The following is a 234568-nucleotide window of genomic DNA, read 5'->3' on the forward strand; positions in this document are numbered from 1 at the left end:
ACCAGTACTTCTATAATCCTTACTGCGCATTCCAGGCCTTTCATATTTGACAATCAGTTGTTTTTTGTCTGAACATACCCGATTGACACAGAATACTATATGCGAGAAATGTGGGTGTTGTACAGACACTGCCGTGTGATCATTTGTTTAGGTTTAGTAACATAAGGGTACATACTGTGAGCTTGTTGATCACTACTCTGTTTTCCGGGACCGTCGGTCTCAGAAATTTTAGTCTCATGATTTTCTTCGTAGTCGATTATGACATTTTTGTTTATTTTGAGCCCTGCTCACGAAGATATTATTATCCTGTTTTTTCTTAAGAATATCAAACCTGTTTTACAAATGATCTGTTAATCATTGCAGCTATTGATATGGTAGAAATCTTGCCAAAAGAATAAGGGCTGTGCAACGTAATATATTTGCATACAATTATTTATTCATTCATTTCAACCTATTTTTCTCGTATGATTAATAAAGCAAACACAATCAATTTACCAAATTCAGATATATAATGGAGTGGGTTATGGATTGTGGGAAGTGAAGCGAACATGTATGCTAATCTATTCTCGAGATCATCAATCCAAATAAATGCACAGTAACGTTTAGTATATATGTCACACATATAATAACAGAAGAAAAAAAAATAGTCAAACTACGAGACCGTGACCCTTTGGTCACACATAGCGTAGCATGGTAACATGTGGTACAAATTATTTTTTCGGCATTGTGACTGTCCCTTGGAATCTACATGGATAAACATAGTATATAACGAAAAAAAATCTAATTATTAATGGTTATAGTGACGTAGTCGATCAATAACACGAGACAAAAAAAATCAATCACAAAAATACCTAGGTATAAACTAGTGCGAAATCTATTTATATAATATTGATACGCATTAGCTTCTTAACAAGGCGCCTTTGCCAAGAAGCCTCCCATAACTGTCAATACCAAACTGTAAGCGACCGGTATAACAGTTATAGGATTGACTAAAATATGGGATTTTCAATCAACGAAATGTATCACTAAAATGTTCAACTAAAAATGTACTACTAAAAATCTATAACTATTGTTCCTGAAATTGTCCGATCCTTACAGTAATAACTAGGTGTGGTATACCCTGAGCGTCTTGCTGCTCAACCACGCTCTGTATTCATTTTTTACCATTCAGTCTGAAAATGCCTAAAGGCCCATACATTATCAATTATGTGGATGATTAATAGACAAATGTATACAAAAAAAAATCTTTATGATTTTTCGAGGAACGAGGAAAATTATAAAGGGCAAAACATCTATGACAGGAAACAACGAAAATTGAGATGAAATCGTCTCAAATGGGACACATTGCACAACTTGATTTCATACTAATGAATTTTCTTTCTTTAATTTCGTTATTTTTTTGTCCATAGGCAAATACCTCAGTTTGTTGATATATACGGAAAATTATTATTCCATGATTATCACGCCTATAGATAGTAATACATTGTGAGACAATAGTGAAACTATCTTCTACTTTAAAGGTAACAGATTTTTAACGATGAGTATATCGCATTGCCTAAATAGTGGTTTTAGCTAGTTCCACAAGTTTCGAATTAATGCGTACAACCTTGTTTAGAAGAACAGTTACCAAAATAGTCATAAACATAATCGCAATTTATCCGTTTATGGAATCTGGTTCAGGTATGATATCGTTTTCCCTTTTAGGGTTTCTTCGGATGTAAAACCTATGGCACGCCGGACTGGACAGATGTTTAAAGGTGAACTACATATTGTTTAACGTTTAAGGTTAAATGTAAAGTCAAAATGATTTGCCATTACCGTCAAACCATTTGACTTTAGAGTCATATCCTTTGCCAATACCGTCATATCCTTTGCCAATATCGTCAAATTGTTTGACTTTCCAGTTATGTTACACAAAAGTTTTACTAACGAGCAAAGCATTTAACGTTAAAGTTCAATTTGTTTGTCGCCAGGCAAAGAGTTTAATGTTTGGGTTCATATGAAATTCTATTTAAAGTCTTATCCATTAAAGGTTATGCGTAATTTTTAACCATTTTTAGTAAAATTTTTTGACCATTAAAGGTTATGCGTAATTTTTAACCATTTTTAGTAAAATTTTTTGAACATAAAAGGCAATTTAAGCAAATTTTATACATATTAAGATAATTTCAAATCACTTAATATGGTATGACCAAAAATAATTTAAAAATCACCTTTTTTGAAAATTAACAAAAACATCTCAAAAAATTTTTTTTTTCTCGCGAACATGTGGTATACCATTAGTTTAGGCAATACGGTTTTTACCATTTTTTTTCTCACATTCCCCTTATCCAATTTTTACCCCTGACTCCTGTACGCATTTTTTATTTTTTCACGTACAAAACTTTTACTTCGCGTATAAATCTCTTTTCCAAATATCTTTTTTTGTGTATAAATATCTTTTCTCTCATATACCATACATAATATTTTCAATATGTTTGGAAAGGGAAAGTGCTTTAAAAAGGATTGTGGCTGCCAGAAATTTTGGCAAAAGCCTGACGCCTCAGATGCTAATATGTGTGGTTGTGATCACCACGAAGCGTTTCACGAACAAGTAATAAGTTTATTTTCTTTTATTATCTGTTATTGTAATTAAACGGATTAATATAAATTTTATGAATTTTATTTAGAGACCAACAGGAGAAAGTAGTTCATTTGCTTCTGCTTCTACTGTGGAATCCAATAATGATAGGAACTCTTTAACAAGTTTACGCGTTCCACCTGAAACTCTATTTCTTGCTACAAATCGAATACCTCAAGAGATTGATTCGATACAGTCAAATAATGTCCGCGCATTTTTACGTTCAGAACAACTCAAAGGAAACTTGTCAGTTGTAGCTACTAATATGTCCAATAGATTAAATTTTGATTTACAGAAGGAACATAGCAAATACAAAATTAATTCCAAAAGAAGTTATAAAAAAAATAAGACCAAATCAATTTCATTTGATTTCACCTTAATTCCAAAAAGAAACATATCCACTATCCCAAAAAGAGGGAATGAACTGTAAGCTTTTTTCTTTTCTTTAATATTTTTTAGTTTAATATAATTTTTCATGTAATTATTTATTACAGATGGGACCAGTTGAATTCCCAAAATTTGTTATTAAGGAAAATTTCCTTTAATCAAGACGATCCATATTATATTAACAACCAAGTTACTTCAGTCTTCCCTTGTTTAAATCAAACTGGCTGGGTATGCTACAAAGCAAAGACTACTAGTGAACTTGAAGAGACTCCATTTGAAGCTAGTGCTATTAAAGATCTTGAATATATTAGAAGGTATCATCAATATTTAAATTTTGATATTAATTTATATTATTGATACTGATTTAAATTGATTTTACAGAGCATCTACGAGTAAATCCAAAGTATATATAAAACCCATTATTGACAATTTATGTGAATCTTCTGACAGTTCAACTGACAATGAGGAAATTGAATCACCTGATGGCTCACTTCAGAACCTCATGAAGGATTTCCAACGCAAATTACAAGACCAATATATTAATAGTAATACTACTATTCATATAACTGTAAACGAAAATTACATTGTTGAATCATTATTTCAATGGGTTAAGGATGCAAGTGATGATGATTTATTGCGTCGTCCATCAATCGTATTGGTTTTAGAAGAGTAAATAATTTAATATTAATAATTTGTTTTTTGTTTTTATTTTAAATTTATTTTTCTTTATTACAATTTTAGTGTAACAGATACTGGAGGCGTTTTCCGTCAAATAACATCAACTTTCTGGAACAAAGTCCTTGAATGTGATTTGTACTTTACAAATGGGATAATCGATAACACAACGGAATCTCATATTCTAGGCAAAATGTTATTTTGGACCATCTTACACTGTGGTCTATGGCCACAGTGGCTTCACAAATTGCATATACAATATTTTATTGATGAAAAAATAGACGTGGTGAACGTTCTAAAAACAACTAATCATAATGTTTATCGCTTATATCGTCAAATAAAACACAATATTGACGCTAAAAAATCATTAAATGTATATTTAAGCAATAGAGAAATTGATGTAAGTATAATTTAAATTTAGTATAATTTTTTTAAATAAAAAAAAAATTAAATTATAAATTAATTTTTAATACTTAGGGTGAATTTAGTTCTTTAAGTAAAGAAGAACAAGCTGCTTTTATAGCAGAATATGAAATTATCACCATAAGAAAAAAAGCTCTTGAGGAATTAAAACTTGGATTCGATAGATTTAACATTATTAATGTCGACATACTATAAAATACTCAGATTAATATTTATATTACTTAATTGAAACTTTCATTTTTTAGGAGTTAAAAAACAACTGCAATTATCATAATTTAGTTCGGGAGCTTTACTACAAATTTACATACGAAATTATAATGAATCAATTTGATTGCAACCATGTGGAACTTCAGGCACTCCATAAACCTGAATATCTTCAACTATTTAACAAGTTTAAAGAGATGTTAAAGTCCATGAGTGAAACGGAATTAAAAATAGTAATGAAATTTATCACAGGAGCAGAAATAATTCCAGCAATTCCCAAAATTAAGGTATTGTAAATACTTTCATTAATTTTATCATTAAATTAAAATATATTTAATATTAAATTTCAATTAGATCTCATGGGTTAACCTTAAACCAGAAGAAACTTCTCTCTGGGTAAATCGATTACCACGTGCCTCTACATGCGGAAATATGTTAACCTTATGTGAAAATTACGAAATGTCCAGTGAAGGATTTAATGTCTTTAAAAATGATCTATATGTTGGATTTATGAATTACGAAGCTTTCTCAGAGTCCGTATATTCAAGAACTTACAATATTAATTATTCTTTACAAGATGAAATTAGGAATGCAATGGAAATCTCACCAAGTTCACCAAGTTCTTCTACAGTTGTGACCCCAATTCGATTATCAACAGCTCAATTTAATTCAACATCTACGGTTAGATCTTCTGGTAATTCACTTGATAATGCTATTTTTATTGATGATGCAAACAACAATTCTTTAGAATTAAATGCAGATTCTCATCAGGTAACATTTTAACTAAATTATTATAAAAAAATTATTTAAATAAGATTTAATAATGAATTCTTAAACATAGAACTCTTAAACTTTTAGACCGCTAGTTTGAATACAGAAAGTCAAAGAGAATACCGATGGGTAAATGTTAACCCTTTAGAACGAAGAACAAGGAGGAGGAACAATGATTCCGAAGTTGAGGGCGAAACAACAAATAATTAGGGCTATCTCTATTAAAGTTTAAATATATTTTATCAAAGTTGTAGCAATCAAATTTTGAATATATTGATGATAAATGAAATTTATTTTGTACGTAATGAAAATATTCAAGTATCTTTCATTATTAATCTTTTCTCTCCCCTTGGTCAAACGATGAAGAATCGGTATATTAAGAACCGGTTAAGAATTAGTTTCTGAGTGAAATTCACAATAATTAGTTATTGCTCAGTAAAATCATCGATGGTCCATATGGTTAGAAAATGATCTACATTCTAATAGAACATGCATAATGATCGAACAATGGGCTGTGCGACACAAATTCCTCCTAAATCTGCATAGTTCATAAGTTTGAAGTAAAGTAAAAAGCTTTTACACATTAACTGTTAACACCAGAAATCTAGAATTAAATAAATGGTTCGTTGGTTTTTCTTTTTTATTTTTTATAGATTCTTACTTCTCCGAAGGGGACTTTTGCGCCATTACCTATATGAAATGTCTTTTGGACGCGGGTAGATCTTTTTTTCAGTGGGAATTTCGGGAATTGACTTCAAGAAACGCATTAATATTCCTTTTATTTTATTTTTTGTAGGTTCCATATTCATTGGACGCGGGTAGGTTATTTTTTAATGGAATTTCCGGAATTGACAAAAGAAATGTGTCGACGTTTAACATTTATTTTAGATATGGGTATATTATTTTTTTTTTAGGTTTTAGAACGAACTTTAAAATACACATTAACGGATCTTTTCTTTAATTTTTGTAGGTTTTAGGCTTCGATTCTTTGGAGATAAGTGTGTAAGCATTGATGCTTCAAACCTTTTGCTTTTCTTGCTTCTTTTAGGAAACATTTTACTCATATTTCCTTTTTTCTTTCTGGACTTCATTTCTTGGTTAATGGGTTTTACTGCAAAGCAGGACAATCAAACGAATAACTGGTGACCTGATACCAACCAAGGACAGAAATAAAAAAAAATAACTAAAAAGGTTTTAGTGTTAAGTTTCAAATATTTTTTCTTTTCTTCTTTTAGGAAGCATATTATAAACATTTTCTTTTTTATCTTTGTAGGATCCGGGCAAAATTCCTGGGCGGTGCTATAACAAGAAGTACTGTAAGTCGGTTTTGATACTTTGAAACTTTACTATTCTTTTCTTAAGAATTATCCATTAGGGATGACTTTGAGTACGAGTACCAATTATTTAAGGTATGGTAGTATAAGGGTTAGAATTTTAGGAAATTAACTTTTAGCTAATGTTCCTTTCAATTTATTTAGAAACAACCAAATTCTCTAGGGTATATTGATGTGGAAACTTTGACATATACTTATATTTGTTGTTAATGGTTTGGAACATTGTTCCAGTTGGTTCGATTCCAACAAACAACTATACAAAATTCTAATATTTCATAATAATAATAAAGTACAATGCATATAGTAAGTATAAAATCAAGATATCATTGTGATATTTTTCGTTAAAAAAAAATTTCCTGTGTAGGATCATTATACAGCTCCTCCTATCTATCTTACCAAATACTCCGATATCAATATTTTTTATTTTTGCCAAGTTGAAATTTTTCTGTCGTTGTGTTCTCTCTATCTCTTACAGGAATTTTTCACATACATTCTATTTTCCTCCTTTCACTTTCTGTCACACCCAACACGTTTCCTACCACCAACACGCTCTTTTTTGCTATTTTTTGCTATTGCTTACACTACAGTTGTTCGCCCTAAGGTTCTTAATTATCATCACATTATTTTTTCTAAATCTGATTTAAAAGCTGCTATTGAATCCAAAAAAAAAAGAAGCTGAAACTAAAAAAGAAATATGAAAGTTAATAATAAATAATGATACGAAAAGAAATAAGAAAATAAATACACACCCGGTCATCAAAAAAGTATGATGATTATCAGGTAAAACCAATTATTTAAATAAAGAGGGGGACGAAAGAGAGGGAAAAAAAGAAAGGAAGAACGGAAAAGAGCAATTACAAAAGAGAGCGAAGTAAAAAAGTTTTTATCTTCTTTCTAATCTTCAATTTTTCACGTTAGATCTTGCATTTGATAATGTTTCCTAAATGATCAACTTCCATCAAGTATGATGCTCCTAACGACAAAGATCAATGCACACCTGAGCTTGATTCTTGATTTCAACAGACTCCTCCAACCTGAATTTTGGATGTGCTTAATTTTCTCCTACCAGTCAAACATTTAAAATCTCTTTATTACATTTACGTTCTACAACTAATAGATAATTGTGATGCTCCTAGCGACAAAGATCAATGTCCACCTGATCTTGATTTCAAAAACTTTCCCCAACCACGAATTTAATTTCTCCTCCCGGTCAAACATTTAAAATTTGTCCTCTTTATCACATTTATGTTCATCTAGCATTCACAACGTCAATTAATTTTACGTAAATATATGCTTTCACCCCTTTAATTTCTGAAACAAGCATATTTAGATTTCTCCATGGCCATATACCGGTGATATTTGACCTCCTATTTTCTTTACTCTATTTCTTCCTGTTCCTCTCACTATTCCTCCTGTTTTTCTGGATTGGGTTCATGAATATAATTATAGTCTCAAATTCATACATTTCCCCTTTCCTTCTGACAATTATTAACTGTTTTCTTCTTTCCAGAGATACGACTGGTATATATATATAGCATCTTCTACGACACCTATTCACCTTTTTATTATTCATCCCGTTTTTCCAGTTCTATGTTCTTTACTTTTCTTGCTATATTTATTTCTTAGCTTTCCTGGTTGCTTTTAATGCAATAACTAGGTGAGAAAAAAGTCGAATGTAATTTAATAATTGCATCCAATCACGTGTTTCTGACAATGAAAATTGGATTATCAAAATGGTGACTATTTTTTAAATCAGGATTGACATTTTTTTAAACGCATATATTTTAGACGCGTTCTTTATTTAGTTTAGTAAAAAATTATATGGGTTAATTGGCTTTTTTTTTTATTAAGATCTTTAATTTTCCATAAACCCATAAATACAGTATGGCATTAAATTTTCCTACTGTTGAGGAACAACAATTTGAAGACTTTTCTACTACAATAATACAAAATTCAATAAGCTTTCTTGGTAGCGGTGATATTAATGCGTTGGAATTGTGTGTGGAAAGATTGAATCTCTTGTCAGCAATGTACTCATATTTATTAAACGTAAGAGAACAACCATACTATATCACTCAAATAAATACAATTTTACTGCTTAAAGACCAGTTGGAAACTCGGATTGAAAATTTGCAAGACGAAAGTTCAAACATTAATAGCAGGTTGGTTTCTTTTAAACCAACAGGCGGAAGATATAAAGTAATCATTTTGGAATGTGCATTACGCTTATTAAGACAGGAAGGTTTTGAATGGACCCAGATTGCTGAAATTTTTGGGGTTTCAACAAAAACTATATATCGACGCCGAAAAGAATATAACATACCAGATGACTTAGCATCTTATACAGAAATAACCAACGAACAACTTGATGATCTTATTAGAGATTTGAGGGCTGAGCATCCCTTCTTTGGACAAGTTCTTTTAATGGGATCATTATGCTCATTAGGAATAAGAATTCCGCGTCAACGGTTGCGTGAATCACTGCAACGAATTGATACTTTTGGTGTTCTCAACCGTTGGTCCAGCATTATCCCGAGGAGAGTATATAGCGTAGCTGGCCCCAATTGCCTCTGGCATATTGATGGCAATCACAAACTGATACGATGGAAGTTTGTGATCCATGGTGGGATAGATGGGTATTCACGATTAATTACTTATCTAAGATGCTCAGGAAACAATAAGGCTGAAACTGTATTACACGCTTTTACAGAAGCATGCAATACTTATGGAACTCCTAGTCGTGTTCGAGCAGATAGAGGAGGAGAAAACATTCGAGTTCAACGTTATATGGAGTCATTTAGAGGAAATGGCCGAGGTAGTTTTATAGCTGGTTCATCCGTACATAACCAACGCATCGAAAGGCTGTGGGTTGATCTTAAGCGCATATTAAAGATTTACATTATTGCTTTTAATTATTTAGAGGAAAATTGCGGTTTAGATATTGACAATACTGTATATATGTTCTGTTTACATTATGTATATATGCCAAGAATTAATAATACTTTAAAATTATTCGCAGATGCATGGAATTTGCATTCAATCCGGACAGAACATAATTTGAATCCGACACAACTTTTTACTCGAGGAATGTTACAATATGGAATAAGAGGGATTGAAAATAATTTAGTAAGTAATTTAGAAGAATACGGCATAGACTGGGATGGTCCTATACCAACTATTGAATCTGACACAGTTACGGTTAACGAACCAACAAATATTTTAAATGCCAATCAATCTTTAAATTTAGCTTCTAGAATTGACCCTTTACAAACAGATGAATGTTATGGAATTAATGTTTATTTGGAATGCGTACGTACCGTTGCTGATATATTACAAAATTCTTAATTACAGTAGAAAAAAATAAATCTTATGATTAACATTTAAAACTGTATAAATGATTTATTATATTGTTTTAAAGTTCACTATGTATTATCGTGTACTGTTTTTTGTTTGTATAAATTGGCCTGCAAACTTTTTAATTAAATTACTGCATCTACAATGCAATTTTGACATAATGATTATGCAATTCATTCTAACCATAAATATTCTAACTGGCAATTTAATTTTTGTGAAAAATCAGTAATGACAATTTATATTGATTCTAGATAAAATCACATATTACTAATTTTAAAATTTTCTTATTCTACATATTTTATTTTAAAGATCTATCAATTAAGTTTTAATAGAATTTATATTCTAATAAAAGGAATCAATAATAACAAGTAATTTATTTGGATTAACTTAAAATATTTACTAAAATTTATAATCTAATACTATTAGATTAGATTACAATTTTAATTAATTTAATTAATCCATTAACACAAATTATTCTTTATTATTTTTTATTTATTTTTTTTAAAAGTACTATATTATTCTTTATTATTTTTTTTTATTTTTTTTTAAAAAGTGCTATAATACAAATTTTTATATATTGCAATTAATAAGATCAGAATTTTCTTAAAAATAATTAAAGTAAACTAGCATCTTTAATAATACTATATATTATTATAAAAGCTATATTAGTATAATTAATTAAAATTAAAATAAAGGATAAGATTTTGAATATAAGATGAAGAAATAAAGAATATAAATAGGTGTTATTATATAATAAGAAATATTACTACTCTAACTAAAAAGAAATTATTAATTTTAAAAATTTTTATTTATTTTATTTATTACATATGCATTACTTTTAAATAAAATTGTGTAATACTAACTAAAATTAAAATATATAAGAAAAATTTTAGTCTTAATCTCCCATTATATTATATAAGACAATTTGTGCTTGTATGTATTTAAAATCATGATGGCGTTAAATAAATAATTTGTAAATATATATATACTTAATAAAATACAATAAAATTTAGTAGAAAAATCTTATATAAATATTATAAATTTTTAAATAAATTATTAAAAATATAATAAAATTTATAGGTTTTTTTATTTATAATAAATAATATTAATAATATATAAATAAATTAAAAAAAACATCAATTTATATTAAAAAAGTAAATAAAATAAATATACAATTCAAAAATATTTTTTATTTTATAATTCTTAAATAAATACATAATATTTAATTATTTTATTAAATAAAATAGAATTATTTATAATTTATTTTATTAAAAATAAAAATAAAATAAAAATTAAAAAATTATCTTAATATATATAAATTTTATTTAGTTATATATAGTGCTTCGATCCGGATGAAAACTTGAATATTTTCATGTGACGATTATGGCTGAGAAAGATTATGAATTTCAGATTTAAACAGACTATAATTTAAACCAACATTAAAGTATTATTATCCCAAAAATTTATACTAATTCTGGCCAAACTCATAGTGCCAGCGAAATTTAATGAAATTCAATCCGGATGAAAATCCGGATAAAACCGCTACGGATCGAAGCACTAGTTATATAATAAAAATATATATAATAATTTGTAATAATAAATTCTATTAAATATAAAAAATAATAATTAATCATCCTCCATATCAGTAGATATTGTATAACTACTTTATTATTTTCTTAATCATTTTGATTTAATTGGTAATACATTTAATAATAAAGAAATATTAATAATTAAAATATTTCTTAATATTTCTTATATGTAATAATACATTTATAAATTCTAATAAATGCATCTTATCACTAGTTGGCTGTACTGGAATTTAGTAGAATATAAATGATAAAGACGATTAACTTTAGATGTATTTCTAATAATAATATTAAAATGCATTTTATTTCCAGCATTTTGAATTCCAAGAATTCCAAATTTATCTTTATCAAGTCTATTCCTTTTATATATATAATTTATTTCATTATTCATCTCTCTCCATAATTTTATCTTATCTTTTTCTTCTTTATCATTATTACAAATTAAACAGGAACATTCTACAAATATAAGTTCAACTAATTTATCTTTTTTTTCTATAAACATAATATCAGGTCATTTTTCCTGTTTTTTATAATTTTTTCTTCTAGTTGCACTAGCTTTACTTTGTTTTTCAGCACTAAATAAATAATATTAATTAGATTATTTTAATATTTATATTATAATAAAATTTAATTAAACTTACGTGCTAAGTAAATTAACATTTCCAATTATAAGATCCTTTAATGTAGTACGTAAAAGTGGAACAATAACATCAGTTACATATGTTCCTTTACTTTGTATATTAGCAAATTCAGATTTAAATGCTGGATTTTTCCATATATTACTCCTTTTAAAATGTAAATTAATTATATAATTATAAATTTATAATAAATAATATTTTTAAATATTAAAAATTACTTACAAAGTATTAAGAATTTCTTTTGTAATTTCACACAATTTTTCATTTGATTCTATCCAAGTATTATTATATTTATATTTATTATATAATAAATTTAAATTTTCTTTTTTAAAATCATTTAAAAATTGATTGCATTCTTCTTGAATAATATTTATTAAACTATTTATTTTTATTTGTTTTGCTAATTTTATAAAAGATTGGTATGCTTCTACTGATAAATTTTTTATTATATCTGAATCATCACTAATTACTTAGCTAGCAATTGAATCCTTCCAGGTTAATTTATCAATATCTATATATTCTAAATCTAATTGTATTTCTGAAGCATATGAAGAATTATTTGTCCAAAAAAAATTATATAAATTTATATTAAAAAATTAAATAATATTAATTGTTAAAAAAAACAAATACCTTAAGTTTCTTTTTTAAATCATTTATATTATATTTGATTTCTTTGTTATTAAGAACTTTATTATCTATTTCAATATCACAAATACTATAAATACCTTCAAAAGCAATTTGAAATCAGCGCAAAAAATTGTATTTTAGTAAATAAAATATTAATATATATATGTTTTTAATATCATGAGCTCATATAGTCATGTTATCAGAATATTATAACAAAGTTATCATTTCTGTATGGCCTATACATAGTGAAACAACTTTGTTTTTTACATATAAATTTTTAAAACTTATAAAATTAAAGTCTTAGTACTTTCCATACGTCCTCAGAGTTGAATATTCGATACTATGTAGCCTATAAAACAAGTACATATTATATCGTTATACTTTATTGTGTAAAGTTGAATTCAACACTAGTATGTTTATTAGATTCACCCAATAGACTAAAATATTATAAGTCTAAAAATTTATCAAAAAATGCACCATTCATCATTTAATAAATTGATTTTTAATAATATTTTAAACATACCTATTCAAAATATTATTTATTTTATCTTAAGCTTCCATTTTTTAAAATTTTTCAGTTTTTAATGCTTCATTACTAGCTTTTTCTACTGTTTATTTAATTTTTCTTTTTCTATTAAAGGTTTATCTTTCATTATCTAATAAATAACAGAAAAAAAAGTAATATGATTTAATGGTGAAGTAATAAGAAAATTATAAATTTTGTTATATAATAATTCGGACATATTTGTTAATTAATAAATTAATCAAAAAATAAAATAAAAAATATTACGCTGTCCTTTAAATAGCTTTAAATAGTTTTTTTAATATTATATAATAAATTATATTTATAAATTACAATTACATATATTAGTAAAATAAAAATTTTTTATATCTGTATCATTATATTTTATTTACCTTATATCAATTTCTTAGTATCGTTGATATAATTTCTATAAATTAAAAATTATTAATATTATATTATTATTTACAGTAGTTTTAATAAATAAAATATTAAATTGGTAATTTTTTTTATATGCATTATTACATATTCATATACATTTATACTTATCTTTAAAATTTTTTTTATCTGCATCATTATTTTGTGATTATATAATAATAAAAAATTATATAAGTTCGTTGAATTAATTTCTTAATATCGTTGATGTAATTTCTATAAATTAAAAATTATTGATTATTTACAGTAGTTTTAATAAATAAAATATTAAATTAGTAAATTTTTTATCTGCATTATTACATATTCATATATATTTATACTTATCTTTAAATTTTTATCTGCATCTTATCTGCATTATTTAGTTACATATTTATATATATTTATACTTATCTTTAAATTTTTTTATCTGTATAATTATTTTGTGATTTGTAATTATATAAATTTGTTGAATCAATTTCTTAGTATTGTTGATGTAATTTCTATAAATTAAAAATTATATATTTATATACATTTATACTTATTTTCAAATTTTTTTATCTTTATCATTACATATTTACATACATTTATACTTATCTTTAAATTTTTTTTTATCTGCATCATTATTTTGTGATTTTGTGACAATAAAAAATTATATAAATTCATTGAATTAATTTCTTAGTATCGTTAATGTAATTTCTATAAATTAAAAATTATTGATGTTATATTATTATTTACAATAGTTTTGATAATAAAATATTAAATTAAAAAATTTTTTTATCTGTATTATAACTATTATTATTCCATATTTATATACATTTGTATTTATCTTTAAATTTTTTTTATTTGCATCATTATATTTTATTTACCTTTGAATTTTTGTGATTTTTGTAATTTTTGTAATAATAAAACTTTAATGAATTAATTTCTTAATTTCGTTGATGTAATTTCTATAAATTAAAAATTATAAAGTTATATTATTATTTACAGTAAATTTTGATAAATAAATAAAATAAATATTAAATCAAAAGGTTTTACATTTATATTATTATATTTATATTTATTTATATGGAAATAATAATTTTATGCAGGTGTGTTGCAATGCACCCCCCCTTTTTGGAATTATTAAATAGTAAATTTGCTGATCATAACATGATCATAAATGATCAACAAATTTACTATTTAAAAATTTCTAAAAAAAGAAGGGTGCGTTCATATACAGGTGTGTTCAAATTTTAAACCCTATTTATATTTATCTTTAAAATTTTTTATAAGTTTTTATAATAATTAAAAATTATTTATTAAAGTAATTTCTTTTATTCATAATAATTAAAATTTTATAAATCTGATTTTTTAATATTGTTTGTTGATCTAACTTCTATAATAACTAGAATATGCGATTTTCTGGAGGACTTTGTCCCCAAATATAACATCTATAATTGAAAAAAATCTTTAATATAAATAAATTGAATTGTGTAAAATATTATTGAATAATAAAATTTCATTATAAAAAATCATGCTTTAATAAGGTTTTATATAATTTTTTCTTAAAAATAATATATCTAAGGGATATAGGAAAATGCAATTCCATATCACAAAAATGCATTGTTTGTGATTTGACTACAATTTTTACTGAATTTATATTGATTTGATCACAGAATTACATAATTTGAATATGGAATTTACATGATTTGATCAATGAATTTACTATTTAAATTACGATTATTAGCAATTTATATGAATTTGATTTAAATAATAATATTTTATTTTTTATTTTTTTTTTTAATGATTTATATATGCTTTATTGATATGTAGTTTATATACCATACAAACAAATTATCATAAGCTATATGAAAATAATAATATTTTATTAAATTATTAAATTAAATATAAAAATATAACAAATCCTTAGTATCATGTAATTATAATTAGCCAATAATAATATAAAATAATTTTTATCATTTAAAATAATAATATAAGTTGTAATAAGTGTTCTAAGGTTAATACAGCTACAAAAAATGAAATCTTATGAAAATTAATATTCAAGTGGTTTCAACCTGCCTGAACAACTTTCAATTAATAAATGAAGTTGATTTCATTTGTCCAAAGTGGAGATATTATGCTCTAAATTAAAAAAAAAAGAAAAGAGAGTTAATATCATCAAGAAAAATGCAAATTTCTTTAAACACTACACTTACATTCATGAAAATTAATATTCAAGTGATTTCAACCTGCCTGAACAACTTTCAATTAATAAATGAAGTTGATTTCATTTGTCTAAAATGGAGATATTACGCTCTAAATTAAAAAAAAGAGAAAAGAGAGTTAATATCATCAAGAAAAATGCAATTTTCTCTAAACACTATACCTACATTCATGAAAATTAATATTCAGGTGATTTCAACCTGCCTGAACAACTTTCAATTAATAAATGAAGTTGATTTTATTTGTCCAAAATGGAGATATTACGCTTTAAATTAAAAAAACAGAAAAGAGAGTTAATATCATCAAGAAAAATGCAATTTTTTTTTAAACACTACACCTACACTCATGAAAATTAATATTCAAGTGATTTCAACCTGCCTGAACAACTTTCAATTAATAAATGAAGTTGATTTCATTTGTCCAAAGTGGAGATATTACGCTCTAAATTAAAAAAAAGAAAAGAGAGTTAATATCATCAAGAAAAATGCAATTTTCTTTAAGCACTATACCTACATTTATGAAAATTAATATTCAGTGATTTCAACATGCCTGAATAACTTTTAATTAATAAATGAAGTTGATTTTATTTGGTGAAAAAAGAAGTTTAATTTAAAAAAATTTATATAAAAAATAAATGTAATATAAAAATTAATAACTGAGATAACAAAAATATGAAAATAATCTGACATGAATTTTAAATTAATTTTTACATTAATTTATCCCTTAAAGTGTTTTGCAGCTAAATTTGGTTGCGATTTACCACTACTCATGTACCGATCTAAACTGTAATACAATGAAATTCCATGGAATCCTCTGTGGAAATTCTGAAAATTCTGCGAAATTTAAAACAATAACAATCATTTAAAGGATAAATTCAAGAGTTTAAAATAAAAATAGTAAGAAAAATATTTTTTATAAAATATTACATTATTTTCTAAAAGAAATACACTTATAAATTTAATTGTAATTATGTAATATCCAAATATTTAATCTTACAAATAGAAAAAAAATGTAAAAAAAAAATTTCATGATGTTTTATAAAAAAAGAAAAAAATTTAAAAAAATTTTCACACATCATACCATTATTAGGCATGCCCGTACAATAACATATTTAAAAATTTTTGATAAAATTAATTAACCAAGATTGGATTAGCCACAAAAATCTGCATATGATCATGATATTTTAATATTTTATCTATAATAAATACGGAATAGATTGGATGTAATTATTCATACGAGAAATATATATATATATATATATCTAACACTTTTTTTAATTGATTATCACAAGATCTATATGATCATCTATACGTTTTTAATTTTTTAACGAAAAAGAAATATATTTAAAACTTTATTTAGTATTTCTTTGAAGATCAATAATGATCACCAAAATCAAATATGAATATAAAACTTATTGTTTGATGTCACAAGTTAATATGTAGTGAAAGTGGCACAAAAATGAATATTTTGTAATTTTATTCTAATGATATCAAAGAAGCAATATTGCAATATTGCAATAATAATATTCATAGTTATAGCAATAGCAATAGCAATAGCAATAGTAATTGCAATTGCAATTTATATAGCATAGCTATAAACTTCAACTACGAAGTTCACATGATGCATTTTCAAAAAAATGAAAATCTGCATGAAGATTAGAGGATCACTAACTAATTAAGCGAAAAAGTGAATAGATAAGAAAGGTTATGCAAGATCGTCGTTGCGTCGAAAGTTATCTTACCGCAAATTATATGTTGTAATATGTATTACTTGTATTCTGTAAATCTTATAAATAATGATAATTTAATCTTATATTTGAAAATCATATGATTAGACTATCAATTTGTTTTTCAATTTTAAAAGAAAAATTTAAGTTAAAATTAAAAGAAACTTTTTAATTAAACTATAATTTTTACTATAATTTATAACTTATCTATAAATTTTTTACTTGTAATTAATATTATTTGTTAAAGTAACTTATTACATGTTAATTAAGTAATATTATTGAATTAAATTTTTTAATTTAGATTAACTCAATTCGATTTGAGTTAAAATTTAGATTAATTTGACTCAATTCAAGTTAAAAGTTTTATTAAATTTAACTTGACTCAATTTGACTCAACTCTATTAAAAATTAACTCAACTCAATTCGACACAACTTATTTATAGGATAATTCAACTCAACTTGACTCATTAGGAGTTCTACTTTTAATAATATAATAATTGTCTGATTTTTGTATTTTTTATCTTTATAATATAATTTCTTTTAATATAATACCTGATTTAGTTTTATTTCTTTTTTCTAATATTTTATCTCTCATTTTTGATTATTTTCTTTGTAAAATTTTTAGGTGTTATTAATTAAAATAAAATCAAAAAAATTCATGATTGCATTGCAGTCTATATGGAAAGTTAAGGGTAAATTATTCTAATATATAATTTATATTTTAAAAAAGTAATATTGGTAATAAAAGAAATTAATAATATTATATATATCATATATATAATAAATATTTATTTTTGAAAAAAAATTTTATTTTTATTTTTTAAATTAAATTTTACTTTTTTCTTTTATCTTCCTTTTATACTTCCATTAATTTTATTGTTTTATTTTTTTATTCCTTTTATTTTTTTTTATTTCCTCTTTTTGTTTCTTTTTTATTTGTTTTTTTCTTTCATTTTTCTTTCTTTACTGATTTTTTCATTTTCTTTATTCTTTTTATTTATTTTTTTCATTTTTTGTTTTTTTGTTACTCTTATCTTAGCTTTTGACTATACATGCCACCCAAATTTTTTTGGGCTGCTGTGATTATAAGTAAAATCCTAAATTCAATTATGACATCCCAAATTATAATTATGATATCTCAAAATAATTTGGGCAGCATGTATACTTTCAACTGCATTTTTTTGTTTTTTACTTTTCTTTTTATTGCTATTTCTGATTTTTATTAATATATCTCTATTCAATGAATAATAAAATTTTTGTTAAAAATTACTACTGCAATTTTAAATTTTAAATAGATCAAATTATAGTTGATTTAATTTTGGCCAGAATTATGTACTAATTCTGGCCGGAATTATACAATTTCCTAAAAAGAAAAGTAGTATTACATAAGATTCCAAATGTGTACTTGAATTTTCACTCAAAAAGGAAATGATTAACATATAGTTTGGCCGGAATTATAAATTGTAAACTTGTTTGCACTTTAACATTAAATGCTTTACCTGTTGGTAAATGGTTTGCACTTTAACATTAAATACTTTACCTGTTAGTAAACTGTTTGCACTTTAACATTAAATGCTTTACCTGTTAGTAAACTGTTTGCACTTTAACACTAAATGCTTTACCTGTTAGTAAATGGTTTGCGCTTTAACATTAAATGCTTTGCCTGTTAGTAAATGGTTTGTACTTTAACATTAAATGCTTTGCCTGTTAGTAAACTGTTTGCACTTTAACATTAAATGCTTGGCCTGTTAGTAAATGGCTTGCACTTTAACATTAAATGCTTGGCCTGTTAGTAAATGGTTTGCACTTTAACATTAAATGCTTGGCCTGTTGGTAAATGGTTTGCACTTTAACATTAAATGCTTTACCTGTTAGTAAACTGTTTGCACTTTAACATTAAATGCTTTGCCTGTTAGTGAACGGTTTTACTTTAACATTAAATGCTTTACCTGTTGGTAAACAGTTTGCATTTTAGTATTAATGCTTTGCCTGTTAGCAAACTGTTTGCACTTTAATATTAAATGCTTTGCCTAACTTAATAAACTGTTTGCTCTTTATCATTAAATGCTTTACCTATTAACAAACTTTTGTGTAACATAACTGGAAAGTCAAACAATTTGACGATATTGGCAAAGGATATGACGGTATTGTCAAAGGATATGACTCTAAAGTCAAATGGTTTGACGGTAATGGCAAATCATTTTGACTTTACATTTAACCTTAAACGTTAAACAATATGTAGTTCACCTTTAAACTTCTGTCCAGCCTGGCATTCCATAAAAACCGCTTGTATTACAAAAAATATATTAACAGTCAAGTTTGTACTATCAAAGAAACAAATAAGTTATTTGTCCGTTGACCGTTAGATTTCATTTTGTGTGGAAAAAATTAACATTTGAATATAACCATATGTCTAGAGGATATGTGATTTAGTGGTGGTATTCTATATTCTTGGGAGACGCAGATTAGTAATCCAGCGTGCAAAATAAAGAGAAATAAGTTAGACTGGTACATTTGGTTATAGATTGACGAATATCTCTTTTTTTACATGAACTACTGCATACTCGAATTAATAGTTTCACCTTATCATATAATAATGTCCTTGCGAGCATAATGATGAACAAGCGTGAACATTTGCCTAAGTGTTATGTTCATCTTTTATGGATTGCGAATTAATGCTTATCCACATCAACAAAATGGTAAGTATAATCACATCATATATAATGTATCTTGAAGGAATACTCATTTATCATCGTTATTTATAGAAATATTCGGTTGAATAAACATTAATAAGCGGATGCAATCAAAAAATAGGATATGTATCTTATACAACCATTATATCTTTTAAGTGTTGCTTCGCTGGAACCCAATGATGCGTAACAGTGTGGTACAGAGATTTTTAGCTAAAAGCCACGTTATTGCACTATGTGTTTATAGTATGTATTCAACCACACTTATTTTCATTCATAATTACATCTACAGTAGATGTACCAGAAAGCATGTTTTAAGAATATCCTCGGGACGAAGAAAATTTCTCCTATGGAGTTTCGAAGAATAAAGGGGCATAGAACGTATCAATATAACTTAGTGGAACTGGCTAACAATAGTCTACATGCAAGTTCGTATTCGTGAAGCGATTCCCTTTGGGATTCCAATTTTCTACACATGGATGACGAATTTCCTCTTAAATATTATATCTCTTAAACAGAAGATTGTCGCAATTTAGCAAAAAATCTGATTCATATTTGGATCATTGTATACGATAATTCTTGTGAAAAATATTATAATAAAAATTATTCGCATATTAGGATCTTCGTCAGTGATAGATTGACAGAAAAAATCTGAAGATAGTGTTTGAAATATAAAAGTAACCCCATCTCAATCATAAACTATGTTTTGATTTTCAATTTCGAATTTATCACTTTGATGTGATGCGTATTACAAATAACCATCGGTATATAACTAGGAATCAGTTGAATTCCATTACTCATTATTTATTGTCAATAAATTATAAAGAAATCTACTTCGTACCCCTGGGTATATTTTTTTTTGAGTACAAAAATACGAAATAAAAAAACGAAAGGAATTAGAAGAAAAAAGACAGATACCGTATTTTACTAAACACTGTTAACCGTTACTCTAATAATATAAAAACGAAAATCATAAGATTATTTGGTAATCATTACAAATGACTATATTTACTGGAATTTATATCGTAATTGGACATATCTTGATCTTCTAATTCTTCTGTCATTGCACCTTTCTCGTTTTCTTTGGGATCAAAGTTCGTCTGCGATTTATTGTTTTCAGACTTAATAGGATCAATACTATTGAAGACTGAAATCACTTCGCAAATATCTGGTCTTTCATCTGGTTCACATTTCCAACATTCTGTTTAATTGATTAATAAGATTAGATGTAATTCCAATGGAACATTGCTCCGCAGTACTTCTTATACTTACTTTGATAAAGCGCAACGAATTTACTATTTGTGTCTGGCAAAGGATCTTCTCTTTTACCCTCAAAAATTTCATGCATGATTTCCAAATCATTTTTTTTCGGTTCATAATCAAAAGGTGATGAACGGCTTGTCAATTCCCAGAACACTAATGCCAAACTGTATATGTCAGATTTTTCAGTTAAATCACAAAACCCATAAAAAAATTTAGGATCCACGTAAGGTATTGTGCCACGTCGACCAGTGGATACTTTATCTCCTTGCAGTAGCGAGCAACCAAAATCGGCCAATTTTATCATTTGTTGATGTATCAAGATGTTATTGGGATTCTAAAAAGAATATGTTAAAGACGTGTTATAGAGAAACCTTCATTTGGGAGAACAAAATATAATTGTACTTACAATATCTCCGTGAATAATTTTATTACGATGTAAACAGGAAACTGCACCCGCAATTTCTTTAGCAAACTGTAATTGGCTTTCCCATTTAAAGGTTTCAGCGTTAGTCCTTAAGTAATTTCCCAATGTCCCACCGTTTGCGTGTTCAAGAACAAGCGAATAATTCGGTTTGCCTAAAAATAAAGATGTGTAAATGTACTTATTATCTTATGTATATTATGTAATTATTTTTTTACCTTGTAATTTCGTAACCCCATAAAATCGAATTATATTTGGGTGATGAGAAGCTATTTTCATAATCTTGATCTAGAAAGAAAGAATGGTAATATACAGTATAAGTAACCCGTAACGAAAAAGTTATGAAAATAAAACCATATCAGTAACGCACTTCATTAATGACTTCTTCTTCTTCAAGACTTTCGTTAAATATCTTAACCACATACTCCGCTAGCGTGTTATTACAGCAAGCAACCCGAACAGAAGCTGATCCTCCAGAGCCAATTATCTTGGGATGAATCTTGAGGTCATATTTAATTACGCCATCTAATATATTAATGCTTTTGTGTGTCTGTTTATGGAAGTCAAATTATCAGTTGGGTGTCACAGCCAATATTACAGCACAAGTATGGTATAGTAGACACTCTATATAAATAAAAAAATTTTTTAAAATAGACTCCAATGATATCTATATAAATAAAAAGTTTTTTAACGGAATAGACCTTAATACTCCGATGATTTTAAAGGAATTCTACATAAATAGAAATGATCTAACCGTCCAAATTCAAAAAGGGAAATGTAACAATGCTGAATGCTGCATGCTATTAACTGTATTAACTGAGCTTTGACTCAGTTCCATACTTGTGCAATAAAAAAAAAAACCATTTTATTCTCGAGGATTTTCTTTACAGGTTTCTGCAGCTTTTATTCTCCTTTTAGAAAAGATTTCTATGGCCGAATAATTTCCCCTTTAGAGACGGCTCTATGGCTGAACTATTCTCCTTTAGAAACAGCTTCTACGGAAATTCTTCTTTCTAGATACTATTTACTCGAAACTTTAAATTTGCTATTAGTATTATCAACGTAACTAGTGCCTCTTAAGTCTTTTCGCCAGTAGATACTGTCTTATATATTTTCGTTTTGGGACGTTGAAATCAAACCACAACAAATGGCTATAAGTTTTTGATGGAGGTGTATTTAAACTTAATAGACAGAAATAATGGAAATAATTTTTCAGCGAGCAAAAGAGTTATTAAGAAGACAGGTCAGTCCTATTTATAAAAAAATTGGAGTTACATGGGTATTATATCTGGAATGACATATTGCATATATGTATTACAAACTAAGAAGCATCAAAAGTAATACATATTAGTAAATTTACGCCTAAATAATCATGTGAATAAACATGGTTCAAAAAATTTTAACTTCGTAAAATAAAATACCTGAAAACTTATTCTACTATACTGGTAAATGATTTGTTGCAGACGTCTAATAAGAACGTTAATTCTTTAGAAACTATATAAACATTTTGACTTTTGTGCCGATACTTTTAGATGAAAAATGATGTTATTTTTTTGCGTTACATGAACGATCAAAAATTGTCCGCATTCTGTCACGTAGTACAACTATTCAACATTATCAACTCTGGGCCACTAGCTTTATTGACCAATAGATTTCCAGAGAATGCTCACGCAGTACAAAATGTTTATCCGGTAGTACGATTCACTGTATACAAAAAATACAACTACGAGACCGTGACCCAAGGGTCACAGTTGGCTTGTGAACAACCAATAATATGCATGCGCAGTCAATCTGTGGGATAATATTGTGCTTTTTGCTTGTTAATGATATAACAATTGATATACAAAAATTATAAGATAATATAGGTCCGGATAAAGTAGAAATACTAGTAAAAGATTAGAGACGAATGGACATAGTTCCATGGTTAAAATACGTATCGGGTAAATAGAATAATAGTGAAACCACTTATTTCAGCGTATCTGTTTCAACTATCAGGTTATTACAAGATATTACATGAAGGGTACGACAAATTTACACTTTAGCGCCCTTCAGGTGAATTTTGTATAAATCCACGTACTAATAATTTCTTTTCTAATCCGTTCCGTATTCTGTTAACTTGGGTAGGAATATTGTGATGACATAAAATCCGTACAATGAATGTTCAATTAATCACGGCTTTTTATTCCCATTATCACCAATGTCTAACGAAAACAGTCAAAATGATATAAATAAAGAACACGAACAAATATTATTTATTATACGAAAATGTATTATTATTAACATTTAAAATCTTCGTTAAATAGTACTGCATAACTTGGGATTTCGTCCACATCTATTCTCACATGCTCCGATTCTTCTGGAAAGGCTGGTGTAAGAATACGAGTAACTTTTGACATGATCACAGGCCGTTAAAGAGATGATTCATATTTTTTCGATAATAGATTGTGCTCTTCGAGCTGTCTTCGACAGAAATGGAAATTTGCTTTATTAACCTGGTAATAAAAAATATTTGCGATATCAGGACTTCATCTGTAATACATGTAAAACAAATACAACTGTTCGGTTTGATTTTTTTACTTCGCTATATTATCCTAAGCCTGTCCTTCGTTCTTGCGAACATGTTCACACCACAGTGATGAGCATTATTTTTGGGAAAAAGGAAAAGGTGAAATATGTAGAAAATGCGTTAAAAACCTTCAAATATAGATTCATCATTCTAAATAATTTCGATTACCACCGTAAATTCTAATCTGTTTTTGTGAGATAAGGCCATTCTTTTATTTTCTCTCCTTGTCTAAGTCATGAGCTGAGTCCGCTTTTTGTGCCTCCTCCAACAGCCAGATAATATGATCAAGGATTTTTTCCATGTCTTTCATACCATATCTTTGTACGCAATAAATAGAGTCTTACGTGATTCGATCCCGTAATCAAGATTCCCGTGCCTATTTTTCCCTCGATCAGCTTCTTCGGTATTATCTTTACTTGATGGTAAGTTGCAGAGGCGAGATAGGAATATGAATTGATACTTTTTTTGGCCTCGTAGATTACATCGATGGGAGATGTTGTAATGCAAGTTTGTAATCAAAAGTTTACGTAACGCTTCTTTATGCTTCTCATTCTTAGTGTCGGCACAATCACACGAAGAAGTGGGATATACATCAATGCTAGGATTCAGATCATCGCTATGCCCATAGAGTTCCACAATGTTCCACACTTGAAGATTCATTCGTTAAATGGTTTCGAGGAAGTCTCTACAAACACTGTTAGCTTGAAGTTGTCTTTTGATGCTAGCGACTGCAATATCTCACACCATTCTTTTGATATATTTCACGTATAGCGACTTTGAGGTTTTGGAGGGTTACATGTCTGATATTTCCTGTCATTTTTATGCCATTTCGGACTAACAACAACGTCGAAGTCTGAAAAGATTTTTGCTTGGTTAATAAAAAATTTCGGGCAGTAATTTGATCGTGATACCAGTCTACTTCGTACCCTGTGGGTAGGATTTTCTTTAACAAACAAGGACATATTCATAGGCTGATATCTTTGTCACGGTTTTTATAACTGCTGAAAAAATTCATACCGTAGACGGACTTGACCAACGCCCGCAATGAGGCAACCTCGTCAAGTAATGTCTGTTCACGACTCGAAATAGTAGTTGAAACAGGAGAGTCGACTAAGATATGAACACTCTTATTCTTAGGCCGTTTCTCGGGACAGTGGTCTTCTATTCCCTTGTTACAAGAAGTTCGGGTTAGTCCTGAAGTGAGAGATTGCTACTGATCGGAATTTCCACTTTCCATAATTTGAGCTTGTCTGAATTGACGAACTCTGGTGCATTTTCCTTTTGAAGAATTTTTTAGTTCACTAATAGGCTCATCTCTACTAATAACAGAGAAAGTGTTCGCAGTGTATAATTTACCTTTGACGAGACAGAATAAATGATAGACATATAATATTTCCTTCACGAGGACAAGTATGAAAAACGAACAAAAAAAAAACCTAATCATTCTGTCGTACAAACACAGCCTACTTCGATAATTTATCACTGGATCTTTCTCACAACCCCTTTTCCATTTTTAGTAAGCCGTAATGATTACTAAATCTATAGTTATTAGTCCTCCGCTATTATTATTATCACATGATACTCTACACAATGAACAGAGGGTAACGTGACTATTAACTATTTTTAATGAAAATATGATGAAACTAATAATTCAATGTATTTTTTTAACCTTTTATGACAGTAACATGTATCAATCGTATCATGCACATAGTTTAATTCATGTGACGAGACTTGAATAAAAGCCAAAAATTGCAAAATTAATCTTTCAAAAAAATATTTAATTAGCCATTAATTGTCTTTCACGGCGTAGTCTAGAATGAACTTTATATTGACCACAATGAACACATAGCCATGTAATTGAATTGGTCCCACAACCACAAGAAATACAAGGAGAAGGGGGCGTAGTACCTCTTCGTTTAATGGCAAAAGCATGCATCCCACAGTACTCATTTTTTGTGGGACGAGTGTAAAAATCTTTTGTCCCCTTAATCAACCAATGACACGGCATAATATATACTTAGCTTATATGTACTAGAGCATATTTCAAATGCTTAAAAAGAGAAGACAGGTAAGAGTAAATGGGAATATGTAGACAGATATATGTAAGAAGACGGGTGGGTAGACAGGTATGAGTAACTATTATATTTTATATATCGAACGAACCTCATTACTATTTCATTGTTAATCTTTCCTATTATGGAAAATTTAAATAAAAGCTGCATTTACCAAAAATTGAATAATATTAATTGCCGATCAATATTGTTGTGTTTCCTGTGTATTTTATCTAGTCTTCTTTTTAAGAATTTCGTTGCCGATCATGAAATCATTGCCATACAACATTTTCTAACATAAATAACGTTTCATTATTTTTTTGCTTTATTATTTTTTGTATTTTACATACGAATTAATAACATATTCCTTATTCAACAAATAATTTATTAAAATGGATGAAGTTAAACTAAGTGATGATGTATTTGAACAAATAAAAGATTTTAATCGTCGTTCTTTGACTGAAGAACAAGAATCGTTAATTGATAAACTGATATTAAATGAAGAATTAAAAAATCGTTATAAATTGTTTGGTTTATGTTATGAATGTAAACAGCCTAATATTAGTTTCAATTGTCAAGCATGTGATTTTAAATATTTTCAACAAAATTTCAAAAATTGGACAAGTGGAAATCATGACGTTGATGAATTTATTCAAAAAACACAATTAAAAGCTAAACACGGATACCAACTTATAGAGTGGATTGAATATGATGAATTTGAAGACATTGAATATTTAGCAAAAGGAGGATTTGGAATTACTTTTAAAGCAATTTGGAGAGAAGGACCTATAAAGAAATATAGTCAAGGGAAAAGAAGGGGTAGAACGGAAGTCGCTTTAAAATGTTTACATAACTCACAAGACATTACAGCAGATTTTTTAAAAGAAGTATGACATTTTCTTATATATTTTAGTTTTATTAACCTTTATAAATTAACTAACTATATTTTTCTTTTAAGATTGAGTCAAATATTTTAGCATGTGATGTTTTTATAGTTCGTTGTTATGGTATTACTAAAGATCCAAAAACGAATAATTTTGTGATGGTGATGCAATTACAAGAAGGTAGTTTAAGACAATATTTAAATAACAATTTCATTTCACTAGATTGGGAGAAAAAGTTGGGTTTTTTATATTGTATTACAAGGGGTCTTAAAACAATTTATAAAAGAGGATTGATTCATCATGATCTTCATTGTGGAAATATATTAAGTGGTCATGGTAATACTTATATTACCGATTTAGGATTATGTCAACCAGCAAATGTAAAAAGTTCACAGGATGGTAATAAAAAAATATATGGAGTATGTCCTTATGTTGCTCCAGAAGTTTTAAGAGGAAAAGAATATACTCAAGCAAGTGATATTTATGGATTTGGAATTATTGCATATGAAATTTGTACAGGATTGCCTCCTTATCATGATGTAGCTCATGATGATTTCTTAGCAATGAAAATTTGTCAAGGATTAAGACCAACTTCTAATTATAAAATTCCTCAACTACTTTTTGACATAATTATTCAATGTTGGGATGCGAACCCTTTAAAACGACCTAAAGCAGATGAATTATGTAAGTCAATACGTAAAATGATGATTAGCAACATTAGCAAACAAAAAGATTCTGTAATCTACAAACAAGGCGAAGAAGCTAATGAAATTAACAAAAAGTCATCACTAACAGTTCAGTCAACATTATCGTCCACCGGTACACTCTCATATACAACACATCCTCAAGCAGTTTACATTAGTAAACTTTTAGACTTTAAAAATCTTCCAGAACCAAAAAATGCAGACAATAATGAAATAGAATATTCAGGTAAACATATAATTTAATATATGATTATAATCTAATATTCTAATTTTATAATGCTAACAACTAATATTTAATATAGATACTTTAAAAATAGATTTCACTAAACTTGATATTAATTCTAAAGGTAATTACTTTTGCACATGATATTTTTGATCTATTAAATTAATTTAACTAAATGATTATTTTATTGTAGATGAAAGTAATTAAACGTAGTTATTTGAAATTGAAATATTTAGGATATAAAATTTATATTCGATTTTTTATATTTTTTATTTTTATTTTGAACTTTGTGAGAGATCAAGTATAATGTCATAATTTTATTCTTACACATTTGATATGTTTGAAGATTTACAACTATTGTAGTAAAATTTTTTATGATTATAAATAAAGTATCGTCTTTTTTATTATTTATTTATTATAGCAGTTATCTTGCAATTGCATAATATATTCTGCAAAAAATTAATTAATCATTCATTAAATGTTTTTCACGCCAAAGTCTCATCAGTTCATTATGTTGACCACATGAAATACATAAATGAGTAACCGAATTTGTTCCAGGGGGAGATTAGCGAATGATGAAATGATATGCATCAAGGGTATTTAAGCGTTAAAATATGAGAGTAAGAGAAATGAAAATTTTAATGTGATGGAGTAACGGCACAAAAATTTTACTTTGTGAGAGATCAAAGATAATGTTATAATGTTATTCTTGGGACATTTGATGGGAATATACGCTGGTGATCAAAATAATTGGAATAGTGAATGTAGAAAATGACTCTTTTAGACTGTTTCTAATGCATTTTACCCTTTTCTTTTTCCAAAAAAATATGCTCACACTGTAATAACGCTAAAAAAAACTTATTATACGAATTTTTTTAATAAATTTGATTATAAAATGTAAATAAGTATCGTCTTTTTTATTTATTATAGTACGTACTCATTCAACGAATATATTAAATTCGTAATAAAAAATGTTGATGTTTACAAAGATTCTATTTCGTCATTGGAATGTAAATCTGCCCTAATTATTATTACATAGTAGAATTTTTTATGACCTCATGACTAAAGATTTCTTTTTTGGTTAAGATTCTGATTTTGATTAATGGAATCATGGAAACTGAACTCAGTTCTCGTTTAATAAAAAATTATCATAGGCACTGCGGTAGTTCTCTTGACTTTCCTGAAATGCCCATCATTGTGGCAAGATAGTTTCGAAGGTAATCATAGTACTCTACCTAGAGGGTACGGAGTAGATGTCAGAAATAATTGTACAAATATAAAGTGAGCCTTAATTGTTATCTAAATAAGCTACCGTACTGATAAGCAATATAATATCCAGTTGAATTTATAATATTTCTTGGCAAGCTCAATCCTTTGGATAAATAGTATAAGCAACTATATCTTGTAAGGCCAGAAATAGTAGGGCCATGTTCTCTTAGTAAAATTCAGAGACAGAGCGTCAGAGTTATTATTAAGTTCTATTTTTCAGGCTAGTTACACAAAGTATAACAATTTAATGATACAATGCAACTGTGACCTCTAGGTCACGGTCTCATAGTTATCGATATCCGCAGTTGATATCCGCAGAAGTCACATGATTTTCCGGAAAGACAGTCTACATTCCTACCGATAAAGAAGTTACTACGAGATAATGGTACAATGCAACTGTGACCCATTAGTCCGTGGGACCTTCAAAGAAGTGAGAGTATCTCCTAAAACCTCTAGTTTAATAAGACCTTTGGTCTTATGGCAATGGCTAACATATATACGTGGAGACATGAAGCGTGGTATCATATGTTCTGCATATTGTTGTTATCGACAACTATCATTTTATAGTTTTTTACTCTCTATCTTTCTAGGAACGTAGTTCATAGTTTCTCAAGTTCTAGAAGGATTCTAGGGTCACGGTCTCATAGTTGACTATCTTTGTATAACACAATATCTTTCTATTAACCGATAAGAACTAATAACCCGTTACTCGTCACTTGTGCATAGGTAAAATATCTAACTTCATTTTCATGATCATTGTGTTCATACTATAACAATACCATAACAATAGATTTTTTACAGGCAACTTGCTGCGAGATGGTCTTCACAATAAATGTAATACACAGTTATCGACAATAATTATAATAGTATGGGCAAAGCTTTCACTGGAGTCCAGAAGAATTTCGCAATACACTAGATACGTTAAGCATATCCCTTAATTAGAACCAAATTGTTCAGCATAATTATCACTCGACTTTACCCACTATGTGCTGTATACAACTGATATTTAATTCAGAAAGAACAGTCATCGGGCTGGTAGTGTGTCTCGCTAGCGCTCACCCCACCTCGGCCACGGCCTCGCAGTACCTACATCCCCCTCCGTGGGGGTATGACTCCCCATATATCTGTCCATATCTGTCCCCATATCTGTCCCATAAATATATAACCAAAAACCAGAAAACAATAGAAAAGGAAGCAAAAGAAGAGAGAATAAGAGGGGGGGGACAGATGGGACAAATGGGACAGATATTTCAGAAATATAGGAAAGGACATCCCCCCAGAAAAAGTTTTATTTTTACCCCCAAAATGCGTCCCATCGGTCCCGTCTGTCCCAAAAAATCTGTCCCACATTTCTTAGCCTCCAATCGGCTTTTCGAACTGATAACAGGTAGGTCAGCGGGTAGGTTTATATCTTCGGTTAGCGGGTTGATTACTTTTATGTAAAGCGAACGCAGTGAGCAAGTAAGCGGGTAATCTGCACTTCTAACATACTCAGGTAAACATATTACTCTGACATGCAAGTATAATCCCTAGAAGGTCTGTAGAACCGCAGGAGGATAACCGGGTAGGAGCGCGGATCTTTGGAAAAAATACATTCGGCAATTGAAGATTAGGTAACTATAAATTAGTACTCGATTTGATAGAACGAAAAAATGACCGCTCAAGCTCAAGTTATCCCTAAGTTCGGTGAACAAACGAAAGCCTTCAGTATCGATGAGCTTAAACGGCTTATTGTCGCTGCAAAGAGTATGAGTGACCTCGATCAAGCCAAGAGGTATCTTTGCAGTTATTTCATTCCCTGTGCAGATCCTCATGGGGTTTTCTGGTGGGACCCGGATAGTAAAAGTTTGAAACACGTTATTGACAAAAATATTGGTAAACTTATCCGTCCAATCACGAAGGCATTCTACACACAATCTGAACAAGGACCCTCTCAAAAGACCGAGTTCAACATCTACAAATGGTTTATGGTCGAGAATACCGATGTATGTAATGCAACCTGTGATCCCCATAAACAGCGAATCTTCAGATCCTTAACCGGCCAACTCTATCTAAATATCTTCCCGGGATTCCTCCACGTCTTACGTCCGATATCTACCTTTGAGTCTACAATTCACCTCGCGGTTAAATTTATCTTCTCTCACATTCAGGGATATCTGGTGTTCGGGTGATTGGAATCTCACTGAGTATATCATCAAGTGGTTGGCCGGTGTATCTGCTGGAAGGAAGATGTACTCGATCCTTTACCTGAAATCTGGACAGGGTTGGGGCAAAGGTATTATAACAGATTTCATTCAGCGCAGCGTCCTAGGCACTCAACTCGTTTATAAGACCAGCGATCCTCAGACGATTCTTGGAAGTTTCAATGGGCAATTACAAGGTAAGATTCTTCCTCCTTCGAGGAAATGCCCACAGAAAAAAGCCAGTGGAATAATCTATATCGCTCTTTAAAAGATAAGGTAACGAGTGACATAATGGAAATCCATGAAAAATACAAGACGCCAACACATTACAAGAACTTTACGTCCACTATCATCCTAACCAACGAAAATGCTCTCAGAGTGGAGAATGATGATAGGCGCACAGTGTTCTTGGACGTGTCACCATCTCGCAAGGGAGACCTCAACTACTTCAAAAAACTCGGTGACGCTATGAAATACCCAGGCGCCAGTGAGGCATTCTATGCATACTTGAGAGCCATCGCGAATGCTTACCCGGACTTCAATGGAAATCCGCCACCTATGACAACATCCAAACAGGAACATATCATCTCGACTCTTCCACCGCTATTCCAATTTATAAAGGACACATATCTCGTAATGAAAAATTATATGACCGACCTACCTGTTCAAGAATTTTATAGGGTATATACTTCATATTGCGAAACTCATTGCATTTCACCCCTATCAAAGATAAATGCTTCTAGAATCCTATCAAATGAGTTAAATATAAATAGTGATCGAATGTATATTGATAAGAAGCGCACTCGAGTTTACAGCATATCCAGGGAGGACCTCTACAAGAAATTCCTCAGCAAAAACTGGATCCACGAAACAGACGAGATAGACATAGAAGGAATCGATATAGAGACTTCTAAAAAACCCGCATCAGATCCCAAAGCCTTAGAGAAGTTCTTGGCAAATATATATAATCCAGCCAACAATCCACAAGACGTACAAGAGAAACCCGCTGAGGAAAAACCCGCACCTGTAATTCGCAAGACTCCTCCACCGCTTCCACCCAAGCCTGATCACTTAAAAGAACGTCCACAAAAGTTAAGGGAAGAACAACCGGATCCCGATGAAGATACTAATGAGTCAGACACTGATAAACCTATAGATAGCTTCTCAGATTGTTATCTATCTGACGAGAACCTGACCAAGAAGAACTTACCCCTGAACCAGATGATGACTACGACGTTTTAGATGACTTGCTATCTGACTCAGATTTTACAACCGTGGACCCAACTCCTGAACAACAACTCGAGTCTCCCGCAGAATCTTCTGCATCTGTCACTAAGCCTGACCCAGAACCGGCTCCTGAAGAGCAATTTATCCCAGAACCCGACACAGAACCAGAAGTCGACCGGGATCCTGAACCAAAGGAAGGCACTCGAGCGCACTGGGCTTGGCATGAAAGACACCGATGGGATCGCAAACCGTGGGTTAAAAATTCAAAGGACCAAACCTTCGATGATCTCTACAATACAGGTAAGGAATTATGGGCCAAGTACCAAGACGCGTCAGATGAATACGACTGGGAAATACTCGCATTTGAAGTAGAGGAATGTCCCACAACGCGTATTGAGGACGAGTACCAGTATTACCTTATGGAAGTAGTAGACTGCTTCAAGGACTGGATCGAATATAATGGATACTTACCTAAAACACCTAGTCGTAAAGAACTCGCAGATTTAATAAGAGTATACAAGGATAATCGTGATGCTGAAATTATCCCCACCCCCTCTGGTTATGAAACTATGAGGGCAGATAAGGGTAAAGCGCGAGAGATCCCCGAAGAACGTCCAAAAACCGATATGGAACGTGAATGGGAAGCCGCCAATGGACTCATCGACGACTGGGATGAAGAGGATCTTGATCGTGTATGCAGCAAGATTGACTCCTTTTAATAAGATAAGCACTTCTTAGTTATCTTATATTTTTTGTATAAAAAACCTATATTACAACTGAACACAATTCATAAATACATCAAATGGTTTATTCAGAGATTGTCCGTGCTTTACCTACAAGACCGGATATTAAAGAATTACAGTATTCAGGCGCAAGATTTTCCAGAGGAGCAATAGCAAAACTTGGACAGCGACTCCAATTCCGGTATCCGACACATAAATTCCAGATCCTGCTCCCCTATGAAAACTGGAAACCCGGTGGATGGACATCAGGAAATCAACCAGCCAGTCTCCTCTCACTCTTGGACCACTACGACGAAGCACAACTACCGGATGACGCAGACCCTGATTATTTTGAACGATTCATAATTTATGTGAGAGATGCCCCACCAGTTGCAGGGGGTTGCAACAGGCAGCTAAATGATTGCCTGTATGAATGCCTAAAATATATCTACGGCACATTCTCTAAAATGCCAAAGTCAATCGAAAAGCCCGAGTATATCAAAAAGGCATTAGGTCTCAATCGCGATGCTCCCATCCCAGTTTCATGCATGGACAAGGTTGAACAACTCGCAGGAAGTCTCGCAATTAATATTGTGGTTGACATTACCCGAATCTCTAAGAGTAAGTCCGATAGATGTGTAACACTCATCCTATCAGAAGGCCATTACTCCCTCGCGTTAAATCCTGAAAGACTCCACCCCAGTAAAATAGATAGAAAGCGTAATTTACCCATTGTATACCATGAAGATGGGACCAATAATGTAGTCACAATATACAACGGCAAAACGGTTAATTCTTGCACAATTGGGCAGTTTCAAAAAACTAAGAATTCCAAGAGTTTTTTCATCCCCGTCGAGAAAAACTGTAAGACTGGGGTATATGAAACTCTCGAAGAAACATATCAGAGAATCCACGAGGAGCGGAATTCCTTTCTACAGGAGACAAAGAAGTTCGGTTTAGGAATCGACTTATCATACCATAACTGGTCTTACAAAAGAACGGCTCTCTGGTTATTCGAACGATTAAGTGTAGGGATTCCGGCTAATGATCCTCTTGACCCGATAGAAGCAGAGTGGATAAGTGATGCAATGATGGGAGGATTAATCTGGGCAGATAACGAGTGGAAGGGCTATGGAAGACAGTACGACGCAACAAGTTTATACCCGAGTATCCAACAATCGAATGTGAACTTTCCAATCAGACGGGGTAAATTCCAGACACTTAATGACTTTGTTGACCACAGGGGTTATGCCTTGTATGGATTATTTCGTGCTAAGGTAAGTGGAAATAATATTCTCTTCCGACAGAATAAAAGGGGAATCTATACATTCATCGACTTACAACGAGCAAAAAAACTTGGTCTCAATATACAGTTAATACAGGATGGGAAGCCAAATGCATTGATATATGATAGACAAGCGAGAATCCCTGGAACTGTAATATTCGGTGAGTATGTACACTTCCTCTTCAAAATTAAAAACCAGGGTGGCATAGCTGGCCGCGTGGCAAAGCGAGTCCTCAACACATTATGGGGAGCATTATGCCAGAGGAAGCGTAATTACAAGACACTCACCACAGATCAAACAGACCCATTTACATTTCCAGAGGGCCATATACTCGACTCTATCATACCAGTAGGATCTGACCAGTGGCAATTCCAGTTTACAAACCCGGGTAATCCCTTCAAAGGTGAGTATCCCAGGATCGCCCCATTCTTATTAGCACGTGGTCGCAAAATCACATCTGAGGCAATTCAACCATACAAGGATAAAGTACGACGTATCCATACAGACGGATTTATTTTAGAAGAGCAGCCAGATAGCCCCGCGCTTTTCACTTGTTCAGAGAATGCAGATACGACTCTAAAGACTTTCAAGTTTGAAACCGCGGGATACTGCCATGTGAAAAATGCAAACAAGGTTATCTGGACATGATTGCTAAGAACTGGTAGGTTTATTTTTTACTGACATATCGTGATGGCATAATTGAATAAACCTATGGGATATGTAATCTTACGAGATACCCAAATGCAAAACACCGACGGATTAGGTAGACAAGACGACGAAAGTTTCCACACGTGGGCTAAGCGCATTCAGAATGCTGTGCAATATTATGAGACTTGTAGTAGAATAGGTTTTCATAGGCGGCTACCTTATCCAAGGTCTCGTCAAGCTGTATATGCTTATATTGTGCACATTAGGAGAATAGTATCACGACTACCAAATAAGTGGTACTGTACCTACTGTAAATCTTTTATTGATCGCGGATGGGGAGCCGACACTTCCATGGATCAAGCAGTACGACTACATTTATATAGTTGTTCAAAGCATTTTAATTTCGACTATTATACTCATCATGCTGAAATGATCCAGAAAGCCTTTAGGAGATATATAGAAAGAAGGAACAATAAAGCGGCTAGGATTATCCAGAAAGTCGCTATCCCCTGGTTATATAGACCAGGCTCTCCATTGATACAAAAGGCCGAGCGACACTTCTACTGCCTTGCAGTATCCCAAGTGTAAACCCCGAGGTTCATACTTATTTTTTCTTATTTGAATGAACAGGTAACTGAAGATTTATATTTTTTACAAAGTACAAAGAATCATGTCAACATATACCGAATTCGCAAGCATTGTTAACAGCACTGACAGCACTAGTGAGGAGGTTATTTACGAGGCATCGTGCATTCAGCCTAATGTTGTCTCTGACGAAACTGTCCCCAAGATTATCCGCGCATTAAAAGATACTATAGTAGTCGCATTAGTATCTGGGTTTAGCAAAACCAGTTACCTCGTCCAGGACCACGTGAAGTATATCAAGCGAATCCAGACGGCAAATTCTCCTGTATCATATGTGAAGTTCGTGGCCAGAAAACTCTTCCCAGATAATGCGGCATATACTGCTAAGATAGCAAAAATCCGCGAATCATACAAGAATAAACAAGCTTTCCTAGATAAGCTTGAGGCCCTCTTCGAGTTGTATTATAATGTGACTAAGGACTCATCAACAGGTCCCCCAAAGCGAGCTGTCACTATGAATGAGGCTGAGAAAACCTTAGCAGAACTTCTTATATAAGCGGTTTCTGTATGAATTTAGTTTATATTTTTTATCCATGTGTAATAGGCATACAGTAATTGAAGATAACTATAGTATAAGTAACATAACATCATGTTGGACCGATTACCAGTAGAAATAGTCGAACGCATTATCGCAAAGATCCCGGATACTGACCTTATTGCAGTGAGTAAGGTAGATAGAGTGTGGTGGCAGGAAGTTCGTCGAGAGGCATATAAGAGGTGGAAAAATTATGCCACTATGATCGGGGATGTGTACTGTGAAATCCGAGCTCTTGGAAAGCATTATATAAAGAGGGAAATTGACTGGATAACGTTTGAAGATGTAAACGACCTCTATAAAAGATGGATAAACCGCCTTACCGAGGATCAGCTTTATATTATGGAGAAAATGCTTAGGAATGGGATGGTCATGGACCCCCAAGAGAGGGAAACCATAGAGTATGCATTAAGTGAACAAAGATGGGGAGGCGATCCTTGGGGACTGGGAGTGGTATGAATGGACTCAACAGGAGTAAGCATTTTGTACTTGACTTTCGTAGGAATTACCCTGCAGAGTCATATTTTTTAGATCCGGCCGGCATTACCGCGTAATCCCGAATTACCGAAAAAGGAAATTTATGTTACACAAGATTCCAAACGCATTTTTACCAAAATCGATTTTTTGTGGAACGGGTATCGCCCAAAAAGGAAACGATCTACGTACCGCATGAAATCACGTGACACTCTACACATTTGTTCAGGGTATCACGTGACATGAACTCCGTTCACATTTTCTGTAATATAATCCATAGTTTTTCCATGAATGCTTTTTAGGCCAATAATCCAATAACTTATTCATCAGGTATCCTCGTGTTTCGCGACAAGGACTGATGACCATGTAACCTCGTCATCAGGCATCCTCGCATTTTTTGACAAGGACTGATAAGGACTGATAGATCGCTTCCTGTCGATCTATTGACCAAAAATTTTCAGAAAGAAAATTTTATATCTTCGTACTAACAACTCTTATAATTTACCTAACTCATACCTTCTAACATGTCTAGAAACCTTGCTAGAAGAGGTGGCGGCAGCTATAACCCTAATAGTAATAAGGCTGCTCATCAGGAAAAGAAAAATAACAAAAAACAACTCTCTGACAACTCTGGCTCTGATAGTGATAGCACTACTCAAAAACGTTCCCGCATTATCACTGATAACACCATGGATGAAGATTTCGTTACCGACGTGCCGGCTGACGGTGGTTTAGTTGGTTCAACTTCGACCGCTATTCCTCAACAAAATAATTCCCGCAGCACCGCCCATGAAAATACTCAAGCTTCTACCCCGAATAATTCTGCTGCGCCTACTGCGCCTGGCCAAGACGCGTCCTCTGGAGCTAACGCGTCTATTCATGCACCTCGAAACAAAGAAAATAACTCATCCCCTAACGCGTCCCCTAATATGGACGTGAATGATGGTTCATCGCCCGATCAGGCTGTCGATCCCTCCCCAACTATTACCATTAATCGTCAAGATTATCTGGCTGCGGCTGCGCCCAACTCTGCTCCCCAAACTCTTGAAAAACTTAAAACTAATAAGGCAATCATAGATGCCATTAACAACTTATTTTTAGAAACATACGAGTCGTATACCGGTCGGGCTCGTATGACTGGTTCAGGGGACGCTAAGCGTCTTATCATTCACTTCCATACTGCGGAGGCTCGTGACATGTGTGTTGGTAGTACACACTCTGAATTTCCGGACCTACAATTCCACCTGTACGATCCCAAACAGCTCCGGTCAGATGAAGACCTCCGTGCAATTCAAGTAACAGATATCCCGTTCTTCATTACTAAACCGCAACTCCAATCCTACTTCAAGAAATTCGGCAATCTCCTCGCTCTCCATCTTTACTCAAGGAAAGGTGCTAAAATGCAACAAGCTCGCATTGTCTATGATCATGCCGATGCCATCTCCCGTTTCACAAATCAATGGGCAGTTTACTGCTTTTCTACCTGCTTACGTGTTACCCCTTGCCATTACTCTTTAGATCAAAAAGCTGCTCGAAGAGCATTTGTGGCTGTTCTTTCTGGACTTCCCGCTAATACTAAAGATATCCATTTCGCTCCTTTGGTCAAAGAACATGGAGCCAAAGCTATTAACATTCCCCTTTCCCTAAATTCTTATAAACCCAAACCTTGGGCTTATGTTACCTTCAACTCGCAAGAAACAATGGATGCCGCTATAGAGCAAACTATTGGTTTCCAAGGTCGCACTCTTCGATGGGGAACATCCAATGATTCGAAAGCTCTTTGCCACCGATGTGGTAAACTCGGTTGTGCTCCTACCTCCTGTCCGCTTAATCAACGCCGTGGTCGTTCACGTACACGTGACCCCGTGGCTGCTCTTAAAGAACGTTTCAACATCGGCCAAAGACCCGCCCAACAAAGAACGCCGCGCAACAATTCTCGTTCTCGTTCTCATTCTAAATCTCGGGATCATTCTGCCTCTGCTCAACGTTCTAATTCCAACTCGAACCGCTCTAATAATAATAATTATAGCCCTAACAATACTAAATCCTCTTCCTCTGGTCCAGTTAACTCCTCCTCAACTGCTCATGGACGCTCGCCTTCCAATAATCGGAAAGGCAAAGATAGATCTGTTTCCTTTTCGTCCAATGCTCGTGCTCCACTCCCAGATCCGAATTCTCCTAATGCTCTTGAAGCTGCCCTTAAGATTCTTAATGTTTTAAAGAATCTTCAACAAGATGTTGCTCGTGTGGAATCCCGCATTTCAAATCTTGAACTTAACAATCAACGGCTATCTGCTATTGAAGCCCATTTAGGCATCAATCCTCCCTCCGCTCCTGTCGTTAATTCTGAACCTGATCGAATGGAAGAAGACCCTCCTGAAAACACGGGCACCTTAATTCAACATCCCGATGCTCCTTCATCTTCTGGTCCAATGAAATCCTCTTCTCCTAAATCTCAACCCGACAAGACTATACACTCTGCTCCCACTTCCACCGCTAACCCTTCCCCGCAAGATGAATTGAACTCAGTTATTCAAGATCAAAAAGCGATTAAAGACACCTTACAATCGCTCACTGGTTCCATCCAAGGTTTTATTGCTTCTCTTGGTGGTTCTCCCTCCGATCGAGCTTCAGCTCCTTCGCAATAACTGACTTCTCACCTCCTTTCCCCGTACTTTATTATCATTGTGTTCTAATGTCAGACAATTTTAATTATGATACATTTGTTCGTAACCCACCCAACCCCGTAGATACTTATATTTTTTCAGAACATGAATCTCTATTTACTACTCCAAATTCTTCCCCTATCCCTAATTCTTTTAATATTTCATCTTTTAATGTTAATGGTCTTCGCCATAATAGTCAAGTTAAAATTGAACAAATTTCAAATTTTTTCAACCTTAAAAATATTTCTTTTGGAGGTATCGTAGATACCCATTTATCCCCTAAACAAATCCATTATTTATCCAAACGCCTTCCTAATTATACTGTCTTTTCATCTGATATAGATAAAACCAAACAAGTTAAATCTACTGGTGGCGTTTCCCTTTTCGTTGCAAAATCCCTTGCTTCCCATGTACAAGATTTTATTTCACATTCCTCACGTATTTTATCTGTTGATCTTTACTTTAAAGGCAACGTTAAATCGCGCATTTTTGTTATTTATATTCCCCCTGTTTCTGATTCCAAATTACGATCCGAAACTATTGACCTTCTTTTACAATTATTAGTGCACACTAAACAACAAAATTTTTATCACGCCATTTGTGGCGATTTCAATATGCATTTAGACACCTACTATCCTATTTATTTTAACCGCCCTTCTGTTGCTTCCCGACGAACTTATTGTTTGCTACATCATCTTTTATCTCATGGATATGAAGAAACTATTCCTGTTAATGCTTCTGATTCCTTAGGCACCTTTCACCGTGACGATCAAGTTACTCGTATAGACTATGTTTGGTCTTGTCCAATGTTGAAAAGTTTCACTCTCACCTCCTATATATTTGATGCTCAAGACACCTGCTCTTCTGATCACAATCCCATCATCACTTATTTTGATGATTCACTCTTGTTTGCATCGATCAAGGTTGCTCGCGCTAAACAACTTCAACGTCGAACTCGCCGCATATTCATATTTGATTCAGTTACTGATCAACAATGGGAATCTTTCTCTACTCATACTGATTCTTTATGCGACATACCACCGTCAACCTTTTCAACATGGCATATTAATCAACAATGTGAATATTTACATTCTCGTATAGTGAAAGCTGCTAATGCTTCGCTTCCATCTGTCACAGTTAGTAATCAGCATACACCCACGATGCCCAAGGATTTGGAAGCCTTAACTCAACATTATCGTTTCCTCAGCCGTCTTTTGCATTCGATTCGTTTATTGCGAAAATATCCTTCCACTTATTATAATAGATATGAACATACTTGGTCCACTCATTTCATTAGACTTCAAAAAATCCTTCATCTTTATAAGAAGGTTATTCCTTCTCCCCCTATTTTGCCTGTTTCTTTATCCATTTGTAGGCAAGACGATTTTAAATTTCTATTAGAATCATTAAAGATTATTTCTAGTGCCCTTTATGGCCTCCTCCTTCTTAAAGAAAAAGATTTTCAAGATTCTTCCATTCGTGCTAAATTGGATGATAGGGATAACAATTTCGAAACTGATATCTCTTCATTTATTGATTCCGCTCTCTCAAGAACTCGACGTCGTATTACCTTGGATCGTGTCTTTATTGACCACCCTACACATCCAAAATTATTGACGGACCCACACGATATTGACGATGTTATTATCAACCACTTTCAGAATTCCGTACCTATAAAATCATCTCCCCCGGATAACATTTCAGCTCTCCCTAAAAGATGGTCCTCTGTTTATCGCCCTATGGACGATGTGGATTCTTCTATTTATAATTCTTTACTGGATCCTCCTACTCTAGAAGAATGGTTGTCTACGGTCTCTTCTATGCCTAATGACAAAGCCCCCGGTCCTTCTATGATTACTTATGAGATGCTTAAGCATCTGGGTTCCAACACTTCGGCTTTGGTCTTAATTCTGGTCCAATCATGCTTCCATACTGCAGATATTCCTGATTTATGGCGTCAAGCTATGGTCTTTCCTATCCCCAAACCTCACGAATGGAAATGTCAACTCAAGAATACAAGACCTATTACTTTACTTGAAGTAATTAGGAAATCCTTGGTCAAACTTTTTTATAATCGTCTAGCTTCCATTTTAGCTTCGAATGAAGTTCTCAAAGGAGGAAACTTCGCCGGTCTTCCTGGTGGTTCTTGTCGCGACCCTATTGTCGTCCTGGAATCTATTATCCATGATGCTCATGTCAACAAATCGCCGCTTTGGATCCTTTCACAAGATATTTCGAAGGCTTTCGACTCGGTTGATCTCAAGATGTTGCATTTTGCCTTAGAACGCATCAAACTTTCTGCTTCTGTTATCAAATTTATCTTATCCCTTTTCATAAAACGCTCAAATCGCGTTTTCACTGCTCATGGAACTACTCCTTCTTACCGTGTTCGCATTGGTATAGATCAAGGCGAAGTTATCTCTCCTTTACTTTGGGTTATATATATAGACCCTTTATTGACTGTTCTTAAAAATGAAATGATGGATCCATATATACTTCATGCTCCTTCTTTATCTAATCCCTTGGCTGAGACAAGTCCCGATGGATTACGCATCAACAACTTGGTCTTTATGGACGATTCCACTTTAATCTCGTCATCCAAATCTGAAATGGAATCGATGCTTTCTATTACGGAAGAATTTTATCAGATCAATAATACTTCCGCTAATCACAACAAATATGTTTTAATTACTAATTTGTTGCCTCCCACTTCAGCTCCTTCGCCTTCTCCAGTCGTGTTTGACTTGCAATTATCTGGACTGAACAAAGTTCCTTCCATTTCTATTGTGCCTATTTCCATGAATAGTTCTTTCCGCTTCCTGGGCGTCTGGTTCAATGTCGCTGGATCTCGTGATTTTGTCAGAAAGCAAGTCGCTCGAGAATGTAACTCTTTCGCTGCTACCGTTCGTCCTGCCAAATTATCTGCTAAACAAGTAGTTTATTTACACAACACTGTCCTTATTCCGAAATTGGAATATCGCATGCAAGTCACACACCTCTCTGAATCTGAATGTGCCTCGGCAACCAGCAGTATCCGTTCCTTGGTTAAACATAAGGCCAATTTTTCACGTGTACTCCCAGATTCTATTTTGTTTTTATCTCAAGGCTTGGGATTGATTAATTTATTTTTTCACCAATCACAAACACATTTAACTAATTTGTTTTTATTAGCTAATTCTTCTTCTTTTTTTATGAAAAATTTATTTTTATATAGATTACATTTAATTCAATTTTCTTTTTTGATTCCCATTTCTCCATTGTTAGTTAAAGATTGGACTTTATGGTCTAAACTTTTTGCTTTTGAACAGGATTATATCGCTTGCACTATTGCTCTCCTGACCACCACTCCTTTCACGTTGTCACGTTCTCGATTTTCAACCTCATCTGACCTCACCTTACCTGATGGTCACACGCCTTTATTTGAAGTGATGACTCCAAAAATTTTTATATCTTACTTCCGACGTCTAAGAAGTTTGCAACTTTATTACCTATCTCAATTCATCACGCCTCAAGGAACCCATATGATCACTTGGAATGTTTATTTATCCAATCTATCAAGTAGGAAAGGCCATCGAGTTCTCCCGCATAAATGGTTCAATGACATCCACCAATGCGTCACTGTTCCAAATTCCAATTCTCTGCTCTTGGATCAATTTTCTTCTGAAGCTATCCCTTCAAACATTGATTTGGCTCCAGCCTTTGGTTCCTCTAGAAAATCCATGAAATGGATCGTGACTTTAAATGAAGATGGCTCTCCTCTTTTTGGAAAACAACTTAGCAAACAACAATATTCCTGCAAGATTGTCCATTGGACCTCTGATTGTGTGACTCGACCTAATGATGTTATCACGCTTACTCCTTGTCCCGGTTGTTCTAAACATGTACCGGTTACCCATACTAAAAGCAACCCAACAGATGTTACTCCTCTATGTATCATCCCAAAACTTTCTCCTCTTAGATCTTTACTTCTCCCAACTACGCAGGAGCGTATTAGACATGACACCACCACTATTACTTCTCCTTTTACTTGGGCGGACCTTGACGAGGTTGTAAGATCCTATTATGGTCGCTTGGACATTCTACCTAATTTTTCACAAGAAAATGTGGTTATTCTCCCTTCTCCTTCTCCTTCTCCCTCCTTGGGCTCAACTGCCTCTCTTGCTTTTGCTGCTTCACCGTTAGCGACTCCTCCTGATAACCATTATTGTTTTTACACTGATGGTTCTTTAATTAACCTTGGCACTCCTGATGTTTCTATGGGTTGGTCTTGGGTACAAGTTCTTGATGGCGCTGGTTTTTTCCAATCTATCGCTGCTCACGCTCATGGAATTATTCACAATTGGCCTTCTTCTACAAGAGCTGAAATCGCCGCTATACATGCTGCTCTTACTGTCACTCCTCTCTCTTCAACGGTCACTATTCATACTGACTCTCAATCTGCCATAGATGGTCTTCGTCTATGTGCTACTTTTTCTTATTCCAATAGTAGGCTTTATTACAAGACCACCAATTTTGAACTCTGGGCTATTATTGAACGTCTCATTTCCTCCAAATCTTTATCCGTCATGGCTGTTAAAGTGAAAGTCACTCTGGTAATTTTTATAATGATTACGCGGACTCTCTGGCCAACTCTGCGCATACTTCTTCTTTAGCAATTCTTCTTTCTGATCTGGATCAAGTATCTCCTCACGATTTCTTATTAAAATATGATGATATTTTATGCGAATCCAACCCACGACGCCTATTTAAGCAATATTCGCAAATGCTGTGGATGCATAGATTAACGCGTTTATCGCGTTTTAACTTTACCATTGCTTTATCCTCTGTCTCAGGTTTCGTGATTGATTGGGATCTTACCTGGTTCTCGCTAAATTCTGAACCTCAGCATGATGCTTCATTTACTCGTGCTCATGCTTCCTTTCATCGCACCTTCAAATTCAAACTCTTTTTGGAAGATTTGCCTACCTTGGAACATCTTAAAAGAATTTGCCCGGACTTGTATATTGACATCTTATTGTGTCGTTCGTGCCTCGACTCCAAGGAAGATTTCATGCACTTGTTTATGTGCAAATGTAGACGAATCGCTATGGAACAGATTCTCCTCTCCTACCAACATCACTTTATCAATAAACTTCAAGAAGCTGGTGATCTCGTTAAGAAAGATCTTTCTTTAATTATTAACAAATTTAAATCTCTTCCTTGTTGGTCCTTTTCTTCTTCAAATTGGACTTCATATAGCCTTGTCCGTGGCTGCCTTCCGAAATCCTTTGTTGAATTTTTTGAAGAACTTTCTATTCCACGTAACTCTGCGATGAAGGTTATCTCTGCTATCCACAATCACTTTATCCAAAAGATTAGAAAACGAATTTGGCTACCGCGCTCCTATGATAAATCTAAATGGGAAGACGTGATGAATATTACTCATAAACTCAAACTTTCTCGGCCTTCAAATTTGCCAAAGTCCACGTACTTACCTTTCTCAACTTTACCTCCTCCGACCCTTTCCGACGCCGCACGTGACTCCGACGTTGATTATTTAAAGAACTCGATGAAATATGGTTTGCGTTGGTTTAATCACTATTCAGGTTTTATGGGTCGTCTAACGGTGCAACTTACTAACAGCTTTAGCAGGATGGTGTGTCGATTTTAACAATGGGCGCATTGTTCGTTGGTTTGTTTGCATAGTTGCCTCTTCTTAGGTTGAAATATATTTAGGCGGGGGATCAGGATAGTTTTAGTGTTATGCGATTTTTTCCTTTTTGAATTAATTTTATAGCTTTATTACTATTTTGGAGACTATATAGTTTTGTTTTTAGTTAATTTTATTCTTCTTTTTTGTACTTTGAAAATTTTATTTTATTTTTGTAAGTTCGATAAATAAATTTAATAAAGATAAAGGCTACTATGCCATGTTTGCCTTGACAAGGACTGATGACGATGTCACTTGGTTATTGTAAATTGAAGATAACAATTAGGTATGTAGACACGTACAGAAAAAAGACATGTCATACCCTTATATAACTAATCCTATAACCGGACGTCCAATCCGTGTTGGTGGAGATACCTTTAATCGAATAGTTATGGAATCCCATGATTATATCAATGGAAGGCTTATCCATAGACAAACCGCACTGCCTCCACCCCAGGAACAACCTGTATATTTAAATACAGATACAGGACGCTATATTCAACACGGTACTAGAACGTATCATAGACTGGTTGAGAGTGACTACGAGGTAGTCGAGGACTACTACCTTGTTCATTCTGAAGAGGAGGAGCTTATAGAGGAAATCATCAATGAAACACGCTATAATGAGGAAAATCTTGATGGCCAGCGGTTAACTTTCAATGATATACAACAAATCAGGGCCGCTATTCAGGCTGACCAAGATGAATATGATGATTTTATCTTACAGCAGGATACGACTAATGGGACACCTTCCTCCGGTCCTTCCGGTCGTCCACGAACTTTGGAGGACCATGCCCCGAGACTTGCAGAGCTTAATATTGAGTTGTGTAGAGAATGTCTCATGCCTGTAAGCCCGAGTGACTTAACGGACAAGTTGTGCAAGGACTGCGCTTCCTAATGGTCAGTCCTCCGGTCTTCCGGTCTTTCCAACGGTTGATCCCTTAATGCCAGTTATTTTTTTTTTCTACAAATGACAGGTATTTAAAGATAACAATATATAAAAAAGATTGTGAACGATACTAAGTGAGCGAATAATCAAAGAAAGATAGCCATGTCAACATCAATCGTAATAAACCAGTGTCAGAACTGTGGAGTATTCTCTGCAAAAGCGGTATATAGAGGATTATCCAGCGTGTTGTATAGACAGATTATAAAGAAGATTGGCGACGAGAGTGAACCTTTACAAGCCTTGGGACTTGCCAGGGATAAGTTGGTCCAGATTATTCGTCGGGCAAGTAATGCGGATTTTACACAATTATTCACACAAAGACTTGATATGAAAATTATGGACGGAGATTCATACGAGAATACTAGGAAGTGGCTTCTTGAACAGCTTATAGCCATTGGATGTGACAGTGGGGAAATTGCCTTATATCAGTTCTTACAGAATACATACCCAGATGGTATTGACGAACCCTTTACTACATTCTATGAGAACTATGTAAGTCATGTAAGAAATCCGATGACTAAGAACTTTGCTTCTCGAGCTTTAGGAGCTATTGGGTTAAAAGCTAGGATGCTACGGATTGACTTCGAAGGACGTAAAAAAAGCGCCATGATTCTTAGGGCTTCTGAGGAAGAACTTCACGAGATTCTTACAAAATACTATTGATCCCTACTCGTAATGCTCGACGGTCCATATGACCCTTAGAAAAGATCTGTAAAAGGACCCCGATGCCTTCTATTAATTTTTTATTATCCAAAGGGTAACTAGACTTCAGGACTTCATATCGGGAGAATAACTCCTTTACGGTCTCAGGTTTTGGAATTTCAGCCTTTGTGGTCCTATCCCGTACTTTTGCTAAGAAGTTTTGGAAGTCTGATCCCAGGGTCTTACCAGATAGTCTGTAGGCTTCCCGAAAGACGTACTTAATCCAGGTATCTGTGTCCTTAGCTATAACACCGGATACGAGGAGGTGTTTTCTCTCTTTAGGTGATGGATATTCCCGAGCAAACTCGATTAGCTGGGAGGACTTTTTTGCTTCAGCTACGGCTTTCTGGCCATAGGGACTAAACTTCGATCGAACTGGGTTCAAACTCGGATCGAACGGGGATCGAACTGGGTTCAAACTTGGATCAAACAGGGATTGAACTGGGTTCAAACTCGGATCGAACGGGGATTGACCAGTGATTGAACTGAGACTAGTATCCCATCTAACCCGAATAGATAATGGATCGCTCTTGGATCTTCTAAGATCAAATACTATAAATTCGCGTTGTAGAGTAAGGTCATCGATTACTGGAGCTAGTGACTCCGATTCTTCTGTATACTGGCGGATGATCCTCTTAGTATCGGTCAAACTTCCGTGACCTCCATGTAGGGAAATATAATTCACATTTTCACGAATAGCCTTGGGAATGGTAAAGAATCTTTGGGCCACATAGATACATGAAATATTTTTGTGTCGTCCGTGTGTAAAAAATCCAGTGATGAGATCCTGGGTTTTTTTAGGCGCATCCATCAAATCCTCGAAGATTACCACAGTAGCCTGGGTGGAGTTGAAGTCCTTAACATTTGGAATCTCACTATGGGATACTGCGGTAAACGGAATTTCTTCTTCTTTGAAAAATTCACGTACAACTGCCCACTTTGGTTCATCGAGGTATCTGCCAACTAGAATTACTGCATCACATAATATGTACCTTTCGCCATCCTCCTTTGCCTTCTTGTCTCCCATTAACAAATTAATGATCATAGTTGTCTTACCCGAGTCAGAACTTCCTGCTACGGCAAGACGGAAAGGCCATGATGGGGCAAACTCATTACCCTGTCTCGAGTCGGTTGTGTACTCATCCAAATTGTATACATAAAGATCCATTTGAATTTTATTCTAACTTAGTTTAAATACGATGTCGACACCAATTGCAATTTATACTCCTTCAGAGCCTACTGGACCGCCTCCTAGGGATTTGCGTGATATGAATAATATACCATTAGTTGCGGTAATTAAGGATCTAACAGATTTTTTAACTGTTAGTGATCGCATGGTTGTTAATCGAGATGTACAAAATGCAAACCATCGTCTTAAACATGCTCTTAATTTATTAATTCATCGCTGTAGAGAAACATACGAAGAACGCGATATATTAAAAGCAGAACGCGATCGATCTCGAAAAGAACGCGATGAATTACAAGATGAACTCGAGGTTCAAACAGGTTTGTTAGGTCTTACACAAGATGAGCTAAATATCGTACAAGATACTATTACTGGTTTGGAAGCTAATTTGGCTGAATTGGAACGTGAGTTTGGTGGTATGTGGATGACTAATCGTCGTCTTCAGCAGCAATATAATCTTATGAGAGGAGAACGTAATAGAGCTATAGGTGAACGTAATAGAGCTATAGGCGAGCATGATGCGACACGAAATCGGCTTGTATATGCCAATAATCGGGTTCTTTTTGGAATTCGGACATTGGGACGTCTTAGGAATCGACTTTTCCAACAAATAGCCGCTCTGCGTATCCAAGTACAATGGTTTCGGATTAGACAATTGAACCCTCCTCCACCTCCTCTCAACCATCCACAAAATACGATATGGCTGCCATTGGTATAGCTGCCCCCATATTTCATGGTCGGGAAGATGAAGATCTTAATCTTTTTATTGATAACTTTTTAGGGTATATTAATACCGTTGGTATTGATCCATTGGACGATGCTGGTGCGCCTCCTGGTCGGGTGAGAGCGATGGGGGTTCTTCGTAGCTGTATGAGAGATGAAGCGGCGAGGTGGTTTGATGCAGAACTTACTGGAAAAAATTGGGAACTCTCGAATATTCGGTTAGTGGCTGCTGCAAATGGTGGAGCCGGTGCCACTCGCCGAGCATTCAGAGCTTTGGCTGTTCTTGAGGTTGCTAATGGATTACATGTTGGTACTTACTTACCCGGGTCTGATGCTGATGTATATTCAAGGATTGCAGGTAATGCGGCGGTAACTGTTGGAGATGCATTTTTCCCATCACGCGCTGATATCGTTAGATCAAATTTTAAAGTTGAAGAGCAGTGGAGGCGTGCGGGCGGACGTCCTACTCATCAACCCGTTAATGGGTTGGGAAATCATGGAGGTCCATTTAATGCTGCTGTTCAGAATCAACCGATAGTCTTACAGGGGATTCTCCTGGATCAAGCATTTATGCATATGCGCACAAATTTTCCAACCGTCGTGGAAGAAAGACTTCAGATACGATTTAGTAACCTTTACCAGGAACAAGGCGAACCTGTTCGATCTTACTATAAGCGAGTTGAGAGGGCTGGGGATATTGTAAGATATAATCGAATTATGGTTACTGACCAGTTCTATAGAGGACTTTTGCCGGAAAACGTTATTGAAGCTTCCAGAATCGGGGCGGCACCTCTTAATATATTAATCGATAGATTGAGTGATCTTGAGCGACGAAAGGGCGAAATGTTCTATGGATTACAAAGGTGCCAGGGTATTGAAAAGGCTAAAAAAGAGGAATTGGCTGGCTATACTCATCCTGTGACTCCACACGAAGGTGCTGTAATGCAAAGGTCGACAGACGTTATTACTCAAGAACGATTACAAGAATTGCTTAAGACACAGGCCGAGGAACTTACCAAGAATTTCCAGGCGCAATTTAAACAATTACAAGCATTTAAACCAGTTCGTAAACCACCGGTCTATAGACAACAGATTAAACCTGTTCGACCAAAACCACAGAGACGTGTTGTTCAGGATCATCAGGATCCTGATTGGGATGATGGTTATGTAGATCATGATGTTGGTGATGACCCTGATGCTCCTGAATGGACTAGTGAGGATGATCAACATGTTATTGATCTTATTATGGGATATGAGACGTCTAAAAGATTTCCAAAGCGACTTCAGAAGGCTAAAGATAGACGCGATGATCTGGAATTAGCCCGAGCAATGAGAAACCTCGATCTTAATGATGATGCTATGGATATTGATACTAATACCGCAAGTTTTGATGACTTGAAATTTGTTCCCGATGAGGAAGGTGGTTTTCGGATTTGTGCGGTTCGAAGTACAAAAAAAAAGTAAACTCAGATAAGGGTGTAAGTATCTCGAAACTTCTTAAATCTGTTCCAAAAAAATCAGTTAAAATGACTCCTATTAAGATTCCTGTGAAGGTTACTAGTAGTAAGCCCACACTTATAAAAGCTGTCACCAAAAATGATTCATTAAGTTTATTAAGGTCTGCAGATTTTAGGAAATTACTCCGCGAGATTCTTCGGGAAGAATTAAAGTCTGTTCGTAAAAGTACAGAGATTCCGGAAGACCTAGTTGAGGAAAAACAAGAAGAGGATATCAGGGAAGATGACCCGATGGATATTGACATAGCTCGTTTGGAGAATACTAAAGATCTTTTAGCGCTAGATGGGGAGGTCAATGGGATAGCAATTTAGTGTTTAGCAGACACCTGTGCTAACGCGTCTTTTATTCAGAGAGAAGCCGCTGAGGAATTAGGGTTGGATATCGACAAGAGTATTACACATAACATATCCGGCGCTCCGGGTTCTGGTAGGACATTCGGCATAGTAAAAGGTGTGTTAATCAAACTAACCCCTGATTGTGTAATCACTGAGAATCTCGCGGTTTTAAGCGATTACAAGCATAGGGAGATTGGATTGAGCCGAACGTGTCTGAAACGTTACAATTATGATGTCCATGAATCACGTGAACATATCGCCCTTACTTGTAATGAGAAGAATGTTTTTATCCCGATAGTTTCTGACGTGAATCGAGGAGACAAAAAATAGGGAATATTTATTTTTTATTCCCAAAATTTGCGAATTAAATCGGGAACATCCTCCTCCAACCGGTCAGCGGGTTCCCAAGTGGCTTCGGTATCTGGGTATCGTTCCCACTTGACTAGATACTGGTCTTGACCCTTCCTGATGCGATGCCAGAGTATCCGCTCAGGTACAAATCTTTCGGGTTGCCCTCTTATCACGGAGTCAGGTGGGGGATATTCATTTTCTGGAACAATCTGCAACTCTTTTCGGGTGTACGCACATCTGGATACACCTAGACGCCCGTGTGGCCCATCAAGAAGATACGTAGGAGGCTGTTCGGGTGAGAGGATCATTTTTTTGATGACACGGATATTGGGATTCCATCTTATGTCTCCTGTACGAAATTTTCCATGAAGTTTATTACCGAGTACTGAGATAGGTTCATCTAACTTTACTCGGACACGCGTTCCTTCAGAAAGAAGTCCGTCTTTTTTGACACTTTGGGTGACCCAGTCAGAATGTCTGGGGGATTTCTTTGCCAGAGTTTATCTATTTTATTAACTACATCACGGAAATCTTCTGACCATTCCACGGATGTCACCCCGGTCTTCAACTCCTGTGCCACCATTCGTTTGAGAAGAGGTTCTTGAATAGCTTGGATAGCTCGTTCAGCGTATGATTGCTGTTTATGTCTTCCTGGTTCTCCGAACCTCATCATCACCCCTAGGCTGTTCAGGAAAAAATCACGTACCTGATCATTGGTGAATTCTGATTCAGAGTCTGTCTCTATTCGATGTGTTGGTGGCTTAATGCGATTTCTTCTGTAGATTTTGACAAATCCATTGAGAACTCTATTTGCGGTTTTATTTTTTAGGAGTTCTGCGTCAACTCGTTTACTCGCGACTTCTACCACTACGAGGAAATAGTGGAATCCTTTGGGGTCGACTGGCATCTCTGCGACATCTGCCTGATGCGTCGCATTTGGTTTCCATACAACTACTCGTGGACGCTCTGATGACTTTTCCTTTAGGGGCTTTTTGTATAGATTGTAGTGCTCCTCACCTTTTAGAATTCGTGCTGGTACTCCGGAGAGATTGTAGTATTTGTAATAATTCTCTAAATGCGACATATTATGACAAATTAAAGGAAAGATTTCGGACTTCAAATCTTAAGATGACACGATTTTATTGCCTAAAGTGTAAGAAAGAAACCGAGACTGCTAGTGAAATACAAGATATGACCACAAATGGGCGTTACCGGCTGCATGGTGATTGCACAGTTTGTGGTATGCACAAGAATACTTTTACTGGGATAGACTGGGTTATCAAAAAGAAAACTAAGGAGAAGAAAAAAGAAACCACGGCTAAAGACATCAGACGGCGTACAATCGGCAATGCAAAAAACTTGGGCAGAAAATTTTAGAGGCCGATGATGCGTGTAAACAGTGTATTGATAAATGCCTTAAGGAGGCAAAAAAGAGGAAGACGGATTAGTACTGCCTTCTAAAAGTATTCTTCATCATCTGAGTCATCGAGAGATATCTCTCCATCATCTGATTCATCATCCGAGTCATCAAGAGTGCGACCTTCCTTAAGCAATTGGATGTTGTATGTTATTTGAGTCCATTTCTCCCAGTCGGACTCTTGCGTTATAAAGCCGCATCTGAGGAGTGCTCTTTCTATTACTACCATCCCTGCAAACCTGGTGTATTTTTTCTGATCGGCTTCATTGAAATTGTCAATGGCTTCCTTGTAGTAGTCTACTGCCTGTTTGTATACCTCTTCGGCTTCTTTATGCCGCTTCCACAACTCGGCTTTACAACAGTTATACCAGAGTCTGTTTATCTTGAGATGTTTTCCGAATTCTTTGATCGGAAGGTTTCTGACCATCTCTCTTACTATGTCTGGGTCGTTGAGAGGCGATGCCCGCATTTGGATCCATTTACGGATTCCATAGATGTCTACAAGATCAAGTCCGAGGTCTTCGGCAAGAAAAGTGGCAGCGTGTAAGTTTATCATTGTATGTTACTTATAGTTACCTAATCTTCAATTGCCGAATGTATTTTTTCCAAAGATCCGCGCTCCTATCCGGTTATCCTCCTGCGGTTCTACAGACCTTCTAGGGATTATACTTGCATGTCGGCGTAATATGTTTACCTGAGTATGTTAGAAGTGCAGATTACCCGCTTACTTGCTCACTGCGTTCGCTTTACATAAAAGTAATCAACCCGCTAACCGAAGATATAAACCTACCCGCTGACCTACCTGTTATCAGTTCGAAAAGCCGATTGGAGGCTAAGAAATGTGGGACAGATTTTTTGGGACAGACGGGACCGATGGGACGCATTTTGGGGGTAAAAATAAAACTTTTTCTGGGGGGATGTCCTTTCCTATATTTCTGAAATATCTGTCCTATTTGTCCCATCTGTCCCTCCCCTCTTATTCTCTCTTCTTTTGCTTCCTTTTCTATTGTTTTCTGGTTTTTGGTTATATATTTATGGGACAGATATGGGGACAGATATGGACAGATATATGGGGAGTCATACCCCCACGGAGGGGGGATGTAGGTACTGCGAGGCCGTGGCCGAGGTGGGGTGAGCGCTAGCGAGACACACAACCAGCCCGACGACTCTTTGGGTTTTCGTTCTTCGGAAGCCTACCCGAACCTACCCTATAAAAAATATGCACACTGTTTATATACTATATATTCGCATCTTTGATACTGTTCGCAATTTTATATACTGCACATCAGTATTATGTATACTGTTCGCAAAATGCCAATAATAAAAAATGTAACAAAGTATACGGTTAATAGACTGTATGATACGGTATTTTAATTTCATACATTTGTAACGTATATTGTCATCGGGCTGGTAGTGTAGTCACTACGTTCCTCCACCTCGGACTCACGTCCTCGCAGTACCTCCTTCCCCCATTCATGGGGGAGGGTTAACCAAGATCCGTTACTATCCGTTACTACATCTGTTACTAAAAATATACTAAAAAACAGATAAAATAAGGAAAAAGAGAGGAAAATACGATAGAATCAGAAGGGAGTAACAGATGTAACAGATGTAACAGATATTTCAGAATACTAGGAGAGGACACCCCTCAGAAAAAAGTTTTGATTTTACCCCCCCAGATCTGTTACATTCGTTACGATCCGTTACTCTTTCAGGATTCCGTTCGTTATCTTATTGGAGGCAGTGAGATAACAAACCGAGTGAACAGGTAGGTCAATAGCCCCTAGAAGGTCTGGAAAACCACAGGAGGGTGACCAGGTAGGAGCGCGGATCTTTGGAAAAAATATATTCGGCAATTGAAGATTAGGTAACTATAAATTAGTACTCGATTTGATAGAATAAAAAAATGGCCGCTCAAGCTCAAGTTATCCCTAAGTTCGGTGAACAAACGAAAGCCTTCAGTATCGATGAGCTTAAACGGCTTATTGTCGCTGCAAAGAGTATGAGTGACCTCGATCAAGCCAAGAGGTATCTTTGCAGTTATTTCATTCCCTGTGCAGATCCTCATGGGGTTTTCTGGTGGGACCCGGATAGTAAAAGTTTGAAACACGTTATTGACAAAAATATTGGTAAACTTATCCGTCCAATTACGAAGGCATTCTACACACAACCTGAACAAGGACCCTCTCAAAAGACCGAGTTTAACATCTACAAATGGTTTATGGTCGAGAATACCGATGTATGTAATGCAACCTGTGATCCCCATAAACAGCGAATCTTCAGATCCTTAACCGGCCAACTCTATCTAAATATCTTCCCGGGATTCCTCCACGTCTTACGTCCGATATCTACCTTTGAGTCTACAATTCACCTCGCGGTTAAATTTATCTTCTCTCACATTCAGGATATCTGGTGTTCGGGTGATTGGAATCTCACTGAGTATATCATCAAGTGGTTGGCCGGTGTATCTGCTGGAAGGAAGATGTACTCGATCCTTTACCTGAAATCTGGACAGGGTTGGGGCAAAGGTATTATAACAGATTTCATTCAGCGCAGCGTCCTAGGCACTCAACTCGTTTATAAGACCAGCGATCCTCAGACGATTCTTGGAAGTTTCAATGGGCAATTACAAGGTAAGATTCTTCTCCTTCTCGAGGAAATGCCCACAGAAAAAAGCCAGTGGAATTCTCTGTATCGCTCTTTGAAAGATAAAGTAACGAGTGATATAATGGAAATCCATGAAAAATACAAGACGCCAACACATTACAAAAACTTTATGTCAACTATCGTCCTTACTAACGAAAATGCTCTCAGAGTGGAGAATGATGACAGGCGCACAGTATTCTTAGATGTGTCACCATCCCGCAAGGGAGACCTCAACTACTTCAAAAAACTCGGTGACGCTATGAAATACCCAGGCGCCAGTGAGGCATTCTATGCTTACTTGAGAGCCATCGCGGATTCTTACCCAGACTTCAATGGGAATCCACCACCCATGACAACATCCAAACAGGAACATATCATCTCAACTCTTCCACCGCTATTCCAATTTATAAAGGACACATACCTCGTAATGAAAAATTATATGACTGACCTACCTGTTCAAGAATTTTATAGGGTATATACTTCATATTGCGAAACTCATTGCATTTCACCCTTATCAAAGATAAACGCTTCTAGAATCCTATCAAATGAGTTAGCTATAAATAGCAAATTAGTTCGTAAAGATAAGAAACCAACCCGAGTCTATAGTATATCCAGGGAGGACCTCTACAAGAAATTCCTCGGCAAAAACTGGATACATGAAATAGATGAGATAAACATAGAAGGAATAGATGTAGATACTCCCGAGAAGCCCACGTCTGATCCCAAAGCCTTAAAGAAGTTCTTGGTAAATATATATAGCATTCCTGCTAACAATTCACAAGACGTACAAGAAAAACCCGTTGAGAAAAAATTCAAACCTGTTATCAAAGAGCAACCAGTTTCCAAAAGGGCGCCTCCACCGCTTCCACCCAAGCCTGACCACTTAAAAGAACGTTTACAAGAGTTAAGGGAAGAACAACCGGATCCCGATGAAGATAATAATGAGTCAGGTACCGATGAACCTATAGATAGATTCTCAGATTGTTATCTATCTGACGAGGAACTTGACCAAGAAGAACCCACCCCCGAGCCAGATGACTATGACGTTTTAGACGACTTGTTATCAGACTCGGATTCTACAACCGTGGACCCAGTTCTTGAGCAACCCGAGTCACCCGCAGAATCTTCCACAAAATCCGAATCCCTCGCAGATTCTAAATTTTCTACAGAACCTGTAGTAGTACCGGCTCCCGAAGAGCAACTTATCCCAGAACCCGACACAGAACCAGAAGTCGACCGGGATCCTGAACCAAAGGAAGGCACTCGAGCGCACTGGGCTTGGCATGAAAGACACCGATGGGATCGCAAACCGTGGGTTAAAAATTCAAAGAACCAGGCCTTCGATGATCTCTACAATACAGGTAAGGAATTATGGGCCAAGTACCAAGACGCGTCAGATGAATACGACTGGGAAATACTCACGTTTGAAGTAGAGGAATGTCCCACAACACGTATTGAGGACGAGTACCAGTACTACCTTAGGAAAGTAGTAGACCGCTTCAAGGACTGGATCGAATATAATGGATACTTATCTAAGACACCTAGCCGTAAAGAACTCGCAGATTTAATAAGAGTATACAAGGATAATCGTGATGCCGAGATTATTCCCACCCCCTCTGGGTATGAAACTATGAGGGCAGATAAGGGTAAAGCGCGAGAGATCCCAGAGGAACATCCAAAAACTGATATGGAACGTGAATGGGAGGCCGCCAATGGAATCATCGATGACTGGGACGAAGAGGATACTGAGGGTGCTATCAACGACATATTGTAAGCGCTATTTGAGATTATTTCTTTTTTTTTTCGTATATATATAGAAAGATATTATTTATAGTTGAAGACAAATCATATACATAAAAATGCAATACTCAAGAATCGCCCGCACTTTACCAACACGACCTGACATCAAGGAACTTCAGTATTCCGGTGCCCGCTTTTCCAGAGGAGCTATCACCAGACTCGGTCAGACTCTCCAGGCGCGATTTCCAGATAGAAAGTTCCAGATCCTACTTCCCTATGAAAACTGGAAACCCGGTGGATGGACATCAGGAAACCAACCAGCTAGCCTTTTCTCACTCTTGGACCACTACGACGAAGCACAACTACCGGATGACGCAGACCCTGATTATTTTGAACGATTCATAATTTATGTGAGAGATGCCCCACCGGTTGCAGGAGGTTGCAACGGGGAGCTAAATGATTGCCTGTATGAATGCCTGAAAAATATCTACGGCACATTCTCTAAAATGCCAAAGTCAATCGAAAAGCCCGAGTATATCAAAAAGGCATTAGGTCTCAATCGCGATGCTCCCATCCAAGTTTCCTACATGGATAAAGTTGAACAACTCGCAAAAAGCCTCGCACTTAATATCGTGGGAGACATTACCCGAATCTCCAAGAGTAAGTCCGACAGACGGGCAACCCTCATCTTGTCTGAGGGTCACTACTCCCTCGCGTTAAATCCCGAAAGACTCCACCCCAGTAAAATAGATAGAAAGCGTAATTTACCCATTGTATACCATGAAGATGGGACCAATAATGTAGTCACAATATACAACGGCAAAACGGTTAAGTCTTGTACAATTGGGCAGTTTCAAAAAACTAAGAATTCCAAGAGTTCTTTCATCCCCGTCGAGAAAAACCATAAGACTGGAGTATATGAAACTCTCGAAGAAGCGTACCAGAGAATTCACGAGGAGCGGGATACTTTCCTACAGGCGACAAAGAAGTTCGGTCTAGGAATTGACTTATCATACCATAACTGGTCTTACAAAAGAACGGCTCTCTGGTTATTCGAACGATTAAGTGTAGGGGTACCTGCCAATGACCCTCTTGATCCAATAGAAGCGGAGTGGATAAGTGATGCAATGATGGGAGGATTAATCTGGGCAGATAACGAGTGGAAGGGCTATGGAAGACAGTACGACGCAACAAGTTTATACCCGAGTATCCAACAATCGAACGCGAACTTTCCAATCAGACGGGGTAAATTCCAGACACTTAATGACTTTGTTGACCACAGGGGTTATGCCTTGTATGGATTATTCCGTGCTAAGGTAAATGGGAATAATATTCTCTTCCGACAGAATAAAAGGGGAATCTATACATTCATCGACTTACAACGAGCAAAAAAACTTGGTCTCAATATACAGTTAATACAGGATGGGAAGCCAAATGCATTGATATATGATAGAGAAGCGAGAATCCCTGGAACTGTAATATTCGGTGAGTATGTACACTTCCTCTTTAAAATTAAAAACCAGGGTGGCGTAGCTGGCCGCGTGGCAAAGCGAGTCCTCAACACATTATGGGGAGCATTATGCCAGAGGAAGCGTAATTACAAGACACTCACCACAGATCAAACAGACCCATTTACATTTCCAGAGGGCCATACACTCGACTCTATCATACCAGTAGGATCTGACCAGTGGCGATTCCAGTTTACAAACCCAGGTAATCCCTTCAAAGGTGAGTATCCCAGGATCGCCCCATTCTTATTAGCACGTGAACGCAAAATCACATCTGAGGTAATTCAACCATACAAGGATAAAGTACGACGTATCCATACAGACGGATTTATTTTAGAAGAGCAGCCAGATAGCCCCGCGCTTTTCACTTGTTCAGAGAATGCAGATACGACTCTAAAGACTTTCAAGTTTGAAACCGCGGGATACTGCCATGTGAAAAATGCAAACAAGGTTATCTGGACATGATTGCTAAGAACTGGTAGGTTTATTTTTTACCAACATACCGTGATAGCATAATTGAATAAACCTATAGAACATGTAATCTTACAAGATACCCAAATGCAAAACACCGACGGATTAGGTAGACAAGACGACGAAAGTTTCCACACGTGGGCTAAGCGCATTCAGAATGCTGTGCAATATTATGAGACTTGTAGTAGAATAGGTTTTCATAGGCGGCTACCTTATCCAAGGTCTCGTCAAGCTGTATATGCTTATATTGTGCACATTAGGAGAATAGTATCACGACTACCAAATAGGTGGTACTGTACCTACTGTAAATCTTTTATTGATCGCGGATGGGGAGCCGACGCTTCCATGGATCAAGCGGTACGACTACATTTATATAGTTGCCCGAAGCATTTTAATTTCGACTATTATACTCATTATGCTGAAATGATCCAGAATGCCTTTAGGAGATATATAGAAAGAAGGAACAATAAAGCGGCTAGGATCATCCAGAAAGTCGCTATCCCCTGGTTATATAGACCAGGCTCTCCATTGATGCAAAAGGCCGAGCAACGCTTCTACTGCCTTGCAGTATCCCAAGTGTAAACCCGAGGTTCATATTTATTTTTTCTCATTCGAATGAACAGGTAACTGAAGATTTATATTTTTTACAAAGTACAAAGAATCATGTCAACATATACCGAATTCGCAAGCATTGTTAACAGCACTGACAGCACTAGTGAGGAGGTTATTTATGAGGCATCGCGCATTCAGCCTAATGTTGTCTCTGACGAAACTGTCTCCAAGATTATCCGCGCATTAAAAGATACTATAGTAGTCGCATTAGTATCTGGATTTAGCAAAACCAGTTACCTCGTCCATGATCACGTGAAGTATATCAAGCGAATCCAAACGGCAAATTCTCCTGTATCATATGTGAAGTTCGTGGCCAGAAAACTCTTCCCAGATAATGCGGCATATACTGCTAAGATAGCAAAAATCCGCGAATCATACAAGAATAAACAAGCTCTCCTAGATAAGCTTGAGGCCCTCTTCGAATTGTATTATAATGCGACTAAGGACTCATCAACCGGTTCCCCAAAGCGAGCTATTACTAAAAACGAGGCTGAGAAAACCTTAGCAGAACTTCTTGCATAAGCGGCTCCTGTGGTCCTACGATCCTGTACGAATTTAGTCTATATTTTTTATCCATGTGTAATAGGCATACAGTAATTGAAGATAGCTATAGTATAAGTAACATAACATCATGTTGGACCGATTACCAGTAGAAATAGTCGAACGCATTGTCGCAAATATCCCGGATACTGACCTTATTGCAGCGAGTAAGGTAGATAGAGTGTGGTGGCAGGAAGTTCGTCGAGAGACATATAAGAGGTGGAAAAATTATGCCACTATGATCGGGGATGTGTACTGTGAAATCCGAGCTCTCGGAAAGCATTATATAAAGAGGGAAATTGACTGGATAACGTTTGAAGATGTAAACGACCTCTATAAAAGATGGATAAACCGCCTTACCGAGGATCAGCTTTATATTATGGAGAAAATGCTTAGGAATGGGATGGTCGATGGACCCCCCAAGAGAGGGAAACCATAGAGTATGCATTAAGTGAACAAAGATGGGGAGGCGATCCTTGGGGACTGGGAGTGGTATGAATGGACTCAACAGGAGTAAGCATTTTGTACTTGACTTTCGTAGGAATTACCCTGCAGAGTCATATTTTTTAGATCCGGCCGGCATTACCGCGTAATCCCGAATTACCGAAAAAGGAAATTTATGTTACACAAGGTTCCAAACGCATTCTTACCAAATCGATTTTTTGTGGAACGGGTATCGCCCAAAAAGGAAATGATCTACATACCGCATGAAGTCACGTGACACCAATGTTGTGAGACCCTGAACTCGGTTCAGGTACTCAATTTTATGCATATATATAATTCCACAGTTTTTCCATGAATGTATTCTAGGCCAATAATCCAATAACTTATTTATCAGGTATCCTCGTATTTCTCGACAAGGACTGATGACCATGTAACCTTATCATCAGGCATCCTCGCATTTTTTGACAAGGACTGATAAGGACTGATACCGCTGATCTATTAACCAAAAATTTTCAGAAAGAAAATTTTATATCTTCGTACTAACAACTCTTATATTTTACCCAACTCATACCTTCTAACATGTCTAGAAACCTTGCTAGAAGAGGTGGCGGCAGCTATAACCCTAACAGTAATAAGGCTGCTCGTCAAGAAAAGAAAAATAACAAAAAACAACTCTCTGACAACTCTGGTTCCGATAGTAATAACACTTCCCAAAAACGTTCCCGTACTATTACAAAAGACTCCATGGATGAAGACTATGAAGATTTCGTTGCCGACGCGCTGGCTGATGGTGGTTTAGTTGGTTCAACTTCGACCGCTATTCCTCAACAAAATAATTCCCGCAGCACCGCCCAAGAAAATACTCAAGCATCTACCCCGAATAATTCTGCTGCGCCTTCTGCGCCTGGCCAAGACGCGTCCTCTGGAACTAACGCGTCAATTCATGCACCTCGAAACAAAGAAAATAACTCATCCCCTAACGCGTCCCCTAATATGGACGAGACTGATGGTACATCACCCGATCAGGCTGTTGATCCCTCCCCTACTATTACCATTAATCGTCAAGATTTCCTGGCTGCGGCTGCGCCCAACTCCGCTCCCCAAACTCTAGAGAAACTTAAAACTAATAAGGCAATTATAGATGCCGTTAACAATTTATTTTTAGAAACTTACGAATCATATACCGGTCGGGCTCGTATGACTGGTTCAGGGGACGCTAAGCGTCTCATCATACATTTTCATACTGCGGAGGCTCGTGATTTGTGTGTTGGAAGCACACACTCCGACTTTCCGGACCTACAATTCCACCTGTACGATCCCAAACAGCTCCGGTCCGATGAAGACCTCCGTGCAATTCAAGTCACGGATATACCGTTCTTCATTACTAAACCGCAACTCCAATCCTACTTCAAGAAATTCGGCAATCTCCTTGCTCTTCATCTCTACTCAAGGAAAGGTGCTAAGATGCAACAAGCTCGCATTGTCTATGATCATGCCGATGCCATCTCCCGTTTCACAACTCAATGGGCAGTTTACTGCTTTTCCACCTGCTTACGTGTTACCTCATGTCATTACTCTTTGGATCAAAAAGCTGCTCGTAGAGCGTTCGTAGCTGTTCTCTCTGGACTTCCCGCTAATACCAAAGATATCCATCTCGCTCCTTTGGTCAAAGAACATGGAGCAAAAGCTATTAACATTCCCCTTTCCCTCAATTCTTATAAACCCAAGCCTTGGGCTTATGTTACCTTCAACTCGCAAGAGACAATGGATGCCGCTATGGAGCAGACTATTGGTTTCCAAGGTCGTACTCTTCGATGGGGAACATCCAATGATTCGAAAGCTCTTTGTCACCGTTGTGGTAAACTCGGTTGTGCTCCTACTTCCTGTCCACTTAATCAACGCCGTGGTCGTTCACGTACACGTGACCCTGTAGCTGCTCTTAAAGAACGCTTCAACATTGGCCAAAGGCCCGCCCAATAAAGAATGCTGCGCAATAATTCTCGTTCTCGATCTCGATCTAAATCTCGGGATCGTTCTGCCTCAGCTCATCGTTCTAATTCCAACTCCACTAGATCTAATAATAATAATTCCAATATCAATGCTAAGCCCTCCTCCTCCTCTGGCTCAACTAACTCCTCCTCAACTGCTCATGGACGTACACCTTCCAACAACCGTAAAGGCAAAGATAGATCTGTTTCCTTTTCGTCCAATGCTCGTGCTCTGCTCCCCGATCCAAATTCTTCTAGTGCCCTTGAGGCTGCTCTCAACATTCTCAATGTTTTGAAGGACCTTCAGCTAGATGTTGCTCGTGTGGAATCCCGCATCTCATCCCTTGAACTTAACAACCAACGGCTCTCTGCTATAGAAGCCCATTTAGGCATTAATCCTCCCTCTGCACCTGTCGTTATTACTGAACCTGATCGAATGGAAGAAGACCCTCCTGAAACCACTGGCACCTTAATCCAGCATCCCAATGCTCCTTTATCTGCTGGTTCAATGAAATCCTCTTCCCCTACATCTACATCCAACAAAGCCCCACACTCTGCTTCTGCATCCACTTCTAACCCTTCCCCGCAAGACGAATTGAACTCCATTATTCAAGATCAAAAAGCGATTAAAGATACTTTACAATCGCTCACTGGTTCCATCCAAGGTTTTATTGCTTCTCTTGGTGGTTTTCCCTCCGATCGAGCTTCTGCTCCTTCGCAATAACTGATTTCTCACTTCCTTCTCCCGTACTTATTATCATTGTGTTCTAATGACTGACAATTTTAATTATGATACATTTGTTCGCAACCCACCCAACCCCGTAGATATTTATAATTTTTCAGAACATGAATCTTTATTCACTACTTTAAATTCTTCTCCTATCCCCAATTCGTTTAATATTTCATCTTTTAATGTTAATGGTCTTCGACATAATAGCCAAGTTAAAATTGAACAAATTTCAAACTTTTTCAACCTTAAACATATTTCCTTTGGTGGTATCGTAGATACCCATTTATCCCCCAAGCAAATTCACTTTTTATCTAAACGCCTTCCTAATTATACTGTCTTTTCATCTGACATAGATAAAACTAAACAAGTTAAATCTACTGGTGGCGTTTCCCTTTTTATTGAAAAAACCCTTGCTTCTCATGTACAAGATTTTGTTTCACATTCTTCGCGAATTTTATCTGTTGACCTTTATTTTAAAGGCAACGTTAAATTGCGCATTTTTGTTATTTATATTCCTCCTGTTTCTGATTCTAAATTACGATCAGAAACCATTGACCTTCTTTTACAATTATTAGTGCAAACTAAACAAAAAAATTTTTATCACGTCATTTGTGGCGATTTCAATATGCATTTAGATGCCTATTATCCTATTTATTTTAACCGCCCCTCTGTTGCTTCCCAACGAACTTATCGTTTGCTACATCATCTTTTATCTCATGGATATGAAGAAACTATTCCTGTTAACGCTTCTGATTCCTTAGGCACTTTTCACCGTGACGATCAAGTTACTCGTATTGACTATGTTTGGTCTTGTCCAATGCTTAAAAGCTTTGCTCTCACCTCCTATATATTTAACGCCCAAGACACCTGCTCTTCCGATCACAATCCCATCATCACTTATTTCGATGATTCACTCTTGTTTGCGTCTGTCAAGGTTGCTCGCGCTAAACAACTTCAACGTCGAAATCGCCGCATATTCAAATTGATTCAGTTACTGATCAACAATGGGAATTTTTCTCTGCTCATACTGACTCTTTATGCGACGTACCGCCATCAACCTTCTCAACATGGCATATTAATCAACAATGCGAATATTTACATTCACGTATATTGAAAGCTGCTAATGCTTCCCTTCCATCTGTTACAGTTGGTAATCAGCATACACCCACGATGCCCAAGGATTTGGAAGCCTTAACTCAACATTATCGTTTCCTCAGCCGTCTTTTGCATTCGATACGTTTATTGCGAAAATATCCTTCTACTTATTATAATAGATATGAACGTACTTGGTCCACCCATTTCATTAGACTTCAAAATATTCTACATCTTTATAAGAAGGCTATTCCTTCTCCCCCTACTTTGCCTGTTTCTTTATCCATTTGTAGGCAAGACGATTTTAAATTTCTATTAGACTCTTTAAAGATTATTTCTTCCGCCCTTTATGGCCTTCTTCTCCTTAAAGAAAAAGATTTTCAAGATTCTTCCATTCATGCTAAACTGGATGATAGGGATAACAATTTTGAAACTGACATCTCCTCATTCATTGATTCTGCTCTCTCAAGAACTCGACGTCATATTACCTTGGATCGTGTGTTTATTGACCACCCTACACATCCAAAGTTATTGACAGACCCACATGATATTGACGATGCCGTTATCGACCACTTCCAGAATTCCGTTCCTATGAAATCATCACCCCCAGAAAACATTTCAGCTCTCCCTGAACGATGGTCTTCTGCTTATCACCCTATGGACAATTTAGATCCCTCTATTTATAATTTTTTATTGGATCCTCCTACTCTTGAAGAATGGTTGTCTACGGTCTCTTCTATGCCTAATGACAAAGCTCCTGGTCCTTCTATGATTACTTATGAGATGCTTAAGCATCTGGGTTCAAACGCTTCTGCTTTGGTTTTAATCCTTGTCCAATCATGTCTTCGCACCGCAGATATTCCTGATTTATGGCGTCAGGCTATGGTCTTTCCTATCCCTAAACCTCACGAATGGAAATGTCAACTAAAGAATACAAGACCTATTACTCTGCTTGAAGTAATTTGGTCAAACTTTTTTATAATCGTCTCGCTTCCATTTTGGCTTCAAATGAAGTTCTCAAAGGAGGTAACTTCGCCGGTCTCCCAGGTGGTTCTTGTCGCGACCCTATTGTCGTTCTTGAATCTATTATCCATGATGCTCATGTCAACAAATCACCGCTTTGGATCCTTTCGCAAGATATTTCGAAGGCTTTCGACTCAGTTGATCTCAAGATGTTGCGTTTCGCTCTAGAACGCATTAAACTTCCTGCTTCTGCTATCAAGTTTATTTTATCCCTCTTCATGAAACGCTCTAATCGCATTTTTACTGCTCATGGAACTACTCCTTCTTACCGTGTTCGCATTGGTATAGATCAAGGCGAAGTTATCTCTCCTTTACTCTGGGTCATATATATAGACCCTTTATTGACTGTTCTCAAAAATGAAATGATGGATCCATATACGCTTCATGCTCCCTCTTTAATTAATCCTTTGGCTCAGGCTAATTCAGGTGGATTACGAATCAACAATTTGGTCTTCATGGATGACTCTACTCTAATTTCGTCATCCAAATCTGGAATGGAATCAATGCTCTCTATTACGGAAGAATTTTATCAAATCAATAATACTTCCGCTAATCACAACAAATATGTTTCAATTACTAATTCGTTGCCTCCCACTTCAGTTTTATCACCTTCTCCAGTCGTGTTTGACTTGCAATTATCCGGATTGAACAAAGTTCCTTCCATTTCTATTGTGCCTATCTCCATGAATAGCTCTTTCCGCTTCCTGGGCGTGTGGTTCAATGTCGCTGGTTCTCGTGATTTTGTCGAAGCAAGTTGCTAGAGAATGTAACTCCTTCGCCACTACCGTACGCCCTGCCAAATTATCTGCTAAACAAATAGTTTATTTACACAACACCGTCCTTATCCCGAAATTGGAATATCGCATGCAAGTCACTCACCTCTCCGAATCTGAATGTGCCTCGGCAACCAGCAGTATCCGTTCCTTGGTTAAACACAAGGCCAACTTTTCACGAGTACTCCCTGATTCTATTTTGTTTTTGTCTCAAGGCTTGGGATTGATTAATTTATTTTTTCATCAATCACAAACACATTTAACTAATTTATTTTTGTTAGCTAATTCTTCTTCTTCTTTTATGAAAAATTTATTTTTATATAGATTACGTTTAATTCAATTTTCTTTTTTAATTCCTATTTCCCTATTGTTAGTTAAAGATTGGACTATATGGTCTAAACTTTTTGCTTTTAAACAGGATTATATCGCTTGCACTATTGCTCTCCTGACCACCACTCCCTTCATGTTGTTGCGTTCACAACTTTCAACTTTGCCTGACCTTACTATGTCTAATGGTCATACACCTTTATATGATGTTATGACTCCAAAAATTTTTATTTCTTACTTCCGACGTCTTAGAAGTTTGCAACTTTATTACCTATCACAATTTATTACGCCTCAAGGAACCCATATGATTACTTGGAACGTTTATCTATCCAATTTATCGAGCAGGAAAGGTCATCGTGTCCTCCCACACAAATGGTTCAATGACATTCACCAATGCGTCACTGTTCCAGGTTCCAACTCTCTCCTTTTGGATCGGTTCTCTTCTGACGCTATTCCTTCCAATATCGACTTGGTTCCCGCCTTTGGTTCCTCTCGAAAATCCATGAAATGGATCGTAACTTTGGATGATGATGGCTCTCCTCTTTTTGGAAAACAGCTCAGTAAACAGCAATATTCCTGCAAGATTGTCCATTGGACTTCTGATTGTGTGACTCGACCTAATGATGTTATCACGCTCACTCCTTATCCTGGTTGTTCTAAACATGTACCGGTTACCCATACTAAAAGTAATCTAACAGATGTTACTCCTTTATGTATCATCCCAAAACTCTCTCCTCTTCGATCTTTACTTCTCCCAACAACGCAGGAGCGTATTAGACATGACACCACCACTATCGCTTCTCCTTTTACTTGGGCGGACCTTGACGAGACTGTAAGATCCTATTATGGTCGTTTGGACATTCAACCTAATTTTTCACAAGAAGATGTGGTTACTCTCCCCTCTCCTTCTCCTCCTCCCTCTTTGGGTTCGGCTGCCCCTCTTGCTTTTGCTGCCTCACCGTTAGCGACTCCTCCTGATAACCATTATTGTTTTTATACCGATGGTTCTTTAATTAACCTTGGCACTCCTAATGTTTCTATGGGTTGGTCTTGGGTTCAAGTCCTCGATGGCGCTGGCTTTTTCCAATCTATCGCTGCTCACGCTCATGGAATTATTCACAATTGGCCTTCTTCTACAAGGGCTGAAATTGCCGCTATACATGCTGCTCTTACAGTTACTCCTCCCTTTTCAACGGTCACTATTCATACTGACTCTCAATCTGCCATAGATGGTCTTCGTCTATGTGCTACGTTTTCTTATTCCAATAGTAGGCTTTATTACAAGACCACCAATTTTGAACTTTGGGCTATTATTGAACATCTCATTTCATCCAAATCTTTGTCCGTCACAGCCGTTAAAGTGAAAGGTCACTCTGGTAATTTCTACAATGACTACGCGGACTCATTAGCCAACTCAGCGCATACTTCCTCTTCAGCAATTCTTCTTTCTGATCTGGATCAAGTATCTCCTCACGATTTCGTATTAAAATATGATGACATTTTATGCGAATCTAACCCACGACGCCTATTCAAGCAATATTCACAAATGCTATGGATGCATAGTCTAACGCGTTTATCGCGATTTAACTTTACCATTGCTTTATCTTCCATCTCAGACTTCGTAATCGATTGGGATCTTACCTGGTTCACGTTAAATGCTGAACCTCAGCATGATGCTTCTTTTACTTGTGCTCATGCTTCCTCTCATCGAACCTTCAAATTCAAACTCTTTTTGGAAGATTTACCTACCTTGGAACATCTTAAAAGAATCCGCCCGGACTTGTATATCGACATCTTATTATGTCGTTCATGCCTCGACTCCAAGGAAGATTTCATGCACTTATTTATGTGCAAATGTAGACGAATCGCTATGGAACAGATTCTCCTCTCCTACCAACATCACTTTATCAACAAACTTCAAGAAGCTGGTGATCTCGTTAAGAAAGATCCCTCTTTAATTATTAACAAATTTAAATCTCTTTCTTGTTGGTCCTTTTCCTCTTCAAATTGGACTTCATATAGTCTTGTCCGTGGCTGTCTTCCGAAATCCTTTGTCGCATTTTTTGAAGAACTTTCTATTCCACGAAATTCTGCGATGAAGGTTATCTCTGCTATCCACAATCACTTTATCCAAAAGATCAGAAAACGAATTTGGCTACCGCGCTCCTATGATAAATCTAAATGGGAAGACGCGATGAATATTACTCATAAACTCAAACTTTCTCGGCCTTCAAATTTGCCAAAGTCCACGTACTTACCTTTCTCAACTTTACCTCCTCCGACCCTTTCCGACGCCGCACGTGACTCCGACGTTGATTATTTAAAGAACTCGATGAAATATGGTTTGCCTTGGTTTAATCACTATTCAGGTTTTATGGGTCGTCTAACGGTGCAACTTACTTACAGCTGTAGCAGGGTGGTGTGTCGATTTTAACAATGGGCGCATTGTTCGTTGGTTTGTTTGCATAGTTGCTTCTTCTTAGGTTGGAATATATCTAGGCGGGGGATCAGGATAGTTTTAGTGTTATGCGATTTTTTCCTTTTCGAATTAATTTTATAGCTTTATTACTGTTTTGGAGACTATATAGTTTTGTTTTTAGTTAATTTTATTTTTCTTTTTTGTACTTTGAAAATTTTATTTTATTTTTGTAAGTTCGTTAAATAAATTTAATAAAGATAAAGGCTACTATGCCATGTTTGCCTTGACAAGGACTGATGACGATGTCACTTGGTTATTGTAAATTGAAGATAACAATTAGGTATGTAGACACGTACAGAAAAAAGACATGTCATACCCTTATATAACTAATCCTATAACCGGACATCCAATCCGTGTTGGTGGAGATACCTTTAATCGAATAGTTATGGAATCCCATGATTATATCGATGGAAGGCTTGTCCGTAGACAAACCGCACCGCCTCCACCCCAGGAACAACCTGTATATTTAAATACAGATACAGGACGCTATATTCAACACGGTACTAGAACGTATCATAGACTGGTTGAGAGTGACTACGAGGTAGTCGAGGACTACTACCTTGTCCATTATGAAGAAGAGGCACTTATAGAGGAAATCATCAATGAAACACGCTATAATGAGGAAAATCTTGATGGCCAGCGGTTAACTTTCAATGATATACAACAAATCAGGGCCGCTATTCAGGCTGACCAAGATGAATATGATGATTTTATCTTACAGCAAGATACGACTAACGGGACACCTTCCTCCGGTCCTTCTGGTCATCCACGAACTTTGGAGGACCATGCCCCGAGACTTGCAGAGCTTAATATCGAGTTGTGTAGGGAATGTCTCATGCCTGTAAGCCCAAGTGACTTAACGGACAAGTTATGCAAGAACTGCGCTTCCTAATGGTTAGTCCTCCGGTCCTCCGGTCCTCCGGTCTTCCGGTCTTTCCAACGGTTGATCCCTTAATGCCAGTTATTTTTTTTTCTACAAATGACAGGTATTTAAAGATAACAATATATAAAAAAGATTGTGAAGGATACTAAGTGAGCGAATAATCAAAGAAAGATAGCCATGTCAACATCAATCGTAATAAACCAATGTCAGAACTGTGGAGTATTCTCTGCAAAAGCGGCATATAGAGGATTATCCAGCGTGTTGTATAGACAGATTATAAAGAAGATTGGCGACGAGAGTGAACCTTTACAAGCCTTGGGACTTGCCAGGGATAAGTTGGTCCAGATTATTCATCGGGCAAGTAATGCGGATTTTACACAATTATTCATACAAAGACTGGATATGAAAATTATGGACGGAGATTCATACGAGGATACTAGAAAGTGGCTTCTTGAACAGCTTATAGCCATTGGATGTGACAGTGGGGAAATTGCCTTATATCAGTTCTTACAGAATACATACCCGGATGGTATTGACGAACCCTTTACTACATTCTATGAGAACTATGTAAGTCATGTAAGAAATCCGATGACTAAGAACTTTGCTTCTCGAGCCTTAGGAGCTATTGGGTTAAAAGCTAGGATGCTACGGATTGACTTCGAAGGACGTAAAAAAAGCGCCATGATTCTTAGGGCTTCTGAGGAAGAACTTCGCGAGATTCTTACAAAATACTATTGATCCCTACTCGTAATGCTCGACGGTCCATATGACCCTTAGAAAAGATCTGTAAAAGGACCCCGATGCCTTCTATTATTTTTTTATTATCCAAAGGGTGACTAGACTTCAGGACTTCATATCGGGAGAATAACTCCTTTACGGTCTCAGGTTTTGGAATTTCAGTCTTTGTGGTCCTATCCCGTACTTTTGCTAAGAAGTTTTGGAAGTCTGATCCCAGGGTCTTACCAGATAGTCCGTAGGCTTCCCGAAAGATGTACTTAATCCAGGTATCTGCGTTCTTAGCTATAACACCGGATACGAGGAGGTGTTTTCTCTCTTTAGGTGATGGATATTCCCGAGCAAACTCGATTAGCTGGGAGGACTTTTTTGCTTCAGCTACGGCTTTCTGGCCATAGGGACTAAACTTCGATCAAACTGGGTTCAAACTTGGATCGAACGGGGATCGAACTGGGTTCAAACTTGGATCGAACGGGGATTGAACTGAGATCGAACTAGGATCGAACGGGGATTGATCAGTGATTGAACTGAGACTAGTATCCCATCTAACCCGAATAGATAATGGATCGCTCTTGGATCTTCTAAGATCAAATACTATAAATTCGCGTTGTAGAGTAAGGTCATCGATTACTGGAGCTAGTGACTCCGATTCTTCTGTATACTGGCAGATGATCCTCTTAGTATCGGTCAAACTTCCGTGACCTCCATGTAGGGAAATATAATTCACATTTTCACGAATAGCCTTGGGAATGGTAAAGAATCTTTGGGCCACATAGATACATGAAATATTTTTGTGTCGTCCGTGTGTAAAAAATCCAGTGATGAGATCCTGGGTTTTTTTAGGCGCATCCATCAAATCCTCGAAGATTACCACAGTAGCCTGGGTGGAGTTGAAGTCCTTAACATTTGGAATCTCACTATGGGATACTGCGGTAAACGGAATTTCTTCTTCTTTGAAAAAATCACGTACGACTGCCCACTTCGGTTCATCGAGGTATCTGCCAACTAGAATTACCGCATCACATAATATGTACCTTTCGCCATCCTCCTTTGCCTTTTTGTCTCCCATTAACAAATTAATGATCATAGTTGTCTTACCCGAGTCAGAACTTCCTGCTACGGCAAGACGGAAAGGCCATGATGGGGCAAACTCATTACCCTGTCTCGAGTCGGTCGTGTACTCATCCAAATTGTATACATAAAGATCCATTTGAATTTTATTCTAACTTAGTTTAAATACGATGTCGACACCAATTGCAATTTATACTCCTTCAGAGCCTACTGGACCGCCTCCTAGGGATTTGCGTGATATGAATAATATACCATTAGTTGCGGTAATTAAGGATCTAACAGATTTTTTAACTGTCAGTGATCGCATGGTTGTTAATCGAGATGTACAAAATGCAAACCATCGTCTTAAACATGCTCTTAATTTATTAATTCATCGCTGTAGAGAAACATACGAAGAACGCGATATATTAAAAGCAGAACGCGATCGATCTCGAAAAGAACGCGATGAATTACAAGACGAACTCGAGGTTCAAACAGGTTTGTTAGGTCTTACACAAGATGAGCTAAATATCGTACAAGATACTATTACTGGTTTAGAAGCTAATTTGGCTGAATTGGAACGTGAGTTTGGTGGTATGCGGATGACTAATCGTCGTCTTCAGCAGCAATATAATCTTATGAGAGGAGAACGTAATAGAGCTATAGGTGAACGTAATAGAGCTATAGGCGAGCGTGATGTGGCACGAAATCGGCTTGTATATGCCAATAATCGGGTTCTTTTTGGAATTCGGACATTGGGACGTCTTAGGAATCGACTTTTCCAACAAATAGCCGCTCTGCGTATCCAAGTACAATGGTTTCGGATTAGACAATTGAACCCTCCTCCACCTCCTCTCAACCATCCACAAAATACGATATGGCTGCCGTTGGTATAGCTGCCCCCATATTTCATGGTCGGGAAGATGAAGATCTTAATCTTTTTATTGATAACTTTTTAGGGTATATTAATACCGTTGGTATTGATCCATTGGACGATGCCGGTGCGCCTCCTGGTCGGGTGAGAGCGATGGGGGTTCTTCGTAGCTGTATGAGAGATGAAGCGGCGAGGTGGTTTGATGCAGAACTTACTGGAAAAAATTGGGAACTCTCGAATATTCGGTTAGTGGCTGCTGCAAATGGTGGAGCCGGTGCCACTCGCCGAGCATTCAGAGCTTTGGCTGTTCCTGAGGTTGCTAATGGATTACATGTTGGTACTTACTTACCCGGGTCTGATGCTGATGTATATTCAAGGATTGTAGGTAATGCGGCGAGAACCGTTGGAGACGCATTTTTCCCGTCACGCGCTGATATCGTTAGAACGAATTTTAAAGTTGAAGAGCAGTGGAGGCGTGCGGGCGGACGTCCTACTCATCAACCCGTTAATGGGTTGGGAAATCATGGAGGTCCATTCAATGCTGCTGCCCAGAATCAACCGATAGTCTTACAGGGGATTCTCCTGGATCAAGCATTTATGCATATGCGCACAAATTTTCCAACTGTCGTGGAAGAAAGACTTCAGATACGATTTAGTAACCTTTATCAGGAACAAGGCGAACCTGTTCGATCTTACTATAAGCGAGTTGAGAGGGCTGGGGATATTGTAGGATATAATCGAATTATGGTTACTGACCAGTTCTATAGAGGACTTTTGCCGGAAAACGTTATTGAAGCTTCCAGAATCGGGGCGGCACCTCTTAATATATTAATCGATAGATTGAGTGATCTTGAGCGACGAAAGGGCGAAATGTTCTATGGATTACAAAGGCGCCAGGGTATTGAAAAGGCTAAAAAAGAGGAATTGGCTGGCTATACTCATCCCGTGACTCCACACGAAGGTGCTGTAATGCAAAGGTCGACAGACGTTATTACTCAAGAAAAATTACAAGAATTGCTTAAGACACAAGCCGAGGAACTTACCAAGAATTTCCAGGCGCAATTTAAACAATTACAAGCATCTAAGCCAGTTCGTAAACCACCGGTCTATAGACAACAGATTAAACCTGTTCGACCAAAACCACAGAGACGCGTTGTTCAGGATCCTCAGGATCCCGATTGGGATGATGGTTATATAGATCATGATGTTGGTGATGACCCTGATGCTCCTGAATGGACTAGTGAAGATGATCAACATGTTATTGATCTTATTATGGGATATGAGACGTCTAAAAGATTTCCAAAGCGACTTCAGAAGGCTAAAGATAGACGCGATGATTTGGAATTAGCCCGAGCAATGAGAAACCTCGATCTTAATGATGATGCTATGGATATTGATACTAATACCACGAGTTTTGATGACTTGAAAATTGTTCCCGATGAGGAAGGTGGTTTTCGGATTTGTGCGGTTCGAAGTACAAAAAAAAGTAAACTCGGATAAGGGTGTAAGTATCTCGAAACTTCTTAAATCTGTTCCAAAAAAATCAGTTAAAATGACTCCTATTAAGATTCCTGTGAAGGTTACTAGTAGTAAGCCCACACTTATAAAAGCCGTCACCAAACATGATTCATTAAGTTTATTAAGGTCTGCAGATTTTAGGAAATTACTCCGCGAGATTCTTCGGGAAGAATTAAAGTCTGCTCATAAAAGTACGGAGATTCCGGAAGACCTAGTTGAGGAAAAACAAGAAGAGGATATCAGGGAAGATGACCCGATGGATATTGACATAGTTCGTTTGGAGAATACTAAAGATCTTTTAGCGCTGGATGGGGAGGTCAATGGGATAGCAATTCAGTGTTTAGCAGACACTTGTGCTAACGCGTCTTTTATTCAGAGAGAAGCCGCTGAGGAATTAGGGTTGGATATCGACAAGAGTATTACACATAACATATCCGGCGCTCCGGGTTCTGGTAGGACATTCGGCATGGTAAAAGGTGTGTCAATCAAACTAACCCCTGATTGTGTAATCACTGAGAATCTTGCGGTTTTAAGCGATTACAAGCATAGGGAGATTGGATTGAGCCGGACGTGTCTGAAACGTTACAATTATGATGTCCATGAATCACGTGAACATATCGCCTTTACTTGTAATGAGAAGAATGTTTTTATCCCGATAGTTTCTGACGTGAATCGAGGAGACAAAAAATAGGAAATATTCATTTTTTATTCCCAAAACTTGCGGATTAAGGCGGGGACATCCTCCTCCAACCGGTCAGCGGGTTCCCAAGTGGCTTCGGTATCTGGGTATCGTTCCCACTTGACTAGATACTGGTCTTGACCCTTCCTAATGCGATGCCGGAGTATCCGCTCAGGTACAAATCTTTCAGGTTGCCCTCTTATCACGGAGTCAGGTGGGGGATATTCATTTTCTGGAACAATTTGCAACTCTTTTCGGGTGTACGCACATCTGGATACACCTAGTCGCCCGTGTGGTCCATCAAGAAGATACGTAGGAGGTTGTTCGGGTGAGAGTATCATTTTTTTGATGACACGGATATTGGGATTCCATCTTATGTCTCCTGTACGAAATTTTCCATGGAGTTTATTACCGAGTACTGAGATAGGTTCATCTAACTTTACTCAGACACGCGTTCCTTCAGAGAGAAGTTCCGTCTTTTTTGACACTTTGGGTGACCCAGTCGGAATATCTGGAGAATTTCTTTGCCAGATTTCATCTATTTTATTAACTACATCATGGAAATCTTCTGACCATTCCACGGATGTCACCCCGGTCTTCAACTCCTGTGCCACCATTCGTTTTAGGAGAGGCTCCTGGATCGCTTGGATAGCTCGTTCAGCGTATGATTGCTGTTTGTGTCTTCCCGGCTCTCCAAACCTCATCATCACCCCTAGGCTGTTCAGGAAAAAATCACGTACCTGATCATTGGTGAATTCTGATCCGGAGTCTGTCTCCATTCGATGTGTTGGTGGCTTAATGCGATTTCTTCTGTAGATTTTAACAAATCCATTGAGAACCCTATTTGCAGTCTTATCCTTTAGGGGTTCTGCGTCAACTCGTTTACCCGCGACTTCTACCACTACGAGAAAATAGTGGAATCCTTTGGGGTCGACTGGCATCTCTGCGAGATCTGCCTGATGCGTCGCATTTGGTTTCCATACAACTACTCGTGGACGCTCTGATGACTTTTCCTTTAGGGGCTTTTTGTATAGGTTGTAGTGCTCCTCACCTTTTAGAATTCGTGCTGGTACTCCGGAGAGATTGTAGTATTTGTAGTAATTCTCTAAATGCGACATATTATGACAAATTAAAGGAAAGATTTCGGACTTCAAATCTTAAAATGACACGATTTTACTGCCTAAAGTGTAAGAAGGAAACCGAGACTGCTAGTGAAATACAAGATATGACCACAAATGGGCGTTACCGGCTGCATGGTGATTGCACAGTTTGTGGTATGCATAAGAATACTTTTACTGGGATAGACTGGGTTATCAAAAAGAAAACTAAGGAGAAGAAAAAAGAAATCGCGGCTAAAAGACATCAGACGGCGTACAATCGGCAATGCAAAAAACTCGGGCAGAAAATCTTAGATTCTGATGACACGTGTAAGCAGTGTATTGATAAATGCCTTAAGGAGGCAAAAAAGAGGAAGACGGATTAGTACCGCCTTCTAAAAGTATTCCTCATCATCTGAGTCATCGAGAGATACCTCTCCATTATCTGATTCATCATCCGAGTCGTCAGGAGTGCGACCTTCCTTAAGCAATTGGATGTTGTACGTTATTTGAGTCCATTTCTCCCAGTCGGACTCTTGCATTATAAAGCTGCATCTGAGGAGAGCTTTTTCTACTGCCACCATTCCTGCGAACCTAGTGTATTTTTTCTGATCGGCTTCAATGAAATTGTCAATGGCCTCCCTGTAGTAGTCTACCGCCCTGTCGTATTCCTCCTTGGCTTCTTTATATCGCTTCCAGAGTACTCGTTCAGCTTCGGCACTCCAGATTGGGTTGACTTCTAGAAGATGTGGTCCAAAATTGCTACTTGGAATACATTCCAGGATATGGCATACAAGTTTGGGAATTACTGATACTGCGTGCGGGTTTTGGTGGCTTTTTAGGATCTCCCTATTGATACCCGTAAGATCGGGGACTGTGTAGCTAAAGATTCCTGCCAACTTTTCTACGGTATATGTCATTTTTTCGTTCTATTAAATCGAGTACTAATTTATAGTTACCTAATCTTCAATTGCCGAATGTATTTTTTCCAAAGATCCGCGCTCCTACCTGGTCACCCTCCTGTGGTTTTCCAGACCTTCTAGGGGCTATTGACCTACCTGTTCACTCGGTTTGTTATCTCACTGCCTCCAATAAGATAATGAACGGAATCCTGAAAGAGTAACGGATCGTAACGAATGTAACAGATCTGGGGGGGTAAAATCAAAACTTTTTTCTGAGGGGTGTCCTCTCCTAGTATTCTGAAATATCTGTTACATCTGTTACATCTATTACTCCCTTCTGATTCTATCGTATTTTCCTCTCTTTTTCCTTATTTTATCTGTTTTTTAGTATATTTTTAGTAACAGATGTAGTAACGGATAGTAACGGATCTTGGTTAACCCTCCCCCATGAATGGGGGAAGGAGGTACTGCGAGGACGTGAGTCCGAGGTGGAGGAACGTAGTGACTACACTACCAGCCCGACGACATATTGTATAAATATCTTTCTACTGTATATCAGTATTTTGTATACTGTTCGCAAAATATGGATACGGTATATTAAATTCATACGTCTATAACGTATCATTCATTTCTGCTATAGATACGGTATATTAAATCATACGTTTATAACGTATTTTACTGTGAATAATAGATACGGTATATTAAAATCCTTATATTCTACTACTTGATCTACCATTACGCGAACTTTTCTTGCTATTGTTCGAAGTAGTCATCAGCAAATTTAATCGGGCATAATATTACGTAAGTTACGATGTCCGTAAATTTACGGAGTAAATATACATAAGTTTACGGGTATCGTAAACTTCCAGAATATTATAGCATATACTTTTGCAAATTTTACGTACTGTAATCGTTGCGGAATATTACGCTCGAAATCCTTTGAAAATTTACGTACCGGAATCGTTATGAAATATTACGCTCGAAATCCTTCAAAAATTTACGTACCGTAATCATTGCGAAATATTATGCTCGAAATCCTTCGAAAATTTATGTACCAGAATCATTACAAAATATTACGCTCGAAATCCTTCGTACCGGAATCGTTACGAAATATTACGCTCGAAATCCTTCGAAAATGTACGTACCAGAATCATTACGAAATATTACGCTCGAAATCCTTCGAAAATGTACGTACCGGAATCGTTACGAAATATTACGCTCGAAATCCTTCGCACCTAGAGTTTCAAACCGGATTTATTTTTAAATCCGGATTAGATATGAATAAACCGGATGCCTTCGGATTTTTCAAAAAGGTTGGGACACTTAGCAAAATTTAAAGAACTCGGAAATATTTGGTAAAGTTAAAATTATACGCTAATTCTGCGGCTTATATGAAAAGTGTTATGCTCAGTTATACATGCGCCATGTTGTGCGCATAAATCGGGTATAGTTCATGATAATCTTAATCTTTGAATCTTACCTGTCTTTACTAATAAAAAAATTTTTTTTTCAGCGAGACTTTTCCCAATTTAACATCTAAAAAGCTTTCTGCAAGATATAAAGAACGTTTTTGTTAATGCTCCTACATGAAGATGTACACAGTTCACTTAAAAGAACATGGAATTGCATCACCACGTAAAATTCCGTTACCTAATGCAACACGGTGGAATTCTTAGTTTCGACTGATTTTTTATGCTAAAGATTATATGAAGCTGAATTGCGAGTTAATACCAGAAATGAAAAAAATAGCGAAAATTCATGCTATTTTACAAGATAATCAACAAAGGGGTAATTACCATCAGGGTAGTAATTACTACCATTTTTCATTTTATTTCACCTTTTTCAAAAGAATTTGTTCATACTCTCGATTTTTTTCAACAAAAAAATTCGCCTATTTTCCCCTTTATTGACCACGACTTCAGCATCTTGATTCTTACTTACAGCTAGTTTTTTGTTAATTTAGTTTTTTTTTCATATTTTTTGCTTTATTAAGCTAATAACCAACAAAATATCACCAATAAACAAAATCAAAATACTAGTTTATTACAAACATATTTTATAAATTTTATCACAACAAAAAATCATCGTCCCTGGTACGTATATGTGATATCTGCTTCGAATTTTACTGAATAACTACATATGTATACTTTTTTAGTATTCGCATCAGGATTTAATCAGATTTATCAAAAAATTTGCCGACGGGCTTTAATTTATTGGTTTTTATATTTTATGTTTATTTTACTGAAAATTTTTGGATACTTTTAAAATATATCGTGTTTTTCTGTGGTTTCGATCTTTGTTCTACGTACCATTTTAGACCCTGATCGATATTTGTTTCACGTACTATTTTAGACCCTGATCGATATTTGTTTCACGTACTATTTTAGATTCTAATCCACATACATTGATATTGGTTCCACGTAGATACATTTATAATAACCCGAGTATGATTAATACTTTTTCTTAGATTTTTTTTATATCCACATATGTAGACCCAAATCCACGTGTTCTTCTCCACATACATCGATATTGGTTTCACGTAGGTACATTTATAATAACCCGAGTATGATTAATACTTTTTCTTAGATTTTTTTTATATCCACATATGTAGACCCAAATCCACGTGTCCTTCTCCACATACATCGATTTGATTCCACGTAGGTACAAAAAATTTGCTGACGGGCTTTAATTTATTGGTTTTTATATATTATGTTTATTTTACTGAAAATTTTTGGATACTTTTTAAATATATCGTATTTTTCTGGAGTTTCGATCTTTGTTCCACGTACTATTTTAGACCCTGATCCACATACATTGATATTAGTTCCACGTAGGCACATTTAATAACTTCTGGGTATGATTTATACTTCTTCTTAGATTTTTTTATATCCACATATATATTTAATAATTCGTAACCATTAGTATTGATTGAGCTCAGGGGATTTGTTTTTATTTTTTATATTGGCATTAACAGGTCGCAGGAAAAATGAAAATTTTCGTATATTTTCAAAATTTATCATTTTTTCCGACTTTTACAGTACTATTTTAGTCCCTGATCCACGTATGTACATTCATAATAATTCATAACCATTAAATATTATTAAGCTTTTCCACATACATCGATATTGGTTCCACGTGGATACATTTATAGCAACTTCTAAGTTTTTCCTAATTTAGATTTTTTTATATCCACGTATGTACATTTAATATTCATAAATACCGTAAAATAAAGACTTGCTCAATATTTTTTTTCGTGAGGATTCTTACCTTATCATAAATTTTATAATTCTCTATTATCATCAACATTACAAACATGTCCGGAGATAGATCAGAATTTCGAAATAAAATTCAAAAACTTCTATCGGCGGGTGAAGAAACATCAAACAAACGCCGAGGTATTGAAAGTAGTATGAGTAGCACGAGTAGCATGAGCGAAAATAGCTATGAAGTTTTTAATGGTATGCAAATATTTGAATATTATCATTTTTTAAAATTATGATAATTTATATTTTATAACAAAAATTTATTTTATTAGAACAACTCATAAAACTCAACAAAAAGGTTGATAATATGATAGAACAAAATAAACAGTTCAACACTAAATTAATCGAAGAGAACGTAAAAACCAATAAACATTTGGAATTTTTATGCAATAGAATGAAGCATATTGAGGAGATGGTTGAATCTGATAATTCCGGTGATAATAACTTCATAAAGGTTAGTCTAGCTTTTTTAAATTTTAAAGTCATATACATGTTATAACTCAAATTATATTTCTTTAGACCATAATAAAAGATGTTGCTAAAGCAACATTTAATATAAGTATATACCCTACCAAAGAAGAATTACGAGAAGCAACTGAGGAATTTCTCAAAATTTGACATCAAGACTTTTACAACAAATTCACTACTAAAACGCAGTGGATTTCATATTTTAACAACAAAATTTGTCCAGAAGTAAATTTTTTATATTTAATATTTACGTTTTAGAAAACTAATAAATAATAATAATCTTTTTTTTTAATAAAAGCTTCTATCAAAACAAAGATCCCTACGAAGTTGCTTGACAACTAAAGCTAGAGATGCTTTATTCAGCTATTTTGGAGAAGTAATTTTGCCACCCATCAATACTAACACTTCATCAGCAGGGATAATTGAATGGAAAAATCATCCTGCAGTGGCTGAATGTTACAATAAACTTTTTAATCAAAATGGAAGTTTGGGCATGCTTACGCGAATACTTGAAAGAGTACTCGCTAGAGAATATCCATCTTCTTTGCATCTCGCCTTCGTAACAGCCACGTTCGCAGTATTATTGGACCCAAAGTCTAAAACAATACAAACAAATGAAAATACAATGAAAAATAAAATAGAATATTATATGGTAAATTTCATAATTTTGAACTTAAATTGTAATAATGGTATCTATTTATTAACTAATTTATTTAAATTATTAACGGTCAGAATTTATTAGATGATGATAGAACAGACGGCAAAAACTAAAAAATATATTGATTCCGTAAGTAAAAAAATTCTTCTTTTTCGATAATATTATATCCTTTTTCCTTTAAAGGTTCTGACTAATTAATATAATTCTTTTCTATATTACTAAATTTAACAAGTGTGCATGTTTTTCAATTTTGAATGGGGGAGGTGCTGATGGAAATATGTTTTTTTTAAAGTAAAGGCTTAGCAAGAATTTTATATATAAAAATTTGCAAATTTTTTGTAACAAACCAAATAAAATTTTCAATTCAATAATAAATTTAAGGCAAATTTGACTTTTTACTTCATGTGCCGATCTCTGGAAATAATCAAAATATGATCGGCTTTTATCAGCCGATCATTTATCCAATTCTAGTAAAATTTTATTCAATTCGGCTGATCTGGGACCAAAGATTTTTAAAGAAAACTTCAATAAAATAAAAACAATAAAATAAAAACGTATTTTGTGGTGAAAAAACATATTTTTTATTAATTACGTGCAAAAAAAAGATCAAAGTAACAAATTTTTGTGGATCGGCTGATCTTAATGAGATTCACGGCTGTATGATAAATAATTTTATATGTAAATATGGCCATTTTTACTGAAGGAAATAAAAATTTGCGTATAAATACGGTCATTTTTACCAAAGGCAATAGCAAGTAAATAATTCAAATCCTATACAAATACCTTAAAATGATACCCCAGGAATGCCCATATTGCTCAAGAACATTTTCCTCCAAATCTGGATATACTCAACATGTTAAACATTGTGTTCCTCCTGTAATTGTTAGTGATAGTGAATCGAATCTCGTAACTGATATTAATATGTTTATTTAAAGCAATTGATTAAACAATGGTAAGAAAATTTCGAGCAAATTTTTCTTGCCATTGTTCAAAGTATACAATTGTTTATTTTTAAAGCAATTGATTAAACAATGGCAAGAAAAGTTCGCTCGAAATTTTCTTGCCATTGTTTAATCAATTGCTTTAAAAATAAACAATTGTATACTTTGAACAATGGCAAGAAAAATTCGCTCGAACATTTCTTGCCATTGTTTAACTCAAGTCTATTGTTTTTTTTTAAAGCAATCGATTAAACAATGGCAAGAAAAATTTGCGCGAATTTTTCTTGCCATTGTTCGAAGTATATCATTGTTTATTTTTAAAGCAATTGATTAAACAATGGCAAGAAAATTTTGCTCGAACTTTTCTTGTCATTGTTCAAAGTATACCATTGTTTTTTTTTTCAAAGTAATTGATTAAACAATGGCAAGAAAAATTCGCTCGAACATTTCTTGCCATTGTTTAACTCAAGTCTATTGTTTTTTTTAAAGCAATCGATTAAACAATGGCAAGAAAAATTTGCACGAATTTTTCTTGCCATTGTTCAAAGTATATCATTGTTTATTTTTAAAGCAATTGATTAAACAATGGCAAGAAAATTTTGCTCGAACTTTTCTTGTCATTGTTCAAAGTATACCATTGTTTTTTTTTTCAAAGTAATTGATTAAACAATGGCAAGAAAAATTCGCTCGAACATTTCTTGCCATTGTTTAACTCAAGTCTATTATTGTTTTTTTTTAAAGCAATTGATTAAACAATGGCAAGAAAAATTCTCGTGAACTTTTCTTGCTATTGTTCAAAGTATACCATTGTTTTTTTTAAAGCAATTGATTAAACAATGGTAAGAAAATTTCGCTTGAACTTTTCTTCTTGCTATTGTTCAAAGTATATCATTGTTTTTTTTTAAAGCAATTGATTAAACAATGGCAAGAAAAGTTCACGCGAACTTTTCTTGCCATTGTTCAAAGTATACCATTGTTTATTTTTAAAGCAATTGATTAAACAATGACAAAGAAATATTTATTGAATAAATAAAACATAAATTTGTTAACAAGATATCCATGAACTTTTCTTGCCATTGTTCAAAGTATACCATTGTTTATTTTTAAAGCAATTGATTAAACAATGACAAAGAAATATTTATTGAATAAATAAAACATAAATTTGTTAACAAAATATCCATTATCTCAATTAATTTAACGAAATTTGGCCAAAAACCAAAATTTTTACCATTATCAGACACGCAAATTTAATGATTACATATTTATATCTGTGTACCCACCGTAACGTATACCTATATGTATAAAATCGATAACATTTAACCGTAGTACTGATCACGTGTATGTTTATCGCAACTGGTTCAATTACGTCAAAAAAATTATTATTTTACGACAAAAAAAAATTTGAAATTCTCGTTTATTTATTATGAAACCAATATAAAGATTTATTGAACTCGAAAATATTAGCGATTGAAACTTAATTTTCCTTAAATTTAGGCCTTTATAAAGTTAAAAGTAAATTGACATTCCCGATCATCAAAATAAATAAAAATTTACGAAAACTTTATTCTTATAAAGATGAAAAAATGTTATTTTATTATCAGCTTGCAGTTATTACCAGTTTGCATATTTGTCTATTATATAATAATTTTTTTTATCATACACTTCAAAAAATCCAACAGTTCTATCAATACCAATTACTTCCACATATTGTAGAGGACCGAAGCAATCAAAAAATTTTAAATTTCCAATATTTTTCTCAAATTTTTTGATTTTTCGAATATATGCAAACATTCGTTCTTGATTTTGCATATTATGGAGCATGAAATATTCAACTTGTCCAAAAGTCTCCTCTTCTTGTTCATCAATAGTTAAGTTAATCTATAATAAAATTTTCTGTTTAATATTTGAATGATATTTATAATAATTATAAAATCTAATTATCAATTTCTTACAGCGACACAATAATCATTTCGACTACTATCATTTTCTTTTTTCCACCATTTAGAAGATACAATATTGCCATCTTTTGTACGAAGTTTCCCATACTTCATATAACTTTCTTCAATGTCCTAATAATAAATAATGATATTACATCTGTAAAAGTATTCAAAAATAAATAAATATACAATGCAAAGTAGTTATAATTAAAAATTACTCTAATATCCCTGGCGTTTTTTTGGAATATAGCTGCATAGCATTGCTTTAATTTTATAGCCTCATTTTTTGTTAGTTTACAATTAACACACGGAGAATAAAATTCATACTGATTATCATATACAATACTAGACTTTACTCTATGCGATGGCCATGTTTTTTCCTTTTCTTTGAAATTGGAAAAAACTTTTTCATCATACGTTGGTAAAAATTGTAGATACTTAAACCTTTCTTGCAGCAACACATTATTAATTAAATTCACATATGGAAGTTTTCGAGAGCTAATAAGTGGAATTAACATTCCACAATACCTTTCCATCGGAAATTGCCAAAATCCACGACAAGGACCAAGATCTTCAATACAATCTCCTATATGCAGAGAGTAATGAAAAGAAATTAAATACACCGGCAATCTTTCTCCTTCTAACCCGTATGAACTATTATTATAAAAAGACATGTTAATTAATGTATAAAATATTATTATATAATTCCATAAAGATGATACCTTGCATAATGATTATAAAATTGTATCAATAAATTTCGGATTTTATTTAGATCTTCAAAATCTATTCGAGGTTGAATACATAACTGAACAGCTTCAACAAAATTTGACTATCCTAAGAAGTAACTATTATTTTAAATTATTTAAATAAGCTTTCCTATATTATCAATTTTTTAACAATTAACTCTTTTTATTTATTATTACCTTTGTGGCAGCCTTCCTTTTAATAATGGTAAAGAAAATAAAATAATCCAATTTGCCCATTCCACAGCTTTAAACCCAGCCGAATGTTTAATGATATTGCGTGGAGGACGTCCAATATCAGATGGCATATTAGATCTATTTTTTTCCATGATTTCACCAATTTCAATCCATGTTTTAGAACTTATTGTATAATTATTTGAATTCCGTTTATCATTTTTTGGATAGAATTTTCCTATCCAATGTTGAAACATGTGAGGTGCAATGTTTTCAAAAAAAAGGTGCATTATATCCACTGGAAATGAACGCGGAAATTTTATAGAAGATAACTCAAATAATATACTCTTTCCTTTAATTCCTAATTTTTTTTATTAAACAAGAATTTTAAAAATTCAGAAAATATATTAATCAATTTTACTATGAGTTTATTTAAAATATTGAACTAACCGCAGTTACGTATATAAGTTTCTCTACGATCTCTTTTCAGATGTTCTATTTGATTTATGCTAGTCAGCATCTTATCATGTGTTCGAATTGGTAATCGTATAGGATCAATATTTTGTTGTAATGGATAATATACATGTCTATTCATTTCATTTAAAGTTCCTCGAAGATTACAGAATCTGCAACCTGAATATGAATTATGTCCCGTTAAATATAAAATTTTTGAAAGAGCAGAAAGATCTCCAGTCCAAGCTAATATGTGAGCACGTAAAGTAAAATATTCTTTTTTGTTTCCATCATAACATAATATTCCATCTGTAAATACAAAAATATGATTAATAAATATTATATTAATTATTATTTTTCATATTTTTTAATATACCTTGTAACATTTTCATCTCTTGAATTAATGGATAGAGAAATGAATTAAAATCTTGAGGTTGTTTGGCCCTGGGATTATTAATGTTACCATTAAATTTTCTTTTTTTACCCTTAATTCTTGAGGCAAATTATTATTTATAAAAAGAAATACCCAACAGTCATCAGTTTTTTGTCGAAATATTTGATAACCGTCACAAGATGCAGTAAATGCAACATCTCTAGGATCGGGAAAATATGCATCATTTAATAACTCTTTATAAATCAGCCCATCAAAAATATCACCTATGTCCCTATGAACAAGATCTCCTATATTATTAGTATAGTTATGCCTATATAATAATTCTTTGGATCTTTTAGAGTTTTTAAATTGAAGCTTTAAACGCTCAATTATAGAGACAAAAGGTAAATTTTTTCTTGATTTACCATTACTATAATATCGGTCCTCTTTACAAAATTTACACTTTCTTTCATTTCTAAAACTCCTACGAACGCACAACATGAATTGACACACATATCGTATATTTTTGGTTCAATTCCTACTATCGAACCAAGTATTTTTTTTATTTTATTTAAGCTCATTTTATTTCTATTGAAAGCTTTATATATATTATTAAATGCAGCTTCAGAAAAATTAAAATTTGATTTCACATATAAAAGCCTTAATCCTTCAAGTAATTCATCAGAAATAATTGTATTATCTAAAAAATTTATCATTATTGTTAATAAATAGTTAATGTATTTAAATACTATTAATAATTTATTTTGGAATTCACATTCTTCATTATCAGCATTAGAATTTATGTTATCAGATTCTGATTCATTTTGAGAATCAGAAATTGAATCATCATTTTCATAATAATAATAATGATCATTTTCATAATTATTAGTTTTCTCATTTTCTTCATTTTGGAAACTAAAATCATCATTAGTTTCTTCTGGAATTTCTTCATTATCACACATTTCCATATATGATCGTTCATTTTCTTCTTCATTATCACTTGTCACCATAAATGATCGTTCATTTTCTTCATACAAGTCTTCTTCACGTAAGTTTTCTTCACGTAAGTTTTCTTCGTATAAATTTTCCTCTTCAGAATGATAAAAATTTTCTTCAAGATGAAGTCTTTGGTATTCATCTTCTAGAGCTTGTGCCTCTTTTTCTTCTAATAAATGTCGAGCTACTGTTGTCCTATGAAGTACTCTTCCCTTACCATTTGATAAATTTAAACAATGTTTACATTCACACTTAGGCATAATTTCAATTAGGAAAAAAATATATTTATTTAATGGTTTTTTAATTTAATAAAGTTTATTATATGTATTTGGAGAGTTTTATCACATATAATTTGTTAGTACTTTCTTTGAATTCGCTTTCTTTATATATATATTCGAGGGTTTGGTATATTATCCCGACACTCTAAATCCCGACATTTCATAAGCCCGACACTTAATAAGCTCGAAATACAAATATCGAAATGAAAAATCTTGAAATTTATTATAACTGATTTCATAATGTACGGGACTTAGCAAATTTTAAAGAACTCGAAAATATTTGGTAATATTCGGTAAAGCTCAAAATAAACTCTAAAATTAACGTATAACATAATTACATTATATAGTATATACAATTATACTTTATACTACGCCATCATATATATGTGTATATATATCCCGTGTTATATATCTTTTCTACAATAACCCGACTAGCCGAGTAACCTGAGTACCCGATAATCCCGACAATAAATGATGGGCTGAGATCCGTCCTTTTAAAGTGTTTGTGCCCCTATGATCGCTACATATAGGCAGGTCATGTTTCACATTGTTTCACGTATCTGTTTACACGGGGGACGTACGCGATTTTAATTTATCACCTGATGTTAATAAACCCCAGTCATCATAAAAATCCACGTATTTTTCCTACTTTTTTCTCTTTAACATTTATACATTTACGATACGTTCGATACTTTTACGTGACTATGAGCAATAATAATGATCTCCAAGAACAATTGGACCTTATCAAGAAACAAAATGAAGCTTTATTGGAAAAAATAAAGTATGTGTATGAAAAATAAGGATTTTTATGCAACTCTTCATAAATTTTATTAAAAAAAAATTTATTTTCAGTTCTCTGGATAGTACTTTTTCGTTTCCCACAACAATAACAAGTTATAATAGACCTTTTATAGCGTTAAGTTTCCAAAGGCCTTCCTCCACAGCGAGTACGCGAAGACCCTCCACGTCATTCACAGCGAGTATGCGAAGACCCTTCACGTCGTCGTCCATAACTTCTGTTGCTGTAAGCCCTTCCACATCATTCACAGCGAGTACACGAAGACCCTCCACGTCATCGTCCATAACTTCTGTTGTTGTGAGCCCTTATTATTATTACTGTATTTAATTATTTAAGTTATTTATTTATTTTTTAAATATATCATTAAAAGACACATAGTTTTATACAAAAGCCAAAAAAGAAGTATATTTCAAAAGCTGATATGTTAAATGCGTTAAATATTTCGAATGAAGTGTATATGACATGTGTGGTGCGTATATACATAAATAATTTGGTTATACAAAACAAGACTTTAATAATCAATAAAACTAGGCTGCAATGCGCATATGCGCTGATTATCAGCTTGAATACAATTATGCCTATAAAGACATTCCTAAGAACATTTTATTCAAAATAATCGAAAAGGTAATTTTTATTTGTTTTATAGATTTTTTTTTATAAATATAATGAAATAATAACCTTTTCTTAGTTTAAATTAAGAATGAAAGACTTACATATACCGTTCGGCTTTAATGATTGGTTTGCGTATGAATTGTTAAAAAAACACGTCCAACATGTCCGTGAGTATATTTGTTTTTTTCTTTTTTTTTTAAAAAAAAAAAGAAAAGATCAAAAATCTAATTTATATTTAATTTATATTAATGAAAGGCGATCATAAAGCCAAGAATAGAAACGGATATTTTAAGAAAAGGAATCAAGACGAGGAAGAAGAAGAAGTTAGAAATGAGGAACAAGAAGAAGAGGAAGAAGTTAGAAATGAGGAACAAGAAGTAGAGGAAGAGGAAGAAGTTAGAAATGAGGAACAAGAAGAAGAGGAAGAGGAAGAAGTTAGAAATGAGGAACAAGAAGAAGAGGAAGAGGAAGAAGTTAGAAATGAGGAACAAGAAGAAGAGAAAGAGGAAGTTAGGAATGAGGAACAAGAAGAGGAGATTAGAACTGTAATAATCAGAATTGAAGGAAACGAAGAAATCCGAAATAGAAATGAAGAAAATGATGTTGAAGACGAAGATCAAGGTATAATTATATTGTAACTAAGGTTGCTTGTCTAAACCTCTTCAAAATCCTACGATTAGTTTCGTCAAAATTTTACTATAGATTTATTATAGTTTCGGCAAAGTTTCGGCAGTTTCGGCATTTATAATAAGTTTCGGCAGTTTCGCCTTTCTCCAAAGTTTCACCAGTTTTTTAATATAACTTTAATATAGTTTCGGCAGAATTTCACTTTTCGGCGAAACGCCATCTTGCCTAAACCCCTAGGTTTCGGCAAGCAACCTTAATTGTAACAAATCAACCATAGAAAATGACTTAATTTAATGTTTGTGATTAATGTTTGTGATTTTTATTATTTAGCAAAAAAATGAACCGGAGAACCTATGAAAAGTAAAATTTTTTTTTTATAAAATGATTATATTTTAATTTAAATAAAAATAATTAAATGTATTTTTTTTTTCTATTAATAGAGGATTCAAACAACAAACGATTGAAAGTTACAAGTAAAATTACAAGTAAAAAAATTTTTTATAATTAATTAATTTAAATAAAATAACTTCTAATATTTTTTCTTACTTATTACATTAGACGGACAAAGCCTGCGTAGAAGACCTATGGCCGTTAATAAAGAAGAGGTCAATCGTAGTGCCAGTGGGGTTGTTAGTACCAGTAATAAGAACAATAAAAAGAAAACCAAGAAAAAATAATCATTTACTTTTTTTTATAAACTAAAATAAAAAATGTTTTAAATTTGTAATGTTCGCAAATAATCACCAGCCTCTATAAAAAATTTCATACGTTATAGCGTATTTTCTATAGATACGGTATTTTTTTATATTATTTTTATTATAAATTTTACAACTTTATGAACTTTATATTAAATACTACATTTTAAACCCATATGTTTATAATGTATACTTCGACACTAGTATGCACTACCCAAAAATTTACTGATGTAAAGAAAAATTCACAAGAATTTTCATTAATACTGTTTAATTTTTAAGTTCAAAGTCCGATTGATAATACTGTTATACTGTTTAATTTTTAAAGCTCAATTATAAATCAAATTTAATAATAAATTAGTATTAAGATTTTAATTTAAAGATTAAGCAGTATCAAGGAATATTCTCGCGAATTTTTCTTGATACTGCTCAATTCTAATTAGCTAATTTAGTACTAGTACTAATGTTTTAATTTAAAAATTAAGCAGTATCAAGAAAAATTCGCTCGAACTTTTCTTGCTATTGTTTGAAGTATATCATTTATTTAAAGCAATCGATTAAACAATGGCAAGAAAAATTCGCTCGAACTTTTCTTGCCATTGTTTGAAGTATACCATTGTTTTTTTTTAAAGCAACTGATTAAACAATGGCAAGAAAAATTCGCTCGAACTTTCTTGCTATTGTTCAAAGTATATCATTGTTTTTTTTAAAAGCAATTGATTAAATAATGGCAAGAAAAATTTGCGCGAACTTTTCTTGCTATTGTTCAAAGTATATCATTGTTTATTTAAAGCAATTGATTAAACAATGGTAAGAAAAATTCGCTCGAACTTTTCTTGCTATTGTTCAAAGTATACCATTGTTTTTTTTCAAAGTAATTGATTAAACAATGGCAAGAAAAATTAGTTTGAATATTTCTTGCCATTGTTTAACTCAAGTCTATTATTGTTTTTTTTAAAGCAATTAATTAAACAATGGCAAGAAAAATTCGCTCGAACTTTTCTTGTTATTGTTCAAAGTATATCATTGTTTTTTTTTAAAAGCAATTGATTAAATAATGGCAAGAAAAATTTGCGCGAACTTTTCTTGCTATTGTTCAAAGTATATCATTGTTTATTTAAAGCAATTGATTAAACAATGGTAAGAAAAATTCGCTCGAACTTTTCTTGCTATTGTTCAAAGTATACCATTGTTTTTTTTCAAAGTAATTGATTAAACAATGGCAAGAAAAATTCGCTCGAACATTTCTTGCCATTGTTTAACTCAAGTCTATTATTGTTTTTTTTAAAGCAATTGATTAAACAATGGCAAGAAAAATTCGCTCGAACTTTTCTTGCCATTTTTCAAAGTAGCATTTTTTTTTTAAAGCAATTGATTAAACAATGGCAAGAAAAGTTCACGGCTCGAACTTTTCTTGCTATTGTTCGAAGTATAGCATTGTTTTTTTTAAAGCAATTGATTAAACAATGGCAAGAAAAATTCGCTCGAATTTTTCTTGCCATTGTTCAAAGTATATTTTTTGCAAAAACCGAAGCCCTTTAAAATGAAATATAGCCAAAGCGCAATTAATCTGCAGTACTGTGATATCACAATTAATTGCATTATTGCGGAATTGTGAATATCTGATATATGAACTTTAAACTCCGTAATATCTGCAATCAATACCCAGAACAAATGTTATGCCAATTACTGTAAGCCAAAGATACCGCGGTTCTATATGATCACGTGAAATTTATTTTTGAAATTTATTTATACATACAGTTTACAGTAGGATCGGGGAATTAGAAACCGTACCCAGAAAACGGGGCTGCTTAAAAATCGTGCCCAGAAAACGGGGCTGCTTCTTTTGTGCCATTAATTTGAGGCTGCTTAAAAACCACCCCAGAAACGGAGCTGCTTAAAAGGAAACCTATTACATCATGATTTAAACAAATTATGTATATATATATTCTTTGTGCCATTAAAAATTAATAACAACTTTCGAACAATACATACGCTCAATACAATACATTCTTTTGCTATTTAAACTGTCTTCCTGGAAATAATTAAATAATTTTCTTTTTTCATAATTTTTCATAAATTTTCCTCTATCATAAAATTTTCCTCCATCATAATCATAAATTTTCCTCTATCATAATCATAAATTTCCCTCGTTCATAAATTTTCCTCCATCATAATCATAAATTTTCCTCTATCATAATCATAAATTTTCCTCTATCATAAATATAAATTTTCCTCTATCATAAATTTTCCCCTTTCATAAATTTTCCCCTTCATAAATTTTCCTCTTTCATAAATAAATTTTCCTTTTTCATAAATTTTTCTCTTTCATAAATAAATTTTCCTCTTTCATAAATTTTCTTCTGAACATAAATTTTCTTCCGAACATTCTTACTTACAAATGATGAATGTTAATCAAGAAGTCGATCAAGAAGTAGCAACAAGTTAACATCAAGAGGTGAATGTTCAAGAAGTAACATCAAGTCAAAATAGTATGTAGAATCATATATATAATTTTTATAATTATTAAATAAAATTTTTATTAAGAATAAACGTTTATTTCTGTTTCAATTCTAGAATCGAACATTGTAAAATTTGTTGTAGATATAAATAAAAATATGGAAAGCCTTGGTATAAATTCTCTTAATATATCATCAAACCAAGAAGCAATTTTAGATAGTAAAGAATTCAGAATTTTTAAAATACTTTTCAATAAAGAAGAAAATACAATTTTACAAGCAGCAAATGTAGCCCCGGGATCTAGTTCAGTAAGTTCATCAACAGCAAGAACCACTGATTTAAGATCATTCTTAACCGCGCCGGCAATCGAAATGGCAAAAAATCTACACAAACTCCTATTATATTTTGATAATCTACCAACTATTCCTCCTACAATGAATCCAAACAATATTGACGTTAAATTGTATATTAAAAAGTTGTTAGAAAAGTTAAGTACTTTAACAAAGGAGGAGTTTGAAGCTGAAATTGAGAATCAAAATAACAAGGATTTTTTAAAAGTTTATTATTCAGAGGAGGAAGAAGAGAAAGTAGTAATTGATTTTTAGAATGAACTAAATTTTCCTGAAATCATTTCAGAAACAAACCTCTTAAAGCTTGATTCAGATTTTGATATTATAAAAGAAAATACTATAAAAACGTTAGTTAATCATTTAATAAAAGTTTATGACAAGATTCTTGAAGAGCATATCGAAACGGAAATAAGAAGAAGAAGAAAGTTTAGGGGATATGTAAATTTTCTTATGATATATCAAAAAATAGAGGTTTATTGTAATTTATATAAGACTAGAGCTAGGGGAGAGACGATTAAAAATCAAACAAATAAAAAAATAATTGAATATAGCAGTTCTAGCAAATTTAAAACTCAAGATATATCAATTTTTATAAAAACAGGAAAGAGAATTGAAAAGTTAATTAGTCTTTCAAATCGTAAATGGGGAATTATTGACGCTTTTCCAAATTTAGACATAAATTTTTTCAAATCTACAACAAGTAATGCCGCGTATGAAGTTTGGCTCAAACTCATTGAGACTGGACTCATTATGACCAAAGAAGAGGGACAAACAATTTATAATTATAAAAAAATTGAAGAGAATTATTTAAGGGAATATAAGCTTCAGAGAATATATAAATCGATTCAAGCGAGCGATCATGATGATACTGGTTTTCCGAGATACTACTTCAACGAAGATGATGACGGTGATAATGATGAAATGATGATTGATTAGTGATTTCATTTTTTTTTCTTCTATTTTCATTTTTTTTTGGTTTTTTGAATATCTCTATCTATTAGAGATCCTTTTTTTTTTATAATTCTAATAATTTCAACTGGGTTTTGTCGGGCGATTTTTTTTTTGGAAAAATCTATTGTGTTATAGTTAAGGTCAGTGTGCGTTGGCATTATAATTGCGTTTAGGGACAGTACGTTGAATTATAATTACGTTAGGATTAGGGTCAAGATGTTAGGTTTATGGGATTATGTAATAAAATCATTGTATTTTAACAGTTAGATAATTTCTTTATTAATATATAATAAAATACATTGCTATAGTTGAAATTTTATAGTGACAAATAGTTATTCATCACCATCTGATTATGGTGATAAATGGTAATTTATATAAATGACGTGATATAGAATTTGTTTATTTTATTTTATTTTATTTTAAGGATTTTAAGGTAAGCCAGGAGAATACATTGATAATTTTAAGCTAATAAATTATAAAAACACACAATGTAGAATCGTCGCCCAATAAATCGAGCCCTGACTAGAATTATATAAAAACTATTCTAAAACCCAACCGAAGTAGAATAGGTAATAAAAAAGTAATAAAACGCACAAATAAACAATCGAATAACAAGTGCAGACCCATATTTTCCTTTCAACCCATAAGATAAGGTTGCCATCTGTGAATACTGTAAAAGGTGGAGTGGTTAACGCTATTTTAAGTTGTTAAATTTGTAAAAACAAAAAGTGAACAAATCACATAATAGTGAAAAAAAGAAAAACCTAAGTTATTATATAACTATAATACTATATATATAAAAATACGAAAAATTTCAATACTATAAAGTGGTGAAAAAAGAGGACCAATATATCTATAAATATAAAAAAGAGGGAGAGCATCTAATAAAATGAAATTATTAGTTCGAACAAAAATTAGTAACCAAGGCTGAATCTTCAGTAAAATGATGAAACCTTTTCCTCATATGGAGATTGTAATGCAAGTCCAAATTAAAATTCCTAGTGGCTGACCGTTTAAGTTGACGAGGCGCCTGATGAGTAACATATTCCGGTTCATATAGTTTATTATGCCGTACTGTGAGAGCAAGATGGAGACCGCTTTCGTCCATTGTTTCTTCTAAAATTTGTAACTGTTTGATATTGAAATCAGGATCGGTAGCGCGACCTTTTTGTTTCTTTTTTCCTTTTGTCGGAGGTAAGGAAGATGATGCAATAGGAGAATGTTGTCGTCTCAAGTATGTGTGATAATCATAACAAACGTTTTGATAATGAGTAAGAGCGATAGTCAAATTATCGCGATAGAGAGCGATTTCAGTAGTAGTCTTCCCATTGAACTTTCAAATCATCGATGCGTGTCGCAAGTTGAGTTTCGCGATCTCGTGTAGCTTTATAGCTCTTATTGCAGCAATCCACTGTTTACTACCCACTGTTTACTACCCACTTGTCTTGTAAGGGTCGAAGGGTTTTCTTTTCATTATGAGATAACGAAAAATGTAGCTTGCCATCCTTATAGATGGGCTCTTCAGGAACAAACGGATAGGAACGGGATTAGAAACCGTATTAGCTTTATCCGATTTTTTTTAGATTTCTTGGTCGTGGCGACTTTAATGGCCTCAATTTCAATAATCCACTGTTTGCTACCAACTTTCAACGGTTGAAGATTTTTCTTATCTTTCTTAGATAATTTAGAATATGTAAGACCACCCTTGTAGATAGGTTCATCAGGGATAAATGGGATAAGATGGAGGGGAAATTGACCATCTTTCGAAGTAGTATTAGATGAAGAAGAACTAGAGGGATCAGCAAAAGCAACTGAAGTATTGACGACAGGTGTTGAATTATTGTCGTCTGTTGGAGATTTAATAATGTTGTCTTCGATCAATGATGATGCCATTTTGTTATCTCATAAGACGGATCAAATATAGATCCATGGACATTTGAATCGAAGTATTTAGCAATATAGTAGTACTTCTCATTGCACTTCGGGTAGTGTTGAGGATTCAAGGAACGGTAGCTGAAAAGTATAGTAACGCTGTAGTGGAACCTGAAATTTCTTCTTATATTTCAAATGCATAATCGGCTTTCTGAAATTTTGTGATTGTTGAAATAGGAAACCTTTTCTTTTTGACGCTAAAAGTTTATCTTCAAGTGAGGCGTCAGCTGTAAGATCAGACTTATGAAAAACTTGCTTACATTTGCGTTCAAATCGTGCTTGTTGTCTTTTCCGGACATTTGGATTGTCGCTGTTTTGAAGATTAAAGTTGAAAAAATGACCTTTTTTCATGATATTGTCGATACTGTTAGCGCAATATTGCGATTGAAAAGAAATAAAATCCTTTTAACTCCATAATGTCCGTATTCGTTTCATTTTCCACATCTGCTATTTCTTCTCTAGTTTCTCGATTGATTGTACCCTTATTTCACTTTATTTTATATTGAATACCTTCGAGTAATTTTTGAATTTATGAATTGTACAATTGTACAATCGTTATTTTCGTTCGTTTCTCTCTTTTCTATCTTCTCTTTTGCATAATGCAAGGTCGCCTCGTCCTTGAAACATAAAAACATTCTATCTATTGTAATGATTTAATAAAACTATATATTTTTGTGAAAATTTTACTATTACGTTTCGAATCAGCTCTAACGTTCTTTATACTCGGCATTTTTGATCACATGTTTTATTGTTGGTGTAACCCGATCAGCAAATCAATCAATCAATTCACTCCACTCCGCCACAATGCATATAGGCGCTGTGAAACAAAAATAGCCATTTGCTTACATGCATCACCCCCAACTTCTGGCGCAACATATCATTTAAAAGAGCAGTAAAAGGCTTATGCATATTCTTATGCTTCGACCCAACATATCATTATTCTCGACCTAACATATCATTTAAAAGAGCAGTAAAAGGCATATTCTTATGCATATTCTTATGCTTCGACCCAACATATCATTATGCTCGACCCAACATATCATTTAAAAGAGCAGTAAAAGGAGCTTCGGTGACTTTTAATTGTTTACTGTATTCATATTGTATATCTTATATATCAATACGTTTTTCTCTAATAGTTTTTATAATGTCATGTTTAGTAACAGCTAAGGTTGAAAAACTTTTACTAGAAGGACCTCTTGATGCTATATGTTCTGCTACCGTTATATACCAGACAATGAACAGAAATGACTTACTTCCATATGAAGAAGTTATAAAAATAGTAGAAAGTGCGGTTAAATCATCATTAGAAAGAATAAGAGATTTCCAACGAAAAGAAAGTGTGATGGAGGTTTTAACGGAGGTTAGTAATAATAGGCGCATTAATATTTGTTATTGTGCAAATTGATGAATTTACGGCAGTGTAATGTGTTATAGTAGTTTTGGTTGTCACTGCTGAAGGTTGGGGGATGCCGGCCCAGAAGAGCGATGTTGTTAGGAACAAATCCTTTAGATGTCGAGGGTTTCTGCTCTCCTCTAGCTGTGCGTGACTATCTTAGCTATTACATGATTGTGCACGTGCAGCAAAATTTAATATTCATAAAATTAATGTGGTCACTAACTTATATTATATCGATATTTGCTAATTAACTGTCGTAGATGAAAAGCGGATATAAAAGCATATTAGGATTAAATAAGATCAAGGTGTTGGATACGGTACAGTATTTCTTAATATATATATATATATGGATTGGAAAATCTTATCACGATCTAATCAATCATAATTTCAGAATAAGGAATCAACGCCAGATACTACGGAGGAAGAAATAAAGAAAAATATTGAGATGTTAAATGAAAAGCTTAAAGTATGTGTTTTTCTATTTTTTATAATCATACGTACCAATACTTATAAAGGTATTCTCTATATAGCATCCTTTGGGTGATGATGATGGGCCTCTCTATAGCGCCCTTAAGAAAACAGTTGAGAATATCGTTCTTTCAGATCTTACGTGGCGAGATCCTGTAGCAAACATGGTTCTAAGCGATAACTCGTATATAGTAACAGGATTACATCGCAAATTAAAACCAATCTTTATGGTGAGAAGCAATTTAGTGTTATTGGATGAATTGCATTCATATACTCATTCTTTTTCATTATAACAACAGGAACCATGCAATAAAATGAAATGTACTCCCCCCAAATTAGTTGTAAAAAAATGTGAGGATTTCTTAGAAAATTTTGAAGTATTGTCTACTCATAAAATCGTGGAAAATGCCAAACACGATAATAAATGGAAAGAAGATGATTCTGATCTATTAAAAATAACAGGTCGAATTTTAGATGTACTGTAAGTTTTTCAATAATAACTTCATTATATAAATAGTAATTGTATGATAACATTTTCCGATATTTATTTTACCTAGTGGCGAAATATGGAGTAGTCCAATTTATGCGACAAGTACTTCCCGTAATAAACAGAGCGAAGGAACTTATATTACCGATGTTATAGTCCCTTTACTTCGTGCAAGCCTGGCGAACCTACCAAATGGTTATATCTGTACAAGCATGTAAGTAGTCACGTGATTACTATTTTAACCATGGCTCAGATACTTAGTGTGTATTTTTATCAAATTTCAGTGCAGAACGTCAGAGTATTGCAAGCAAGATTCGAAAAAATAAAGGGATCGATGGAGAACGAATCGGTAAAAAACCCGATATTATAGGAATAATGAAGCAAGACACAAATGATATCGAGTTGATTTATGTTGAAAGCTCTCGCATTACATGTAGCGAAAAAAAAAAGATGATGATGATGTAAAATTGTGGAGAGAAATGATAGATGGGACAAGTGCTATAAACGCATTATGTAAACCGGCCGGTAATGAATTTGGAGTTGTTGGTATTCAAATTGCTGGTTTAGATATGTGATTAAATGTTTTGGTAAAGGATCTAGGTGGTATACCACGATATTTCCATCTTGATCATGCTGAAATCCCAATATCGCCACATTTAACAAACACTAAATCCCTTATATGTGTTTTATTGAACCTAAGGAACATTATGATTGTAAATAAAAGTTTAATAACGCAGGCGTTATTAGAAAACCCACCTCGTAATACTAGTCAAAGTACTACTGTCAGTACACCAGATAATTCCATGTATTATAATAGTAATTTCATGTATTATAATAGTAATAATAACTAGTATTAAACCTTAATTAATAAATGAAAATCACATTACATACAATGCTGGTATATATGAAATGAGTAAAAAAGTCTCAATAAACTTCCTTTTAGGTTTTTTTTTCGTTTTATTTCTTTTAGAATAAAATACACTAAGCCATCGTGTCCTGATGTCAAATGTTTGATTGACGTCGAATCAACGCTCGTCCGATGTCATCTCGATTCGCATAATGTTTGTGTAATGTCAAATAGACACCTGTTCGATGTCATTTCGATGTTTACTTAATGTACACAAGGCAGGAAAAATAAACATTTTTCGACATTAACTTAATATTGAAACAATGTAAGTGTGATGTTATTATTCGATGTCTATTCGTTTACTAATCGTAGTTATTCAATGTCGAATCGATATCACTACGATTAATAAACGAATAGACATCGAATCAACGTATTTAAGTTCAACTTAAAGATGTCGAATCGATTTTCATCACGACATCATGGTGACGTCTGATCAATATAGAATCGACATTGATTTTATATCGACCGTAACTCTAACTGAAATTTCTGTAAAGTAATTTACTAAGGTTTTAATTTAAAGATTAAGCGGTATCAAGAAAAATTCGCGCGAACTTTTCTTGCCATTGTTCAAAGTATATCATTGTTTTTTTTAAAGCAATTGATTAAACAATGGCAAGAAAAGTTCGCTCGAACTTTTCTTGCCATTGTTCAAAGTAGCATTTTTTTTTTTAAAGCAATTGATTAAACAATGGCAAGAAAAATTCGCGCGAACTTTTCTTGCTATTGTTCGAAGCATACCATTGTTTTTTTTTAAAGCAATTGATTAAACAATGGCAAGAAAAATTCGCTCGAACTTTTCTTGCTATTGTTCGAAGCATACCATTGTTTTTTTTTAAAGCAATCGATTAAACAATGACAAGAAAAATTCGCGCGAACTTTTCTTGCTATTGTTCAAAGTATATCATTGTTTTTTTAAAGCAATTGATTAAACAATGGCAAGAAAAATTCGCTCGAACTTTTTTTGCTATTGTTCGAAGCATACCATTGTTTTTTAAAGCAATTGATTAAACAATAGCAAGTAAAATTCGCGCGAACTTTTCTTGCTATTATTCGAAGTATATCATTGTTTATTTAAAGCAATCAATTAAACAATGGCAAGAAAAATTCGCTCAAACTTTTCTTATTGCTATTATTCAAAGTATACCATTGTTTTTTTTTTTTAAAGCAATTGATTAAACAATGGCAAGAAAAATTCGCACGAACTTTTCTTGGATTGTTCAAAGTATACCATTGTTTTTTTCAAAGCAATCGATTAAACAATGACAAGAAAAGTTCGCGAATTTTCTTGATACTGCTTAAAAATTAAAAAAATTAAGCAGTACCAAGGAAAATTCGCGAACTTTTCTTGTCATTGTTTAATTTATCGATCATGCTTTCAACTATACAGTTAAAAAGTTAAACTGTTAAAGTTGAGCGGTATCTTAACAATCGTAATTATCGGACTTAGAACTTTTTAATCATATTTCTGATCAAATTATGCACATTTGTGGTTATTGTATAGATTATTGTATAGGACTATAGGCTATTTACCGTCTCTTTCTGGGTTAATTAAATCTATAATGTAAGAACAAAATTATTGGCTGATCAGTGTTGATTACCACGTGAAAATTAGCCAATAGATGATTGCAGATCATTCGTTTTTGTAACGTGAATAATATAAGTTTGAAAAATACAAACTCTTTCTTTTATTTTGTTTTTACTTTTTTAGTTATTATTATCTCAGATATTACATTTATTTGTTTCTTTTTATCATTGCTTTTTTACTCAAGTTATTATTATTTCAGATATTACATTTATTTGTTTTATTTTTATTATTTAAGAAGAATTGTGAAGTTATAATAGTTTTTTATATTGGTTAACTTTCAGTTATTACTAATTATTTATTTTGACTTCTTGAACTTTTCTAATATAGACATGTTTATATACTTAATAAAGTAGGTACAGTCATTTATTTTCTTTTCTTTTTTTTGTCTTTATTTATCCTTTTCTTTTATTACTACTAGTTTTGTCTTCTTTTAATCATTACTAATTTTATTTTACTAATTTTATCTTTTTATTACTACTAATTGTATCTCCTTTTTATTGCTACTAATTTTATCGCTACTAATCTAATCTTTAATAATTTCATTTTTTTGTTACTACTAATTCATCTTTAATTACTACTAACTACATCTTTTTATTACTACTAATTTCATCTTTTATTAATTTTTTATTACTACTAATTTTATTTTTTTATCTTTTTTATCACTATTAAAATTGTACCTTCTAACTTTTCTATATCTGATTATAGTATTTTTAATTTAATAATAAAATTTAATAATTATAATGACAAATTTTCATGTTAAATATATAAATATATAAATATATATTATATATAAAAATACCGTAGTAATAATACATACGTTGTACACTGAGACATAATACTGTTCGCAAATAACCACCAGTGTAAAACATACGTTATTCGCAAATAACAACAAGTATAAAACATACGTTATAAGCTGAGGTATAATACTGTTCGCAAATAATAACAAGTATAAAACATACGCTATAAACTGAGGCATCATGCTGTTCGCAAATAACAACAAGTATAAAACGTACGTTATAAACTGAGGCATAATACTGTTCGCAAATAACCACCAGTGTAAAACATACGCTATAAACTGAGGCATCATGCTGTTCGCAAATAACAACAAGTATAAAACGTACGTTATAAACTGAGACATAATACTGTTCGCAAATAACCATCATGCTGTTTGTAAATAACCACCAGTATAAAACATACGTTATAAGCTGAGGTATAATACTGTTCGCAAATAATAACAAGTATAAAACATACGCTATAAACTGAGGCATCATGCTGTTCGCAAATAACAACAAGTATAAAACGTACGTTATAAACTGAGGCATAATACTGTTCGCAAATAACCACCAGTGTAAAACATACACTATAAACTGAGGCATCATGCTGTTCGCAAATAACAACAAGTATAAAACGTACGTTATAAACTGAAACATAATACTGTTCGCAAATAACCATCATGCTGTTCGTAAATAACCACCAGTATAAAACATACGTTATAAGCTGAGGTATAATACTGTTCGCAAATAATAACAAGTATAAAACATACGCTATAAACTGAGGCATCATGCTGTTCGCAAATAACAACAAGTATAAAACGTACGTTATAAACTGAGGCATAATACTGTTCGCAAATAACCACCAGTGTAAAACATACGCTATAAACTGAGGCATCATGCTGTTCGCAAATAACCACCAGTATAAAACATATGTTATAAGCTGAGGTATAATACTGTTCGCAAATAACAACAAGTATAAAACGTACGTTATAAACTGGAATACCATGATGCTGTTCGCAAATAATCACATACGTTATAAACCGAGATATAATACTGTATATAAGTATAAAGTATACAAATCTTCACTATTTAAAAATACCGTGTATATAATACGGTGTGCAAAATACCGAATGTATATCGTATGTGAAAATACTGTTAAAATACTTTAATGATACTGTAATGATACTGTTCGCAAAATACGGTAATACCGTATGTTAACCGTATCCATATTTTTTATAGGGCTATAAAAAAAAGAAAGAATGGTTAGTAAACCATTCATAATAATAATAAATAAAAAAAGATTAAAGATTCGTACTTACGAATCTTTGGGTTTTCGTTCTTCGGAAGACCACCCGAACCTATAAAAAAAAAAGAAAGAATGGTTAGTAAACCATTCGTAATAATAAATAAAAACAAAAATTAAAGATTCGTACTTACGAATCTTTGGGTTTTTATTCTTTGGAAGCCCACCTGATCCTAAAAAAAAGAAAAGAATGGTTATTAGTAAACCGTTCATATATCTAAAAAAAACAAAAAAAAAAGAACCAAGATTCGTACTTACTTACGAATCTTGGTTTCTTGGTTTTCCATTCTTCGGAAGCCCGCCAGATCCTAAAAAAAAAGAAAAGAATGGTTAGAACCGTTCATATATTAAAAAAAAAAACAAAAAAATTAAACCAAAATTTGTACTTACTTACGAATCTTGGTTTCTTGGTTTTCTTTTCTTCGAAAGTCTGCCAGATCCTAAAAAAAGAAAGAACGGTTATTAGTAACCGTTCGTAATATTTTTTTTAAAAACAATAAAAAAAAATCCAAGATTCTTACGAATCTTTGGAATTTTCCCATTCTTCGGAATACGGAAGCCCACCTGAACCTATAAAAAATAAAAGAACGGTTATTAGTAACTGTTCGTAATATTTTTTTTAAAAAAAATAAAAAAAATCCAAGATTCTTACGAATCTTGGAATTTTCCCGTTCTTCAGAATACGGAAGCCCATCCGATCCTAAAAAAAAGAAAAAGAACGGTTATTAGTAACCGTTTATTAATATTTAAAAAAAAAATCAAAAAAAATAAAACCAAGATTTGTACTTACTTACGAATCTTGGTTTCTTGGTTTTCCTTTCTTCAGAACAAGCAAGCCTACCCGATCCTAAAAAAAAGAAAAAGAACGGTTATTAGTAACCGTTCATAATATTAAAAAAAAAATAAAAAAAAATAAGATTCGTACGTGAATCTTTGGGTTTTCGTTCTTCGGAAGCCCTCCCGAACCTATAAAAAAAATACAAGAACGGTTAGTAAACCGTTCGTAATAATAAAAAAATGACAAAAAAAAATTAAAGATTTGTACTTACGAATCTTTGGGTTTTCCGTTCTTCGGAAGCCCACCCGAACCTAAAAAAGAAAGAACGGTTAGTAAACCGTTCATAACGATAATATTTAAAAAAAAACAAAAAAAAAAAAAAATATTTGATTCGTAATATAATATTTACGAATCTTAAAATACTCTTTCGGAAATCCATCTCCTTTCGTTTTACCCTTCCCCTTTCATTTTACCCTTTCATTTTACCCTTTCGTTTTATCCTTCCGTTTTACCCTTTCGTTTTACCCTTTCGTTTTCCCCTTTCTTTTCCATTTTCCTTTTCCTTTCGTTTTACCCTATCCCTTTCGTTTTTAGCTTCCCTTTCGTTTTTAGCTTCCCTTTCGTTTTTAGCTTCCCCTTTCATTTTTAGCTTCCCCTTTTGTTTTTAGCTTCCCTTTCGTTTTTAGCTTCCCCTTTCGTTTTTAGCTTCCTCTTTCATTTTTAGCTTACCCTTTCGTTTTTAGCTTACCCTTTCATTTTTAGCTTCCCCTTTCGTTTTTAGCTTCTCCTTTCGTTTTTAGCTTCTCCTTTCGTTTTTAGCTTCCCCTTTCGTTTTTAGCTTCCCCTTTCATTTTTAGCTTCCCCTTTCATTTTTAGCTTCCCCTTTCGTTTTTAGCTTCCCCTTTCGTTTTTAGCTTCCCCTTTCATTTTTTCGCTTCCCCTTTCATTTTTCGCTTCCCCTCTCGTTTTCTCTTCCCCTTTCGTTTTCACTTCCTCTTGAAACCTATAAAAAAACAAGAACGGCTGGGAAACCGTTCTATAATATTAAAAAAAATCCACTATTCGTAATAATACTTATGAATCTCAGTCACGTCTTGGATCTACAAAAGCAAAAAACGAAAATGTTAGTAAAACGTTTCGTTAAAAAACAACAAAATAAAATTTGAAGGTATATATATACCTTCGAAATAGGAGTCCGGCCTTCTAAATGGGCGTCTTGGACCTACAAAAGAAAAAAAACTGAGGGACAAAGGGAAAGGGGAAAGGGGAAAAGAATAAGAAAAGTAAAGGGACGAAGGGAAGTGAAAGGGGGGAAAGAGGAACGAAGGGAAAGGGGAAGGGGAAGAAAGAAAATTAAAAAAAGTTTAAAAAAGAATGCAATAAGATGATCCTTTTTTAAACTTTTAATATGCGTAACGCATAATGCGTAACGTTTATTCAACAAGATTGAATATATGTCTAATCATAGATCATTACTAATTGAAGTGGAATTTTTTAATTTTAGTCGAATATAGGCCAAATTGTATTAAGGCCGAATATTCCTTTTTCGACTAGTGTCATCCCTTGATTATTTTCTATGTACAAATCTGGTTATCAATGCAAATACAATTATGAATCTGATTGTTTATTATTCTGATTGTTTGTTATTAATCTATTTGAATCACTATTTAAAATATAATAAATAACATATAATTTTTTTTTCTTTTTTTCTTTGACCTTTGTCGTATAATTTGAAAATGACGGGATGGAAAGAAACGAAAAAATATCTGGATGAAAAGTTCAACCAAATAAATAAAAAAATCAAATAAAAATATAGATGAAGTTCGAACAGAAATTGGAGAACTATTCAAGCTATCAATTCGATCTGAACTTACACAAATGTATGGTCTTCATTATACATCTAATTTTGAAATTTTTGATTTACATGGACTAATACGTCTTGTTTTGCCAAGAACACATTTTTCATATAAAAATCCTACATTTGATAATCAAGCTTGCATCACTGAATTTTGCATAAACAAAATCGCTAACTTCATATACGTAAGTTATTATAAATGAATATCTCTTGCATTTGATTCTTATTGTAACACTTAATAACTCTAAAACAGGAACATAAGATGAGGGATCATCTCGATCGTTCAATTAATTACATTCGTAGATTACCGAAGTCAACGAATTATAACCAAAGATTGCATGAACTTGCCGATAGAGCGGAAAATGCTGTCAAGAAGTGGAAAGAGTATGAAGGTAAATTTTGTTAATTTTGTCAAAGATTGAAAATAAACAAAATGTAACCTAGTCTTAATTTATCCAATTAGACAATAGTACTTCTTCTGAAAAATGGAAATATTTATCAAACACAAGATCATTATCAATAATGATCTTAACTGCTTATGTATTGGATGCCGAAACCGCAATAAAAATAAGCAGGTGCGTACACATGTGTTTTAAGTATGGAATTTGAGTATAATTTATTTGTTTTTTTTTGTTTTATTATAGTCTCCATTTTTAGAAGTTATCGATATTGACGTTCGAGGACGAGTAATGTGCCAATATTCAGACCTTATAACAAACATTAATGTTGAAATAGGAGAGATCAAGAAATTGGTGGAAAAGATGCTATGAGCAAAGGATACTGACAACTCATGTTACGTTTGGCTTGTACTTAATTTGCCGTTCAAGCACTTTTCAAAAATTCTAAACGTAACATGCCAGGAATTCTCTTCGTCTCAAAAAAGGACATGAAGTATCATCACCCGAGTGGGATGATGTCAAATTTCCTGATTTTCCTGAATCAAATTTCCATAAAAATATTATGTCGGTTACAGTTGGATCAAAATTGTAATATGACAGGAAAATCTTTATGTGTGCGTCGGTGATTATTTTATTTTAATATACAGCTTTCATGTACATATAGTAATTATCTTTTTTAAAAAAAATTATGTCTTCAACTAAATCATGATTCGCATTACTAATCACTTTTTTAAGGTGGTTCATAAAATTGATTGGTTTGCAATAATTAGGCCAGCTGACTGTGTGATGGGAACAACAAAAAGAGTCAAATTTTTTTTGGTAAATAATTTTTGCAAATTTTCGCAGTTCTTTTAATCTTTTAATATTTTACAGATATTAATCTATAATTAATTAACAGCAAGCATTTAGAAATAAAACGCAAATAACTTCTCGTATAATGGAGGAATTGGCCGAACGAGAAGTGAAAGAAATTTATGTCGTAATATAATAATATAATAGCAGTATATAGAACTTTTTCAATTGTATCTTTATAGCTTTATCAAGAAAACTTGTAATCTTAGTTAGCAGTTTGCATATAAATTTGAAATTTTAAAACTAATTTTTATGCATGCATCAGGAATTTTTTCCGTATAAAGAAATTCACATTGAATCTCGAAAAATTTCATTTGCTTATTTTTGAAGTACCAAAGGCACAAACTAATAAGTAAATAGGGGTCTGAAAACGTTGTAGATAAATGTTAAAGTAAGAAAAATGGAAAAAATTTAAAGCTATGAATAATCTCTACTCATTAAGGTTTAATTAATTGTCAAGAACTTGAAACTTCTTGAGTTCTAAACATGGAAATATCAAGCATGAGACTGGGTATCAAGAGATTAAGTAAGAAAATATCAAATATGAGACTGGATATAATTATATCTTGTGACATAATATTTGAAAATTAGGCAAAATAGTTATTGTGAATTTGTAGCAACTCAGTAAATACAATATGATACTGCTATTTTTATCAACTTAAGAATAAATAATTTTAAATGATTTAGGTGGTGCATGTTCGGTAAGCTTATTTATTGCACGGCCCTATAGGACAAGTTCTTTAAATCAAGATTTATTGTACATACTGGTAAAAGTATAATAATATACAAGCAAAATTAAAAAATATCATGAAAAAATGAACTTTATTCACAATTCAAAGTTCTTGTACAAATTCAAATAAATCTATTGACAAATCAAAATAATTTAAAACTTGAATACCATACAATTCAAATCCCTTCATCTCATACCACAGAGAATAAAAACGCCCAAATTTAATACTTTCTAAAATAGCCAAATAATCAACCCTTTTCTTTTTCACAATATATTCCTTTATATAAGGAATAATATCTTCATCTGTTACTTCCTTTTTAATATTTTTGATTAACAATTTTTTAATAAAGGTATTTTGAGAATTTTTTAAAAATGTTTCCAAATCACTTCCATTAATTGCAAGATACAATTCCAAATATTCTAATTTAAAAGGAAGAATTTGTCCCAAATTTTGTAATATATTTGAACTTAATTCAATACAATCATCAATATTATCAATATAATCATCAATACTATCATAATAGCGAATGGTAACATCAATTATAAGATAATTAAGATTTTGTTTAATATTTTCAATTAAGTTGAATTCTAAATAATTATTTTGAATATATCTCAAAGAAGAAGACAAAATTTTAATTTTACTACAATATTTTATAATAAATTGTGGTAATGGTTGGGAATTATAGACAAGATTTTCTAAATAACTGCCAGACTTTTGTATTAATGGTTCTAATAATTCATCCATTTCATTCAAAAATAAAGATTTTAATTTAAATGGTTTTGTAATATTAATAATCTGTTGAATAAATTTAGAATCTATAGATTTACAATAAAGAATATGAATTGATTCTAAAACATTCAATTGATTAAATACTTCACTTAAAATATCCATATTTTCAAAATTAACATAACAAAATACAATTGTATTTAATGTATTTAAGCAATTAGAGTTTTTTAATGATAGTAAGGAATGGTTTAAGGAGTAGGAGAAACCTTTACAATCAAATGAAATCTTTTTAAGATTTTCTTGAGATTTAATTATTTGTGATAAACTTTTTTCAACTATTGAATAATCCTTTTCATATTTTGGAAATAGAAAATAAAGTGATGAGATTGAATTGCAATTAGAATAGATTAATGTTAAAAGTCTTGTTATATTATTATTCATCACATTACTGGCTAATTTAAAATTTTTGATATTAAAAATGAAATTTGGATTTTGTAAAGTTAATTCAATAATCTTATCAACATCGCTATGTACAGAAATAACTTCAAAACTATGCAAATTGACTTCGGTTTCAATGAACAATAGGAATAATGATCTAAAAATAAGGTTTTTAAAATTTGACACTTGTGAATATGATAAATTTGCATTTTTCATAGAATAAACTGGCTTTTTGGTTGTTGAATACCTAACAGTTGCAAACCATTCTTCAATAGAATTATAAACTTCATATGTATTTAAATGTTGAATGAATTTAGGATAATTAAATAATGTATTCGATTTTAATATGCCATTATGAATTACATATTCATTTAATTTTGTTTTATAATCATCATTTAAAAAATGTAAATAAATTTCAATAAAATGATGATTTTTAGTTGGACTTGAAAAAGGATCTTCCCATAATAATGGGATTGCCAAACTACACCATAATCTATTAACCAATATACATGAATGTAACGTTTTATAATCATTATGAAAATATTGTATAATATCATCTATTAACTCTGGTAAATCTCCTGAAAATAACTTTGAACACGTCATATTGTCAAACGAAAAGAAAGAAAGAAAGAAAAGGGGGATACTGGAATTAGAAGTTACGCCATTTTATTTTTCATTTGTCAAACAAATATATTATAGTTTGATCGCTATATAAAAATGTTGTGCGACAAAATATCGGAACTACAAATACCGAAGCGATACAATCACGTGACGACTTCCGGACGTTGAAATATGGTGGTGTCCCGAAAATTAAAACAGTCTACATAGAATTCATACAAGCTTCAATGTAGCACTAGCTTAGAGTTCTTGTGTTTTATAAGGAGTTTGCACTTATCTTTTTTTTTATTTTTTTTAGCTGTTTTTTTAATATTGTAAACGGGTAATTAATTTTTTGGCCTATAACCTTTTGTATTGGAATTGGAGGTTTTGAGATTTCCGATAAAACGTTAGGTTAAATAAAGTTATTGCGTTGTTGTCATGAATTTTGGAAAAAAAAAAGTTATTAATCATAAACTAATAAAGTTAATATTATATTTTAAAGTATTTGTACATAAAAAAAAGGTGATCTTTTTATACTTTTTTTTAATATAAATATTTTTTTTTTTAAGCCTATCAAAGTTATTTTTTGGTAAAGATTTTTGATAAATAATAGAATCTATTAAATTATTATTATTATTATTATTTTAATGGAGTTTTTTGATTTTTTTTTGATATTAATTTGCTAAAAAATTTTTTTTTTTGGTAGATTTTATACTAGAAACCAACAATCCGTCGATTTCCTTCCTCTTATGTTCCGATATCCCATATAATGACTTGTCAGTTTTGGTATTAAATCACATTGCGTAGTAAAATAATACTACAACTCAAGTACTTCACTTTTTAACATAGATATTATACATACTATCTTGATTAAATATAAATTCTGTTACATAAAAATTATCCTCCGTTTCGATGATTTTATTAATGTTATTTTTTCCTGTTTTTACAGAATTTTTCTTTATCGACTGATTTTAGTTTAGTGTAGGCGTATTACATAATCCGGCTAATCCGTTTATGGTTAAAATTTACAAATTTACAATGGTGCACATGCAAAGTCACGAGTTATGGCGTGCCGATATTCAAAATGATGTCCAATAATTTTTGACCTCATTTTTCTTTTTTCTTTTTTTTTTTTTATTTAAATTTTCAAGTTTGTTAATAAGTTCCTTAGTTCGGCAATTCTTATTAGCTATTTTTAGTATTCGTTTTAATAAATCTCGGAAATATTTATATAATTTTAGTTTAGTTGGCAAGCATTTTAGAAACTAGAAAACTTTTTTCTTTGTTAGTAATATAAAAAAAAAATTTGCAAAAAGAAAAAAAATAGATTCACCTCCTTTAAAATTTGAATTTAAGGTGATTGAACTAGGAACTAGGATTAAACGCAAAAAAAAAGAAAAAATACGAATATCCTGAAGAACAAGTCGAATTAAAATATTACATTATCATTATGGTAAACGCTCAGGAATGGTTTGATGGAAAATACTCAACTGCTGAATCCAAAAGAGCAGTCGAAAGAATAGGTCCAAAAGAAGAGTTTAATAAAAGAATCGAAGACAATATAATTTCAATATTTGGCGGGGGTAGGCCTTTATCAACTCTTCTTCTCGGTATTGATGATATGAAAAGCAGAACACTCAATGAAAATATTAGTTTAGAAGGTTCTCTAACTTTAAAAGGATTCCTTAATTTAGAATTATTGGATATCAGTAACAAAAAAATTACTACATTAGACGTATCTGATTGTCCTCAACTCCGTGAATTGGATTGTTCTAATAATCAACTCACCAATTTGACCATATCTGGTTCAAATAAAATTGAAAAAATTCTTTGTGGTAATAACAGATTATCAAATTTAGATTTCTTAAAAAGTCAAAATCCTGCCAAATTAATTACCCTTCGCATGGACAACAACAATTTTCCTACTCAAAATTTGAAGTGTTTTACTCCTTTTATTAACTTACGTATATTATGCATAAGTAACAATCCTTTTACTGGTTCTTTAAAACCATTAAGAAATTTATCTAGTTTAAAGGAAATAAATATCGCTGATACCAACATTGATGGTGGTTTAGAGTATTTACCTGATGAATTTTTTAACGTCAATGCCGTTGCTTCTGGCTTTAATTTTGGAAGAGGTCACTTTAATAGAAGACTTTTTTGTACTGGAAACTTAGCTAAGCAATTAAGCGATTACAAAATCGAAGATGACTCCTATAGAAATTATGACTGGCAAGCCTGGAAGTTAGATAATCAAGAATTAATTAAAAAAGCTAGAGAAGAGATCGAAGTTAACGAACTTAACGAAGAATCAATTAAGTTGCAAGAATGGGAATCAATATCCAAAGAAATTAAAGAGTTATATGAACAACTCCGATGTAATATTTATCTAAAAACTCATATCTGAATAAACAAACCTAAGTCATTTTTCAAGAACTTGAGTATTATTTCTTGGATTCGAAACGAAATTAAGCTTGAATTTTATTTTCAGATTTATTTTCGTTTAGAAATTAGGAGTTAGGGTTGTAAGTTTAATGTTTTATTTGATTTTATCATTATATTTTTCTTTTATATTGAAGAAAAGTAGCTTTTCAAAGTCAAATTTCAATTTTAAAATTTAAAAAAGCACAAAATATTATGGTTTAAAAAATTCTTTCCTAAAACCGTTTTAAACTTATAGTTTATTTATAACCCCAATCCTTATTATTTCTAAATATTATTATTTTTTTTTATTATTTCTAAATTTATTTTTATTAAAGAATAAAAAATAAGTATAAAATCATGTGTAATATGGTTTTTATGGAAATGTATAATTTTGCGTTAACTAAACATGGTTACGTTTTGGCTATATTTAATCATAGTAATATATGACTACATTTATTTATCTAACTATGCTTATCTGTAATTATATTATATTTAAATTCTGCAAAAAACCTCGTCACATAAATCAACACCAAAAATTCTGATCATTTTTTTCCAACCTTCCGAGGCTTCAATTATATATAAACAAACTTACTCCTAATGAAATTCTTAAGTATATCCATAATGGAATATTAGATGACCTTGCTTTTTATTATTAATAGAGCATTTATGGACTTTATGTGAAAATTTTTTGTGCGACATTTAAATAAAATTTTATTAATTAAGATACGACAATATCTTAATATACTGTGATTGTTGAATTATTAATAGATACTCGTTATAAGAACTGCGTTAAGCTTTTAAAAATTCGTAAATGTCCCGAATGCTCAGAGAAATTATCCGTAAAAGAATTAAGACTAATATCTTTAGACAATATTGGAAAGGCAAAACAACACAAAATATTAATGCAGCTGATGAGAATAGTAATACGAAAGAAATTTATGTTGTATCATTAAATGGGCAAAAGTGCAATCAAATTAAAAATAGAAAAAAAATTAGAAAAAAATATGAAAGTAAACAAAAATTAATTTATAATGATGTTGAATTGCAGGTAATTTATTAAAATTATTTCGTCTTATGTGAGATGGAAACTGGTTATTAACTCAATTAATTTAAATTCATTTCGTTATATATTTAAGAATCAAATTACCACACCTTGTACGTTACAAGATTATAAAATTTAGCCAGGAAGTCTCATATACAATTGTTTATTGTACTTTATGCAGAATCCATCAAGAATACCATCTTTGATTTATTTTGGGGTTATCCCACAAGTGGAAATCAAGATTATTTGGAGGGAAGTTGTTTAATTTACAAGGGGTAGATATCACAATTTCCTTAAAGAAATATAATTTAAATTGAACTACTATCTCTAAGATTAATTTTGTTATGTTATTTTAGTGATGTATTTTTTAGAAAATATATGATCATACGTCAGTATTCTATCCATCATTTCCAGATATGAGACATTCAGGCGATATTGATGGATAATGTAAATAAAAGAGATATTAGAAAATAAAATGCTTTCAAATTCACACTTAACTAAACTAAATAATAAAATATAAAAGAGAGATTAAGAAAATGAAGATACGAAAAAAAGAGAAAATGGTAGAAGACAAAGGGGAGATAAATAAAAAAATATAAATCCATAAAGTAAGTAACATAATAAGGAATGAAATACAAGAACGAAAATACGAAAGCAAATAGAAAAACAATGATGTCAATACGGAATGGAGATATAACTCATGCCTCGCCTCTTTTCTCACCACAACTATAGTCTGTACATGACTTAATGGAGATAGGTGCTCCAAGAACACAAAATTATATTGAAACTTGGCATCGTCGCTGAACGCTGGGTAACTTTAAGTTAATCGAACACTATACTATAGTTAATGAGTTTTAAAGGAGCAACAATAAGCAGAACTTAAAAGTTGAAAATATTCTTCGTGGTGCTCAATGTAGGGATTGGAATCGATTCCCATTATTGGAATCGATTTTAAAATTGATTAATCGCGATTAATCGTTTCGCAAATATCGATTTTAAGATTCGATTTTCGATTTTTGATAATCGAAACTAATCGAATTTATATTTCACAAAAAATACAAATTACGGTGCAAATTTATAATTATACTTAAAAGATTATTTATAATAATAGAATTTTTTTAAAAGTAATATAATTTGAGAATGTCAAATTCACCGATCACACCCACGTTTTTGATTGGTTACGCGATTACGTCATCATCAATAAATGTTTATTTGTTTATTATTTCTAGTACTTTCCCAACTTTAAACCCTTCGCTCAGCTGGTATGTTTTTCTTTTTTTTTCTTTTATTGTTTTTATATTTTATTTCTTGCTAACTTTATTTTATTCTCTTTAAGTTCTTACTCCTTTCAGTCTTTTGCTCTTTGCAATTAAGGTGTGTTTAGTATTACATAGTCACGATTTTTTGAAGTTTTTGTTTTTTTTTTATTTTGTCTCTTACACTTCGTTTCTTATATTTTGTTCCTTACATTTCCTTTCTAACTTTATTTTGTTTTCTTTTAGGTCCTTAGTTCTTCCCGGTGTGTTCTTTCTTTTATTTTTTTTTATTATTTTTTTTATTTTGTCTATCATATTTCGTTTATTTTATGGTTTTTATTTGGTCGGTTGGTTTCCTTCATTTTTTTATTCCCTACTATTTTTTTATCTTTTGTTTCCATTGTTACTTTTATTTCCTTAATTTTTCATTTCTTTTTCACTCCACTTCATTTTTTTTCGTTCCTTTTCGCTTGTCCCTCGTTTCTTTCACTCCTTTTCACTCCCCGTGTTTTATATCGCGTTGTCACCCACGTCTGCCACCCGTGGATAAACACATCTTTCTCATTTAACTTATTTCTCGTTACTTTGCTTGGTTTAGATTTTATTTTTCTTTTAACTTCTCGCTTTCTTTCTCATATATCCATAGTATTTATTCTCAATACTACCACTCATTCATAATATTCTCACAATATTATGTTGCCTGTAATATTTATTCTTTCAAATATTACCATCTTATTTCTTATAAACTGCGAGAGTTCTCCTAACTTCTTATATTTCATACAATAAAACGAGAATAACTCCTTTTACTTTTACTTTTCTGGACTTAATAATAATATTAATTAATTCTCAAGCGTACAATGAGCATATTCAAGATAACTTTTAATAATTAATATTTAATTTATTAAATTTGAGTCAAAACTGACTGCGGAATTCCTAACGAATCCCACCTATATTTATACATTTTTAAGAAAACTATTTCTACCACTTCTAACTTTTCTACTAATAAAAATTTAAGAACAATAAGAAAATAAAGATATATTATCATATGACTATCTTGTGACTAAACTAAACTAAACTATAAATATTATTTTATCGGTTAATTATTTATCCTTGTTCCATTCGGTCTTTTATTCATCCGCTCACGTGATCATCCTGATTTCTCGGGTTACAGCTATCCCCCCCAAGAAAAATTTGAGTCCCATCAAATTCTAATTATAACTTCGAAATTTGACCTGTCAATATATTCCTTCAATAATTCTCCATTTACTGGCGTTTTCTGTATCCTTCCCTCCATAGTTTTAATTTTATAAGATCCTTTAGAAATTATTTCATGTATATAATACGGTCCTTTCCATTTTTCTTCTAGTTTTCCAGACCATTGTTTTTCTTTTGCTGCATCATAATATAGCACTTTATCCCCTATTTGAAAATTCTTTTTCATCTTGTATTTCTTATCATGATATTTCTTCTGTTTTTCTTGAGATTTCTCTATATTTTCTTTAGCTTGACTTCTAATGTTCGGTAGATCTTCCATTAAACTATTAATTCTTTGTGTTATCGTAACATTTTCATCTTCTAAATTTAATAATGTCTTCATTTCTCTTCCATATATTAGATATCCTGGTTTTAACTTGGTTGAATCATTCTTCTTTGTTCTATATGCAAATAAAACTCCCGGTATTTTTAAATCCCAATCTTTAATGTTATTCAATTTTGCTAATGATTCACATAATGTTTTGTTGAACCTTTCTATTAATCCATTCGTCTTCGGGTGATAAGGTGTCGAAAAATTGTGTTTTATCTGAAATTCCTTCATTAATAGTTCTACTAATTTATTATTAAAATGACTTCCCCTATCACTTAATATCTTCTTTGGACATCCATGTCTACATATTATATCTTCATAAATGAATCTTGCAATTTCCTTAGCATCTGCTGTTTCTAGAGCTCTAGCTTCTGGCCATTTCGTAAAATAATCCATTGCCGTAACTATGTATCTATTATTTCTTTCTGTTATTGGTAACGGTCCCACAACATCTATTCCAATCTGATAAAATGGTTCTTTAACTTTTATTACATTTAATTCGTGTTTTCCAATCGGTTTTCCTCTCCTTTGACAACTATCGCATGATTTAACATATCTTTCCATATCTTGTTTCATTCCTTTCCAATAATATTTCTCTCTAATCCTTTCATATGTTGCATCTATTCCAAAATGTCCAGATAGTTCATGGTCGTGTGCAATATACATTAATCCTTCGAACTCATATTTTCTTATTACTCTCAGTTCTCTATTATCCTTTATTCTATATAACAAACCATCTTTCATCCTATAGTGTTGTTCATTATCTACATTTTTAATTATCTCATTATATTTATCTTCTTCCATTAGCTAGTATTTCTTCTATTTCTTCTTCAAAAGGTAAAATAAACCTAATACTTTTATCTTCAAATAACACGCAGTGATAATTCGTATTCCTGTGTATGATGTAAATATATATTCCTATTCCAATATTTTCAGTAGTCATTTTTATTTTTCCAATAGCTTTTCAACTCGTTTATATACTTTTTTCCAACTTTTGTCATCGTTTTTAATTCTAATCCTCTTATATTTTCCTTTATTCTTATAAATATTCTGATGTTCTTTAAACATTTTCACCATGTCCATATATTCCTCTTCGTTCAACGTTTCATATGATGTTTTATGTCCTTCATTACTTTTCTTAGTTTCTCTTCCAATATAATTATTCCAACATTCTTTATTTTCTAAGAAAATTATTACCGCATTATCTATAATGTCTTTATATTTAAATATCTCTTTCTCCATTTTATGATTCCCATATGGAGTAATATATCCTCTGTCAAAACTTTTGGTCTTTTGATAAAAGTATTCACAATATGGTGACTTATCCAGTATTATAATGTCTTCATCTGTAAATTCAACTATTCTCCTATTGATTTCTTCTACAACTTGTTTTCTAAATAACCATTCATATTCTTTTGAAGGTTCCTCAAATCTCTTATCATCATTTCTTCTTCTTTTAAACTTATTAAATATTATTTTTAAATCATCCTTTTCTTTTAATCGTTTAATTATATTTTCCACTATGGTGGATTTCCCTACACCATCAACCCCATCAACAATAATAATCTGTGGTTTACTCTTCCTTCCTAATTTCTTTAATAATTCTTTTTCTGTCTTTTCTTCTAAGTTCAGTAATATTGCTTCTTTATCATTAAAATATTTCATATCATCCCATTTTCCCTTAAATCTTCTAGCGTCGAACCATTCATTTCCTGATCTAACATATCTCAGCTTTTTCTCTTTATTATGTTCCATTTTCATTATTTCTTGACTTAAGCCTCCAGGGTCCCTTTTTATAACTTTCTCTTCAAATTCTAGTCTTGATAACGCATCTGCATTCTTATTTTCTTTACCACTTCTATGTATTACTTCAAAATCATATTGTTGTAACTCCATTACCCATCTTGCTCTTCTTCCTGTAGGTACTTTAGCATTCATTAATCCTTTTAACGCAGCATGATCCGTTATAACCGTAAATTTTCTTCCTGCTAAGAACTTATGGAAATACTTGATCCCCCAGAATATCGCTAAACATTCTAATTCTGTTATTGCATAATTCTTTTCTGCTCCCACTAAACTTCTACTAGCATAGGCGATAACAAATTCTTTATTTTCTTCATTTTTCTGAGATAATACTGCTCCTAACCCTTCTCCTGATGCGTCTGTAATCAATATAAACTCCTTTTCGAAATTAGGGTGATCTAATACTGGTTTCTCCATTAATCTTATTTTTAATTCTTCAAATGCTTCCTGCTGTTTCTCTGTCCATTCAAATGGTACATCCTTTTTAACTAAGTGATATAAAGGCTTTGCTATTTTCGCAAAATTCTTTATAAATCTTCTATAATATGAGCACAATCCTAAAAATGATCTCACTTGTGTAACAGTTTCTGGTATCTTTATTTCTTTAATCTTCTCCACTTTCTTTGCATCTGGTTTCAAACCATCTCTTCCAACTATATGTCCTAAAAATTCTATATTTCGTTCACCAAACTTACATTTCTTCAATTTCACAATCAAGTTGTTTTTCTTTAATTTGTTCAACACTTTATCGATATGTTCCACATGTTCTTCAAAATTTTTTGAATAAATCATTATATCATCTAGATATACTATTACAAATTCTCCAATATATTCTTTTAATATCTCATCCATTATCCTCTGAAATGTTCCTGGTGCATTCTTTAAACCAAATGGCATAACATTATATTCATATAATCCTTGTGAACATATAAATGCTGTCTTTTCTTTATCTTCTTCTACCATTTCTACTTGATGATACCCTGCCGCTAGATCCAAACTCGTAAACCATCTCGCTGTTCTATATTTTTCTAATAATTCGTCTATTCTTGGTAATGGGTATGCATCCGACTTAGTTATATTATTCAATTTCCTATAATCAATGCAAAATCTATAATTTCCTGTTTTCTTTCCTGCTAGTGTTACTGGAGACGCCCATGGACTCCATGACTTTCTAATTTTCCCCATTTTTAATAACTGTTCAACTTCTTTCTTTATAAACTTTCCCTTTTCCTCGGTCTCTTTATACCTCTTCTGTGCTATTGGTTCTTGACCTTCTTTAATTTCTATTTTATGTCTAACAGTGTCTACCTTTCCTAATTTTTCTCCATCGTATTCAAATATCTCTTCATAACTTTTGATTAGCTTTATTATACCATCCTTTCTTTTACCTGTTACTTCTCCCAAATTTATCTTTTTATCGAACTTTTCCCATTTAGTTTCATTTTTATCATTTTCATTTATCATTTTAAAATTTATTTATTATTTTATTTCTTATTATTATTTCAACAATTTTACATTTTAGGACAATTTTAACCCTTTTTATATAATTTAATCCTCATTTTCACTAGATATTTCACTATCATCAGACGAGCTTTCTTCACTGGAACTTTCACTATCTTCTTGAGACTCATTTTCTTTTACTACTTCCTTTTCTTTTATTGCTTCTTTTACTGTATATAACTTCTTTCCTTCTTCTTGTTCATAATCAGATTCTCCTGATTCACTTTCATAGTCGGATTCTTCTGACTCTTCCACTTGTTTAATATACCACACTGGTATGTCTATTATTTCTTCATCATTTTCTAATTCCAATATCTTTTCTTTATAGTTGATATTTGCATTCCATTTATCCAATAAATCATTTCCTATAATCATTTCTTTTTGCTTTGAATCTATTACATCTAATGTTACTGGTAATACTAATTCTTTATAAACTTTTATTTCTGTATTCACTTTTCCTAATGAAGCAATCTTTCCTCCATCTGCTAATGTACACGTAATATTACTTTTTCCTTTTATTGGTATATTTAACTCTTTTCTTAATTTCTCTGTTATTACACTTATTGCTGCTCCTGAATCTATTACAACTTCGATTTCCTTATCATTTATTATAAACTGTGTTTTCATTGCCGTTGTAACTTCTTTTTCTCCACTTATTTCAGTCTTTTTCACCTCCGAGTGTAGTCACTCTGTTTTATCTCCTTTTCTTATCATTTTCTTTATCATTCTTCCTTGTTGTTCCACAATATTAAGTAGATTTCCATAATCTACTGGATCTTTTGATTTAACTCCTATAATTTTATCTTCTCTTGGTCTACGTTTTCCCCCTGCTTCTTTCCATCTATTTATTCCTTCCATTGTGTCATAATATTCTCCTCTCTTTTTACTCCATTTATATCTTTTTGGGATATTCGTATTGTCTGGTCCTATTGGTCTATTATACATTGGTTGCTCATCCTCCACATATTCTTCCATCGGAACTTCTCTTCTATTTCTATATTTATATTCTTCTTTCCCTCTTTCCTCAATCTCTTTGTCTAAATTTGGCTTTCCAAAATTTTTCCATCCTTGTTTAGGATTTATTCTATTACTTCTCCTTCTTTCTTGTACTGGGTTATCTTTTTCATACAAATCACGATTGTAATTATACAATTGTGGATCATCATATTCATTATTTTCATAGTCGTAATCATCATCTGATTCTTCATTTTCGTAGTCATAATCTTCTTCATGGTCTTCTATATCCATTAAATTAACTCTTCTCTCATTTCTTCTGATATTATTTCCTAATGGACATCTAGTCGCAAAATGACCTCTTCTATTACACCTAAAACAAGTTATTTCATCATAATTAATCGGTGCTCCATTATTTCTCCTCTGATTCAATTGGTTTCTATTCCCATTATTATTCAACTCCCTTTCCATATTTCGTACTTGTTTTTCCAATTTGGCAATTCTCATTTTCTCTAATTTTTCCACTAAATCATCCTCATAATCTTCCTTTAACGGTTTGTTAAACTTATTTTCTTGTTCATTTCTTTTATCACTGTTTTGTCTAATATCTTGAATATTATTATTCTGAATATTATTCTGATTCAACAAACTTTGATTCATCATACTTTGTATCATCATTTGATTTCCTGTCTCTATAATTTTAGCTCTTTCAACAGCTGCATCCAACGTCGCTGGTGCTGTTTCCATTACTCTTGATATCATAACTGGATTCAGTCCCTGAATAAAATAGTTAATTTTATACATTTCTCCTAAATCATTAACTCCTGGTGCTACTTTTCTTATTAACTTTCTGAATCTGCTTGCATATGCTCCTACTTTCTCATTCATTTCTTGTTTAATCGTTTGTAACTCTCTAATCCATTGATTCTTTCTAACATCGCTTGCATAATGTTCCTTCAGTATTTTAGTAAAATCATTATTCCCATGGTTATGACCATTGTCCTCCCATCTTTGTATATCTCCTTGTTTGCCTTCATACCAATCAGCTGCTTCTCCTCGCATGCATGCTGCTGCTTTTCTTATTTTATCTATTTGATTAGCTCCTTCTTGATAACCATTTGCGTTCCAAACAACCTCAAAATCTCTAATCCACTCATATGGATCTTGATCTCCTCCATAATATAATGGTAAATCTCCTACTTTCGCTGCTCTATTCACTGGTCCTGTCAAATTTCCAATTCTTGTTTCAACTTGATTAATTCTTCCAAATATCGTATTTGCTGGTGGAACTAAAGCATTCCAATTATTTCCTATATCATGTCCTAACATTATATTTCCAAATACTCTCAAATCTTCTCTGATGTGATTTCTTTCTGCCATATTCAATAATATATTCTCTTGAAATAAATCCTGTAAATTATAATCAGATAGTTCACTTTCTGTATCAGAATTTTCAATATCAGAATCCCTAATATTCAACGAATTATTCGAATCTGAATTTTGACTTAAGTCAAAACCTCCTGTATTTATAACATTTTCATTATTATTTTCAACTTCATTTTCATTGAGGTCTTTAGAATTTCCTTCCCAAATCTCGTATTCTTCTGGATCTAATATTTCTCCAATCTTTTCTGAATTATCTGTATCATCATTTTCTTCTTCAACTTCCTCTTCACTTTCTTCAATTTCAAATTTCTTTAAGTATTCATCTAATATTCTCTTTATTTCTTTTTCCGATTCATTTTTATATTCTTGAAATTTTCTTATAAAGTCTGCACTTAATATATCAACATCTCTATATCCCATACTCATTAATCTTAATAATTCTCCACCGGAAACTTCAATTTCTAAAACTTTGATTAGATTTTTTAACTGTTCTAACCTTTTCTCTATTTCTGTTTCATCATCCAATTCATTCTCATCTTTTACATTTTCTGGTCCTTTTTCATAACAATTTTTACATATCTTTTCTATAAATTCTTTATTGTATTCTACCGCTTCTATTGCTTCTTTCTTTAATATTATTTTATTGCACATTGGGCATTCTATCGTATACATATAATGCCATATTCTTAACTCTTCTTCTATTCTTTCGTCATCTAATTCTTCAATAGTTTTGTAAAAACTCATAAATTCTTTAGTCTTCATTATTTCATATTCCACTCTGAAATTTATTATTCGCCTTATCTCTTCAGTATCAATTTCATAACCATTTTCTAACCAATAATTTCTATATATTCTCTCTATATGTTCATCTCCTTCATTCGAACTTGATTCTCCCAAATCATCTGAATTTTCCAGTTCTCCTACATCACTTTGTTCTTCAACAAAACCTTTTGCTTCTACAATTTTCTTTATTATCTTATCTGTTATGTCATCATCTATCCATGGTTTCGGGTATTTATTTCCATCCCACCATTGATATGTTATACTTTTCTGAAACTTTCTGACTTTCTCTCTATTCTCTTCTTCTACTATATTTTCTTCTAAATGCAATATTTCCTTGAAATATCTCATTGTGCTATATCCTTTGTTTTTAATGGTTATTGGTTCTGTTTTTTCTAACCATTCCTCAAATTTTGCGAATCTCATATCTAATTCATCATCTTCTATAATATATCTATATGTTAACAATTCCCTATTTCCTAATAAATTCTCTTCTGTTTGTTCCTCTAATATAAGTTCATTATCTTCATTCAGTATGTAATGTTCACATATTACTTTTATTACTGATATAATTCCTATTTTTCTGTAGTCCGGTTTATTTCTATACCTTATTGATCTTACGACTACATCCAACAGTTTTTCTCCTTCTTTTCTCATTCTCTCAAATTCTTTATTTCTTTTCTTTTTACTAGATGGATAATTTTCTTCCCCATCCTTTCTTGTTAGTATTATGTATTCCATTAATTTCATATACGTATTTCTGTTATAACTCATTGCTTCTAATATTACTTTTTGAAAAATTTTCCAAAATCTTTTAAACCAATCTTCTATCTTTATTTCATCAATACTATAACATTTCAGGCATGAAGGATCTACTTGATATTCCTTCCTCGATTCATTATGTTTTTCTATTTCGTGTCTATTTTTGATCTCTTCTAATTCATCGTATATTTCAGACATCTTGATTTATTTTATTTACCTATTTACTTGCAAAATGATTTCATTTCATATTTCCCGTCTATTTATATTTTTATTCATATAGTATTTATTCGTTTATCATTTCAATCTTTATTTCTTTTATATTTTCATGTTTACAACTTTCTACTACATTTCTTTATTATATTTTATATCACATAGTATTCTATTACTTATAACTTGATATTCTTCCAACTTCATTAATTCCTAATTAGTTTAACGTCTTTCTGGACAACTATTTGTCTCTAAATTCTTATTATTTACATTTTTCCTGTATTTCCATCTTAACCGCTTGATTTCTTCACGCTTATTATTCTTCTTATGATATTCTTTTATTCCACCCATTATCTTCTAACGTCTTTTTGTATATTTATTTCATCCTTTAATATTCATCTTATTCTTCAATTCCTATATTCTGTCTGTTCATAAATTTTCTGATTATTCCTGTATGCGGCTATTTTACATTCTCCCATTCGCAATATATTCATATTTTTGTGTTCACATCTTTCTTCATATTCATTAAGGTATCCCATTCCTTTTCGAAAGTATTCTTTACATAACGTTTCTATTTTATTTCTTAAACTTTCTTCGCTTTCTTCCCTAACTTCAAAATAATTAATTTCTTGTAATGTTACATTCTCTATTTTTTTTTTTTTTTTTTTTGCAATATTTACATTTTACTTCGCTGTCTATTCTAATAAAACCTTTTTCGTTTATATTTTCAAATATCATTGTTTTCATTTCCTGTATTTTACTCAGAATTTCTCATTTATTATTATTTTATTTTGTCATTATCCATTTCCTTCTACTTTTATAATAATTGATTACTTAGCTTCTATTGTCACTCGAATATCTATCAATTATTCTAAATTTTAAATTCAACCATTTGATCTCATTTTTATCCCAATCTGTAATACACATTCCTTCATTTTCAAACCATTATAACGCATTTCCTAACAAATGTGTCTTTGCAATCTTAAATATTCTTCTATCGTCTTTAATTCCTATCTTTGACAGATATTTTTCTACTTGATTTGTCCATTCTTTTGGATTTTCTCCTATTACACCATAAAATATTGGTATTTCCATTTTAATCTTTTGTATTACTTCTTAAAATATATATACTTCACATTCTTTTCACGGTACAAATTTTGCCCTTTTTATAACTTTATTTTAAACATTTCAAGGTTCTCAGACTTTAATCTCTATATTTTGACCTTTCATTCCTCTATTTCTTATCCTCTTATAAGATCTTCCGCTATTTCTGTTATTTCTTTCTTAGTACAACTATCTACTGATGTAATATCACAATTACTTTCGAATACTCTTTTCTTTCCTATCTTATTAACTAATAAACAAACTTTTTCTGCTTTTTCCATCATTCTTTTTAATCCTTTTCTTGTTCTTACTACATCTGTTTCCAACATTTCCTTATATATCTTTTCTCGTTCCTCTTTATCTGTTCTCCTTTTTCTATTTTTCCCTTTTCGCCTATTAATTTCTTGTTCTAATCTTTCTTCAAACCTTTTTCCTAGATAATAATGTATTTCCAATAACATCTGATTATTCCTTCTCATTTTATGACATAATTGTAATAACGATAGTCCTCCATTCTCCTTTTCTAACATTTCTTCGTCAATATCTTCCTTCTTATGTTTTAATCTAATCATTAAAACTTGGTAATTTTCTGATCTAACTATTTCTTCATTTTCTTCACTATCATCAGTTCCATTTTTCTCACTACTATTATCTTCTTCCTTTTCTCTAACCTTATCATTCTTGTCATCTATTTCCATTAATTCTGATCTTTCTTCATCAGCTATTCCATCATTATTTATTTCATCTACTACTATATTATCATTATCATTCTCATCATTACTTTTGTTATTCTCATCTTTTTCTATATTAAATTCTGACTCATCATTAACATTCCTATTTCCTGAACTATTATCACTTTCTTCTATCATATCTTCATCAAGTTCAATTTTTTCTTCGTTAAATATTCTTTCAGTAACTATCTCGCATGTGACAATCCAATTCTTTAGTCTCATGTCATTTTCATCATAAAATTCCACTTCAATACAATCATTTAGTTTTTCTTCAACTTTTCTCAATTCTCCTTTTGATATTTTAACTTTTAATTTCATGATTTATTATTTCTTATTTATTTATTATTTTATTAGTCAGTCGTCCCTGCCCAGGGGCAACTATATATATACTCCTAATTTGATATTTTCCTATTATTCTATTGGTTATTCATTCTTATTGTTCCATCAACCGTTCTCAGTATTTCATTAAATTCTTTATTTCTTTTATAATTCTTTATTTCTCAACTTCAATCTCCTTTTCTCTAATTATTTCTTTCGTTCTTTAATTCCTTTCTACTTTCTTTCTTAACTTTTCTCTTACTGTGCCCTATACCATTCACATGATCTGTATCACTCACGTGACTTGTATAACATTCCAATTCTTTTACTGTGCCTTGTACTACTCACATGATCTGTATTACTCACGTGACTTGCCGCAGTATAATCTCATTTTATTCACTCACATTTGTAATCGAACTGAAGATCATAAGCCCAATTGTTCAAACACTTACCATTATACCAACAACATATAGTTGTTACATTTAAACCTTGGACTCATATTTAATTTTTATAACTCCATTCTTACAACATCAAATATTCAACAATACTATTTCTTTTTATTTCATACTTGATACAATTCTTTTATTATACTTCTCATAATCATTAACATCATTCTTTCTTTTATTATAGCTGGATAGCCACGGATTTTTAAGCGATCAACTTACTAAAATTTCTGTTGACTAACGCCCCTGGTGACACAACTATTTTTATTCTCTTACTTGACCAGCAAGTTTCTTCAAAAATAAATTAATATGAGGGTTTAACACCGCTTTACCCACAACGTACAATAATAATAATGGGGGTTTTACAGCTTTACCCGCAACTTAAAATAACAACAATGGAGGGTTTATTACAGTTTAACCCACAACTTGCAATCTAGAGGGTTTATTACAGATTTACCCACAACTTACATCTTATAATCTCATAGTGTTTTTCAAGGTTCTCACTTAACCCTTGGGTTTATAGTTTACCCGTAACTTTTTGCATTATTAACTTTTATTAGATTTACTTTCTTACCGTGAAATCTCAATACGGTCTTATTTTCTTTTATAGTCGATTATCGTGACTAACTTAACTCCAATAATTCTTATAGAATTATCTCCTTTTATTTCCAATAACCTATACTAGGCTTATCTCTACCTTCATATCGAAGTATGATAGTTTCTAGGTTTGTCATTAACAACTTTTCATTTCTTATTTATCAGGCTTATACATCGTCTAGTGTATTTCTTTCATTTCATGTTAGTCCTTTTTCATACTAACATACACTTCTTGTTAGTCCTTTTTCATACTAACATATACTTCTTTCAACTTCTTATAATAAACTTCATAATTTCCTGATAAATCTCCTAATCACAAGCAATACACGCTTTGATTATCCTTCATTACTTGTACTTCTTTTATTTCTCATTGTACACTTAATAATTTTTTCTTTTTATACTCAAGTCCAGATCCTCCAGGAATACCATACAGGTACCTAACTATATGAAGATAGTCAGAATGATCATATTTCATTTCTTTTAATCTTTATTGATCATTTCCTTTCTCGAGAGCATTGCACCAAATTGTCACCCACGTCTGCCACCCGTGGATAAACACATCTTTCTCATTTAACTTATTTCTCGTTACTTTGCTTGGTTTAGATTTTATTTTTCTTTTAACTTCTCGCTTTCTTTCTCATATATCCGTAGTATTTATTCTCAATACTACCACTCATTCATAATATTCTCACAATATTATGTTGCCTGTAATATTTATTCTTTCAAATATTACCATCTTATTTCTTATAAACTGCGAGAGTTCTCCTAACTTCTTATATTTCATACAATAAAACGAGAATAACTCCTTTTACTTTTACTTTTCTGGACTTAATAATAATATTAATTAATTCTCAAGCGTACAATGAGCATATTCAAGATAACTTTTAATAATTAATATTTAATTTATTAAATTTGAGTCAAAACTGACTGCGAAATTCCTAACGAATCCCACCTATATTTATACATTTTTAAGAAAACTATTTCTACCACTTCTAACTTTTCTACTAATAAAAATTTAAGAACAATAAGAAAATAAAGATATATTATCATATGACTATCTTGTGACTAAACTAAACTAAACTATAAATATTATTTTATCGGTTAATTATTTATCCTTGTTCCATTCGGTCTTTTATTCATCCGCTCACGTGATCATCCTGATTTCTCGGGTTACAGCGTATGCAAATGATTAGAAATTGACAGAGAAGTTGGCAAATTTTTTTCTGTCTTTAAGTGGGCTGAAAATATGTTATAAAGGCCTTCATTTTCTTTTGTTCCTTTCGCTTCCCTTCGTTTTTTTCATTCCTTTTCACTCCTTCATTTTTTTCGTTCCTTTTTATCCCCTTCGTTTTTTTCATCCCTTTTTCACCTCTCTTTTGCTTCTTTCATTTTTTTTACTCCACCTTTGTTTCTTTCATTACTTTTTATTCCTCTTCATTTATTTTGTTCTTCCCTTCACTTCTTTTGTTGATCTTCATTCATTATTTTTTTCATTATATTTTGTTTCTTACTCTTCTTTTTGTTATTGCACATTCTCTTCGTTTTATTTTCATTATTTCTGTTATTTCCATAAATAAATAAATAAATAAAAATTGTTAATATTTATATTTTTAATCAATAAAACGTATCTTTAATTAATAAATTATTATTATTATCATTATAAACGTGTAAGTATTTAGTTTGCAAATAAAAATTTCATTACATTTTAAAAGTTACTTTAAAAAAAATTTTTGATATTTTGATTACAAATGATGTAATACATATTATTCTAACAAAGAGTTCGTCTGCTTCATCACGTAATGACGTAATACTTCCTTGTTTAATACTGCAAAATGCTAACTTGTGTCATTAATAAACATTTATTAACGATACTGCGCCACAATAAATAGATTCGATTTTTATTCGATAATCGATTTAAAATCGATTCTTGTCGATTTTCGATAGATACGATTTTAATCGAATCTTTTCCAATCCCTAGCTCAATGTCCAAAGCAAAAGAAAAATTTAATTGGCAGGGAAACAGAATTATGACAATTTTTAATGATGGCAAAATAATTTTCTTTGTAAGTTCTTCATATTTTAGTTTAGTATTTTCAAAATTATGTTTGGTTTTAATGTCAAATGCAGTAAGACATTAATATTTTGCGAAGTGTTTTAAAAAATCATAATATATTATTAACTTTATTAATTTTTAAAATAAAATTTTAATTTTTAAAAACTTTACATGTTAATTAAAAATGTTTTATTGATAGATATATTTTTACATAAATTACTGTGTTCTGAGACTTATCAAAATTACATATATTTCTTGTGATTACAAATTTAACATAACAAAATCTCAACTAGCCAAATAAATCTTTGAATTAACACAAGGATTTTGAGGTAAAGAATTTTTCCAATAAATTATATTATTTTTAGTAGATTTCTCAAATAATTTTTTTTTAATACTGTATTCAAAACTAATAAAATTTTAAACTTTATAATATTAAATCTAATTTTTGTAATTATTTATTTATAGATATCAAGAAATTAACGCAATATTTTAATAATTTAATTATTTTCTATTATTTATTGCGTTAATTATATCGAAAATTTTGCATAGTATGAGTAAAAATTGTAAATTCATCTATAAAGGCTACGTATAAATATTTTGTTTAATAAACGCGTATTTTTACGTATAAATTTTTCAAATATATATTTACATAATTAAATTTTATTGGCTAAAAAATTTTTGATCTTATAAATAAAAATCCGGCCATATGAAGCAATTTTCAGATATCGAGCTAAATAAGGCACATATTAATCGTGGGTATCGGGACATTTCGCCGAAAAATAATCTCTGGCCTGAATTATTTATAATTCTGCATAATGTTGGCCCTATTTTTCAGCGAAACGTCCTTTCGGCGAAATGGCTTTCAGAGAAATGTACCGTAACCTTAATCGGTTATGGTACATTCGTTGAGAAAGTTGATTCATCATGATGATCGCAATCTGACCTTTACCCTCAATTTTCATTAAAAGAACTAAAATTCAAAATTAAACATAAAAAAAATAAATATATAAGTTATTATAAATATATTTAATGTTTAGATTAATAATTTTCAAAATATACAAATAAAAATTATTAATCCAAATACTTTAATGTAGTTAAATTTATCTAAATTTTAATGATTTTCGAGGATTTTTGAGTCAATTTTAACTTAATTTACTGAAAAAATAACTGATTAAAATAGCAACAAATTTTTTAATAAATTAATTATGGATATTCTTTTATGTTTATAATTTTTTATTATAGATATACAGGCAGATTGTTGATTTCTGAGTACAATATTAAAATCTTTATGAATTTTTCATTTCTTAAATTTTTAATTATTTTTTTTTTCAAATTAAAAAATTGATTGAGAGACAACTAAGTAAGACAAAAAGGCTGAGATTTAATAAACACAATGTTTACACATTTAACAACTAACTTGCAAAATTTGAAAAAATTCTAATCACTGGTTTTTTATTTTTTGCTCCTTTTGTAATTCCGATTACTTTTTTCGCGAACTGTACATCCCAAACGAAGCCAACTTACCAAGAGTTAAGAAAAACAAAGGAGAGCCAAATGAAATAACCACACTAAGATTAACAAAAATAAAAAAGACAATTTTTAAGTCCAGTTCAGTTATTTCTAAAAAAAGAGAGAACGTTAGAGACATTCCCGAATTAAAAAAAGATGAACAAATAAAACAAAACACCAACTCGTTTTACAATTCAAAATCCTCTGGGCCAAAGTCCAAGTTGTTCCTAAAAAAAAAAAAAAGGGAATGTTAGTAACATTCCAAAACCAAAAAAAGAAATGAAACTTCACGAAAAAATCAACCCATCCATCACCTTGCAATGTCAAAGTCCATTTCGAAGTTCAAGACCGTTCCTAGAAAAAAGAAAGAGAGAGGACATTAGTAACATTCCCGAACCAAAAAAAAAGAGAAGAAATCCACGAAAAAATCAACCCACCCACTCACCTTACAATAATGTCAAAGTCCAGGTCAAAGTTCAAGGCCGTTCCTAAAAAAAGAAAGAGAGAGAGACGTTAATAACGTTCCCAACCAAAAAAAACCCACAAAAAAAATACACCCACCCACTCACCTTGTAATGTCAAAATCCAGGTCAAAGTCCAAGACCGTTCCTAAAAAAAAGAAAGGGAGAGAAGTTGATAACGTTCCTAAACCAGAAAAAGAAATGAAAATCACGAAAAAAAAAACTCACCTTGCAATGTCAAAGTCTAGGTCCAAGGCCATTCCTAAAAAAAAGAAAGAAAGGGAACGTTAGTAATGTTCCCAAACCAGAAAAACAAAGGAACGCGTTGCCGGCGTTGGTATGGTATTGTAAAATAAATGATTACGTAATACTATGAATTAATATTACATGATGTGGTGTTCGAGTTCGTTTTATAATTTTCGATTTGAAATCAATTTTATTAACCTTTATCGAGATAAAAAATAAAATCCTTTGATAATTATTATTAATCAATTTTACCATTGAAAAAAATTTTTTATGGATTATAACAACTCCCCTGCTCTTACAAGCGAACCGCCATAAAATGAGAAATTCTTAGATAATTACTGATTTAATTATTAATTAATAATCAAAAAATTTTAACAAATAATTAATATAATTGTTTTTAATCATAAAAAAATTAAACTTTTATAGTTTGCTAAAATTGACTATCATCAAAAAAATAATTTACCTTTAATACTGATTTAAAATCACCATCCAACATTTTTTGCAAAGAAAATGTCAGGCGGGTGGTTGTAACTCGTAAGGCAAGTATTGAAATGTAGTTCTTGGCCGATATCCTTTTTAGGATGCCTGATCCCCATGGTAATTTCGGTGTGTTTTTTCTTTTTTTTTTGTATGATGTAAGATTTTTATATTATAGTTTAAGATAATTAAATAATTTAAAATAAATATTAAAAAGGAAAATCGTTTTTTTAAAAAGCATATTTTCATTTGAGATTTCCTCATATATATGTACAACAAAAAAATAAATGTTGATCATTACTCAATTAATTTATAAAAAAGATTTTTTTTAGGCGAAATATTAAGTACAGCCATGCATATTTATTCATGTGTTACAAAATAAAAAAGCTCAATTAACCTTTTATGATAAAAAAAATTTTTTTTTTTATGCAATAGGAAATATTACGTACAGCCATGCATGTTTGCACATGTGTTTCAAAATAAAAATAAAAAAAAAAGTATATAAATAAATGGACGAGGTAAAAAAATAATTTATTGGATATAAATTTATATATTTATAAGCGATTACCAGATGGATGACATTTCAGTAAAAATTAACGATGATGCTAACAAAATCGAAATCGAAGTTGATAAAATTGATGTTGATAAAATAGATTTTGATGAAATCGAAGTTGATAAAAATGATGTTCATAAAAATAATGATGAAATATTTACCTTCGATAATAAACTACATAATGGTAACCCTATTACTAGGATAGAAATATCAACAAATGAAGACTACCTTATTACTTATAGTAAAGAAGATGGTTCAATTGTCGGTTGGAATGTTGAAGATATAGATAAGGTTCAACTTAAATTTGATCAAACTGTTAAAATTAATGAAAGTATCTATAGTTTATGTGTTTCTGATGAGAAATTTATTTTTAATAATAAAAATGGTACTCATAATGGTAAGTAATATTATGTAATTATAAACTTATGATAATTGATATTTATTTTAATATTTTTTTTAGTACTCGATATGAATAATAAAGACAAAAGAATTGCATTAAGTTTTGATGTAGTTAATCCAAACTATTGTACCTTTAATTTAAAAGGTGAATTTATTATATATAATAATAAGTTTTACGAACATAGTACATTTGGAAAACATAAAATTATTTGGATTTATTCCACACAAACTAAAAATAACAAATGGGAATGTAAGAGATTTTACAGGATACCTGTAGATTATGAATTAATTAGTATATCAAAATATGATAAAGTTTACCTGTTTTCAAATTATTACATTTATGAATGGGATATTAATACTGAGAAAAGTGTAAAAATATTTGGTAATAATAAGGATAAGAATAAGGTAATGAATACAATAAAATTATTTTCCGACCAATCAAATGTTAAATTACAATTAAATATATTAAATACTATTTATTATTTTTTTTTAGTTTAAAACAAAAAATATAGGAATATTCAGTAATGAAAAGTTTATCTTTCTAAAAATCAATTATAAAATCATTGTTTATTCAAATGAATTGGGAATTCCTATTGCTTCGTTGGATATAAATAATGGTAACATTTTTAAAAAAATTTATTTATACTTTAATTATTAATCATATTAAATCATTAATTTTTTTATTTAGATATTCAACTATATAAATTTATGAATCATACTGGTTCATTTCTTTTACCTTCTTTATTCTATTATACACCAGATAAAGAAATCAAATATTGCTGGAATAGTAAATACAAAAATATGTTTAATCAAACTTTATTTGATGAACCAATTGATAAACAAACAGGGTTTGTATTTGGAATTCAAAATAGGCATGTTTGGAAATCTAAACTTGATGAAAAGATGTCAAAACTGAACTTACCATCCAAAAATTCTGATGAATTAAATAAAGAAAATAATAAAATTATTGAATGTGATGATGATGATAAATACTTAAATGTTCCTTCATTTAATCTATATATGGATGCTGTGTCTACATTATTGCAAAAAATCACAACAAATGGAGAATCAGCTGAATATAAAATTTTCAATGAATTAACTGAATCAACTGAGCATTTAATTAAATGGAATATACGTATTGGTGATAGTAAAATTAACCTGGAAGTTTTCAAAAAAGGAAAATTAATTAACATGAGAATTGAGAATTTTCATTATCCTTATAAAGCTCATATTAATGATAATATCAGCAATTTTCATTATTTAATTGCAAGTTCATTATTTAATAACAATGATATTGTTATATTGACAACATTTGGTATTCTTTTTTATACTTTTAATGAAAATAACAATTCTATTTCTTTAAACTATTTTTATTTTATAAAATTCAATAATGTTGACTTTTTAATTTATAATATTAGAGGAAAATATATGGAAATGCTTCAACATTTCAAAAGAATACTTTCAAAATCTACCTTATCATTACCAAATAATGATAGTTTTAGATTAAATGGATGGGTTTCACATGTAATGAATAATAAGTCAATTCTTTTGAAATATGGAATCAATTTATTAACATTTGCAATTAAAGAACATAAGTTAGAATTAATTGATAATATTTATAAAAAATGTATGACTTATTTTAAAGATGATTTAATGAACAATAAGTCATTTTTAAGCATTATCATTTCTGCAATGCCATTACTAAATGAATATTATCCAGAATATATTCTAAAATATTCATTAGAAACGAATATGATCATAGACTCTTCTTTTTATAGTATAAAGCATCAAAATAGAAATTTACATCTTTATTCTTTTTCTCAAGCTCCTCAAATAGCTAATTTATCTCAATCTCTTTTATGGTCAAAATACCATCATAAATTTTATTGGACAATTTATGGTAGTGAACTATTATTGATGAAATTTATAACATTAATTATATACTTTATTCAAGTTTTAATAATACTTTTAACTTTACCCCTTTATTTGGCTACATTTTATATTTTATCAGAATACAATTTTATTAATAATGTTTACACTTCAGATGCATTTTCTCATGTTTATTTCTTTGCTGAACAAATTATTTTTTATATTTTTAAAAAAAACATGACAACAACACCAATAATTACTTTTATTATTCCTTATATTAATTTTGTTAATTATTCAAAAGATTATAATTGGTTTTTAGAATTAATTAGACCTCAACCTAGTCCATTTACTCAAACAATAAATAGAAATATCTATAAAACATGGAATGGAGAAGCACTAGTTAATTTTAAATGGAATGCTTATGGAAAATATTATTATGCAATGATTTGGATTTTATTTATGGTTTTACTTGGATGCTTTACTGCTGCTGCAACAATTTCTCAGCAATATATCAGTGAAGAAGTTAGACAACAACTTTTTATTGTTTCAATTATACTTGGATTTATTCATCTGATTTTTGAAATTCGTCAATTTTTTTATAATATTATTAAGTGGTTCTATAATTTTTGGAATATCTTTGGTAAATATAAATGTTTAATTTAATTATTTTTATAATATTTTAAGAGAATGAAATTAATTAATATTTTAATAATATTTCAGATATAATTGCTTATGTACTTTCAATTTACACTTCTATTTATTGGCTTCAAACAAATGATAAGAACAATAATTATCTAATTCAATTGCTTTCTTTTTCATGCTTATTTTTGGATATAAAGTTTTTGTTATTTTTTAGAGCATTTGATTATTTTGGTGTATATTTTGCAATTATTATTAGTGTTGGTAAAAAGATTTTTTCTTTTTTAGTAGTCTTATTCATTATTATAATAAGTTTTGCACACGCATTTTATATTTTATTATTACCAAGATCAGAATTTTCACTTGAACATAATACAAATAATGACGATCCAAATAATCCTTGGAATTTAGCTTCTAGTTATAGTGATGGAAATATAAACTTTAAACCATTGATGATACAAATTCCTGATAAAAATACAAACATGTTTATAGATATCAGAACTTCTCTTTTCGCTATATATTTATTTTTAATAGGTATATTTAAATTTTTATAATTATATAAATATACATAAATGTTTTTCTAATAATTTTAAGCAATTCTTTTATCAATAGGTGATTCAAGTGCATTATCCAATTGGCAATATGCAGATAATCCATCAATGGCAATATTGATTGTTTTATTTTCCCTCTTAATTGTTGTATATCTTATGAATTTGTTAATTGGGTTACTCAATAATGCAATTGAAGAAGATAATAATAGAGTATCATACTTGTTACAGAAGGCAGAGGTAAATAATACTAATATTAATCATTCCATCTCAGTAAATATACTAATATATCTCAATTTTTATTTTTTAGATTTTGGCAGAGATTGAGTTATTTTACCTATTACCACATCAGAGACGTTGGAATACATGGTTTCCTGAAGTAATGTATGTAATTTTACTTTTTTTTTAAAAAAAATCTAATGTTGTGATTTTATTAATTATTTAAATTTATTTTTCAAGACATTATTATGCTGATGCTGATAAGGCTCGAATGGAAATTAAAAGATTGATTGAAAAGAATGAATGGGATACTAAGGAATTCACAGATTTGCGAAAAAATTTATTAAAAGTGCTTGAAATTAAACATAAACATATTGACAATGAGGTAATATTGAAGAAATTAGAAAAATTAGAAGATTTAGAAAAAACTTATGATAAGAGATTCGAAAAGTTAGAGAAGTTAGAAAAATTAGAGAAATTAGAAAAATTAGAGAAGTTAGAAAAATTAGAGAAATTAGAAAAATTAGAGAAATTATTGGAAGAAATACATGCAAAATAGTTCAAATATTACGTCTAGTTTTATCATTGGAATTATTGATAATGTATTAAATAGTTTGTAAGGGTCGTGACATAATATCGCTCTAATAGTAGCGTCTACCCCAGTACCCCATCCAGGTAAGATATTTGGTCACGTGCACAATGATCACTTTCCTTTTTAGGCGTTATTAATTTAAATAGTTTAATATTTAAATAGTAAACTTTTTTCTCTAGTCTTTTTTTTATTTTTTCTTTTTTAACCTTTCCATTATTACATTTTTTTATATTTTTAAAATGTACCATAAATTTATAATGTTCAATTATAAAAAATTTTTTATATTATTATTTTGATTTAAAACTGGTTTTTTTGATCATCAATATGCACGTACGACAAGAAATACAACGATTATAAATGTGCTGCAGCATGCTGGCCCTCACTCAGATTGCTCACAATAATTATAAACATGCTGTGGAGTTTTTATGTCACGTTTAACTTATATTTCTACAAAAAATTTATTCATACAAAAAAACGCGTTAAGTCGTTAACCTTTTATACCAAATATTAATAAATGAGCCACCAAATATTTTTATTTAGTCCTAAATTTAATAAGAAACCAATCTATAGTTCACAACAAATAAATATCAGGAATTTTCTAATGCTTATATATATAGTATTATGGTTAAGACTGGAAATGACACCCTGAACCATAAAAAAAAAAGCATTAGAAGAATCCTGAACACACAATTTAGCTTATATAATATATAAACAATGAGACTAAAGAATCCTGCGCCTATAGAGCCTAGAGAATCATGGACATGATCATGTAAGTCCAGATGTTTGAAAACATCAGGAAATTTTTTTGGGGATAAATATCGATAATTATCACTTTATCGATAATTATCACATTTTATTGTACTAAATGAATCAATAATTAACGTATTATGATCATCATCGATAAACAACTGGAAAAATATAACAATATTTACATTAATGATATGTATTGATAATTATCTGAAAGATATTTTATGGTATTAAGTGTTAAAAATTTTATCGATGAATTTCTATAAGATATTTAACATTAATGATATTTATTGACAATAATCTTAAAAATAAATAATGATATTAAATGCATGTTTAATTTTATCAATAAATTTCTGTAGTGATAAATTATTAATCCTGCATAGATTTGCGTTATGTAACATGATATTATAATTAATTAAAATTTATTTTATTTTTATTTTTACTTTAGAAAGGTAGATACATTTGTGAGATACGAAGATACATTGAAATTTTACAAAAATCATATGCACTATTGATCTAAAACTAAATGTACAAAATCCAACCGGCGGACCCACCCTTCGTTAGAACGAACTGACTAATGGAAAACTAGTCGCCATAGCAGTGAACGAACAAAGGGAATTAGAAACAAAAGTAAAAATAGGGGGAGCACGAAGAGAAGAGAAATTAAACGCACTAGTAACCAAATCCGAACTAAAAGAAAAATCTAAAAAGTGAAACCAAGGTAAAATTATGCAAAAAATTAGATGATGTAAAATAAATCCACATGACTTTATTGTCACGTGCATGTCGATCGTCATCATACGGACATGATATTACGAACAGCGCGGAGAGAACGGGTATTTATAATCATTGAAGAATCAGATTTATTATGTCATCGGTAAGAGGTGAAACTTTTTCGCGTAATATTATTATGAACTTTCCATTCTTTAAAATATAAACATCTAAGTTTCCAAATAGTAGTATATATATCAACATGTAAGTCATGGACAAAATTCAATAATAGTCTTTTAATCTTCTTCTTCGATTTAATGGTCGCTTGAAAGGATACCAATAATTTTTGAGGGATGTAGTTGAGTAAAAATGTTAACAAAATTTGATGATGCGTAACATTGGTTTGTTGGTCACGTGTCCATGAAAAAAGTTGGCAGAAACGAATAGAATCTTGCCATATACAAGGTGGTGAATCAGCATGTTCTGTAAGGATTGCGTGTAATTTTATAGCATGATTGTCAAAGATTGGTTTCAATAAACTTAACGTTTTGCTACATTGCCATATATAATTATTAGATTCTGTCTCCTCATTACATAGGAAACATGTCGTTAGACCATTCATAATATCCAGAAATTTTCTGTTCATAATGTCTAATGTAGGAAGTTGTTGGGTAGACGCCTTCAGTTTCCAACTAGTAAATTTGGTATGTTGTTTGGATGTAGGGTGATCAAAAGAATCATATGTCATCCAGAATTTAGTAATTCCCAATTAATTAAATTGTCTAACGTGAAATCTTTGATGAGTTGTAAAGAGTTATGCGACAAATGAATTTTGAATTGTCTATATTGTAATGGTTTTGATAAAGTTTGACAAATATTTCTATTGATAGCAAACTCATTATTAAAAATTAAAGTTCCATTTTGTAATGATAGGTTAATGTCACAAATCAAATCACAATATTCTCCCTGTTTTGCTAGTGTATCTGCCTGGTCATTAAATAAATCATTAGAATGAGCTTTCACTTTTTTCAAAAGGACCTTCAATTTGAGGGAAAATATAATTTGTTTAATTGCTTGCCAAATGTGACGATTGTTGATTTTTGTAGACGTCAGTCTGAAAGTGAATTATTAAAAATAGAATGGAATGTGTCTATAGTACTTTGAGAATCTGTGAAAATTGTCACAGAACTTTAGAACGGACAAATAAGAAGGATATTAAAGATAGCAAAGGCTTCTGCCTTCGTAGTAGGGATCGGAAAAGATTTGATTAAAATCGAAACTATCGAAAATCGATAAGAATCGATTTTAAATCGAATCTCGAATAAAAATCGAATCTACTTATTGTGGCGCAGTTTCGTTAATTTGACCGTAAATTATTATTTGTTCATAATAGTTAATTTTGGCCAAATTCATAATTCCGCCCGCGAATCACGTGACGGAACACAAACTTCCTAAAAAGGAAATTTTATCTCCCAATAAAATTCAAGTTGCTATCGCACAAGGTTGTACAAATTTCCGAAAAAGGAAATTTGTTCGTCGATCACTGTATTTTGTAATCACGTGATATGTGTTTAAACACACCTATTAAAAAAAAATCGGTATTTGCGAAACGATTAATCGCGATTAATCGATTTTAGAATCGATTCTAATAATGGGAATCGATTCTAATCCCTACTTCGTAGAACTGGCCCACCTATCCAATCTTCCAAAGAACATCATTAATAATTTGTTGGGAGATGTGAGAAGCCAACCAAAACCCATATTAGGAGGTAAAGGAGGATCTGGTCTATATAATGAACCATCGGAATAAATTCTAAAGTATATTCTAAATGTAGTTTAATAGCCATTCCTATAAATTTGTTGTGAAGGTGTGTTGGTAATAACAAAGATTGTATGAGCGTTACATTACGCACGCATAACGATAAGATATCAGAAAAATTTACAATTTCGGATAATGTAATATTGCTGACTGCACGTCTTGTTAACTGATTAGAACGTAACAAATGGTCATTATATGCTAACGTACGATTAGTGATATGAGGTTTATTAAGAGCCCACGATAATTGATTTCTAGAGCTAAGAGTTTCTGCTTTGAAGCCAATATATTCATCGAATGAGCAAGTGGATTACTGATTATACACTTCGGTCTTAAATCTCCCCCCATGTAAAAGGTCATATGTAAATTGCAACCTTGACATGGCTTGAGGTAATGGATACGGGATTTGGGTGTAGAATCTGGTGGTGATGGTAATGATAAATCAACAACATAATGTTCTGCGTAGCCCAACGCTATGGAGTATGAATAATTTGTCACTGTCAATAATTTTCCATATACAATATCATTGGAAATCGAGCACCAATAAGCAAATCCATGTGTTATGCAATTAAAATTTGTCTAGGATTAAGACCAAGGTTTAACATTAAAGTACCTCAACTAATTGTGAATTTAATTAAGAGATGTTTGGATCGTGCTATAATGATAAACAAATGACAAGATATAATAATTCAAAGCGTTTATACTCGGTAAACAAACCAAATAATTTTCTATATAACTTTATTTTATAAAATAATCCAAATTCACGCTAATTTCTGTCAGTCGAACAGCTAAGGGTTGAAATGTTGTGAATGTCTAAAATTTTTTAATAGAATTCAGGGAGAATGGTATCAACGGTAGAGCGAATGTAAAATCACGTAAACTTATTAAGAATAAATTCTGTGTATTAAAGTTTTAATTGAATAAATAAAATTTCCTAATTTCTTTTTAATAAATTATTTAATTATTTCCAAGAATAAAGGAATTATTATAAAAATTCTTTCCAGTTGATTAAAAAGCTATTTTATCGAAGCATTTTATAAGATCCAATTCATAATCTTCTTCCGATAAGATTCTACTTCATTCCATAATTCATTGGTCTTGACTATTCATCCTTTTATATTATTTCATATTACAAAGGATTTCAGTTACAGATATAAATAAGTATAGTACTATAGTAGGGTTATATTGGAGCAGACCTAATGATCAATTTTTTTATGATACGGTATTTTTAATAAAATCAGTTACATACTTATGATCCTACAAAATCCATTTCATATATAGCTCTTTTTTTTTATAGTAAAACGCATTTCTTTATTAATTATAATTATAGTACAGTAGAAATACCTAACATTTTATAACTAGCCATACTATCAATACTAATACTATACTATAATAAAATTTATAAAAAAAAAGAAATGAAATACAATAAACTATCTAATCTATTTAGTTTTCTTTTTGCTATCCTTTTTTTTGTCTTTTTTCTGCACCATATTCCATTCATATTCTCACTTGCTAAAATGTGTTTCTTCCCTTCTTTTATGCCGTCCGTAAATTTAACTTCTTTTTTAGGCAGCGGGTTAAGTAACCTAGCGGAACAAGACGCATTAATTTGGTTATAGTTATTTAATTCCTCATTCGAAATCCTTTTTTGAGCCAGCAAACTCCAAACTAGTAGTCGCTTCATTACTGTTTTATACCAAGTGACCGCCATTTTTTGTTTTTCATAAAAACTTTCATCGAACAAATTTTTAGTCATTTCACATTCCTCTTTCTTGTCCGCATGTAAAGATGGAAAAAATCTGGCCACACCACAGATCCTGTCGGTCATAACATAATCCGTTACTCTCACTTCCGGTTTATAGTCCCGCCAATTCCTAATGATTTCAACAACTCCCTCCGGTTGAGTATATTCTTTAATCGATTGTGAACTTATCGGACAAGGTGCCTCGTCTAATGTTCCCGAACGGAATTTATTGATCGTTTCCACTACCGTCTCAACAGGAGGGAGTGTATTTAGTGGTGTGTCCATTTTACTTCAGCCATTAATTCGTTCATAAGATCGTCCGTGTTAATGTGAAGGTTAGGTCTTTGTGGTAAGGAGTTAGTACGCTTCGCGTTCCAATTAACGAACCGTTACGTTGAACTCGATGCCGACTATAAATGATTCAAGCCTTTTCTTTATCTTCTACTTATATTGATTTATTGATCGCTTTCTGTCTTTGCTTCTCATCTTTAAAGTTCGCCAAAAATATCAATTATTTTCCAAAACGTACAGTTTTTCCATATTCAAAAACTATAATCACCTTTACCCACGTCTTGAATGAAGCCGCATGAAGCACCTTATAGGATTTCCATCCGCAACGCTCTTTGATATCCTTGACTTTGAGCATCCAATAAACCATCTAATATGAAAATACTTTCTATTTTTTTGTTCAGGCCAATCGTTAATGGAAAACTCCATTTTTGTCAATTCCAGCTCTGACTGTTTGGTGTTTCCGTTATTTTTAATGCTAATTTAAGTTGGAAATCAAAACTTTTTATCGCCGAAATTACTTCATTCTCCATACTGAGCTGGAATATCGTAGAAAATTATGTCACGTGATACCACAGATAACTTTGCTTCATTTTCGATCATGTGGTCGGGTTTTTACTTTTACTTTTTGATTGGTCATTTTTCTGACAATCCCAAACGATGATAATTTTTTCCTTTCTTGTCCTAGTTTCTGTTTCACCGTATTCAGTTCTTTGTTTGAAGAATCTAATTCTTTTTTACGATTTTTAATTCGTTCTTCGACTTCAGTTGCCGTTTTTGTAATGTGTATGTTTTTTTGCTGCGCCTCCCGCAGCCAGCATCGAAATTTTTCGTTATCGGACCAAATTCTTTTCATATTGTTGTCATAAATTGTTAACGTTACTTCCTTACAAATCTATAACTAGTTCCACTGTTTCGCTGTTTGGTGCTGTAGAAGAACTTATATCCTGAAAAAAAAAAGTTGTTTATTACAAAAACTTAATAATAAAGTTCAAAGATTTACCTGAAGGTAACTTAAAATAGTTAGTGAGCAAATATACAAATGGTATTTATATTCGCAAATCACCACATACTCTAGCACAATGGCACTTTTGTATTAGATTATTAGATCAATACCAAATATACACAAATTACGCAATGGGTATACGTAATCTATAATACCATATAAATATTCATCCAATAATTTTTTATATGCACTTTACGTCTTTACGTCTTTTACGTTTAAAAAAAAAACGATACATTTTTTTTTAAACTAAAATAAAATGGAAAAATTAAATGTTGATTGTCTTATTCTTATTTTCAATGAATTAAAAGCAGAAATAAGAAATAAATACTTGTATTCATGTCTTTTAGTTAATAAGGAATGGTCTCATTTAGTAGTTCCTATCTTATGGGCAAATCCAGAATACCTTAATAATGATTCAAAAAAAAAATTTTGTAATACAATAGTTTCCTGTCTACCACCTTCTTTAAAACAACTTTTATTTGATAATGATATTAGGTTACCCTCGACAATTTTTTCGAAATCCCTAACATTTAATTATATCAGCTTTTTTAAATATTTACATGCTAAAGTTATAAATAATATTATAGAATTTGTATTTGAAAAAGAAATTACAAAATCTATTGATTTTTTAGAAAAAAGAAAATTTTTAGAACAAGAAATTTACAAGTTATTAATTAGTCAATGTAAAAACGTTAGATATTTGGATTGGAATACTTCTCTACCTTTACAATCATTTCCAGGAGCTCAAACATGTTTCTCTCAACTTTGTAGTATAGATGTTAATCTAAAACACGTAAATTCCAATAATCTTTATGAGTTGGCACAGATTTGCAGAGATATCAAAATGTTAAGTATTAATAATTATTCTCAAGATATCCCTGGATTAATTTCTTTAATTGATGCACAGAGAGACTTACAAGGTGTAACATTTAGTTCTCATAATATGAAAAAGAAAGGAAATTTTAAAGAACTAGGTAGAGCAATAGCAAGAAAAAGTTGTACAATTAAACATCTTACTTTATATAATTCAATTGGTGTTATTTCACATTCATTCTTAACATCGTTAATTAATCTAACCTATTTAATGGTTAGTAATAATGGTGGAATTTATGATGAAACTAAAGAAATTGTTGAATTTAAAAAATATTTAGAAAATTCAAATTTTCCAAATCTTTGTTCTCTTGAAATGGGCAATAATTTATCATGCTTTAAGGAATTGGCAATATTAATTGAAAAAACCAAAGGAGAGATTGAGGATGTTCAAGTGTTTTGTAATTTTGCTGATAATACAGGAATATTAGTTCAAGCCATTTCTAATCGTTGTCCAAATATACAGTTCTTATCTACATATATTGGCATTAACGACTTGATTTATGTTGAAACATTATTAAAGAATTGCAAAGGTTTAGTACGTTTATATCTTGATAATGCGGATGAAATTAACGATATAGGAGATAAATTACTAGGCATTTTAGCAAAATTTTCTCCAGAATCTTTAACTAATATAGGTATTAGTGGAAACTGGAAATATACAATTGATGCTTTTACAAATTTTCTTGAGAGTTATAGGGGACGAAAACTTACTAGTTTTGATATCAATGGTTATTATGGGGAACCTATGGTTGCTATTACAACAGAACATATAAATGTTATTAGAAAGTACTATAATGAAGAAATAGTAGAAAGTTCGAATATTTTGGATTCTTATTCATATTAAATTTAGATACTTTTAGTTAACTTTAAAATAAGTGTAAGATAAAGATGTGCATTTTTGAGCTTTCGAACCTATTATTTCAACGGATATAACGAAAGTTCATTACGTTAATGGGTTGAACAAGGCTGAAGAAAAATTTTGAGCAAGCCTTAAAAGATAAAGTAAAAAATGAAAGTACGATATGTTATCGGATATGTATGATTTGTATTCATAATTTTAGTATATAACTTATGTACATGATTTTTATATATATATAACTTAAAGTATATGAGTTTTTTTGATTATAAATAAACATGTTTTTTGATTATATTTTATAAAAATTATAAAAATTAAAAATGTTTTGAAAATTTAGCCAAATTAAACAAATAGAGGTGTATGGGTACGTAACGCCCTAATACTTAACTATTCCAGATGCAGATGGTTAAATTATACTGTAAATAAATTTCATTTAGCAAATTACGTTCTGTACCCTACATGAGTATAGTAAACTTTGTGTCATTTAATAAGAAGGTAATCGCTATGCTATCGGTTACGGTACATTTCCATTTCACCGAAGTCATTTCGCCGAAGGGATGTTTCACTGAAGGGACGTTTCACTGAAGGGACGTTTCACTGAAGGGACGTTTCACTGAAGGGACGTTTCACTGAAGGGACGTTTCGCCGAAGGGACGTTTTGTCGAAAGTGCATTTTATTGAATCAAATTCACCGAATCGCTCGTCCATTTTTCCAAATTCCATTTCACCGAATTCTATTTCGCCAAATGGACATTTCGCCGAAAGTGGGGAGTATTCAAAGGACATAGAATTTTTTCGGTTAGTAAAAACCTATTTGTCACGAATTATTTGTCCAAATCTGCCCCGCTTTAGAGATTAAAATTTTTATAAAAATATTCATCACGCCATGAAAATAAAAATTAAATTATTTTTTGTTTTTTTTTTCCAGGATATTATCAAGTAACTGATATTAATTGTTAGGAAATAAATAAATAACTTTATTTTTCTGAAAACATTTATTCTCGAAAAAGTGAGTAAAAAAAAGATTAATGTATTATAAATAAGGAGATAAATTTAATAAAATCATCTAATTCAAAAATTTTTCTAGAAAAGATTTCTTTATGTACAGTATATAGTATAAAAACAATAAAATAACCAAATGGAATAAATAATATTTTCGGTGAAATGTTCATTCGGCAAAATTTCCATTCGGTGAAATGCATTCGATAAAATGGCTTCGGTGAAATGGAATTCGGTGAAATGGAATTCGGTGAAATGTGGTTTCGGTGAAATGGTATTTTAGCGAAACATCCGTCCTTTCAACGAAATATCCCTTCGTTGAAATATTCCTTCGGCAAAATGGCTTCGGTGAAACGGGTTTCAGTGAAATGGATTTCGGCGAAAAGTACCGATACCATCGCGGGTTATCTCAATTACGGTACATTTCGCATCGCTATCTACTGAGATTAATAAATGTATTTTTTCTCATTATAGAGGTATATTATATGTAGGTAAAAAATTTCATAAATCATTACCCCACTAAAGATCGATTTTAATATATAAAAGGAAAAGTCCAAATCTGAGATAATAGAAATGTATTACATAATGTGTAAATCAATGCCGAATATAGAAGATCAGCATCCTAAAAAGGAAACCGCTCAGAGACAAATTTTATATATATGTCGTTTCGTACAGTTCAATACTTGTCCTGACGTCACCCGTTAGACAAGAGACATTCATATAAAGTTTTTATTTTTGTAAAAATTGTAGGATAGTGATTCTAAGCTAACTTTAATAAGTTAATTAAAAGAAAGTAATATTACAAAATAAAACAATTGTATTTTTTTTATTAATAAGAAATTATCTAATTTTTTTTCGTCAAAAATTACTAAGCTAAAAAAAGATCATTGATTGAATACCAGATATGATTATACCAATATAATTTTACTTCGTATAAATTTTGCCAAAAATTTTACTAACTAAATTAGGTAATCAAATTATTTTTTAATAGCCAAATTAACTAAACCAAAAAAAATATGAATTCTAATGCCATAAAAAATGATCATTAAACGATCAAATTTAAATCCTTTCGCTTAAATCATAAGAACAGATTTAATTTTTTCACTAATAAAAAATAAATAAAAATTGACTAAAAAACTTATGTGTTTAGAAAGTATATGATTTTTTCTTAGTCTTAATACGATTATTAAGATTTATTATTGTTAAGAAATGTATTTAGAAGATACTGTAGCTATTTTTGAATGTTTCAATACTAATAAAAAAAGTACAATAGCATAGATTCCTTTTACTATTTTTTTCTGCAGAATTAATAATAAATAACTATCTAAGATTCTCTTTATTAATTAAATAAAATAAACAAAGGCATAATTATGATTGTCCAAGATTTTTTTTTCGTCAGAAATCATACCAAAATGATCAGCAATTACGAAAGATTTTTTTTTTCTTTGAAACAAGAAAATATTTTTTTTTTATACTTTAAAAGTATGACTAATTATAAATACATTCAAGAAAATATTGTTTTCTAATCACTTGAAAAACTTCATAATCATTTACATTAAATCTTCCTCTTGGCATCCCTATGAAAAAAAATCATCCAATTTTTGTACGATATTTGTTCAAGTCCGTGTGGAAATTGTACAATTATTGCAGATTTTTGGATAAAATTAGCTATGAAGTTTTTCAAAGCATATTAAAAGTATGCAATTTTTGTACAACTTAAATTTAGAATATAGAAAATGTTCAATTTTTGTGTGATCTTTATACAACTTAACAGAAAACATTCAATTTTTGTACAATAAAAATTGTGATTATTGTACAACTTGAAAATAGACTTAAATTTAGGATACAGAAAGCAATTTTTGAGTAATCCTACTATACTACTTTCCATCTTACCTGTATGGTTACATTTGACCACTTTTAGGGTCAAATAGACCACTTTTAACCATTACAAATAGATTTTCCTAAGTAAAGTGATTTATGCAGTAAGGTTACACAAATTTCAACTGCATATTTGCTTATAAACGGGCATCTTTCGGACCCATTGGTGAAATTTTTGTATCATCTTGTAACTAAAAAAAAGTCAAAAACTTTTTATTAGGTTACACAATTAGTTCTGACTGGAATTATAATTTGGCCAGAATTATGCGGTAAAAATTAACTCTTAAATTATATATATTGATCACGTGATATGATCGTCAAAATAAATATGATGACGCGAAATGTTTTTGTTTATGTTTTTTTAACCTTTTAACTTTTCTTCAACTTTCTTTTAAAATATCATGTAAGAAAAACTTGTGTTCTTTATCTTTTTATTTTCCTAACTTTTTACATTTTAATGTTACTAACTTGCTTTCTTCACTAACTTCATACTTTTTTTTATTACTAACACTAATAATTTACTTTTTAACACACTAATTTGCTTTCTTCACTAACTTCATACTTTTTTATTACTAACACTAATAATTTACTTTTTAACACTACTAATTTGCTTTCTTCACTAACTTCATACTTTTTTATTTATTTAATACTAATAATTTACTTACACTAATAATTTACTTTCTTCTTTGATACTACTAATTTACTTTCATGTTATTAACATACTTTATTTTATTTTATTTTCTTACAAATTTTTATATTTATGATTATATCAAATTTAGTATGTATTTTATTTATGAAATATTGTGTATATTTTTTATATTTTAAGTCAATAAAAATTCATAATTTCACTTTATAAATTGCCTGTTATTACTGTAAAATTTAACCTATAATTCCTAAAATATGGCCTAAAATTTGGCTCAGAAATCACACAATAATTGTATAAATTCAGGTCAAAAATAGGATAATTATTGAATGAATTACCATGCAATAATTGTGTGATTTATTGCAATTTTTAGCACAATTATTGTATGGTCAAATATACAGAAATCGTAGTAAATTTAATTGAATGATTTTTCAACAAAAATCACACAGACTTTTTTCATAGGGCATACCATCAATTTCAGAATAAGAACTTTGACTACCTCTATAACAACACATTATACCATCGCCACAATAAACTAAATCGTAACCACCACCAAATATTGGTCCATAATTCAGCCTATTAAATATAGAATATTCATTGCCATTACTATAACTTACTTTTGCAGTTACTATATTCTTCACATCTGCAAAAAAATATATGAAACTATCAAATGTGGACATATTACAACTACTTAAATTCCAATAAAGTGGATTATATCCCCCAACTATTTGTTCTGAATTTTCAATTTTCGCAACAATAATAGTAGCTCCTTTATTATCACATTTAGCATGAAATTTGGCAGGTGCATTACCATCTCTACTAGCACGATAAAGTAAATTGAAATTATAAGGAATATTTCTTACATTATAATGTAAATTTTCTTTTTTATCGATCCAACTAGCTAGAATAGCAAAATGTTGACGTTCAATTAACGTTGAATCATAAATAAATTTTGATTGTCGGGGAAGTCCAATCTTATCATTTGTTAATTTTTTATTTGGTGTAATATGAAATTTTACCAAGTCATCAACTAAATCTTCCGGTAATAATTTTTTTAAAGGATAAACTTTTTCAATAAAATCATCTGAGGAAATATGATAAAATCTAACAAGTGGAACAAATCCATGAAGAGATCTTTCCATAATTATAATATCCTCCTTGCTCCATTTTGTTAAGTCTTGTGAAATGGAAGGATTTTGTGCAAGACCCCATTTCAATAAATTATCCCAAATTATAATTTCTTCTAAATCCAAGTCATCCCGGTTTAAAAGTAATTTTAATAAAGGCGCTTTTAAATTGGTAAACTTATTAGAATTAAATAACGTTTCAGGATCTTCACAAATTTTCTCAAGAAAATAATTCCATAAATCTGTAAATGATTCATGCTGATAAACTGTTTCAAGGATTTCTATAGGATTCTGTTGCAAAAGCTTAAGCTTATCTTCATTTTTAATCAAATATTTTTGAATACAAGAGATTAAAGATTGAATATTAAGTTCATCCACTACAATCAAAAGTTTTAATACTTCAGGACCTTGTAATTTTGTTAAATCAATCTTCCCACAATAAATATATCTAAATAATTAAAAATATTTTTAACTATTAAAGTACTAAACAATAAATTTTTATAATTTTATGTTACCTTAAAATAATTTTAAATAATTCAGGAGAAATGTTTGGTTTCTTGAAAATAAATTTTTCATCTTTTTTATTGGCCCATTCATTAGAGAAAGCTGAACAGAAATACTGCGACCTTGTACATAAAATACTCGAATGAGCATGAAATTCTTTTATATTTTCATTTTCTCCAACGTAAATAATGACATCATATCCCTTTTCAGTTGTAAGTAATTTTTCCAAATCATTAGAAAGTTCTTGAAAATATTCAAAAGACATATTTTTTAGCAATAAAATTAAAACAAAGTTTAAAAAAGAATAACTCATTGAAACGATAGGTTACTACTGAAATTTATAAAGATTTTTGCATGATCAGCAAAAATAATTTCTATTTTTATGGGATATGATTTTTACAAAAATCCGATCATGTGACTAAAAATTCAACGTAAACATTTTAACATTCTGATAAAGGTTTTTTTTTATCCGTAAAAACTTGTTTTGTTAACCATTTTTCCGCTTTAATTTTTTGATACAATAGGGAGATCAAAAAAGTCAAACAGAAAGTTTCTTGAACGAAATTTATTCGGTCCGCCTATGTTGGCGTGAAAGATTTATCGACTGCATCATTATTTAAAGCGAAAATATTTATTAAAGCTTATTAAGACGAAAGTTGAAAATAAGACAAAAATAGAAACATTTGGTCATGAAATTTAGCGTTTATACTTTTGTTTATCTCATTTTATTTTAACTTGTGGAATTGATTGCTAGTGTATATTTATAATCATATTATTATTTTTATTCTATTACTTTTATATTACTATATTATATAAACACTTATTTTATGATATTCAGAAAAAATTTATCCTATCTGATATTACATACTTACTGTACGTAAAATAATAAAATAATGTTAATCAAATGTAGAAATATAGTTGAAATTTTTAAATTAAACTTTATATTTTTGAAGCAATGCGTAACTCTTTTAACATATTTATATTGACGACTTTATTTTGATGAAATACTTTATTGAAAAATATAATTAGGAGGTAGTAATGACTCACTCCTTAAAATAATCAAGATTTCACATTTGAAATTTTTCATTCGGGGATAAAAAAAAAGCTTTTAAAGCACTTATTTTTCAATTTTTTTTAACTTTTTTTCACTTTTTTGTAATAAATAAAATATTAGGGTCTATTTTTTAATTGTTTTTTTTTTAGTAGAACAGTAAATAATCAAAATATAAATATGGTTTTCACTTTTTTATTATAAAGAAAATATAAAATTTCATTTTTTATTTTTTTATTTTTTTTTATTTATTGATCCCTTTTATAAAATATGACAATGACGCAGTAAATATTCAAAAAAGAAACGTGGCGCTACGTTTTACCAAGAAAAAAAAGATAAAATAAGCAAAAATCATAAATATCAATAATAAGGAAAAAAAGAGGATAAAGAATTTTTTAAGATTAATTTCATCGAGATTTTCAGTTTTTATTTTTTATCAAAAGAAAAAAAAAATGGGATTGAGAAAATTGAAAAAAGAATAGCCCAAAAATCCAGGGTCATCATCATAATATGATTTGAACATTATGACGTACCTAGAAGTGTTTGATATTTGTTAAAACACGTGATGGAAAAGCAAAAAACTCAATAATCGAAAGAACATTTTAAGTTTAATAAGCACTATTTAAAATTAGTGTGTATCATTTAACAATTATCCTTTCATTTAATCAACTGGACTCCACACATCAAATTATAACTCTTCGTAGGGAGTAAAAGCCTAGCAATCAAAAGGATGTTTTAGGAGACCAACTATCAGAAATCTATGGAGAAAATGAGCTCAATAAATTATTCAATGACGTATCTTACTAAAAAACCAAAGCCCAACAACTTTCAAGTTCGTGTATATTTTTTTCTTGCCGTTATTTCTCAAATTTTATATTTTTCGTGAATAGTTTGATATGCTCACAACAAATTATGCATGATAATTTAAATTTAATCACGGTCGTACAAAAATCCAAATTATTATATAGATACTTCCAACATTTTCTCGAAAACTTTTTATTATAAAAATATGTCTCAATTGTCTCATGAATACTGTCAAGTAGTAGTACTTGACTTTTTTGAAAAATTACTTTTAGTTATTATCTACGCTGGGGTGAAAATATGAAAGAATTTCATCACATTCGGTATTTTATGTGCTAGAACGCAATATTTTTTGTACTTCCCTCTCTAATAAATGGGTCAATAAAAAGGATGGAAGATTTACTGTTAAAAAACTTAATACTTCTTCCCAATTGTTTAATATTAGTATTTTAAGGAACTATACTAGTAATGATTGATTTAATATAATTACAAGGCCCTAGAAAGTTACAGTCGCCACTGGTTATAAAGAACCGAAATCTCGCTATACTGAACCGGAATTTCCAGAACCGATTTTTTATAAATAATTTCACCGGATATAACGAACTTTTATAATAAAACACTATATAACGCATCCGAACGAACTTAACCACATAAAATCAATTTGCATCTTTATTTATTTAGAGTGATAAAATAAATATATTGATTGTTTGTTTAAAAATAAATAGCACTATTGAACTGAAAGCTGAAGCAGGTATCACAAATCAAATAATTTTTACAAGTCTGCAACTCTTCTTTGTCATTCATACTTGCAGTTTTAGAATTAATTTTAGAACCAACAAGTAACTACTAAAGTTATATAATATTATATGAACTATTCAGGTTTCTTCAAATACTTGTGAAGAGGTTTTCTCTTCTTCGCAGCGTTACGAGATAGTCCTGGAGAAAATAATATTTTTCGAGGATTGTTTTCATTGTTATCATGTTTAATGATGTTTTGTGTTTCACTTGCTTCGTTTAGTGTGATGTCTCTTACTTTTTCCACAGGTTGACCATTGACCATCTATGAAGAAAATCCTGAAAAGATTCGATTCGATTCCAATCCTTATTGACATGCTACAAAGCGTCTTTGTTAGACACTACAAACTCTTTGACTATTGTAAGGAAGGAACATAGCCAATTCCTCCTCCAGAATCAACAGACCTTACGATAGGTGCAACTCAAAGAACTTTTATATTGTAACTGAAGAGCTCCAGCTGAAACCATAAAATTTGTGCATGTACATTAAATAAAAAATTTTATATGTCTTAATGCCCTTAAATAATAGTCTTACATTTATTTGCTCCTCCTTCTCATCATTTTTATTTACAAGAGTGTTTAGTATTTCTTCTAGTCAATGAGATTCTTCTGTAAAGGATATTCTGAAATCTCCAGTTAATAGTCGATATTTGTAATAAGAGACATATCACCATTTGGATGGGCAGTTTTGCCAAAAATAACTGAAAAAAGAAAAAAATATTTAGGATGTATCCTATTTATACTATGAAAAATTATACTATTTATTATGGCGTTTTTGATTAACGTGATTGATTTAAACTTTACGCTATGCATGATTTGCGTTGCGTCATATGATTGATATAAACATTATTTACTCATTGAATTTTTTGATCCGATTCAGTCAGATGATTCTTACAAATTTATTTATGCCAAGTTGTAATAATTAGTGATGTTTACTTAACTGAAACCAAATGTTAAAGTTAATTTTACATTTATTGTATTTACTGTTTTAGTTTTAGCAGGACCCCGAAATATACATAAAAGGGTCAGGTCAGAGTTTGCGTATAATGAGTCAAAAAAATCATGTAGATCATTCCTTTTATGGATAATCCCAGCCAAAATAATATTTCCTAATTTAGATAATGGCTGAAATTATCGTAATTCCGGCCCTGAAAGAATGCGTATTTTGGACCACTTCTGGACCTGACCTCTACATATATATTTCGGGGTCCTGTTTTAGCTAGTTTATTTTCAATAACTTGAAATACTTCACAATAAGAAGGTATACACTATTAAGTAATCTGAATGATATATCTTAATATGATATACATTTGCAGTTTGAATTAAAATATATCTATCTTTTATGGACTTTCGCCATATCCTCTATACCCTGTAAAAAAAGTCAATCTATAGGATCATATTTCCAGAATTAATAACCTTATATCACGGAATTTATTGAATTATTTACATTTTACGTGAATGGATCTGTAAAAAGCTCATTTTTACGGAGTTTTTACAAAAATAACGGACAAAATTTTTTATAAGGATAATTCTGTTCTGAATTTGCTTTTATTATATTTTCATCATGATAAATAGCAATTCATCTAAAAAATGGCAAATTTTGGTATATCATTGAAAGTATATTTATAAAGGTAGCTTATAACTTAAACTTTCAATTCATTTTACCTTAAAATTATTGAAGTTGGCAAAATTTTTTATAAATAAGGAGAATGAATATTACTTAGACATATATTTTATGTGAGCAAAAAATATTTTTATGTGAACTATACGAACCGGACTTTGAGCAATTGGGTGAAGGAAGGGAGTTCCTATTTATTTTTTTTAGTAACGTTTTTAACGTTACTTTTTTTTCTTTTACCAGTAAGAATTTCCGGGACGAATTATGCGAACTAGAAATTTTTTGTAAATAAGGAGAATGATTACTTAAATAAAATATTGTCAAATCATTTTAAATGTTAAATAAAAATATAATTTCATAGTCTTTATTATTCGATTCAAAAATATTAAAAAGGAATTCTTCAATTTTAATAATTAAATTATTTCTTTTTTTGAAATTATCATATTATTTACTGCATATATCATCCTTTTTTTTATTTTGCGTAATAGCGTAATAATGATAATTTTTATGTATAATTTATGAGTATATAGTAAATCATTACGGTGTGATAGGTACGGTACAATCAATAATGTACAGGTACGAATAGGTGTGATCTAATTAATGTTGTTATTGAGTTAGTATTTATGTCACGATTGATTTATCTTAATTTCAATTTAGTTGAATTCGATTGAGAAGCATTAGAGCTTGATCCATTTTAGTGTTTCGGGCAAAACCGAAACTAGACCCCGGCGAAACTTCTGCAGCCAAACGAAACTAGTTTCGCCACCAAGAGCAAAATCCGAAACTGATAAAACTGACGAAACCGGGCGCAATTTCCGAAACTGAGTGAAACTTGCAAAACATTTTTTTATATTATTTTTTGAACTTTTGTGATACATTATTATATTTTATAATAGTACAAACATAAATTTATTAATGAATCGCAACTTTTACAATTTACATTGTATCAACTATTTCAACAGCTTCAGCAGCTGGGTCCCATTCAATATTATTATCTTCATTTTCATTCATAGGTTCATCCACTTCTTCATTTTCACTCTCTATAATATCTATACTATATATTCTAAAGTATCAATAAATGCGTTTAAATTCAAAACTTTACCAACCATTACTATTTCCTCCTCATTAACATAATACATTGTTAGGCAAATCGTCATTTAATTCAAAAAGGTCTTGGTCGGGATTCAAATGAGTATCAATAAAAATTTGATGAATTTCTTCAGCAGATTTTTCCACACTGTAATGTGGTAATTCTTTTTTAGTCCTCCTCTTACCATATATCAACCAAGACTTGACCAAAAACATCCAACTGCATAAGGCGTGACAGTTAAGTGGTAATCCTTGTCCTCAGGAAAGCTATCCTCAATGAATCAATGGAAGACCACCATTCATCTGGAGTTTCAGCTTCACCTACTTCAAGATTTTCTCTTTTACGATATTTTTTCATCTGATGCATTAATTTTTTACGTTCGCTATTTTCCCCATCTTTATAAAAATTTCATCTGCTATCATATTAATAACAAATTTCCTCATGCTTTGTAAATACCTATTTTATTTTAATATAAAAAAATTTATAGATATTATAAAAAACTATTATACGAAACTATGAATACAATATAATAATATTCAAACCTACCGGTATAAGATGGTTTTAAAAAAAAGGCATAATAAATATAGATAAACAAGTTCATCAGAGCGGCGATTAAAAGTACGATATCATTGATTGGCAATTATTTCAATTGCTTTTGCAAGTCCAAGGAAACAATCGGCAAGAGTACAAGATTGTGACTCTAATGCTGCAATTGATTGTTTAATGGGGCGTAATGTAAATACCAATACACGCACGTCATCAAAAAATGTAACACTGATAATACTGCTGTTGAAAGAATTCCGGGGTTTTCAGATTTTAACTAGATAAAAATCTAAAAAGTGAATATAGTTAATAAATGAAAAGTTCTAATCAAATAAATTTCATAATCTTACATTTTCTAAGGGTATTTTATGACGCATCTGCACAATCATACATCTTGTATCTACCCATTTTTTTAGTCCTCCACCACTAATATCACAAGCCTTGGCCTCGTCTTTTAATGAAGATCCTTTTTTTTGTATTTAATTGAGAATAATATTAACAAAATAAACGAAAATAGATTTAAATTACCTCCTTGATGGCTTTTTTTAAAATATGTTACTATAGTATTACATTTTGTTAAGATCTGATTTGCAAATGAAGTAGAGCAAATATCTTTTGAAATCAGATTACTAGCATGTGCTATACAACGCACATTAAAGAATCTTCTTATATTTATCTACAACCATTTGTCGTGCATTTTGAACCTGAATCCGATACAATTGCCGAAAAATTTGCAGGTCCAATTTGGATATTATTTCATCAATTGTTTTGGCTAAAAATTCACCAGAATGACTAGAATGACTTTCGCTTGGTAGGCCCTTTAAACACCACAGATATTCCTCATGATCAGGCGTATGAATCAAAAAATTCCAAATTGATTCATTTGCTGAGTTCGTCCATCCATCACAAGCCTATAAATTAAGAATAAAAAATAAATTTAGTTTTATTAAATATTAATTGAATAATGTTATAATAAATAATAAATCTCACATAATGTTAGATTAGTTGTATTTTTTAATATCTTGATAACTCGTGTGTTTAAAACTGTGATAAGAATTTACTGGAAAGTACTTCTTTGATGGAAGAGTGTGTCCTGGGCGTAAAGTCTTCAAAAACTTGATGAAAAACGGATTTTCAATTACATGCCATGCAATACCACATACTACAAAGCCTTTACACAAGCCCGATCAATTTCATGAATCCTTGCCTCAATAAACGTGACATTTCATGGAAATCAGATATTTTTGTCTGGATACCCAGTACTATCATTAAGTTTCGTTTTTTAGCTGCTACTTGTTCAAAATTAGTTTGGCTTTTGCAGCAAGACGATTTTAAAAAAATTGTCTTGTATTAGCTGATACTCATTAGCAAAGTGTGCTTCCAAATCTTGTGGTGAGCCTTTTTTCCAAAAGTAATTACAGTATGCGCAAGTTGTTTCGTAATGGCTTTCTGATACTTTTGCACCTTGAATAGCATGAACTCCCCATACAAAGACTTAAAAAAGTAAAATTTGATTTTGTTGTTTAAATGAAAGGGGGAAAATAGGGGTTTATTTGCAATTAAACATGTGTATAAATACGAAAGATCTTTCGTGAGAAAATCATGAGCAAATGCATAAATTTAACCACCAATAAAAATAATGCACGTGACAATTTCCACGTTTCGGTAGTTTCGCCAAGTTTCAGAAATTTCGCCAAGTTTAGGATAAAAAAAAAAACTCTTTCCCCCTTTTTATTTTCTGTTAGTTTTCCGCAGTAATATTGCGATAGTTTTAATTTTTTAGTTTCTATTTGAAACGCTAAAGGGGACGAGGCCCAAGCGGGCGCCTTGGTCTCATACAAGGTTTTTAGTTCTCATTTTATCCCATACTAAGGGACTATGTCATCTTCACAATACAAGCAACCCAACTCTTCCTTGGCTTCATACGAACCTTCGAAACCTTATCCGCAGTTGGACGGACACTCCGATAGCAGACGAAATATTCCTGAAGGCGGACTTGCTAAAGATAATGTTTCAGAGACGACTATTAAACCACAGGATAACACACTTCCGACTATCATAGTCAAAGCTCCTTTACCTTCACCAATACTTTCGACCTTTTCTTTTTTGGTCTCTTTTGAAAAATTTCACGTGACCGCTGCGTCCAAAGCAGGTTATAACAAGATCTACGAATGTAGGCGTTCAAAAAGTTTCTTTTTTGAGGTTGTCGATCAAATACCAGACACCAATGAAATTCACCTGAAAATATACACAAATGATCATCATATGTCATCTACCCCAATTCGGTATTATTCCACAAGCAAATTACCTAATCATCGATTTCAAATATCGAAATGCCTCACGCACTTTTTTTTACATCAACGAGTTATTCCTCGGCGTATTCAAAACAAATTTTTTAACATGATACGACTCAAGTTGTTGGATAGAATCAATTTGATAGCATCACGTGAAGGCAAAATCACGTGTAGCAATAATATCACCAAAACTTTTTTCAACTTCTCTTACAAACGATACAGATTTCACTTTGGTATCTATGTAGCTTGTAACCATCTACCTACAAAGAAGTTTCCCTATCAGAAGACAACACCATGCTGCATACCGTGCCCTTTTGTTAGAAATTTTAATCGACACGCTTGTACTCAACACCATTCGGCTATCGTTCAAGTAACCGATACTCCTTCAGAAAATCAGGAGATTTCTGCACCTGTGAATAATATTATTCACCATAAAAGTTTTCACGCCAATATCATTTATGAGAAATATAATAATAACTCGAGGTAAAAGATTTTTTCAAATCGATTGGGCATTTCCTATACAACGCGTTATGAAGCGCACAACCTTGACTCAATTTTACCCCCTTATAAGGCTACCGGTCCTATGTACACCAAGATTTATGAAAATTTCTCTCGCACGTTAAGTTCTAATCCACGTACGGCTGCACGGCAAAAAGCTCGTTTTGACCGATCTTGTCAACGTGTCTTTAATGTTAATAAACCTAAATCTGGAAGGGCTCTTAAACTCCGCCATAAGATTAAACTTGCGAATCAAAGGAAGTTCCTTTTCTATCCACATCATAAGATTTCTAGACGGATTCCTCATTTAAAATTTAACATGGGATTGTTTAAACGTTCCCCAACCGTTCCGTTATTCCGTTTTCCATATGATCGGAATTGTATTCTTTTACATCTTCCCAAAGATAGGATTTTTCCTCCTCATATTACTCCTGCATTACGCAGTGTCATCAACAATCAGGACTCAGATGAAGAGGATGCCTCTTCAGCCAATAACGGTCAGGATGATACATCAGAAAACTCCTATAGGGATTGGTATATTGCAAATCTTATTGATGAACATTGTGGTAAAGGTGCATCAGAGTACATGGATGCCATACACTTATTACAGGACTCTACAATTCAACTTTCCTTGAGAGACGCACATATGTTAGGTTTAGATGAAGATCGTATGAGTGAGATCAGAGCTCGTGATCGTCTTAACGAAAGGTTAAATGTCATCAAGGACATCAGGGACCACAATACTTCTGCCAAACATTATCTTAGGCGTACTAATGCTATGGAATTTTTCACTCAAATGAATGATAATTTTGATGACCGTATGGCTAGTATTCGCAAATTTGCGTATGGAATTTCTACGAAGAAAAGTGATGACAAACGTACAGTCGCATCAAGACGTCTTAACAAATTGATGACGAATTTTGGACAACAATTCCGGGATGAACACTACCCCTTTAAACCGTACCGCGCTATTATTCGTTCGAACGATATCCAATACGTAAAAGATGATTTCGGTGATACTTCCAATGACACCAAAATAATAGAACGTCGCCTAAAAAAGCGTCATGCCAGACTTAATCATTATAACAATTATGGCGATTTTATGCCTCTAACAAAGAAACTTTGTATTTTCGATTGTAGGGACACTAAAGAAGAAGACTTCTTACCCGCTAATATAGATTTAATTTTTCAATTTCGTATTTGAATTAGTTTAGTTTCTATATTTTGTAATTCATTTTTTGAATTTTTAGGTTCGTATTATGATAGATATTAACAATTACAAACAGTGTGAATCATTCCACCTATGACAGTACTTACAGGTGGCGACCTTGATGGTTGAAAGAAAAGTACGGGTTAATTAGTTCGCTTTTTAATTGAGTTCATTGGTTCCTTTCTGGTAGGGGAGGGGATCATCCTGGTTCGTTGGATTTAAAGAAGTTCGGGTCCGTCTTCGGGGGGATGATAGCTAGAAGTAGGATAGCACGGTTACGTATATGTCCTGTTAATAGTCTGTCCGTCTTCACATAAAATAAAATAAATAAAATAAATTTCACCAAGTTTAGGCAGTTTCGAAATGGCCGAAACTGGAACTAAAAATTGACGAAACGTTTCGCCAGTCATAAAACAGTTTCGGCTTTCGCTTTCGCCCGAAACATTAATATAACATACTCTATGATTTCAAAAGATTTCCGAACAGTAAACTTTACATTCGTAATAATTATCATTATATTTTACAATTAAAAAAATAAATGGGAGCGTTCAAAATAAAATATTAAAATTCAAATATTTTTTTTTTAATAAAACAACTAATAAGTTTAATAAATTGAAAATTTCAAAATTATTTTGGAGATAAATATAAAAAATTTAAAAATTTAACAGTAAGATTTAAAAGTATTTAAAGCTAACTTTATTTATAGTGATAATATAAAATAAAATAAATTAAATAAATAACTAATAAGTTTATTTTATAATAAAATCATAAACATCAATAACCGAATCATTATAATTTAGAACTTGAATATCATATAATTGAAATTCCTTTACTTCATCTTTCAAAGAAAACAAATCAACACTTTTTTCATGAAAAATACCTGAAATAGCTAAATATTTAACTCTTTTCTTTTTCATTATATATTCTTTTATATAGGGTAAAATATCTTGACTTCCATCATCCTTTGCATTTCTAATTGCCAATTTTTTAATAAAAGTATTTTGAGAATTTTTTAAGAATATTTCTAAATCACTTTCATTAATTATAAGATTTAAATATTCTAATTTAAGAGGAAGAATTTGTCCTAAATTTTGTAATACAGTTGAATTAAATTTAATATCACCAAAAACTTGAAAGATAATAGAGGAATCAATAATAAGATAATCAAGATTTTGCTTAATATTTTTAATTAAATCGAATATTAAATTAATATTCTTATAATGTAGTTGAATAGATAAAAATTTAATATTGCTACAATATAATTTGATTGGTTGTAATAATTGTTGTAATCCAAATTTTGGAATTCTAAAATTTTCTAAATAATTGCCAGATTTTTGTATTAATGGATCTAACAATTCATCTATGTGATTCAAAATTAAAGATTTTAATTTAAATGGTTTTGTAACATTATTAATTTGTTGAATAAATTTAGAATCTAGGAAATAACAATAAACAATATGAATTGATTCTAAAACATTCAAATGATTAAATAATTCACTTAGAATATTTATATTTCTAAAATCAATAGAATAAAATATAATTGTATTTAATGTGTTTGAACAATTAGGATTTTTTAATGATAATAATAGAGATAAAGGGGTACTATAATCATAACCAAATGTAATCTTTTTAAGATTTTCTTGAAGTTTAATCATTTGTGATAAAATTTTTTCGATTATTGGATGACTATTATTTATAATTGGAAGTAGAAAATGAAATGATGAAATTGAATTACAATTAGAGCAGAGAAATTCCAAAAATTTTGTTATATTATCAGTTATTTCAATCAAATCAAGTGTTAAATTTTTAATATTAAAAAAGAAATTTGTATTTTGTAAAATTAATTCAAAAGTCGTATCAAAACATTCAGTTTCTTTATAACTATCTATTGTAATTCCAAAACTATGCAAATTAACTTCATTTTTAATGAATATTAGAAAAAATGATTTAAAAATTAGGTTTGTAAAGTTTGATATTTGTGAAGCTGATAAATTAATATTTCGCATAGAATAATTGGAATGTTGCCCTCTTGTTATTGAAATACTGGTAATCCATTTACCAATAGTATTACAAACTTTATATGTATCTAAATGTTGAATAAATTTAGGATAATTAAATAATGTATTTGAAGGAAATATGTCATTATGAATTACATATTCATTTAATTTTGTTTTATCATCATTACTGAAATTACTCAAATAAATTTCAATAAAACGATAATTTTTAGGGGATTTAATTGAAAATGGATCTTCCCATAATAATGGGATTGCTAAACGACACCATAATCTATTAACTAATATGCATGAATGTAATGTTTTATAATCATAATGAAAATATTGTATGACTTCGTTTAATAACTCAGGCAAATCTCCTGAAAAAAATTTTAAACATGCCATGTTAAATGAAAAGAGAAAGGAAAGAAAAGGGATGTTGAAATTAACTAGAAGTTACGTTAAGTTTATTATGTGAATTTCGGAGCAGCACTCCGTTTGTCGCACAAATTATGTCAAGCTTACATTTGCACATGATGACATGATCACTATATATGAACTTCTTTGTAAATCATGTGATAATCACATATCACATGTTTATGATTTAAATGGACATAATTTGCCTTTAAGGAATTAGCGTAACTTCCTTTTTTCTATGCACCTGCCACATGTTTCTGACGTAATTTGAAAAATAAAAATAAAAATTTGGTTCGATATAGACATTAAGCATTTTATTCAAATGCATTTTACTTTTGAAAATCACTATCTCATCCATGAAGTAAATCACTTTTTGATCGGCATCATTTTGTCGAATTTACAATTACTCATTTAATACATTGTCTAAATAAATTGTTAATATTAGTATACATAACTGATAAGATAATTATTACTATTTACCTTTAATTAGAAAATGGATTTTGAATTTCTGATAAAAATATAAACGTTCTGTGATCATATCTTTTCGTTACGAAAATCGATCTCGTAGGTATCCATATCATAAAAGTTTCTTTTAAAAAACAAAAAGTGGAGGTTTACTACATGGAGAAGCTATTTCCTTGACTACTCCAAAGAATACCGTTCTAGGATAGAAATAAAGGCATGTTCATAAACGAGTCTTTTTGGAGTTGTTTAAGTTAGATCGGATTTATGCAGAATTTTAATAATAGGACCCAGAAATATATATATAAGGATTAGGTGGCGAAAATTTTTTTACTATGAGCAGTACGCAGAGACTTTTTAAATGAGTAGTACGCATAATTGACACCTGGTATTGAAAATCCTGCAAAAATACGCAAATAAAATTTCAGACATTAAGTTATTAATTATTTTATCATTACTTCTATATTATTTATAAAACAAAATACTTTTAAATGTGAGAAAATAGAATTTATTCTAATTTACCATTTTTTCAATAATATTTTTCTAAAATTTTACTTTTTAACCCTTAGAATTTCTTCAATTAATACTAAATATTACAATGCGGTTAACGTACAGTAAATATATAGATTAGCCAAATTTAGGCCAAAAATACGCAAACTAATTTTTTATATATAAAAAATTTCGGTAAAAAATACACAATTTTGATGACCTAACTATGGATGGAAAAATACTCTGTCTAATTTCACTATATATATATTTCTGGGTCCTATCTTAATTGGAAGTGGAAGACTGAAAAAAAACCCATCGTAAAAGTTTAATTTATGATACGGGATAATCATATGATTTATGCAGATATTTCATATTTCTGGGTTGCAATGTGACTTATTTTTTTCGCTTTTTGACTAAAAGTCCAAGTACAATCATATATCTATGATACAGGAAAGTTTGAGTTAAATCACAGTAAAACAAAATAAGTTTATATTCAGATTATTAAAAAAATGAACACAAACTTATTTGTTCTCTGAAACACAAATTTTCACAGTTCTTTACATGAGAAAAATAAATAAATATCTGACTATTTCATATAATTTATTTATAATGAATTTTTAGCATGTTAAAAATTAGAATCTTTTTAACAGGAACGAATACTTTCACTTTTTGAGAATATAATGTTTATATGAATCAAAAATATCACATGAACCAAATTGATTAACTGCACATCTTGTATATATTTATTAAAAATTGAAACATCAAAGCGTTTTTTAAAAACTCGGCATGACACGATCACTTCACCACTCCGATCCCTCCAACCTCACAAATATTGGACTTCTCATTAAATAAAAATGAATGATTACGGCTAATTGTTTATATGAATTTTTTGAATATTTAGAGGAATATGAAACATTTTACATTCAAATTTGTTTTGATTATCTTTGGTGTAAGAGTTCTGCGAAAATTTAGCGGAGATATTATTTGGAAATCCTGGAAGCTTTTATCAGCAAAATTCATTGAAGGTGACAACATCAATTCCGAGTACATTAATCGCTTGTATTTCAAACTTAAAAATCCTGATACTTGCCCTAATAACTGGAACTAAATATAATTAATTGACTTTATGAAAAACGTTTAACCTTGTCGGACCATTTTCTGAATACCATTTTCCTGAATATACCTTTTCCTGAATCCAATTTTCTGAATGCCTATTTCCAGAAATTGATCATTTCCTGAAACTCTATTTTACCGAATGCCAATTTCCCGAATCTCAATTTCTGGAATTATATGAAACATCCAATTTCCCGAATTCTTTTATCCTGAATTATTTTATCCCAAATTCCAATATCATGAACCCTGATATTCTGAATAGACATTTTACTGAATTTAATATTATTTTATATAATTTTACATCATAAATTAGAATTATTAATTTCATAAACTCAACCTTTATTTTATTTAGTATACTAATCAATAAATTATATATAATGTATATAAATATAATATGTAATAAACTAACTTGTATTAAAACAAATACTTAAAATAAATAATGTAATCCAAAATCAATGTATATGGATATTTGTATACAAAAGAAAAAAAATATAAACCAAAGATATTATTGGTCTTGTGAGTTCAGAAAAAAGTATAACTGACTTAGAGGGTGAGGAACACATATTGATAAGTACTAAAGAACATAGTCATGCACCTAAAGCTAACAGAGTTGATGTAGTCAAAACACTTGATATAATAAAGGAATATTTTTAATGCTTTCTATTGCAACAAATTGATGTGTGGAAATTTTAACTATACTAGCTAGATAATTATTCATAGTATGTAAAAGTAATAAATTAGTGTAAAATTTTGTGTTTTTATATAGATAAAGTTGTTCATTTAGTAATTTTTCTATTCATAATGCGAAATTAATAAATGTTTAGTAACATACAGTTAGTTTAATATTACAAAAAGTTGAATCATATTAATAAATCTCTAATAAATTTCATTTATAACCAGTACTTTAAAAAATTTTTACAATTGTTAACATTATATCTGCTTATAATACTGTATATTTGAATAATAAAACTTATAGTTATCAATAGTTCTTTGTTTTTTAAATTTATTATATATAGTTTATTTATAAATCATACGAAAATATACAGTTTATTATATAATTCAAGAAATTGTCCATTCGGAATATTAGGATTCGGAATATTAGAATTAAGGATATTTGAATTCGGGATATTGGGATTCAGGATATTGGGATTTAGGATTCGGGAAATTAGACTTCAGGAAATGGGATTCGGGAAATAAGGATTCGGGAAATTGTATATTTCAGGAAAATGTTCAGTTCGGAAAATTGGCATTCAGGCAAATGACTTCGGGAAAAGATATATTCAGAAAAAAGGCATTCAGGAAATCGTACTGTAACCAAACGTTTAAATATTATCAACAGATAATTACTTGTTAAACAAAAACCATAATTTCAATAATGACGTGTCGAATACTTAGGTTTTAAGAATAAAATAATATATAATTAATATGAAAAGTAAACTTTAATATAATTTGAAGTATTAATACTTCGTAAATACGTTTATTTGATAATGTTTGTATTACATAATTAATTCAAAAAATTTCTTTTAAAAAATATTCAGTATTGATACGTAAATCATTATAATTTAAAACTTGAATATCATATAATTCACATTCCTTCACTTTATCTTTCAAAGTAAATAAATCTTCATTTGTTTCACGAAATGTTTCTAAAATAGCTAAATATTTAGTTCTTCTCTTTTTAATAATATATTCTTTTATATAAGGAAAAATACCTTTATTTTTTTGTTTATTTTTATTTTTGATTAAAAATTTTTTAATAAAGGTATTTTGAGAATTTTTTAAGAATATCTCTAAATCATTTCCATTAATTGCAAGTACTAAATTTAAATATTCTAATTTAAAAGGTAGGATTTGTCCTAAATTTTGTAATACAACTGAACTAATTATATCAATATTATTAAGGTTAAAATAAACATCAATTGAAAGATAATTAAGATTTTGTTTAAAATTTTCAATTAAATTGAATGTTAAATTAATAATTTGATAATTTGGTTCAAAATTCAAACTTAAAAATTTAATATTATTACAATATTTTATAATTGATTTAAGTGATTGTAATAATTGTTGTGATTTATTATTTGTAACTTCAAAATTTTCTAAATAAACACCAAATTTTTGTATTAATGGTTCTAATGATTCTATATCCTCCAAAAGTAATGATTTCAATTTGAATGGTTTAGTAATATTAATAATTTGTTGAATAAATTTAGAATCTAGAGAATAACAATAAACAATATGAATTGATTCTAATACATTCAATTGATTAAATACTTCATTTAAAACAACTATATCTTTAAAATCGATATAATAAAATATAATTGTATTTAATGTATTTAAACAATTAGGATTTTTTAATGATAATAATGAATGATATAAAGGATATTTATTAAAACCAATTATTATCTTTTTAAGATTTCTTTGAGAATCAATAATTTGTGATAAACTTTTTTCAGTTATAATATGATTATATTCATATGGATATAAAAAATAAAATGATGAAATTGAATAACAATTCGAATAAATAAACATTAAAAATTCAGTTATATTATCAGTTATTATATCAATATCAATTGATAAATTTTTGATATTATTAATAAAATTTGGTTTTTGTAAAATTAATTCAAAAATATCAGCAAATTTTTCATAATCTTTATCTGTAATCATTGTAACTTTAAAACTATTCAAATTTACTTCACTTTTAATAAGTACCAAAAATAATGATTTATAAATTAATTTTGTAAAATCTGATGTTTGTGAAGGTGATAAATTTGTATTTTGCATAGAATTGATAGGAATTTGTTTTCTAGTTGTTGAATTTCCAACCCAATTTCTAATAGAACTACTAAGTTTACGTGTATCTAAACTTTGAATAAAACTAGGATAATTAAATAATGTAGTATTTGAAGAAAATAAATCATCATTAATACCATATTCATTTAATTTTGTTTTATAATCATCACTTAAATTATTTAAGTAAATATTAATAAAATAATAATTTTTAGGAAGTTTGATTGAAAATGGGTCTTCCCATAATAAAGGAATTGTTAAACGACACCATAATCTATTAACCAATATACATGAATGTAATGTTTTATAATCATAATGAAAATATTGTATGATTTCATTTATTAACTCTGGTAAATCTCCTGACAATAACTTTGAACATGCCATATCAAATGAAAAGAGAAATAAGAGAAAAAAGAGAAAGGGAAAGGGAAAGGGATTCTCGAAGTTATAGTGAGTAAAAATATGGTAAATTTATATAAATTTAGCCCGTTCGTCGCACAAATTATTACCAATATATTATGCTGCATAAATTTACACATGACAACTACGTTATTGTAATACATCACATGATGATCGTCCTTTCGTCAGATGACCTATTCCAAATTAACGAAAAATATTACATTATTACTACATGCTATAAATATATATAATTATGAGAATGACCCGATTGAGTGGAATAAATAAAATTATTGTTAATGTCAAGATTCTTGTTCATGTCCTTAGTAAAGTCGCCGTTTAATATTTTTTTTGAGTTAATTATTTATTTACGAAAAAGTTTTGGATAATTATTGCAATATAAATTATATATTGAAAATAGAAAACAAAGTGATGAAATTGAACCTAAAAATTACTAATTTACCGAAGTTTTAAATTTTTGATAACAAAATGAAATTTAGCCTTTGAATTTTTCAATGAATAATTTTGATGATCGCTTTTTTACAAGGTTATACAAAGTTTGACATTAACGAAAATGTTGAATTTTTAATTTTTATAGAATAACCATTTAGTCGTTGAGATTCTGCTACTCAGTTTTTAATAGAATAACTAATATCTAAACATTGAATAAAATTAGGATGATTAAATAATTTATTTAAAGGAAATAAATCATTACGAAAGGACCCGAAATATACATGAAAAGATTAAAAAGTATAAAACAGCAAAATAGTAGCTTACGCGTTTTTTTAGGGCGGAATGATGATAATTTCGGTCAGTGTCCAGAAAGGTAATAGATTCCACCAGGAATTATCTAAAAAAGGAAAGGCTTTTATAATTTTTTTTCTGTACAGTTCGGAGGTCTTGTTATGAATTATATATCGTTTTATTATTAGTATTATCATTTTTTCAATAGGTGGATCTTCTCATAATAAAGAAATTGTTGTACAACACCAATTGTATCCACGAATGAAAATGTTTTATAATTTTTATGTAGAGAATCACCCGACTTGACTGTGCCGACGTAAAGTCCTCATGAGATTATTATAATTTTTAATTTGCTTTGAGAAAATAATTACATAAAACTTAGCAACAATCACAAACAATTATATACAGTACGTTCCTATAATAAGAATTTACTTTATGATGTAAAGATTTCTTGTACGCTTATAACAAATAAAAGATATCCGCCAATCTGCATTCTGCGGACCGCCGGATGTAACATATTATTTTTGGTCCTATTGTTACTAAAGTTGTACAATTACGAAATTGATAAATTTATTTTCATTTTGAAATGAAAGCAAAACTCCTTTTCTTTTACCAATTTACCAACATGGCATGCTCGAAAATATTTTTAGGAGATTTACCAGAGTTAATAAATAAAATCATACAATATTTTCATTATGATTATAAAACATTACATTCGTGTATACTTGTTAATAGATTATGGTGTCGTTAACAATTCCATTATTATGGGAAGATCCATTTTCAATTAAATTCCCTAAAAATTATAGTTTTATTGATACTATTTATGCTTTTTAAATGAGGATAGTAAAGCAAAATTTGATGAATATGGAATTAATGATAAATTGTTACCTTCGAATAATAGATTATTCAATTATCCTAGTTTTATTAAATACTTGTATACAGATAAAATATTTTGTTCTATTAAATATTGGGGTGATACTTTAGTAGATAAATATAATGATAAACTAAAAAGCTTAATTTATAGGTCATTATTTGAAGAACTGAAGGAAATATATATTCTTTTGAAGTGAATAAAAATTATGATAATATGGATTTGATTTTACAAAATCCAAATCTTATATGCAATATCAGAAATTTAAATTTAAATGGTTATGCCATTCCATTTCAAGATTTTATTCCACTTTTGAAATTTTTATATTCTAATTGTAATTCAATCTCATCAATTATTTTTAAATTTCCTGAAGTTAATTTTAATATCAATAATTATTCATTAGTTGAAGAATGTTTAACACAAATGATTGTTTCACAACATAATCTCAAAAAAATTTCATTTGGAATTTTTTATAATTTAAATTTATATAATCCAGTAATCCATTTTTATCATTAAAAAATTCTAATTGTTCAAATACTTTAAATACAATTGTATTTTATTTCATTAATTTTAAAAATATAATTAATATTTTACGAGGTTTTTGATCATTTAAATGTTTTAGAATCTATTCATCTTATTAATTGTAATTATTTAAATTCTGATTTTGTTCAACAAATTATTAAGGTTATTAAACCTTTTAAATTGAAATCTCTGATTATACATGAAATATTACATATAGAATCATTACTACTACTATTAGTCTATTACAAAATGTGGTTATTATTTAGAAATTTTGTATTGGAATTTTTTGATATAATAGAAGATTATTATGAACCAAGATCAAAACGACGATTATATGAATTTATTATAAAAAGGTTAGATATTTTTATACGAATGTATTAGATGATAATAATATTTACTTAATTATTAAAAATAATCAACATAACATTAATTATCTTACTATTGCAGTGAAATTTTATGAATATGATACTGTTTATAATGAATTAAGTTAAACTGTATTAAAAAATTTAGGACAGATTCTTCCTCCTAAATTAGAATATTTATGTTTAGTTCTTTTATTTAATACAAGTGATCTGGAAATATTTTTAAAAAATTCACAAAATACTTTTATTAAGAAATTATTAATTAGAAATATAGTGATGTATGGAGATGGAGATGGAGATTTTAATATTTTATTTTATATAAAAAAATATATTATGAAGAAGGAAAGGGTTAAATATTTGGCTATTTTAGAGGAAGATGAATTGTTTTTTCCAAAAAAAGAAGTAAATGAATTTAAATTATATAATATTATAGTTCAAAAATATCATGATTTATGTATTTATAATTATAGTTATATAATTAATAATTATTTACAATATTAATTAATAAGGGAATTTATTTACAAACCTGCAATAGGATATTCCTAACTGGCATTATGTAATAAACTGATAAAGATTAATGAATATAAGATTCCCATTTTTTCAAACTCAACATAATATCTGTACTAATCTTATAAAAGAAAACACGCATGAATAAATCGGTTTTAAATGCTGGAAATTTCTGGAGAAATTTTCAAAATTCGTTATTCATGACGATTTGATTTTTTTTTTAAAATACATAAATGACGATATTAAACTAAAAATTATATATATATTTTTTACAAAAAGTTGATCCTTTATTATCGTCCATTTATCATTAATCGTTCGTAAAATAAAAAAGAAATGGTTCTTTTTTCTGCAAGAATCCTTTAGGATTACGGTTTTTAAATAAATAATGTTGTATGTTCTTTCTCGATTTTAATGGGATCCAAGCAGGTCAGCGGCTATTTACATGCGAAGTAATTTGTCATCCACTTTAATAATGAATTTTCGGATAGTGGTGGTATTATATAGAATGGAGCTTATACTTTCAACGTAATCGAAAAAGCTTCTCGATTAGCTTATTATATTACAGAGTATCATCCCTGTATCTCAATAGAGTGGGAAATCAAGAAGATCTAATATAGCAACAATCGCCACATAAAAATATAATGACTTCACATTCCCATCCATCATCTGATCAATAGGAAATGATTGGCTAATTATACTATTCACAGAAGAATATGGCCATAGTGTTTTTAGTGAATGATGGACCAATTTGAAATTCAAGGATTTCATGGAATTTACGTTTTACTTTTATAGTATTTAATGCCTGTATGTCTTTTTCTGTTCAAAAGTAAATTCATTTATTTCATATTTAAGATGTCGAAATTTTGGCCCTAAATAGCAACTTCGATATACCAAGTTTACATTATATTATGAAATTAATTATATACTGTATCTACATTCCCTGTAAAAAATCTGATCCGTGTTTTATCTTTCCATATTTTTTCCGTGAATGTATCATTTTAATGGAATTTATAGCCTTAAATTATGGAAATTTTCATCTCGCTAACACGGATATCCGTGAATGTATCATTTTCACGGAATTTTTGCGGAAGACACGGAGAAATACTGGAAATATTCGGATAAAAATTTTTTATAGGGATTGTTCGGTATTGCATGACTTGTATTAAGTAATAATTATCCTACTAGTCTACTACTAAACAATTGGCAATTCTGGAATCTGAATCTATATTAATATATCATATAGTTACGCGATTTTTAATGTTCATCTTATACATGTGGCCGAAACTAAGTAATTTCGGGATAATTTGAAACTGAATGCCGGAAGTCGAAATTCGGGCCGAAATTGTTTGGCCAGCACTATACATTTTAACCCGCATTATCCCGTGATTTATAATTCTGACAGGAACTACAAATTTGGTAAGAATTACCATATAATTTCGGCCATGTTCTCCAGAGTTTCGCTTCGGATTTCGGACTTTCAGATTAGGCTAGATTTTCACATGTATTGATCGTCCATTTATACTAAGGTGTTATTTGAGTTTGATTTTGTAAGACAATAGATGTTACATAGTATGGCTAAATCTTTGTAACATCAATCCCTAAAATGTAAAAAATTACTCTTTTTTAATTTGATTGTCCTTGGTTTTTGGTTAAAATAAATTGCTCTTAGAAATATTATTTGTTCTTAATTAATAGTACATTATATTTAATATCAGATATACAATATGTAATGTTTGTGTTGTGTTTAATTTTGAAACAATATTATTTTGAATCTTGTAAGTTTTGAAAATGAAACTTTGTGAAAACTCTGCAGATGGTTCGTTCTTAAAATCAAAAATACATAAAATTATTGAAGAGATTCAGTTTTCATGTGATTGCGTTTATAATGCGTAAATGAACGTGATATATTTTTTTTTTTGCGATAATTAGTTGTCATGTTCTTAACATTTTACTCTTCGAATAATATAAATTATATACATTATATTTTTGAAAAAAATAAATATGATAAATAACGATTGGAAATTGTAATAATATCAAAATATTATCAAAAATTATGATGTTGTTATAACAATATCAAAAAAAAATGAATATTGTCTAAAATTATAGGTTTCGGGTAAAGATGATACTAAATTTTGTAATTTTTGAATAGATTTTCCTCTTTAGGTTTGGATCAAGTGATTTTATTGAGTATTGATACTGCTGAGCACAATATTAAATTTTTATTATTGTTTCCTTTTATTCTTTTTATATCATTATATGTATGTAATGATGTATTTTGTTGACGCAGATCATCGCATCAAAAAATATGGTGTAACAAAAACAGTTAGTAATTAATTGTTTAATAGATATAAATAACGTTAAAAAAATTTTTTTTTTTTCATAAAATAATTTCATAAACCAAATTTAGTAAATTAACTAGAAAAAATTAAAATGTCTCAATTATCACTTGTTGCCTCAGCGATTTCGTCTATAATTAAATGTCCCGTAAAAACATATGATGAATGCAAAGCTGATGGTTTAAAAATTGATCCCGTTCAAATTTTAGATCTTGATACCATTTTTAAAAAATCTTTAATACGAATTAAAATCAAAGATCTTGATCCTCCTAAAGATGTAACTTTTTTTGATAGTAACAAACTAATTCAAGTTTTCGTCAAACCTCTCGACACCGGGAAGAGTCAATCAATGTTTGTTGATCCAAGTATCACCGTTCTTGAGTTTAAAAACGTCATTTATGAAAAGTTTGGAACAGATATTAAAATGATGCGTCTTATATTTAATGGTAAACAACTGAATGACGAAAAAACTCTAACATCTTACAATATCCAGAAAGGTTGTACAATACAAGTCTTGTCTAAAGTCGTTGGAGGCTATGATTTTCATGTTATCAGACCTGAGTTATTAAATCCGTCATATGATTATGACTTTAGAGATACACGTGATAATGGAGAAACTTTCCTTCGTGGAATGGAATTATACAAACGACCTTATGGATGGAAAAGATATGCTCTTAATGTTGCCGGAAGGTATGGATCTGATGCAATATGGTTGGGTAGTGTTGGTACTAGTTCTCGTGAGTGGCCAGTTTCTTATCATGGAACTGAAGTAGACAATGCAAATCAAATTGCGAGAGAGGGTTTTCGAAATGAAAGAGGATTACGCTTTACACATGGGACGGGAATATATTCAACCCCTGAAATCAGTATTGCTGAAGGATATGCTACACAATTTGAGCGCCAGAATGCTAGATGGAAGGTTGTTTTTCAGAATAGAATTAACCCTGTAAGATTAAGTAAGTATCATAATACTTGGCTAGTACCAGATGATGATGATATTAGACCATATGGATTGTGCATAAAAAGTATTGGCCGTTTAGATAATTATTAAAGACATAATAATGTCGAATATTTATTGTGTTCATTTATGCGTATATTAGGTCATTATAGTAAAAAAATTGTAAAAAATTTAAGACAATTTATTGTATGTATAAAGCAAAACTGAAATAAATTTATAAAATATTGATCTTTTGAGTGTCATATTACAGTAGGGAATTTGATATATTGATTGGGTTTCGGTGATCATATAGTACAGTATTTATTATTAATCGCCAAAATAAAAACCATAAAGTGCAACGTTATCGTACATTCGTACCACATGTTTATCAAAATTATCAAATTATCGGATACAGAACATATTAATATATCTCGTTATAAATCTCTAAATACGAGTTCGTTTCCACAAGATTTTAATTGTTCTACATATGGATAAACAAATTTTCTCTTAATTTTATTTATATCAGAATTGCTGTAATCCTTTGAATTTTTGGTCGATTAATTTAATTAATAATATTTAGTATCCTTTAGTGGAAACTTGATCAAGAATTTCTTACGCCTGAATATAAAATAATGGTAATTCTAACTAAGAAAATTTATAATTTTAAAAATAATTTCATTTTAAAATATAAATAATTATTTAATGTTTATTTTATTAAAACTATCTTAAGTATACGCAATGGTATGGTAGATATGATAGTGGAGTTTCGAACTAAAAAAGTAAAGTTTACAACACATCTGTATATTGCAATTTATTTGCTGAATATTTATTAATACATCTGTTATATTGAAATTTTTATTTACTGAAAATTTATTAATTTTTATAGAAAAGATTTCAAAGACAATTGCGGATTTAAGATATTTTTATTTATCTGGATTAAGTACAATTAGAAAATTTTTTTTATTTAGTAGCTGTTGTTAATGTAGATATTCAACTTACGTCTAAAAAGTAAATAAAAAATTTGGTATATATTTATCATGTCGATAATAACTAATCCGGAAATATATGTAATAAAATATCTTTTCAAAAAATACGAAGCTAATGTTTTCCTTTAAGTTGAATTGTATTGTTATTTTATGTACATTTACATGGTTCATGTGAATATGCTTCTAAAGTCTTTAAAATTTTATTAATTAACTTGGGTGATATAAAGAGCATGCTAAACATGCTACAATTGCTACATGTGGAAATCTACAGACTAAAAAAAAGATTAACTGCTTTACTTTGCTCCTAACTATTCCCCCGGACTTGTTTAGCATCTTAAACTATCAACGATAGCTAGGTGGGTCTTCGCGTGATTTATTGTTTTAACTCTTTCGGCGTTGTTCACCTACAGTATACTTTATTCTTTTTATTATCTTCTTCCTTTTTTATGACTTTCTTTAAAAGTCTCATGAGTTAAAAGTCTAAGTACGGCGCAGAGAAGATTGAACGCTTAAGTTAAATCACGGTGAGACAAAATATGTTTATATCCAGTTTATTAAAAAATGAACGCAAATCTTATTTGTTTTCTGAAACGCAGTATTCTAAATTATTTACAGTACTCTACATCATAGTTGATAAAATAATTAAGTATTTGACTATTTCACATAATTTATTCACAATGAATTTTAGCATGTTTAAAATTAGAATCTTTGACGGTGATCTAGTTTTATCACAATATAAAGAATTTGTGGGTGTTATTGACGAAAATGGTCCAAAGGTTTGCCAAATATGAAACTGTTTGATTAGAAAAGACTTTAGTCAATTTTTATTGGCTAACACTAAGAAGCGGAAACCGTCGTAAGTCCAGAGCGATAAAAGAATTTGCGATTTCATTGGATGACGTCTCGTTCTCACGTGAGGGGACTGAGCGATACACGTTTTTTCTTATTTTATTATTGCCATTTTTAAAGGTTGATTTGATATCACAATTTTTCTCACGTACAAAACTTTTTCTTTTTATAAATAAACTCTTTACATACTACATACTCTGAACTAGAAATCTTTGTATATTTACTGCTTAACTTTTAGATCACACCTTAGTACTTCGTTCACACTCACAGTTAGTGTCCCGAAAGGGTCGGGTCAAACCCGGGTTATTGACCCGACTGGGTCGCATTATTTGATAACCCGTAACCCGCATGAACTCGACCCGACCCGTCGAGTCGGGTTATACCTTTACTTTGACCCGGCGACCCGAATCTTTCTATTATATTTTTAACTAAAATTTCAATTTTTTTATATTACAGCTGTTTTCATAAGACCTGGGACAAACTAAATTTTTGAACCCGATCCGCCGATCCGCCGATCCGGTATTTTTAGACGGGCACGTGATCCTGATTTGATAGTTTGATTTGTAAAATAAATAACTGAACCGGATCGGTGGGCCGGCGGTCGGGTTCAAAAATTTATTTTGTCCCAGGTCTTATGAAAACAGCTGTAAATACAAATTGACGGGTCGAACCCGGGTTATCCGAGTCAGACTATAGTCAGGTCATGTCGAATCCGAGTCGTTACTTTTACACTCGGGTCGAGTTCAAATACACCTCAAAACCCGACCGACTCGACCCCTTCGGAACACTAGTCACAGTACTTTAGGTTATTGAATAACGCTAAAATGACACCATAAGGCGTAAGTACTAATAAAAAAAATGATTTGTATTTTTGTATAGAAACTTTTTTAATTAATCTATACATTTAATTATTGTATTATTTTAGCACTATTTGAATAAAAATTATAAGAGAACTTATAATATAACATATAACAACAAGGTAATAGAGTATTTTATACTTAAATTTTCATCAAATATAATTAGATTTTTTTTTTGTTTTAAATTAATTTATTATTTACTTTTTTTTATATTTGTACAAGTAATGCAATTAAGTAGTAATGGTTTTCATTATTAGTTAGTATTATGTCTGTACTGAAAATTTTACAATAATAAGAGCGCTATAGCATTTTAATTGGTCAATTCTCATGTGACTGTATTTTGTGTTTGGTACTACGTCAGGTCAACCATTGTCAATAAGTTATAGTTTGTTAGAAAAATGTTTCGGAGTTTAAATTGATTCTAAATTCCCGATGAATGGGGATGTGTCAATTGTGTCATGAAGGAATAGTTTACCAAATAAAACTCCGATTGGCAAAAAATTCAGCTACGAAATGAATTTCTAAATAAGTAAAAAATCTTAGAAATTCATGGCGGATTGTCAACATGCATAATTGTTTTTTTTCTATAAACGTTCGTTTCTCCGATTGGCAAAGAATTCAGCTACGAAATGAATTTCTAAATAAGTAAAAATTCATTACACAATGGCGGATTGTCAACATGCATAGTTGTTTTTTTTCTATAAACGTTCGCTAATGAATTGTATTTCAGAAATATAAATACTCTTGTATTATTTTTATATTCAATTTTTATAATCTATTTTCTTGAAATACAACATTATGAACACAGCTGATAATCTATTTAATATTTATCTATTTAAGATTAATCCTGCACCATCTAGTCCTGTACCTGTTTTATTTATTCCTTTTAAAAATAATGAAAAAAAATGTAATTATTGTGGAGTTGAATACTCCAAGACACTTAAATTTGAACAAAAATATTGTAAAAATTGTTTATTTCGTTATATTAAATACATGGACAACGATGTATGTTTGAATAAGTATGTAAGTACAAGTAATACTCATCAGTGTATTAAACATAAAGCAACTAGGAATAATTTTTGTGCAACAAACATTCAAGAATGGTGTGAACATTGTTCTGAGATTTTATACTTTACACACTTAATCCCAAATACTTCATCATTAAATAATTACTCTAAATATTGTTCTGGACGAGGATATTATGCAACAAAACTTGAATATAATAAATTTAAATTAGTTGAGTATGGTCAAGAACATCATCATCAAGTTTATTCTGAATGGGTAGAATCAATTTTAACTAAAAAGTCCATTCAAATTTTATATTTATCATGGTGGGATAACTTTGATAAGTGTGTAGTCTGTTTACAAGAACTAAAATATATTCACCAAGAGTCAGTACCTTATTACCAAAAATGGTGCCAAAAATGGTGTTCAAATTGCTTTATAATTTATACTGGATGTAGATATTGTTTAATCACAAATATTATTTTTGGAATTACAAGTCAATCTCAATGTAAAAATTGTAAAAGAATATCATTTATTAATATTGATATTACAAATATTAACAGTGAAAATCGTATCGTAGATGATTTTATTCTTACTTTTACAAATAATAATACAGATTCAGATTCATTAAAGTTTATTAGAAAATTATATAGTAATGTGATAAAATGTTTAATAGAATGGATTCCATATTCTCAATTTAAAGATTTAAGAAAAATAGGAGAAGGAGGATTTAGTATTATTTATAAAGCAACTTGGTCGGATGGTATAAGGAACACTGACGTTGCTTTAAAAAAATTATTTAGTTCACAGAAAATTGGGAAAAATTTTCTCAATGAGGTAATGTTAATGTTAATATATTTTTTTAATGTGCTTTATTCGATTATTTATTAAGGATTATATTTATACTTTAGATAAAATCACTTTCTCAATGTACCGAAATAATTGGTTTTCATGGTATTACACAAGATCCTGTAACAAAAGAATATATATTGATAATGGAATATGCAAATGGCGGAAATTTACATAATTATTTGCAAAATAATTTTATAAATATTACGTGGGAAGAAAAATTACGTATTTTAAAGAAAATATTATCCGGGTATTTATATTTTTTAATTTATTAACTTATTATCTGTATTTATATTTATTAACTACTAAATGTTTACATTTTAGACTTAAATCTATTCATAAAAATAATTTTATACATCGGGATTTTCATAGTGGAAATATATTATTATCAGACCAATCTTGGCTAATTGGAGACTTTGGATTATCACAACCTGCAAATAGTACCTCACCAAATAATGAAATATATGGAGTAATACCTTATATTGCACCAGAAATATTTAAAGGTGCTGCATTTTCTCAAAAATCTGATGTATATAGTTTTGGTATGATAATGTGGGAACTTACAACAGGTTGTAAACCTTTTGCTAATGTCGAGCATAATGTTAATCTAATTTATGAAATTATTGATGGAAAACGACCCGAAATTACAAATGATACCCCTGAATTGTTTGCTAATTTAATGATAAAATGTTGGGATTCTGATCCTTCAAAAAGACCAACTGCTGATGAAATAGAATGGAAGTTTTTAAATGAAACTGAATTTAAAGAAGCATTTAAACAAGCTAAAGAAAAAAGATTAGAATTAAGACAAGAAGCATGTAAACAAGCTAAAAAAAAAATATTAGAATGTGAACAAGCATTTAAACAAGCATTTAAACAAGCACTTGAACAAGCTGAAAAAAAAGGATTAGAATTAATGCAAGAAGCATTTGAACAATCTGAAAAAAATGGATTAGAATTAATTCAAGCACTTGAACAAGTTAAAAAAATAAGATTAGAATTTGAACAAGCTGAAGAACTAATACAAGAAGCACTTACACCTGAACAAACTAAAAAAAAAATATTAGAATTAATACAAGCAATTGAACAAGTTAAAAAAGAAAGTTTAGAATTAATACAAGAAGCACATAAACAAGCTGAAAAAAAAATTAGAATTAATACAATTAATACAAGAAGTACGTGAACAAGCTGGAAAAAAAAGATTAGAATTAATAAAAGCAGCACATGAACAAGCTGAAAAAAGCATATTAGAAATAATACAAGCACATAAACAAGCTGAAAAAAAAGGTTTAGAATTAATACAAGAAGTACATGAACAAGCTGAAAAAAAAGAATTAGAATTAAAACAAGAAGCACTTGAGCAAGCTGAAAAAAAAAGATTGGAATTAATACAATTAAAGAAACTTGGACCCGAATTTAGTGAAAAACCTCATCCAAAAGCAATTTATACAAGTAGAGCATTAAGTTCATTGATTTCTAAATCTTCTATAGATTTTTCTTCAATTAATTCAGTTAATATTAAACAAGGTATGTTATATTAATGATTACTAACTCGCAGTTAGATAATGATCTATTTATTTCATTTTTATATTAACTTAAATACTTTTTAGAGTATATTACAAAAGAATATGAACTTGATATAAATAAAGTTCAAAGGTAACTGTTACAATGAGTAAAATATTAATAATATATTAGAAAATTAAAATTTTTCATTATGCATTCTTAGTTCATCCACTCAAAATATAAATTCTTCCGTTCAAGTCTCTAATTTTCAGCATCAAAATGTTAGTGGACCTAGTGGACTATTGAATAATTTGATATCAACTGTAATTACAAATTCTTCAAGAAAGCGAAATATTGAAGAATTAGAGATTGAAACACAAAAAAGTAAAAAAAATAGTAAGTAAACTTTATGACAAATTATATTTGTAGTATTGTAGTAAGGTGTAATCACGTTAATTTATATTAATGTTTTTTTTAATTGAAATAGGAGAAAGATATTAAAAGCTTATAATTTAGATAAATAACTTTGTTTATGAAGTATAATCGAATATGATAAGTTTGAGTGTATTTATATTTTATGTATTATTTTTAAATTTTAAATAAAGTATAAAATTAAACATTTACATGTTAACACATAAATGACGATTATCATATTATTACATCACGCAAAAAACATACGTTCCAAACCATACATGATTCTATAATTCAAAAAACGTTTATTTCGTGTGTAGGGATACAGACGGATACTGTAAATTTGTCAATTTAATTTTCGTACAAAAAGACGTCATACAATTAAAATAGGCCTAAATAGACTACATCAAATATTGATCTGTATAATAATACTACTTTATTTTATACTATGTATTAAGTATTAGGCTATTAGCAATATTATTACGGTTATAGAAAATTATTATTATATTTAAATAAACTCACACAAGCTGAGCGATATATAATATAGTGAAGTTGGCTTTGTTTGTAACATTAACGCAAATATTTAGCACAAATGTGAACATAAAAAGTTGTACATTTACGAGGTTCATGTGATCATGTGAATATTAATAAATATTTTATGTGGAAAATTTACAGGCTTACCAAAAAAAATTACTTTTATCCAATCTATTCTTCCGAAATCCTAACTTGTTCAGTATTGTAAAACTATCAACGATAAACTTCTGAGAGTTGACACGTGATTTATTATTTCACATTCTCGGCGTTGTTCACCTACACCCCTACAGTATGCTTTATTCCCATTATTGTCTCCTTCCTTTTTTATGACTTTCTTTAAAAGTTTCATGAGTTAAAGTCCAAGTACAGTCATACTGAGTGCAGGGAAGGTTGTGCGCTCGAGTTAAATCGTTGTGCGACAAAATATGTTAAAATTCAGATTATTAAAAATTGAACGCAAAAATTTATTTATTCTCTGAAACGCGCAGATTATTTTCAGTATGTACTTTATCTGAACATGATAATATAATTAAGATATTTGACTATTTCAAAAAATTGTTCGGCACCTGAAATGGAAAAAACTTTTTCCTGTTAAAAATTCTAACTTTAGCATGTTTAAAAATTCATAACTCAAAAAAAATAATATGAAATAAATAAAATAAATTTTCAAATATTTCGCTTTAAAATATTAAGAAGTAGGTGATTTTTTTGATATGTAAATATTTTTTATTTCTTTTTTGTATAAACAAGGCATTACATTTATTACGCATCATTTTTTTATTACGTTTGAAAGAGATATTGTGCAAAATGACTTATAGTAACTTAATCATTATGATATGAAACCTATTAACTTGTGCTTTATTAACATTAAAATTTAAATTAATACTTTTAAGAAATGGAATACCTCCCATTTTGAAATTATAATTCTTTTTTCCATAGAGAATATTTCTTACATGATTTTTGATTTTTATAATTCGAAGTGAGAACGATGATTTTATAAAAAGCATACCGATACGATACCGATACGTAAAATTTAGAACGTTCTAACCGAATTTGATATGAAAAATCAAGAAAATCCAGATTTATAATAAAATTATTTAAAGTCTTAAAGACTATTTTTTTAAAAAAATTCTCATAAGACGAACTTGATATTCGCTAGTTCAAACCAGAACGAAGCTCAAATTTTTGACAAGAAAAATCAAAAATAAGGCGTCGATCATAAAGAGCTTTAGTCAATTTATCTGGAAGGAACAACTTAAATAGTGACGTAATAGTAAAAAGGGTAAAAGATAAGAAACAGAAGTACTAGTTTATAAATAGTGATAGGCAAATCGGCCGAAAATAAGTGAGCGGAACTATACAATAATTATGACTTTGGTATTTATAGTTTCGTCCATTGTTACCCTAATTGTGCATCAAAGTATTTTTCAAATCTACAAACGTATATGGTTTTATTGCACTAATAGGGTAATTATATTACCATACAAACTTGTTTTAGCTATTTTTTGTCTCCTTTTTCGTTCGGTCATACTAAATGCCGATCATTTCCGTCAGCGATTAGCTTATCTTTGCCCAAACACTATTTGATTGGTGTATGATTCAAAATGATCGACACACCCTAAATCCGAAAATGATATAATTTATACTAATTTAATAATTTTGACGTAATTAAAAAGAAATCCCTTCTTTTATTCCTTTCTCCTACTTTTTTCTATTTACTTTTTGTATACAATATGTCATGCTCAAAATTATTACCAGGAAATTTACCAGAATTAACCAACGAAATTATACAATATCTTCGAAATGATTATGGTACATTACATTCATGTATATTGGTTAATAGATTATGGTGTCGTCTAGCAATTCCAATATTATGGGAAGATCCATTTTCAATGAAACATCCTAAAAATTATTATTTCATTGAAATTTATTTACATAATATAAATGATGATGATAAAACAAAATTAAATGAATATGGAATTGATAGTGACTTTTTTCCTTTAAATACATTATTCAATTATCCTAATTTTATTAAATCTTTAAATACAAGAAAAATTTTGGTTTCAGCTGAAAAATGGGTTGGAACTATTAGAAATTTATTAAATAGGAAACAACCTAATAATAATAATTTTAAACAACAAGAAACAAATTATGTATTTCCTTTACATCCATTTGACTTAAATTTATCAAGAAAGATTTATAAATTATTATTTAAAATCTTTATTAATAATGAAGCAAATTTAAATGCTCTTGAATATGTATTAAATGAATTTTATGATTATGATACAGTTGAATTAATTTTACAAAATCCAAATTTTATTAGTAAAATTAATAATTTAAAATTAATGAAGATTAATTCTTATTTAAATTTTTTATCATTTGTATCAAATACTTGTAATTCAATAACGACACTTCATTTCGATTTTATAAGAAGAAATATTATGGATAAAACTTTAATTAATAATAATTTATCAGAGATAATCAAATCACAACAAAATCTTCAAAAAATTTTATTCGAACAAATTGAATTTTCTTTAAATTATACATTATTATCATTAAAACATTCTAATTGTTCAAATACTTTAAGATCACTCCTATTTTTTGAAGTTGATTTTAAAAATACTAATTCAATTATTTTATATGAAGTATTTGAATTATTAAATGTATTAGAATCTATTCATATACTTTATTGTTATTTTGATTCTAATTTTATTCAACAAATTGTTAATATTACCAAACCATTTAAATTAAAATCCTTATTTTTAAGTACTACTTTACAATTTGATTCATTACAATTATTATTAAGAAAATCTGGTGATTATATAGAAAATTTTGGTTTTAAATCATTAATAAGTAATGAAATGAAAAAAAATTTATTTGATTTAACTATTAAATATTGTTCAAATATTAAATTTTTTGATTTACTTGGTTTTAATAATCAAAATATTTTTTTTGCTTTTAATTTAATTGAAAGAATTGAAAAAAATCTTAATTATCTTTCTATTAATTTTTGTAAATTTTTTAACTTTCAATTAAGTGATGATATTGAACTTAGTTCAATTATTTTATTAAATTTAGGTCAATTATTACCTACTAAATTAGAATATTTGAATTTAGCTCTTATGATTAATTCTGATAATTTAAAAATTTTTTTAAAAAATTCTCAAAATACTTTTATTAACAAATTATTAATTAGAAATAAAATGTCTAAAACTAGTGAAAATATTTTACCTATTATAAAAGAATATATTATGAAAGAAAGTAGGGTTAAATTTTTAGCTTTTGAAGAAGTTTTTTTTATTGGAAAAAGGAAAGATTTGGTTTTTTCAAAAGATGATGTAAAAGAATTTGATTTTTATGATATTCAAGTCATAAATTACAATGATTTACAAATTAATGTTGGTAATTTTATAAAAGAAATTGATTGAATTTAACTTTTTAACTTTTGATTATTACCTTGTTATTTTTTTTTTTCATTCATTCATTTATGTATCTATTATATATATTAATAAAGGATTATATTTTTTACACATAAGATGATAATGTGCCTCAGGAATACATTATTATAAATTTGTTTGATTTTAAAAAGCAAAAGACTAAAGATGTATTAAAGTAAGTAAAATGCACCAAAAGTGCAAAGGACCCATAATAGCACAATAAAATATTATTATACACCGATATGAGTTTTATTGAACAAAACCTCGATTTAAAATAAGATGAAAAGGTCATGAATTAAGTAAATGCATTCTGTGGGGTAATATTCGTAACCCTATAAAAAAAGAATGTCCGGAAATTGTAGCTGAAAACGTCCGGAAAATGTTTATTTGTCTGGAATATGTCCGGAATATTGCAATATTCCGGACGTTGGAAAATTTCCATTTTCCGGAAAATGTCCAGAAAATGTCTAGGAGGGTTCAGACCCAGCGTCCAGAAAGTGTCCGGAATATTGCAATTTTCTGGACGTTTTCCGGACACACGGACATTTTCCGGATGTTTTTAGCTACAATTTCCGGACATTTTTTTTTTACAGGGTAATAATTTATTAATGGGTGTGATTATTTTTCGGATATTTTTTTTTGGTATCCTAATTATTTAGGTAAGTTTGTAGTAAAACCCATACCCATAGGTTCGTTTATATGTATGAACTAAGTATTTCTATTAGAATAGGCTGTATATTGTAATTTTTTTACATATTTACACTTATAGTTTTCTTAAACTCTATTTGGAAATAGTTTCCTTGTTTTAATTTTTGATACAGCAATCATAAAACAATTTTTGATTGACTTAAATAAACATTTCCATCATTTTTATTATATTGAAACTAACTATTAAATTAAGGATTACTAATTATTGTTAATTAATAATTCTTTTTTTAGAATTATCTCTAAGGGTTAAATGATAACAATGATAAAATTGATTCCATCACATTAAACAGATGGCGTAGCGACTAGCGAATTGTCAAAATAATTAATAATTAGGGAGGCGTTGAAGGATCACATGAGAATACTCCATATTCAGTCTAGATGAACCTTAAGGTCAAAATTTATCATTAATCAGCTGTAACTCTATATTAAAGATAACACTAAATAAAAAAACAACCAATTGTTAGCAAGGTTCTTGACCAACCATTTCATTCTAAAGCTAAGTAAAGACAAAATCTCATAGTGGCGATAATTTATTGGTCTGTTGTTACAAGCACAAAATCTTTCCTATTTGTTTATACACAGTACACAGTGTATTAGTAACCAAAAATGAATAAAGCAAATACTAACTCGCTGATATATGAAATATGTGTATTTATCATTTTACTTCATATATATGGAAAAAATGTATAATGGGGTGTTTTTGGCATTTATTGCATATTTATCTCGCTATAAATGTATCATACATATATATAATCAAAGTTGGCCAAAAATATTTTTTTTCTGGTTAAATTTGCCGATCAACAATAATTCATAATTCTGGCCGAAATTTTGTTAATTCTGGCCAATTTCGTAATGCCGGCCTAAATTTCGTTAAAAATGAAAAAGTTTGATCATAACTTGTATTATATTAAAAAAAAAAATTTTTTTTTTAGATTTATTTAATGGATTCAGAGAAAAACTTGGAATATGAGAATCATGTTATCTGTCCAATCTACCATACCGATCGACCCATTACTATGAAAATTTGTGAAAAATCAATTATTTTTTAATCATAATTGAAATTAATGATATATTGAAATAATTAGCGTAATGTAACTTTAATACACTATATTAATTTTAACTAATTGAAAATTTTTGTTGGGGTATAAAACATTTTAATTTTATATGAAAAAAATTGAATCTGGTAAAATTTTACGTTAAAAAGGGTAAATCTATTTATTTATGAAAATTGATAAAGAAATTTCTATCATACATAAAAAAAAAAGATAATCAATTTACATTAAAAAAAATAAATCTATCCTATGCAAAAAATAAATTGACTTATATGAGTAATCAACTTGTTTTCATCGATCAACTAAATCAATGATCAACTCCATCACGAAAATCAAAAAATTATTTTTAGCTATTATTCAACCTCCGCAAAAAAAAAATAAATAAATAAACCTATATGAAATACCAATCATCCTATCAACTTATTTTCATCGATCAACTAATGATTTTACCCTATCAACGATCAACTCCATCACGAAGATAAAGAAATCATTAAAAAATTATTTTTTAACTATCATACAACCTACTCAAAAAAAAGTAAACCTATATTAGATACAAAAAAAGTAATAGCAACATGGAAGAAAAATACAAAAATTAAGAAATAATTGAAGAAATTATCAATTTATTCAATCTACTGTACACAAAATTAGTGATCTAAGTATTTAATATTATAAATTGAAAATCATCACACAAAACTCACCTTAAGAATTTCTTATTCTCTGCTTAGTATTTTTGTTTAAGTCACTAAAATAACTTCAAACCACCCAAAGAGTAGATTTGTGGAAATTATTAGCGTAAGCATATAATATTATAACCAACAAATATAGTTAAAAGTATAAGACTAATTTTAACCCGGGGTGATTTAACCTGGGTGATTTAACCTACTAGTAAATTTTATATAATTATATGAATTATTCACCCCTATCATGTGATAAATTTGATTGGGCTGGCTAATATTTATAGTTACACTATGTTTATATTATTTTTTTTTCGTTTTTTTCTTCCCCCTTGTTTTTTTTTCTTTTCGTTTTATTTTCCTTCCTTTTTCCATTCCATTTCCTTTTTTTGTTTATTATTTTTATCTTCTTTCTTTTTTTTTCTTTAGTACATTTTTTTTAGGTCTTTAGGCTCTTCCAGGTTTTACAAGTTCTAATACAATATTATATCTTAACGCGTTAAAAAGGTACGTTCTCTTTTTTTGTTGGGTTTGTTTTTTAATTTTGTTTCTTACTAACTATATTTTCTTTTCTTTATGCCGTTCTTTAACTCCTTTCTCTTCAACATTATATGACGCGTTTTGCTCTTAACTTGCTTTTATTTGGTCATTAACTTTTTTTATGGATTCGCTCTTAAACTTAATTATGGGGAGTTTTTCTTTTTTCTTTGTAGTGGGTATTTTTTTTTATTCTTTAATCTTTAGGTTCTTGCTTATTTTCTAATTTTTATTCTTTACTAACTATCTTTTCTTTACTCTATACTGCTCTTTGACTTAATATGTTTTACTTTTCTGTCACGAATTTTACTTTTAGACTTCATAGGTTTCATCATCATTTCATTCTTTAACTTTTTACATGAGTTTCATTCTTTATTCTTATAGCTTTGTTCTTTTGTTTGCTTTGTTATTGTCATGTATTTTTTTGTGTATATGTACCATAATTATTAGTCCTGTTAAAAATAAATAAAGTATGAGTTTTTTTCTAATTAATAAACTTTGATTAAATATTTTTAAACCATTATAGTACAAAAAAATTTTGCGAATAAAAGTGTTGCAAATTTTCAGTAACGTAAATAAATTAAATTAACCAATCAAATTGATTGGTGTAAAATATAAATATTTAGGGGGGGTGATTTAACCTAGGTTATTTAACCCGGGGGCAAGTTAGCAAAACTCTAGTTAAAAGGACTGGAAATACAAGAGAATATTAATAATTTATAAGAGCTTTATGTACCTTTTTTTTTGTCTTTAGTATTAAAAAAGTTTCTTGTAATAGAAAAATTTTAGTTTTTTATGTTTTACGCAAAAGCTGCCTAAAAAAAACTGCCATGATAAAATGAATTGATCAATCAGTATATAGTATGATATTAATAAGCTTTTAAAAATCATTTTTAGATTTAACTTTATATAATAACATAAGTGAAATTAAAATAAGATATAAGAAAGAACGGGACAAAGTATATGAAATAGATGAATTCAAAAAATTTTTTACGTATATTATTGAGATCAGTATCATAACTATCATTAACATATCCAAAGAAGAAGTAACTGAAATAAAGAAAATTGAATGGGAGATTAAATTAAAAGAAATTGACAGAATTAAAACGATTTTGTACGGAATTATAATAATGATCTTATTATTGAAAAAATGGAAAGGAAATGCAAACGACAATAGTACAGTAATTAAAATAGACAATTCAGTTGTATCATTTTTAACGAGGAAAAAAGTGAGCGTAAAAAACTTAATCTTAATCATTACAAGAATATTTTTAGTTAATAACAATATAGATAGCAACACATTAAAAAAACTAATACGAGGGAATACGAAGATAGTCAGAGGCTAATGACTATAGAAAGATTAACGTTAAGCGTCATTAATATTGAATTGGACAAATTTACGCTCAGATGGAAAAAAAAACAAATAATTTTTGGGAATTATGAAATCGGATGAAAAAGTTCATAACAAATTAAATATAAAAGTGAAATTTTAACGAGTTCGTTATTAGAAGATATTTTTCATCGTAATGAATTACAAGAAACTGATTGGTCAAAAATTTTCATGCTTTTGAAAAAAAGGCATGTTTGGAAAATCGAGTTTCACGAGTGATTTAGACAATTCAATTAAAGCTTACAAATCTAAGAATTTGTTAAATAGTTACAAACACATAAATTATTATTTGTTAGAGGTAACGCGGTACCCATTAATTTATTGATGGAGTTAGTAGGTAGAAATGTATTTCGATATTTTAAATTTATTGTAAATTTTACATACAAATTTAAATGCACGTTACTAACTAAAATAGAAAGTAACGATTAGTGGTGCAAACTTTTGATGGTAATGCGGTGTCAAGTGACGTAACATCACGGGCGTGACTTCATACAGTTTTGACGTATGACGTAATTAAAAAAATAATTAAATAATTAAAACAAATAAAAATATTAAATAAATTAATTAAAAATAAAATTACTGCTTCTTTTAATTAACAGCATTATTTAACATGTTTCTATATGCAATGCTATTACTTTTATATAAACGAAGGATATAACATCATGTAAACAATTTACTCTAATCTAGTATTTAAAATATTATCAACTATGTTAATAGGATTAAATTCTATATTATTATTAACTTCTTTATTAGTATTAGGTATATTTAGTTCTTCACGCAATCCATTTTCCCCCTGAAAGATTGGATTTGTATATCTATAAAATCTTCTTAAATTATAGTAGTAGTATATGGCGACATGTTAAATATCGAAACTTAATATAAATAATATAAACTTTTATTTTTTATTTTTTATTTTTTTTATTTGAAAACTGCTTTTAAGTATATTAAGTTTAAAAGTAGTTACACCGAAAGTTCATTATATAAAGCCTAAAAATCTAAAAGTAATTACGTCAAAAGTTTATGTAAAGTCTAAAAAAATCCATATGGCAAAAGTCATTTATGGCGTCATACGACAATGTGACGCTACTGACGGGACGACGGGAAGTTGAAAAAAATGACGTAACTACCTAAGGTTCAAAAGTCTGCACCACTATTAACGATAGAAATTGATAGAACACATGAATTATGTAATTTAGTACAATGGGATCTGACGGTTTAAAGTTGTTCGATTAATCGATTAACGTTACACAAATTTGATTTATCAGCGTGTGACATTTCCGGTGACTCATTGAAACCCCTTTTAATCAGCAAAGTATAAACAGAGTTGTTTTATTTATAATTGATCGTCAACAAATTTTTCTAATTTCATATCAGATATTGACAGTACAGGTTATTCTCATTGGCTATAATAAATTTCGCCCCTAGTTCCATGCGGTTCAATTGGTCAAACATCTGGAATTTTTTGATTTGTAATCATTTGTAATTTGACGGAGAATTACACCGTGAATTTTCTAAATTAAGTTGCTTGAATTCATACGTGATGACAAATTTCAACGTGCATAATTATAGATATGTCCTACAATTTTCTATATAGAATATCCTTAACTCTTTAAAGAAAAGTTCTGTAGAAATTCACTTTTTTATAAAATACAAATATTGCTTTATAGTTTTTACATTTACTTTTATAATCTATTTTCTTGAAATACAACATTATGAACACAGATAATAATCCATTTGATCCTACACCAAAATTAAAATCTAGTCCCGTACCCGTTTTATTTATTCCTTTTAAGGAAAATGAGGAAAAATGTAATTATTGTGGAATTAAATACTCCAAGACGCTTGAATATAACCAAAAATATTGCAAAAATTGTTTATTTTGGTATATTCAATATATAACAGACAATAACTCTTACTTGGACGCACATAGTATCATATGTAAAAATAATTCTCAATGTATTAAACATAAAGCGACTAGAAATAATTCTTATACAACAAACCTTCAAGAATGGTGTGAATATTGTTCTGAGATTTTATACTTTACACAAGTAGTCACAAAAGATTTACTATCACAAAATTGTTATCACTTTATTAATGATGCGTACTGCGAAGTTTGCAATTACAAGAGGCGGTTATTGGGTTGTCAGATTTCTTCTGGATGGGTCAAATCAACTTTGGCTAAAAAGCCTATTCCGATTCTATATTTACCATGGTGGGATAGTCATAACCAATGTGTAGTTTGTTATATAGAACTAAGATATATACACCAAGAGTCAAAATCTTATTGTCAAAAATGGTGTCCACGTTGCTTTATAATTTATACGGGATGTAGGTATTGTTTAACAACAAATATAATTTTTGGAATTGCAGATCAATCCCAATGTAAGAAATGCAAAAGAATTTTATTCGTTAGAATTGATATTACAGATATTAGAAGTGGAAATCACATTATAGATGAATTTCTTATTTCTACAAAACCTAACAACTATTATACTCACCAATTTATTGTTGATTACATTAACAGTAACACAAGTTGCGATCCATTTAATCTTTATTTATTTATTAGTGGTCATCTTTATTCAAGACAACGTGAAGAAATAAAGTGGGTTCCATATTCTCAGATTAAGAATTTAAAGAAAATAGCAGAAGGAGGATTTAGTATTATTTATAAAGCAACTTGGTCATATAAAAACATTGATGTTGCTGTAAAAAAATTACATTATTCGCAAAACGTCAGTAAATACTTTTTAAATGAGGTAATATTTTTACATTTTATATTCTTCAATGTGTTTTTTTTGATACTGTATTAATTGTTTCATTTATATACTCTAGTTAAATTCACTTTATCAATGTAATAATGGCATTTTTAAAAATTGGCTTATTGGTTGTTATGGTATTACAAAAGATCCTATAACAAAAGAGTATATGTTAATATTGGATTATGCGGAAGGTGGAAATTTACATGATTATTTGCAGAAGAACTTTATAAATATTACATGGCACAATAAATTGTTTATTTTAGAAGGAATTACAATGGGGTATAATATTTTAATACATTAATTATTACCTATATTTACAGTAAGTTTATTAATAATTAAATGTTTATTTCAGACTCCACAATATTCATAATCATAATTTTATACATCGAGATATTCATAGTGGAAATATGTTATTGTCAGATGTTTGGAAAGTTGGAGACTTAGGATTATCACAACCTGCAAATAATACATTGTCAAATAATGAAATATATGGAGTAATACCTTATATCGCACCAGAAATATTTAAGGGTGCCGCATTTTCAAAAGAATCTGATATATATAGTTTGGGCATGATTATGTGGGAGCTTACAACAGGTTGTAAACCATTTGCTAATGTCGAACATGATCATAATCTCATCTTTAAAATTCTTGATGGAGAACGACCTAAAATTACAGAAGATACTCCTGAATGTTATGCCGATTTAATGAAAAAATGTTGGTATTCTAATCCTTCAAAAAGACCAACAATTAACAAAATCTATGGTTTTACTGTCAGTTTGGAAATTATGAGTAGAACTACTGTAGAAATTAATCAGGCTGAAAACAAAAGATTGGAATTAATACAATCAAAGAAACTTGGACCCGAATTTAGTGAAAAGTCTCATCCAAAAGCAATTTATACAAGTAGAGCATTAAGTGATTTGATTTCTAAAGCTTCAACTATAAGTTCAATGGTTTCATCTAATATGAAACAAGGTATATTATAGTATATTATAATTAATGAAAAAAACTTGAAACATTAATTAGACGGCCGGATGTAAGTAATTCTTTAAATTTATATTAGTTAACTTAGATACTATCTTTTATTATTTTTTAGAATATATTACTAAAGAATATGAAATTGATATAAATAATATTCAAAGGTAATAATTAATATAATATACAGTATATAGCTTCGAATGAATAATAATATCGTATATTTTTTAGTTCATCCACAAAAAATACAAATTCGGTTACCCAAAGCTTAACTGTACCAATAAAGCGTAATTTTGAAAGATTGGAGAATGAAACGAATGAAACTCAAAAAAAATAGTAAGTAAACTTTTCTATTTACACATAATAAACACTATTTTTAGGTTATCACGTCAACAATTCAATATTTTTTTTTTTAACTCAAATAGGAAACTATATTAAGCTGGAAAAGATGAATATTGCTGAATGTGATTGAACTTATTAAATTTGTATTCTATCAGGAAAAAATATTTAACACTGAAAGCTAACATCTGTGTATAAATTTGGTTTTAATTTTTTGTTGCATTTATATTAGTATGATATTTCTACGAATTATTTATCTAGTATAGTACAATATTAAACATTTACAAGTGTGTTAGCCCATAGATATTATAAAAAAACTCGCAAATGATATTTTTGTAGTAGTACATATTTATTTATCAAAGGTATTCTTTATTTTTTAATGAAGGAAAAGGTACTGTCACGTTGACTTCACGTGACGAATATCTTACCGAGCAAATGTAAGGAACGTACGAGATTCATCAAATGCGTCGAAATTATTGAATATTTTAAATATTTGTGAGTTTTATTATTATTAGATTATTTTTATTTTTATTTGACAGTAATATTTATTATTATTAGATTATTTTTATTTTTATTTTTATTAAACAGTAACAGTTAGCGAATACAAAATTTTTATAAACAATCAAAAATGAAAAAGTAAAATAAAAAAATCGAACCAAACTATTAGAAGAATCTACTTTGATGGTGGGTAATTAAATACGAAACTATTAAAGATATAACCAACTACACCTAAAAACCATTTCTTTAATTAACCCACTACCTACCATACACTAGCCTAAGCTTGGTAAGTTGAAGCCCACCCTGCAGAAGAAAGTAAAATTGACCCTATAAAATTATATAAATCAAACTACTAACATCTACGATGGCGCTACAAAGTAAGATTAGTGTAAAATTCTATAAAATAAATATAGCTTCTAATACTATCCAAAGCATCATACTAAATAATATAATTATTACTACTATTATCCTGTACTTTCATGTTACGTTAAATTTAGCCATCAAATTATAGAGTTTTGTATTAAAATTTTTTTTGATCATGACAACGTTACTTTGTTAATAAAAAGTAAAAAAAATAATAATTAATAACAAACTTTTGATATAAAGAAAGCTCATTTATTTTAATTTAATACTAGCTGTATGTAGTGTTCCAGATGGGTTGGGTTGAGTAGGGTCACCTAACCCATTTGACCTGAAATAAATTCTTTAAAAAACACAAAGTTCAATGTTTTAAATTAAAAAACATTATTTTTTTTACTTATTTTAATTAATAGTTAAAAACGTTAAAGTTTGATGTTTTTAATTAAAAAAAAAACATTTTTTTTATTTATCTTAATTAAAAATGTCAAGTTAGACGTTTTTAAATTAAAAAACCAATTTTTAACTTTTTTTAATTAAAAAAACCAATTTTTTTAAATTTTTTTAATTAAAAAATGGCAATTTTGGTGATTTTAATTAAAAAACATCAATTTTGACGTTTTTATAATAATTGAAAAATATCAATTTTGACGTTTTTATAATAATTGAAAAATATCAATTTTGACGTTTTTAATTGAAAAAACGTTTTTTTTTTGACGTTTTTAATTGAAAAAACGTTTTTTTATTGACATTTTTAATTGAAAAAACGTTTTTTTATTGATTTTAATTAAAAACGTCAATTTTGATGTTTTTTAGCCTCCTATTACTTCTCATTATTCCATACTTTTTTGTCTCCATTATTTTCTATTACATCTTTTCATTTTCCATTATCTTTTTTTCTCTCCTCTTCATTCCCATCACTCCTTTTTGTCTCCCATCGCTCCTCTTCATCTTTCCATCAATCCTTTTCGTCTCCCATCATGTCCGATTTCTCCTTTTTGATTTCTATCATTACTCCCTTTCATCTTCTATTACTTTCCATTGTTATTTCATTTTTTTATTAGCATCTTTCTCCTTGATCATTGTAATTTACTTATCTTTTTATTTATTGTTATTGTTTCTTTTATTTGTATCACTTCATTAAAAATACAGTGATTCTTTTCTTTAAAATCGTAAATGTGTGACTTAAATTTAATATTTGCAAATAAAATTTCATTAGATAAGATTATTTTGAATAAATGTTTGCAAAAAATTTTTTTTTTAAAAATATCTTTTGCGATAAAATTTTAAGTTTAGCCGATCAAAAATTAGCTAAGTTGCTGTCAGCCAATCAAGAAATTTACTCTATATATTGTACATCATGTGACATATTTGAAAAAAAAACCCATTCCCTTAAATTTACTATTTTAACTTATAATAAACCGAAATCTGCCATTCTCTATACTTGACTTACTCATTATAGATAGAAAACATTAATTTATTTATTTAACGAAGCTTATATATACAACAATTTGCATATTTATAAATTGGTCATTTTTTTTTACAATAAAAATATCTTTTAAAAGCATGTCAAGCTCCCCCATGAAAATGACCTCTTGTTTATATACAATATTTAAATTAACATTCTTCCTAAAAATTTGGTGATGCCATTAACTTGCATTGCAAAGGAACCTGAAATACATCCGTCAGAACTAAATAAATAACAAATTGATAAAAGTTTTAATCTAGTTGCAGATTTTAAATTACGATGAATATTATTTTGTACTGTAACATTCAAACATTCAAATGTCAGCATTGATAGAAACTTATATGAATTCTTTGGAGTCCTATCGATCCGTAATCAATATATATTTTTCCTTATCATGTAATAAAATATTGAAGAAACTGAAATTATTGTCTTGACTTCAATATTCGTCCTACTCCAATTCAGAAATTTCATAATGCAGATTTATCGAGATAAGGACAAAATGAATTGATATAAGCCCTACAAAATTTTCAAAATTTTTTAGTCACTATAACCTAATACCATATGAGGTTTACCACCCTGTTAATTATGCATAAGCAGGGAACCCCAGGACACCTATGTGGCCATCATAGGATCTATGGCAATCTCATATAGTATTCAATAACAACAACTAAGTAAGAGTAATGACATAGAAATATGTGTCATTTCCACGGGCACCACGGCCTGCCCTCCCATATGGATCGGCTTGGGGATCACCTATGTGGCATCATTGTAGCTACGACTTGTGCACAAAGCAGATGACTACATAGCCAGTAGCAAATGGTACGTACTACGAGCACATAAACTTCTATGTCAATCACAACAGTCCACCATCCGGAATACTTTCTGCGATCCCTTCTCCGGTGAACACATACTCGTATGTCCATCCGGCAAACTGTTATTTATACTCACCATTTAATGATATGACCCAGCCTCGTTTAGTGTTAGCTTGTCCTCTATCGCAAATAGATACCAAATTTGGCATCATCTTAAATTCTTAAATTTGAAAGAATCAAATGTGTGATAGACAGCAGAAAACATGTAAAAAAGAACCACAAAAGCGTCTAAACTGACAGGAGTAGTTGCAGTGGTTTTTCACTTACAAAACAAGTTTCCAATAGCTATCTAGTGAAACTCGTCACCCATATGTTGTCCAAAGGCAGTTCCACCAGTAAATACAGTTCTTGATGTTGATATATATTTTTTTTCCGCCTTAATATTTATTTGCGCGTGAAAAAAAAGGTATTTATTAGATATTTATTTGAAAAGAAAGTATTTATAAAAAAGTACTTAGTCGTATCTGAAGGAGGAGTGAAAGAGATGGGTGTATTAAAAAAAAAAGAAAAAAGACTGTATAAATATTATTTTTTTTTTGTTGTACAAGCTTTTCATATAAGTATAAATGATATCAATATACAACAATATCAAATATGATTATATTGTAGCTTTTAATTACCTAATCATGACGTATTTACCTTCTTTTAGTATGCTTATTGTTGAATCAATGTTTGATTCGTCAGAGTTTTTTAGATATAAGTTGCAACTTTATCTACAGATAAAATTACGAAGATTAAACCAAGGAAGATTATATTACTTGTTTTTATTATTGATATATTTCTAATTTTTTTTATATTTTATATTTTTGTTACGTGTTTCCTTAGATACATTTTAGTGTAATTTTTTTAATATAAATAAAACTCTGCCTTGATGCAGACGAAGGATATAGTGAGAGTTTTACCAGAAAAATGATAATAAGATTTGAATATTGATCTTTTCGTGACAGAGAAGCGTGCTGTAGCTTTCACATTTGTTTTGATAATCGCAATTTGTATAACTATAATTTTCTGCTTTGCAATCGTTTATTTTTATAAACCTTAAAAAACTGGCGTACGTAACAATACCAAGCTTAATGCGAGTTTACATGTAATACAAAGTAATTAATCACATGTAGAATTACCACGCAACCGGTGGACTTTGGAACATTATACGTAAATATTTTAAGCATTTATTTATTAGAGGAGTTCTCTTTTATGACGAGTGTATAAGATGAATTTGTTAAGTATAGGATTAGCAGCATATTTAGGTTTATATTGTATAATTAACACAAATGATCTTAAGAAATTTTTCTAAATAAATTCTTTTATGATCGATATAATAGAGTTAAAAGTTGTAAATATTTTACATCCTATAGAGAAATATATTATTTAATATTCGTGTTTAGTTTAGTAAACGTGTTAAAAATTAGATTTAATGGATATAAGACGTATATTACTAAATTTTATAAAAAAAAAAATATTCATCAATATTTATATTTATAAAACGTGTACAAAGGCCAGGTAAAAACCATTTTTCTAAAACATAAAGATATTTATTAGCTAATAGAAATATTCACTTAACATCATTATTTCAACGAATGAAGACTGAACACGGATTTACTGAAGTGTACATACATATTTTATAATTTTTTACTAATGTTTACTTTTGAACGTATATGTAATGGTATTACAATGTTTATAAACAAAGATAACTACTCATTTGATCCTGCGCCAAGATTAAAATCTAATCCTATGCCTGTTTTATTTATTTCTTTAAGAACAATGAGTACAAATGTAATTATTTTGGAAATAAATACTATGACGCACTTAAATTTAACAAAAATATTGCAAAAATTGTTTAATTTGGCATATTAATGATATAAAGGACAAACGTTTACATATACTTAGATTACTTCGAATCTGAATATAAGCTAATTACAGCGTTGATCGTTTTGTTCAATCACAACGAAATCTTATCCATTTCACTTTACGTGGATCACATTATCAAGTAGCTATGGGAGATGCTTTTGTTTGACAATGCAGTAATTTACGACATATATAATTTATCGATACTATATTTGATAGATCTTATCAATTATATTGACTTCCAATCATAAAAACATTGATCCACGGGCACAATTCTAAAGTAGGAGAAAATCCTTTGTCCTGGCGGTCGGGGTGAAGGGCATGGCTTTTGTGACTGGAACCCAGATTAATTGGGATAGAGACTTGGAAACTTTCACGTTTCTTCGGTCTTGATTTGATTTCTTTCGTTTCATCCGAAGTGTAAGAGGGTCTACTATAATCTTCATATGTCGGTAAAGGGAGATTAGCTTTCTTTTTCCTCTTTATCTTCTTTGACGAGGAGCTCTCTAATGACGAATCAGGTAATAAAGCTGCACTGACACGCTTATGGAATTTATCTTGAAAATTTGGTAACGCATCTATTTTGCATAAACTTCATGTGGAATTGTTCCGTAAAATTTAGCTCTATCTTTTATCTTATTCATCTTGGGTGATATTCTTTTTGTATTCAGCATTCCACTTTTCTTCCTTAATGACTCTGAACCATTTAGCTGATCCAGGTAGTGATATTTTTCTGGACTTAGAGTAAAGAGGAGTTTTAGATCAGGCGTGATTGTGGCGTAGATGAACTTGGAATACATGTATAAGCTTGCACATGTATTGTGGAAGGTGGTGCTAAAGATGTAATTGTGTCAAGGTTAGTCGTCATGTAAGTGCTAGTTTTAGATCTAAAATAGAATAAGGGATTAAGAATGGATGATCCGATGGATAATCCGAGATGTCCTTTCTTATATTGGAGGTGCAATATCAAGTAAGAAAGATTTCCGACTAGTGGTTATCGGGATTCATACTAGGAGTATTAGAACGAGGCTTGAATAAACGTGCTAGATGATGTTCTCTTCTTTGTTGTTGAATCTTTCTGGTCTTCTTGTTAATTATAAATGATATCATGGTAATTATTGTAACGTTTCCAATACATATATCGTTTCGGACATTGGCATGATAAGACCGAAACATATCCTAACTGACTTGGTTATGTTTTCTGTCTTATTAGCATGAAGGAATTAAATGAAGTATTGGATCTTGAATATATTTTCTTATTAAAGGATATGATTCCAAGTTGCGGAAAAAGTTACGCAGGCGCGTTGGTCTTCTGTACAGGTAAAGCTTCTGATATAGTATATACACAATTACCGGTATAAATAATCTATATTTTTGTATGAGAACCTAACGATTCGATTTTGGGTTTGAGGTTCTGCGTGAATTAATGCATTTGATTCGTTCTAGTAATTTTTTCTAATTAACGGGAAAGTTTCTTGTCGTGGTGGAACTTTTTGTAAGGAAAAAAATGCGTGAGAAATTTACTCGTTTGGTAATTGTGATTGATATGTTTGCTTGTGGTGTTCATATGATGATAGTTCGTTCATGTTTATTTTAAGGTGAATTTCATTGGTGTTCGTCTGTTGATCAGCTAACTCGAGGAAGTAACATTTGCTTCTTTTAAAATTTGTAGATCTTGTAGCCTCAGTCTATCAGTCAGGTTTGAGCACGTGAAATTTTGCTGCGGAAATAAGGAATTTTTTCCCCCCGGGGGGAAGGTAATAGGTTAGGGGAAAAAGACGTAATAAAAGTGTATGATTATAAAAGTGTGGTTGGGCAAGGGTGTTCCTAGGAAAATAAGAGTATCATAGAACCAGCGTGGCGGGGCGAAACCTTATTCCAACTTCGTTGGTCAAGTAATTCTTTATAGAAGGTTGAAACTTCTATCCGTACATATACAATGGTAGGTATGGAGTGTCGAATATCGTTCTTGTGAAGGTGTTAAACGTTGTAGCAGTGGTGTCTATTAGAAGGTTTCTTTATCTTGCTGCGCCACAGCATGAAGGTTTCAGCCATTTGTAGTTAATTCTAAATGGATGATGACATAGGAATATAAATTACGCCATGGTTGAATTTCACGTGATTTTTCCAATCATTTGTTAACGTATAAACTTATTCTTTCTTTACGTACTTTACGTACTGAATGGGCAGGACCAAAGGTATTAAATATGCCTTTTTATTTTATTTATTTATTTAATTTTTCTTGCAAGTTTTTAACTATATATTAATGTAACATAATTAATATTTTTACTTATTATATTTTTATTGTTTATAATCTTTATATATATCTATTATGTCTATTATATTATTTATATGATTATTTAAAATTATTTGCAGATTTATCCGAATGTAAAATATAGTTAATAATTTGAGAAAGTTATATACTATATAAAAAAAATTTACTAATACATTTAATACATTTTTAATTTATACTTTTTATTATCAAATAAAATAAAAGATAATGAAATTGTTCTTATTAGAAGTAAAACGCTTTTAATTAAGTCTGAAAATGATTTTAATTGTTTGGTGAAGAATAAAGAAAAGATGCATGAGAATCTCGTGAAAGCGACGACGTTGAAAAAATCGAATAAATGTATTGATAGCATTGTTGGGTTCGACGAGGATAATAGTAATTAAAGAAGGACTATCGAATATTATAGTTTCTATTGAAACTTGAAATTACTTGAATTATCTAAAATTTTCTTGCTCAACAAGACTACGACGATGAATATAAGGAATATTATTCAAGGAAATAGAAAAAGCTGATAAAAAGACAAAAGATAAAATACATTTGGGTTCATTAGATTTTCTGATCCTAACCCTTTGTGTAAAAGTGGTTTGTTGCTAACAAACAAAGAGTGGAATATTTTAGTTGAATCATTGTTAAAATGAATTCAATATTCGTTTTTGTATTAAATAAATTTATGTTAATAAATTTATCATGTTCTCACTCATGCTATTTTGTAATATTCTGTATTTAGATCTTTATTTCAATAAAAAAATTATAGAAATTTTTTACAATTAAATAAAATATAATGCATCAAAACGATACTACCCATTTTACCCGTTTGTTATTCCATAACCGGATTACTTAATAAATAACCGAGAATAATATTGGTTAATTCACGTGATTGCGATCATTCATGGCTTTAACTATTTTTTAAATGGTAAGAATTTTTTGAAGCAGTTAATCCCGGAGCAGGTAAATCCATCCTGTGATAAAAATAGTTTTACTATTTTTAGGATTTACTGCGATTTTTACATGATCGACATCAATTTCAACTATTTCGAAAACGGCAAACAAAATAACAAATCAATATCATGGATTGACAAAATTAACTAAATTAAGTAAACTATTTTAGATTCTTTAAGGGACTTTTCTCACAATATATAAAGTCGTTAAATAATTTATTGTTTAACCTATAATCTACTTTTTTTTTTTAATAAAAACGTTATGAACATAGAAAAAATCATATCATAGTAAATAGGTGTATATTAAAAAGAAATATTTTCGCTATTTCATTTTTTTTTTTTTTTTTTTTGTACAAAAAAAAATCCAAAAATATAAAGATCTACAAATTTATAATACAGTATAAAGTTTACAAAATGGATTATAAGTTGTATGAGACCCTTAATCGCCTACCCGGCTTATTCGCCATCGCAGCAACCATGATTTTTGGGATCATTATAATTTTCACATTCATTGTACGAATTTTTCAATTTCCTCACCTCCGTCAAAAGTATTGGCAGTATAACAATACTCAAAGCATTCCCACAAGGATACTCAAGACGACCGTTTTCTTGCTCTTGGCTGCCGGTTTGTTAGGAGTCATCTCATACAATGTTTACAAAATGAAAAATGATCCACCAAAGTTATTGGTGACGGTAGAAAGGAGCAAAGAACCTCCATCTATGCTTGTTTGCAAATCCGATGATATGACATTTATTACGGTCAGATATTATGACAGTTTTAATTCTTTTGTTAATAATCCTAAGCAAAACCTTGATTTAAGCGGTGATTTTAAACTTTTTCAAAGAGAAAGTGATAGTAGTTGCACTTTCTTTAATAGTACATCGTCCTTAATGACAATAGATAATCCTGGAGGATTCTATCTCCTTGGTTTTACGAAAATATTAAAAAAGGTCTTAAATGGTATGAGTGGCAATGCCAGCATAATTAGTATTTACATTGGTGACACCAACAATGAGATGGACTGGAGCTTACCTATGCCTCAAGGGAACAAATTTAGTGATGTAGGGTTTCTACTTGCCAGTAGTAGTGGTATTTTCCAATATACAGAAACTTGGCATAAAGCTTTAAATGGAATAAATGGAATTACCTATCGAGGTTTCCAAATCAACTCTATAGGAAATTTTGAATTTGAGGGAGTTTCTGTAGATGATAACTCTATGCAGCCAACAATATGGATTGGACTCATCGCACCGACAACCGTAATAACACAGGTTGAAAAGCCACCCCTCACACTAGCTGACCTTTTAAGTAATGTCGGTGGTTACCTTTCCGTCTGGGCAATTTTCGGCTTTCTCTTTGGTGTTAGAAAGGCAAACCCGTTCGGGTTTGTGTCGGGCTTTATATTCATAAATCAGGATAGGGAGAAACTTCGTAAGGAATTAGATAGAATGAAAAATGAAAGGAGTTCAAAATTAAGTAACTTGGAAAAAGGGGAAGAAGATAATACTACCGAAACGGATGGTCTCTCCAATCAATCTGCTGAGCTAAGAAATCTGCTTGCAAAATACTATGTCGATATGGATTTCTACGAACATGCGGTTAAGACACCTGACGTATAATTATAATAAAATATACATAAAGTATCATAGATAAATTTTATCTTTTGGGAAGTGCATAGAATAATTTATTGCAACACCATTTTTTTATAAAATTCTTTTTTTGTAATATCATATGTATTTATTAAAATAAAATGTATATATTATGGAATGATCATATTATTAAACTAAACTAAATAATGTGACACGCCCACTGTCGCCCGCCGTTTTTATCTATTGTAATTTTATTTTTCATATTTTCGTTTGATTACTATATTCCATATAGACAAATTTAACGTCATGTGTCATCGCACGTGGTTTGTATTGTTATCACCCTATGCTTAATGTGAATTGGTTGTAATTCGTCTACAATGAGGAAATAATTAACAAGCACAAAAAAATTACTCTATCAAATTTTTCTCGAAATAAAAATTTGTACAAAAAGACTATTTAGAAACTATGCAAAACTACTGTTTTCCCTGAAGGACATTTATAATGAAAACCCCAATGGGCGTACACTGGTAAATTCGTCCCACGGACGACTTGTCTAGGGGTTAATTTATTTAGCTTACATAATTATGATCATCTGCCTTAATTGTAAAATAAGTCTATAAATTCTAACTAAAATAATGCAATAAAAAAATAAACTAGACAATAAAATTTAATGTAATCAAAAAACTATCTAATAAAACAATATAATAAAAACACAATAAAATAAAAAACTAACTAATTCTATATATAAATTAATGAGGTAATTTAATACAAAATGATCAACCAGTTACTGCGACTTCGAACTTTTGGTAATCTTGCTGCGACAATAATATCAACTAGGCTATTACTATTTATATCATAATTTCGATATAAATATATCTATATAAAATAAGGATTTAATATTTTTTTCGCATATGCGATATATCCCCTTCGATCTTCGCCAAATTTTCTAATTATTTTTTTTTTTTTTTTGATTTTTTCATTTTTGACACAAGCCTTTATGTACCTATTGTAACACAATTTTACTTAGTATATCAAAAAGGGTTTAGAATACTGTTTTTGACTTTTATAAATAATAAATTTTTGAAAACAGCAAATTGTGTGATAAATTATGTGACAAGTTCCTATAATCAAAATTCGTATACTATACAGTAATTGTTGCGCCATCATAAAAAATCATTTGCGATTAACAAAAAACGAAAGGTTTGGATGCATCATAGCAGCCATAATAATGTGCGGTCGTTTCAATAAGGAATATAACTGTATATTCTATAATATAAGGTAAAATATCTTCATCTTTCTCTCGAATTATATTTCTAATAAATAATCTTTTAATAAAATTATTTTGAGAATTTTCTAAAAATATCTTCAAATCATTTGTTTAATATCAAGACATAATTATAAATATTTTAATTTAGAAGGAAGAATTTGTCCTAAATTATTTAATATTATTGTACAAATCTCTCTATAACTAAATAGAATAATCATAAAAATTATATTCAATAATAAGTTTTGTTTAATATTTTCAATTTATAGATTAAATGCTAGATTAATACTAATATTATCGTTATCAGGTTCACCTAAACCATTTTCGTACATTGATTTTAACAAATAATTTTTTTGCACTGGTGTATAATTTTTGCATATCCAAATCCAAAATTTTCTAAATCATTACCAAATTTTTGTAATAATATAAATCGTAATTGGTTCAACTTGTAATATATCACCCGTGATCAAAATTTTCAATCTAAATGGCTTGGTAACATCAATAATTTGTTGAACAATTTCAGAATTTAGAGAATCGCAATAAATAATATGAATAGATTCTAAAACACTCAATTGAGAATATTTCTTGAAAATTGGTAATTATAATATTAAAATCAGTTGAATAGAATGTAATTATTTTCAATATAATATTGTAATTTTTTAATGAAGAAAATAAATTGTATAAAAAGGTATTGCATTCAAACGAAAGTTTTTTGAGATTCTGTTGTGAAATAGTCATTTGTGATGAGCATTTTCCAATTAAGGAGAAATTATCCGCTTTAAATTCAAAAATTCTAAAATAAAATGATGAGATTGAATTACAATTAGAATATGAAATCATCGCGAAAATTTTTAAGAAACCTTTTAAAAATAAAGGAAACAAAAAAATAATAGTTTTCGCGATTTCTCAGTTTTTTTTTTCATTTTGTAAAATTATTATTAAACATTATTATTATTATTATAAAAAAAAACTTATTAATAACATTAAAAATTTTATTTGTATTTTATATTCTATTAGATAAAATAATGACACATCTGATCTCACGTGATGTGATATTGCAGAACTTTTTTGGGTGTTACTGGAGTAGCCCTCCAGTAGCTATACTAATTTTCGCTTCAGGTTCCCATTAGAATGATTGCAAATCATTAAAATCAAAAAATTCTAGATGTTGAACAATCGGACCCGGTTCACTAGCCAGAATCGATGGAAGTAGAGGCGAAAATTTAGCCCTCCGGAGTAGTTCTCATTTTGTGAAACTAAGTTGATGTCAATCACTGCACGTGATATATTAATTAGACTAGTCCGTTCTAGTGTTCAGAAATGAGGTCATTTGAAAGTATTTGCCTAATAATTTGTCATTATTCATAATCATTTGTCATTTGAATCATTTCAGTGACATTTCAAGTCATTTGCCAACGTTATGTTAGTAGAATTTCCAAACATCGTCTATTTAAAATGATTCATTAATATAAAGAATTGTGGTAAGCTAGTTAACTTTATTTAGAAATAATTGCTTTAATTTTAATAACTAAGGTTGGTAAAAAAAATTTTGTGGTACAATGTTCTCTTTAAGTATATAATATAGTATGTATATAGATAGAACACCATGATAATCTATTAATTTTTTACTTGTATAAACTCAACATTTCAAAATAATTTTAATATTCAAGTGACTAACCTGTTATCATATATGATGGAAAAAATTTGCCTTCTTTTTTTGTGACATTTCCAAGTACTAGCCTGGATTAACAAATAATCATTTCATCTATTTTTTGGTTAATAACCTTAAATCTGAGAATAAATGATGATTACTTTAGCTTGAAAATAATAAATTGCAGTTTGATTATACCTGCAACAGCCAATCAAAAAATATTTTTTGTTTATAAATATATAATATAGTGTTTTGAGTTTTGACTTAACTATTCAATTTACAAAAATATCAAACCATATAATTCTGATAATAAACTCTTTTTAAACCCAAATTTCTCAAATTTTATAAAAAACATTGTGAATTTAAAATTAATTTTAAGGGTATTGCTAAATCTCACCTAGGGATGGCAACGGTCACGGTCATTAACTGGTTATGACCGGTCATGACCGTGACTGATATCGGTCGGTCAAAGACCTCTGACCGACCGTTTGACCGACCGGTCTGACCGACCGGTTAACCGACCGTTTGACTGACCGTTTGACCGATCCTGAAAACGTTTGCGAAACGTAATTTAATAAAAAAAATGTTTCGCAAACATTTTTTTAATTATTTTAATAGAAAACGTTGCGAAAACATTTTTTATTAAGTATTTCAATTAAATTACGTTTCGCAAACGTTTTCAGGATCGGTTAACCGGTCGGTTAGACCGGTTGGTCAACGGTCGGTCGGTCGGTCAAAGGTTCTTGACCAGTTATGACCGACCGATGACCGACCATGACCGACCGTTGCCATCCCTAATCTCACCACTAGTTATGATTGTCACTTAATTCCGGCCAAAAATTACAATTTGGCCAGAGTTATAAAATGCCGGTTTATAATTTTGGCCATCAGAGTTAAAAAAATACTGATCGCAAAATTTTAACTTAAATAATAAATATGCTAACAAATATTGATTTGATATTAACCATAACGAAATTTAAAAATTTTTTGTTATGGTAAAGTGAAATTATCTGAAAAACAGGCTTTTTGACCTCTTCTTGTAAATTTACATATGGATAACTGTTTAATATGTGTAGTTGATTATTTAAAATTAATCTAAAAAAATTGGACTAATGAAAATCACCAGTGGTGATAACCACCACTGGTGCATTCTCTAATTTAATTAGTATATAAATAATATGTTGTCTTCTTTAAAATTATATATTTAGCTAAAATAAAATGAATAATAAAAAATTCTAACTTTAACTTTTTAATTAATATTTTTGATTTATTTACTTCCAATTCAACAAGATTTCCAGTTATAAACTCACAATATGAAAAGTTATTCATGTACTTAAAAAAAAGATTTAGTGAACAAGGACACTTAGCAATTTCAAAAAATCAAACTTTTATTGAATCATGCTATTAATATACGAATCAAATATCCAAAAATACATTATAAAGTAAAAAATGTACTAAAAATCATTATCAATTTTATAGTAATATCTAAAATTTTCTACAAGATCATAAGAATTATAATAACTTTCAATTTTAATATTATGTAATTTAAATTCATTTACCTCATCTTTTAAAGAAATCAAATCTTGATAACCATAAATAGCTAAATACTTAACCCTTTTCTTTTTCATAATATATTCTTTTATATAAGGCAAAATATCTTCACCTTTCTCTTTACAAACATTTCTAATAAATAATCTTCTAATAAAAGTATTTTGAGAATTTTCTAAAAATATCTTTAAATTGCTTGGTTCAATATCAAAACATAATTTTAAAAATTCTAATTCAGAAGGAAGAACTTGTCCTAAATTATTTAATATTGTTGAACAAAGATCTCTATAACTAACAGAATAACGAAAATTTTTATATTCAATAATAAAATAATTAAGACTTTGTTTAATATTTTCAATTAAGTTAAATACTAGATTAATACTTATATCATCGGTTTTATCTATATCAAAATATTTAATTTTCGTACAATATTTTACAATTGATTTTAACAATTGATTTTTTTGTTCTGGTGTATAACTTTCATAATATCCAAATTTAAAATTTTCTAAATCACTACCAAACTTTTGTAATAATAATTGTAATGATTCTACTTGTAATGTATCTTGATCCATGATCAAAGTTTTCAATCTAAATGGCTTGGTAACATTAATAATTTGTTGAGCAATTTCAGAATTTAGAGAATCGCAATAAATAATATGAATAGATTCTAAAACATTCAATTGATTGAATATTTCTTGAAAATTGGTAATTATAATTTTAAAATCAATTGAATAGAATGTAATTATTTTCAAGGTATTTGAAATATTGGAATTTTTTAATAAAGAAAATGAATTGTAGAAGAAGTTGTTGCATTCAAATAAAATTTTTTTGAGATTCTGTTGTGTAAAAATCATTTGTGATAAACATTTTCCAATTAAGGTGCGATTATTATCCACATCAAATTCAAAAATTTTATAAGAAAATGATGAGATTGAATTACAATTAGAATGTAAAAATTTGAGAAAAGGAAAGGTCTTTTTAGGAAGCTTGATACATCTAGCAGATATATTTATCATTAAATTTCTAACATTGCAAATAAAATTTGGATTTTGCAAAGCAAATTCCATAGTATCATTAAAGTAACTATAATTATTTTTAGAAGTCACTTTAATTTCAAAAGAATCTAAACTTCCTTCATTTTCAATAAACATTTTAAGTAATAATCTATAAACTACTTTTTCCGCCTCCTGACAGTTATCATAATTTTCAGCCATTAAAGTTCTTGAGAGCCAAATTTCAATAGAAGAACTAACTTTATGTGTATTTAAACGTTTAATAAAACTAGGATAATTGAATAATGTACTCGAAAGTAACAAATTATTATTAATTCCATATTCATTTAATTTCGCTTTATCATCTTCATTTAAATAATGTAAGTAAATTTCAAAATATTGAAAATTTTGGACGTGGTTAAATGAAAATGGATCTTCCCATAATAATGAAATCGCCGAACGACACCATAATCTGTTGACTAAAGTACATGAATGCAATGTTGAAATATCATCCCCTAAAATAGTGTAAAATTTCATTTATTAATTCAGGAAAATATCCTGAAAATAATTTTGAGCATGCCATGTTAGCGAAGAAAAATGGAAGTAAATAAATCCTTTTTTTCGGAGTAGGTTAACTCCCATTTTTATACAATTTGTTGACTATTTATAGTTAGTTGATCAAAGTACAAATGTGAAACCAAACCGCAACTCATGACTAAGTTGATGTCGACCATGAGACGGATAAACTACAATGAAATTAGATTTTCCAAAATTGTCTATATAAAATCTATAAAAAAAGTTCCACTCCGATAAATGATCATTTTTCTGGTTTTTATTCCGCCGAAACTCAGACACGTGATCATTTTTCTAAAAAATTTTTTATATTTAACATAAAGATTTGCGGTCTTTATTTTGAAATAGTTTTAAATGTACAACAAATCATAATAACCAATAAATTCGTAAAATTATTTTTTTTTGGGTAAGAAAAAAAAATAACCCTTTAACATTAACCTTAAATCTGATTAGATTGAAAATAAAGAAAATCAAATGATAATTATTTTATTATTACTTTTAGTTTAGAAAATGATAAGTCACAGTTTGATTATATCTGTAATTAAAAGGTATTTTTATGTAATATGTAATAATAATGATTAATTATGAAATATTAAACCATATCAATCAACTATCAAAATTTTTGTTTAGAAAGTATAAATTTAAAATTAATTTTAATTAGTATGCGACACTTTCTATAATATATGTTTTAACTAAGATAAAATGAATAGTAAAAAAAATTTCAACTTTGGCTCTATAAAAAAAGAACGTCATCGAAAATGTCCATAAAATTCCAATATTCCGGAGATATTATGAATTTCCGGAAAATGTCCAGCAAATGTCTAGGAGAGGCGTGGTATCCAGAAAGTGTCCGGAATATTGCAATTTTTCAGACATTTTTCATTTTCCAGATATCTTTAATAATGTGGCCTTTTAATTAATATTTTTATTTATTTATTTCCAAGAACCTAATCCAACAAGATTTCCAGTTACAAAATTCATGATATGATCATAGGAAAGTTCTTCATGTGCTTAAAAAAAATGATTTTTTAGGCAAGGACACTTTTTCAATTTTAAAAATCAAAACTTTTATTGAATCATACATAACAAAGTAAAAAATGGATAAATTACATGAATACGATATTGGAAAATCTTCGAAAATACTGTATTATCTCATTTGTTTAATTTAGGTAAGTCTTCTGAAAACAGTTTCATGCATGTTATGCTATTAAGGAAAGAGGTGACAATAGGACCCCGAGCAATATATATATAGGTAACAAGAAAGGTCAAAATTTTTATAATAGCTCTACGCAAGGTTTTTATTAAGATAAATAAGCAAACTCAACATGTGACTTCACAAATTGCCCAAAAATAAGCAATCTAACCATATGACTTTATAATATTATATTTTACAAAAATTATTTGATCAAATTTTCTCGCATTTATGATTTACAATTTCACTTTTTTCAATAGTAATATCATCTTAGCTAAAATATCCATCTTAGTAATTTTTTTCATCTCCTATTAACTTTTGCATATTAGCATAATACCATCGCTTATATAGTTAAATGTTATACAATGCATTATTAAATAATACTAAATTTACTCAATAAATAAGCAATTATAATATATGACTTTTCAAAAATTCTGTGAAAATAAGCAAATGAAAAATATGACATTGGCAAAAAATATCATTAATTTTACGCAAATCTAACCTCTAACTGTGGCTAAAATAGCATGTGACTAAGCAAACGATATTGTTACCTATACATATATTGCTCGGGGTCCTGTGACAATCAATGTAAGGTTTTATAGTCAATCAATTATATAATGATAGTTATCATGTCACAGATTAATTTACTTGTACTCATATATATAAACTATAGTTAAAAATTGTTTTATTTTATTCAACTTATTACAAATAACTGTTTACAATATCATAAGTTTGAATAAAAAAATCTTCATATCTTTGAATTATAATATCATATAATTTAAATTCATTTACTTCACCCTTCAAATCAATCAAATCTTGATAAATATTATAAATAGCTAAATATTTAACCCTTTTCTTTTTCATAATAAATTCTTTTATACAAGATAAAATATCTTCATTTATATCATAATACATATTTCTAATAAATAATCTATTTATAAAAGTATTTTTAGAATTTTCTAAAAATATTTTCAAATCATTTTGACCAATTTTAAGACCTAATCTTAAAAATTCTAATTTAGAGGGAAGAATTTGTCCTAAATTTTGTAATACAATTGAACAAATTGTATTATAATTTAAAGAATGTACAAAAAAATCAATTTCAATACTAAGATAATTAAGATTTTGTTTAATATTTTCAATTAAACTAAGTGTTAGATTAATATTATTTTGTATCAATTCTTTATTACTAAAATCATAATCACAGCTATTAAATCCAAAATTTTCTAAATCATTACCAAATCTTTGTAATAATAATTGTAATGATTCAACTTGTAATATTTCACTTATGATTAAAGTTTTCAATTTAAATGGTATGATAACACTAACCATTTGTTGAACAAATTGAGAATTTAAAGATTTACAATAAATAATATGAATAGATTCTAAAACATTAAATTGGTTAAATATTTCTTTAAAATTAGAAATTATAATATTAAAATCAATTGAATAGAATGTAATTATTTTCAAAGTATTTGAAATATTGGAATTTTTTAATAAAGAAAATGAATTATAGAAGAAGTCGTTACATTCAAATGAAATTTTTTTGAGATTCTGTTGTGTAATAATCATTTGTGATAAACAGTTTCCAATTGAAGAGAAATTACCTGCTTCAAATTTAAAAATTCCAAAATAAAATGATGTGATTGAATTACAATTAGAATGTAAAAATTTGAGAAAAGGAAGGATATTTGTAGAAGGGAAGAGATTTCTACAACCGTACATAATAAATATATAAAATATTAAATTTCTAATATTGCAAGTAAAATTTGGATTTTGTAAAGTTAATTCCATAGTATCATTAAAATATTTATAATCACTAATTGTATGCATTTTAACTTCAAAAGAATATAAACTTCCTTCGTTTTCAATAAACATTTTAAATAATAATCTATATACTAATTTTGCCGCCTTCCTACGTTTATCATAATTATTATCCATTAAAGTTGAGAGCCAATTTTCAATGGAATGACCAACTTTATGTGTATTTAAACGTTTAATAAAACTAGGATAATTGAATAATGTACTCGAAAGTAGTAACAAATTATTATTAATTCCATATTCATTTAATTTTGCTTTATCATCTTCATTTAAATTACGTAAGTAAATTTCAACAAATCGAAAATTTTGGACGTGAATTAATGAAAATGGATCTTCCCATAATAATGAAATCGCTGAACGACACCATAATCTGTTGACTAAAATACATGAATGCAATGTTGAAATATCATTCCTAAAATACTGTATAATTTCATCTATTAATTCAGGTAAATATCCTGAAAATAATTTCGAGCATGCCATGTTAGTGAAGAAGGAGTGGGAAAGAGTTTATTTTTAATTACGTCAAAAAGGGTAAATAAATCCTTTTTTCGGAGTAGGTGGCTGATTATTTATAGTTGATCAATTATACAAATGTGAAACCAAACCGCAGTTTTATTACACTCTTTTGTGGAACTGAATTGATGTCGATCATGCGACAGATAAGTATTCTAAATTTACCGATGGAATTCAATATACTAGGCCGTTAATAGAATTTTTCAAAAATCGTCTGTATGAAGAAATTAATATAAATTATTAACATAAAGAATTATAATAAACTAGCTAACTTTAATACAGCAATCATTATAATCGATAAATTTATGGTTAATTTGGATTAACAAATAAACATTTCCATCGTTTTTTATTATATAGGAAATTTTTTTTTTTTTTGGTTAGAAAAAAAACAAACCTTTAACCTTATATCTGATAGATATTGAGTATAATGAAAATCAATTGATGATTTCTTTTTGTTACTTTTAGCTTAAAAAATGGTAAGTCGCAATTTGATTATAACCTGCACAGCCAATTAAAATATTTTATGTTTTTACTATTGTTTAACCAATTGATTCGTCTGATTCGATGATCACTTTTTTAATTGATCACATGTATTTAATCATGTGATAAATCGACAAGCTCGAGAGGTATTTAAAAAAAAAAAAACTTAATATTTTTCAATGGAAAGATTTATTCGCCCAACGTGGGGGTCGAACCCACAACCTTGAGATTAAGAGTCTCACGCTCTACCGATTGAGCTAGCCGGGCTTATTCTTTACAATTATAAAAAGTATTAATTAGAAAATTGATTAAAAATTTATTCCACCAATAAAAATAATTGTAAGATTTCCTATTTTTTTTTTAACAAAAAAGAAGTGTTTCATTTTTTTTATCCATATAATTTATACCGAGATCTACAACCGACGTAAACAAATAAATTATACTTTTATTACAAATATGCGTAAACATGGCAATCGTTCATTTTTTTTGAAAAAATTTTTTTATATCGTTATTTATATATAAATAACAACTTTATATATTAAACGATTAAATTAATGATTAGTCATTGATGCTTAAGCCTTTATAGTAACCTAACTAATTAAATTTCTTAATTATTAATAATAATTATTTTTTTTTATCTCTAAGGATTAAAATAATAAGAATGGAAATAATCATCTCACCAGAATAGATGACCAGAGAAAAATTTTCAATTTATAAATTATTGTTTTTAATAAATAATTAGAACCATATGAGAACGCTCACATTTTTAACCATAATTTGAACATTGATTTCCTAGCGTAATTGTTCTAAGTAATCATAATTATATTATAAAAATTCTCTATTGATATTTTCGCTTTCGATTATACTCGTAAAATTATGATCTTGAGATTATCTGAACCAAAACATAATTGTCTAAGTTTGCTAATCATTTCGAATCAAATAATGGAATAAAAAAATATTAGCATTTATTAGTATAAAGCAAAAAAAAAGATTTTTACTAGTGCTGAAGATGTGACTTAATATTAAAATTTACCAATAATCAATCAGCTAGTAGCAAGTATAAAACCTCTGCATTGAAGCTAACGCTATAAAATGAATTAATAAAGAAAATAAACCATAAGAAAAATGATGCCTGATATTTCTAAAGCCAAGGGTGAGTCTTAAAGAAAACTATCATAAATTACTGCAACAATAAAACAAGCTGAATAAGGCGCGTCATTTGACAACAATTTTGTTCTCCTTCAACTTCACCTCTTTAAGTAATGGAGTGTTCATAAGTATTTGCATTTTAATTAATAGATTACTCACAGTGTCATTTTATGATTCAATTACTACGGAAAATTCCAAATGAAGTATGGAACTCATTATAGTTAATGGAAATATATTGTTTAGTTTTATTAAATTTTAAGTATACGTAAATTGTAATTCTATTAAAAAATGCGTCACAATCGTAGATATATCATTGCGTGAAACAATTTTATGACAGGTGACAACCGAATCGAGTTCATGTGATGCTGCACAAATTTCCAATAAGTAAAATTCACAAAACGATGCCGAAATTATGCTTTTGGTGAACGTTAAAATAATATCACTAAAATCATATAGTTAATTCAAAAATAAATAAGCAAATAATATTATTATATTATTTATATACTTAAATGGGTTTTAGTGCGTGATTTGGGATGGGATTGGATTTTGAATGGATGACGAGTATATGAAGGTATAAATTATTGATATGTAGATTAGTAAAAATAAGTGCTTATAAAGAAGAATTCTTATGCAGGGGGTGATTATATTGAGGTCTTACTTGTATTTCAAAATTTTTATATATTCACTAATTTTTTGTTACAGTTAGCGCATTCGTTATAAAACATATTCTATTTAAATAAATTAATAGCTACAAAAAATGATAACAAACAAACATATATTAAGAATTAAACATTACAATTGTTACTCCCTTTATAAGATAAATCGATCCATATTTTTCATATTTTTTCCATACTCGTTATAACCATTTAAGCGAATATAACAATCTTTAATTAATTAAAATTATTTCAAAAAGCTATATCAATTTTTGGTGCCATATAATTGGAGAATTGTTAATACCTTTATTATGTCATCAGTTTATATAGAAGTGTTTTAGTGTACAAGCTAGAACTTAAAATAAAAGTATATGGTCAAAAAAAAAAAATACAGTGTTTAACAAAAGATCATAAAGAACGGTCAGATCGTTCTATGCAGCTGATGCGGTCACGTGTGACGTGTGTTCCCAAAAATCGAAGTTTTTAATAACTGATGTCATTTTTTAATATAATGATTTCCAAATAATTAAATATGTGAAAAAAAAAATTTTTTTATCCAGTTAATTACTTTATGGATAACCAGTAACTTCAACGTCTATATTCAATGGTTTGTAGTCTTCTTTCCTCTCTTCCTCCGTAATGACATAAAAGTACGAGACCATTAACAGATTTAAATCAAGGTATCGTAATTAGGGATGCCAAAAGTTTCGGTTATAACCGATTATAACCGGTTTTTACCGGTTCGGTTATGGTTCGGTTTCAGTCCAAGACCGACCGGTTAACCGTCGGTTTTATATATAAAAAAAACTGACAAAAAAACCGATCAGTTAATCATATATTTCAAAAGAAAAAAATGTTTGTTTTATTAATTTTATTGAGAATACTATTAAAAATTATGATTTAGTTGTATATATATATATAGTATTCTTGTTTTTGAAATAATAAGAAAATTTATATTTTACGCGTCGATCACGTGATTTTTCGTTCCGCTGAAAAAAATCGCAAAATTGACATTACTATCGTAAAAAAAATTATAACTTTAAGAAATATTATCAAATAAAATTATAATTAATACTTTCTAACATTAGTTCATTCAATTTGCAGTAGTTTTGCGATCGGTTTTGCAATTCGGTTTTATCGGTCGGTTTTGCGGTCGGTTCGGTTTCAGCTGAAAACCGCAGTTTTAAAACCGAAACCGAACCGAACCGACCGTTGGCATCCCTAATCGTAATTGAAATAGTCTTAATGCAGAAATAAAGTTCTGATCAGCAATATTATAAAAAATATTGACTAGAAATAATTCCCAAAAAAGGAGATGGAAATTTTCTGCTTAAAGTAAATTGAGTTCGTAAATTGGCGAGAAAGATGAAATGCATTGAAATCATTTCGAAGTTAATAATACTACTTGAAAAACAATTTTAAGGGATAGACACTGTTCATAGTAGTAAATAAACGTAGTTCAACGCTAATATCTATATAATCATTTTATTGCCATACACACTTTTATTGCAGTCATGTGAATTTGCGTCAGGATCACCAAACCATGCAGTATTGCTTGGATTTTTTTTTCGCCACTCGCTCATTCATTTTATAATGAGTTATTAAAAAAAAAAAATTTTTTTATTAATTAATGAGATGTTAATGTTAATATTATTCTTTAATGAATAATTAATATTATATATTAATAATTTTAAATTTTATGAACCTTAATCTACTGAAATTGTGAAAACTGGTAAATACAGTGAACTAGTATTACTAGGAACCTCTTGTTTAAAGTTACAATAAAATTAAGATGCAAGCATTCTATTAAAAATATTACTTGCATAAACTACTATTAAAAATTTTTATTATGAAATTCTAAACACTTTATTGACCATCCTTATTTGTTTAAGGTTACAACTAAAATTTAACAATAATTCTTAAATACATGAAAAAAAAAATAATAAGTAATTTTATAGTTATTGTCTTTGTGATTGGCTACTACGATATTACATTATATTGATGATATAATATTCTAAAAAGAAAGGAAGTAGGTCTTAATTTAGTTAGCAACAAGGGCTATTTTTTAATAAATATATATAATATAAATTTCAATCCAATTCAATTCTTAATTTATCGAATGTACGAGATTACGACATAATTAATGAATAATAAGGGAAATAGAATCACGTGCTAATGGCCTGATATCTTTTGTAATTTTTCAATGAAATTACATTTTTCTTTAATAAAATCGTAATTTTTTTAAATAAATAAGTCACATTTGTTTTATTGGCAAAAAAACCCTAACATATAAAAGTGATTCATTTACTTTTTACCATTTGTTCATTTAAATTTTTTTAAAAGGACTCATTTAAACAAATAATTTCAAAATATGATTGCTAATATCACAACCCACAACCATTACGTATATACTTTCAGTGTCTGATGAAAGTATCAATAGTCTAATATATATAATTTTAAAACTTTTTTTTTAAAGAAAATTTTAATTTGATTTTTTTGAATAGTGCTACGCCACAGGGAGGCATATTACAAACATGTCCATGTAGACAACACTAAAAAAAATTATAAAAAAAGCTTCACTGGTTATACCCTTTTTTAAATGATATGTTTTTTAATTTGACTTTTCATAATGTAGTTAACCGCAAAACATCTGGTTTAATCACAAAAATTTACATAAAGAAAAAATTATTTATCGCTCTCCTCATTTTTACGCAGTAAATTTTTTTGGGGTTCTGTAGTCAGACTGTAGACACAATAATAAATAATAAGGTATTTTTTAACTAAAATAGAACAATATATATGAATAAAAAAAGGACATAATCAAAGGTCATCAACTGTAGATATTTCAAACCGTACAGTATACCTTTTCAAAAGTATTTTTAGAAGATACAGTATGTCTGTAATTTACATTATTATGAACTTTTAGACTACATTCATGTATTTTTGTTAACAGATTATGGTGTTGTATAACAATTCCAACTCCTGCATTATTTGAGAATTTTCAATGTTACCAGTTTTTAAAAATATACACGGGCGAATTATATATATCACCATATATTAAAAATTCACTTTTTATCTGGCTTTTTCTAAACAAACTTCTTACAGTTTTTAGTAAAACTTTATTGTAAAATATTTAATTTTGACGACATTATAAAATAACGTGGCATAATCATGTGAAACCGCAACAATCATGTGATCAGAGTAGCAATCAGGTGATTGTGTAACAAGTGAAAGAATGAGAAATAATTGTTCGTTATTGTTGTTCAAATATTTGTTTCCATCGCTTTTTATTTGTTTCCTTTCTTAGTCTGTGTTTCATTTCTGTTTCCTTTGCTTTCTTCATTATTTTCTACGACGGAATGTTTAGTAATTACGCCCACACTTAAAAAATACTTTCTTTAGTTGATCATATGCGTCTCAACTAAATAAGTAAAAAATAACAAAGCCGATCTTTTAGTTATATATTGTTATGCATTAGCTCTTCGATAAAGAACTTCTAAATTTATAACGGACTTTTCCGTTATTTAAAAATTCCATGGGGAAATATAGAAATACTTTCGTATTACTACCAGAAAGTTCCATCTTTATCAAACTCTTATTAGTAATCATTCAGATATAAATAAATTACGTTCAAATTTTTTCATATTCATTATCATTATTGATATTTGTTTATAACATACTAATAATTAACATAATAAAATGGAATTGGTGAATACAAATGATGAAAATTCATTTGACCCGACGCCAAGATTAAAATCTAGTCCTATACCAATTAAATTTCTTTCTTTTAATGAAGATGATAGAAAGTGTTTTAATTGTGGAGAAGAATATATTAAGGCAGTTCTTTGTCATAGGCAAAAATATTGCAAAAAATGTTTATCGCGTTATATTAATGATATACCTGATAATAATAATACATACTTGGACGTATATATTTACACAATGGATTTGGAATGTAGTGATCATGAAATAAGTAGGACAAAAGTATCACAAAATATTCAAGAATGCTGTGGAAATTGTGTGAGAATTTTATGTTTTAAACAAATGGCTGGATTTGTTGGATATTATTCTAATGAAAACACACTATATGATATACGTAATAAGGTGATTGAAAGTGAAAGTTATTGTAAATTATGTGGAAAGCCATTATCACTCACATATAAAGTATTAGATGATTTTTCATTATGTTCGGATTGTTATCTAATTTCTTCTGAATGGATAGAATCAACTTTGGTTAAAAAGCGAATTTTGATTCTTTACTTACCATGGTGGCATAATAATCTTAGTTGTAACGCATGTTGCTCAAAGTTAACATTTACATCAGACTGTCAAAAGTATTGTGCAAATTGTTGTATATTTTATGTTGGATGCAGATATTGTTTAACAACAAACATTATTTTTGGACCTATACTTGAATCTAAATGTAAAAAATGTAAAAGAATATCACTTATCATAAATAGTAGAGAACACAGCGATATTGATGATTTTCTTCTTAATAATGTTTTACACGGTGACTTTGAGTTACCTGACACTGTAAATATTGTAAAAAGTATTGGTGAAAATTTTAATATACGCGATATATTAAATACTCTATTTAAAACACGAAAAAGTAAATCACAAATTAATTGGACACCGTATTCTCAATTCGAAGATGTAAAAGAAATGACAAAAGGAGGTTATGGTATTATACATAAAGCGACTTGGTTAAGTAATAATGAAACTGTCATTTTAAAAAGATTTGAAAATTCTAAAAATAGTAGTAAATATTTCTTAAATGAGGTAAATAATTTAAAATATTTATTAAATAGTTTTTTTTGTTAAAATTAATCTTTAATTAAAATCTTAAATTTTATAGTTAGAATCATATCAACATTGTATTGACGAATCACTTCGTGGTCATATAATCAAAATTTATGGTTTTACAAGAGATCCTGAATCAGAAGATTATATATTAGTTATGAAATATGCGTCAGAAGGAGATTTACATAAATACTTACAAAAAAGCTTTAAAAATATTACATGGAATAATCAAAAACTACGTATATTATGGCAAATTTCAGAAGGGTAATTATATTTTAAACGTATTCATTATATTCACAAATTTAAATTATTCATTTTTTCTCTTAATTTAGACTTGAACATATCCATAATCATCAATTTATACATCGAGATTTCCATAGCGGAAATATATTATTTGATTTATTTAATGACCAAAAGAAAACTAAAGTAAGATATCAATGGAAAATTGGAGATCTAGGATTATCACATTCTGTAAATAATAAATCATCAAATAATGAAATCTATGGAGTTATACCTTATATTGCACCAGAAATATTTAAAGGGTCAGCATTTTCTAAAGAAGCTGATGTTTATAGTTTGGGTATGATTATGTGGGAACTTACAACAGGTTGTAAACCTTTTGCTAACGTTAAACATGATCATAGTCTTATTTATGTAATTCTTGATGGAGAACGACCTGAAATTACAGAAGACACACCAGAATGTTATGCTAATTTAATGAAAAGTTGTTGGGATCCTGATCCAAAAAAAAGACCTCCTATAAAAGAAATTCGTAATACTTTTGGTAGTTGGGCTTTTAGAGGTAAAAATAAAGCAGAATTTGATCAAGCTGAAGCAAACCGAAAAAAACTGATTGAATTGAAGAAGATTGGACCTGAATTTGCTGAAAAATATCACTCGGAAGCAATTTATACAAGTAGACCATTAAGTGATTTAATTTCTAAATGTTCATCCATTAATTCATTTTCAACAATTTCATATGGCAATAAACAAGGTATTACTAAAAATAAAGATAATTATTATTTAAATAATATCCTATAATTCTATAATTCATAAGATTTTTGTTATATACTTTAGATTCTAATTATATCTCACTTAATGCAGTTACTAAAAGGTATTAAACATAAAATTTTTTTGCTTTAAATGACATAACTAACTATTATTTTGAATCTTTCAATTTATTTGTTTAGTTTGTCGTCACAAAATTTAAATTCCAAAATTCAAACTTGTTCAGCCTCTTTTGATTCTAATTATATCTCAGCAGAATTCAGTGTTTGGCAAATGACTTGAAATGAACAAATGACTCAAATGACAAGTCATTTGTCATTTGTCATTTGCAACTCAAATGACCTGTCATTTAAGTCATTTGAAAAATATTAAATATTCTGAGGATTTTTATTAATTATTTTGTTTATTTTAATTAAGAAAACAAAAATATTAAAACAAAATTGGTTTAATATATATAATCAAAAAAGTTCCAATAGTAGTAAAGATTTTTTAATCACGTGATTTTGTTATTATTTTACAGGTTATTATTTGTTAATAATATTATTATAGACAGGATTATTTCACTTATAATTATTTCACTAATGATCATTTTATCCACACAGATAAAAGTTAATTGATTTTGCAATAAAATATTTAATTGTAACACATGTAGTGGATCCCATTTTTCACCATTTTTATATATAATTGTTGTCTTTATTTAATCATAAGATGGCCATAATATTTATTTATGCATATAATTATATAATAAAATTATATAATAAATAACATATCAGATATTATCACTTTAATAATTATGGTTGTGTTATTTATTATTTTCAGATTACAGTAAAAAATAAATAATTTGGTGAAATTGATTCTGTTTGTGATTATTTCGATTACGTCCTTCCTTTTTTGTACATCACGTGATTATAAATTGTCCAATAATCTTTAAATATTTTAATGACAAATGACCAAATGACAAAGGACGCAAATGACAGTCAAATGATACCCAATCATTTGGCATTTGTCATTTCGCGAATAATTCAAATGCCAAATGCCAAATGATGGGGTGTCATTTGACCAAATGACTCCTAATCCGAAAAATGGTCAAATGACCAGGTCATTTCTGAACACTGGCAGAATTAGAGCTTGATATAGAAACTGAAAGGTATTTCAATTATATTTTTAAGTGGTATTACATTGTACTAATTAATTGAAATCAAATTGTTATTTAGTTCATCATCACAAAATTTAAGCATAAAAACTCAAAATTCATCAAAGCGAAACATTGAAGAATTAAATCTTGAAACCAATGACGATAATGGTAAATATTTATTTGGCTTTGATGATGTTTATTTTCGTTTTTATATATATATATATTTTATTTTAACCAATTCTAAAATATCTAAAGTAGGAAAACGTAATAAAACTAGATAAACTAATTATAGACTCACGGTTATCAATAGAAGTCAATATTTCAACTATTTGTATAAGACTTTTGTTGTATTTGTTTTTATATATTAATTATAAATATCACTTAATTTTATTTTTACGAAACATAATTTGTGCTTTAAAATATCTTATAAATTAAATGAAGGAAGTTGATCTAAATCCTTTTTCGTTTTATGTACGTTGCATAAAAATGGGCTTTGAAATATGCAATGACGAATTTCAACTCATCCGCCATTAACTTTTAACGTTATAAGAAACGGAATTATATTTCTTTGTGTTTTACAAAATCGAAGATTTACCAACTTAATTAAAACACTAAAGTGTTGAGTTACAAAGAACTTGAATTTAAAAAATATTTGTCCCGATTCACAAATTGTTCCTTGCAAAAAGTTAATGATTTTTATCTCAATCACTCGATGATAGACGTGATTTTAATATTACTATTAAAGTTAGAGACAAAATAATTTTGTATCAACTCATCATTTTTGTAATTCTTTTGGTAAATTGACGTAAATATTTTGTACATATTCTTACTACCTCCAATGTCTTATTTTGCTCAAAAGTTCGCTCCTTATCTAGGTTTAATACCTTAAGCTCATTATTAATATTTCTAATTTATTAAATTTTATTACAGTAATAATTTTTTTAGGAATTTAGCAACAGTGAGTATAATGAATTATTATTGCCATAAACTTTAATAATGTCACCTAAATAAATAACTTTCGAATAATATTCATATCTTGAATATATACGCATGTTGAATTTTAACCATGTAATTACTAGTAAACATGGTATATTGTCAGATCCCATGAAACAATTGAAACATGAATGGTTTCTTATACACAATTTTAATCTAGACACTACATTCTGATGCTTACAATGAAATGGATGTAATAGTATTTTGATAGGATCAATTTGACATTTTTACACTTAAAACAATTTATTTATCTATATTGTTCAAATCAAAAATAACGAATTTTAGTTACTGAAATTTTTAATAATTTTATTTTTTTTCAAAATTAATATTTGAAAAAGGTTAGTTCATTTATAGTACTAACGGTTAGGGATGCCAAAAGTTTCGGTTATAACCGATTATAACCAGTTTTTACCGGTTCGGTTATGGTTCGGTTTCAGTCCAAGACCGACCGGTTAACCGTCGGTTTTATATATAAAAAAAACTGACAAAAAAACCGATCAGTTAATCATATATTTCAAAAGAAAAAAATGTTTGTTTTATTAATTTTATTGAGAATACTATTAAAAATTATGATTTAGTTGTATATATATATATAGTATTCTTGTTTTTGAAATAATAAGAAAATTTATATTTTACGCGTCGATCACGTGATTTTTCGTTCCGCTGAAAAAAATCGCAAAATTGACATTACTATCGTAAAAAAAATTATAACTTTAAGAAATATTATCAAATAAAATTATAATTAATACTTTCTAACATTAGTTCATTCAATTTGCAGTAGTTTTGCGATCGGTTTTGCAATTCGGTTTTATCGGTCGGTTTTGCGGTCAGTTCGGTTTCAGCTGAAAACCGCAGTTTTAAAACCGAAACCGAACCGAACCGACCGTTGGCATCCCTACTAACGGTATATAAAATTATTTACTTAAAATAAAATTATATACTTTAAAATAGACTTAAAATAAAAATTTTAAAATATACAAAATATATTAAAAACGTTCAGGACTGCATCAGTGATAAATTTGTAATAAAGTATGAAAGTTTATTTTATATGAAAATAAAAATATCAGTACATACGGTACATTATTATATTATTTAAAATACCTTTTTCGAAATGGTGGAAATACGATTTTTAATATTTTTAATGCAGTTATCCAGACGTAATAAAGGCGATATATGTTTTATTATATTGATTAAATTGCTACTAAAATGATGCCATGACATCATTAAATCAGAGTTATAAAAATGACTCATATATCAAACAATATTAGACTTATATCACGTGATAGAAAATAATATAAAAAGGGATCTAAACTACACACAAAAAACTCTTCTCTAACAAAAAAAGTGAACTACTTTTTTTTTAAAAAAAAAACAAAGACAAAAAATAATTCATATTATTTAGATGTAATGTTGTTTCCGAGTTCTAAACTTTCTCCTAACAAACAAAATGATGATGGTACGGTCCATACGAACAACAAAAGGCTTTTATGGATAGTAACATTGCCTCCAACCTAACTGGGAGAAAATAATAGAGTAGGGTTTACATACAAAAATCTTTTTGAGTGGAAAACGGATGTCTTCTCTTTATTAGATCTTCTGCTCCTTTTCTTACGTCTTCCTTTAGATATGTGGGTTGGAGATAATAAAGGACTTACTAGCGCTCTTGAAGAAAAGCCTACTGTCTGACAAATGTTATTGTTTACTGGAATTTTTAAAAAAGTGGGTAAAGAGTAATTTATCACCCACTGGCCATAATCCTTGACTGCACACCGCGAAAGCAACGTGCGAAGGCTTATGAGGGCTGACCGGACGATTTTAAAGGGTTGCAAATAGATGACTAGGGCCCATCATACGAGAACCCACCCAAGGTTATATCTTTGAAAGTGAAGCCTTGGTTAAGGTACCTGATAAGTCATCAGGTTTAAATTCACCGTCTTGAAGATATAGTAGTTGGTCTGCCAAGTGCTCTGGAGCCACTCTTGTAAAGGATCTGATGGTTATAATAGAGAATATAGATGGTGGTGAAGGATACCATATATATAGTCACTCCCGAAATGTATGCTTATCCCTAAGGTAGTTGGGTTATGGTGTACAACCACTTGTCAAAATGGTTACTGTTTACAATACCATTTTGGTATTCACCATTATGACCTGAAGTGAATGAGCTAGAACTAACATAAGCTTTAATTTATAGGGATCTTTGGAATGTCATGAGTGGAAAGAATTGCAACAAAGAGAATTCCACTTCAAGAAATTAAATCAGCTCTTATTGCTTTGAATCCTTTAAGTTCACATTTTCCGTTATTTTATGTCACCACATAATTGGTTAGCTGACTAATCGCGATCAATTTGCGTTTATAGTTAATATTTAATGAGTGACACGCTCCAGGGGATTACCCATTTATTTCCAACTCCCCATGAAATAAATAATACTAAGTTGAATAATATACGTCATTCGACATTTTACATCATGAAGTGTTTATAAATATTTGAGATTACTATTCTTATTGGCGTTTTTAAATACATTTTTTTAAAATTATTCTAGTTTATTAAAATTTAGATTATTAGTTCATTGCATGAAATATTTATTAAATTTTACACATTTTTGAATTATAAATCAGTTCCATTATTTCTTTTTCTCTCCTGTTTACTTTCCATCATTTCTTTTTGTCTCTCATCACTCCTTTTCGTCTCTTATCACTCCTCTTCATCTTCTCATCACTTCTCTTCGTTTCACAACGCTTCTTTTCGTCTTCCATCGCTTCTCTTCATCTTCTCATCACTTCTCTTCGTCTCCATCACTCCTCTTCATCTTCCTATCACTCCTTTTTATCTATCCCTCATCATGTCCTATTTCTCCTTTTTGTTTCCTATCACTTCTCATTATTCTTTTTTACTCCCTTTCATCTTCTATTACTTTTCATTACTCCATTGTTATTTCATTTTTTATTAGCATCTTTCTTCTTGATCATTGTAATTTACTTATCTTTTCTTTTATTTGTATCACTTCATTAAAAATAAAATACAGTGATTTTTTTCTTTAAAATCGTAAATGTGTGATTTAAATTTTAATATTTGCAAATAAAATTTCATTAGACAAGATTATTTTGAACAAATGTGTTTGAAAAAAAAAAAAATTTTTTTAAATATCTTTTGCGATAAAATTTTAAGTTTAGCCGATCAAAAATTAGCTAAGTTGAAAAATCAGCCATCAGCCGATTAATAAATTTACTCTATATTGTACATCATGTGACTATTTGAAAAAAAACCCGGGCGACAATCGCCCAGGTGACGTTTAGCATATATTACGCCAATCTTAAGCTTATAACCAATTTAAGAATAATAATAAATGAAATGAACAGATTCTAATACATTTAATTGTTCAAATATTTTTCCTTTGATACTCATTTTACTCGATAAATTATTAATTTAACTAAACCATTTGAATTAAAATCTTTATTCAAAAATCTGGTGATTATTTAGAGAATTTCGAATATAAAATTGATTATAATAACCTATTATTAAATCAACAATTTTTTCAATTAATTAATTATAAAATATTGTAAAAATATCAATTTTTTTGATTTTATGAATTTGAAAATCAAACTATTTATCCAGCGTTCAATTTCATCTTTCTATCAACGTCGGTCAATTTTCCTACATGTTACTTGATTTTTTTTTTAAAAAAAAAATAATAATTTTGTAAATATATTTAATATAATATTTTATTTCTTTATTTAATAATAATAAATTTAAAAAAAAAATTTGGGAGGAAAGAAATCGGTTTAAAAAAGGGGGGAAAATAAGTACCGAAAAAAATTCTGAACAATAAAGGACAATAATTCGGTCAAAAAAATAAAATAAAATAAAATAACAATACGGTCTCAATACAAAAAAAAATCGATCTTAAAAGACCGAAACAATAGGATTATTTAATAAAAAAAAAATGTTTAAGTTTGGAAAAAAAAATTAAACCTAAACGGGAAAAGAATGAGAAAAAAAAATAAAAAAAAGGAACCAAAAAAAGCTAATAATATTTGAAAAAAGAAAAAAATAATCCAAAAAAAAAATCCCGATTAAGGTAGAATTTCATTAACTGAAATTATTGGAATGCACACGGATCGTATGGCCCGCCATAGTTACAAAAAGGTCGGTGAAAAATCATCATGATATCTATATATATATTTTCTTTTTTTTGTTAAATTATTTTTTTTATTAAAAGAAACGTTAACGTTTCTTTCCTTTTCCATTTCACTTTTCTTTAACGAAACGTCAAAAAACGTTTCGAAAATAATTTTTTTTTCACATTGTTTTAATCTAACGTTCCGATTTTTTTTTATTTCATTTTTTAGCGAATATATATATATAGATATCATGGCGGTCGAATAGTTTTTGACCATTCACGGGTTTTAATTATATGGCATGGGATTTCAAGTTACACAATTCAAACTATTTATACATACCTAGGGGATAGATAAATAACGGGGGGGCCAACTCATGGTTACACAACTATGTTGGATCATGGATTGAACTGAAGTCATATATAAATTACTAATATTTAATATGACGATCCTTACAAATGTAAAATATTAATGCCTTCGATTTCACTAAAAATGAAACAATTGTGAGACAAACAGATCATGCCATAAAGATACGTTGCTCATCTATATACAAAATGAATTTTATCGTTGTCGCGCTTCTAGTTTTTAAAATAAACACGATCAAGGTATTTCAATTAGCAAAATTTAACGAAACTTCAAGACAAGTTAAAAATGGTAATAATAAAAAACTGTTGCTGTGAGTTTTTTTTTAAATAATATTGAAAAATCTTGCATATTTAGAGTAAAAGAAAACGGTCATTTGAGAATATTGAAAGTGAATCTACTAAACAACAAAAAAATGTAGAGTCATTACAAGAACTTGTGCGCGTTCGACCAGATCTTAAAGGAAAAAAAATATATTTCTTTCCAAATTTGAAAAAATATTTTGAAGGTGTAATTTTTTATGAGACAAAAGAAAAAAAAGCTTATATATATAGTGTTATTAATGATCAAAAATATAGGTCATTTTTTCAATGGATGATTGGACTAAGAAATCGAGGATTATTTAAAGGTCATCGATCAGCTCTTGCAACTATTTTTTTGGAGCCTAATCCTACTAGTCCACCAATTGCATCAATCTTACGTACTGAACCAAATTCATATTGGAAGACAGTTACTTACACAAGTATCCAAGATATTATGTCCTTAATTCAAAGAGAAAGTTTAGCTGGAGGGAAATTTGTAGGGATTATTATGCATGAGATTAGTGATGGCCTTGAACTTCACTTTTTTGGTAAAAAGAAAAGATTAGAAAAGAGGTTGATAATTTTTGCTCAGGGTGTTTTTCTCGATTATAAAGTTTGGATACTTGATCAAGTATTGCAAGAAGTAGATCTTCCTTTTCCCGTTAGAGCAATTAAAAGAACTATTGACGAAATAAGTAGTCTTATTCAATATGTTTTTTCTCTTAAAGTTTGTTATGGACAAAGTACTGTTGGTATGTAATTTACAATTAAATTATTAATGTATTATATTTTTTTTCTTTACATTAAGAATATTTAATTTTAGGATTTGAAGATATAATTCAAATTCGAGGAGATCAATTGGTTAGCAATAATAAAGAGCATACCCCCTTTGCTTTTTTAGAAAATAAAGGTCATCCAAATGAAGTATACCGACATATTAATTGCAAATTTATAATAAAAGATGGAAATGTATGTGAAAATTGCCAAAAAGTTTATAAAACAATGCAACAAATTCGTAGAAGGTATTTAGGTGGTGTAAATTCTGTGAAAAATGTGCATGTCTCAAAGAAAATTCTTATAGAAAAAATTGAACGTCAAAAAAAACTTATTAAGTCACAAAATGTAACTATTATAAAAATAAGAAATTGTTTACAAAAGAAAATAGAGAAAGAAGAGGGAGAAATATCAAACAAAATGGCAAATATAGCCCATACTGTTATTAATGATATCACAAACAAAAAGATAGATATTTCAAATCTTCATCCTATTTTTCAGGAACTTATTCGTATTCAGAGTGAAAAGCCAAACGGAACAAGATACCATCCAATGTAAGATTTTAATTATTGCATTATTTTCATTATTTTATTAAAAAATTTCGTATATTTAATTTTCTTAATATAGGTTTTTACGTTGGGCAATATCAGTATATAGCAGATCTGGAAAAGCGGCTTATGATGCAATGAAAACAATAATGCGTCTACCATCCATTTCTACACTTAAAAGCTATATAAATGAAAGTGAAAAATGTTCAGGATGGCAAGATGAGACTGGATTTCAAATATTAGAAAGTTTAACAGCAAATAATATTTGGGGATATGGGCGAGTTGGATACTTTTCACATGATTCTTTTAAAATAATAAACAAATTAATTAATTTTGTATGCATTTCAAAGTTAAATAAGAACAATTTTACCTTTTTGAATTTTAAAAGGTCTTCTTTGGAGTCAACGTGAAAACTGTTATGTTGGATATTTAGATTTTGAGAATGAAATGCAAAACTATCAATCATTTGCCTTACAATGTCAAAATGAGATTCATACAACATTTGATAGAAATAATTCACTACCTAATTCTACAGCTGAAAAGCAAGAACAAAGTCTTGCAACGCAAATTCATCAAGTTGTTTGGCATTCAGCAACACATAACTTTGCTTTTCCAGTTGCTTATTATGGTATTAATATAATTACAGCACATAACCTGAATGCTTTATTATTTAATCTTGCATCTAGATTAGAATGTATTGGCATACATACATATGGTTCAATTTGTGATGGTGCAGGAGAAAATAGAACTCATATAAAAAGTTTTGACTGGTATGCATCAACCTGGTCTTCTGGAGATGTTGTGGAAGTTAATTTTAATAAAGATAAAAAATCATTTCATACAGCAGAAATTATAGATAGTAATTCTGAAAGAACAAAATTTACTGTTTGTTTATATAATTGTAATAAATCTGATAAAATTACAATTGAACGAACCTATATACGTCCTCCAATGCCTTTAAAATTGGAATGGAATGTTAATGAATTATGTGAATTTAGAAGTCCAAATGATAATCAATGGTATTTAGGAAAAATAACCAATTTTGATTCAATTGAATCAACGTTATCTGTTGAAATTATTAATGCAAAAGGGGGTCATAAAGATTGGAAAGTTTTTAATTATCATATTGATAAATTTCTTCGACCTGTTTATGATAATCAAAAATTTTTAGCAAACCATAAAACCATTAATCCTATTACAGGAGAAGAATGGTTTTTTATTAGTGATCCAACACATGTATTTAAAAAACTCAGAAATAATTTAGCAAAAAGCCATATTGACGAAAAAAATTCCAGAGAAATCATGTATAATGGAAAGGAAATTAGCTGGAAGCATATAAAAGGTGTGTATGAACATACACAACGACATGCAACAGCAAAAGCCACAAAACTTACAAAGAGGCATATATGGCTTACATCATGGAGTAAAATGCGTGTTGATCTTGTGGAACATACATTATCAAAGGAAGTTGAATGTGCATTAGCGTCTATTAAAGAACTTAAAGATATATCAGAAGGAACAAGGGTAAGATTTTATTAATAATATATATTATGTTATAATTTAATAATTTAAATTAAACATTTAATTTTTTTAAAGGAATTCATTAAATATGCACGAAAATATCGTGAAATAATGCATAGTAAGATTGGTTTTCGCTCTATAGAAGATCCTCGTATTAAAACCTTAAAAGAAATTCGTAATTGGTTTGTAAATGGTGATAAACAAAAAGTAGGACCTATAGAATGGATTTCACCACAATGCCAATTTGACTTAATTTTATCTATTAATGGGTTTCTTGAAATGTTAGCCTTTATTTTAAAGAAATACCCAGGATCAATGATTCAACCACGACGCATTTCACAAGATATGCTTGAAGGTCTTTTTGGCACTATTCGTGAACTTGGAGGAGACTCTTCAACACAAACACTTAAATCTTATGGACATGCTTTAAATAAATACCAAGTTACGGCATTAGTTTCATCTGAAATAAAAAGTGTTAATTATGGAATAGCTAATTCTACAGGAACTGGTATTACTTCTTTAACAAGAAGGTATATAGTATTATTTAAAGTTTTAATAATAAATGAAACATATTAATTAATTATTTTAATTTATTAGAGATTATCGAAAGGATAAAAAATACCATGAAGAAAATAAAGAAAATATTAATGTTTATCAAAAATATAATACCCGTTTATCTCAATTATCAACTTTTTCTCGTGGTATTTTTGAAAACCTTCTTGATGATAATTTAATTATGGGAAGATTTAAATCTTTATCAAAATCAGTTAACAATAATGTTAACTATGAAAATATTAGAGTTTATGATCTTCAAACTGAGCGATATAATCTTATAGAAGTTTTGCTTTATTTAGATTCTATTGATAAATTATTACAGTCATGGCAAAATATTATTAAAAATATAGCTCACGAAGCTATTCCAAAAAAGATTGGTGTTCAGTGGTTGGCTACTTGGAGTTCTCATTTTGAACTTTACTTGAATAATTATCAATGTTCTGGCATCTGGTATCAGGAATTTCTAGCAGTTACCAAGTTACATCCTTCTTCAACCCAAAGACTCGTTGCATATTTACTTCTACAAAAAGTAATTGAACATACGTTTAAAAAAAAAATAATTGAGAAAGATCAAACTGCAGATTGTAATCTAGTACCTGAAAATATTATTGTTTTAGAACCAGCTGAAGCATCAAAATTCTCCTATATTGTTGGATGGGTTGTTTATAAATTAACTAAAAGTGACAATATAACAAAATCGCACCCACAATTCAAAGCCATTTGCGCTCACCTCAAAGTTCTAAATTCGGAACAAGTGGTCTATGAAGAGGATGTTAGATCTCAAATAACAAATGTAATTCCTGGCCAAGAGTTTCTAGAATTCATGTATAAGATGGAATCATTAATTCTTATATTATTTGAGAAACATAAGGAATTTGGACCACATATTCTTCAATATATACACAATAGTTTACTTGATAATTTGCCACTGTTACAATCTTTTAACATTCTTCTTGATCTTGCTAGCCAGCAGATTTTAACTTGTGAAAGTGTAACAACTGAAAATTACAAGTTAAAAGATGAAGTTAGGAATTTTCTTTATGAGCGTATTATTTCCATATATATGAGAAGTAGACAAAAATCATGGCGAAGGTTTAATAATCTTATTCCTGAAAAAGGGACTACAAGCCTTCGTGAGAATTTAAAATCTTTCTACAAAGATACTCAAAACATCTCAAAAAATGAAAATAAACCTCCCTTAATGAAAAAAGAGAGTATTCCACAGAATCCGTTGCTTGGCTTAGAGCAGCTTCGAATTTGGGCAAAACTAGATAATGCTGAAGAAGTATTTTTAAAGATATTTCAAGTAGCAGAGTTGCAATGGTTACTCTGGGCGTTTGGAGATAATGTTAAAAATAAAAGAAAAAAGACGTTAATATCTTTGATTTTTGATCACCTGAAAAAAGGAACTCAATTCTGTGAAGAGGCAATATCAAAAGGACGAATATTTGCATTGTAGACTACTGTAGAATAGCACAAAAGATATGTAAAAAATAAAATTTTAAATCAAAATGTATATAATAAAGCATTTTTTTTGAAATTCGGATTAAGTTTCATTTTTTAGCAATTTTTTGTGAGAAAAAAGTGACCTGTAGAAAGCAGTAATTGTCTAATTTGAATAAAACCACTTCACATATGTAAAACAAGTATAAAGGATCTTAACTTTTAAGATCGGTTGCTTTTCTATGTATGCGTGTCGAAAAAATTAAAAAATTTTAAGATTTTCGCACTATTTAATATGTGATTTCGATTGTGTAACCAATTTTATTAAGACTTCAGTTCGGTCAATTATTGATCAGTCTGTGTAACCATGAGTTGGCCCCCCCGTTATTTATCTATCCCCTAGTACATACTAGTCTAAACGTTACGGTTACACATGTATTTTTTTAGTTATATAGATAGATATATAGAGATTTATTTAATATTCATGCACTAAAAAATGTCATATTTATTGTAAGGATACAAAAATTAACCTTATCAGTTATATATTTTTTTTAAAAAAAAATAATCATCAAAAAATTATATTTACAAAACGTGTACAAAGGCTGGGTTAAACCCATTTTCAAAAAAAGGGATTTTAACGTTGTGATCAATTAACATTTCTGTTTATTAGCTAATAGAAATATTCACTTAACATCACTTTCATTAATTCTCTTTTTTCATTGGAAATAATGAACTTACATTTTATGATATTCTATTTACTACTTATTTGCTTTATAATTACATAGTAATCAGGGAATCCCCTTTTTAATCAGCAAAGGTTACTCACAAAGACATATCCTAATAAACAGAGTTGAAACAAGTTTTTAAGAAAAGTTTATTTCTTTGAATTGATCGTCAACAAAATTTTCTAATTTCAGATTGGTAGTACAGGTTTACAAAATAATAGGATTGACGGAAAAATTAAGCCGCGAAATTTTCTAAATTGAGCAATTGCTTGAAATTTATGCATGATGGCGATTTCAATATGCATAATTATACAACTATTTCTATATAGAATATCCTTGATTCTTTAAAAGAAAATTCCGTAGAATTTCACTTTGTTATTGTATCTTCATAAAATATAATATTGCTTTATAATTTTTACATTTAACTTTTATAATCTATTTTCTTGAAATACAACATCATGAACACAGATAGTAATTCATTTGATCCTACTCCAAAATTAAAATCTAGTCCTGTACCTGTTTTATTTATTCCTTTTAAAAATAATGAGGAAAACTGTAATTATTGTGGAATTGAATACTCCAAGTCACTTGAGCGTTACCAAAAATATTGCAAATATTGTTTATTTTGGTATATTCAATATATAACGAGCAATAATACATACTTGGATGTACGTATAATGACAAACAATTCTCAGTGTATTAAACATAAAACAACCAGAAATAATTTTTATACCGCAAACATTCAAGAATGGTGTGAATATTGTTCCGAGATTTTATATTTTACACAAGTAGTCATAGAAAATTCAAATTGTAGGCACCATGATTTTAGTAAATACTGCGTAATTTGTCGTTACGAGAAGCGGTTATCAGGTTATCAGATTTCTTCTGGATGGGTAGAATCAACTTTGACTAAAAAGTCCATTCCGATTCTATATTTACCATGGTGGGATAGTCTTAACCAATGTGTAGTTTGTGATAAAGAACTTAAATATATACACCAAGAGTCAAAATCTTATTGTCAAAAATGGTGTTCATATTGCTTTATAATTTATACTGGATGTAGGCATTGTTTAACAACAAATATTATTTTTGGAATTGCAGATCAATCTCAATGTAAGAAATGCTCAAGAATTTCATTCATTAGAATTGATATTACAGATATTGAAAGTGGAAATTTCATTATAGAAGAATTTCTTGCTTCTACAAGAATCAACAATAAGCAACTCCATTCTATTGTTAATTATGAGACGATTTTCGATACATCAAATCCATTTTATACTTATGAGTTTATTAATAATAAACTTCGTTTAAGTCTACATGAAAAAGTAATAAAGTGGATTCCATATTCTCAAATTAAGAATTTAAAGAAAATAGCGGAAGGAGGATTCAGTATTATTTATAAAGCAACTTGGTTGGGAACTGATGTTGCTGTAAAAAAATTACATGATTCACAAAATATCAGTAAATACTTTTTAAATGAGGTAATATTTATATTTTATATACTTGCGATGGGTTTTTTTATTAATTAACTCATTGTATTTTAGTTAAGATCACTTTATCAATGTGATGATGACAATGATTGGGTTATTGGCTATTATGGCATTACACAAGATCCTATAGCAAAAGAATACATGTTAATATTGGATTATGCAGAAGGTGGAAATTTACATGATTATTTGCAAAAGAACTTTATAAATATTAGATGGGTTGACAAATTTTTGATTTTGCAAGGAGTTTCATTAGGGTACATTATTTTAATACATTAATTATTACTTATAGTTACATTAAATTTATTAACTACTAAGTCTTTTATTTTAGACTCGAAAGAATTCATAATAATAATGTTATACATCGAGATCTTCATAGTGGAAATATGCTATTGTCAAATTTTTGGAAAGTTGGAGACTTAGGATTATCACAGCCTGCAAATAATACATTATCAAATAATGAAATATATGGAGTAATACCTTATATCGCACCAGAAATATTTAAGGGTGCTGCATTTTCAAAAGAATCTGATGTATATAGTTTGGGCATGATTATGTGGGAACTTACAACAGGTTGTAAGCCTTTTGCTAATGTTGAACATGATCATAATCTTATCTTTAAAATTCTTGATGGAGAACGACCTAAAATTACAGAAGATACTCCTAAATTTTATGCTAATTTAATGAAAAAATGTTGGGATTCTAATCCTTCAAAAAGACCAACTATTGTTGAAATGTATAATTATATTTCCAGTTGGAGTAATACGCGTGGTACCATAGAATATAGACAGGCAGAAAACAAAAGATTGGAATTGATACGATCAAAGAAACTTGGGCCTGAATTTAGTGAAAAGTTTCATCCAAAAGCAATTTTTACAAGTAGAGCATTAAGTTCTTTGATTTCTAAAGCTTCAACTATAAACTCTTCTTCAATGATCTCATTTAATGACAAACAAGGTATGTTATATGTTATGTTATTAAGTAATAATTAGCCATTAGTGAAAATTTGATTAGACGATATGATAATAATAATTGAATTTACTTCTTTAAATTTATATTAACTTAGATGGCTATTATTATTTTTTAGAATATATTACCAGAGAATATGAAATTGATATAAATAATAATCAAAGGTAATAATTAATATAATGTATATAGCTTCAATTAAATAATAACATCATACATTTTTTAGTTCATCCACACAAAATACAAATTCAGCTACTCAAAGCTTAACTGTACCAATAAATTCTTCAAGAAAGCGTAATTTTGAAAGATTGGAGAATGAATCGAATGAAACTCAAAAAAATAGTAAGTAAACATTTCTATTTACGCATATAATAAATAATATTTATAGGTTAACACGTCAACAATTCAATATATATATATATATTTTTTAACTAAAATAGGAAAATATATTAAAGTTGATAATTTAGAAGATGAATATTGTTGAATATGATTGAGCTTATTAAATTTATATTTATCATGAAAAATTTATCACTAGAAGCTAACATCTGTTTATATAAAATTAGTTATTAAGTTTTTGTTGTAATTATTTTTTAGTATTAAGGTGCAATATTAAAAATTTATAAGTGTATGTATTATCGGTTATTCAATATTTTGCAATGAAGGAAAGGCACTACATGTAATATGATACAAAAGCACTAATCTCGTAAAGAAATAATCACGTTGTAGAATTATCACGTGACCTGTTGACTTGGAACATTATTTTAAGTATTTATTGGGCGAGTGGTTCTAGTCAAGTATATTATATAGAATTTATATGAACAATATGCCTTTTCTATTTTCTTTTTCATGTATTTGACAA

The 234568-nt window shown here is 30.0% G+C and overlaps 51 protein-coding genes across 52 annotated transcripts; 34 read left to right on the plus strand and 17 right to left on the minus strand.

Moving 5' to 3' along the window:
- Positions 1–2473: 2473 nt before the first annotated feature.
- OCT59_000376 (uncharacterized protein) lies at positions 2474–4300 on the plus strand (the record flags this gene model as incomplete). The annotated part of the gene is made up of 6 exons (XM_025332924.2): positions 2474–2593; positions 2670–3046; positions 3115–3321; positions 3389–3676; positions 3749–4082; positions 4160–4300. The coding sequence occupies 6 exons, from the start codon at positions 2474–2476 to the stop codon at positions 4298–4300; spliced, it is 1467 nt and encodes a 488-aa protein (XP_025165294.2).
- Positions 4301–4422: 122 nt separating this feature from the next.
- Positions 4423–5290, plus strand: OCT59_000377 (uncharacterized protein; the record flags this gene model as incomplete). The annotated part of the gene is made up of 3 exons (XM_066138789.1): positions 4423–4596; positions 4664–5080; positions 5168–5290. 3 exons carry the CDS (start codon positions 4423–4425, stop codon positions 5288–5290), a joined length of 714 nt encoding a protein of 237 aa, XP_065988251.1.
- A 6575-nt stretch (positions 5291–11865) lies between these two features.
- On the minus strand, positions 11866–12257 carry OCT59_000378 (uncharacterized protein; the record flags this gene model as incomplete). Its single annotated transcript, XM_066138790.1, has 3 exons — positions 11866–11929; positions 11996–12139; positions 12211–12257. 3 exons carry the CDS (start codon positions 12255–12257, stop codon positions 11866–11868), a joined length of 255 nt encoding a protein of 84 aa, XP_065988252.1.
- An 8683-nt stretch (positions 12258–20940) lies between these two features.
- OCT59_000379 (uncharacterized protein) lies at positions 20941–23074 on the minus strand. Its single transcript, XM_066138791.1, has 5 exons — positions 22226–23074; positions 22074–22143; positions 21841–22010; positions 21444–21768; positions 20941–21372 (listed from the first exon to the last, which is right to left on the minus strand). The coding sequence occupies exons 2-5, from the start codon at positions 22132–22134 to the stop codon at positions 21164–21166; spliced, it is 765 nt and encodes a 254-aa protein (XP_065988253.1). The 5' UTR covers positions 22135–22143; positions 22226–23074; the 3' UTR covers positions 20941–21163.
- Positions 23075–24079: 1005 nt separating this feature from the next.
- OCT59_000380 (uncharacterized protein) lies at positions 24080–25836 on the minus strand (the record flags this gene model as incomplete). 2 transcript variants are annotated; one of them, XM_066138792.1, is made up of 7 exons in its annotated part: positions 24080–24347; positions 24433–24464; positions 24590–25037; positions 25261–25274; positions 25439–25490; positions 25686–25699; positions 25778–25807. In XM_066138792.1, the coding sequence occupies 5 exons, from the start codon at positions 25805–25807 to the stop codon at positions 24728–24730; spliced, it is 420 nt and encodes a 139-aa protein (XP_065988254.1). In that variant the 3' UTR covers positions 24080–24347; positions 24433–24464; positions 24590–24727. The 2 variants fall into 2 exon arrangements, with proteins under 2 accessions (XP_065988254.1, XP_065988255.1); XM_066138793.1 differs by lacking the exon at positions 25686–25699 and having other exon boundaries at positions 24433–25274; positions 25439–25589; positions 25778–25836.
- An 896-nt stretch (positions 25837–26732) lies between these two features.
- OCT59_000381 (uncharacterized protein) lies at positions 26733–28702 on the plus strand. Its single transcript, XM_025323679.2, has 4 exons — positions 26733–27359; positions 27431–28286; positions 28363–28407; positions 28477–28702. The coding sequence occupies exons 1-4, from the start codon at positions 26865–26867 to the stop codon at positions 28488–28490; spliced, it is 1410 nt and encodes a 469-aa protein (XP_025165290.1). The 5' UTR covers positions 26733–26864; the 3' UTR covers positions 28491–28702.
- Positions 28703–31204: 2502 nt separating this feature from the next.
- OCT59_000382 (uncharacterized protein) lies at positions 31205–33681 on the plus strand (the record flags this gene model as incomplete). Its single annotated transcript, XM_066138794.1, has 4 exons — positions 31205–31515; positions 31703–31932; positions 32007–32906; positions 32978–33681. The coding sequence occupies 4 exons, from the start codon at positions 31205–31207 to the stop codon at positions 33679–33681; spliced, it is 2145 nt and encodes a 714-aa protein (XP_065988256.1).
- An 83-nt stretch (positions 33682–33764) lies between these two features.
- OCT59_000383 (uncharacterized protein) lies at positions 33765–35618 on the plus strand (the record flags this gene model as incomplete). The annotated part of the gene is made up of 1 exon (XM_066138795.1): positions 33765–35618. The coding sequence occupies one exon, from the start codon at positions 33765–33767 to the stop codon at positions 35616–35618; it is 1854 nt and encodes a 617-aa protein (XP_065988257.1).
- Positions 35619–35711: 93 nt separating this feature from the next.
- Positions 35712–36206, plus strand: OCT59_000384 (uncharacterized protein; the record flags this gene model as incomplete). The annotated part of the gene is made up of 1 exon (XM_066138796.1): positions 35712–36206. One exon carries the CDS (start codon positions 35712–35714, stop codon positions 36204–36206), a length of 495 nt encoding a protein of 164 aa, XP_065988258.1.
- Positions 36207–36288: 82 nt separating this feature from the next.
- Positions 36289–36759, plus strand: OCT59_000385 (uncharacterized protein; the record flags this gene model as incomplete). Its single annotated transcript, XM_025328748.2, has 1 exon — positions 36289–36759. The coding sequence occupies one exon, from the start codon at positions 36289–36291 to the stop codon at positions 36757–36759; it is 471 nt and encodes a 156-aa protein (XP_025165289.2).
- A 93-nt stretch (positions 36760–36852) lies between these two features.
- On the plus strand, positions 36853–37257 carry OCT59_000386 (uncharacterized protein; the record flags this gene model as incomplete). Its single annotated transcript, XM_025328747.2, has 1 exon — positions 36853–37257. The coding sequence occupies one exon, from the start codon at positions 36853–36855 to the stop codon at positions 37255–37257; it is 405 nt and encodes a 134-aa protein (XP_025165288.2).
- Positions 37258–48477: 11220 nt separating this feature from the next.
- Positions 48478–49182, plus strand: OCT59_000387 (uncharacterized protein; the record flags this gene model as incomplete). The annotated part of the gene is made up of 1 exon (XM_066138797.1): positions 48478–49182. One exon carries the CDS (start codon positions 48478–48480, stop codon positions 49180–49182), a length of 705 nt encoding a protein of 234 aa, XP_065988259.1.
- Positions 49183–52848: 3666 nt separating this feature from the next.
- Positions 52849–53364, minus strand: OCT59_000388 (uncharacterized protein; the record flags this gene model as incomplete). Its single annotated transcript, XM_066138798.1, has 1 exon — positions 52849–53364. The coding sequence occupies one exon, from the start codon at positions 53362–53364 to the stop codon at positions 52849–52851; it is 516 nt and encodes a 171-aa protein (XP_065988260.1).
- A 3949-nt stretch (positions 53365–57313) lies between these two features.
- OCT59_000389 (uncharacterized protein) lies at positions 57314–59167 on the plus strand (the record flags this gene model as incomplete). Its single annotated transcript, XM_066138799.1, has 1 exon — positions 57314–59167. One exon carries the CDS (start codon positions 57314–57316, stop codon positions 59165–59167), a length of 1854 nt encoding a protein of 617 aa, XP_065988261.1.
- Positions 59168–59260: 93 nt separating this feature from the next.
- On the plus strand, positions 59261–59755 carry OCT59_000390 (uncharacterized protein; the record flags this gene model as incomplete). Its single annotated transcript, XM_066138800.1, has 1 exon — positions 59261–59755. One exon carries the CDS (start codon positions 59261–59263, stop codon positions 59753–59755), a length of 495 nt encoding a protein of 164 aa, XP_065988262.1.
- Positions 59756–59836: 81 nt separating this feature from the next.
- Positions 59837–60307, plus strand: OCT59_000391 (uncharacterized protein; the record flags this gene model as incomplete). The annotated part of the gene is made up of 1 exon (XM_066138801.1): positions 59837–60307. The coding sequence occupies one exon, from the start codon at positions 59837–59839 to the stop codon at positions 60305–60307; it is 471 nt and encodes a 156-aa protein (XP_065988263.1).
- Positions 60308–60416: 109 nt separating this feature from the next.
- Positions 60417–60764, plus strand: OCT59_000392 (uncharacterized protein; the record flags this gene model as incomplete). Its single annotated transcript, XM_066138802.1, has 1 exon — positions 60417–60764. One exon carries the CDS (start codon positions 60417–60419, stop codon positions 60762–60764), a length of 348 nt encoding a protein of 115 aa, XP_065988264.1.
- Positions 60765–61348: 584 nt separating this feature from the next.
- OCT59_000393 (uncharacterized protein) lies at positions 61349–63481 on the plus strand (the record flags this gene model as incomplete). The annotated part of the gene is made up of 2 exons (XM_066138803.1): positions 61349–62684; positions 62814–63481. 2 exons carry the CDS (start codon positions 61349–61351, stop codon positions 63479–63481), a joined length of 2004 nt encoding a protein of 667 aa, XP_065988265.1.
- A 12931-nt stretch (positions 63482–76412) lies between these two features.
- Positions 76413–76937, minus strand: OCT59_000394 (uncharacterized protein; the record flags this gene model as incomplete). The annotated part of the gene is made up of 1 exon (XM_066138804.1): positions 76413–76937. The coding sequence occupies one exon, from the start codon at positions 76935–76937 to the stop codon at positions 76413–76415; it is 525 nt and encodes a 174-aa protein (XP_065988266.1).
- Positions 76938–80232: 3295 nt separating this feature from the next.
- OCT59_000395 (uncharacterized protein) lies at positions 80233–81421 on the plus strand (the record flags this gene model as incomplete). Its single annotated transcript, XM_066138805.1, has 6 exons — positions 80233–80377; positions 80455–80636; positions 80702–80741; positions 80808–80875; positions 80949–81302; positions 81383–81421. The coding sequence occupies 6 exons, from the start codon at positions 80233–80235 to the stop codon at positions 81419–81421; spliced, it is 828 nt and encodes a 275-aa protein (XP_065988267.1).
- A 6486-nt stretch (positions 81422–87907) lies between these two features.
- OCT59_000396 (uncharacterized protein) lies at positions 87908–89918 on the plus strand (the record flags this gene model as incomplete). The annotated part of the gene is made up of 8 exons (XM_066138806.1): positions 87908–87984; positions 88056–88299; positions 88373–88471; positions 88534–88626; positions 88691–88781; positions 88870–89235; positions 89682–89726; positions 89800–89918. 8 exons carry the CDS (start codon positions 87908–87910, stop codon positions 89916–89918), a joined length of 1134 nt encoding a protein of 377 aa, XP_065988268.1.
- A 2633-nt stretch (positions 89919–92551) lies between these two features.
- OCT59_000397 (uncharacterized protein) lies at positions 92552–93679 on the plus strand (the record flags this gene model as incomplete). The annotated part of the gene is made up of 2 exons (XM_066138807.1): positions 92552–92701; positions 92999–93679. The coding sequence occupies 2 exons, from the start codon at positions 92552–92554 to the stop codon at positions 93677–93679; spliced, it is 831 nt and encodes a 276-aa protein (XP_065988269.1).
- Positions 93680–94592: 913 nt separating this feature from the next.
- OCT59_000398 (uncharacterized protein) lies at positions 94593–95587 on the minus strand (the record flags this gene model as incomplete). Its single annotated transcript, XM_066138808.1, has 2 exons — positions 94593–95027; positions 95228–95587. The coding sequence occupies 2 exons, from the start codon at positions 95585–95587 to the stop codon at positions 94593–94595; spliced, it is 795 nt and encodes a 264-aa protein (XP_065988270.1).
- Positions 95588–95665: 78 nt separating this feature from the next.
- OCT59_000399 (uncharacterized protein) lies at positions 95666–96261 on the minus strand (the record flags this gene model as incomplete). The annotated part of the gene is made up of 2 exons (XM_066138809.1): positions 95666–95936; positions 96137–96261. 2 exons carry the CDS (start codon positions 96259–96261, stop codon positions 95666–95668), a joined length of 396 nt encoding a protein of 131 aa, XP_065988271.1.
- A 509-nt stretch (positions 96262–96770) lies between these two features.
- OCT59_000400 (uncharacterized protein) lies at positions 96771–98552 on the plus strand (the record flags this gene model as incomplete). Its single annotated transcript, XM_066138810.1, has 9 exons — positions 96771–96986; positions 97085–97165; positions 97283–97327; positions 97414–97488; positions 97553–97720; positions 97790–97971; positions 98048–98191; positions 98262–98326; positions 98428–98552. 9 exons carry the CDS (start codon positions 96771–96773, stop codon positions 98550–98552), a joined length of 1101 nt encoding a protein of 366 aa, XP_065988272.1.
- A 3923-nt stretch (positions 98553–102475) lies between these two features.
- On the minus strand, positions 102476–103966 carry OCT59_000401 (uncharacterized protein; the record flags this gene model as incomplete). The annotated part of the gene is made up of 11 exons (XM_066138812.1): positions 102476–102483; positions 102562–102600; positions 102680–102718; positions 102804–102853; positions 102932–102985; positions 103067–103115; positions 103198–103245; positions 103336–103392; positions 103471–103511; positions 103595–103634; positions 103849–103966. 11 exons carry the CDS (start codon positions 103964–103966, stop codon positions 102476–102478), a joined length of 543 nt encoding a protein of 180 aa, XP_065988273.1.
- Positions 103967–105201: 1235 nt separating this feature from the next.
- OCT59_000402 (uncharacterized protein) lies at positions 105202–105962 on the plus strand (the record flags this gene model as incomplete). The annotated part of the gene is made up of 4 exons (XM_025329029.1): positions 105202–105363; positions 105432–105570; positions 105642–105753; positions 105914–105962. 4 exons carry the CDS (start codon positions 105202–105204, stop codon positions 105960–105962), a joined length of 462 nt encoding a protein of 153 aa, XP_025164316.1.
- A 1261-nt stretch (positions 105963–107223) lies between these two features.
- On the minus strand, positions 107224–108959 carry OCT59_000403 (uncharacterized protein). The gene has a single exon (XM_025332992.2). The coding sequence runs from the start codon at positions 108924–108926 to the stop codon at positions 107262–107264; it is 1665 nt and encodes a 554-aa protein (XP_025164315.1). The 5' UTR covers positions 108927–108959; the 3' UTR covers positions 107224–107261.
- Positions 108960–110183: 1224 nt separating this feature from the next.
- On the plus strand, positions 110184–111639 carry OCT59_000404 (uncharacterized protein). The gene has a single exon (XM_066138813.1). It carries the CDS (start codon positions 110374–110376, stop codon positions 111328–111330), a length of 957 nt encoding a protein of 318 aa, XP_065988274.1. The 5' UTR covers positions 110184–110373; the 3' UTR covers positions 111331–111639.
- A 519-nt stretch (positions 111640–112158) lies between these two features.
- On the plus strand, positions 112159–112748 carry OCT59_000405 (uncharacterized protein; the record flags this gene model as incomplete). The annotated part of the gene is made up of 3 exons (XM_066138814.1): positions 112159–112395; positions 112620–112664; positions 112746–112748. 3 exons carry the CDS (start codon positions 112159–112161, stop codon positions 112746–112748), a joined length of 285 nt encoding a protein of 94 aa, XP_065988275.1.
- A 5833-nt stretch (positions 112749–118581) lies between these two features.
- Positions 118582–118908, minus strand: OCT59_000406 (uncharacterized protein; the record flags this gene model as incomplete). Its single annotated transcript, XM_066138815.1, has 1 exon — positions 118582–118908. The coding sequence occupies one exon, from the start codon at positions 118906–118908 to the stop codon at positions 118582–118584; it is 327 nt and encodes a 108-aa protein (XP_065988276.1).
- Positions 118909–123863: 4955 nt separating this feature from the next.
- On the minus strand, positions 123864–124775 carry OCT59_000407 (uncharacterized protein; the record flags this gene model as incomplete). Its single annotated transcript, XM_025309796.2, has 1 exon — positions 123864–124775. One exon carries the CDS (start codon positions 124773–124775, stop codon positions 123864–123866), a length of 912 nt encoding a protein of 303 aa, XP_025189269.2.
- Positions 124776–131132: 6357 nt separating this feature from the next.
- OCT59_000408 (uncharacterized protein) lies at positions 131133–134108 on the plus strand (the record flags this gene model as incomplete). The annotated part of the gene is made up of 6 exons (XM_066138816.1): positions 131133–131511; positions 131575–131918; positions 132007–132130; positions 132202–133375; positions 133995–134022; positions 134103–134108. 6 exons carry the CDS (start codon positions 131133–131135, stop codon positions 134106–134108), a joined length of 2055 nt encoding a protein of 684 aa, XP_065988277.1.
- Positions 134109–134503: 395 nt separating this feature from the next.
- On the plus strand, positions 134504–135347 carry OCT59_000409 (uncharacterized protein; the record flags this gene model as incomplete). The annotated part of the gene is made up of 4 exons (XM_025312639.2): positions 134504–134555; positions 134634–134809; positions 134880–134953; positions 135029–135347. The coding sequence occupies 4 exons, from the start codon at positions 134504–134506 to the stop codon at positions 135345–135347; spliced, it is 621 nt and encodes a 206-aa protein (XP_025189272.2).
- A 1651-nt stretch (positions 135348–136998) lies between these two features.
- OCT59_000410 (uncharacterized protein) lies at positions 136999–137586 on the minus strand (the record flags this gene model as incomplete). Its single annotated transcript, XM_066138817.1, has 1 exon — positions 136999–137586. The coding sequence occupies one exon, from the start codon at positions 137584–137586 to the stop codon at positions 136999–137001; it is 588 nt and encodes a 195-aa protein (XP_065988278.1).
- Positions 137587–140053: 2467 nt separating this feature from the next.
- Positions 140054–140683, minus strand: OCT59_000411 (uncharacterized protein; the record flags this gene model as incomplete). The annotated part of the gene is made up of 1 exon (XM_025331340.2): positions 140054–140683. One exon carries the CDS (start codon positions 140681–140683, stop codon positions 140054–140056), a length of 630 nt encoding a protein of 209 aa, XP_025189273.2.
- Positions 140684–141881: 1198 nt separating this feature from the next.
- OCT59_000412 (uncharacterized protein) lies at positions 141882–143656 on the plus strand. Its single transcript, XM_025312642.2, has one exon. It carries the CDS (start codon positions 141949–141951, stop codon positions 143407–143409), a length of 1461 nt encoding a protein of 486 aa, XP_025189276.2. The 5' UTR covers positions 141882–141948; the 3' UTR covers positions 143410–143656.
- Positions 143657–156348: 12692 nt separating this feature from the next.
- Positions 156349–158466, plus strand: OCT59_000413 (uncharacterized protein; the record flags this gene model as incomplete). The annotated part of the gene is made up of 3 exons (XM_066138819.1): positions 156349–156622; positions 157010–157247; positions 157389–158466. The coding sequence occupies 3 exons, from the start codon at positions 156349–156351 to the stop codon at positions 158464–158466; spliced, it is 1590 nt and encodes a 529-aa protein (XP_065988279.1).
- A 755-nt stretch (positions 158467–159221) lies between these two features.
- OCT59_000414 (uncharacterized protein) lies at positions 159222–160868 on the minus strand (the record flags this gene model as incomplete). The annotated part of the gene is made up of 1 exon (XM_025323875.1): positions 159222–160868. The coding sequence occupies one exon, from the start codon at positions 160866–160868 to the stop codon at positions 159222–159224; it is 1647 nt and encodes a 548-aa protein (XP_025189280.1).
- Positions 160869–164453: 3585 nt separating this feature from the next.
- Positions 164454–166115, minus strand: OCT59_000415 (uncharacterized protein; the record flags this gene model as incomplete). The annotated part of the gene is made up of 1 exon (XM_025323876.1): positions 164454–166115. The coding sequence occupies one exon, from the start codon at positions 166113–166115 to the stop codon at positions 164454–164456; it is 1662 nt and encodes a 553-aa protein (XP_025189281.1).
- A 5395-nt stretch (positions 166116–171510) lies between these two features.
- OCT59_000416 (uncharacterized protein) lies at positions 171511–172674 on the plus strand. The gene has a single exon (XM_025308952.2). It carries the CDS (start codon positions 171564–171566, stop codon positions 172518–172520), a length of 957 nt encoding a protein of 318 aa, XP_025189283.2. The 5' UTR covers positions 171511–171563; the 3' UTR covers positions 172521–172674.
- Positions 172675–175896: 3222 nt separating this feature from the next.
- On the plus strand, positions 175897–178956 carry OCT59_000417 (uncharacterized protein; the record flags this gene model as incomplete). Its single annotated transcript, XM_066138820.1, has 7 exons — positions 175897–176940; positions 177015–177202; positions 177667–178127; positions 178204–178479; positions 178563–178608; positions 178679–178851; positions 178943–178956. The coding sequence occupies 7 exons, from the start codon at positions 175897–175899 to the stop codon at positions 178954–178956; spliced, it is 2202 nt and encodes a 733-aa protein (XP_065988280.1).
- A 2177-nt stretch (positions 178957–181133) lies between these two features.
- Positions 181134–182933, plus strand: OCT59_000418 (uncharacterized protein; the record flags this gene model as incomplete). Its single annotated transcript, XM_025323878.2, has 1 exon — positions 181134–182933. The coding sequence occupies one exon, from the start codon at positions 181134–181136 to the stop codon at positions 182826–182828; it is 1695 nt and encodes a 564-aa protein (XP_025189285.1). The 3' UTR covers positions 182829–182933.
- Positions 182934–188910: 5977 nt separating this feature from the next.
- OCT59_000419 (uncharacterized protein) lies at positions 188911–190258 on the plus strand (the record flags this gene model as incomplete). Its single annotated transcript, XM_025334235.2, has 2 exons — positions 188911–189954; positions 190031–190258. The coding sequence occupies 2 exons, from the start codon at positions 188911–188913 to the stop codon at positions 190256–190258; spliced, it is 1272 nt and encodes a 423-aa protein (XP_025189286.2).
- A 484-nt stretch (positions 190259–190742) lies between these two features.
- Positions 190743–191269, plus strand: OCT59_000420 (uncharacterized protein; the record flags this gene model as incomplete). The annotated part of the gene is made up of 3 exons (XM_066138821.1): positions 190743–190932; positions 191054–191099; positions 191164–191269. 3 exons carry the CDS (start codon positions 190743–190745, stop codon positions 191267–191269), a joined length of 342 nt encoding a protein of 113 aa, XP_065988281.1.
- Positions 191270–200760: 9491 nt separating this feature from the next.
- On the plus strand, positions 200761–201162 carry OCT59_000421 (uncharacterized protein; the record flags this gene model as incomplete). The annotated part of the gene is made up of 1 exon (XM_066138823.1): positions 200761–201162. The coding sequence occupies one exon, from the start codon at positions 200761–200763 to the stop codon at positions 201160–201162; it is 402 nt and encodes a 133-aa protein (XP_065988282.1).
- Positions 201163–205501: 4339 nt separating this feature from the next.
- On the minus strand, positions 205502–207196 carry OCT59_000422 (uncharacterized protein; the record flags this gene model as incomplete). The annotated part of the gene is made up of 1 exon (XM_025323879.2): positions 205502–207196. Exon 1 carries the CDS (start codon positions 207122–207124, stop codon positions 205502–205504), a length of 1623 nt encoding a protein of 540 aa, XP_025189288.1. The 5' UTR covers positions 207125–207196.
- A 1858-nt stretch (positions 207197–209054) lies between these two features.
- On the minus strand, positions 209055–210653 carry OCT59_000423 (uncharacterized protein; the record flags this gene model as incomplete). The annotated part of the gene is made up of 2 exons (XM_066138824.1): positions 209055–209737; positions 210272–210653. 2 exons carry the CDS (start codon positions 210651–210653, stop codon positions 209055–209057), a joined length of 1065 nt encoding a protein of 354 aa, XP_065988283.1.
- Positions 210654–216667: 6014 nt separating this feature from the next.
- OCT59_000424 (uncharacterized protein) lies at positions 216668–218978 on the plus strand (the record flags this gene model as incomplete). The annotated part of the gene is made up of 4 exons (XM_066138825.1): positions 216668–217747; positions 217824–218032; positions 218413–218762; positions 218959–218978. 4 exons carry the CDS (start codon positions 216668–216670, stop codon positions 218976–218978), a joined length of 1659 nt encoding a protein of 552 aa, XP_065988284.1.
- A 6698-nt stretch (positions 218979–225676) lies between these two features.
- On the plus strand, positions 225677–230547 carry OCT59_000425 (uncharacterized protein; the record flags this gene model as incomplete). The annotated part of the gene is made up of 7 exons (XM_066138826.1): positions 225677–225679; positions 225746–226442; positions 226514–227018; positions 227092–227258; positions 227401–228536; positions 228609–229063; positions 229131–230547. 7 exons carry the CDS (start codon positions 225677–225679, stop codon positions 230545–230547), a joined length of 4380 nt encoding a protein of 1459 aa, XP_065988285.1.
- Positions 230548–231714: 1167 nt separating this feature from the next.
- On the plus strand, positions 231715–234193 carry OCT59_000426 (uncharacterized protein; the record flags this gene model as incomplete). Its single annotated transcript, XM_025334236.2, has 6 exons — positions 231715–232737; positions 232801–233000; positions 233075–233700; positions 233810–233876; positions 233936–234051; positions 234150–234193. The coding sequence occupies 6 exons, from the start codon at positions 231715–231717 to the stop codon at positions 234191–234193; spliced, it is 2076 nt and encodes a 691-aa protein (XP_025189291.2).
- Between the last annotated feature and the right edge of the window lie 375 nt (positions 234194–234568).

Source organism: Rhizophagus irregularis, chromosome 1, assembly GCF_026210795.1.
Source record: "Rhizophagus irregularis chromosome 1, complete sequence".
NCBI lineage: Eukaryota > Fungi > Glomeromycota > Glomeromycetes > Glomerales > Glomeraceae > Rhizophagus > Rhizophagus irregularis.

What these genes read in the sequence shown, in the direction of transcription:
- OCT59_000403 (XM_025332992.2), bottom strand. Translation starts at nt 108,926, where the DNA reads ATGACGTGTTCAAAGTTATTTTCAGGAGATTTACCAGAGTTAATAGAT.
- OCT59_000416 (XM_025308952.2), top strand. Translation starts at nt 171,564, where the DNA reads ATGTCTCAATTATCACTTGTTGCCTCAGCGATTTCGTCTATAATTAAA.
- OCT59_000381 (XM_025323679.2), top strand. Translation starts at nt 26,865, where the DNA reads ATGGATGAAGTTAAACTAAGTGATGATGTATTTGAACAAATAAAAGAT. An exon ending in CAGCAGATTTTTTAAAAGAA is followed by an intron (nt 27,360 to 27,430) that starts GTATGACATTTT and finishes TTTTCTTTTAAG; the next exon opens with ATTGAGTCAAATATTTTAGC. An exon ending in TAATGAAATAGAATATTCAG is followed by an intron (nt 28,287 to 28,362) that starts GTAAACATATAA and finishes TATTTAATATAG; the next exon opens with ATACTTTAAAAATAGATTTC.
- OCT59_000412 (XM_025312642.2), top strand. Translation starts at nt 141,949, where the DNA reads ATGGAAAAATTAAATGTTGATTGTCTTATTCTTATTTTCAATGAATTA.
- OCT59_000404 (XM_066138813.1), top strand. Translation starts at nt 110,374, where the DNA reads ATGGTAAACGCTCAGGAATGGTTTGATGGAAAATACTCAACTGCTGAA.
- OCT59_000379 (XM_066138791.1), bottom strand. Translation starts at nt 22,134, where the DNA reads ATGAAAATAGCTTCTCATCACCCAAATATAATTCGATTTTATGGGGTT. An exon ending in TGGGGTTACGAAATTACAAG is followed by an intron (nt 22,011 to 22,073) that starts GTAAAAAAATAA and finishes CTTTATTTTTAG; the next exon opens with GCAAACCGAATTATTCGCTT. An exon ending in AAATTATTCACGGAGATATT is followed by an intron (nt 21,769 to 21,840) that starts GTAAGTACAATT and finishes TATTCTTTTTAG; the next exon opens with AATCCCAATAACATCTTGAT.